Source organism: Eulemur rufifrons, chromosome 1, assembly GCF_041146395.1.
Source record: "Eulemur rufifrons isolate Redbay chromosome 1, OSU_ERuf_1, whole genome shotgun sequence".
NCBI lineage: Eukaryota > Metazoa > Chordata > Mammalia > Primates > Lemuridae > Eulemur > Eulemur rufifrons.
Genome location: NC_090983.1, coordinates 19,058,036 through 19,322,033, shown reverse-complemented (window position 1 = coordinate 19,322,033; position 263,998 = coordinate 19,058,036). Strand labels below are relative to the sequence as shown.

At 48.4% G+C, this 263,998-nt stretch overlaps 3 protein-coding genes and 1 long non-coding RNA gene across 7 annotated transcripts; 3 read left to right on the top strand and 1 right to left on the bottom strand.

Moving 5' to 3' along the window:
• Positions 1 to 2,872: 2,872 nt before the first annotated feature.
• On the top strand, positions 2,873 to 5,619 carry RPL37A (ribosomal protein L37a). Its single transcript, XM_069467339.1, has 4 exons — positions 2,873 to 2,922; positions 3,277 to 3,405; positions 4,024 to 4,106; positions 5,502 to 5,619. The coding sequence occupies exons 1-4, from the start codon at positions 2,920 to 2,922 to the stop codon at positions 5,563 to 5,565; spliced, it is 279 nt and encodes a 92-aa protein (XP_069323440.1). The 5' UTR covers positions 2,873 to 2,919; the 3' UTR covers positions 5,566 to 5,619.
• A 112,539-nt stretch (positions 5,620 to 118,158) lies between these two features.
• Positions 118,159 to 142,855, top strand: IGFBP2 (insulin like growth factor binding protein 2). Of its 3 annotated transcripts, none has more exons than XM_069467315.1 (4): positions 118,159 to 118,339; positions 139,840 to 140,066; positions 140,772 to 140,912; positions 142,356 to 142,855. In XM_069467315.1, exons 1-4 carry the CDS (start codon positions 118,273 to 118,275, stop codon positions 142,518 to 142,520), a joined length of 600 nt encoding a protein of 199 aa, XP_069323416.1. In that variant the 5' UTR covers positions 118,159 to 118,272; the 3' UTR covers positions 142,521 to 142,855. The 3 variants fall into 3 exon arrangements, with proteins under 3 accessions (XP_069323416.1, XP_069323427.1, XP_069323408.1); XM_069467326.1 differs by having other exon boundaries at positions 118,159 to 118,599; XM_069467307.1 differs by lacking the exon at positions 118,159 to 118,339 and adding an exon at positions 118,742 to 119,260.
• Positions 142,856 to 150,997: 8,142 nt separating this feature from the next.
• IGFBP5 (insulin like growth factor binding protein 5) lies at positions 150,998 to 169,491 on the bottom strand. Of its 2 annotated transcripts, XM_069480949.1 has the most exons (5): positions 168,428 to 169,491; positions 155,297 to 155,526; positions 154,584 to 154,703; positions 153,217 to 153,339; positions 150,998 to 152,218 (listed from the first exon to the last, which is right to left on the bottom strand). In XM_069480949.1, the coding sequence occupies exons 1-5, from the start codon at positions 168,759 to 168,761 to the stop codon at positions 152,177 to 152,179; spliced, it is 849 nt and encodes a 282-aa protein (XP_069337050.1). In that variant the 5' UTR covers positions 168,762 to 169,491; the 3' UTR covers positions 150,998 to 152,176. The 2 variants fall into 2 exon arrangements, with proteins under 2 accessions (XP_069337050.1, XP_069337108.1); XM_069481007.1 differs by lacking the exon at positions 150,998 to 152,218 and having other exon boundaries at positions 153,188 to 153,339.
• LOC138391408 (uncharacterized) lies at positions 168,437 to 257,541 on the top strand. Its single transcript, XR_011234844.1, has 7 exons — positions 168,437 to 168,750; positions 178,350 to 178,353; positions 187,267 to 187,349; positions 227,123 to 227,126; positions 227,984 to 228,109; positions 253,967 to 254,100; positions 257,473 to 257,541. It is a non-coding gene; the product is annotated as an uncharacterized lncRNA (long non-coding RNA).
• Positions 257,542 to 263,998: the final 6,457 nt, after the last annotated feature.

The following is a 263,998-nucleotide window of genomic DNA, read 5'->3' as shown; positions in this document are numbered from 1 at the left end:
TTTTGATAACCTTGATAGTATAGTTTTGAGGAGCACCAGTCAGGCATTTTGTAGGATGCCCCTCTGTTGGAACGTCTCTGATATTTTGTTTCATGATTAGATTGGGGTCATAGGTTTTTGTGAGGAGGACCACGAAGGTAAAGTGCCATTTCCTAGTATCATATCAAGGGTTTATACCACCAACATGATTTATCACTGTCGATGTTGACCTTGATGACCTGGCTAAGGTAGGGTTTGTCAGGTTTCTCCACTATAAAGTTATGCTTTTTCCCCCTTTCCATACTGTACTCTTGCAAGGAAGTGACACTGCCCAGTCCATACTTAAGAAGTGGGGAATTATACTCCCCACCTTGAGGTCAGAATATCCACATAAATTGTTTGAAATTCTTCTGCAAGGGAGAGTTAGAGTTGCCTCTTCTCCTTCATTTATTTATTTAGTCTATCATTTATTTCTATCAGCATGGACTCATGGATATTTATTTTATGCATTGGGTTATAAATCAATACTACCTTATCCGTTGCTCAAATTTTTCCAGTTTTGACCACTGGGAGTTCTTTCAGTTGGCTCTTGTATCTCTTTGACATACCCCATCAATGTAGGGTTTGCTGAACATTTCCTTACTTTCTGGCACTCTGAGATGCTCCAGGCTTATCTTGAATATTTTCTGCCACAGTCCTAGAATCAGTCACTTCTCCAAGGAGCCCTGCTCCTTTTATTGGAGAATGATACTAGAAACAAAGATCTGGCTGCTAGGGATACCTGGGGCCACTGAAGTTGTTAGGGGTTTTCTTTAGTGGTAGTTTTTTCAGATTATAAAATAAATGCATGTTTATTATAAAAGATAACTAGAAAACATGGAAATGTATGAAGACAAAAATGAATTTAACTATTCCCACTACCCACTACCACAAAAGACTTTTTGCTTTTTCTCCTTCTTGAGTTTATACAGCCAGAGCTGGGGTAACAAATTGGGGAGGATAAAGAGAAAGCTACTTTCATTTTACAAAAAAGCACAAGATGGTGTTAACACCAAGTGCATGGTCAGGCACTGCCCCAACAGTGCTCCAAGTCTGGAAGCTCTTCCTGGAATCACAGAAGGTGAGAACTGAATGGGACCTTGGGGATCATATGGTCCAGCCTCTTGTTGTAAGTATAGACGGTGGCTGCTAGGTGGGGAGGTGGTTCTCCATGCAGGACTGTGGCTCACCCAAAGTCATATCACAAGGTAGTTACAGAACCTGGCTCAGACAAAGTGCCAGGGACCTGATTCCAAGTCAAGTACATTTCCTACTTTGCTTTTTCTGTGCACTAAGTATGTATTCATTGACTTTTCACAGCAACTTCATGAAGTAGGTACTACAATTATTCAGATTTTATAGCTGAGGAAACCAAAACAGAAAAATAAGATAAGGCTGGGCACAGTGGCTCACACGATAATCCTAGCATTCTGGGAGGTGAGGCGGAGGATTCCTTGTGCTCAGGAGTTCGAGAGTGAGACCCTGTCTCTATTAAAATTAGCTGGGTGTCATGGCATGTGCCGGTAGTCCCAGCTACTCAGGAGGCTGAGGCAGGACGATCGCTTGAGCCCAGGAGTGTGAGGCTGCAGTGAGCTACGATGACACCACTGCACTCTACCCAGGGTGACAGAGTGAGACCCAGTCTCAAAAAAAAAAAAAGAAAAAGGAACTTGAACCCCCCAACTGTCCCCCTTAAAAAGAAAATAATAATAATAAAGAAAAGTAAAATAACTTGTCAGTGGTCCCACAGCAGGTAAGTAGCAGAACTCTGCTTTGAACCCACACAGTCCGATTCCTGAGCCTTTGTTCCTTTTTTTTTTTTTTTGGGTGAGGTGGCCTGCCCACGTTCCTAACCATTATATGAGACTTCCTCTCTTTATCTTAATAATAATTGTTCCTATCATAAAGAATCATGATGAAAATTAAATGAGAACATCCATGTAAAACACGCAGCACCTACAACGTGTTGCCCTTCGACAATGCCAGCTGGTACTATCATTACCGCTTCTGCTGCCCCTGAGGAGCCGTGATTCTTCCAGTACTGAATTCAAATCATGAAGGATTCAAAGATTGCAACCATATGAAGTGTGCTGTTGTCTGCAAGGTGCTTTTAATAACTGTGAAAAACACATGCAAAGTTATTTTGAGACACTTAGTATTAAGCTTTGTGAACTAAACCTACTTGTTACCGGAGTCCTGATTGGAAACACACAGCCAGGTGAGCCCCAAGGTGCCTTTCAGGCTTCATGGTCTTTCTTGGTCTTTAAATCAGGGATTCTTCTTACGCTTCTATTCCAGCAGTTCTCTGAGCTTCCTCTCTTCTGGCCTAACCACCCTCTGAGACGAGGCAGCAAACTTTCTAGCGTGTTCTACATGAAGAAATAACACCATGTGCCTAGTCACGGAACACACCTTCCACTTCCCGGTCTCAATTGGAAACCTGGCTTTTTCCTGCTGACCCCCTGGAGAGAGCTGGAAGGATAGAGAACGGAAAGAAATGAGATTTGCAGTCAAAAGACTTAAGACTCGAGTTCTTCTCTAAGCCAAGTCCCCGTATGCAAATCACCTAAAATCTGGATCGGCTTCCCTGTGCATAAAATGGAGGAATTCGTACCTGCTTTGCAGGCTTTTGTGATATATATATATAAGATAATGTGCATGTGCGTAGCTAGAGTTTGCGAAAGCGGCTGAAGCTGGGGAAGAGACTTCTCGCCACCCCAAACATTCTCCAGGAGGCCGCCGGGAGCTCCGACTCCAGGAGGAGCGAACTCCGGGAAGCCTCCCGACCATAGAGCTCAGTTGCTAGCTAGGCCTCCGCGCGCCACTTCCGCTCCTCCGCCTGATATCGCGCCTGCGCACTGCGTCCCTTCCTCTCCGGGCTCGGACCTGGTTCGCGGCGAAATGGTGAGTCTCCCTGTGCGGCCTAGATTTTTTTCATCCGACCGCATCTGCCCTTTTTCATGGTTTCTTCGTCTGTCCCCGCCTCTGCTCGCCTGCCCTGGCTCGTGTCCTCCCTGGTCTCCGTGCCCTCGCACGAGACACCACTCTCGGACGCAGCCCGAGGCCGAGGGGGATGCGGCTTGGCTGGGCCTGGCCCACTGGGGTTTGGTTAACACGGGGCCTTCGGAGAAAGGGGAAATTTGGGGAAAACTAGGTCACAACGGGGGTGAGGTGGAGGAACGGTGTGTGGAGGCGCCAGACCTGGATCCCAGCTCATTTTAAATATCGCTGGTTTCGCTCTTGGCTCACTCTGAACAGGCTAAACGCACCAAGAAGGTCGGAATCGTCGGTAAATACGGGACCCGCTATGGTGCCTCCCTCCGGAAAATGGTGAAGAAAATTGAAATCAGCCAGCACGCCAAGTACACTTGCTCCTTCTGTGGCAAAGTAAGGTGGTCTGTGGTGGGGGGAGAGAGGGGGACGGCAGGTTTCCTTCCGAAGTGAGGCCTCTCTTTAAGTTAGTTTATAAGCCGTGTGCTGGTGAGCAGTTAGCATTGCACGTACTGTTGATTATCAGGGACGAGGTAAGAGTGTTGACGGGGTAACTTTAGGTTTTGTGAGACGTTTTTGACTTAAAGAAAACCATTTAGCAACTAAAGGCCAAAAATATCTGGCAGAGAGTTCCATTCTAAGCCAGACCTACCGTGTGGGAAATTATTCCATCAGTTTTGTCTACTGATGTTTCTGTCCCAACCCCCAAGATGTCTAGTCTGTGCATCTAAATAACATGCTAGAGGCTTTTGTTTAATAAAAGTTTGGGGGTTTACTATGTGCAAAGTACTGCATTATGACACTTGTTTTTTGTTAGGGAAGGGGGACTTAAACATCCCTAGTAATATCATAGTGAATCCAGATTTTTCTCGTAGTGGACTTCAGGGGATTAGAAACATACCGTAACTATATAAAACACACTAGCTTTGGTTTTATTGTGTAATAGACTACTGGATGCTTGTAAGACGAAAGATTGTTCCTTGGTTCATGGTGAAAATCGGTTCTCTTTTACAGACCAAGATGAAGAGACGAGCTGTGGGGATCTGGCACTGTGGTTCCTGCATGAAAACAGTAGCTGGTGGTGCCTGGACCTACAAGTAAGTGCATTTCTTTGTGGTATTTGGAAGTGTGTGGACCACATAGCACCAGAGTCCAGGCTTGACGCCGGATGGGCTAGTTTTAACTCTTGCACAAGACTGAGAAAGGAAGGATGCTTTTGTTATTTTCAGGACTCTTGAGTTATGGTTTATTTTCAGTTATTCGTAGAATAAGCACAAAACTACTGAAATGAAAGTTGGAGATCCGATTCGTGTATTAACTTTAGAATGCTACAGTCATTGGGATCATCATCATTGCAGGTCCATTAGTGGGACCGAGTCTGTATTGAACGTTGGTTTACACTGCAGGTTTTTATAAAAATAGTTAAAAGAAGTCAGCTTAAAACTGTATTTGGAAACTTGAGGCCACACGTTTGTCATTCTAAACAGTGTGGGTTGGACTTCTTAAAGTTTGTGATCCTGACAGGGCCAGGGTGATGCTGTTGAAATAGACCTATCCATGCTGGTTATTGCTTGCTTTGACTCTTAAACTTATCCATTTCTGGAAATAAAAGCCACTGTGAAAGACCTCTAATCTTGGAGTTCCTTGCTGACCCAGAGGTCTGAAGTGTTCTTCCTATAGCCAGCGTCCAGACCTGTGTTGTCCAGTACGCTAACTGGCCACACGTAAAATAATACATGGCTACTGTGATGAAAGAATTGAATTTTTAAGTTTTAGTTAATTTCAACTTAAAACTGCAGGAGGGTAAAATGTTGGGAAATTTGAAATGGTAATATGGATATGTATTGAAGCATCTTGTGGGGCTTTTTGAGGGCAAAAGGGAAAATGGGGAGAGGGTGTGCTCTTGGTTCTGATAGTAAGGCAAATTAGCATTCCTATACCCACCATATGGGATGGTGATAATGTTTTCAGGTATGGTTCCTGAATTTCGTGGTAAAAATTTTTGTAGTAATTTTTATAGCTTTCTTTCCAAAAGGTACTTTAGAGTGCTCTATTGCCTTAAACGTTGTTTTCTTGATAATCTTTCACTGGACCATCTTGTAATTTATTAATTTTTTCTGATACTCTATCCATTCCCTTTTAATAAATTTAGGTTGGCCTCTTAGTTTTTTTATACTCCTGCCTGAGAAAACAGATGGATGAGATTGCATATATAGTTCTGCCAGAGCCTGAAGACATGGCTCTTAAAGGATGCCGTCCCGTAGTTTGAAAGCCACTAATTTCTGAGCAATAGTCTAATGTTAGTTGAATCTTCGGATTAACTGCAGAAAAGCATTGACAGAGCAGTCTATCTCAGTATAATTCTTTCCAGGAGAATTTGGAAAGAGACCATAACATTTTTACTGTAACATGAAAACAAGGCAGATTTACTTACTTGCTGTTTCATATGGTAACATGCTTAATGATATTGGAAACTGAATTTTTCTTTCCAGCACCACTTCTGCTGTCACAGTAAAGTCCGCCATCAGAAGACTGAAGGAATTGAAAGACCAGTAGAAGCTCAGCTTTTCAGATGTGACTAGCCTATAATAAATGGGTTAATTTATGTAACAGAATTGCCTTGGTTTGTTGTTAATTTTATTAGATGTTCTGATTTGCATTGTGTTAATGGTGCTTTCTCAAGAGTCTTGGAAATTGAAGTTCTAATTTGTTTTGGAAAAACATGCTGAGATGAGTTTTTGTAATCCAGTCTCTTTTTTTTTTTTTTTTTTTTTTGTAGTCAAACGATAGGGTAGGGAATAAGAGTGGAAGCTTTTCAGGTTAGGTATTAGCTTTTTATAAATGTTTATGTGTCTTATCTTTTTACAAGGCTGCTCTTTTCAGCTTGACTTTTGGAATACATTGGAACAACTTTTGCAAACTTTAGTTTTAAATTGCAGTATTTTAAAAAATGTTTCTAAAGGTGTAGGATACACTAAAGGATAAAGGGTATATGTACGTATACTGCCTGTTCTACTTTAGATATTTCTTTTGATCATACACTATCAGCATCTTGAGTAAACAGTTGGAATTTCACAACAAATTTTGTAAAAGTCTGCCATTTTCCTTTTTTCAGTTTGCACACAAGAGTTGATAGGATTGAATTCAAGTTGATACAGATGATCATTCTAACAAAAGAAATTAAGTGCCTTGGAGGAATTCAAGAGTAATGATTAGCTATGATTATGATTGTTATTAGCCTTTCTTCTATACCTTTATTCACTTTGTCACTTAATTCATTGCCAATTTTGCTGTTTTACTTCTCACATATGTGTAAGCTTCTGTCTGTGATGTGGACTCCACAGGCCTCCTTACTGGCATGTCTATCTTTTGTCCACTCTGGAGCCAGAGTCCTTTAAGAATATAAATCTAATTTGACAAAAAATGTGGAATTTCTTAAGTAGTACTTAAGAAAGGCCTTTCTGTAGACTTTTCCCTTCACTTGTACTCCATTGTTGGCTCTGGCACAAACCACCACCTCAAGGTAACACAACTGGATCAATCTCTTATTAGACCCTTAGCAATAACTGGTCAGGTTTTTTGTATGGGTTATTGTGCTCAACAGTGTTTGCCTTTCTATATTATAGTTTGGCTAGGTGTCCCCAGTATCTAGCTTAATTCCCTGCACATGGTAGGCTTGAGTATTTGATGAGTAAACATGTGGATCTTGTTTTTGTAACAAAATGGTGTCCCTACTGATTTTGTACTGTGAAACAAAAGTACTGTGGGTCAGTAGGTGTGGCACCAGGAGTGACAGGTTAGGGTTATCAGACTTCTAGAAATGATGCTTGAGGCAGGTCTTCATAGGAGTCTCCAGGAGAATGACTAGGAATTCACATCAGCTGGGAGAGTCGAAGGAACATTAGTTGGCCTACTGCTGTGGTTAAGAGCACCAACTTAGCCAAACTGCCTGGGTAGTTGTGTGGCCCAGCTTACATGACTGAACCTCTCTGCTTCGGTTTCCTGTACGATGCCTGGTAGTAGAATGGAGTATATGGTAGGAGTTATGATTACTAATTAGAAATTTTAATTTGAAGGCTTCTATCTTACCTTGCTTAGGAATTTGAATGTGACTATGTAAGTGTGGGGAGAACCATAGACTTTTTTCATTGACGTTTTTGTGAAGACAGGCCTCCCAAATGCTGAGATTATAGGTGTGAGCCACCACACCCAGCCCATTTTTGTAATCAGTGCAGTTTAGCTTGTAACAAATTTGGGTTATGACAGTCGAAGAGGAGTGGGTGGGGGCTGTATTGATAGAGACTGGTTAAAAACATGTTAAATATTTTTATAACTGGAAATAATGACTTTCCCAAGATCACAGGGAGGCAATTTGTGTAGGTATTCCAGGAAATGAGGTTTCCTAGTCCATGTTATTCCTGCTGTACTAGGCTGCCTTATATTTTCTGGGCTCAGTGTGTTCATTACTAATCTGCCTCTTCCCATACTAAAGATTCCTACCTTATTTTACTCTTCAAGCAACTCCATCTCCTGGCTTGTTCTCACAGTGGTTTCCTGGGCCTTTGGTTCTAAGTCATTAAATTGAACGTTGTATCAGGATATAAAAAATGAGTAAGGCATGCGTTCTTCCCTAGACTGTAAGTTTCCAGGCATTTCATTGTATCCTAAGTATTTGTGTGGGTGCTGTGACAAACATACAGGTAGTCAGAGAGCTAAGACAGAAACATGTCTAACTGCAGGTTTTGTTTCGGGTGCGGAGTTGAGGGATGGAGGATGGAGATACTTGAGTTTTGTTTTAAAGGACTAACAGGCCAGGTGTGGTGGCTTATACCTGTAATCCCAGCACTTTGGGAGGCCAAGGTGGGAGGATTGCTTGGGGCCAGGAGGAGTTCAAGACCAGCCTGTGCAACACAGCGAGACCCTGTCTCTACAAAAAATAGAAAAATTAGCCGGGCACGATGGCAAACACTTGTAGTCCCAGCTACTTGGAATGTTGAGGCAGGAGGATTGCTTGAGCCTAGGAGTTTGAGATTTCAGTGAGCTATGATGCCATTGCACTCTAGCCTGGGCAACAGCAAGACTCTGTCTCAAAAAAATAAAGGATTATCAGTGAGAGGTGAGGCAAGGTAAGCCAAGAACTGAAACTGAAAAGGAATTTTGGGAGGATCTAAGACTGGAATAATACCTCAGCAATTTTGAAATGTAGCAACCCAGTACCAAACAATCTGCAGTTTTTACTGTTAGTGTCTTCCTCTGGGAAACCGAAATCCATGTTGCATAGCACTTCAGGCCAAAATTCATCAGCAGGGAAGGGAGACATTGATTGTATGCTTGCGGGTATATTAATCAAAATGAGTAAAGGGTCAAGTTAATGTCGTCACAGTCAACCCGGTAAGCCAGGGCCTTTGAGAGTACTGTGGAGAGTGGGTGGTATGGCTGATGCCTAAGTCCCACAGGTGTCTTTGTGGGTTCAGTTAATGAGGAAGAGGGTTAGTTGAGGGTAAAGGCCATTCATTAAACCAGGTTGCAGTGACCACTCCCTGCAATATGGAGAAGACGTGATCACTTATCAAAGCTTACAATTTAGCAGGGGTGAAACGGGCATGCCTCATTAAACTTAATTACCAACTCTGGGTTTAGACAACTTTATACAGTAAAAGTGTTAGTTCCTTGCAAGGTAATTTTGTATATGTATATACCTGGCAATTCCAATCAAAATGCCAATCTTTTTTGTCTTAGGACTGTAAAAAGTTTCTGAAATTATTTGGAAACAGTGGGCAAGGAGAAGAACCAGAAAGTGTTGCATAGTGGTTAAGAGCATGGATTCTGGAGTTAAGAAGTAGGATTTTAAATTTCCATACTGCTATATTAGCTGTGTGACCTTGGACAGGTTATTTAAGCCTTTTGAACTTACAGTTTCCTCATTTGTAAAAGATACAATAATTTTTCTCTCACACAGAACAATTAGATAAATTTGGGTCCAGAACACTCACTAATGGTGGGGTTCAGGAACCCTGGATTTTAGAAATGAAGAGGACATACTAGTGTATTTCTCAGGAAGTGTTAGAGGTGCTAGCAGGCCTAAGGAGAAGTAATCAGGAGGGAAACTGCCTATAGCACAAAAGAGGAGGAGACGGGGTTCAGGCCAAGAAAGCCATTCTGGTTTTGGCCCAAAAGGAAAGAGGAGCTAAAGCAGTATTTTTGATAAGGTAATACTTCAATAAAATACTGAACCTGCAAAAATGTTTGTAGGTCTTTTGATAACAGCCATACTAGCTAATCTGCAGTACCCTCAAGGGTCCTGGCCTTCAGGTTGACTGTGGCATGACATTGTGAGTGTGTGTGTGTGTGTGTGTGTGTACGTGTGTGTACGCTCGCGCGCATGGTTTATGCCCAGGATATGAAGCTCTCCTGAGGTTCAGATTTCTTTGGGCTCTTGTGATTTTCTTTGTAAGGGGAAGGTTTATTTTGCTCTTGCATTGGATCTGCCTGTGCTGTTTTTGTTGTCTATGTGATGTTGTCAGGCGGTTAAATTCCTGTATGTCATGGGTTAAATTCTAGCACATTTGTGTTAAGGATCAGGCAATACCCTATTTCCCCAGGTGTTTCACAGTCTAATTGTAGATTACTTTGTCTTCAGCTGATTCCAGACTGTAGAGAAAATAAGTTATGGGTTGGCTGCATTTGCACAGAAACCATAAAGGGATTGTTCCAAGCACTATAGGGAAAGGATGAAGCCATTTTCTTAGAGGGCACTGACTGGAGATGGAATAGTCAATTTTAAAATATGGAACCACAAGAACTGAAGATGGTTCAATTCCTGGTGGCTGAGAGCTGGTTGCTAGAGATTCTCTGTTTTGCTCTCCCATTGAGTTGTCGGCTCCCAACCTTTCCAGGTGTGGTAAGAGCTGGGAGAATGCTGTAAGCAGCAGGATGCCGACATCACTTCCATCTTAGGCCCGTTTACAGGAGCACTAGAAGAGTAAGTTTCTTCTGTGCCCGTGGTTCCTTCTGGGCAGTGATCAATGAAAAGAGCAAGAGAGACTACATGCAGCTACACCTATATTATTTATTGTCTACACCCACTGGACCACAGTAAGCAGTTCCGAGCATGCAGGCAGAAGGTTTTAAAACACTTTTATACACAACTAAACTTCCTTATTTTCATGATCATGTTTGTGGCATACATGATCTCCCAAATTTCTCCCCAAACATTTCCTGAGGTGGGAAATTTATCAGTCAGTGCCTCAGCAGAGAACAGATAGCACATTCAGATTACAAAAATGTGAGAAGGATTTTATCAAGATGTTACTTACAAAAGTGTGCGCCAAACATGGGGAAACTATAGGAGACAGTAGAGTGGTCTAGAGGAGGAAGGAGATTGAGTAGTTCCTGGAAATTGTTAAGGTGAGCCCATTGGAAAGGGTCACCTGAGAGGGATTCAGTCTATGAAAGGTGGCCTTGCAGAGAATGACCCAAGGGCATAAATATCCTAACCTCATTCTCTCTTATCTGCTCATTCTCTCCATTGGTCAAGCCCAGCCAGAAGACACAAGAGCCCATTCACATAGTAATACAGACGGGGTCAAACTCCTGGAGCAGAGAGCCAGATGGAGAAGATGGGAGAACTGGAGACGTGTGTAGAAACGATCAAGCACACTCTTTGTTAGAGCTCTGCATTCTGTTAAGATCAGCAGTGTACTTTTTCAACTTCAATAGGTAGTTCATTGTGTACTCCTTGAGGATAAGGCTAGGTTTGGTCTATCTTTGTGTCCTCTTATATCAACTACTAACTCCAAACCACCTCAGAACTCAGGGACTGAAACAATAAGCATTAGTATTGCTCACAGGTCATTCTGATGATCTGGGTCATTCTGGGCTGGGCTTCCTCATGTGTCTGTAGTCAGCTGTTAAGCCAGCGGGGAACTGGTTGGTCTAGGATGGCCTCGTGTGTCTGTTGGCTGGCTGGCAGCTGGAGTAGGGAGAGTGACTGGGTCACGTGTCTGTCATTCAGCAGCTAGCCTGGATTGGCCCACAGGGCAGCAGCAGGGCTCTTGAGGCCAATGCACCATCACTTGTTCTGGATTTAGTGCCAAAACTAGTCCCAAGGCTGACCCAGATATAAGGAAATATATTATACTTCTGGGTGGGACGAGCCGCACAGTCACATTACAAAGGGTGTAGATACAGGTAGTGGTATAGAATTATGGCGATTTTTGCAATTTGCCATTTCCTATAATACCAAATAGTGTCTGGGATAAGATGGATCCTCTATTTTATGAGTTAATAAATGGATGGCACTAGACAAGTGAATTATGTACTAGGTGCATCGTTTCACTAAATGCCTTCAAAAGGCTGACCTTTTTGTGGTCCACATCTCTCAGAATTTGCTTATTTTTATGTATTTTAAAAATTATATCCTTCTGACCTTTTGGGTTTTATGCAAAAAATTGTAAATTATATTTTATTATAATGCCTTAGGCATTCAGAAGAAGCTTGATTGCTGGGACTACTGAAAGAGGGTATGTTGAACCATCTGTGTCATAGTCCAGCTTTTATCTTGACTCATTTCATTTTTATGGTCACAAGAATGTAAGCATTCTGTCTCCTCATTTTGCCTGTTAACCTGATAAGTGTTCAGTGACTTATTCATGTTCTGCCTTCACTGACATCGTGCTTTCTACTTTCTGTTAACTGGCCCTGATACTTTCTCTGATGATCAGTACGACTGTCTTTGATACTTGAGGTTATACCCATCCTTGGGCCAGTCAACTGTCCACATTTTGCAGAATCATGAGTAATCACCACTGCATTCTGAGAAGCAGCTTATAAAGGTTATAATAGCACATCTTGGTATGGTAGCTAATTGGGAATTTGGGTTGATTAATGAAGGGATGAATGTGTTTGTGGTTCCACATGTGATACTTGGGAGGTGATTAGGAAAAAACTGTTTTTTTCCTCTGTTCACACTCCAATGCAACAAAAATCAACACAGAAGATGTCTGACAAAATGTGGGGATTTCTCCCCATCACCAGGCAAGCAATCAATTCTGCAGTGGACGCCAGCTTGGTGTCCTCTAATTCAATTCTGACACTATCTATCTGGAGATAGCGTCAGATCCCACGGGTTGTGGACTCAGTCCCCAAGACTTTCCCTCATCCCCCAGACATCCGTCACGGGTCTAGGCCTCTGGAACATCTGACCAACCAGCTTCAAGTTGGGCTTCTACCATGCCCCTCTTTGAATTCAATTAATTTGCTGAAGCAGCTCACAAAACTCAGGGAAATGCTTTCTTACATTTACTGGCTTATGTATAAAGGATATTACAAAGGATACAGATGAAGAGATGCATAGGGCAAGGTATAGGGGAAGGGATGTGGAGCTTCCCTGCCCTTCTCGGGCAGGCCACCCTCCAGGAACCTTTTGTTCAGCTGTCTGGAAGCTCTCCAAACCCTGTGCTCTTAGGTTTTTAAAGCTTCATTATGCAGGCATGATTGATTAAACCATTGGCCATTGATGATCAACTTGACCTTCATCTCTTCTCTTCCCCAGAGGTTGGGAGGTGGGGTTGAAAGTCCCAACCCTCTAATCATGCCTTTGTCTTCTTCTGAAGCTATCAGTCAACATTAGCATATAAAAAGAGCATATAAAATCCTTTGGAAATTGCAAGAATTTTAGAAAGACCAAATATGTACTTCACAATATCACAGGGGTCATCTTTGGAATTGGATATAAGGAAAGAAGGGCACATGCAGTACATTGGAGAGTCTATCGTAGTCTTGCCCATCCAACAGATATTGTCACTGACAGCCTTTGGTACTCTGTTTCTAATAACTGAACACCTTCAGCCCACGTAGTTAATTGGACCAAGGGTAGACAACTGGTAGAGTAAATGGGACCAATCAGTTCTCTTTCGATGATTTGGACCACATGACCCAGGAGTTGAGTTACACTAAGGCAAAGCACTAAGATTTGGGAAAAGTCTATGGACTTCTGCTGCCAGGATCACAGAGCTACCCCAATTCCTACCTGTTTTAGCTAGAGTTTTTTGTTTTGTTTTGTTTTTTGTTTTAATATAATAAAATCTAATTCTGGCTAACTAAAGCAGAAAAAATATTTACTGGAGGGTAATAGAGTGCTTCATAGCATTGAAGAAAAACTAATGGAACAGATTTGTAAGGGGAAGAAGCAGGGCATTCTCAAAAATGTCAGTAGGAGGAGTGGAAGATAATCTCCTTAAAAGAATCTAATGGGGAGCATCAGGTCTGCGCTTTATGTCTGCCACTTGGTTCAGGTGTCAGAAACCCAAAGGAGAGAGTCCAGTGGCATAACGGGGGTCACATTTCTGTCCTTTGATGCCTTAGTTGACAATCCCACCAAGATTACATGTGATAGAAGAGAAATAAATCTCTAAAAGGAAGTTAGAGATGGCCATAATTTTAGGAGATCAAGTGTCCCTCACCTTAAACTTGAATTATTTAGATTGTATTCTTACTGCTTACTCTTTTATAAACCATTTAATATGAAAGTAACACTTCTTGCATTTTGTCCCTCAAGCCACCTTGCATATTGCAACTCATGAAAGCCACAAGTATACACTGTAAATTGTCCCGCAATTCTTCCCCATGAGAACCCGAGGCCATTAACTATTGTCAGAGTAGGAGCTTATGAGGTCAGATGGTGTCTTGGATTGAGTCTGTCTCACACTGGGTAATATGAAATGATAAATGATAGCTCCTTTGGTTCTTACTACATTCCCTGAATGATAAAATCCCTTCATTTGTCCATTGGCCAAATGGAGGGAGGACTATTAGGGTTGGAAAAGTCAAGTGCAAACTTCTAGGGTTGCCTCTCCCCACCACACACCAAAATAGTAAAACAAAAGGAATCCCTGGGGGAATCATGAATTAATGGTTTGTCTAAACACCTAAAATTTTCATGAGTAGTGATCTTATGATCATAACTAATCTCAGCTGTGATTCTGGATATAGTTCTGTATTGGGGGAAATCAACATATCTCCTGGCCCTGACATGCTGCTATTAACCTAACACCTGTTTTTCCTCCTCATTTCTATCTGCAAAGTTATCAAAATAAGTTTGACTTCACATTACAGGGATAGCATTATACTTTCGTTGTTTTACTTCAGGGCTATCAACTCTCATAAAAAGTCCAGAAGGATCTTGATCATGTTGATACCTCACAAAAGACACTGATCACATAAGTGGACCTAATGAGATCATGAAGTGTTGAGAACCTTATATGCCTTAGTAGGACAGGCATATGGTGTTTAGGTCATCTTAGGGATTTCCCACCTAAAGTAATAGACAAGTTGCTGTACTTTAGACCACCCCCAAGTAAGAGGCATAATGTTTATTGGGTCTGTTTGGATTTTGGGGGGCAAAATAAATCAGTCACATTTGAATGTGCTTCTCTGTTCCATTTACTAAGTAACCTCTGTGACTTAACCAGTTTTGAGTGGAGCCTGGAGAAAGAACAGACATGGCAGCTGATCCAAGTCATAGTCCAAGTTTCTCTGGGACTTAGACTCTATGACCTGGCAAACCCAAGTAGATCTGAAGTGTTAGTGGCAGATAGAGATGCTCTATGAAGCCCCAAAAGAAGAATCACAGTGCATTAGGGATTTACAATTAGTGACCTCTTCTGCTAACATCTATTACCCATTTAAAAAGTATAATAGCTCGCTTGCTACTAGACCCTGGTACAATATCTAAACAAGGAACATCAAGTTTCTATGCAACTGAAACTGCCTATTATAACTTGATGTTAGCCAGTCTATAAAATTATAAAATTAGATGTGTACAACAGCATTCCATTCTAAAATGGAAATGGTATACACAAAATTGGACCAGAAAAGATCCAAAAAGTACAAGTAAACTACTCTAACACATAGCTTAGATTCTCACGTAGTATATACAGGTAATACTCAGCATGTTAATGTTTTTCCCATGATTCAGATGTGGCGTCATTGGGGAATTTTCTGTGTCAACTAATGGAAGAGGAAAAAGTGTGTTATGGGTGGATCTACACAGTGTGCTGGTATTGGCTGAAAGTGGACAGAGGTAGTCCTGAAAGACAGTGGTAAAGGGAAGTCCTCCCAGGGGGCAGAACTTAAGACAGTGTCCACTTTGCATGCAGGAAGAGATGGCTTGAAGTAGAGATTTATACTGATTCGTGGACAATGGCTAATGGGTTGGCCAGCTGGTCAGAGATTGGGAAAGAACAAACATGGAAGATCGGATACTTCTTCAAGGTAAGAAGGATATTTCAGGGATATATATGTGGTTAGAATTCTTAGAATGAGTACAAAGTTGATAATATTTATAGCCCATGTAAACACCCACCAGAAAGCATCCACTATGGGCATTGCTCTGTCATTAATCTGATATATAAGATAATCCATTCTGGGAATGTCAGTCAGCATTTTTCTCCAGCCACCACCTTGGTGTTTGCTCATTGAGCCCATGAATAAAACAATCATGATAGCAGAAATGGAGCCTGCACATAAGCTGAAAAACATGGGTCTTCCCTCACCAAGGCTGATCTGGGTATTGCCTCTGCTGATTGACAAACTGCAACAAGAGAGGCCAAAGCTGAGCTGCTAATATGACACCATTCCCTAGGGGTTACCATGTAGCCAAATGATTACATTAGATGTTTCTATCATGCGAAGGGCAGCAGTTTGTCATCTTAGTAATAGACATGTAGTATGGGTGTGAAGTTACCTTTCTCACCTGCAGTATGTCTGCCAGCATCGCCATTCATAGACTCGCAGAATGCCTTATCCATCACTGATATCTCATACAATGTAGTCTTTGACAGTGAAGAAAGTGAAGGAATTGTAGCAATAGAAATTGCAGCAATAGGCCCAATGATGGGACACATGGAAATCATTTGTTTTACCATGTGTCCCATCATCCAGAGACAGCTTGCTTAATAGACTTAATGGTTGTTTGCTGAAGGCTCAGTTATGGTATCAGCTGGGAGTTAACTCACTAACAGGTTAGTGATATTAATATTCTATTAATATAAGATTCAATGTATACCTTAATTCTTCCAGTATGGGTGTTATCTCCCCCATAGCCAGGGTGTATGAGTCAAGAAATCACGTGATGGAAGTGGGACTTGCCCCACTGAGAATTCTGCCAATTGACCTACTGAAGGCATTTTTATTTCCTCTGCTTGTGACCTTGAGTTTGGCGAGTTTGGGGGTCCTGGGGCCTTGGGACGTAATGTTTCTTCCAGGGAATTCAGCCTTGGTGCCATTTATATTGAAATCTTGAGACAATCCTCTTATCACTTTGGGCTCATCATGCTACTGAACCAACAGGCAGGAAAAGTATCTCTCCAGATACTCACATCACCTTTACCATCCAGCTCCAGCTCTGTGCTCCAGGAAATTCCCTGTCTTGTCAAAAGAATATATTCAGAAAGAAGTATCAAAAAAAAAAAAAAAAGGAAGAAAAGAACAAATAAGTATAAAAGACATAGGAGCTACAGTGAAGAGTTCTAATGTGTATATAGCTGGAGTCCCAAAGGAGAAAGAAGAGAGAGATGATAATGGCTAAGAATTTTTCAAAACTAATGAAAGATATCAAGCCACAGATTCAAGAATCCCTGTAAACCTTACACAAAGTAAATACAAAAAAAACCCTCACACCTAAGAATGTAATGGTATTACTCAATACCAAAGACAAAGGAATATCATAAAGCAGCTAGTAGCAAAAAGAAGCAACACTGAGCAACACTTAGCAACACTAAGACCATTAACTGCTTAACAGAGGAATCTAGAAGACAATAGTTTATATCTTTAAAGTGCTTCAAATTCTATACTCAGCGATTATTTTTTTTTTTTTTTGAGACAGAGTCTCGCTCTGTTGCCCGGGCTAGAGTGCCGTGGCATCAGCCTAGCTCACAGCAACCTCAAACTCCTGGGCTTAAACAATCCTCCTGCCTCAGCCTCCTGAGAAGCTGGGACTACAGGCACTCGCCACCACTCCTGGCTAATTTTTTGTTTCTATTTTTAGTTGCCCAGCTAATTTTTTCTATTTTTAGTAGAGACAAGGGTCTTGCTCTTGCTCAGGCTGATCTCAAACTCCTGAGCTCAAGTGATCCTCCTGCCTCGGCCTCCCAGAGTGCTAGGATTACAGGCGTGAGCCACTGCGTCCAACCTATACTCAGCGATTATGTCCTTAGAATATGAAGGTGAAATAAAGACAATTTCCTCCAACAACAACAACAAAATACTGAATTTATCACTAACATACTCTGCACATCACACAGAAGTAAATAATCCATGGAGCAGAGTTGGTATAAGAAGGAATGGCAGTCAACAGAAAGGGGAAACATGTAAGTAAAAACAAGTGAATATAGACTACATAAATAGTAGCAACAATAACTGTGGGGGTAAGTTAAAATGTATTACAGAAACAGCATATAAAATTGGGAAAGGGTAAAAAATGTTAAAATGTTCTAAGGTTCTTGCACTGTTCAGGAAGAGGTCAAACTACAAAGCAAATATATATTGTAATCTCTGATAATCATTATAAAGGTAGAAAATGCTATATAACTAACAAATGAATACAGTGGAAATAAAAAGCACTCAATTAGAACAGACAAGAACTGGTGAGGCAAGTAGTACCTAGTAAGGTGGCGGATATAAATGTACCTACATACACATATTTATGTGTATGTATATAAATGTGTCAGTAATAACATCACATACAAATAGACTAAATGCATCAATTAAAAGATAAAGATAGTTAAATTGGATTACATACCCAAAGTATAAAGATTAAAGGCAGACCTAAAGTATAAGGAATTGGATATAAATAATAAAATATAAGAACACAGACACACCAAAGTCAAAGATACAAAAAGATTGAAAGTGAAAGGATGGAAAAAGATACACCATGCAAACCCTGATCCACTAATGAAAGCTATATTAACATCTGACAAAGTGGACTTTAGGACAAAGAAGCATTACTAGAGAAAAAGAAGGGCATTTATATTGATAAGCATAGAAAAAAATGTGCATGATTTTTCAGCATTTCTGGATCACTGACAAAAATATGAAACACTAGGTAAGAAGATGGCAATGGCTCTGAAAATGTTCTTGGGGAGTATATTGAAGAATTAATTGAAGAACTTAGAGAAAATCAAGGAGAACTGATAAAATCTACAAAGTCAATGCCAATGAGCAAGACAACCCAGCAGGTTGGGATCATAAGCTAGAAAACATGTGAGTTAGTTAACGTCTAAAAATAATAGATATCTCTATGGAGCAAAAACTTAAAATATCAAGAAATGTTTCAGCACTCAAGAGGTAGAAATAATAGATGCTAATCATTTTAAAAAATTAACTTACTACACTGTGCTGGAACCAACCCCTTTGTAATTTGTTTGTTGTTCCTGAAAACTGCTGTAACATTTTGTTTCCTGAATTGGCACTGAGCATTGATGTGTCCCTAAATATGTCAATAGGGGAAAACAGCAATTATTGTTACATGTATATCACTATATTTACTATTTGTTTTGTGTACTGACTTTGGAAAATTACCTTCATAAGATGTAACAGTATAGTCAGTAGTTCCTCTAGTTGTCGAAGATTTATATAGTGTACTTTGGCCTTGGAACTTAATGGATTTATATAAATTTTTTGAGAACCTAATGTGTAAATCAGGAAAGTTCTTATCTACAGATATTATTCATTCCTTCGACAAAGCAGAGAAATGTGTGAATGTGTACTGGCTGCAAGCATCATATATAACGCCAGGGGGCGATACAACATAACCAGAATAAAGGGAGAGAGCCTGACAAGAACTAAACGTAAGGCTCAGAAGATTCATCTTGAGGGCATATATAAAATGGGTAAAAACTTGTGTAAAATTACAGTTTAGTAAGTACAAAGTGGTTTTTGTTTGTTTGTTTGTTTGTTTGTTTTTGTTTTTTTTCAGAGATGGGGTCTCTGTTGCTCGAGCTGGAGTGCAGTGGCATGATCATAACTCACTGCAGCCTGGAACTCCTGGGCTCAGGGGAACCTCCCGCCTCAGCCTCCCAAAGTGCTGGGATTACAGGTGTGTGAGCTACTGCGCCCAGCCTACAAAGTTATTTTTAACTTTCCATAATGCCATAATGTGACCAAGAGAACTAAGTTTCAAAAAATAAAAACGGAGGCAAAAGGAGTTAATAATTATAAGTCTTCTGGGACAAACAACCCACTAATACATAATTAAGATGAACTTGGGTGTATTTTCTGGGATCTGCTAGTTAGAAGAAAATATTTAATTTAGTGGTTTCATCGTGTTGATTATATTAAAAATTATCTTTACCGGATATAAAAACAAAACTCTTCTGCAGTGATAATGCATCATTAAAATATATTTCACTGAATAAGATTTTATTTATCAGATGTTTCTCAAATTAGAGTGTGCAGGTCTCTGCTCACATTTTCAGGGTTTTCAAGAATTTTTTTCGCTGTAAAAAAAATCAGTACAGGAGGAAAGTAACAAATACACCATCATAAACACTGGACTTTGTAATTGAGTAACTAGAGCAGTGAAGGCATGAACCAATGGGGCAAGCTGAGTGAGAGCCTGGCCTCCCAAAAGTGGGCCAAAAGGTTACACTGATGCAGGGAGACACTGACAGCCAATGGGATGCTCAGCGGAAGTGTGGCCTGGGAGGGAGCCAGCAGGAGAGGGGTTTCTTTCTGTCAAGCGGAAGCTCTGTGTACATGCGTGTGTGTACGTGTGCTCATGCTCACCCATGAAATGGTATAATTTATGGTCAAAGACCAGGATTATAGGGGTAACGTGGGTCTTCTCTTTCCTGATGTTCTTTCTTCTAAGTCCTTTACACCCCTCGTCCTCAAGCAACTACTCTTTTTGCAGCAACTCATCAACTCAAGGCTGTTCTGCTCAGATACTTCCCTGCTTTAGTCTCTAAGTCACGATTAGCATTGGGAGGCCTAACCCATGTGCCTTGCTGTGAGCCACGCTGTGTTCTCAGCACTTGAACTCTATATAAACTCATTTGATCCTCACAACAGCTCTGTGCTGAGTGACTGCGGGACCGTATTTTACAACGCCCTCATGACTTGACACCTGCTTGCCAGCCCCATCTGCTGTCCTGTCCTGTTTCCACCCGAAGGACCAGCCATACTGACCTTCTTTCAGTGACTTGAACCCACCGCGCCGTAGGATTATAGCTAGTATTTACTGTGCTGTTTCATCAACAAGTCTCCTTCCTCCTGCATCGTCTCCCCTTCTCTTTACACCGCACTTATGGGATCAATATGATTGTTTTCCGCATTTTACAGATGAGGAAAAAGAAGCTTAGAGAAATCAAATGTCATGTCTAAGATTATGTACTTCAGAGAGGGATAACAGTGTGGTAAAAGCATGAGTTTTGAACCCAGAAGTTAAGTTATCCACCTTCAACTCTGCCATTTACTATCTTAGACCTCAGAGAATGTTTATTCTCTTTTTACAAATAAAGAAGGTGAGCTACAGAGTGGCATTTTGCGAAGGATTTTGGCGATGGGAGGGCCAACCCAGGCATCAGACAAAGGCATAAGATTAAGGAGAACAACAGAATGAAAAGGAAAGAATATTTTCAAGAGATAATGCTGACAAAGTACAAACAGGACCCCGGTGATTAAATTAGAGCCTGTGCATATTTTGTGCCCCAGACTAGGGAATGTGGGCACATCGTATTTTACACAGGGACATGGATGTAGAGAATGGGTGGCAGAGGGAGCCCTGGATGAGTTTTGCCCATCAAGATAAGAACGAGAAAGTGACATTTTCCCTGGTGCTCCCTGGCTTGTTTCTCCCCACTCTTATTTCCTTAACAGGAGTGGCCGTGACATGTTAGCAGTCGTGCCTGTCCTCACAATGCCCTGTGAGGTTGCTGCTTCATTCCTCTTCACGAGATGAGGAAAGCAAGGCTCAGAGGAATTGAATAACTGCCCCAAGTTCAGTTACACAGCTGGTAAGTAGTTAGTTGAGTCAGGATTCCAATTCTCAGGGCTCTGGGATTCTAAAGCGCAGCCTCCTCGTGCCAATGTCACTGTTCTGTGCCCTTACCTACGACCTCTATGGTCCTTTATCCTCCTATGCAGATGCAAAGAGGGTTAAAAAGACACTCTCTCAGAGTAAAATGTAGGTTCATTTTAGCAGGGACTTTTATTAATAGAAACACAGTGTTTTAACTCAAAGGAGCTGCCCCACACCCAGCAGGCCTGTGGGAGAGAAATGTGGGGTTGGTGGCAATGGCAGTACCTAGGGAATGGATTTGGGGGCTTTCGTGTCCCCCCTAATTTACATTCACACATACCTCGCATCACTCCATCTTCTACAAGCAACTGACATTATCCTAATCATATGTCAAAAGCTTTGCAAATACAGCTTCAAAACCCTTCCCTGGCTGCCACCTCCCAACCTTGCTGGGCACCACCGTGGCTGGACTTTATTGGTAGCACTAAGCCTCCTCCTATGAGCAATGGTGGGCTAGGCCATGCTGTGCTTGGGGACCCTCAAAACGAAGGAGCTCCAACTATGCATCCTTAGTTTCCACAAAATAAAGGTTCCTGTCTTCTCTCCTTTCTACTCTGGGACCCTCACTGTGCAGCTCGGCATGGGACCAAATCTTCAGGGGGCTCAGCAAAGACTCGGTGACAAGCTGATTAATGGATTCCCTGCCACTGCTGCCCTCTCACCCACTCCTGCAGGTTCTGGCCCCAGTCCACTGTCCGGCTGCCCAAGGGGTCTGCTTTTCTCTGTTGAGTCAGCACCAATAAGTCAGGGCCAAGATCAGCTGGAGGCAGGGGGAGGACTGCAGGCAATTGGGGATGGAGTAAGAAGTCAGTGGCCCAAAGGAAGGCATGGCCAGGAGCATCTGAACGGAGGGCTTGGGGAAGGAGGTGGTCAAAGGAGGACCCTCCCTGACCTGCTGATGTCATTGACTATTGGCTATTGGTGGAACTCCTTCTTGTAGAAAAACACAAAGGATTACTCAAATCATTGCTTAGGGCCCTAAAAAATCCTAGACATATCCCTACTGTGCTTCACCTCCACTCTTCTAGAGATGCCAAAATGGAACCAAATCCCCAAGAACTCTGCTGGTGGAAGAGGAGGAGAAGGTAGATGAGTGAAAGTCTCAGATGCGCCCCAATAGCAATCCAGCCATGTTCGTTTGCCAGAGCTGCTGAGGATCAAAGCACAGTGGCTGATGGCACTGGGTGGTGTCCTGCTGTACTTCCCCATGCACAGGCTATACGCACTAGTGTGGGCAGGAGGAGAGTTGGATATTGCTGGAAGGTAGGTAAAGGGACAGAAGTTAAGAGATATCGGCCTTTCTTTTTTTTAAAAAAATTTCCCCCTCAGATTCAGACTATAGAAATTGGCCTTTCCAATAATACTGAGGGAGAGAGTAGAAGGGAAGAGGTACGCCAGTGATGCTATCTTGCTAACAGTCAGGCAAGATAGTTATGCCAGCATTGTCCCCAGAACCACAGATCGCATGGCATCCTGGAATCACATTGCTGAGGGCATACTTAGACACTTTCTAATCCAACTCCATCATTTTAAAGAGAAGGGGATGTAGGTCCAGAGAAGCAAAGGCATCCAACTGGGCCATCCAACTAGACGATGACAAAGCCCCAATCCAAGGGTCTTTCCTTGAGCAGGACCCAGGACCAAATCTGCAACAGACTGTGAGAGGAGTTCAGCGTTGCTTTGGGCACGTGTGGGCATGAGGGATTCATTATTTCCCTGGAGCCCTTGGTTTGACATTTCTGTTCCTCTGAAGGAACCAGTCTCTTTTCAGGTCTGTTGGACTCTTGGGCCTTTTTCATTCTCAAGAGATAGATCATCAAGAGAGAGGGACATGGAGAGTGAAAATGTCCCCTCAAAACTATCTTGGGCTTCTGCCTACTAGAAGAATGAAGATGGTCTGGAAGGATGCAGGAGGATTTGCTGGTTGCATGGTCTAACTGGGCACAGGATATGGGAAGTCTGCGTGTGTTCCACCAGTGCTGTTCTAGGAAAGGAGTAGGACTTCCACTCTTGGGAGGGTTGTTGTCCCTTGCTCCTTTCTTAGGGGGACAGAGGAGCACGTCTTGTGAAGATTAGTAGTATAAAATGAACGACGTTCCAAAGTCGGAAGCCACCGGATGAGGCCACACCCCTACACTCAGCCTCCACCACTTCTTGGGTAAGTGATTTTCGTCCACATATAATAATCTCCTAATGAGGGCAGAAAGGCATTCTGCTTTGGTGACACATTTTTCACACAGCAAGGTGGCGACTTTGGAGAGGAACGTAGCTGGAGTGGACCTCTGACCTTGGAGGAAGGCACGAAGCGTTCACCCCATTTCTCCTGGGCTTTCTTCCGAGGAGTTTAGAGCATAGCACAAAAGGTTTTCTTCACTCTACAAGGGCAGGGCAGTGGTGAAAATGGGCCTTGGTTTCAAAATTGAAGACCTTAGGGCATTTATTACCACATGGCAATGTCACAGAGTCTGGGGTATCCCAGATGGACAAGGCCTTAGAGGTGACCCAGTGCAGCACGGAGGTCAAAGGCTGCGTGCTGATGTCAGGTCATTTGTTTTCCGTCAGTAATTATTCTTTGTATCTTAGATTATTCTTAGTATCTAAATATTCTTAGTGCCCTTGAGCAAGTTTCCTAGCCTATCCAGGGCTCTGTTTCCTGGTCTATAAAATGAGGATAATAATATCCACCTTACAGGGGTGTTGTATGGATAAAAGGACATAAATTTTCTAAAGTGCTTAGCTTGACACATGATAAACATTGAATTAATGTTTGATTTTTTTTTATTATATTATTCTCTCCCTCACTTTACAGACACCAAAATTGAAGCCCAAAGAGGCTATATGTTTCTTAAAGTCACAAAGCCAACTTAGTTTTGTGTGAACATTTTCATTTATTAAAAATAAAGGGGACATGTAGGCACTGTGACATGAGCCAGGAGAGGCCAAGTTATGTTGCAGTAACAACTCCCAAATGCCCACTTCTTGCCCACATTCCGTGTCCACGGTGGGTCAGCTGCGGGCTGTACTAGATCCTATTGCTGTTGGCTTTGCGTCAGGACCTGGGCAGACAGAGCACACAGCTGGCCCTTAGGAAGTGACTCAGATCACTTCTGCCCACATCTTGTGACCAAAGCAAGCCACATGGCCATATGGGAATTCTGCAGTGTGGGCAAGCATGACCTTCTTGCAGGGAGGTAACCAGATACTGGTGAAGAGTAATATAACTTATGACCATCTGCTACATAAGCAAAGATGATCTTAGTGTGGGCTATCCTCTAACGTGAACCAATTGAAACATCTGCCCCAAGATGTCAAAATTAGTATGCAAAACTCAGAGACCCTTCAGTAGCATTAAAAGGGACATCTATTGATGTCCACTCAAAATACCCAAACCCTGGATGAAAATCAGAATTTCCACTCATTGAAAACCAGCCACACAGAGTCATGTGGCTCACCCCGGGATGCGCGAGTCCTTGTACCAGAACAACACAGAAGGTTCACTTTCCTTCTTCCCTCCCAAAGTATTTCCCACTTATCCCATCCCATTCCATAACTTGTTGTGGTTCATTCCATTAACCTCTGCTGCTTTTGTGCTAATCACTGGTCTAGATGGTGGAAACACAGAAAGGGACACAGAGCTTGTCCTCAAGGAAGGGGGAGAACTTCCCTCTTTGGGGGAAAAACTAGCAGTAAAGTCAACAAATAGAATATAAGGTAAGTGCTGGTGTGGTCCGGGAGCTGTAGAACCACAAAGGAGAGTCACTTAGTCTAGCTTGGGGATGTCGAAAAAGTTCAATATGGGAAAGCTGATATTGCTGGAATTCTATTCTTAAGAAGGGGTGAGAATTACGCAATTGGTTGAAAGTAATCAGATAAGATAATGAGATGAGATAATGTTGGGGACAAAAATTTACATCCTTTAAGAAGAAAGTGTTCAGGTTTCCTGGTATTTCTTATTTATTAGAAAGCTTTTTTATGAATGTTGGGCATTGGTGATGTGCCAGGCAGTTAAACGACACAGTCCATGCCCTTTGGCACTTAACCAAGCTGAAGCAGAGATTCTCAACCTTTCTTGAAGACTGGAATGGGTTTCAAAGAACAGCTGAATCTCCCAGGGCTTGTTCATGATGCAGACTTGTGCAGATACCCTGGAATCTCTAGAGGTGGAACCCAGAAATTGACATTTTAAACAAGTACCTATGATATTTTTATCACAAGTGAAGTTTGAGGGCCACTGCTTAAAAGGCAGCCATAATATTGATGCATGCAGAGAAGACCCAGGGGAAACGGGATGAGCGTATTGAGCAAAGAAATACACTGGAGTAAAAAATATTTGTGTTACCTATGAGTCAGGGGCCAATGCCCTTTGAAGTGTGGTACAAAGGTTAGAGAACTTGGCATTTCTTTTTCAAGGCTACTGTTGACTTCAGTTCAGAACCATTTCTTCAAGCCTATTTTCTTATGCTAACATTATTTTTTTTGAAGTTGTGTTGCCTTTTATTTCTTCCAATAAAACAAATTTATGGCAGACGCTGGTACTCACTTTCTGCACAACAGCCAATTAGGGATGAAGGTGATTCCGCTAATAAAAATACCTATAGGGTGGGCATAGGTATTTTTATTAGCCTCATTTCGCACTTGAGGAAACTGAATTTGGAGAGGATGGGCAACATGCCCTGGGTCATGTAAGGTGACTCGTAAGCTAGCCATGCTGAAAAATGATGGACTTCTTTGAGAGCTCAGTCTTTGGGACGATTCCATTGTCTCTGCTGACCCTGGGTGAACCATGGGCCTCATTTATAGCAGACTACCTCTGGTAGAGAACTCACCCCTTCAAGACAGCCCCATGAGCCCTGCTCCGAACACTTGATCCCCTGCTTGGATCTCGGCATCCCTTAACACTGCTAGATCAACAAAAATGAGGTGGTCCAGGTGAGTGTGAGGGAGAGAAAGCAGAAAAGAAGATCAAAGAAAAGGTCAGAAGGTAGCAGCCTGCTCTCTCACTCGCTAAACTCAGCAGGCTACTGTCTGCAGCACACAGGACTAACGCTGGAAAGACGGCAAAGAAGTTGTATATGGCCTGCAGTCCTCTTCATCTCCCCTCACCTGCCTCCCTCACCCCTGACCCCTTGCCTAACTTTTAGCTTGCTGGTTTCCTCTCTGTCTCAAAGAGACTGTGAACTCTCTCAACATGAAAGAATTAGGGAGCCTGTGTGGTACTCTTCCCAGGGGCATGTTTTTGCTTTGAGCACAGGCTGATTTTGAGAGCTATATATCCCTAAGGAACAGAGGATTAGGGGGCAGTCTTGGCCAAGAAGCAATCTCTGTTGTCTGTCATTACAAAGTGACTTAGTCTGGGCTGCTATAACAAAATGCCATAGACTGGGTAGCTTATAAACAACAGAAATTTATTTCTTACAGTTCTGAAAGCTGGGAAGTCTGAGATCAAGGCAGATTTGGTGCCCAGTGAGGGCCCACTTTCTGGCTCTTAGAAGGCACCTTCTTGCTGTGTCCTCACATGGTAGAAAGGGTTAGCTAGCTCTCTGGGGTCTCTTTCATCATGGCTCTAATCCCATTCGTGAGGGCTCCACTATCATGACCTAATCACTTCCCAAAGGCCCCCCCTCCAAATACCATCACCTTGGGGGTTAGGATTTCAACATATGAATTTTGAGGGGCCACAAACATTCTGACCATAGCAAGGAGAATCCCAGAGAACTGTTTTCAGACCTCTGGTGGGAGGAGGAAAGGCCATGGAGCCAGAGATCCTTCCTTTTCTTTGCCATGGCCTTTCTTTGTCAGTTCTTTGTAGTACCACCAGTGACAGGAGATGGCTTTGGCTTTAGAACCTGCGCCAGCCTCCCAGCTCCACCAAACACCTGCAGTGGTCTTTGACAAGTCTCTTCAGCCCCATTAGGCTCAGTCCGCCCAATTCTTGAGTGGGGACACAAAGGCCTGCCCTGCCTACCTCATGGGTTGGCCATGAGACTCACAGGAGATGCATGAAGCTAAGCCAGTGCCAGCTACACAGTATGGAAGTTCCAGGAAGAGTTGAGTGGGGTCAGAATGGAGGTGCCGAGTCCCTGAGGACAGGTCTTTATGAGTGACAACTCTTGAGTCCAGTGGAAGATTTCCACGCAACGAGCCTGAGCAAGGCCCACGCTGAGCTGTCATCAATCAGAAGCTGATAGGGCAGTGGATGGAGCCACTTCAGAGGGTGGGCTTGAACCAGATGACCTGTGCTTTCCCGACTCTGGCTCTCCCTAGTTATGTGACTCTGGGAAGTCATGCCCCTGGGAAGAGTACCGTGTGACTCCCTAATTCTTTCATGTTGAGAGAGTTCCAAACCTCAGTTACCCTGTCTGTAAAATGGAGACAATAACGAACTCTATCAAAGAGTTTCTCTAAGAATTAAGAGTGGGGTGCTTAGCCAAATGCCTCGCACAGGAAAGAGGCCCATGAGTGTCCGCTGCTGGTATCATTACTCTATTTGACTACATGGACTACGCTAAGGTCAGTGCTTTCTTTGTGCTCACAGGCCCTGCATCGGAGAGGTCCGGGGGGGCACAAGCTAAGCATTGAGCAAGGATGGGAATTCATTAAGTGGCTAAACGGATGCAATCAATGAATTATGCATTGATACTTGTACATGCCATGGACGGTAAATGCACATCTGATCGGGTGGCTCTGTTTCCTTTGTGCTCTCTGAGGTGTAGGGGTGGGGGTGGTCACACAGAGGTCCATATGCTGCCATGTCCATCAAAACAGACAGAATTACACTCTTTGTTTTGCCTTGCAGTCCTCTCCTGGGTCCCTGGAGGGAAAGCAGAGTGACTCTGATTGCAAAGCTTTTCATCCTGGCCATCTGGTCGACTCCAGCCCTGACTCACATTCATCCGTATGTATATTCTCAGCTCCGAACCCCAGCCCACGAGTGGGGGACCTGCAGCATTAAGGCCACATGTAGTCTTCTAGGTCCCTAAGTGCGTCCTTTTGACTGAATCCAAATTTTACAGAACAAATCCTTTAATTCAAAGGGGTGAGGCAGAGAAAGATGAAGCTTTCCTTGCTCTGTTGGTGCTTAAAAAAGAACAATCTTGAAATCAGAAGGCCACAGGTTCCCCACTCCTGCCTGCCCCACCCCAATCTCAAATGCAAATGAAAATGAGGCTGCAGGAAGGCTGCTGTGCTGTGTTACTGGAAACAAAGGTCGGGTTGGCATCGGTCTGCAGTCCCTAGCTCGTGCCCTGGATCTCTACTTATGCCCAGGTCAGCCGGCACCCCTCCCCCTGCCCCATTTGCTTTACTTAACAGTGATTCTCTGGGAAACCTTGGGAGGGGGTTTGTGCAGAGCCTTGAGAATTTGTTGCTGGAAGGGATGATGGGAGGGGCTGCGAGAGGGAGGACAGCCCCCTCCATAGTGGGTTATTTCAGGACTTGCAAGGCAGGGAACTGCAGGGCAGGGAACTGCAGGGCAGGGCATGGGATAGATTCCCTGGTCTCCTATCACCTCCATGCATCCCAGCGTCTGTTGAGGTGCGAGTAGACAGGAGACCACCTCTTTGACATTCCAGTGTGTGCATGGGGTGTGGGGCATGGCTTGCTTTCCTGTTGAGGGCTGGTGTTCTCAGAGGGTACATTGGTTTGGCAGGGAGTGGGTGTGGGTTCCTATCTCTGTGGCTACTACCCCACAGTGCCTGTTACTTACAAGCTGAAAAAAAGACATACCAAAGGAAAACTGCAAGATCAAAATTAATGTTATGTTGAACTAAAACTTCTCCTTATGTCACCTTCATTAATTATTAAATTTAGCATTTACAGATTTCCTTGAAACAACTTTTAGCTGAAGCTTTCATATTTTGTAGGAATCTCATAGAACATATAATAAACACCCAGGAATCATAAACAATCATAAATTTAATAAGTTACTAATAGACCAACTTCAAAAGCAAAATTAGAACTATGCCTTAGAGACTGTAGGGATAAAATTCATTTAATGTGAGTGCAATTGGACATGTTTGGTATGATGTAGAGCCTCCACAAGAACAAGGGCCCAGGCCCCAGGAAGGTCTTAGTCAGCTCTGCCAACAGCCTTGACCAGTTGCTTTCCTTCCCTGCATACTTTCTTTTTGTTTGGTGAGGGTGATGAGCTAGAAGCTCTCTCAATTTCTTCTCTATCTAAAAATCTGTCTAGTCTTGCTATTTTTTCTTCTTTGATCACTTTTTTTTCAGCCCATAAGATTGAACATATGTCATTTTGTTTGTACACAAATGTTATGGACTAAATGTTTGTGTCCGCCGTCCCCAAATTCATACATTGAAACCCTAACTCCCAACATGACTGTATTGGAAGATAGGGCCTGCGAGGAGGTAATAAAGGCTAACTGAGCTTACGATGGTGGGGCCCTAACCAGATAGGGATAGTGCCCTTACAAGAAGAAGAGACATCAGAGCTCTCTCTCTGCCATGTGAGGACACAGTGAGAAGGTGGCTATCTGCAGGCCAGGGAGAAATCCCTCACCAGTGACCAAATCAGCCAAGACCTTGATCTGGAACTTTCCAGCCTGCAGAACTGTGAGAAATAAATCTGTTGGTTAAGCCACCCAGTCTGTGGTATTTGGTTATGGCAGCCTGAGCTCACTAACACAATAAGCGTATCTGAAGGCTAAATTTCCAGAAATAGAAACATGGAATCACGAGGTCAAAGGGTGTATGCGTTTACGAATGTGAGAGGTATTACCAAATTATCCGATAAAATGGGGTACCCACTTTTATTCTCACCAGTGATATACAATAGTGCATGTTTCCCCACAGCTTTACTATCCAATTGTGTTTTCAAACTTATGTCTTTTTTTCCCAAACTGAGAGGTAAAAGTGATTATTTTATATTCTTTTTTTTTTTTTATTTTTTTTATTTTTTTGTTTTGAGACAGAGTCTCACTCTGTTGCCCGGGCTAGAGTGAGTGCTGTGGCTTCAGCCTAGCTCACAGCAACCTCAAACTCCTGGGCTCAAGCGATCCTCCTGCCTCAGCCTCCCAAGTAGCTGGGACTACAGGCATGCACCACCATGCCCGGCTAATTTTTTGTATGTATATATTTTAGTTGTCCATATAATTTCTTTCTATTTTTAGTAGAGACAGGGTCTCACTCTTGCTCAGGCTGGTCTCGAACTCCTGATCTCGAGCGTTCCACCCGCCTTGGCCTCCCAGAGTGCTAGGATTACAGGCGTGAACCACCGCGCCCGGCCAATTATTTTATATTCTTAACCAAATTTATTTACCAAGGAAACATTCTATTACTGGTCTGAATTGAAAACTAGCATTTTTTTTTTTTTTCATAAATAGACTGGAACTGTCAAAATAAAAACAAAGAGAACAAAATATACTATTAAATTTGTGCTGGCTGCTGCTGCCTGCAGAAGGGTCTGAGCCTGAGATCTGTCCTCTGTTATTAAAAAGAGAGATCAGGAAGCTTAAAGGGATGTTAATGACAGGCCCAAACTGAGGCTTCTTGTTGACATAATCTGACAGTGGTCTATCCATCCGACCATAGTCCCAGACTCTCGCCTTCTGCCACCCCGCCAGAGCTGCTGTTGCATAGCTGAGGCTATGTTGTGTTAGGTGAGCCAGGGGCTTACCCTCAGCTGGGTGGTCCCACACATAGCTGTCTAGATGGGCACAAGGATGGCCTGATCCTGCCCACAGACTCATTAGGTCAAGCGAACAGGTCCCTGAGGCTCACACCTGCTGGCCTTGTCCCTCTAGGGAAGAGAGAGGTGCCTGCCTCCTGCCCTCTCACTGGGAGGCAAGTTCTGGGGTGGGGGTTTTACTCTCAGTTTCTGACCAAGTGCCTGCCGATGGTAGCTTTCTGAGTCAAGTCACATCTTTTTTAGCTTACTTTTTTTTATTAGTAGATTTAATTTTTTTAGAATAGTTTTAGATTTAAAGAAAAATTGAGCAGATAGCACAGAGTTCTCATTGCCCCCCATCTATTTGTATATAGAATATGCTATATCTGTTAAAACTGATGCACCAATATTGATACATTATTATGTACTAAAATCCATAGTTTATTCGATTTCCTTAGTTTTTACCTAATGTCTATTTCTGTTCGAAGTTCCCATCCAGGATACCACATTGCATTTACTTCTTGCACTTCCTCAGGCTCCTCTTGGCTGTGACAGTTTCTCAGATTTCCCTTGTTTTGATGATCTCGACAGTTTTGAGGAGCACTGGTCAGGTATTTTGTAGGATGCCCCTCTATTGCAATTTGTCTGATGTTCTGTTTCATGATTAGACTGGGGTTTGGGGGAGGAGGACCACAGTGGTTTAGGGGCATTTTTATCACATCATATCAAGGGTACACACTACCAACATGATTTATCACCTAGCTGAGGTGGGGTTTGTCAGGTTTCTCCACTGTAAGTTACACTTTCCCGCTCTCAACACTGTACTCTGTGGAAGGAAGTTGCTCTGCACTGCCCACCCCTAAGGAGTGGGGAGTTATGTTCCCTCTTCTAGAAGGCAGAGTGTCTACAGAGAGATTGTTCTTTTCTTCCCATTTATTTGTTATCCAATCATTTATATCAGTATGGATTTGTGGATATTTATTTTATACTATGGTTGGGTTAAAAGTCAATACTATTTTATTTACTGCTCAAATTTTTCCAGCTTTGTCCATTGGGAACTCTTTCAGTTGGCTCTTGTGTCCCTCTGACATACCCCATTATTGTAGATTTTTGTTTGTTTTCGTTTTTTGCTGTTTTCTTGTGATCTGCAGGAATACTGTAGGTTTTTTTTTTTTAAGTTATTTTTTGAGCACTTCTTTGTTTTATGGTGTTACAAGGTGTTCCAGGTTCATCTTGTGTATTTCTTGCTGCGGTTCTGCTGGAATCAGATGTTTCTCCAAGGAACCCTGGTGTGTTTTTTTTTGTTTTGGACAGTGGTATTAGAAACCAAGATCTTGGTGCAAGGTGTACTTGTTGCTTTTGGGATACCAAGTCACATTTTCTTTTTTTCTTTTTCTTTTTTTTTTTTTTGAGACAGAGTCTCACTCTGTTGCCCAGGCTAGAGTGAGTGCCGTGGCGTCAGCCTAGCTCACAGCAACCTCAAACTCCTGAGCTCAAGGGATCCTCCTGTCTCAGCCTCCCGAGTAGCTGAGACTACAGGCATGCACCACCATGCCTGGCTAATTTTTTCTATATATATTTTTAGCTGCCCATATAATTTCTTCCTATTTTTAGTAGAGATGGGGTCTCACTCTTGCTTAGGCTGGTCTCGAACTCCTGAGCTCAAACAATCCGCCCACCTTGGCCTCCCAGAGTGTTAGGATTACAGGCGTGAGCCACCGCGCCCGGCCACCAAGTCACATTTTGAATTGGGTGAAAGCACTCAGGATACCTGTATTTCCAGCCTCTGCTTAATGCCCTGATAATTCCCTTCACAACAAACTGGTGACCTCACTGCTTCCCCAAAAGGCCTTGAGGTTTTACTTTTTTTTTTTTTTTAATCTTTGCCCACACTTTGTCTAAATCCTTCTTGTGCTTCAGGCCTCAGTCCTCCTTCTGCCACCACCTCTCACCCCGCCGTCCTTTTCGACATCCCTAACTCTTACCTCCTGCTCTGAAAACTCAAATGCAATAGAAGCCTGAGTTACTCTTGGAAACAGAATTCCACGAAAACCAAGCAGGATGGAATTAGGAAGGGAAGATAGCATCTATATAACATCTTTTGTCTCCATTTCTTTCTCTTTTTTTAACCCCCAGAATTAGGAGAAATCCATTTCTTTTTAAAATTTACTTGGCTTATGCCTGTAATCCCAGCACTTTGGAAACTGAGGCAGGAGGATCGCTTGAAGCCAATAGTTTGAGACCAGCCTGGGCAACACAGCAAGACCTTGTCTCTACAAAAAAATACAAAAATTAGCCAGGTGTGGTGGTACACATCTGTAGTCTCAGCTACTTGGGAGGCTGAGGTGGGAGGATGGCTCAAGCCCAGGAGTTTGAGGTTATAGTGAGCTATAGTGACACCACTGCTCTCTAGCCTGGGCAACAGGGCAAGACCCTGTTTCAAAGAAAAAAAAGATTAGTTCTGTGGCTTGAACCCATATAGCCAGATTATCTGAGTTTAATTAGGGCTTCTGTGTCTTTTTAAGGCTCTGACGGAGGTATCTGGGTTGCGTTTTGTGATTCAGGGCCAGAGCTGAACTGTGAATTCTGCACCCAAGCACTGCATCTGTGAAGCAAGTACAAGAGAGGATCAGTAATGCTTTGAGATCCTTTTGTCCAGCCTCTCCACTATAGTTTTATAGATGAGATACATGGAGGGGAAAAAAAAAAAAAAAAAAAAACTCACCTAGAGACATATGGTTCATTAAAGGTAGAGCTGGATCTAGAAGACTTCTGATTAGGGATCTAGTGCTCTTTCTGCTGCTGTGTAAGGGCTTAATTAAGATTTTTTTCCCTAAGAAGTTTGTCTTAAAATCCCCGTACTGCACCCACTCAGGCACCCAATGGCACTCTGTTAGAAGAGGGCAGCCCAGTTTTTCAAAGATGCATGAGTTTTGGAACCAGCAAGACCTGTATTGAAAGCCTAGCTCCATCCCTTAACAGGCATTTGATCTCCAGGCAACCCCTCAGATTCTCAGTTTTCTTATCTGTAAAATGGGTGTAAGGATTCCTGGGCCACAAGAATTAAGTAAAAACATAGATGTGAAAGCACCTGGAGCCCAGCAAGCATGTAACTGGTGCTCAGCATTTTGCAACCGTCTGGCTTAGCTGGGACGTTTCTGTATCCTGAAACAAATAGAAAGCTCCTTGGTTACTTTTACTTCCTTTTGTATCTCTACAGAGCTGGAAACACAGCAGGTGCTCGAAAGCCCTTGCTGGATGAAGGAATACCACAGAGCAAAATCTGCTCTTTAGAACTCACCCGACAGGGAGAAGTGGAGGGGCAAAGGGTGTTGCAGAATCTCCCGGTGTGTTTGTGAGCACGAAGGAGAAGGAAAGCGGTGCGTGAGGCTCACAGGCAATAAAACAGCTGACTGGGTACTCCGGAGTTGAGGGTGGGGGATTGCCTGTGGCTTCCCAGGGAGAAATCTGCTGAGCTGGGCCTCTGCCCGATGGTCAGGGTGGAGGCCAGATAAAGGATCCAGCCTCCTGCCCCTGCGTGGGGCCCGGGCACGTTTGTAGCTGAACAAGATGTGGCAGGAAACCATGAATCAAGGGGGTGAAGGCATTAATGAAACTGAGCTGACTTCTGGGTCTAAATCCCTTTCCCTTTGCTTCCAGGCTTGCTCTGGCCTGTCGTCGGGCCTGGCAGAGCCTGGTGGCTGTGCTCAGCTCTGCCTTGCAAATCCCACTGGGAGCTGGATGAGAGCAAGAACCAGGGCTGCCTCGGTGTGCAGAAAGAAAACCTAGAATCTGGTGACCAGGGTTTAGTGCTGCAGGGATGAGTACATACTTTAATGGAAAGGGAAGTTTTCTTTGCTTTAAGTTTATCTGTTAAGAGTCAGTATAACATAGAGCAGGGGTCAGCAAACTTTCTCTGTAAAAAGCTAGATGGTAAATATTTTAGGCTTTGGGCATCCAGTCTGTCCTGCAAATACTCAAACTCTTCTGTAATAGCAGAAAAGCAGCCAGGAAATATATGAATGAACAGATGTATTCTAATAGAAATTAAAGTTCTAATGGACACTAAAATTTAAATTGCACATAATTTTCATGTGTCTCAAAATATTAATCTTTTGATTTTTTTTCCAGCTATTTAAAAATGTAAAAACACGTCCTAGCTTGATGGTCATGCAAAAGCAGACCCCAGGCCAGACTGCAGAAGACAGTTTGCAGCTGGTGCACAGCTTGCTCCTGGGAGTCAGACGGCTTGGATTTAAACCCACGCTCAGCTGTACACTTGTCTGCCCTTTGGTAGGTGACAAGCTCTCTGAACCTCAGTTTTCCTATCTGTACATACGGATAATATTAATAATATCTACCTCACAGGGTTTTATGAAGTAATAGATGCAGTAAAGAGAACAGAGAACCTGACATGGACTATTTGAAATCTTTGATACTTTTCTCAACCTCGTCCTCAAGAACACTAGGAACGAGAGCCTAGAGTGATATTCCACTCTTCCTGTCTGCCCAGAACCTCTGACGTCTATGAATGAAGGCAGCCATCATAGGAGTTTTACAAAAACCATAAGCCCCTGCTCTGTACTACAATTAACTCATCTTTTTTGTGTCCAGTTAGTTCCCTTCCATTTAACACAAAGTGCTGACTGTGTACAAGGCTCAGGGTGCAGCAGGAGTGGAAAGATGGACTTGCAGAGCTCCTGCCACCAGCTAGGTATCTCTTTCCGAGGCGAGATAAGACGCAAACCCAAACAACCATAAACCAAAACCGCGTGTGGAGTAAGACCTCCTAGGGAGGCAGCCATGACTCCCATTTACTGAGCGCCAGGCCCTGCATTTAATCTTAGGATCTGACCCCATGAGGAGGGGATTGTCATTATTCCCATGTGATAAGTGGGAAAATGGAGCAGGGAGACCATGAAGGTCCTTGCCAAAGGTGACACCTGGGTCAACAGAGGATAGAGATTAGGCCCGGCTGGTGCAGGAGCCAGAACCTTCCCCGCTGGCCTAAAGTGCCTCTGGTGCTCGGAAAGCCCATTCTGGCTCTGACGTTTGGGAAAGCTTCACAGAGAGGGCAGATTTTGAGCTGTCCCTTGAGACCTGGGGAGGGTTTCTCCAGGCATCGATGGGTGTAGGGATGGCAGGATGCAGGCACAGGACAGCGAGAGCAAAGAGCTCTTGGTGGGAGTGTGGAATGTTCTAGGCATAGCTGGGGAATAGCAAGCAGCGGGGAGCACAATGTGCATTCCGTCCGTCCTAGTGTCCTCTCCCTCTGTGGACCTCCGTATGCCTTCCGGCAGGGGCGGGGGACAGCAAGGTCCGATGACTTCACCAGACTCGCATAAACAGGAACTTCATTGCGGCAAAATATGACCTTCTCATTTTGAAACAATTAGCCACATAGTGTATTCAACTCTTCAAACTTGGTTTTCATCCATAATTCCTTCCCCTACTTCCAGGTGACACTTTCCTAGTGTGGAGGAGAGGCCAAGTGGTGTAGTAAAAACAGTGCTGGGCACAGACCTGGCACATGTCCCCGCAGGCGCTGCATGACCCTGGGCCAGTCACTTCCTCTCTCTTGCCGCAGTTGCTTTCTGATTCTAACCTTCCAAACTATGACATAGGAAGCCTGTCTCAGTAAGGGAGGCAGCCTTCATCCGTAGCTTAGATCTGCGGTCCCCAATCCCCAGGCCATGAGCCAGTACCGGTCCGTGGCCTGTTAAAGGCTGGGCTGCAGAGCTCTGCCACCATCCCCGCCACCCCCTCCATCTGTGGAAAAATTGTCTTCCATGAAACTTGGGGGGAGGGGGACACACAGCAGGAGGTGAGCAAGCGAAGCTTCATCTGCATTTACAGCCTGTCCCCATCGCTCGCATCACGGCCTGAGCTCCGCCTCCACCTGCCCCCCAACCCCCTCTGTGGAAAACTTGTCTTCCATGAAACTGGTCCCTGGTGCCGAAAAGGTTGGGGACAGCTGGCTTAGAGTAGGTGAGGCCACTTTGTAGCAACATTAAGCAATTCACTGCAGTTCCTGAACATCCTAGGGGCTGGAATTAGAATTTCCAGCCTTGGTGTTGTCAGTACACTGCTTAGATAACTTGCCCCTTACGGGAGCTCACGGGAGCCATGTTCTTTGTGCATCCGCCCACCAATACATCAACTTTTAATACATCCATTGATTTATCCACACCTAGGCACTGGAGCCTAGACTGCTGGAGTTTGAGTCCCGGCTGTGCGACTGTGGGCAAGTTACAGAACCTCTCTGTGCCTTAGTTTCCTCCTCTGTAAAATAGGAATAACAGTGGAAACTGCCATACACAGGGTTGTGGGGATTATATTAGTTTATATATATGTATAAAGTGCTTAAAACCATGCATGGCATGTAGCAGGCACAGTGTACGTGTTTACTATTATAATTACTCAAAGCATTTCTTCACTAGTGCGTGCCAGACGCCATTAGGAGCTGTTTCTGTGTAGCACGTTACTCTTCCCTACAGCCCTACAAGAAGGGCATTGCGGAGCACGCTCCTCACAGGAAGAAACTAAGGTGTGAAGAGTGGACGTGCCTCGCCTGAGATGTGCCGCTGCCTCCAGGGCTGCGGAGGATGCTCCCGCGGGCCCCGAAGGGAGAAGGGAGCAGGCAGGCTGGGACGGGCGTGCAGGTCACCGCCTGCCCCTGCCACCTCACAGTCGTCTCACGTCGCTCCCTGCTCCACCGTCTGGGTTCTCGCTTCAGCCTGGACTCCTGCTGATGTCTTGTCTGGAACGGTGTAACCTGTCAACACATGAGAATCATTTGCAGTGACTGGGGCGCGATGTGATTTAGGAGCAGGGGAGGGGAGCTTGGGGGGACCAAGAACTGCCCCTTCATGGTTCATTTTGGAGCTACCTCTTGGCCAGGCCAAATGGGAAACTTCCTGCTTAGAAAAAGTCAGGACATTAATTCTCAGAAGAGGGTGAAGACACACATGTCTCCACTCATATCCCAGGCGGATCAGTCCGATTATGCTGCACCGTAGTGCAATTTCCTCTCGGTTTTTATTTCTTTGGCCCGACCCTGCGCAGATGGTAAGCTCTGCTTACTAGAAGTATGGAAATGATAAAACAGGAATACAAGACATTTAGATATCACTGGAACTGAAACTTGACACTGGTCTGATCGAAAATCCAGCCGGCCTCTTTCACGACCCTTTTTCCCGGTCCCCTTCCTGCCAAAGTCCCCTGCTCTCCCGGAACCCGCTATCGTTAGCTCTGGCTCGTTAGCCTGAATTCTCACCAGAGATGTGTGACCAAGTGATCCTCACCATTAAAGTCCCAGGATGCATGTGCACGTGCACACACACCATAAATACCATGTGTGCACACAAGCATACACCGCATACAGCACACACACCGCACACATGCATGCACATACACACAAACACACCACATGCATCACACATGCACACCACACACATCACACACATGCACACACCACACATACATGCACACACATCAGACACATACGGCACAGGTGTGTATGCATACAGACCACACATGCATGCTTGCAGACACCGTACCTGCATAAACACCACACACATCTTTCAGGTGCTGCCCAAGACTCCCTTTCTGGCTGTAAACTCCTCATTGAGGACTTCCTGCTGTCCACAGACCTTTCCTGAGTTTTTCTCTCACACTCTCCGTGGGACAAGGCACCCTCCTCTGTCCTCGAGCTCCATCTCCTTCCTCCTTTGGAGCCCAACTCCCAGAGCCTCCTCCAGAAAGTCCTCCTTATTTTCCCTACCTGTGGCCAGCCAATTGTCCCAGTCTCCTGTCCCTGTTTGAAAGTCTGCTTTCAATACAAAAGTGCAACTTGCTTAAAGTTTCAGCATGTCTTTCCCACGTCTCTAGGCCCCACCGTCCTGTAGTCTGGAGCCCTCACTCGCCTGTGCTTCTGGTGGTTTCCATAGTGATCGGATTCCAAGGCAACTGAGGTCTCCACAGTACCTGCATCAGTGCTGGCTGGAATTCTGGAAACCCACTTCCTCACCCTACTCTCTGACTGGACCCATTTTAGTTTAACTAAACCTCAAGACTATGGTTTTGCTTGTTCCCTTTAATAATTAACTTGCTTCGAGGAATCCCGGAGCCCAGACACAGTGACTACTGACCCATCCTAATGCTGTCTCCCGTGGGGTCCCCCTCAGGGCTCTGGCCCACTTCACGTGAGAACGTGCACTCCCACTGGGGACCGGTTTTTCTTCTCTAGCCAGGTGGAAATATCGGCCTGCCCCCTTGACCCTACTTCTCATGGCAGTTTGGTGTACAGTGGTCTACAGAGTGGAAAGATTATGCAGGCTTTGTTTTAGGTTTTGTATTTTAATCTCTTTAAACCCCAGTTTTTAATCCCGTTGCTTTGAAGTCCTGATCTTGTCAAGGAGGACACCGTCAATTGCACTGCCGCTGCACAACTCCAAGCCACCGGGCCTATCCCTCTCAGAGCTGAGCTGAGCTGAAGATGCTACGGGGTCCTCAGGTCCCCAGCAGCCAAGGGCAAGGCGGAGACATGCAGGCCACCAGCTTCCCTGCATGGCCACCCGGTGATCCTGGCACACTGGTTTTCCCCAGTTTCTCCAAGGCACTCCTGGGTCATTGCTCTCTGTATTGGTTCGCCAGGGCAACCGTAATAGCGCACCACAGACTGGCCGCCTTAACAACAGAAAGTGGTTTGCTCACAGTTCTGGAGGCTGCGAGTCTGAGGCCAAGGTGTCAACAGGACTGGTTTCTTCTGAGGCCTCTCTCCTGGCCTTGTGGGTGGCTGTCTTCTCCCTCCACGCCTCTTCCCTCTGTCTTTGTGTCCAAATTTCCCCCTCTTACAAGGACACTAGTCATTGGGATTAAAACTCGTTCTACCAGCCTGAGCAAGAGCGAGACCCCACCTCTACTAAAAATAGAAAGAAATTATATGGACAGCTAAAAATATATATAGAAAAAATTAGCCGGGCATGGTGGCGCATGGCTGTAGTCCCAGCTACTCGGGAGGCTGAGACAGGAGGATCGCTTGAGTCCAGGAGTTTGAGGTTGCTGTGAGCTAGGCTGACGCCATGGTACTCACTCTAGCCTGGGCAACAGAGTGAGACTCTGTCTCAAAAAAAATAAAAAATAAAAAAAAAATAAAACTCGTTCTAATGACCTCATTTTAACCTAATTACCTCTCTAAAGACCCTATCAGTCGCACTGGGAGGAACTGGTGGTTAGAACTTCAACATATGAATTTTGAGGAGACACAATTCAGCACGTAATATTCTCCACTTTTAAAATACACACTGCCTGGTTTTCGGGCATCCTGGACCTTAATTTAGCCATCCTAGGGGACATTTCCTCCTCTGTAAATGGGATTAGTAGGAATATGGATCTCTTCGTGCTGTTGTGAGGATTCGGTGCACGTAAGGCTCACTGTAGCCTGGCTTGTGAGTGCCCAGTGAATGCTAGGGGCATTTAAATGGATAAAGCCAGTGATGATGATGGTGAGGGTGACGAGCACCACCGTTATTAGCAGATGCCTTGGGCATAATGGAATTCCTTTTTTATAGCACCTGATGATCATTTTGCTTGTGCCACTTTCATTTTGCTTATTTCTTCCCCAAAGAGTCTTCACTGTGGCTACCCAGCTGCCCAAGACTCAGGGCAAAGCCGCTCTCCACCGCCTGCTGTGTAGACTTTGAAGCACTCTGGCAGCAGAGGCACTGGGCCTGCACACCTCTCCCATCCCTCCCTGGTAACCAGGAGGCCCTGGGGCTTTCTTAATCACAACTCACTCACTCAGGCGTCTGCTTTTGACCTTGGCACTTTTCCCCGTGCTGTGCCAGGTGCCTGGGGCACTGCCAGCTCTCCCAGCCTGCCAAGCTGACTCTCTTCCATCACTCGGACGACCTGGGAAATCCCATCTCCCCTCCAGCAGGGAGTCTCCCTGGATTGATCACAGGAAAGCTGCTGCAGTTTGGGCACAAGGCTCCGTCTCCCTCCCCTACACACACCGACACTTGGCACGCGCTCCAAGCACCCTCTGATGGAGGCTTTCTGCTCAAGACTTTCCTTCCATCTACAAGCATCCAGGTGTCCATCTCTGTCAAGATTTTTCAACAATCTTAAATTGTAAGGCTGGGTCTAATGCCATTCTCTGTCCCGTGCATTACATGTGCATAAACATGCCCGGGGAGAGGCTGGGTCTTTGCAGTTTACCAAGCAGTCACGCATGAGCACTTTCTCCCTCTCCTTCGCCCGTTTCATGCTTCTGTGCCTTCGCATCTGCTGCGTTCCCTCCGGCTGGAAGCACACCTCCGCCTTGTCCCCGGATGAACGCCTGTCCTGGGTCAGGCCTGGGCCGAGGCTCGGGGAGATGTGTCGCTGACCCTGGGTAGAGACAGTGCCTGCTTCCTTGACGGCTCCCTTGTGCCTTTGCTGGCGTCGTGTTTGTCCTCACCATACTGTCCTGTGATTGTCTGTCCTTGGAGCTTCCCCAGCTGGACTGGGAGCTTCCTAAGGGCAGGGATGAAAATTCATTTAACTGTGCGGCCCCAGTGCCCAGCGCTGGACCTGGCTGCAGGTGAATGAAGCCAGTGATGAGGGCTCTGGGCCCTGGCCATGCTGGGCAGTGCCTTTCATGGCATTTTCTGTTTTTGGCCTCACCTCTTCCTTTGTCCTGTTTTTAGCCTAATTCCTTTCAAGGCTCTGGCATGGGACTCTGAGCTCATGATTGCTTTAAATATTTGGGGCTGTTGGCATGCCAACACGGGGACCCACACTAAGCAGGGAGAGGAATTCTCCAGCTCTCTGGGTCCTGCCCAAACATAAGGAATGTGCCAGAGGCAGGGGAGGTTCTGAGAAAGTGCCAGCCTGGGTCGAACTAAAGCGCCTTCCTACCTGGCCTGGGGAGCCAAGAATTTGGGTAGGAGACAAGAAAGTGAGAGGACACAGAGGCCTGAGGGCTGGGGGATGGCGCTCTGGGAAACCCAGGAGCGGCTCCACCTGGAAGTGAAAGGGCAGTGGTGGCGCCGATCTGGAGATACAGTGTCTGTGCCTGAAAATGGCGAGGAGCCCCTGGAGGAAATGCCTGGACGCGGCTCCGCCCTGGGAGCCACTTCTGAAAACCAGATAGATGGGAGGAGATGCTGAAGTCTTGTCATGGAAGAAGTAGGAAGCCACAGACATAAGCTCATGAGCATTCAGCATGAGAAGGGGACACAGAGGTCACCCCAGGCAGCCCTGCCACTTTATCGATGGGGAAACAAAAGCTCAGAGGTGACCAAGGCCACACAGCTCATGGTGGTGGTGCCAGGACTGGACCCAGGTCTCTTGTTCTTTTTCCAAGGCTCCTACCCTCTAAAGGGCTGGAGAGGAGCTAGAATTAGGCTCTTCAAGTTTTCCCAACAGCTGTTGTAGATAGAATAGAGAGCCTGACTTCTGCTTGGTGAGTTCTTGCTATATGCCAGGCACAGTGTTAAGTGGTTTATATGTTTCATCTTATCGCAGAACAGCCTTTTGTGTAGACATCCTTATCTCCATTTTCAAGATGCGGAAACTGAGCTTCAGAGGCTAAATGATTTGTCTCAGATCAATCAGCTACCAAGCGATGAGGCCCAGAGCTCAAGCTTTGAACAGCTGTTTTCCAAACTCTTTCCTTCCTGGCCTTTACAGACTTTGGGAGACTGAGTTGAAAGAAAGATGGCGTCAAACTTCTAGATGAAAATGCAGACCCAGCCCTCCCTACAGCTAGCGAGACCTGAGGCAGGCAGGTGTGTGGTTACAGCGTAGCGAGGGGCAGACGAGCTATGATGGACTGCTGATCCCAGAATGGGCTTTGAGACAAGGCCGCCCAAAAGGGCAGTCCAGAGAAGGCGACGGAGATCCCAGACTCACTTTGCTGACTGGCTGCTGGCTGTAGCGCTCAGGTGCCTGAGCAGGTGGGTTCCCAATGCAGGAGAGCAGCCCCGTAAAGTGCAAAGCTTTCCGTTTTCACAGCGACTCGTGCTGCCCCACGTCTTCTCACTGGATTCTTACAGCGGGAAGGCATGGCTATCATTCCCACTTTGAAGATGAGGACACTGACCCAGAGAGGTTAAGTGACTGGCTCGGGGTCACACAGCTAGCTCGCAGCAGTGCCGGGACCAGAGCCAAGGGCTCTCTAGTCCTACGTGGAAATCCTTTATCTTGACGTCCCTGCCAGTGGACAAAGGAGCCGGGAGACATGCCGCTGGAGGCTGCCTTGTTGTCTCTGGGGATGGGATCCAGCTCTAGGCTTGCCCTGATTGGGCTACAGGAAATCCTATTTCCTTTACCACTAGTTGGTTCAAGAAAGGCCACGTGACATAATTCTCGCTAATAAGGCGGGGATGGGGGTCTGCTGAGAAGCCTGTGGGGAAACTCTCGTTCCTAAAGAGAGTCACAGAAAGGCAGTCTCTACTTCTCTGGAGGTTTTCTTGCCTAGAACATGATGACGGGGACTGCTGCAGCCAGTTTACTACTTGGAAGAAGGCTGCACGTGCAAGAGGGGGGAGACGAGAGAGTCCGGGTCTCTGGTGATGTCACTCAACTAAGAGTGAGGACCAGCTCCCCGCAGGCTGCACAGCTCCGGCAGCCGCTCAGATTTCAGACACGGCACAGTCTGGACAATAACAGAGTCAGGTAATCTCAAGTCTCATTCTTAAGAGTTAAGATAATATCCCCAAAAGGTCCCCGGTGGACGCCCGTCATGACTTTTTGGCCGGTGCTGGATCCCTTGGCTACTCCAAACCAGGCAAGAGTGAGAGGCACAGGAATGCCGTGACTGTACCTGAGTCAGGGCAAAACCAGCAGGCGCTCCAGAAACACAGCTTCTGTAATGTGCCAGGCACTGTTCCAAGTGCTTTCCTTATATTGTCTCATTTAACAACCTTCGTAATGATCTAGAAGGAGCACTGTCAATATCCTCATTTTATACACGAGGAAACTGAAGCACAAAGTTTCAATAATTTGCACAGCTAGGAAGTGGTAGAACCAAGTTTTGAATTCAGGCTCCAGCGCCGACATCCTTAACTACTCACTGGAACTAAGAATGAAATCAGCCTCCCTGAAGCACAAGGCTGCGCAGACTTGAACAAAAAGAGAGGTAGAGACCTGAGCAAAATTGAACTTCCATTAGGAAATAGATGCTGGTTAGCAACGGTGTTTGCCTATAGATTTCCTGTGATGTGCACTAACAAGTATCCTTATGGTAGAGACCAGTTGGAGTGTTTCTCAAACTATTACCTGTAGCCCAATGCCCTAACTACAATGGGATATTATCGTGGGCTGGAGTGGTCAGAAAAGCTTTCAGCGAGGAGAATTATATGCAGGATGGATAGGATTAGAGTAGATGGCCATTCCAGGTTAAGAGCAATGCAGGTCAGGCCCGGGAGATAGGGCTGAAATACAGAATGGGGTCAGGTCTTTGAAGTCCTTGTTGCCAGCTGGAGGGGTATGGGCTCTACTCAGGCGACGAGGCCTGCAGGGGACCCTTGAGTAGGGGAAGGGCTGGGTGTTTAGAGAGACTCATCTTCAAGCTGATCAAAGGAAGCAGAGTGCTGGGAAGAGCCTGTTGCAAGAGGAACTGCCTTATGATAAAAGTTTGAATAGGGTGACAGTATTAGAAATGGAAAGGGAGAGACAGTCCAGGAGATATGGAGAAAAAATAACGGATTGGATCTGAAGACTGCTTAGATGTCAGAGGGTGAAGAGTCCAAGGTGCCTTTGAAGTTTCTCGCAGATGGAAACCGGGAGGTTGCCTGTGGGAGGTGGAGGAGAGCAAGCAGGGTTTGGTAGATTTGGTGTTAGATTTGGAGATCCGAAATGATGGGACAGCCACATAGAATTAGTAAGTAATTAGAGATATAGGGTTGTGACGTTAGTGATGAGTGAGAACTGGAGGTGTCAATGAGGAGGCTGAGGGGATGGCTGGGGTGGGTGAGACCTCTGAGAAAGAAGATGCGGAGAAAGGAGCGAAGACTGCTGAGGTCTGGACCTCAGGAAACATCTAGCATTGCGTGGTCTCAGGACAGGGGTGCAAGAAAAGGAGTAGAGAAAGATCAGGGATATAAAAGGAGACGGGGCAAGAGAACCAGAGATTTGAGAGTTTCAAGACGATGGGATTGATAGTGCTAAATCCCACCACTACAGAGAAGTCCCAGTTGATGAAAGCAAACATTTTGGGTATTTTAGAAGAAAAGGTTTCAAAGACTGTGGACAACCCAATGTCTTTGTAAATTGCTTGTGGAATGTAAATTGACATAATCCTTCAGAAGGGCAATTGGGCAATATATTTCAAAGGCCTTAAAAATGTGTGAAATAGCTGACCCAGAAATTCTTCAAGGAATATAACCTCAAAGATACAATAATTAGAGTACTTTCTCAACCGACACAGTGTTGAGGAAGGCATTGTTTTAAGCACTTGTATTTATTAACTTACTGAATGCTTAAGACACCCTATAAGGTAAGAACTATTAATACTTTTTACTAACAAAGAAAAGGAGAGACTAAGTCAGTCATCTGAGCAAGGTCTAACAGCTAATGAGTCATGACATTGGGATTGAGATTGGGGAGAACAGCTGCAAGGCCCTTGTTCTTAACCACGAGCCATCCTGCTTCTTGAAATGATTAGAAATGAACACAACACTCACCCTGAGGGTGTTCATTTTACTGTTATAATAACAGGAAACAATCTAAATGCTTAACAGCTGGAGATTGGCTAAATAAAATACGACTCCCAAACGAGGGCATGCTGTATAGATGTTAAAAATCACGTCGTAAAAGAGCACTCAGTGACATGGGAAAATGTTGATGATACCTTTTTAAGTGAGAAAAGCTGTTTTCAAAACAAGCCCAAACATGAAAAAAGAAAGATATTTGTTATTAGTCTCGTGTGTGTACACTGACAGATGGACCTGGTTTCTGTACTGATTGTCTATGCCACACCAGGTTCCCTCTTCCCTCCTGCCCTGCCTTGCCTGGGAGCTCATCCTCAGACCCCAGTCAGTTTGGGGCAGTCAGTCATCCCTAATGCTCCGATGGAAGAGCTGCATGTTTTAGCACAAGAAAGAGAATCGGGATGTGTGGTAAGTTCCATGCCCTACGTGTCATTGTTTCCCCTCAAGTCACACCAGGAACACTTTCTGCATGACTGGATGAGGCAGGATTCTTAGGGAGTGTCGACTATTGGAAATGGTTGGGTAGAGCTCATAGGAAGAATATTTAAGATATATGGTACCACTTAAGTGTGAAGGAGAGGATGGGGCCCCCAAATGTTGGGGATTCTGGAAAGTGCCTACAAGAGGATGTCCTGCTCCTTGGACCATTGAAAGGCAGGCCAGAGCCCCTGCCCCCTGGGGTCACCGGCTTACACTGTAAGCAGCTGAGTTCCAAGAGGATTCGGACGCCCCACTCAAAATCCTCCTGGTTTTCTGTCCTATGCTTCACCCCAGCTCTGTATCTCTGTTCAGGCAAAGCCCAGAACTGACTGCTTAGAAAAATATTTAATTGAGATTCCTCCTACAGTTCCTATTTCTGCCTTGATAAGGCCTTGGCATGCCATTGGTGGCTAAATATATTGGTTGTTTCCTCTCCAATGCCAACCTAGTTTTTTAAATGTTCCCAAGTGCATCTGCCCAGCTTTCTCCTTAGAGAAAGTTTACAGCATTAGCCCTCTGTGACCTAGAAGAAAAGAACTGGGGAGGATGTTAACTTACCTAGAGAAGAGAAACCAGGGAATTCTGTCTGTGCATGAGAAGTGTCTTCATATATTCATTCGTTCATTCGGGTAATCATCTCTTGAGCTCCTCTTGAGTTTTTGGCACTGTGTTTAACATGGATCACATGGATTAATGGAATTTGTCCTGGTCCCTGTCCTCAAGACATTGGCAGTCTAGATCTTCCAGCAGTACAGCGTTAAGTATGGAAGGTGCACAAAACAGAGCTGAGAGGAGGGTGTGCAGTGTCCTAGAGGGAGGATCCACAGGGAACATTCTCCTAAATAGCAGTATCTCTACCTGTCCTCAGAGTACTCAGGAATGAGGGAATGGGGAAAGCTGGAGAAAGAAGGAGCAAGAATATGGGGTAGATGGGAATTATGTGCATGTTACAATAGTTTGGGGACAATACCTTAGGCACTTTTCCCAATAGAATTCTTCTGTTGGATTTGATATCTGATGCTAAAGAAGTCTTAAGCACAATTAATTTTTCTTTGGGCTTTGGTTTCTTTATCTACAAAATTTAATAATGCAGACAAATGTTTTATAAACATCTTTAGAGCCACAGAACTCCTTTTGCAAAAAAACACATGCAGTCCCCCAATATTTGAGACCAATAACATCAGAGATGCTATGGTTGAGGTGGGGGGGTGGGCATAGCCAGCTCTGGCGTCCTGCCATCCCTGACCAAGACACCTCAGCAGGACTCCAGGGCTCCCTGGGGCTGCAGTTGGGACCTGCAGGTTGAGATGGTACTTCAGGCATCCCTGGCTCAGAGCTGGTTCCTCAGTGCTCTCTCTTCACGTCCCTTTGGGCACATGCCTGGTCCCTGTCTCCGGGAGGAGTCTGCACCTGCTGCTTGGGAGCTCTGGTGGAGGCTGGTGGGAGGTGGTCTTGAAGTACTTGGCATCACCAAACCCTGGGAGAAGTCAAGTTATGGTTCCCTTTGTGGGAAGAAAGTAGGTTTCATCTGAAAGCAGGAGGAATTTTGGCAGACAAGAGGGTAAGCACAGCTTGGTGGCATGTTACAAATGGCTCTGGTCCCATTACCCATTAGGTAGGTGCCTCTGGAAGATGTTTTAGGGTGAAGAGTCCTCATTTTCTCATCTCCTTGGCCAGATAACCTCTCATTTCATAGATCCCAACAGACATTTCCTTTCAACATGCCACGGTCTTTAGCATCTCAAATGGGCTTTACTCTCTACAATGTCAAGGCGGAGAATGGTCTTCCCATTTTATAGACGGGGAAACTATCTCCCAGTGTGGTTGTCTCTTCCACAAAAGAACACTGAGACTCACTTTGGATTATGGTCTTTATCTCACACCCTCGCAGACTCCCAAGAGGTTCTTTGTGTTCTCTAACCTTTATCCATTTCATTGGTGTGGCATTTCCTCTGTGTGTGTTTGTCTGAAAAATCTAAAGTTGGATTTCTTTCCTTTCTCAACATTGCACAGAAGGCAGCGGCAGTATTAAGGGGTCTGAATGAATGACCCACAAGAGTTGTACAGATTACCATCTCTGTTCAAAAAATGCTGCTTTGGTCATCTTGGCAGGAGACTGGACAGTGGACATGGTATTTTTAGGGTGAGGATGATTCAGACCTGGGGAGTCTGTAATTCCCCAAATCTTATTAACATAGGGGCTGAATACCAGACGTTCCTTTGGGTCTGCGTGCTGATGCGCTCAGCCTTTTCTAGCAACTTCTCCACTGGTCTGGAACCTTTTAGGGCATTCCAAGCCCCCGCACCTCTCCCCCCGCCCCAAGGCTGGCCTGCAGTCAAGCATCTTCACACTCTACTGCTTCCATCTGGAACTCCCTTCCTCGATTCCTGATGCTGGCTGCCTCCAGGCCTGCTTGCTATTCTGGTGCCCAGAAACCCACACAACGTTGCCAGCCAAAGCCATGCTGCACTGCAGCAGCGGAGAAGGGTGGGCTTCCCTGGAGGCAGAGCGCACGGGCGAGAGCACCCATCCACCTATCCACTGTACCTCTGACACGTCATCAAAGGGTACCTTAGAGAAAGTGAAAAGATAAGTTATAAACTGGGAGAAGATGTTTGGAATACACCTAATCCAGGAAGGATATTGTCAAGGGCGTAGAAAGAACATCTCCAAGTTACCTTTGGGCTCAATGATTCAATATTCGCAATGGTATTGACTCTCCCTGAGACATGAGACTTTGCCTTGTATGGAGTCAAAACGTTTCCATGGGAGAGTCTGGACACAACATGGGGGGAGCTGCTAGCTGACAGCTTCAGGAACCCAACTAACACTTAGGAAACACAGGTGTTAAGCACACCTCTCTGGATTCCTTGGGACAGCTTGCATAACTTCCTGCCTCCAGGCAGACCTAGTTATGAATTCAGTTGAGTTTTTGGGAAACTTGATACTGGAACAAAGTGAGAGCAGGAGGTAGAATTAAATAGAAGGGGAGCCAGGCCCTGCCCCCAAGGGGGTATGGACCCTGGAGGACATCTACAGGGAGGGCGCTTGTTCAGGCATCTCACATCAACTTGTCCAAAACTGACCAATGGCTTTCTTCTCCGGGCGAACCCTGCTTTCTCACTCCCCAGTCTCCAGTGCTGTCAGGCCAGGAGGCACCCGGATTGCACTTCCCTTTGCCCCCACGCTCGAGCCCTTGGGGAGCCTCACCATTCCCTCTCTTGTGGAGGATTCTCCCACTGGCTCCTTGCCTGCCTCTTGCCTTTAGCCGCCCATTTGTAAGGCCCCGATCTCATGATGTCAGAACCTACAACGGCCCCATTCCCATGAAATCATGGCTGCCGGCTTCCACCCTGCTTTCCAACACCCGCACCGTGCCCCGTCCCTTCCCTGTCACATCCTTTTGTGCTGCTGCCCTCCATGGCTTCTCTTCTCAGGTCAGGCTCATCTTGTCTGCCGACACTCTGTGCACTTGGCAGTCTGACCCCTTCCACCGCGGCGGGGCCTGAAGTGCTGGCCTCAGTTCTGCTCCAACCTCCCAACCCTGCGTGGCCCAGCTCCTCTGTGCAGCCTTCCCCATCAGGGTCACCCCTTTGTGCCTGGGCTGTTTCTGTGTTGGTTATTTCCAACCTAGCACCAGCTTGGCAGTTTATAATCTATTGCTCAGTGTTGTCTTTTCAACAAGGCTGTCATCTTCTCGATGGTAAGGGCCTGCTAATGCCTGTTCGCATCATCTCCCTACTACACCCGAGGCAAGCATGTGGGAATGGGAGAAATTAACATTGATTAAGGGCTTTAAGACATTATCTCATTGAGTCCTTTCAACCCTAAGAGTTGGGTATTTTTTAACCTCTATTTTATAGATGAGGAAACTGAAACTCAGAGAAATATTTTTACATTCACAGCTGCTAAGTGGTTGAGTCAGGATTTGAAACGAGGGCTGCTTAATAACCAAGCATCTTTCACTACTCCGTGTCTCTGTTCCAAAGTAAGGTGTAGCTGCTCATAAATGCATTGACTCAGAAACAGTTTGACACACAAAGCCGATATGTGTTTAGAGCCATTACTAGCATTGAACTCATATGTGTTTCTTTGGATCACACCCTGAGAGCTTAAATCCAAGAATGACCCATTTTAATGCTTTTTTTTTTTTTCCCCAGAGAAGCTAAGGGCAAGTTTTATGATTGATACCTCTTTAAAAATATCCTATTTATTTTTCTGGAGACATGTTTTTTCTAAAAATTTTGCTTGGTAGGAAATGGCCCGGGAATATCTGATGTTGCCTCTGAACTGGACAACCAGAGAGGAGGCAGTGATAGCCAGTAATATGCCTCTCTCAAGGCTGGCGCCACGGCAGTTTGGGGTTTAGGGCGAGGTAAAGCAGCTTGGCAGAAAATGTTCCTGCCCTTGCATAGGATTAGATTGGAATCAAAGGTCAGAGGGTCACAAAGCAGATTTTCAAAATGGAACTCGGAAATTGTAAGTACATATATCTCGGTCAAGTTCCCAGATATGAGAACTTCCCCTGTGACCCCAAAAGAAAAATATTCCATTGCATTAGATTGCATTAGATATGAGAGAGAGAAAGAGAGAGAGAGAGAGAGAGAGAGCGCGCGCGCGCGCGCTCAAGCACCGAAGAGAAAGATATATAAAGGAAAAAAGAGAGAAAATAAAGAAATGAGGATTAGAGGAAGGCTGGTAGATTTCCTCTATTAAGAGGATGGAAAATATGTCTTGAGTCTTCAGGACTGGAAGGGAAAACGACTTTTGTCTTAAGCTCTCCCCACATCCTTTTTCAGACCCCAGTGGAGTGAATACAAGGCCCGGTGGTTCTGGCTCTCCCTGGCCAGCCCCCATGTGACTCTGGCCTGTGTCTCGGTCCTTCCACTGCAGGGGGAAGAGAGAGGATGGGGTTGATTAATCTCATCTCAGTCACTCCCGGTTCCTTGGCCTTGATTCTTGAGAACCCTCAGCCGGGAAAATGAAGGTTTCTGGGGCCTTACCATGGAATCGACTCGGAGCTCTCTGCAGCTCTGAAACGGCACTGCGCTCTCTGTTCTCTGGCTGGGACCCTGCATATCTCTTCATGTGGCTTCTCAGTTGATCTTCCTTTGGTTGCAAGGAGGAGGGGACTCACAGGCCTGGGCACCTGAGGGGGCGAGCTTAGAGGCCTGTCTAGCAGTCCTATTTCCCTCTGCTCTGGCCTCTGGGTAGCTCCTGGCCACACACACCACAGCCGTCCTGGGCCCTGGGGAGAGGGGAAGGAGGGCTCAGAGCATGAGCAAGAGTGTGTCAGTGTGGTTGTCCTCTGTCAAGGCTCATGCCCCATGGGCAGGCATTTGTCATGGTTTTGTCCTGTGCTCAGGCTGTGGAGTCAGACAATGGGCCCCACACAGTAACTACTTAGGTAAAAGTGCCTTGGGTGCCTAAAAGAAGGCCTGTTTCCAGAAGCCAAAGCAGAACAGGCTGCGAAGTCATACATTCCTGGGTTCACATCCCAGTGTAGCCACTAAGTACTTTGTGATCTGGTAAATTTTCTGAGCCTATGTGTGCCCTCCTAGGTGGTTTTGAGAACTGAGTAGGAGAGGGACCTAGCACATAGCAGGCACTTAAATGAATGCCAATTCTACCTTCCTTGTGTTTTGGGTTCCACGCAGTGCAGAGAGAGCAGTAGCCCTTGGCTCATTTCCTACTTCTCTTCTCTTTGCTCATTTCATTCCAGTGTTGAATACAAAGATGCTCACTGGGGCATTGATACTTGTTGTGCCCTTGGCTGGAACTTCCTGCCACCAGATCTCTCAGGTTCCTCTACCCCACCTCCTCAGAGAATGCCCCAGACCAACCCCCTGCCCACTCGATTTTTCTTGAGAACATTTTACCGCCCCCCAGTGGGGCAGGGCGAAGGGGCACAGGTCACTGCTGCCTGCAGGGGCAGGTCTGGGCCAAGCAGAATTTCAGCCTTCACTTGGCCTTCATCTGGGTGCCCTGAGGCTTACACAGCTGCGTGGGGTGACCCTAGCGGGACATGCTGTCTGGCTGTGGGAGAACCCTAACGCTCCAGACTCTCTTGCCCAGACACCTGGATTAAGGTGTCATCTTCCCCCATACTGTGCTGGCCACAAAACTCAAGAGCTCTAGCACCCCCCCACCCCCGGGCTGTACTTTCTTACCCTGGGCTTGGGGCATACGGGGTGGTGTGGGGCACGGGAAGCCTCAAATTCCTGGATCATCCTTTTCACTGAATGGTCATTCACTTGAAGCATCACCATTTCCACCAATCAGCCTCAAATATCCCATGTCATAGAAAGCATGACTCCCATCTTTTACAGAAGGTGAACTGAGGACTTTGGAGAAGTTTCACTTTTGGGGGGTGGGTGGGGGCACTGAGCTCTGGAATAGGAACCCGTTTGCCTGGGCTTTCACAGGTCCTCCCTAATCAGCTACTGGCGGAAATGTTCAGATGCTCTATTAGCGGTTTGTGGGTGGAGGGGCAGGCCCGGGAACATTTTCCCATCAGAGGCGAGCTCCCTTGCGTAAGAGCCTTGCTCACAGAGGCAGCTCCGTGGAATGAATGCGTCCCGAGATGTGGGCTGATGGGGGAACCCGAGACCTGCGTCCGGAGAACTGCTTGCTAGTCCCATCCTTTCCACTTCATTCTTATCCGTGCTCTGAGCCTCATACTCTTCCTCAGAGGAGGAGGGGACTGGCTCTATCTGTGAGGTCAACACAGAGGTGTGTGGGAGTTAAAGTCCCAGGAGAGGACCAGTCCTGACAACTGTACACTGGCCAGACAACGCACGATTAGCTCCATCTCCCGTCACCGTCTCCCCGGGGAGCTCCATCTCCCGTCACCAGTCCCACAGAGAGAAGATGGCCTGATCCTCCTGCCAGGGACACCTCGGTGGTCCCTGACATCACTTGGCTTTTAGAGCTGGCTCCTGGTGTCCCCGCCAGAGCTGGCTCTGAGGAGTGGCAGGATGTTCTGTTTGCTCACATAGGCCCTGGGGACCTGCTGGAATTGGAGGTTGTTCAGAGTTTAGGGACAGAAGAGGGGGAGGAGGAGAGCCGGAGGCCGGAGAGGGCTGTGCTGGGGCACTGGCATGGTGGGCCGAAGAGAGAAATGGGGCTTTCTCTTCCCAGCCCAGGCAGGCAGGCTGCTTCTTTATGGATATGGCTCGATGTTGCTCACCCCACAAACTCTTCATCCCGTCTGTCCTTCCTGAGCACCACGACGTTGTAAACAGCTTGGCTTGGAGCAGCCCCCCAAGAATTGATCTTGTCTGTCCCGCTCTGTGGCAAATTTAACACCTGGCCCCCAAATTCTTTGATCCTCCTCCCCCTGAGAGGTGGGATCTGTCTCCCCTTGCCTTGGATCTGTCCTTGTACTTGACAAATGACTACAGTACAAGAGGTTCTGTGCCAGTTTCGGGGCCCAGGCCTTCAGAAACTGGCAGCTCCCACTTCCTGTTCCCTGGTACACTTGCTCCTGGACCACAGCCACTGTGCCCAGAGGAAGCCAGCGCAGCCTGTGGGGAGGAGAGGCCCACGTGGAGAGGGGCCGACGCTCCAAGCCCACAGCCCTGGCCAAGCTCCCGGCTGACACCAGCACCAGTGTGCCAGCCTGGGGACAGCCATCCCCGACACCCCAGTCAAGCTGCCCCAGCTGACACGGTCCGGGGCAGAGATGAGCTGCCCCACCAAGCTCTGCCCAGACTGCAGCTACGTAAGCACAACGAATGACCACTGCTCTTTAAGCCACCAAGTCTTGGGGTGATTTGTTATCCAAAGTAGAAAACTAACTGGCACACCTGGCTCTGGAGGGCAAGCCCTCAAGCCCTCCAGACGGTTGTATGTATTTTTCTGAGAATAGCGCCTGCCCCAAGCATCCTGTAGACTCTTTTCTCTGGCAAAAGACTCTCAGCCCATCTCTCTGAATGAAGATGGTAATGCAGGAATTTTATTCCTAGAAGTCCACTCACCCTCCTTTCTCATCTCATTTCTCCTTCACAAATTGTTTTTATCTCCCCTCCTAGTTTTACCTTTTCCTCCTTCCAGCAGGCACCTTCATCTCGACCTCAGGCTCGCACAGCCCCAGCAAAGGATTTCACTGCATGTCTTGGTGGCATCTCAGGGTGTGCGCATGTGTGCGTGTGTGTGTGTGTGTGTGTGTGTAGCTGTGTGCAGAGGGCAGTGTTGCAGACACTGCAGGAGGTAGTTGAGGAGCTGATCGCTCTGATTGCTCACAGTTGTTGTGGTTCAGTTGGAAACCAGCCATTCTTCTTTTAATATACTTTAAAACTAAGGTTAATCTTTTCTTATACCATTCTATGTTTTCCAGATTTTCTACAGTGGACATGAATTATTTTTGTAATGAGGAAAATAAAACTCATTTCCAATGCTAACGTTCAGGATTGATAAGAATTCACATTCTGGTGAATTTCCTTCCAGACTTTCATCTGCACGCAGATGTCTGTTGGGTATTTCAGATCATGCCACAAATGCAGTTCGGGGTCTTGACTTTTCATTGTACTATATATTTTGAGTCTCTCTCTCAACAAATATTTTCCCAAATCTGATTTTAATGGCTTTATCATGTCCTAGCATATATAGTGTTCTTCATCATGTTCTACATAAGCAAATTATTTATTTATATATTTAATTTGTTTAGCAGAATTCATGTGACATTTAGATTGTGAGATATATATATATATATATGCATGTATGTGTGTCACATCTCCGCACATAAATCTCTGAATCTTCAAATTCTTGAAGGTTTTTTTTCACTTTGATTCCTAGAAGTGAACATTCCAGGTTATACACTATAAATTTTTGGGAGGTTCTTGATGTATAGTACAAAATGGCAGAAGCCATCTCTTCTGAAATGTCTGCTTGGCTTCGGGAACCATCTCCTCATTGTCTGGGCATCTCTGGCCCTTTTATTCCCAGGAAAGGACCAGGGATGTAGGAGCCCAAGGGAAGATGAGACCAGGTGAAGCTATGGGAGAAAGTATAATATGTAGACAGCAGGAAAAACACCTTAACTTAGTTTATGAATCTTTGAATGGCTCAAGAGACAGTTTTTGTTTCCCAGCCTAATAAGATGAAGGGGGAGAAGGAACCAGCAGTAGTCACATGGGCAGACTCTTTCCATACATGGCCTCATTCAGTCCTCACAAAGACCCTGACTTATTATTCCTATTCCATCTACGAGGATATGGGCCCCGAGCGGTTAAATAACACATCCAAGGGCTGTCAGCTGGTAAGGGCAGAGCCCGGGTGGGGGCCCAGGACTGCCTGACCCCTGCAATGTAGGGGAAGGTGAATGGGCTTGTCATTCCCTCCTCTCTCTGCCTCCCTGCTCCAGTTTGCTCTTTCTGCGTTTGAATAGGAGGGAAGGAGATGAAGACAAGGAGCCCCTTCCCCACTGTCTCAAGATAGGGGATGCCATTTCCCAGAAGTTATTGAATCTCTTTCCCTGCAAAATGTCTAAATCTGGACGAAGCCTCCTACCCCTTCACCCTGCGTGGATGACCCTTGGTGACCCTGCTGGGCAGAGGCTTTCGTGGGTTGCTGGGGCATCTTCTGTGGCTGTTCTGACCTGCATTCTTCCAGCACATGTTGTCTAGGAGCATAAGCCCCCAGCTAGCGCAAGGCGGGGAGGGGAGCCGCAGGGAGTCCGGCAGATCAAGGAGTATTAATAATGTGGCCACTGGCTGCTAGGCTGTGCTCAGGGGCTGTGGCAGGGGAGGGGCACGGAGGGCAGCTCGGGGCAGAGGAATGTGCATGCCACTCTGAACCCTGTGTTTAAACCCTAGCATGCCGCAGGAGGATTGCTCCTTAATCAGAGCTTTGTCCAAACCCTCACTCTCTCAGCCACTAAATTGCCTCTCTTACCCCTTCAGATTTCCTTTGTAAGATTTGTCCTCTGGGGAGCCACCCCAGATGGACCCCACGTGGCTCTGTTTAGATGCCTCATTCCATTTGGGTAGCTTCATCTGGAGGTGACATTCAAGCTATTTAAGAACAGTAAGAATGAGTCTAGTCCTAGTCATCTTAAGGGACAGCCAGCCCTGGAGGCCCCCTGCTGGGGCAAGGGTTAACCCTTTAGTTGCTGGACTTGGAGGAGGTCTGAAGGTGCCAGCAGAGAGAGTGGGTGGACAAGGGCACCAATGGGGCTCAGGGTAATGGCTATTTCCCGAGGGATTCAGAAGTTTTTCAATATTTTAGGAACTTGTATGGCTATACCAGTGCATACAGGTATAACTCAGGCTCTGCCTAGCTGGGAAAAAACGGAGACTTGTCAATGGTTTCTTAGTATCGTTGCAAGTGTATCTTTCCTGACCCCTCCATAGACATGGCCACAGGTCCCTCTTCCTCTGCATCTCCACACAGAGCCTCACATCAGTTTCTGGAGTCACATTCCAGCAGCTGCCACATTCTAGCTCATCACGGAGGAGCCCAACATGACCCAAAGCCTGTTCCCAGTTCCGCGGATGTGAGGGCCTCCATCTCCAGTTTCCCCGTGGCATCTGCGCTTCCTGTTTCCCTCAGGGCAGACAGCCAGTCAGAGGTGGCTGGAAAAAAAAAAAAGATTGGCTTTCGAGGTGGGTTAAATTTGGGTTAAATTCTATGTGGGAATTTTAAGTTAAGACCTGCAGTCCTCAAGGATGGCGTGGCTGACAACACATTCTCTTTTTCCAGTGGATCCAGCCATTTCTCTCTTTCAGGGAGGCAAGACACTGACCCAAGATTCCAGAGCTGGCTCCACCAGCACCAACTGCATGGCCTTAGATGAGAACTTCCCCTCTCTGGGCTTTGCTTTCCTCCTCTGCAAAACGAGGATTTGGAGAAGCTCATCTCTCAAACCCGTTCAATTTCTAACATACTTTAGTCCCATGGTTCCCTTCCACGGTGTCAGCCACTCTCTAGCCTTGGACAAAATAGTAAGGATAATAGTAGGATACTTGTGAAGGTTAAATAAGTTTGTATTGGTAAAGTGTTTAGAATGTTATCTATTTTTGCTGCCTCTGGTTCTCTGTAGGCTTCATGAAGGCCGAGATTTTACTTTTATTAAGTGATACCCAAAGCTGTGCATCCTAATATTTAGTTGAGTAACTCTGTGAGCAGGCTGCCATCGGGGTCTCTATCCTATATTAGGAGGAACAGAACTGCCATCCATTGTGGTTTCACTTTGGGCCAGCCCTGTACCAGCCACTGAACATATATCATCTCATTGAATCCTTGCAACAATGGCAAGCGATAAGTATTATTCTCCCCTTGCTTTACTCCTAAGGAAATGGAAGGAGGCTTAGAAAAGATGAAAGCCACATAGCTAATAAATAATGGGTTATGGAGTCACATCCAGGTCTATGGGACTCCCCCAGGCCAGAGTGAACAAAATGAATTCCTCTGGAAACACAGCTCAGTATCAGCCCAGGCTCTTCCCAGGGTGGAGAGCTGCAGGGTAGATACCTGCATTTGGAGCAGGAAGCCATCCCGGGGTGGAAGGGTGAGCATTTCCCTTAAGGCCATCTCCTTCCTCTTTCAAGCCAGGCTCAAGGTTCCAAATCACAAAGGGAGATGAAAGAACCTTGTTGATGAAGTCCTCTACCCTTGGAAGAAGAAGATTAAAAAATAAAAAAGAAAGGAAAGAAAGAATAGAACAGAGGGAGGGGGGAGAGAACAATCCTTAACAAATATTTTCTGTTAATAAATTCCATTTTGCCTCTAAAATGTTTGCCAACTATCTAAGCAGGAAAAATTTTTCACATACCAGGTCAAGCCTTCACCAAAATGCCTCTCCGATCTGCCTGCCCACAGTCCCTGTTTCCATAGCCCCCAGGGGACAGCCTCTTGTGGACTCCTGCGGTCCTCCCCCAGGAGGACCTGCCTTTTCCATGAAGGAGATTCAGCGAGATTTAGGCATGCTTCCCTCCCAGTCCCGGGAAAAGGCGACCCCATGGCCCTGCAGGTCATTTTGGGTCTCCAGCTCCCTTTCCTCCCCTCCCCTCCCCTCTCCTCTCTTTCCCTTCCCTCCCTCCTCTTTCCATCTCGCTGAATCAGAGCGTAGGAAATTGGTTTCTCCTCTGCTCTCTGGCTTCCCTTTGGGGTCCATCCACCTCTGCCCAGTGAGGAACAACTCTCTCTTACCCTCTCCTCCCTGCTCTCCCTCCATCTCCCTTTTCCATGTGTCCTTCCTCTTTTCCTTTTTCCTCCCACACTTGGTTGGTTTTGTTGGTTGGGAGAAAAGAGGTTCTCGAACCCTTCGTGCATGTAGTCTTCCCATACCTCCAGCCCTCTGCCTTCATGCATAGATGCCACAAATTTTATAGAGGGCTTCCTGGTGGCTTCCAGTTTTGAAAAGTGCATGAGGCCTCAATACTGGATTTGGAGACAATTCCAACTGGTGCCAAGGACTTGTTCATTTTGTTTTATTGAATTTGCTTAGGAATAAGATCTCTTGAAGGTCCTGCGGGTAGGTTTATGCCAAAACATACACCATTCAGGGACTCCTGAAGCCATCTGGGGAATGTCTGGATGAAAAAGAAAAGCATTTGTCAACATCATTCTGCCAAGCTGGGGAGCAAATGTGGATCTAGTTAAAACTAAAATGAGGAAATGAGGCCAGAGGATTGATTATCTTTTCCCCTGGTGGACCATCTTTCTACCTCCAGCTCAACGCTTCCCTTCCTGGAACAGAGAGAGGCCACTTCTACCACGTGGTCTTCACCCAGCCTGACTAGGAGAGTGCGCTCTGCTTGTCGCAGAAAGAAGCATGTTTGCTGTCCTGTGTCAGACCTTGGGCTTGAGTTACTCTTATTTTTCCCTCTGGTGTACTGTGGAGACTTTTGGAGAGGCTGTGATTTCTTATTTTTTGAGGTCATAGAATCAGAGCCTTTGGGTGGGCAGGACTTCTCTGGGGTCATGAATGATACCCCTTGAATAAAGGGCCCAGCCTCTATTCAAGACAACTCTCCCTTCCCCTCCCTTCCTTTAGCCACTGTTTGTTGATGCTCACCATGCTCCCTGCATGGTGCTAGATGCCGAGGATGCCATGATAAATAAGACAGATTCCTGCCTTGATGGAACTTGCTGTCCGGTGAAGGAGACAGATGCAGGGCACCAGTGTGCATCAGTAGTGTAGGTAGCAAGCATGGCAAGAGCCATCTTTACACTTTCCGATATCTTGTGTTTTGTCCCTTGTTATTAAAAGCTTCATTTGAGACTAAACTCTTTGACCCTGCGATTCTACTTCTAGCATCTATCCTTATTTATGTGTGTAATAGCACATATATGCTATTATAGTAATATAATAATATAACATTTGTTTACAACAGCATTACAGTTGTTAATGTAATGTTTGTAATAGCAAATGATTAGAAATACACATCCCAAGGGTCCATCAACAGGGTATTGGTTAAATACATATGATATATCCACATAATGAAATTCTATTCAGCTATAAAAAGAAAACAAATACGAGGAAGTTCTTTTGTATACACAGGTATGAAATCATCTCCAAGAGACAGTGTTGAGAGAAGACAGCAAAGTAAAGAACAGGGAGTTTCGTGTGTTAGCATTTTTGTAAAGAAAAGAAAAAAGAGTATGAACGTGTGTGTTCATGTTCGGTTGTTTATGTACACAATGTCTCTGGAAGGCCACAGGAAAGGGGAGCCCTTTGGCTATGGGACTGTTCACTGAATCCTCGTTTGTACATTTTTGACTTTTAAACCTGTAGAGTACTTCTTCAAACATTTTAATTTCACTTTTAAAAAGAAGAACAGGGAGAGATGAGGTCAGGGGCAAACTGAATGCCCTTTATATGGTGGGCAGCAGTCACACCATTGTACCCAATATTAGTGTGGGCTGATGCAGGTTCCATGTTGCCAGATCTTTTAATTTTTCAAGAAAAGCTGGAAATAATAATATGTTTGAGAAATCTTCCAATTTAAAAATGTTGGCTTAAAGTAAAAAAAAAAAAAATCAGGCTAAATGAAGCATGTCTATAAGCTGTGGCTAGTCTGGGCCCATTGATGTGTGATCCTTGCGGTAGGGACTCCAGGATCCCTTAGGAAGCTGCTGTCCTTGCCTAGGACAGAGGCAGTGAAGGCCACTTAGGTCAGAGGAGCAGGATGGTAGGGCAGGAGGAGATGGAGCGGAGGCTGTGTGTGTCTGGGGGCCTGGGGCACCAGGCAGGAGGCAGAAACCACAGGATCTGGTGACAGCTGGCTATAGAGGGTAAGGGGGAAAGAGGCAGAAGAACACTCTAGATTTCAGGCTTGAGTGGTTTGTAGGACGGAGTGGTTTACAGGTGAAATAGAAAGAGAATGGCGCGGAAATCAGGGAGACCTGAATTCTTACCCCTCCTCCACCATTTGGAGTAAAAGAAAAATTTTAAAAATCATTAAATGTAGATAGTACTAAATGTAGATTGGTACTAAATAAGGTAATGGATGTAAAGTGTTTGCAGTACTGGAAACATCAGTTGTCACAGACATTTGCTGTTTTTGGTCGCCAGCATCCCTTTTCTCTATTTCCTGCTCAACACCCCCACTTTCCTTACGGTCCATGTGATCTCACTTCACCTGCAAGAGGGAGTGGCAGGAAATCAAGTCTGACCAATGAGTGACCCTCACCCTCCTGGCAACAGGGATGGGTTCAGGGGTGGTCATACGGCCCAGTCAGACCAATCAGAGCCACTGAGAGTCAGTTCTGGCCCTTCCACTGCCCGGGCGTGTGGTTGGGGTGAGCTCCTGGCTGCTGCAGCCACCGTCTTGCCACCCCCAGGAGACCAGGTGTGAGACAGAGCCAGCCAGGCCGAGCAAGCGGAGAGATGCAGAGAGAGAGCTCAGGGCCTGGGGAAGGAGTTCTTGTCCCTGCATCGTGCCTCAACTCCATTCCCGGTGTTTGCACTTGCCCTTGAGCCAGTACATCCCCTTTTATCTTGAATACATACATTTAAACAAACAAACAAATGAACAAACATGAGTGTCCATGGACAAGGCACAGGTAATTGCTAAGCAGGCCGCCTGGTATCTGGTGTCCTGGTGTCCTGAGCCTCACCAGCTTCCTTAATCCCCTTGCAGACCCCGTGGGGTGGGAGGCAGCGCAATCATTAGCCGAGGAGCGTTCCTGGTGCCCTCCTGCAACATGATGTGTCAGCATCGTGAGACGCTTCCGATTAGTGAAAACGTAGACACGCAGTGAAGTGGGAGCCCAGGTGAAAGCAAAGCGGACAAAGAGGCTGTTGAGAGACAGGCAGGAGCGAGGCCGTGGGAGGGAGGTGGGAAACGGATGTTGTTTCTAGATTCCTGTGCGGGAAAGCTCTGCGGGGAGGCCTGTGATCTCAGGGCACTGAAGCACACAGGTCACTGCTGGAACTCTGAGGCCCCGTGAGCACTAGAACAACCGCCTCCAGCACATGGCACCTGCAGAGGAACATCGAAGGGGCTGACTTTGCTCAGGCAGGAGAAGTGAGTCTGCGCTGGTCCCTGAGTGACGCCCTGGCAAAAGCTGTGTGAAGTGTGTGTGAATGTCCGTCTTCCCAGCTAAATGGTCAGGGTGGGGCCCAAGTCCTACTCATCTCAGTGACTTTCATAAGAGCACAGCCTGACACATAGAAAGAGCTAGAATAAAATGTGTTTCACAAGAAACAAACTGGAAGAATTGAGTGGACTGTTTCTCCTCTTCCTGCAAGAGTGACCCGGAGCAAGTGGGCTAGATTTGGGACCAGGGAGCTTGTGCAAACCCTAACGTGAAGAAGGAAAGTGGACCTAGGTCCCTCAGAGAGCTGTCAGTCTTCTGGACTGCTTCTCTCACTGGGAAATGTTGACGGGGCGTTGGGGTTAGTTTCCCCGACACAGGGTCTGCTTGTCATGCTTCACTGCAGCTGCAGGCACGGGGGCCAGCCTGCAAATTAAAGGGCCATGTTTGGAGGGGAGAGACAGTTGGGCGCCTCGTGGCATCTCAGCCCAGCCACCCTGCCTCCAAGGACAAACAATGATGAACTCTTTGTCTTGCAGCTGCTGGGACCTTTTACTTGCTCTCCAGGCTACAACACTTCTAGACGGTTGCTGCGTTACAGTTTCCAAATGGTCTGCCCCCTCTCCTCCCAGGTAGGTCCTGGATGGTAGTTGGTAGGATGACAGGAACCCAGGTGCCATGGGACCCCAGCAGAGGGCCCCTTCTGTGGGCTCTCTTCCTCGTCTGTGCACTGAGTATGTGGTGCCACATTATAGAAGGAAGGTAAGGGGGCTTTGACGTGCCTGTTGTGGTCCTACCTTGAGGAGGAACTTGGACCCAGGTTGGGCTTCAAAGCAAATGCTGAGCAGTGGTTCTCAAACTCCAGGGAACGTTAGAATTAGAACCTGGGGGAGAGCTTATTGTGAAAGGTAGATTACTGGGCCCAACCCTAGGAATTCTGATTAGGTTTGGGGCAGGGCCTCATAATCTACATTTTTAAGAAGTACCTTGAGTACTTCTTAGACCATGCTTTGAAAAAGACTGTCTCTGACATTCCTGACAACTCTGACATACTGATATTTCCCCAACTGTTGGTCATTTTCTTTGAGTTAGCAAAAAAGTGTTCATGATCGAGCCTGGATTTTGACTTCTCCCCAAAGTGCAGGCTTCAACTTTTTCTCTATGGGACCAGCTAGTAATAATTGCTGGACTGTCCGTTTAACAGAAAGCACACTTGTTCATGCGGTGATTCTCGATTCAGATGTTTGGAGAGAGGTAGAGTGAAACTGCAATATGGAGTCTAAATAGTTTCCTATGAGCAAAACACCTGAATGTTCTAAATAAAACAGCAGTAAAAAGCGTGGGTTAACAGCACGTGTTCTGAGGCCAGTTTGCCTAAGTTTCAAATCTAAACTTTTCCACTTTCCAGCCTTGAAACCTGGGGCAAGGTACTTTACTTCTCCTTGTCCCAGTTTCCTTCTGTGAAAATGGGACTGATAATAATGGCACCTGCCTGCGGGGTGTCGCAGGAGGTAAATGAGTTAACAAGTACAATAAGCACTTAGCACGGTGCCTGGTGCTTATAAATAGGAAATATTACCTGTTATTAACAAAGCCGAGGGCACAAACGTTCCTAAGAGGTAGAAACCAAGAGGGAGCTGAAAACTAGAAGAGTGAACACGTGGGCTGTCCCTTGTAGTCCCTACAGATCGGTAGTGTTGGTGTTAGAGCTGACCCTATCTACACAGAGGCTTGGGCCTTAACACTGTTCAGAGACAGGAACCAAAGTCTGAGCCTGCGGGAGGTGCTGTGTTAGCACTGAGACTTCAACATAAAGCCAGGACCCTGGAAGGACAATGTCCTTTAAAAAATTGTAGAGCATAAAGAGTCAATCTCTAACATAGAGAATGGAGAAGAAAGCATGTTTATCTTGAACTGAGCTCTAGCTCAGGAGGGGAAAATGTCACCCTTAAGAATTCAAAACCACTGGCATGACGCTTTCATGGGGTTGGGGTTTGAATAGATAGTTTCTGCACAACCTAGAAATCCCTAGGCTAAGAAATAACATAAAATTTGGTCTGGGCCAATTATGCCCTGTTAGAAGCAAACGGTTTAATTATACTGGTTTCTCCAGATTAAAGCCCTGCTGAACATGAGCTCACAATCTGAAATCATGCAACACACAAGAAAAAAACATGAGCAAAAGTCTGCAGGCCCAACAAACAACTGGATTAGACCTTCTAGAACCTTAGATTATATAACTATCAGAGGAAACCATAAACTAAATGTGTTAAAATGATTAATAATATAAAAGAAGCCTTCAAAAACATAAATATCTGGAAAATGAATAACATCAGGCATATTTTAAAAATAAAACAAATAACACCCTTTCTTAGAAAGAAAAAAAGTACTGATTAAAATTTAAAACTCAATGAACAGGCTAAATAGTAAGTTACACGTAGTTGAGAAAGAATTAGAAAACCTGGAGATAAATCTAGGAGATTATCCAGATGGAGACCAGAGATGAAAACTCTGAAAGAGATATTAGGAGACACGGAGAATGAAATGAGAAAGTCTAACAAATACACAAGAGGGGTTCCAGAAGAGAAAATAGAGAAAATTGGGTGAGGATTGACAAAAGATAAAAATGTTTAGATTCGGGTATCACAATGAACCCCAAACTAGATAAATAAAACCAAAGACTCTTCCAGATACACCATATCTAAGGAGCAGAACACCAAAGACAAAGAGAAGCTTTATCAAAGAAACCAGAGAGAAAAGACTGAGACCCATTACAACTGAGAATATCGTGGGAGAAGCCACGAAGACCACGTGAGTGTCAGTGTTCCCAGGACCTGTGACCTAGGAGTGGAGCCCGCACAAAGAGGGATCTATGGTGGGTCAGAGGTGAGGTAGATTGGGGGCAGAGGCAGAGGCTGAGATCAAGGATGACTTCAAACGCAGGCCGAGGGTTTGGATTTGGTACAGAAGGCTGCCGGGGGCTCTTGCATTGTTGCAAGGATCCAATGAGACAAGATAAATAGGCTTGTTAACTAAAAAGCAATTTCCAAAGAATTGTTGTTCAGTGACTGAGTGTGGAAATGAACCTATTCTGGGACTCTTTGTTCTCAACTTCAAACTGCTGTTTTTAGTTTTGTTTTTTTTTCCCTTTTCTTTCTTCTTTTCTCTCTCTTTTTTTTTAATAGCGCAGTGAGGTTTTGCAATAATCTAAGAGACTTGAGAAAAGTGTTAAATTAGTTTTGAGCAAATGCTTGCTATTTTACTCTGGATGAAGCATCCTGTGTGCAGTGTTGACATTTTTTGGAAATGGCATAACTTATCCCACTTCTTTTGCCCTCTCTATTGCTTGGTCATATTAGACTGACCCTTCTTGCAATTGAGTCAAACAAAGGTATTCTTTGGGGTCGGGGAATATCCCTGAAGACTCTTTATATACAGCTTGGTATTTTTATATGTTCGCTGTTCTTCTGAGCTGTGTTGACAAATGGAAAGTTGGAAAGGACTTGCTCAAGAAACCCCAATAAAGAATCAGGCACAGCCTGCCAAGGAATGTGAGTGAATTAGCAGAGGCTTGCCCTGGGGAAGTGAGGAGATGGGCTGGGTACCACTCAGCTCACCCCGTCATCCACCCAAAAGCTTTTATCTTGTTGGTCTGGGCATGAGGACACATCTGGTTTAGGGACAGTCAGGGAGACCTTGTTCTTTCAATATGTTTTTATTGAGTAATGACTGTGGACAGTCACTGTAGTCAGTGTTCTAGGGACACTAGAGTAACCCAGAAAAAGTCCTTCCCCTCTGAGCTTGAACTCTAGCATGAGATGTAGATAAGCAACTATAACGTAGCTCTAAGAGAGCTAGATAACGGAGGTGGTATAAACACGCAGTGGGGAGACGTAATGTCTGAGGCTCCAGAGGAATAAACAAGAGTCACTGGGGGAAGGAAGTTCAAAGAACTGTGCATTGTTCAATTTTTGTAGGGCACCAAAATGAGAGGTGAACAGTGAGAAATATTGCTGAAAAATCAGGCAGGAGCCAGACCAGAAGGAATCCCGTAAGCCATAGTTACAATAAGCCTTGATCTTGAAGATTTTGGGGGCCTTGAAGGGTTTTATGCAGAAAAGTAACCTGATCAGATTTTCTTTTTAGAAAGCTCTCCCTGGCTGCTGTCTGGGGATTCCATTAGAGGGGAGAAACGGGACGCAGGGAAACCCATCAGGCAGCTGTTTCAGCAATTGCAGGCAGAAACAGATGGCAGCAGTGGAGATGGGACAGGGGAAGATTAAAGAGGTGCTTCCACAGGAGAATTGGTAGGGCTTGGTGATTGAACGTGGGCTTTGAGGGAGAGAGAGGATCCAGGGCAAGTTCAGGGTCCTGGTTTGAGCATTAGGCAGGTGATAGGAGGAAGTTCTCTCCTACGTGGAGACAGAGTTATAATCTATGATGGAGAAGAACAGACACAACTTAAGGAACACTGGGCCAGCGTCACAGGGTTCACCTGCGTGATCTCACAGGGCCCACACTCAGCAGGGCTGGGGTGAATGCTCTGCTGGCCATCTTGAAATCTGTAATAATCTTATCTTTGAACTTGTGTTTTGTAAGTGAGGACTGGTAGGATGACAGAGCTTGCTCAGGAGCAGAGCAGAGGAGGTATGTGCAATGTGTGTGTCCTCCATTCCTGCTGCTCCATTCACCTAGAGTGTTTGGGGTGCCCATGAGCACTGAATCCCAGTGGACACACATGCATGGCAGTTCAGCAAGACTCCAACGGGTACAAGGTATGTGTGTTCTGGAAGCTGGTATCTTTGAGTCTCACTGAACAACGAGAGTTCCTGTTCTTGTTCTCTATCAACGTGACTCAGACTGAGTAAGTGGGGTGCTGACTGCCCTGAAGAGCCATGCTCTCCATTCAGATCAGAACTTGTTTCGCATGCAGGAAGAAGGCAATGGTGTTCTGAGAAACACAACGACCAAGGCAGCTCCTTAGTCCTGTGGCTTCCCTGCGTTGGCCAACCCCCTGTGCTGCAAATGATGACACAGAAAGGAAGGGAAGCACAGGGCAACGCACGGCTCCTTCTCCTTTGAGTCCTTCCTTACTCAGTATTGAATTGAAGGCAGATTTTGAAATGAAATACAAAATTTAAAAAGAGAGAAAAAAGAAACTGAAGGTAGAGGGTGTTGGTAGAATGTGCACTTATCAAAGACACTTGAGTTAAATTTGTGCCATGTTTCTGCTCTTTTGGTAAGAATGAGATACATATGCATGGATGAGCTGCAATATGCAGATGGGTAATTTCTCTGGTTCTGCATGTGAATTAAGGTTCTTATATTTGCATTTAAAACTGACATTGCACAATGTAAAAATAAACAGTAAAATTCATGCTAGTTTTTTAAAGTTTTAATTTTTCTTTACTTAGAATGACACTAAATGACATTTTTTAGCAAATAAAAACACCACGACAGTGGAAATGCAAAGTGGTACAGCCACTCTGGAAGACAGTTTAGCAGTTTCTTACAAAGCTAAACATAGTCTTAGCATATGATCCAGCAATCGCACTCCTAGGCATTTATCTAAATGAGCAGAAAACTTACGTCCACATGAAAGCCTGCACATGAATCTTTATAGCAGCTTTATTCATAATTGCCAAAATTTAGAAGTGACCAAGACATCCCTCAGCATCCATTTGTGAATGAATAAAATTGTGGTACATCCACATGATGGAATATTATTCAGTGATAAAAAGAAATGAGCTATCTGGGCCGGGCGAGGTGGCTCACGCCTGTAATCCTAGCACTCTGGGAGGCTGAGGCAGGAGGATCGCTTGAGCTCAGGAGTTCGAGACCAGCCTGAGCAAGAGAGAGACCCCATCTCTACTAAAAATAGAAAAAATTAGCTGGGCGTGGTGGCAAGCGCCTGTAGCCCCGCTACTCTGGAGGCTGAGGCAGTAGGATTGCTTGAGCCCAGGAGTTTGAAGTTGCTGTAAGCTAGGCTGACGCCATGGCACTCTAGCCCGGGCAACAGAGCGAGATTCAGTCTTAAAAATAAAAAGGCAAAACAAAACAAAACAACAACAAAAAACAAACAAACAAAAAATTAATGAGCTATCTGGCTACAAAAAGACACGGGGGAACCTTCAATGCATACTGCTTAGTGACGGAAGCTCATCCTTCACTGCAAAGGGCACATTCTGTATGGTTCCAACTATATGATATTCTGGAAAAGACAAAACTATAGAGTAAGTTAAAAGATCAGTGGTTTCTAGGAGGGTGAGGAAGAGGAGAGAAATGAATAGGCGGAGCACAGGAGATTTTTGGGGTGGTGAAACCCTCTTCTACATGGTACTGTAATAACAGATACATGACATCATGTTACTATGTGCAGTCAAATCCTATAGGGTGTACGGCACAAAGAGTGAGTGTTAATGTAAAATTATGAACTTAGTTAATCATAATGAGTCACTATTGGCTATCAATTGTAACGAATGTACCGCACCAGTACAAAAGTGGAGAGGGGGTTTAGGGGAGCTCTCTGTATTTTCTGCTCCTTTTCTTCTATTAAAATATAATCTATTAATTAATAAAAAAGAAAGAAGAAATCTTAGTCCCGTGCTGTATTGAATTCTGGGAGAGTGGCTAAGACACTGGTGTTGGAGAAAGTGACAACCACTCTAGAAAGTCCTCAGAGTGACCAAAGTCCTCTTTTTCTTGGCTTGAGGACCCTGCTTTGTCAACAGAGAGTGGAGTCAGCCAGGACCCAACCACATGTCAGCTTTTCCTTTGGGCACCGCCTGGATTTCAGGTGGCTGCTGGCAGAGCTGGTGCTCAGGTGTACTTTGTCGTGCTCAGCCCCTGCCCTCTGCCCTACCTTCCTCTTGCCCCTTTTCAGAATTTAGGAACCATGATTTCTACAAGAAATGAGGAGTGACGTTTCTCCTTGGACAACCAAATGATTGTTAGCATTATCAGAAAAGAGACTTTAGTACCATCTCTGCCACTCACTGGGTGACTTTGAACAAGTTGCTTCCCCTCTCTGGGACTCATTTGACCCACGTGTAAAGGGAACATGGTGTGGAGGGAGGCAAGTTGGGTGATTTTCCAAGAGAGCTACCAAAGAACCCCCATGTGTAGAAAGATGGAAGCAGAGCTGCTCTGCGTGCAGCCAGGGAAGGGTGGAGGGGGGTAACCCAGAGTCCCAGCCCACCACTCACCTGTTCTCTTGACCCACTCGTGTCCTGCAGCTCTAGAATTTCTAGAAATCCCAGGGTACCATGGAGCACGGTTTGAGAACCCCTGATTTGACCCACCTCCATCATTTTATGAATAGAAGGGCAAAGGAGTTGCTCAAGGTCATCAAGGAGTTTGTGGTCATGACGGAATTAAGACCCAGGTCTCTTGACATCTGGTTCAGTGCTCTTTCCCCTGGCTGTTTTGCCCCAGTCCTGTTGTGGCCACTCTTTGTTTATTGAGTGGGAAACACCCTACAAGCCCAAACATGAGCTCTGCCCTCTGGGAATGGAAACAGCAGCCCACACACAAATCATTGCCACCGCCCATGCACCCACCAGCGATGCGATCCTGACAGGTTATTTGTGTTTATAACCAAGTATGAGATTCCTTAGGTCCCTAGGCATCTGGTAAGCTCTGTCAGGGTCTTGCATGGACCTCTGGCTCAGAGTTTCAGCAACTTGAGCCGTTGTCCTCGGTGCCAGTGCAGCACTTAGTTATGCACAGGCGTGCATCCGTATAGCCCAGCCCTTTCCTGAGTACTGGTCCTTTCTCTTCAACTATATGCTCTGCTCCATAAGCATGCAGTCCCCCCATGCCTAGTTTGGTGTTCTGTACACAGTTGGTGCTTAGTTTAAAGTGCTTAGTTACTCATGCTGCTTTTCAAGGCCATTCAACCTGCTTCTGCTCATGCAGTGGGAAGGGGAGCAGCGTCAGAAGAGAGTTCCAGAGGCAGGCAAGCTTTTGAACCTGTCAGGAAGGTCAGTGCACCACTCCACCCGGCATGGCAAAAGTGAGAAGGAACTAGGCTGGCAGCCAACTCGAGTGTACTACAAATAGCAGCTACAAGTTTGGAACGTTTACTGTGCTGAACCCTGCAGGTGCGTGATCTCCGGGAATGCTAAAAACAACCTAGGATGGACTTATTCTTCTCATTGTGCAGATGAGGCAGCTCAGAGACTCAGACAAGGCAGGGAACTTGGAAAAAGCTTCAGAACTATAATTAGAACCCAGGTCTCACTGATTCCAAAACCCAAGTTCATAATCTCCATATCAGGATGACCAAGGACAATATATAATAATTGAGTTTTGAAAGATCTTATGGGTAGTTTAAAAAGCTTGCATATCATATGTTTTGACAGTCCTCTGCCCTTCTTTAACCTTCAGCCCACCCTGCTGTCTCCCCCTCTTGTAGGCTCCTAAAGAATTTAGGACACCAAATGAAAGGACTAAAGAATGTAGAGCTGGCAAATTTATAAACCAGACATGTTAACGTGGCCCAGAGATCTCCAGGGAAGGGGGAAGAGGGGTGCTGGCTGAGACATTAACACAGCCAGAGATGGGGTCATGACTACAGAAAATCTGCACAGTTTATCCCAAAGGTCTATAAATCGAGAACATTTTGATCCTACTGATCAGTCCCACAGATCCAGACATGATGAGTGAAATCCTTCACAGTCCACTTGGGTCTCTGAGTGTATAGCAGGGTGGTTGCTCAGGGACCCCAGAGTGTGACAGACCTGAGTTTCATTCCCAGATTCAGACCCGTCACTTATTGGCTGAGGGACATAGGGAAAATTATTAATACTTAAGCCTTTGAACTTTAGTTTGCCATCTGGATCTTGGAAATAATAATGTCTGCCTCAGAGAGTTGCAAAAATTAAGTGAGACTCTGGTTCAGTGCTTAGTATAGTATCTGACATATTATAAGCTTTCAATATAGTTGCTGTTATTGTGACTATTACTAATATTATCCATGTTCAGCTTCTCATCAAGTGAGAGATAATTTTTTTGACAGCCTAGGGTTTGATAGTTCCCTTTAGGGGCCCAGTCCATCCTTGGGCTCAGACTCCAGTGCAGCAGTTAGCTCTTGCTCTGCCTCAGTCTTTGCACCCATGGGGCCTCCCTGAAGGGCCCTGGTGGAAAGGCAATTGTGTAGGCTCTTTCCAAAGATAGATTGGCTGGAAGCTCAGAAGAATAATTACCCAGACCCCAGAACTTCTAACCTCCTTGAATATTCTTGAAGCTACCAGAACATTCAAAACCATCAAACCAGTTCTAAAGTTCTTGCTAGCCTGCAGGCAGCAATAGACTCAAAATATTTGAGCTACAGTATTTTATGGAAACTTAGAAATCATCTGATCCAACCTCTTTCCTTTGGATAGAACCACAGATTATTAGAATTGCAAGGCAATAAATAGCACCGTGAAGGACTGAGAATGAGACCCAGTCGAGACTTTCTCTGGATCTGGTGGTCTCTAGTCCAAAGCGTCCCAGGCTCCCACAATTTCCTGACTACTCCAGTGTGTGGCAGTTGTTCCTGCAGTGAGGCCGGCTGGAGCACAGCCTCCCCCTCTGTTGTCCCTGTGGCCCTACAACTGATGGACTTGTGGCCCTGTTCATCCAAGGGGACAGGAAGCTCCTCAAGGGCAGAGGACACTTTAGCAACTAGAATCTTAAGATCACACACATGTTTTAGCTAAAAGGAACCTTAGAAATGACCTCATTTCACCCCTTTATTCTATAAATGGGAAGGCAGAGGCTCAGTAAGAAAAAGGGTTATGTTTGTGGTCACCAGTTCCATAGTGGCAGAGCCAGCTCCAGAGCCTAGAGTTTTCTGACTGCTTCACTTTTCTGTGGCGTTGCACTGCACACCTAGCAGGCTCTCAGTATGCAGTAAATCCTACTTCTGACTCAGCATCTCTACTTGCATAAGGAGCAAACATCCCCATGTGTCCAAAATGGAGCTTGGAGAAGATTGAGTGTATGTGAGCGTGCTTGTGTGGTGTCAGGGGAGGGGAGTAAGTGCTCAGCACACGTTAGCTTGCTATGGGCTAGAAACACTGTCTAGCTAGTCCTGGTGGTGCTAATAGATGACACTGGGCGAAACAAGCAGACGCCAAGGAGCAAAACTGTCATGTTGGGGAAGTTTCAGAACCGGCCCTTCCTCCTGCACAGATATAAAGCCAGCATGCACTGGCACAAGGAAGAACATCAGAATGTCAACAGAGAGAGGGGAGAAATATATATATATATATATATATATATATATATATATGTATATATATATTTAGTGTTGGAAACTGCTTTAACTCTCCTATTGTTGATAGGTTGAGACTGCCATGTTCAATTCCACATAGTATAAAACGAACTACTCTGAAAATTTATTAGGCTAGCTGTTATCTGTTATCAGTTGTTTTATTGTGGCCTCTATAGTGCTCTTTCTTAAAATTCTGCTTTTCTTTTTCAAGGACTTTATTCTGTTGCAATGGCCTACATGAAAAAACTGCAAAATGCGGCCCTAAGGGAGAGGATGAAGCAACTCATTATACAAGATTGACCGGCAATTGCATGAGCACCTGCCAAATACCAATGTCCTCACTGATGCTAAGCTCCCCCTCCTGCAAAGGCAATCAACAAATTCAATAGCTCCCTAAGTCAGCGGCAGCGGAACAGGGCGAGCCCCCCAATTTGCTACAGCGGAACAGGGCGAGCCCCCCAATTTGCTACGGCAGGAAATCACACGTCCAGTGTCCTCAACAGCTGTCCCAATTTGTTCAGACGACAACGCAGCAGGAAGGGTCCCATGAGGCGCAGTCCTTTCAGGCATCTTTAAGACGGGAGATCGTGTTTCTCATAAGGTAATCCCTCCTCCTCTGATTTCTGCAGTTGAGTTTTTTATGTGTATGGGAAAATAATCCAATCAGCAACCGTGTCAAGGTCATCCATGCGGGCCCTCTAACCATCAGTGGTCTGAGGAAGGGCCGTCGGTGGATGAACTCAGAAAGTCCTCGTGGCCTTTATTTGGTTTCCTTTTGTGGGTTCTTATGAAATGGAGTGTGTTGGAACAATTATATTCTGAGTGTTGTGGAATAGAAATTAAGAATAAAACAGAGAAGGTGAAACGGGAAGCAGAAAAGGCTACAAGGTACAATCAGTATCTTCGCAATAGGGAGGTCACACGCGTCACCATTCACTACTACGGTTTTCTTTTGCCGATCATGCTGTCAGGAAGGGCATCCTCTTTCCTGAAGGCACTTTCCTTAGCAGCCTGCAGAGGTGAAATTGCTGTTTTTCCCATGAGACATACCCCTCCCGGCTAGACGCTAAAGGTGACTGTCTCACGCCTTAACTGTATTCCCGCAGGACCCAGCCCCAACCATGGAAGAGAATGAACGTGGACATTTCCCCTTAAGTAGGGAAAAAAAGAGAGAGGAAAGCCTGAAAGTCTGTTCTAGTTTGAGAGGAAAACAGTTAACAATGGGGGAGGGAGGAGAGTCTTGCTGAGATAAGATGGACGTGCAGGAGGTTGTTTACAAGGTATTTCTTAAAAACGATCTTCCAGCAAGCTGCTCATGTATCTGTTGCTGTGTAATAAGCCGCCCCAGAGTTCAGTGTCTTCAAGCCAGCACCAGTTGTTAGTCTTCACAGTTCTGTGGGTTTGCTGTGCGGGTTTTCCGTTGGTCTCGCAGGGCTCTCCCCGCTACAGCTGCATGCAGCAGGCAGGTCTGTGGAGCCAGCTGGGCTTCTCTCCCTACGTATCTTCTGTCCTCAAGGAAGCTAGACCACGCCTCTGCACATGGCAGTGGCAGTGCCCCAGGAGAGTGAAAGCAAAACCTGTAATGCACGGTCCCCTAAGGACTAGCCCAGAGGGTCACACAATGTTGTTTCTGCCGCACTCTGTGGGTCAAAGCCAGTCACAAGGGCAGCCCAGGTTCAAGGGATAGGAAAATAGACTCCGCTTCTCCACTGATGCACCTGGCAGCGACACGGCAAAGGGCAGTGGGCACAGGCACAGGGGAGGCATGGTTCACCAGTGGCCATCACCATAACCACCCACCCCATAAGACAATTGTCAGATATTAGAGTGTTGGAGCCACCAGGGACCAGGACAGGACCCAGGACTCTTGTAATCCAAGCCTCTTTCCACTAAGCCAGTTATTCCAGGCAATTATTAGTTCTCTTTCAACTGCCGGGAGATTCGAGCACATCATGGTGCTAGATGTGGCTTCCGGCACCAGCCTAGTCAAATGTGGATGACTGCCTCATGCCCTGAGCAAACCCGGCTCCTTCCCACCTTTCCCCCGAGCTTCCCACACCATTTTTATACACGTCATAGACTCAAAACATTCTCCCAAATTTTAACAAGTTGGTGAGGAATTTCTACAGTCTTTTCTTTTCCTGCAGAAAAATTGAATAACTGCAAACACCTCACGGAGGAGGACTTGTCTGGGAGAGCAGCCATTTTTAAAGAAGAGTACATGAAGTCACAAACAGTCACAGCTGATCCAATTTGCAGTGTCACCATACGTGCCTAACTAGATATTGAAATCCCAGGAAAAATTCACTGTGCATCGTGTTCCAGAAACCAGCTTTGCAAATGGTCTTTTCAGATGTGTACATTTTGTATATTTCAGCTATATAATATATATTTTCCTCCCTCCTCATCCAGCCCCTGCCCCTAGATTTAATTCATCAGCATTGCCAAAAAAGCATCTCTATAAAGTACTTAATGTCAGGGGGTGCAGGGCCAAAACAATCCCCCAGGCCCAGTCTCTCCCCTAGGACAGTAGTTTTCAACTGAGGGTGATTTTGTCACCCCCAGGGAAATTCGTCAATGTCTGCAGCACTTTTTATTGTCATGACTTGGAGGAGACGTACTGTAAGCCTCTACTGGGTAGGGGCCAGGGGTGCTACCCAACATCCCACAGGACAACCCCGAAACAAAGAATGATCTGGTCCAAAATGCCACTAGTGCCACCGTTGAGAAACCTGCTTCAGGAGCTTGTAATTATGACACCGTGGATGGCCTGTTTTATGCTCTGTGGAAACGCGATTAGCAGATCTCTATTTAAAGCATCGTTTCCCTCCATTCAAATGTGCTCTAAACTATTTAGAAGAAAAGGAACACGAGAGCACGTTTCTGGTAGGGGTTCAGTTATGAAACACAGTTTAGAAAAGAGATTATTTTCCATAGTGATTACACATTCATCACAAAGGAGGGACAACTGAGTACGTTAGGATATAATTGCCAGGTAAATATTTTCCTGACTCCAAAGAGATGTCATGGGGTTTTACTCAGGGATGGGAGAGTTCAGATTAGCTGCCACTTTTCTTCATTTTTCTGGTTCTGATCAAGGGGCAGACACAGCCATCACTGACACAGGATCAAGGTTTTTGAGACCTTTCCTCATTGCTAATAGGAAACTAGCTTCTTGCCCCCGAAAGGCCTGGATTGACAGATAAAATGAGACCAGACAAGGTCTGAACTTATCACTTTCTGAAATACGTAGTTCTGGAATCAAGTCCTTTCTCCCAGGATCCTCTCGGTGATCGTGACCAACGACCAGGGTTGGCCAGGCGGTGGGCACTTTTATCTCATGGGCCCAGGGACTCAAGCTCAGGGAATTTACGTAATTTGCCTAATGACACGCAACTGGCAAGAACTGACACCAAGGCTCTGAAGCCCCATCTTCTCTCTTCTAGATTGGGTTGCTTTTTTACTGACTTGGTATGCTGTAAAGAGCACTGGATTGGAAGTCAAAAATAACACCAAGTTTTCTGTGACTTTGGGCAGATATTTTAACATCTCTAGACCTAAGTTTCCTCTGCTGTGAATTGGGATGGCAATAATGTCTGGTGTGTTCATGGGCCTCAAAATGTCCTTAATCATGTTGGATCCAGAGCCCTTGTACTAGGTTTCTAAGAATTCCAGCCTCTTCCATCCACATGGGTGAGTGGTGGCTGCTGGAAGGAGGAGACAAGGCTGCTTCTGAGTGGGTGGGGGTGAGGGAGAGAAGGTCAGGCTCTCCTTGCCCCAGGCCAAAGAGGCAGAGAACACAGAGGGTATGGTGTGGGCATGTCAGGGCCACACAAGACAGGGGACAGGTCGGGGTGATTGCAGCAGCAATAGCAGCAGAATCAAGCTACAGAGAAGCTGGACAAAGCAGAGTCCTGAAGAGCACCTTCTTGACTCTTCTTTGGTCTGTGCAAAGTGCCATCCATCCATCCATCCATCCATCCTTCACTGAGTCCAAACTCTGCTCCGAGCACATGGTGGAGAGTTAAAGTTAACTAAGATAAGGTGGATCCCTCCCTTTCTGAGGTTTACTGCTGGGTAGAGGTGTGGGCATCGACAACGTGTCTTCCAGCTCTGCCACTTCCTTGGCAAACTCTTTCACCTCTCTGTGCCTTGATTTCCCTATCTGTAAAGTTGGAAGAATAATAGTGTCCACATTAAAGGGCTGCTCGGAGGATTCAATAAAATAATTTAGGTAAAGCACTTAGCACAAGACCTAGCACAGAATGAGTGTTCCATAAATGTCAGCTATTGCCATTACTGTGAATTGATGAGGCTGATATGTGAATAGCTAATTGTTAGCTGCCCTGGAGCCCTGCCTGGCAGATGGAGCTCATTGAAGGAAGCTGGAGCATTCAGGCACCAAAGAAGAAAGAAAAGAAGATGACCCAAAAAGCCACTATGGCTGGTATGTCTTTTTTCTTTCTCCTTTTTTTTTTTTTTAATTTGCTTCTACTTGGACAGCAGAATGAACATATAGAAAAGTCCCCAGGAGAAGAGAATTCAGATGCCACTAAGGTGTAGGGAGTACTTACCCAAACCAAGCAGGTCCACCCTGTGATCTGCTTTGATCGTTAGAGCGAGCCTGCGAGATAGGTATTATCACCTGTGAGCTTCCCAGGGCTGCTGTAACAAAGTACTGCAAACTGGGTGGTTTCAGAAAACAGAGATTATATTTTCTCACAGTTCTGCAGCCCAAAGGTCTGAAATCAGTATCACTTGACCGAAATCAAGGTGTTGGTAGGTGTATTTGTTTGTTAAGGTTGCCATAACAAAGAACCACAGACTGGGTGACTTAAACGACAGAAATGTATTTTCTCACTGTTCCGGAGGCTAGAAGTCCAAGGTCAAGGTGTTGGAGGGGGTGGTTTTTCCTGAGGGCTTTCTCTTTGGCTTGCAGATGGCTGCCTTCTCTCTACATTGTCCTCATGTGGTCTTTCTCTTGTCTGTGTGCATCCCTGGTGTCTCTTCCTTTTTTTTTTTTTTTGAGACAGAATTTTGCTCTATCACCCTGGGTAGAGTGCAGTGGTGTCATCACAGCTGACTGCAATCTCAAACTCCTAGGGCTCAAGCGATCCTCCTGCGTCAGGCTCCCGAGTAGCTGGGACTACAGGTGTGCACCACGATACCTGGCTAATTTTTCTATTTTTAGTAGAGATGGGGTCTTGCTCTTGCTCTTGCTTGGGCTGATCTCGAACTCTTGAGCTCACGTGATCCTCCCGCCTCAGCCTCCCAGAGTGCTAGGATTACAGGCATGAGCCATTGCGCCCCTCCCTCTTCCTCTCCTTATAAGGACATCAGTCCTCCCATTGGATCAGGGCACATCCTAACAGCCTCATCTTAATTCAATCCTATCTTTAAAGACCTTATCTTGGCTGGGCACAGCCATATGAATTTGGGGGGTGGGTACAATTCAGCCCTTAACAGTAGGAACATGCTCCTTTGAGAGGCCCTAGGAAGAACGGATCCACCTCTTGCAGATTCAGGTGGCTACAAGCATTCCTTGACTTGTGGCCGCATGTTGGCCTCTGTGGTCACTTTGCCCCCTCCTCTTCTGTCTGTGTAATTTCCCTCTACCTCCCTCTTACAAGGACATTTGTGATGGCATTTAGGGCCCACCAGGATAATCTCAAGATCCTTAACATAATTGCATCTTCAGAGACCCTTTTTCCAAATAAGGTAACATTTGCAGGTTTCGGGGATTAGGACATGGGTATCTTTTGAGGGGTCGTTTTTTAGCCCACCACACCACCCCATTATACAGATGGGAAAACCAAGGTTCTGTAGGATGAGGCAACCTGCTCACTATTATAGAGAGAAAACAGGGCTCTGAACTCAATCCACTCCTTCCAGTCCACATCGCTGTGCCCCAGATGGAAGCAGGATGAGAGAAAACCCTGCTAAAAAGGGGAGCAGGGGAGGAGAGCTGCTGCAGGGGACTGTGGGACCAGGGACATACCTGTGGTCAAGCACATCGCTATAAGCAAGGAATGTGACATGCGCCACGCATCTGGAGAAGCCGGATTTATTTTGGAAAATGTCTCAGGTGGAAGGGCCAGGCTGCTGGAAGAGCTCTGCGGTGATGACCCTGGGCAGGCCGCCGCTGGGGACGTGTTTATTCCGTTCAGGAATGAAGCAGTGGGCACGCGAGAACTTGCCGTGTCCTGTTCACACAGATGCCGGCAGGCAACCAGACACGGGAGGGTGGCGGCCTGCACAGTGGTTCGGCCCTGGGCGTGTGGGGAGGAGACTGGACCGGGACTCTGACAGGTGCTTTTCTGTATGATGAAGTAGACGCTATTGATACACGCGCAGCAGCAGGTCGGGTGGCCAGCTCACTCCAGCTTGCTGGGGACTCTCCCTGTTTAAGCACTGGACGTTCCATGTCTCAGCAAACCCCTTTTTCCTGGGCAAACAGAGAATGCTGGTTGCCCTCGCTCCAGCACTCATTTGAGTAAAATGAGTGCCCCAAGTCTATTTCAGATGGCCAGGCCACAGCCACAGCTCTGCCTCCCAGGCAAAGGCAAGGGGCCTGTCTCTGCAAACTGTCCCCAGACAGGCAGGATAGAAAGAGATGCATTCATTGGGTATGTGCTTGGCTGACCTGGCAGAGACTACAAGAAACAATGCCTTAGATGTCATGGAAGATCATTTCTCTTCCACTTAACAGCCTGGGCTTACGCAAGTCACAGCTAGTGTGGCAGTGCCACAGAGCTAGAGGACCCGAGTTCCTTCCATCTGGTTGCTGTGCAATCTCCGGGGTGCCACCCTTATGCACATGGCCCACCATGTTCTTGTTCCTCACCGTCCCCTGCCTGCCTTCTCGGCTCCCCCATCTGCCGTGTGAACAATTCCCTGTATTACGGTTTTTCTACTTAAGTATCTAAGGTGGTTTCTGCTTTCCTAATTAGATGCCAACTGATACAGTCTGTGACCTGAAAATGACAAGAGCTATAGAGAGAAAATGGGCAAAGGAATGCCACTGACGTACCCATGACAGACACATCCCACGAAGGGAGGCCAGACAGAGGAGCACGGGTGTTTGGTGGCTAAATCTGAGACAGGAGAAACATCTTCACGTGTTGTCCGTGAAGAGGTAGCTCAAGCTGCGTGGAGCTGCAGAGTTTAAACCTGGGTCAAGGCTGCAAAGGTGGGAGTGGACTCAGGTGGTGGCGGGGCTGAGCGGGCTGAGCAGGGAGGTGGTCCTCAGCAGACTGGCGGAGGAAGCAGGCGAGGAAGCTAGCAAGGGCCAGCAAGGGGGCGGGCAGTGCAGCAGCCAGGAGACCCTCCCCAGATGTTGGGAAGAGTCTGTAAGGAGAGGTGGCAAGAAGCCATGGATGGGGAGTAGTTAAGGTCCCTGTTATGAGCTGAGCTGTGTCCCCCCCACATTTATAGGCTGAAGTCCTAATGCCAGTATCTCAGAATATGTACTTGGTGACAGGGTCATTAAGGAGGTGATTAAGTTAAAATGAGGTCATCATGGTGGGCCCTAATCCAATATGATTGATGTCTTCATAAGAAGAGATCAGGACACAGAAATGTACAGAGGGACTATGATGTGAAGACCATGTGAAGGCACAGGCAGATGACGGCCATCTACCGGCCAAGGAGGGAGGCGTCAGAAGAGACCAACACTGCCAAGTCCTTGATCTCGGACTTGCAGCCTCCAGAACTGTAAGAAAATCAATTTCTGTTGTTTATGTCCCCTAGTCTGTGCTATTTGTTGCAGCAGCCCGAGCTGACAGATACAGTCCCTTACTTACCACCACACGTTGAATCCTGCCCAGCAAACTTTTCTGGAAGCATTTTGCCTGATCAAACTTTTTTCTTCTTTCTTTGTTTTCTTTCAAATTTTAAGAAAATTTAAAAATGCATAAAAATATAAAGACTATTAAGTCCTTATATCCTTGTTATGCAGAATTAACAACTGTGAAAAAACTTTTCTTATTTGTTTTCAGAGTTTTTGATAAAATAGTTAAAATATTTCAACCATAGTTAAAGTCTCTTTGTCCACAACCTTAAGCCTTTTCCTCTTCTCTCCTTTCTCAGGGGCAATCACTCTCAAGGAACTGATATGAATTCTTTCAATCCATGTGTCTATGAATAATGCTTGGTGTTGGTTTATGTGGGTTTTTAATGTTTTGCATTCATGATACATGTATTGTATACCTCAGCTCTACACTTCTGAACATTGTGTTTGATATTTCTGAAAGTATAGCAGGTGAACAATAGGACCAGAGATGATGCCACCTGGTCCAGGGACTAGCAGGGCATTAAATAACATCGAATGGAATAGTGACAAAATTATTCCCTGCAGATTAAGTTAAAGAGAAGTCTCAGGGGGGACTAAATATTAAACACTTGCTAATCTCTGTCTTTAACAAACAGAAAGTATAGGCTCTTAGCTTTCAGGAAGCAAAGTTACCTGGCTATATTTTCATAACATTGTCATCTTCCATGTATTTATTTTTATAATTACTTTCTATTTAATGTGAGTGATATTAGGCTTTCATTTATGACACTAGAATAAAACTACCCTATAAAATCAATTTACATGTGAAAAATAAGGTAGATTTAAATTTAAAATATTAAGCTAATACGGATGGCATGTGGATGTTGAAAACTAGTGAAGGGTATTCACAGATAGGATTTTGGGAAAAGCTGGATATGTCCACGGGCAAGTTGATATTTACATTTATTGAGCACTCTGTCTGCCTCTGGTGCTATAGGATACATTCTGTACATTATTCATTGTAATCTCATAACAACCCTGAAGAAGGAATGATTAGTCCCCTTTGGCAAATTAGGACAATGCAGCCCAGAGGGGTGAGGTAAGTGCCTGAGCCCATGTTTGAACTATCTGATCCAAGACTCCTGTATTCAAGCTGTGTTTAATGTCTTGAAGTCTCGGCTGTAACGTGAGGCCTAAAGAACACCCGATCTTGTGAACACAAACTGCCATCGAAATAAGGCAAGGATGGGAACGGGCTTTGAAACCTGTGACCTGCTGTCAGGGTGCACAAGGATCCATGCTTGAGTTTGATGCCCCTCTATTGCCATCTTGAGACTCTTAATATTTTTTCTTTAATTGTGTTTGAAGTAAAGTCTAGTGGGTCTATGGTACATGCACAGGAGGCTTGGAGTTGGCTCACCTGTGGTCCACCTCCCACTGTCTCCCTGGGATGGGTTCTCCGCAGCCCACTGTGGCCTCCCCCCCAAAGGTGGCAGTCACCCTCTGCCCAGCGTGTTGGTGGGCCACGTTTACTATTAATCCATCCTGGCCTGGGTGCAGGCACAGACAGCTAGAGTCCAGCATGTTCCCTGTAGTCTCTCATGTGAGGTGACATTGACTGTCCCCCCCCCCCGACTTGCAGTGCTGTGACTTGTTCAGTGGGCAGCTGAGTGGGGGCCTCTCACTCACTCTCCCCCTGGCACCCTGGCAGCCCAGCACCAAGGTTGCCATTCCTGGGGGATTGCCCGTCCTCCATGATTGAGGCTACAGCTTGCCTGTGGGAAGGACGGGTTGACTTCCCTGCCTGGGCTCCTCTTCCCATTTCGCTCTGGGCCCCACACATTATGTAGCTGGCCCTGACTGCAGTACAAGTGGAAGGTGGTGCCCAGTGTGTGTGTGCTGTGTGCATCCCCATGGAAAAGCAGGAATACAAAGGGAAAAGCCAGCAGAGATATGGCAGAGCACACGTGGCAGACCCAGCTCTCCTCTCAAACCCATCCGCGTGCTATGGGCCTCCGTGTGTGCATCTGCAAACTGAGGGGTCTGGGCATGGAGTGGAAATGGGAATCTACGTGCCCACCCACCCGACATTTTCCGTGGGACTCCAGACATCCCAGCTTCCCCAGAAACCCACTGACGGACCGCAGGGACGCCAGGTTAGGCATCCCTGGACTGGGAGGTCTGGGCAGTAAGAAGCAAACAGCCAGGGAAGGCTGAAAGGGTGGGGACAGGCTTAAATTAAGGTCCCAGCCGAGACGGAAAAGGACAGCTTGGCGCGATCTGCGAAAGGGCAAAGTGAAGAAGATGGCGGAGTGCGTGAAGGCTGTAAGAGCTTCCTGGGAAACCAGCAGTCAATTAAAAAGGAAAAAAAGAGGAGAGACAAACAAGGACAGCCCATCCCCACAGAGCAGAGACTGATGGGTTAGTGGATAAACCAATGCTGAGAGGCTCCGGGAGACTGCGGGAAATGGGAGAACTCCCCAGGCGGAGCTGGCTGGTGAGATGTGTGTGCCAGCGGCCCCTGGGGATGTACCCACTTCCACCGTGGGCGTGACAGCTGCTAGCCTGGTCTCTGATGGGCCACTGAGAGGTTTCTGGTGCCAGCTGGCCAAAGCTCTGGAAAGAAAGAGTGGGTAGACACTGGCTCCAAAGAAAGCAGCCCCAGGGCCCTGGGGAGAAGTGAGGAGGGAGGGGGAGAACAGAGACTTGAAGCGAGTGAGGCAACAGACAGCCCGGGCAGGCCGAAGGCTTGGGCTCAGAAAAGGCAGCCGGTGCCTGGGGAAGCGAGCAGCCCAGGGATGCCCATGGTGGGGGAGAGGGCAGTCACGAGAAGGGCCAGCGGAGAACGGGAATTTCTAATGTTCATAAGGGATGTGACAAATGGATGTTTTTGTTTGTGGGAGAAGACATGTGAAGACTTGTGTTACACATTTCATAATTTAATTGCATAATTTGTACAAAGTTAAAAACCCACACAAAGCAAGACCAAATGTTATTCGTAGACACTGCGACTGAAAAAGAAGACTCTCCAAGGAGTGGACCAGGCCGGACACATGGGTGGAATTATTTTTTCCAGAGCACAGGCCCCCTCGAGAGCCAGAACCCCGGGTCAGGAAGAGTGTTTGGAATCAGCCCTGGGTTTAAATCTGTCCTCTGCCACTCTGAGCGCTGTGATTGCCGTGATTTGAGTTATTTAGATTGCAGTTTCATTGTTCATCAAAAGGAGAAAGTAATAGTTGTCGTGCCTGTGCCACAGGGTGGTTTACAGGCTCCTATGGAAAAAATGTGTGTGTAATAGCTTTGTAAGCTGTAAATCACTTCGAATGCAAGACATTAGTTCTTTGCTCATTTATTTGTTTATTACCAATCCAAGTACTCCCATTATCCCAGCTAAACATAGTGTTTTCACAAAGTTAAACAAAGTCAAAGGACTATAATAATTCAGTGCACTCTGTCCTTCATTTTATTACTGTTATCAGGGAAACATGGGCTGGGCTGGGGCTTTGTCCAGTCATTCTTTTACTTCTTTATTCTTTTATTGGATCCATCGTTCATTCAACTCACAGCGACTGAGACCCCGCCGAGGGCCAGACATCCCACCAGTTACCAGAGGAATGAATGCAACTTTGTCTTTCTTGCGGGAGCTCGTGGGCTAGTGAGGGTTTTATGTCCCACCAACACAAAGGAAGGGACTCTCCCCACTTCCATTCACGCTGGAGCTCATCTAAGTTCTGTTTTAATTTTTGCCAAGCCAAAGCTTATTGCCCCCCCTGTCCCCTATTTCTAAAAACTGATTTGACTTCTGCCTGGTCCACCGCTGGCTTTCTCCCTTCCAGTTTCCCTGAGACCCACCAGTTTTTTGCTTAATGTGTAAATTAACCCCATCCTTGGAAAGACTACCTTTTTTTTTTTTTTTTCAATTTGTCATAGCCATAGAATATGACACCCTCTCCTTGAGGTGCAAACTCCTTTTTTTTTTTTTTTTTTTTTTGAGACAGAGTCTCACTCTGTTCCCTGGGCTAGAGTGCCATAGCATCAGCCTAGCTCACAGCAACCTCAAACTCCTGGGCTTAAGTGATCTTCCTGCCTCAGCCTCCCGAGTAGCTGGGACTACAGGCATGCACCACCATGCCCAGCTAATTTTTTGTATATATTTTAGTTGTCCAGCTAATTGCTTTCTATTTTTAGTAGAGATGGGGTCTCGCTCTTACTCAGGCTGGTCTTGAACACCTGAACTCAAAGGATCCACCCGCCTCAGCCTCCCAGAGTGATAGGATTACAGGTGTTAAGTGCAAACTCCTTAAGGACAAAAGCCTTATTTCTCCCAAATTACCCTGGATGCTAAATCCCACAGTTCAAAATATGCTGAAGTGCTGGCCATGGGAGTCTGTCATCGCTCTGGGGGAACCCGATACTCAGGAAGGATGCATCAACATTTCCCCTTCATCCGGCTGCTTCCTTGGGGTGACTTCCCGGGCCAGAGGTGGGGATATGAAAAGCTGAGTCTCAGCTATGCTCGTGCCCTTTGGTGGTTGACCACAGCCAGCTGGAGGAGTTCACCGGGGGTTGTAAGAAGTGCTGCCAGGAAGTGGGGGCATCTGTCCTTGTGGGACATGGGTACTGTGCGAGGCGAGGGTGCCACGGGCTTCTTGTGGCCACACACTGTGGAGCACCATGGAGACTATACCTAGAAGGAGAGGCAAGTCTTGATGCCCCCTCTAAGGTATTTGCTTAAAAAAATAATCTCCTGGTCACATCCCCATGCCACCTCCTCCCCAGTGCACATCTCACCCCACTCAGCACCTGTCCCCACTCCCTACTGTGGTTGCCCTCTCTCTAATCCCTGCCATTGCACCGCATGTTTCTTGAGCTTTTGCTTTTTCTTTTTTCTAAGCAAATCCCTCCTGTGTCTGGTACCTTTCCCACGTGTGCTCAGGCCATCTACCCTTCAGCTTGCCCCAAAGGAACAGGAGCTGTTCTGCCCCTGACGACTTCACCTCCCTCTCCTGAGACAGGAGGACGGCTGGCTCCTGGCTCCTCCGTGGTCCCTATTCTGTATTAGCATCTTACCACCATCATCGAAGACCTTTTCTTTGTTGTTGTTCTTTATTGTAGTGAAATTCACATAACATAAAGTTTACCATATTGCCTATATTTAATGGAGTTTGGTTTTATATTGTTGAGTTGTAGGAGTTCTGCACATAATGTGGACATGGATCCCTTATCAGATGTATGATTTGCAATTATTTTCTCCCAATCTGTGGGTTGCCTTTGCACTTCCTTGATAATGTCCTTTGATGCACAACAAATCTTATTCTTGATGAAATCTAATTTATCTGGTTGTTGTTTTTTTCTGCCTGTTCTTTTGGTGTCATATCGAAGAAATTATCTTCAAATCCATGGTCACAAACACAATTTTTTCTTCTAATAGTTTTACAGGTTTAGCTCCTATGTTTAGGTATTTGATGCATTTTGAGTTAATTTTTGTATAGGATGTAAGGCAACCGTCCAACTTTATTCTTTTGCACATGTGAATGTCCAGTTTCCCCAGCACCAGTGACTGTCTTAGAACTTTGTTGAAATCAACTGTCCGTGTTAAATACCTCTTGCCTAGAAGTCTCGTCTCACCCACCTTCCCACTTCTCCGCACCCTTATCACACTACTGGTGTCAATCCAGCACCTGGGGTCATACTTTTGCTAGGATACTCTTCCTGAGTGCAGGACCCTGTTTTGTTGCTGTTCTGATGCCATGATCATGCGGATGATCAACCACCTCAGAGACTGCCTTCTAATATGACTAAAATATGGCACCCAAAGATACCAGAAAAATAAGTTGCAATAGCCCTTCCACTTGTGTTGATGGCTTGCTGCCTCCATAAATGTCACAGAGGCAATAGATAGGAGACCAACAGAGTGGGACAGGACTGGGGCTCCAGCCTCAGCATCAAGACCAAGCTGATATACCATCTCTGAGCGTGCCTGTCATGTGACCCTACGTGAGCAATTGCTTACTCTGCCCTGTCCCTAAATCATACCCCAAACCAAAGCAAGTGACAAACCTATCAGAGTAACCCTTCTGTCTCTTGTGATGTCTTAACAGCATGGGAAGTGGTAGAAAAAGGTGCATGGGCTTCTTGTGGTTGGCTTTCAAGACTCAAGAGTTTTAGCCTTGTTCTCAAAATGATGGCCTTCATCTTCAGTGTGTCTAACCGAACAAATTCCTCATTCCTTAGGGCTAAATGACTGAAGCCAAACAGTTCCTCCATACACCATCCTCTGCAACATCCATGTCAATGATCCATCTATTGTTTTGATATATGAAAGCCATACAAAAAGTGATCTATTGAGAGCTGGGAGTGGGCTGTAGCTCATTCCCTATAATCTCAATCAATACCCTTCTGAAAGCAGTGCCCCCCAAATCTAAGAGAAAACAATTGCCCTCTTTGCAAACACAGCTTTAAGATACGTCTGCAAGATGCCCTTTTCACCAGATTGCACCCCTCCTCTCTAAGGGCACTGGGTTCACTGTTACCCTGACAGCACAGCTGTCCCATCGGCTTCTACAAAAGGCTGAAATTTTGCTCCAGGGCCTACCAGCAGCGTGTCAGCTCCAACCACACTCTGATTACACCCTCTTTACCCTCCTTCCTCCCTGCCTTGAGTCAACCTTTCATGATCCCTGGGATCTGCTCCAAGACACAGCAGCCAAGGCAATGGTGGTACACGTGGGTTATAGTTCTGGAACTGAAATTCACTAACCATGCCACATTGTCCAAGTCACTTCCTCTCTCTTTTCTTCTCAGCTCCTTCATAGTTGAAGGAGGCCATTGGATCCAATAATCTTCCATTTCCAGCTCTACAGGTTTATGGTAGTGTTTGCTTTGATACACTCATGACTTGTCCAGATGCCGCAACCATCAGCCCATTGCAGGGTCTCCAGCACTTGGGATGTTTTCATCCCCTGACTTCCTGCTGTGCCCTTTTCTGCCCAGGCGTGGTCCTAGCTCATCTGATCATCCACATATGGAATCTGCCATTCCCTGGACTCATCTCTCAGATGACGGAATGTTTCCAGAATCTGATTGGGCCCCAAGTTTTGCTCTGTTTGAGCATCACAAATTCACTCCCTTTAGTCTGAGCTGACTGTCATGGTTGTAAGAACTCGTTTCATGTGTCTTGGAAGAACCATTATCACATACCTCACCTTGTCTATTGCAAACATTATTTTTAACCCAAGTTCCCATCATTAGCAGATGCTTTCAGAGTTGGATCCGTATCTTCTCAGCTTGTACCCTTTCTAGGTGTGCTTCCAGCTGCCTGCACCTGGCTGCCAGGGCAGCTGTGTCCCCTCTGCCGTGTGCATGGCACTCTCCAGTAATGTGGTCTGCAGGATGTGCCCCTTGGCAGCAGCCCTGAGCCAATGACTGGTGGGAGCTGGTGGATAAATGCCCTGGCTCTCTCACCGTTCTAGAAGGATAATCATGAGGGGTGTGTTCTTTGCTGCTTCCCAGTGTTCACTGGAGGAGGCTGTGGCTGTCCACAGTGGGCACAGACCTGAGAGGGCATCCTTTACTGACCGCCTTCCCTGCCTCACTCCCCCACGCCTGTCTTGTTGCTGCTGGAATCAACTCCCAAATGAACTGCTTGTCTTAAATCCTTGTCTCAGAGTTTGCTTTCAGGTACCCAAACCAAAACACCATCTCTCCTCCATCTAGCTCTCCATAGCCAATTACTCAAGTTTATATGCAGAGCTGTGTAGCCTCACCCACTTGCCTCTGGATTCAAGACTCAAAACTTCCAAATATATCTATTTATCTTAGTTTCAGAAGGGAAGGGTGAGGGAAAGGCCAGGCAACCCCTGTCTACCTTTCCTGGGAGTTGTCCTTTCTGCCTTGCAGGGTCTTGCTCAACCACTGTCTTCTTCCTACTGACATCTTTCTTCTGTCGTTAACCTATTGGGTAAAGAATACAACTTTCCTTAAACCTGACCCATGACTTCTTGACCTTCCCTTCACTCCAAGTTTTTCCTCAAATTGTAAATACTCTTCATTTTCATTTTGGCACCACCTACCCCTTCCTCCCTCCCTTGTGACCTGGTTCCCACCCGGGCCACTCTGGGGTGCCCTGGCCAGGTCATCACTGGTGCCTCATGTTCCAAACCCATTAGCCTCTGCTTGTCCTCATCATATTTTTCCTGACTCTTTGTCTTTTCCCCACTTCAACCTGCTTGTCAGTTAATATCATAAAGCCCTCTTGTGATCACAGTACTCTTCTGCTTAAAATTCTTCGAGAACTCCTACTGTTAAAAGGATAAAAACCATTTTCCTAATTCTTGCATCTTAAGTCATCTGTGGATAGTCTCTAATGTTCTAGCTTATCTTGCAAGCCTTCCACTGCAGACAACTGGTCTACTGATTAGCCTTAAGCTATCTAATATCCATTCTTGCCTCTCAGAGTTCCTTTAGTCCAAGATGCCCTCACTTCTTACTTATTCCTCGTGGCCCCATCCAGGGTCATTTCTTACTCATTTGCAAAGTCCTTCCCGTTTTTATCCAGCCCTGCTTCCTTATCTAAACTCTCGTGGGTGTTCGTTTGTTGCCTTGGCCTATGCTTCCTTCCTTTCCTTTTCTTTCCTTTTTCCTTTCCCTCCCCTCCCCTCCCCTCCCTTCCCCTCCCCTTCCCTTCCCTTTTCTTTTCTTTTCTTCTCTATTTTCTTCTTGCTCTGTTGCCTGGGCTAGAATGCAGTGGTGTCATCATAGCTCACTGTAACCTCCAACTCCTGGACTCAAGCTATCCTCCTGCCTCAGCCTCCCAAGTAGCTGGGACCAGACTTGTGCACCACCACCCCCCACTAGTTTTTTATGTTTAAGTAGAGACAGGGTCTTTCTGTGTTGCTCAGACTGTTCTCAAACTCCTGGCCTCAAGAGATCCTCCCGCCTCAGCCTCCCAAAATTCTGGGATTACAGGCGTGAGCCACCCTTCCCAGCCTTACTTTCCTGTTTCTTTCTTCAAGTGTGTGTGCCCTTTCTCTCCACTGAGACAAGGTCTATGTATAACCATAGAGCCCAATGCATGGCATTCGTGTATGTTTGCTGATGTTGACAAAGATGAAATAGAATGTCTACGTCAGCCCCGAAGAAGTCACTATCTTCGGAGCCTCCTCCTGCTTCCCTCCTGGAGCGTCACTCCGGGTCCCACCCCAGGGTTACTCCGGCACAGCCTGGTCTCAGCCTATTGTTTATGAGATCCCTCTGGGGGCTTGTGGGAAGGGTGAGCCCCAAATTATCTTTTGATAGACATAGCCCAAGGCCCCAAGGGAGAAAGCAGTTTGTCCAAGGCCACTGTGCTAATAAGTGGCAGAGTCAAGACTAGAACTCATGTCTCCTGCACCCTTGCTTGAAGGCCTAGGTGAAAATTCAACCTTACCCTACACAAATGGGAGACTGCACAGTACCTACAGGGAGACTACAGCTTTGGAGGCACCTGAGCCTGTCACTAACTCCTTGACCTTGGGCAAATCATTTAATTTTTTGAATGCCAGTTTCCTCGTATACAAAAGTGGGCACAATAGCTGCTTCTTCTTCTTCTTCCTCTTCTTCTCTTCTCTCTCTCTCTCTCTTTCTTTCTTTCTTTTTTTTTTTTTTTTTAGAAACAAGGTCTTACTCTGTTACCCAAGTTGGAGTGATGACAGCTCACTGCAGCCTCCAACTCCTGGGCTCAAGTGATCCTCCTTCCCAAGTAGGTGGGACTACAGGTGCGCACCACAACGTCCATCTATTTTTTCCTTATTTTTTGTAGAGATGGAGATCTCACTATGTTGTCCAGGCTGGTCTCAAACTCCTGGGCTCAAGTGATCCTCCTGACTCGGCCTCGCTAAGTGCCGGGATCACAGGTGTGAGCCACCATGCCCAGCTGAGTTTACTGGTCTTCTGCACTAAGGACCTCAGTTTCCTTATGTGTAAAAATGAGGGTAATAATGATTGTACTTTCTTCAAAGGATGAAAGGACATAATAGATATATGGTGTTCAGCACAGTGCCCGGCACATGGCGAACCTTCTGCTGTTATGGGTGATCCCACTGTGTCTGGCACATAAAACACTTCCAGAGAACATTAGTTTCCTTCTTTCCTTTGCAAGCAAATACTGTAAACATGATAATTGGAACCACATTTTAACTATTAGAGAGAAAGAGAGAGAAATGTTTCCTGGGACTTTAGAACAATTTAGGCAACCACTGTTCCTAAATTCCCAGCCCTGTTCTGTTATTTGTATTTGAATTTCTCTCTGCGCCAACCTGTGAGCAGCCCCGAGGTGGGGCCATGTCTATTCATCTTTGCTTTTCCAACAAGTGAAATGGTATTGGGCACATAGTAGGTGACCAGAAATGTTTGCTGAATCATTGTCATACATCGGCTCTTTAGGAAAAAAAATTAAAGCATTGCATGTAAAAGGCAATGCAACGTAGCATGAATATTCACTTGGTGGGGTATAAATACAAGATAATAAAATCCTAGAGTGCTTTCTGTTTGTCAAGTACTATGCTGAGTACATGATGGTGCATTTAGTTCTGGCCACAAATCCTATGAGGCATGTGCAATCATTGCCCCCATTTTATGGATGAAGACACCGAGGCACAGAGAGGTTAAGAAACTTGCTGCAGGTTCTATAACTAGTGAGCAGGAGAACAAGATTGGAATTCAGGTGGCTTGGCTGCAAAGCCTGGTCTTTCAACCAGTGTTCTGTATGCCCCTTCCCCTCATAATGAAGCACTAAATTGGCCTTGGGCGGTCGTGAGGATTAAATGCATGTAAAACACAATGCCTAGCACACAGTCGATGCCCGATACTATCAGCTCCTTACCCAAAACGTCCCACCTACTCACAACGCTCAGGCCATAAGAGACCAGGACTTGGCAAGCTTGTAAGGCCAGAGGGATTAGTTCTGTCAGAAGTGTTTGCAATAATAGAAGGGTTTCCTTTAAAAAGCATTTTTGCTGACTAATTAACTGAATTCCCCTTGCACCTTGTACGTCCATGTCTGCACATATAATCCACACCATCTGGCGGTCCAGTCCTGTGTGTCGCTATCTGTGTCCCCAACTGGACACAAGGGACCTGATCGTGCCTCATTAATCTTTCCATTTCCTGCCGTGCCTAGGACCGTGCTTGGCACAAAATGAGCATTCCATAAATAGTTGTGGAATTGTTGAACTCAATTAAATCGTCACAGTGGAAAAACAGGAATAAAATAGCCCATGAAAAAGCAGAAAGCAATCTGTAACATCATAGCACCAATGATTTAGAAGATTTTATGCCTCCTTTGCATTAGGCAGACAGTACGCGTGCAGGGGCAAAAAATGAGAAAATACAGGTCTGCAAAGAGAAAAATGGAGACATCACCTGTGATTCTATTGTCAACATTCTAGTTTGTTTCCTCCCACTTAGGTTTTTTGCTCGTCTCACCCACTGCTGACCCTATACACAGGCGATGTGTGGGGCAGTGGTGCGTGCACCTGACCTGCTTTCCGGCCATCATTCCCTTAACTTTATTTGGTTCACGTTTTAGTTTGTGCCCACGTGTGTGGGGGGATCTTTCCTGTTAACATGAAGTGTAGAGAATTTGGAAAATCAAAAAGCTGGGGATAGAAAAGCAAAATAGAACTTAATTCCAGTACCCAGAGTTAATGTCTGAGTCTCTCCGTGTTTGGTCTCTCTCCCTCTCTCTGTCTCTCTCTCTCCAAACACACATACACGAACATGAAAATACATATAACAAAACTGACATTATATATAAATATATATATATATCCTTTTTTAGGGAAAAAAACTTACATTTATTCTGTGAATATTTATTTCCCTGTTTTCAAATGTTCTTCAAAAGTGTGAGTTTCCATGGTTACTTGTTATTCTATTAGTTGTAGGCCATCGTATATATTTTTAAACTGCTGTAGGCAATTTAGTGATAGGCAAACTCTTAGGGGCTCAATGTTCAAAGGATGATTCCTTTATAGGTTAATGTTTTTCTTGCATTTAGTTTTTTTGGAGAAAGGGTCTCGCTCACCTAGGCTGGAGTGCAGTGGCAGGATCATAGATCATAACCTTGAACTCCTGGGCTCAAGCAATCCTCCTGCCTCAGCTTCTGGAGTAGCTGTGACTATAGGTGCACCACCCCCATATCCAGCTAATATTTAAATTTTTTTTTTTTAGAAATGGGGTTTTGCTATGTTGCCCAGGCTAGTCTCAAACTCCTGGCCTAAAGCAGTCTTCCCTCCTTGGCCTTCCAAAGTGCTGGAATTACAGGCATGGGCCACTGCACCTGGCCTTGTTTTTTCTTTTTAAAACAACTTTATGAAGGTAGGATTTACATACCATTATTTTCACCCCTGGGAAGTGTGCAGTTTGATAACTTTGAGCAAACTGATAACATTTGTGCAAGCACCACCACAGTCTAGTTTGTAAATATTTCCATGTCCTCCAATGGGAAATCGTAAGCATTTTAGATAGGCTTAATAGGTGAGCGGTCTGGGAGTGGAAACCATCTTTCTGCAGGTTCATACCTCACGCGGGAAGTCACCTCAACTCCACAGCAAGGTAGAGCAGCACATGCCAAGACTGGGAGCCAGGAAGCCTGGTGGCTGGGTGTTCGGAATTGCTGAGTGTCTTTAGAACGTGGCTGTACTCCTCTTCCTACATCTTCCTGGGTCCCCATCAGGGAGGCGGAACTTCCCATGCCCTGATTTATCAGGTAGTTTTAATTTTCAGTTGGTTTCAGTTTAATTTTAGTTTGGCATTCACTTTGTTTCCCTTTACTCTTTCTTGTCCTGTCACCGTTTTCCTATGGATCACCCACAGCTGAGACAGGTTGCAGCAACTCATTTATCCGGCATCCTTGGGCATCTTGTCATTGGGAACCAGCTCCATTTTCTTCCTGTCTTGTCTCCCGGAAGGCTGGTCTCCACCCTGCAACTGAGGAAGCCTGGTTTAAATCTAATCAGATCCTGTCATTTCCCTGCTCAAAGCCTTCCATGGCTTCCCAACACACTTGGAATAAAATGCAGACTCCTTGGCTGGGCCATTAAGATACCTGCCCAGTTCTCCAACTCCGTCTCCTCGAACTCTCTTCTCTGTTCACTCTCCTCGGTCACATTGGTTGCTGGTCCTAGAACATGCCACACTTGTTTTCACCCCAGGGCCTTTGCACTTGCTGTATCCTCTTTCTCATCTCCTTACTTCCTCATTTCATTTGGTCTCTGCTCAAATGTCACCTTCTTGGAGAGGACTTCCCTGACTATGGGTGGAGTGCAGGACATGCCAAGCCAAAGTATGGCACCTTGGAGGTCACTCTCTGACCTTCTCCCGCTTTTCTGTGTGAGAGCTGGCCATTAATGAATTCTCTTACCTACCTCCCCTGAAAGTAAGTCATAAGACCCTCCTGTGACAGGCGTCTTGCCCTATACCTGGAGAAAAGGAACAAAGACAAGAAGAATCTGAACAAACAGGCCTTGCTAAGTTCCCCCCAGTTAATTAGCATGAGATCATACCCTCTTCGTCCAATCACACTTCTACACGTCTGCTCATTCCTCATCGCAACCAAGCATCAAAATACACAATTTTCTCTGGGCCTTTGGGTCCTCATTTCTGAAGGTTCCTGTGTCACATAAGATTTATTTAAATTCATATGGTTTTTCTCTTGTTAATCTGTCTTTTGTTGTAGGGGAGTCTGCTATGAACCTTGCGGCAGGTGATGAAAAGGTGTCACTTTTTCTCCCCTACACCAACCACTCTACCTTGACAGAGCCCAACCTTCCTCCCCATCCCCCCCCACCCCCGCTGTGTGCCTTGCCTGCTACCTTCCTCTTTGTAGCGGGACCTGCGGCTGTGTCATAATGAATAATTGACTAACATGAGTGAATGATTGACTAATAATTAGACTTGCGGCGACAAACTCATAAAAAACATGATCTGAAGGATCTGTACATAGGATGGAGCTATGGTTCGAATGTTTTGTGTCACCTCCAAAATTCTTGTTGAAACTTAACCCCCAGTGCAACAGTATTAAGAGGTGGGGCCTTTGGGAGGTGATGAGGCCCTGAGGGCTCAGCCACTAGTGCCTTAGCAAAGGGCTTGGGGGGCAAATTCGCCCCTTCCTTTCCTTCCCCCACGTGAGGACGCAGCAGCAAGGTGCCACCTTGGAAGCAGAAACTGGGCCCTCTCAGGACACTGAATCTGCCAGGGCTTGGACTTCCCAGCTCTCAGAACTGTGAGAAAAAAGCTCTATTCTTTAGAAGTTACTCACCCTCAGGTATTTTGTTACAGCAGCACAATGAACTAAGACAGATGGAATGTGTAAGAAGAAGGCTGTGAATCCTTGTAGGGGGCAGGTAGTTTTGGCATCTGTTTGCCTGGCTTCAGATCCACCACCTAATAGCTATTTTCATCTAAAATAAGGGGCTATTCATAGTGCCTCCTTCATTCATCATCATCATCACCCGGTCAAAGTAGGGCCCTGGAATCTCAATAACGCCGCATGAGCAGCTGCTTTGGCACCATGCAGGGAATGGCGTGGGTAGAGGTGGTATTCCTACAGCACAGAGCAGTGGTCCTCAAAGTATGTTTCCCAGGTCAGCTGCATCAGCATTACCTGGGAGCTTAGTAGAAATGCGATTTCTCAGGTCCCACCCCAGACCCGTGGAATCAGAAACTGGGGGGCAGGCCCAGCAATCTGTATTTTAACAAGCCTTTTGGGTGACTCTGATGCACACTCAAGGCTGAGAACCACTTCTCAGAATGAGGCAGAAAACTGATACCTACAGGCTGGGTCAGGCTCCCAGACATTTTTGCTTGGCCTGCACGATGGTTGAACATTTTGAAATTAGGTGTCTACATTTAAAGTTTTGGAGATTTCACGTAAAACCTCAGACTTCCAGCTTCTCCACTGGCTGGAGTGGAGTAGTAGCTGCCGCTTAAGACAGAGCCAGGATTCTCCAGTTTGCCTCATTCCTGCCACTCCCTGTTATCACACCTGGCAAGCTTTGCTCATTCCCTGTACCTGTTGGGATGCTGCAACACCTGTTAGGGACCTGTTTATTTAGAGAGGGTGCTAGATGTCATGCAATAGGAGCCCTTCCTTGCACAGAGAAGGATGCAGAATGCCAGAGGGGAGGTGCATTGGTGCACACCGATTGGTCATGGAATTAGAGCCTCTCAGAGCCCCTGGTCATGTCGGCCCAGCCCAGGACTCCAATGTCAAGCCACTAGGATATTTTCAAGGATAAGACTCTGGATCATATAGACCATGTCCCTTTCGCCTTGGAGTTTGGGTGTGAGGAGAGAGCTGGTGAGCTGGTGGAGATGTCTGTCAGTGTCCTCTACTCTTAACCTGAGCGATGGACAGAGGAGGGGCTGTGTACAGACAGGCAGCAGGCTCTCACGCAAAGCAGGCGTCCTTTGGACACAGCCCCAGCTAAAGCTGCAAGGAATAAAGCCACCCGGGCCCACTGGCTACAGTGATGATGGCAGCTGATGAGTTCGCTTAACCCTGACTTCACTGGGCTTTCAGGAGTGCGCTCAGCACCGGAGGAGGAGAGCCCAGAGAGGTGAGAGCCGGCCAGGGAAATCCTCTTCCTGCAGACTCTGCCCGGGCGGCCTTGCCGGGCTGAGCGCCTGCCAGCCCCAGACATCATTCCTCCACCTCCCCCCAGACCGCTTCTCTCCGTGACCTTGCCCTTGAAGAACACTGCTCTGACGCCTGACTGTTTCAAGGACTCCCCTCCAGGTATTCTTTCCAGTTCTTTCTTCCTCAGGCTCCCTCCGGCGGCGGCGTAATCCCTCTCCCCCCTCAGGAATGTCTTTCACTAAGCATTGACCCCAGACTCCTAACTCTACTCCACTTTGTGCTGATTATAAAATGCCAACCCCCGACTCGACCCGACCCTCACTGCCTCCTTTCCCTCAGCCCCAGCGACTGCCAGGATCTGTAGCAGCTCCCAGCCTTGCGTTCCTCTGGCACCGGGGCACCTTTCTGGCATCCTCCTGCAGGAGGGCTGGGGAGGAAGAGCTGGGCACTGGGATGTGGGAAGAAAGGCCGAGTGTCTCCGTGATTCAGAGGGGGAGGGAAGAGAAAGGAAGGGGTGAACATGGGTGGGGGAGGGGTAAGGGGGGAGGGGAGGGGGGAGGAAGCAGTGTTCACTCAAAGGTCAGAGGGAGCCAGAGTGTTGAAAAGCTTGAAGGGTAGAATTATGGGAAATGGCGATTTAACCTAAAGCAGTGGTTTTGAATTTCCTGGACCTTGACCTGCAGTAAGAAACACATTTTACATCACAACACAGCATGCTGCTTGGGGTTGGCATAGCACACATATCCTGAAACTCAAGTTTCACATAAAGATACTACATATTAAAATACTAAAATACTAATATTTCCCATTATAGTCTTCCTTTTTTCTATAGGCTTATCTTTTTTATATAATTATAATAAAGTTATTAAACATACATAATATTATAACTATTAAAGTGATTTCACAATCCATTAGTGGTTCATAAAAATCACAGATTGAAAACCAATAAACATAGGCAGCTGAGAGTCAATTTATTATTGGCTTCTAAATCTGTGAAATGTGATTAACAAAGAAAGATATTTATAAATAAAGATAGCGAACAGATATAGTTCTGAGCACTTTTACATACACTGTTTTATTCAGTCTTACAAATCTATGAGTTACTACTATTATTTCCATTTTACAAATGAAGAAACAGACACATTGAGAGTTCTTATATCTTTGCTCACGCTGGTAAGTGGCACAACCAGGATTCGACCCTGGCAGCCTGACACTGGAGCTGTATTCCAATATTGGGCTACTCCTGCTGTCAGAGAAAAAAATTGTCCACTGATACTTGTTAAAGCACAGTAAGGCAGACGTTATTGAGGACAATCGCCACAGGGACCACTGCAGTGAGACCTTGCGGAGGGGGAGAGATTGGGCTGAACTCTGAGTACAGCACAGGTAAGTGGGAATTTCCAGCCAAGGAGCAGGGTGGGAGTCGGTGCATGGAAAATTACTAAGAAGAAACTTCGGAAGTGAGGGGGATTCTGGTGAAACCGACCTAACGGGATTCTTGCTGAAGACAGGCCAGCTGACCAGACACCATCAGGGGGATGGTGGAGGATGAGGAGCCTGATCAGATAATAGGGGGTGGTCAGATACTGGGATGGGGGTTTCTTGCTAAACTGAGGTAGCAGGCTCTTTGCTAAAATTGGATTTTACAAGGATCTGCACAGATGGGCCTAGCAGGAGATTTAGAAGTCTAACTGAAGTTTGGCCAAGCGAAGAATCTCTGTCACTGCACAAGGTGACCTGTGAATGTTTATTGAATCGTTGGTTCAGAGCTTTGAGCTCAGCGCTCCAGGGTCACAAATGACTGGATGTAGCTCCTGCCACTTCAGGGGTGGCTGTCAATGGTGACAGGGAGCAGATCAGGAACACAGAAGTGCTGGCATGACGGGACCTGAGGAATCACAGAGTGGGGCAGGAGTGATCACTGAAGCCACCTCACTTCAGATGGGAAACTGAGCCTCTGAGACCCCTAGAGCTCCAGGCTGAACCTGGCAGGAACTCAAGGGCTATAGGCAACTAAATCTGTTCTCTTTCCTCCAGTGGCCTCCTTGCAGGGTTGTAGAAAGCTGAGATGGATCTCCATCATAAGCTCCTGGAAAGAGAAGGGGGCACGTGCCCAGTTCTGCCCCACTGGCCCCAGCATCTGGCCCCATGCCGGGCACACGCTGCCTACTGCTGTAGGCATCGCTTAGACCATCCATTTTTTCTTTATTGTGCGGTGCCTTGTCATTTCTCTGCTAGGTTTTTCTTGTGTGTGCCACTTAAATCTTGTATTTTAGTTAATTCTCATTGCATTTGATATCTTCCCAAGTGGCTAGAACCGTAAGCACCTTGAGAATGGGGAGTGTCTGCTTTCTTTACTGATATACACTCAACTGCCGTGCACAGTGGCTGTCTCACAGGTAGTTGTTCAGTGAATGAATGAACATTGGGGAATCATATCCTCCACTTCCCAGCTGAAGCACTCCTCCTCCAGTCCTAGCTGGGGCTTCATGCTCAACACGTGTGTTCTTGTCTCCTTCCTTGGCAGCAAGCTCATGGATTGGGAGAGGGAGAGCAAGGACCTCAGAGGAATTACGCGATTGAGCCTGTGGCTTCATTTCAGCCTGTGCAGTAAATAAAACTGCCAGGCAGCTCTAGCCTTCCTGGGTCACTTAAAATGACTGCATGCTTGCTGTTCCATTCTTTCTCTGCCCTGCATTTCTCTTGCACCTTTGCCCTCTGGCTTCTAGGTAGCAAATTGGCTGATTGAAGGAACGGGTGGGTCATTGGAGGGCCTCCTGGGGGAGAAGCTAGATCATTCCCCCCCTTCCTCCTCCCTCTCTCCCTCCTCCTCCTCCTCCTCCTCCTCCTCCTCCTCCTCCTCCTCCTCCTCTCTTGCTCCTTTTGCTTCCTGCCATATATGTGTCATGTTCGGCCTGGCAGCAGGCTGTGTCTCTTCTGTGGCCCCAGCTCTCTGGGGGCAGCCCTTGCCTCGGTTCTAGCTCCTGCTGGATGTAGAACGGCCGGATTTCATAAATAAATCTGTGAAATAAATAAACCAGTGAAATCTGAATTGCAGATAAACCAAAGATGTTTTAAATTAAATTTTTGATTATGATAAAATACACATAACATAAATTTTACCATTTTAATCTTTTTAAAGTGTACAATTCTGTGTGGCACTTAATACATTCTATATTGATTTTTTTTTTTGAGACAGAGTCTCACTCTGTTGCCCTGGCTAGAGTGCCGTGGCGTCAGCCCAGCTCACAGCAACCTCAAACTCCTGGGCTTAAACAATCCTTCTGCCTCAGCCTCCTGCGTAGCTGGGACTACAGGCATGGCCACCATGCCCGGCTAATTTTTTTCTATATATATTTTTAGTTGTCCAAATAATTTCTTTCTATTTTTAGTAGAGACAGGGCCTCACTCTTGTTCAGGCTGGTCTCAAACTCCTGAGCTTGAGCAATCCTCCCACCTCGGCCTCCCAGAGTGCTATATATTGATTTCTTAAAAATACTAGCAATGATTCGTTATCTATCTGAAATTCAGATTTAACTGGTGTCCTGTGTTTTGTGCAGCAACTCGGACAGCTGTTGCTCCAGGGCTCTGGAAAAACACCTCTTCTAGTGGTCCCTCCAGCCCAGGGAGGCTTTGCTAGTAGCCCCTCTGTAACAATTTTGCTTCATTTGCTTCATTAACATCTCTGACTTAAAGAGCCCCCAGCCCTCCTGTTTCCCTGGCTGGACCCTGACTGATACAGATGAGGAGAAATATCCACTCCCCAATCACCAACAGCCCAGATGTCAAAATAAGGTCCCCGAGTGAGCTGAGCCATGCTCCTGTGGCCTCCCTCCTCCCCCAGCCCCAGCCCCACCAGCAGCCCCTCTCTCCCCAGCAGCTCCTAATCCTCCTCTGCTCCCGCAGGCAGGCCAGGTGTCTTTGTAGCTCTCAGGTGCGCCCTCACCCCCTGCCTGGGGTGACTGGTTCCCCCTGGCGGTCTGCCTGGGTCGCCTGGCCGGCCCCTCCTCCTCCCCCAGCTGCCTGCCATCCGCCCACCTGCCTGCCTTTCCTCAGGGCTCCTGCCTGGCTGAGCCCTTCCTGTCGCACGTCCGCACGTCCGGCACGTCCCCTGCGTCTGCAGGCTCTCCTGCTCCCTCCCTGCCCCCTTTCAGACAAGACAAAGGAAAGAAAAGGGTGGCTCTTGTTGCATTCAGTACTTTTATTAATGAACACAAGAACAGAAACAGCTGGCCCTGCAAACATTCCTGCTGAGCTGGGGTGCTGTAAAAGGAGACGACGGAATCCTAGCATTTTGGTTTTGGAAGGGACTTTAGGAGCAGATTAATCTCATTCCTGTTCAATACAGGGGGCCTCTCCCTAAATCACCAAAACCAGAAACACGGCAGGAGGCAGGAGACTCGGGGAGGTTAACAGTTCAGCCGCTGGAATCCAGACAAGAGGTTCCTTTCAGCACCCGGCTCAGTCCTTTCCATCCTGAGAGCCCCAGCGAGGGTGTAGTGAGGTGGATCAGCGCAGCCAGTGCTGCTCCGTGTGTGTGTGTGTGTGTGTGTGTGTGTGTGTGTCTCTCGTGCTGCTCTGGGGACTGTGCTACTGCACCACAATGAGATCAGTACAGAGACGAAGTAAGCATTCAGAAAGTTCTAGAACAATCTGATATTGCTGCACCTTCCAAATGCCTGATTGTTTTTTTTTTTTTTTCCTAGCAACTCATGGTATGCTTGTATTTTACAAAGGTGTCAATCTGTGATGAACTGAGGGGCAGAAATGGGTCCTTCGCTGGAGGGGACAGGAAAAGCACTGTTTTGGAGCACACACTCCGGCACTGAGGCTGGGTTTCACAAGAGGACAAATGTCCTGAGGCAAGTGAGGTCACCTCTGAATCTCAGTTTCTCCTCTGTCAAATGGGGACAATGGTGGCGCCTACCTCCTGGGACTGTTGTGAGAGTTCTACAAGTTCAGCATGTGCTCCGAGTTAATTTTCCTAGTGCTTCTTGATCTGAATTGGCTACACCACCAAGACCACTGTCCACCGACACCCTGTCTGAGAACTGTGATGAGAACTGTGAGGACGGAGCTGCTATTCCCACTCTTTGTTTGCCATTGTAGTAATTACTGGTGTTAAAGCTCTCTTCTTTCCATAGCCACAGTTCTACCCCACCCTCTCTATTGAATCACAGGACTTACTATACAAGAGGAAACCTGAGGTTTCTAGGTCAAACTTGGGAAGGGGTCCACCCTGGGGATAGCCCGGGGGCCAGGATGGAGCTAAAAAGGGAAGCCAAGGGCAGCTACTGGGGTCTGAAGAGAAGGTATCAAGCCAGGAGAGGGAAGGGGCACAAAGCCAGAGTCACAAAATAGGCACTTAAATGGTTACTCCAGAAGGGCAGCAGAGATGGACCGTGAGGAATACATGAGGGACAACGGGGCATGGTTCTGACGTGGGGGGGTGGGAGGGGTAGGCACACGCGCAGCTTTCTCTGAAGTGTAGGCCAGGCACCTCCTGCTGTGCTTCCAGAAGGCTGAAGGTGTTCTCTGACCTCTGACAGCCCCTGTGTGCACCTTAACACATCTCCCTCCCCCCAGGACGGGATGTCCCTGCAGCCCCTGTCACGTGGTGGAAGGGAGGCATTACCACACCGTGTCAGCAAGCAGGCAAGTCTCCCAGGACTTGAACCACACGACACCTTTGATCCTGGTGGCCCTGTTACACCCTGCCCTGCTTCTCTCTTTCCTTTGTAGAATTCTACTACAATCTTAAATTCACATCGCGCTTACAGGCATGCTGGATGTGCTTTATACCGTGTTTTTCTTTTCTTTTTTGAACTTTGAATTACTTGCCAACATTTTCAAATTGGGAGAATTCATGTAAAAGTCTGGAGAACTGATTTTGCTTTGAAAGCCAGCCACTTTGGCTACATTGGACCTTTGTTCCTGCAAGGCCACAATCAGCTGGAGCTGAGCAATGGCTGCTGCTTCTAGATGGCGCGTGGGCTGTCCTCTTGCCACAGTCCCCACTGCTCCTGAACGTCTGGCTCTTGGCTTCTCTAACTTGCTGCTATTCCATTTCTGGTATATATATAGACATTTGAGTTTTCAAACCTTTGTCTAAACTTTGGACTCTTGCTGGGTGCGGTGGCTCACACATGTAGTTCCAGCACTTTGAGAAGCTGAGGTGGGAAGATTGTTTGAGCCCAGGAGATCAAGACCAGCCTGGGCAACATAGTGAGACCCTGTCTCTACAAAAAATAAAAAAACCCACCTGGGCATGGTGGCACATGCCTGTAGTCCCAGCCACTCAGGAGACTGAGGACGGAGGATGACTTGAGCCCAGGAGTTTAAGGTTGCAGTGAGCTATAACCATGCCACTACACTCCAGCCTAGGTGACAGACTGAGGCCGTGTCTCAAAAACAAACAAACAAACAAACAAACAAACAAACAAAACTTTGGATTCTTAAAACGCCCCTAATATGATTCTTTTTGTAACTAACTGCTGGGACATGCTCTTTTCCATCTCCACCCTCTGACCCATCCCCTACTCCTTTCCTCTCCCCCAGTCTCAGCACAGCTGGCACTAACATGTGTACAGCATTTCTAAGATATTCACACCCTACAGAGAGGGTCCCAGGGCTTCCAGACCTTTTCTCGGCCTGGATCCCCTACCTACTTGCATGAATATTAAAATTTACAATAACGTATAAAACGTTCTCCGAGTGTCTGGCCTGTGGAAGGAGTTAAATAAATGGAAAGCATTGCTACTGTTTGTACCACACCCTAGTGCTTCCAAGTGCAGACTCCCGGACTTTTCTTGAACCTCTTCCCTTTGATGTCTCTCTAGAACTCACACTCACGCTCTCGTCATTTCTCTATGGACATGGCCACAGCTTTCTAACTGGCTTCCCTCACTCTCCTTGGTCCCCTTCAAGGAGAAATCCTTTCTCCCAACATGCATCCTTTCTCCCTGAAATGCAGTTTCGTCCACGTCACTCTTCTGCTTAAAACCTCCAATGCTGCTCCATCGTGTCGACACGAGAGAGCTCAAGATTGTCAGTGGAACTTAGAGGTTGCTCTGTGACCCAGCCGCTCCCTACTGCTCCCGCTCCATTTCCCAGCATTCCCGTCTTACCCTGGACCTCTCAGGAACACCAAACCACTAGCAGTTGCTGCAGCATCCCAAGCTCTGTCTGCTTCCATGCCTTTGGCTGTGCCATTCCAATGCCTGCAAAGCCCTTCCCAGCCCAGCCAGCATCTATCTGTCCTCTCAACTCCATGCCTGAGTCTCCACCACCTCCAGGAAGTCCTTCCATGCGGAGGCAGGTACCCGGCCACCTCACCCTGAGGTATCCTCAGCAATGTCCATGTCCTCTGACCCCACATGGCCACCTGCTTTGTTAGGGAGTCAGGTCTTTCAGAACAAGAACTGCATTAGTCTGGCTCATTTTTGTATCCCCAAGGCTCAGCCCACAGTAAGGGCTTAATCAATGGATGCTGAATAAATGACTCTCACATCTCCGATTAGAAAGTAACTGTACCTTTCTAATGAAGAGGTGAGTAGGTGATATTGGACAGAACTCTCAGGTGTGCACCTCCCAACTTTGTGAGGCTAGAGAGCTTCTGCTCGGCATTTTCCTAGAGACAGCCTTGGCTAGAAACTCATTTCACCCTATTCCTTCTCCAGGGGTTCACAATGAAGTGTCTTCTATTTCTCACCACAGGTGTGGTAACCAAATGACCTGCACTGTCTGAGATCAGCCATTCTGTCTCTGTCCCTGTCATGCACACCTTTACTGTGGGACCACAGGTCCTGACTGAAGGTGTAGGAGCCATGGGCACCCTGCCCACAGTCCGTGATCCCCCATGCTTTTGGCTTCTTGGAAAGGGAGATCGGCACAGATCAGACGAGAAGACCATGGGAAGTATGGGGTGGAGAGAGCAGCAGTGTGTAAGAGTCATTTATTCAGCACTTCACGTGGTAGCAGGTCCTGGCGAGGTTCCAGACACAGGGTGGTGAGTGCACTAGACACAGTTCTTGTGTGCAAGGAGCTTATGGTCCAGCGTGGGAGACAGACGTGCATCAGAGCCTTGCACAAATAAATGTGAAGCTGTAGCTATGAGAAGTGGGGTAGGGAAGCCCGCGGAGTTGGTAAGGAGGGTTTGATGCAGCGAGGACAGGCCATCTGACAGTTGAAGGAGGGCTCGGATACAGGACTGGAAGAGTTGATGAGGGTGTGGAATGAGGCTGGCCAGGGGCACAGACCCCATGCAGGACCTTGCAGGCAGGTCTAGGGCTTAGAGTTTTTATCCTAGGAGCCATGGGAAGCCACTGAGGGGTTTTGAGCAGGGTATGAGTGGATCAGATTTGTGTTTGGGAAGAATCTTCTCTGGCTACAATGTGGCGAGCAGATCAGAGCAAGGTCTTTCTTGCTCTCTCAATAAGAAGGCAGTGAGGAGAAACCTCTCCCGGTGTCTGCCAGTCATTTCCGCTGCCGCCTCCCCATGTAAGGTCCACTGGGGCAGAGGAGAGTTGTATGTTTGGGTCACTGATCTATCCCCCAAAACTAAAATTGTGTCTGGCATGTAGCAGGTGTACCCCAGGTGTGCGTATGCCTCAAAAATTCCCAAGAGCTTCAGGGCAGGTTCATGTCGATCCCAGATCCTTAGTTGGCTAAGCGAGGCATCAGTCATCTTGACTCATTTGACTAACTTGTCCTGGGGCCTAGCGTGCGCTCACGTGGAAGATCCAAAGGACCCTGCTGTCATCTCCAAGGGAAGAAAGACAACAATCAAGGAAGTGGCAAATGCAGGACAAGAAGGGCTCCACTGTCTGTGGTGTAGAATGATGAGTTTATCAAAAAGGGATCTGTTGGAAGTTCCTTGATCAAGATCAGTAAAGTCTCACTTGATACCTGCTTTTGGTAAGCTGCATGACCTTGGGCAGGTCGCTTTAACTTCTCAGAGCCTCCACTTTCCCCATCTGAAAAGAGGGAACGATTAGAGCTGCTTTGTGGGACTTTTGTGAGAATTAAATAAAATCACGAAATGAGATCGTTTTTGTAAATCACTGTGCTAAGAGGCTGGCACACAGTGGGCCACCCAGCTGTGCCTCGGCTCTGTTTATTCTTCGTATTTCTCCTTCTCCTTCCTATTCTTCCTCCACCTCCTCTCTTGTTGTTGTTGCTGTTGTTATTAATATCATTATTAGCAAGCCAGCCTCCTTGTGTTTCTCCAGAACACGATTATGCATCGTTGAATAAATCTACCCTGCTTCTACCCCCTTAGAAGTATTCAGAGTCGCTCACATGGGAAGCAGCTCCATTGCAGCTTTGGACGGCATGTCCTCAGGACTTTCGGTTTGGGCCTCACATTTGAAATCACGTTCTTTATCTCCATCCTCCATGGCTGAATATGTGCAGTGTGTCTGCCTAATCCGAAGTCACTCTGGCCTCTCAGTGTATCCTACAAATAGCTGCTTGTGAGAATGGCTGCCCCCCCCCAGCCCTTGGGGTGCCCTCCTGCAGGCCCTTTCCTAAGGGAATTTGCATACTCGTAGCCTATATTTTAAGTCAAATCATTTGACGTAAGCCCTCCAATGGTGGAAAATCTCTGTAGGCATTTTTATGTGAAGTGGAAACAGACAATATTATTTTTATAGAAAGACCCCTCCGGGACCTCACTATCAAATAGAGAAGACCGGGGCAGGTCTGGCATTTGTGTTTCAGAAAAGGCTTAGCAGGGACGGGAGGCCAGGCTGCCAGCTTCCTGGGAAGGTCACATTAATTCTTGCCTTGCATTCAGAGTGGGCTGAGGACACGCCTTCAGGAGACAGGGGCAAACGGAATACAGCTTCTCTTCCATATCCGTCCGGGGCAATTTGAATGAGTTATGAGACGGCTGGCCTGTCATAACCTCACGCTATGGTCCAGAAGGGACCAGACCCCAATGGGATGGAGGCAGAGTCATAAACAACTCCACTGGCTACACCACACTGTGCTTATCTCTGCAAATATTGACTCTGAAGGATCAAACAAGTGGCCAAAGAAAACAATAATATTTTCCCCCAGAGAGAAAGTCCTATTCCAGACAGCTAGGACCAAGTAGGGTGGGCAGGCGGAAGGCACACCTGCAAGGTGAAGGTCTCCATGCAAGGGGGCTGCTCTGGCTCGATGAGTCCCCTCGGAATTGTTATACCCAGGGAAGGAGAGATGGGACTCAGGGTGCCATCAGGTGGGCTTGAAGAATATCGGGCACTCCGTGTTCTGGATCTCAGTTTGCAAAGTCAGAGGATTGCTTCAAGAGGCAAATGTCCCCCAGCAAAGACCCAACTTCAGATTTGGCAAACATTGAGTTCAGCCCCCTCTTTGGACCCCGCATACTGCCAAAGACCTTCACCAGTGATTCCATTGAATCCTTAAAAAGCCCCGCGAGCTAGGTGTTCTTACCCCATTTTGCAGGAGAGGAAATGGAGACTCCAAACAGTTTGGTGACTTGCAAAAGAAGTCACATTGTAGGTTACCTGGCAGAGCTGGGATTGGAACCCCCAAATAACTACCTCTAAAGTGTGCTATGCTTGTTCTGGTTGTTTTAGGCTCTGAGATCTCTTTGTGTTACAACTCAAATGCCCCTTACACACTGAAAGTCCAGAGAGCAGGATTCTGGACAAAGAGCAGGAACTGAGGTCATTGATTGGCTGAGCCTCCGGATTGTTTACTATTTTGTAAAGATGTGGATGGAAATAATTATTGATTCCCCGTTCTGGCTCCTGGGCAGAAGGCACAATTCGGAAAGTGTTGGCAAGATGCCCAATGCTGTAACCCAGCCATACAGCATGCCTGTGCGTGTGTGTGTGTGTGTGTGTGTGTGTGCCTGTGGCTAGTGGAACAGTGGTAGAGGATTCTTTGTGACTCTCTAAACCTTCTCTTCTGCTGAACCCCTGGACAATGACACCTTAGAGTCCCTTGGCCACTGATTATCCTTATAATCTAGGAGAGTCACTACCGACTCTTCTCTAGTGCAGGAAAGGGCTCAATTGTAGAAGGAGGCATTGGGGGAGTGTGGGCGGGGGGTGGGAGGATGAAGATAATAATGATGGAGAAAAAGAGGCAGAGAGAGAGAGAGAAAGCGAGACCAACCCCAAGATAAGCTACAGCGTGACAGGGAGAAACAACGAAATAAGAGATAGAAATAGTTGCACTGTGACAAGTTGCCTAGAGGAGAGAGAAACACTTTACAGAAAGTGAGCAAGAGAAGTTTCACTGGAGGCGGCAGTGGGAACGATTTCAAGTGGGAAGACAGCGCACACCGGGAGCTGCGGCTGCGAGGGGGTGAGGGGAGGGCGTGGAGAGCACTGGGAGCCACAGGGGGTGCTGGGTGCTGCTTCCCATGGCCCCGAGGCCCTGCCAACCACTGCAGCCTCCAGAAAAGCAGTTTCCAACAGTCACCTGTAGTCCATGGCTGAAACCTAAGGGGGATGTGGGAGAGAGACAGGATTCCAAAAAAACCCTCACAACCAAGGAGACAGAGGTCTGATTTCTAACTCCTCCTCCAGGAAGCCCTCCCAGCCCACTGTTTCGGCTGCAGAGGTCCCCACGATTCATCTAGAGGCTCACTGTCCCCTGGCTTTGCACTCATAGTTCCATAGAGTTATAATCAGGGTTATAATTCTCTATAGGCTCTTTTATTTGTGTTTTTCCTGTGGGTGTGTATTGTTTCTTTTAATAGCCCGTACATTTCTCTCCTATTTCTGTTATATATCCTTTGCAGTATCTGGTGCAGGGCTCCTGTTCTTTTGGGTACGTACAGCACTCTGTTTCTTCCCTGTTATGCTTTAAAAAAATTCCCATGCTTATGAAATTTTATGCCCTTGTCCTGGCCATGTCTTTTATTAAAAATTCCCTTCTTACTAGCTTTTTATACTTCCATTGCTCCTCATGAGATATTTATTATCTCAGGAAGGCAAAGCAGGCATAATTATTCCCATTTTATAGATGAGGGAACTAAGCCTCAGAGACATGCCTATCACTTACCCTGGCCAAAATATTAAAATGTTGTCTACGTTTTGTACCCACATATGGCACACAAGTTGATTTCAGGTGGTATTCCAAGGAACATCTTTTATTTGACACGTTATGTGGTTTGTTTTTATGTGTAATAGGAAAAATAGCATATTAAGCCTGTAATTTCAGGGATATTTTCGTTTGCAGTGTTTTTATTTAAATAAAATAAGTGAATTGATTTAAACATAAATATTGCTAAGGTTGGAGGATCACTTGAGGCCAGGACTTTGAGGCCAGCCTGGGCAACATGGCAAGACCCCATCTCTAAAAAAATATAAAGATAAAGAATATTAGCCCGGCATGGTGGCGCATGCCTGTAGTCCCAGCTACCTGTGAGGTGAGGCAGGAGGATGGCTTCAGCCTAGGAGTTTGAGGTTGCTGTGAGCTATGATCACGCCACTGCACTCTAGCCCGGGGAACAGAGAGAGACTTTGTTTCAAAAAAAAAAAAAATTAAAGAACTAATAATTGACCAAGATATGGCAAACATTTGGAGGAGGTTCTTAAATGACTGATGTTCAGGAAATACTGCTCAGTGTTAGCTCTGCAGCCAGGGGGAAGAGGTGAGGGTGCCAGCTGCAGGGACCACTGCTTTGGGAGTGGAGCCAAGGATCATCCGATGACTTGAGTGAGGAGCTTCTTTTCACTGGGCAGCAGTTTCTTCCATTTATGCAAAAGGAAATCTCTGAGGCTGCTGACGTGTAGACATATTGGGAGAATGGAGTGATCTCTCTGCTATGGGCAAAGCCAGGCAGGAAGGTTGTGGGGAGAGGGGTGAGGGGACAGAGGATCGGGAATCAGAGAAGGCCAGTCCCTGCCCTCACCGAGCTTTCCATGTCATCAGGGAGATGGAAGAGATGGGGGTAGGGCACAAAAAGAAACTCAAAGCAACATAAACTCGGATCTTAGGTCAGCTCTGAGGTTGGGAGCGACAGACAGACTGGGCTAGACCAGGCTTGCCTCGCTCTGTGGAAGGTGCTCTGCAAGGACTGAACCATGAATCATTTTAGAAGCGAGCCTTCCTCCCACAAAGAACATCCCTAATCCTCAAACTGGCCCATAAAGAATCTCCAAATTGAGGGTCCTACTTTTCCCCTAGGGGGTGATTCTTCGCTACCCCCATCTCCCAGTGGCTCAGTTTCCATACTGGAGTACTTCACCATTTTCTCCCACTACTCAGATGGCCCTCCCTTCCCCCTCAGTCCGGGTGGAGCAGTTGCAGGCCCACCGGCTGGCTTCTGATTGGAGGAGAGAGGCTGTGGTTTAATTACTGAGCAACCGAGAACAAGGCCTGCCTGTAACATTGGAGCCTGTCGTCTATACATCCTTCTCCCAGGCGAGAAGAGTTGGGAGGTGGAAGCATGTTGTACAAACTCATTGCTCACCACCACCCAGCAGCAATTTTGTCAGAGACCAAATATGCCCACGGCAACTTCTTGCTTTCCACGACTTTGTGCTGGAGCGAGAGATTTTCTGGAAAGGGGAGTTAGGACAATGAGCGCCTCTGCCTTGAGGGAAGGGAGTGAGGGGACCGGGGAAGGGGAGAGGTCTGTGTGCACAGCTGGGCACACAGGGTCTGGAACCCGCATTGCAGCACGCCTCTGCATGGGCTTGGGTTTCAGCTGTAGGAGGAGCTTGTGTGCGTGTGTGTGTGTGTGTGTGTGTGTGTGTGAGAGAGAGAGAGAGAGAGAGAGAGACAGAGAGACACACAGAGAGAGGGGCTGTGGGGAGCAGAAGGCAAGCTGAGCAGTGAGCTTGAGATCCCCTATTGCCAGGGACTTGGAAACGCCTGCTGGGTGGCTTCCCATCCTTTATTTGTTTAACTTTACGTTCTTCTCAGTGGCCTCAGGAGGGTGAGGGTGGGGGCAACGGGGAGATGAGATAATTGTGGGGGCCTGAACAAGCTTGTTCAGACAGTATTGTGTGGCTGAGACCCCTTGAGGGAGGGAGGGAGAGAGAGAGAAGAGAGAGAGAGAGAGACCCCCTGGGAAGAAAGGGGGGATTGAGAAACCAAGTACAACAATACTAAAAGTAAACATGCAGACTCAGAAACAAGACTCTGTCAGAGTTGAGAGGGGCCGGAGGGGCCAGCCGTGTGCAATCTTTCTCCAAGTTGACAGCGGCCGGCCGGGGCGTGGGGGCAGCAGGGATTTGGTGGGAGGGGGTGGAAGCCGGCAGACAGATTTAGGATTAAGAAGTCTGCTGTGTTTCAGGGGCTCCTCGATCGGAATAAGATGGGCTGTTGTTTGCCAGGACCTGAGAGGGTTATTTAACGATTCCAGATAGAATATCGCCAAACAGATGTAGTCTTGTTCCTCGAAAGAAAAGCTGCGGCAGGGAGGGGGGCGGGCCTGCCTGATGGAGGCAGCAGCCCTGCTCACATTGTCCACAGATGCTGCACCCTGCCTGAGACCTCTCAGGGAAGCCCTGCCGCCTCCTGTCGCCTGTGCCCTCTCCTGCTCGGCCTCTCATCCTGGATGCACAGAGAGGGTCTGCCAGGGCCTGCGTTGCTGAGTTGAGATCTCTTCTGGGGTTGCTGGGGACCAGGAGCACCTCACTGCGGGATTCTGAGAGGGAGCTGGGACGGAGAGGGAAGCTGTGGGACTTGGGGACACTCCCAAGGCAGCTGACATTTATGGAGCTAGCCTTTCCCACAGGCAACCTATTGATCCCTTAAGGGGACGTGGAGGGGTGCCGGGATGGGGGATGGGCTGGAGGCAGGCTGGGAAGCCGACCTCAGGCTCTGCCGTACCTCCTGGGCACAGACACCTTTGAAAGTCTGCTCTCTAAAACTGGGGGGGCCCTAGCACAGGGGTCTGCAAACTCCAGCCTGTGGGACCATTCTGGCCTCCAGCTGTTCTCGTAAATAAAATTTTATTGGAACACAGCCATGCTCATTTGTTTGAATATTGTCCTTGGCTGCTTTTGTGGACTAATGGCAGAGTGGAGTAGTTGCGACAGAGACCATATGAAGCCTGCAAAGCCTAAAATATTTACCGTAGGGCCCTTTACAGAAAAAGCCTGCCAACTCCTAATCTAGAGAATTCTGGCCAAGGGATGCTTTGCTCAATAGCCGTCTCCAGATGCAAAGGGTCTCAGTGTCCCGGACCCAACAAGGACAACAACGTCCCCAAAGGGGAGGGAAAACTTCTCTTTGTAATTTGGTTCATGGGTGGCACCTCTGCCCAGGACTTGGAGCTCTCTCTATAGAGCTCTTTGTAAAACTGTGAGCCTCAGAGGCTGGGAAGAGTGATGGCCCCGTGGCGGGTGGACGCATTATTCAGAACGGCCTGCCCCTGGAGAGCAGCAGCGGTCCCCTGCTCCCCAGGGAAGCACCAGCGTTGGAGGAGCAGAGGGCTCATGGGCTGCCCCTTGCCTCCTCGGAACAAGGCCTGGCTTAGTGATGAGGTGCAGACGTTGTGCCCACTGTGCTTGCCAAAGGTAGCCCCAACAGTATCTTCTGTTCCACGTGCAATTTCCCCACCCCCCTGAGCAGGGACTGGCCTTGTGACTGTGCCTCTGGTAGAATGCAGGGGGAGTCATGCTGTGGATGTCAAGAAGCCTTGCAACTTCCATCTGGTGTCTTGGAGCACTCACTCATGGGACACTCCCTCTCGGAACTCGGCCGCCATGCTCTAAGAAGCCGGGCCGCTTGGAGAAGCCACATGTAGGTGCTCTCGTTGGCTGGCCGGCTCCTCACCCAGCCAGCAGCCAGCAGCCCCTGCAGCACAGTGAGTGGGCAGGCCTCTTGGATGCAGCTCAGCCGGGCCTAAAGACACTGCCTACTAGAGCCACACGGAAGAGTCCCCATGAAAACTACCCAGCTGGGTCCAGTCAACCCACAGAAGCCCAGCGGAAACGTAAACGACTCTGGTTAGCTGCAGGTGGGGTTCCATTGCTTTGGTCTGGAAAGCTTCCTCTAGTCGTAGGCGGTTTGGGCTTTTCCCTTCTGTGCTTTGGTATCCCCTTTTTAGAGGAGAAACGCCACCAACTCCCTAACTGCAAAATATAAACAAAGAAGGGATTTTCTTTTTTGAGCCTACAACATGCCAGGTGCTGAGCTCAAAGAATCCTCACAACTACCCTTTGAGGTGGATACTCCCATCCAAGTACTAACCAGGCCCCATCCCACTTAGCTTCCAAGGCAACATTGGGCACACTCAGGGTGGTAGGGCCCTAGACAAGGCAGATACTATTGTCCACATTAAAGAAAAGAAAATGGGGTCCCAGGAATGTTGAATGACTAGGTCAAACCCATTCAACAAGCAAGTGGCAAAGTCAGGATGCAAACTCACATCTGTAGTACATGCTTAGATTTTAATTGAAACTGGCAATTCCTAATGCCACTGGGAAAATAATCCCATGAAATAAAAGTACTGAATAATACTTACATAGTACTTACAATGGTTTAGGCATTGTTTTTAAGTCTTAAGTGCCGAAAATATTAAGTTATCTATATACTCACAACAACCTTATGAAGTAGGTATTATCAGTGTCTCCATTTTATGGAGGAGAAAACCGAGGCATGCAGAGGTTAAGTAACTTGCCCAAGTTTACACAGGTAGTAAATGGCTGCTTTAGTCAGGACAGACCGGCCTGTATTCCGATAACAATTAACCCTCCCAAATCTCAGCGACTCAACACGACAAAGGTTTACTTTGTACTGATTTCCTATTCAAGACAGCCGGCAGGAGGCTCTGTTCTCTACTGCACACAGTCGTCCAGGATCCAGGCTCAGGGACGCCCTGCCATGCGGTAGCCTCCCCATGTAGAACATTAGGAAGACAGGCCCTGAGGAGTCATGCGGGGTTTGTTTCATTGCCTCAGCCTGGAAGTGACACGTCACTCCACCGCAGCTCACCAGCCACAACTAGTCCCTTACAGCTCTGGCTGGGTTGGGCTCCTGTGTGCTCAGGAAGGAAAGAACAGGATACCGGTCAATATTAGCAAGCTCTACCACCGTAGTCGGAGCCAGGGCTTGAGCCTAGGCAGTGTGGCTCCAGAATCCGTGCTTGTAAGCACACTGGACTGCCTCTCCAAGCTACCCTTTCTTTTATCCAGTGTCCAAGAACATGGAGTCCAACCCCTCATTCTTCAGAACTTGTGTAAACTTAGAGAACTTGAGTGAAGCACCACAGTGTGCCCAAGGCCACAAACCCCGAAGTTAGCAGCGGTCTTAAGTTAGAGTTGCAGTTCCTTGGCTCCCCTGGGGTAGTGGAAAGGTGAGGCTTTACCATACTAGTTGGGTATGGACAGCTCACTTAACTTGTCTGAGTCTCATCTGATGCTTATGAGAATTAAATGAAATAACATCCATAAAATTATCTGCACAGACTTAATGGCTGTTAGTTTTGTTCTGCTCTTCCTCTTGTCCCCCCATCTCGCTGCTTGTCACTATGGCCACGCAGACCAGCCGGACCTCTGACTTACAGTAGGAAAAAGTCTCTGGGTCCCTATGGCCAGTTTCCACACCTTCCTCCAGGCCTCTGAGGACCACCGTGCTCTGATTTCTTCTACTTCATTCTTGCTATACACTCCCGCTCCTGCCTTGTTACACTCCAGGTAACAATTCCTATCCCTTCCCACTCAGCAGTGCCCTTGAATTCCTCCGTCCTCTGGAAACACCTTCCCAGCTTGCTAGAGAGAGGGATGTGGTACTTGCCTCACCTCTCCCAGAGGAACTCTCAGTGACCATCCTGTGCTCCTGCACCTGCCACAGGACACGGGCTCCTCCCCACGTGATATAAAAGTAGTAACAACAGCATGGCCATCTTCCACTGAGGGCTGTGTACCAGGCAGCGTGCTAAGGATTTCATCTTGATTGTTTCATTTACTCTTTGCAATAACTCTTTGAAGCAGGTACTATTATCATCCTCCCCTTTTATAGATGAGGGAACTGAGGCTCAGAGAGGTTCAATAACTTGCCCTAAATTACACAGCCAGTGAGTGGAGAGGTTGGACTGGAATCAAGGCAGCCTGGACCCCAGGCCCTTCCTCTTGACTCCTCCGCCAGCCTGCAGGCTCACATTCTGATTCTACTTATCTTCTTCTGTGTCCTTTCCATTGGATCACTCTAGGGTCTTCCGACCTGATTCAGCAACTTCTAGAAGACAGAGCCATACAGAAGCCTTATCTAGCATCTGGGAAGAGGCACTTGGTTGAGATTTTCTGAAGGCAAAGATGATGATGGTGATCAGATCAAGTTGTTGGCCTGGCACTTGAGGCTTGTTCAGAAAATCACCACAAAGCACGCAGCCGCGGCCTTAGTTACACCAGAGCACATTTTTCATTCTTAACCTTTTCCACAGTGATGCTCCTCGGATTTCCATTATGAAGTTTCTAACCACGAAATTGGGTTGAAAAAAGCCAGAGGTCTTTCCCCCTGTTCATTTTGTCTCAGGGCTCTGTGAAGAGGAGGCTGAGCTGGTCTCTACAAATCCCAGGGGAATGTGTAAAGACTAGAGGACTTCAGGTATAAGGAATGATGAAGATACGACATCTCTATGGTTCTCCTGGAGAGAGTTGGAACCCATTATATTAAGTGAAGTATCCCAAGAATGGAAAAACAAGCATCACATGTACTCACCAGAAAATTGGTTTCCCTGATCATCACCTAAATACAAATCTGGGAACGACACCAATTGGACATCAGACTGAGGTGGGGGGTGGGGGAGGGGATGGGGGTATGCCTACACAATGAGTGCATTGCGCACCGTTTGGGGAGTGGTAACACTTGAAGGTGCTGACTCGGGAAGGGGGGGTGGGGAAGGGAGGGATATATACCTCATGATGGGTGCAATGCGCACGACCTGGGGAACAGACACGCCTGGAGCTCTGACTTGGGGGGAAAGGAGCAACGTATGTAACCTGCAATTCTGTATCCCCCATAACAAGATGAAATAAAAAAAAATAAATAAAAAAAAAGAAAAAAAAAAGAAAAAAAGAGAGATTTGTGAAATTTGAAGAAAAGCAGATTATTTAATGCTATGAGATATGCTTAAATCTAAATTACTGTCATAGCTGTCATTACTTATTTTATCATCTTGTTTACTTCATAATGATGCCAAATGTTTTTAAAAAAAATTTTACAATTTTGAACTCTACCACTCATAAAACAATAAAATTTTAACTTCTAGTTGAAAAAAAAAAAAAAAGACTAGAGGACACATCCTCTGCTCAAGCAGTGCTTTTTATCCTTTTGTGCCTCTTCCCTTCCATTGAAAACAACAACTAAATTAAAACAAAACTCCCCATAATAAAAAAGTATATGAGCCAGGCACTGTGGTGCCTGTAGTCTCAGCTACTCAGGGGGCTGAGGTAGGAGGATCTCTTGAGGCCAGGAGTTCGAGGCCACAGTGTGTGATGATTGTGCCCGCGAATAGCCATTTCACTCCAGGCTGGGCAATGTGGTGAGACCCCATCTTTAAAATAGAAGTGTATGATGATTTTAGGTGCTACTGAAGATATTCACTTATGATACATGGGCATGACATTACATGACACTGTGTGATGTGATTCCCCTGCAAAATTCCTCCTGTTCTATCATATGGAAAAAAAGGTGTGCAACCAGGATGGGTAAATTGAGGAAAGACGGAGATGCCAGTTGTTGGCAGAGACAGGGAGCAAGTGGAAGCCTCATGTGCTGCTCATAGGAGTATAAATTCATACTCTTACTCGGCAAAACTGTTTGGCAGTATCTATTTAATATTAAAGCTGAACATATGCATACCCTATGATCCAGAAATTTCATGCCCATTCAACAACAGAATGGACCAATGAATTGTGGCGCATTCATACTGCAGAACGCTGCCCAGCAATGGGAAGGAATGATCTACAACGACAGGCAAAGATATGGGTGAATCTTCCATGCAAAATCTTGGGCAAAAGAAGGCAGGGATATTGACCATAAAATTGCTCCAGAAAAAAAAGAAGACAGAGACAAAAAGACTGCATATTGTATGTGCATATTATATGTCTTCATTTATGTAAAATGCAAAAACAGGAAAAACTCATCCATGCCAGAAGCCAGGGTAATGTTTACCCTTGTGGGGGTGTGGGTGGTAACTGGCAGTGGCATGGCAGGCCCTTCTGAGTGCTGTTAATGTTCTCTTTCTTGACCTGGGTGCTGGTTATATGGTATGGTCAATTTGTGAATATTTATCAACTTTATGATATGTGTACTTTTTTGCATGTATATTATGTTTCAATAAAATATTTTTAGAAACAGTCCTATCCTTCTGATGCCTTAGCGGAGAAAAATCTCAGCTTGGGTCTGGCTTGCCTTTAACGCTTCTCTTAGAGTGGCTCATCTTTTTTAACCAGGGGAGAGTGTGCCAACTTCAGAGGCTTCAGCAAGCAACAGTATCCAGCTCGAATCAAATAACATTGTTTTGTTTTCATTGTGTTTATTTTTATGGTTACCGTCTATATATGGGCATCGATACTGGGTTTCCATTTATGGTAGTGACATAAAGTTTATTTTAAAAATGGCCTTAAGTAAAACAAAACAAAAGAACAAATTGACTTACTTAAAAAAAATTACGTAAATAACAGTACAGGTGGTACCTAGTTACGGTAAACCATGTGAGGGTGGGGTTTATGAAACACTGTTCAAACGAGAAACAGCAGGGATTAGGGGGAAGGGTAGGAAAACCAGTCTTAGCCTGTCCCCATCTCTCAATCAGTCCTCACTGCTGGGCACGGACAGGATCTCAAGCCTAAGGACAGATCCTTTACAGAGGACTCATGAGGAATTCAAAGTAAGGAGTGCTCCAGGAACAATGGTCGGGCAAAGCAAGAGACTAGGAGTGGAGAACCTAGGTTCACTCAGCAAATATCTACTGAGTGCCTGTGTGCCAGGCACTGTTCTAGGCCCTGGGCCTACAGTAATGGTCAAGTCCCAGGCCAACCAGTGACCAGGCCTGGAACCCTGGCCAAGACCTTCCACTTCTCTAGGCTTCAGTGGATCGAGGGTGTTCTGTGACTCAAGCCTCTGTGGCAGCTGGCCTTTGGGGAGTGGGACTCTGATGCTCCTGGGGTTACGAAAGGCCTTAAAAAGATGGAGTTGTTACTGGTGCATGCGCAAGCGCGTGTGTGTGTGTGTGTGTGTGTGTGTGTATTTAGGGTGGAGGAGGGTAAAACTGGCTATTAACCTGGGAACTAGGAGAAAAGAATTGGGGTGTGATCTTCAGACTCATCAGAAAGAGAAATCTAATTGAGTACTTGGCGTTTGTCAAGTCAGCATCACTTTGCCTGCTCATCTCCGCAGTTCTTGGCTAAAAGATCAAGAACTTTAAAAGGAGGTAGAAAGAGAATGACTCTCAAAAGAGAAGCGAGTAGCTGAATGAATGAAGCCACTCTTAGCCTCTCAACAGACTCTTCACCACCTTTCATTTGCAGCTGCTGGGCGTTGCAGCAAAGCCAGAAAGAAAATGAGGGGCCCTTCCGGGAGTGTTTTTAGAGGTCGTACCTTTTATTCACTCAACAAATGTTTACTGAGTGCCTACTAGGTGCCAGGTGCTATATTCTAGACCTGTGTGCTGTCCAATTGTAACTACTAGTCACATGGGGCGATTGAGCATTTGAATTTTGGCCAGCTCAAATTGAAATGTGCTATATGAGATACACATCAGAGCTTAAGGATTTAGTATGAAAAAAGGGAAGGTTAAATGTTTCATTGATAATTTTTAGTATTGATTACACATTGAAAGGATAATATTTTGGATCTATTGAGTTAAAGTATGTTAACAATGGATGCCACCTATTTCTTTTTACTATATTTTAATGTGCTTATTGGAAAATTTAAAATTGCACGTGTGGCTCACACTTGTGGTTTGCATTAGATTTCTACTGGACAGCATCCCTCTAGACCTTGTCCCTACTGTGTGGGAGCTCAGTGGGTGGGACCACGAGAAACAAGTGACAGAGCAGGTTCAAAACACGGGGACATACAAAAGTGGAATGATCAGGAGCCTCCTCGGGGCTGTGTGTTTTTACTTCTGTCAGATCTGCACTCTACACAGCTATAGTGACTTCCAGAACTCTAGCTCTGTCTATTTCACTTCTCTTCTCAAACATGGATGCTGTATCCCCTGCTGCCTGCCAAATTGAGCCAAACCTCTATGTGAGTCAACTGGATTTCCTACCTCCCCTGCTGCTCCCTCCAAGTGATCAGCTCTCTGACAGAAGTGGACTGACTTTCTGATCTCCTACCTCACTCTCCCATTCCCGTGTTTTTGCTGCGGCTGGTCCCTCTGCCTGGAGTGCGCTTGCAGTGCCTGCATTTTCCCTGGGAGAATTCCAAGCTTCCACTACAATTCTGACTCACCCAGGAAACTCCTCTGCTCCCCCCTGCCCATTACCTCTCCAGCGGAATATTTCTCAAAGCCTCTGACTTACTTACCAAACTCTTCCCCATAACTCTTAGTTTCTTAAGACAAGGAACTTGCCTTCCTGGAGGCATCTAGCTCACCTTCAGAGCCAGGTGGCCACTTGGTTAAATAGCTGTTGAATAGAACCAAACAGGCTCTGAGCCTTAAAGTTAGAAAGAGTGGAGTGGAGGGGTCTGGTGAGGTGGGACAGGGGTGGGGGGTAGGGGGGTGGCACTGAGATATTGGAAAATTAAACCTGGGCTGGAGGCAGCTTAATGGTTCATCCCTCACCAAAAGAATCTCTCTAACAAGGGTCTTTGTTAGGGCCACAATACAAGATGGGTGATGATTAAGGCTGAGTCCAGCCTGGAAAGATGGGGGTTGGGGCAGCTTGGAAAGAGACTCAGTAAATCAAACGGAACAATGAAGGGAGGCCATAATTGTCCATCCGTATTATTGGAGAAAGCCATAAATGACCTTCCCCAGAGCGATCTCCCACACCTGGAGGGCTGATCTGACCTCTCCAAGACCCCTGCAGCAGTGTGTTCAGGGACGTCTCCTGCAGCAAATGCCTCGGGATTTGTAGGCGGGGGCCCAAGTTGCTAAGGGATTATTTTGGCGGGGCGGGGGAGGGAGGGGTTTGGGGGAGAGGAAGGGAACAGTGCCCGGAAATTGCACTTCGGATCCTCATATATTGTAGTCACGAGCTCCCAGATTTGGGAAACTGCAATGCTCACTAAAAGGGGCTGTTTGGGGATAGCCTGGTCTAGACCGGTCTGAACCTCCGTAAGACCCACCTGATACCAAGTCACTGTCCGAAGCAAAATGTCAGCGGAGGGTGATACCCCAAGGATGGAGGGAGTTGGGGTGATGGGACTGAATCGACTTGAAGGTCAAGACTGTGCCTTATGTCCTTTGTGTTCCCCGGGCAGTTAGCCCGGTGCGGCCACGAGGGGAGCGCGCAACTAAGTCCTTCCGAACTGAACTGAAAGGAGACAAAAGCACCCGCTCTTCTCCACTCCCAATTCGATCCTACCCCAACCTGCAAGTTATTCTTATTCACCGGGAGTCAGGGAGCCAGGGCTAGAGGAGCGTGGAGGGACGCGGCCGGGGTGGAGTAGGGGACCCACAGCGCCGGGAACCAACTGCGAGGTGGGCGAGTGGGCGTGCGCGCATGCACGTGCCGGCGCGCGGGAGTGCCGCGGGAAGGGGGTGGTCTCCAAAAGGGGGAGGGGAGAAGGCAGGGGGCGGGGAGAAGCAGGCCCTTTAGGACCCGGCTGCGGCGGCGGGGGAGGAGAAAGAAGCGGAGGAGGCGGCTCTCGCGCTCGCAGGGCCGTGCCACCTGCCCGCTCGCTCGCCGCCGTCGCGCTCCCTATCGCCAACATGCTACCTAGACTGAGCGGCTTCGCGCTGCCGCTTCTGCTGTCGCCGCTGCTGCTGCTACTGGGCGCGGGCGGCGGTGGCTGCGGGGCGCGCGCCGAGGTGCTGTTCCGCTGCCCGCCCTGCACGCCCGAGCGCCTGGCCGCCTGTGGGCCCCCGCCCGCCGCGCCGCCCGCCGCGGTGGCCGGGACTGCCGCCGGCGCTCGTGCGCCCTGCGCGGAGCTCGTCCGGGAGCCGGGCTGCGGCTGCTGCTCGGTGTGCGCCCGGCTGGAGGGCGAGGCGTGCGGCGTCTACACCCCGCGCTGCGCCCAGGGGCTGCGCTGCTACCCCCACCCGGGCTCCGAGCTGCCCCTGCAGGCGCTGGTCATGGGCGAGGGCACTTGCGAAAAGCGCCGGGACGCCGAGTACGGCGCCAGCCCGGAGCAGGTTGCAGGTAAACGCAGTCTGGGATAGCGAGTTGGAAGAAACTTGGAGGGCAGCTGGGGAGCCTGGCTGGCGGCCGCTGGGCGGGGAAGGAGAGAGCGGCGGGACCCCAGGGGCTGTTTTAGGGGTGGAAGTGCGGAGTCCCTGACCCGAGCTGGGGGGACTGCTGAGAGCGGGAACCCGAAAGTCAGGCCCGGGGAGGAGAACTGGAGTTAGACAAACGGAAGAGCCCTGGCTCCTAATTTGGTGGGGATGAATGCGGTCAGGAAAGGCACCCCTGTCGCCGTAGTCTTCCCCGGGTGGAACGTACCCCGACTTCTAATCTGGAGGAGGGATTGACTGTGGAGGAGGGTGTTGGCTAGATCTGCGGGAGTGGGAACTCGAAGCTTATGTGGGGCACTGCTTGAGTCGGCGACTGCCGGCCAAGGGTCCTGGTGGGATCGCTGCTGGGAGGCGGAGGCTGCCGGGTGCCGGTGACACCGGGAGCCTCGGATGAGGAGAGGGCGGTAGGGGGAGGCGCCGGCGCACTGAGGGACCCTTCCTTCTACTGGGGTTGTGAGGTGGGAGGAAAGGACTTGTCGGTACTTTGTAGGGTGGGTTGCCTGGGAGAAACGGTACTATTTTGCGTAGAGGGTTCTTGCTACCAGGTTGAAAAGAAAAATAAGAGGAGGCATTTGGGAGACGAAGTGGAGACCCCAGCAGTTGACTTAGTGTAATTTAAGCCCGCTCGCCGGCTCCGATCCCGGGACGGCGACAGCCAGGCTGTGCAGTTTAGCATCTGGGCTCCAGGTCAGAAGGCAGGAGGATGCCGGGGCGGTGGAAGCAGCTGCTCTTACTCCAGCCTGTGTTACGCTCCCATCCCCCATCCTGAACTGAGGGACCTTGCCTGTCCGATAGAATGGGGACCCTGGGGTTCTTTGTTAAGGGGCCCTCATCCCTCCCCAAAAGTTATCTGAGGGGCACAACCAGGCTCTAGGGAGTTCCTTTTTTTTTTTTTTTTTTTATGAAAGCCTCCTGCCCCAGTGGTCTGGAGGAAGCTGTAATTATTTTCTTTTCTCTTGGAGACAGTGGTGAAATGTGTCCACTGCCTGCTGCTGTTGTTTAAAAAGCAAGTGAGTCTGATCAAGTTTCTCAAACTTAAAAAAAAGAAAAGTGAAAACATTCTTGCCTGCTTCTCGGCTTCTGCGGTCTTTGTAACCCCCCCCCCCCCATACAGTCCTCCCCCCTTCCTCTGGGCTGCTATTGTTTTTTTCCTGTTCTCCTTGAGAATGGAACTAGGGGTCAGAGTTGAAATCTTTCTTCTATTTCTCTGGCACATTTCACCCTGGAACACAGAGCAAGTTGGGGCTTCCTCTAAGTGGAACCCCAGTCCCCTTCTTCTCCCTTGCTCGCTTCCTTTTGGAAATTAACCCTTCCCTCCTGCTTCTCTTAGAAAGTAATAAGAAAAGGAAAGAGACCCCCAAAAGTCCCTTCACTGCTGGGACGGTGCCCACCCCCCTTTCCTCTTCATCACCCTCCCACCCGTGGTCCACCAGGGCGGTCCTGATCGGTTTCTGATCTGAACTCTGGCAAACTAAACATCTTCCTCAGCAGAGTGAACTTTTCAAAGGGCCTCTAAGTTCATAGAATCATTTGGATGGTTTGGATGTTGACTGTTTTAATAAAGCGTGTGATGCATTTCCTTCCTAATGTTTTAGTATTTTTTTTTCACTCTTCATTCGTTTCAGTCTAGGCCAGAAAACCAATTCTCCTGCTTCCAAATCCCTGAAGCAGGTTAGGGTCTTTAGCCCGGAACAGATGCGGGAACAGATGCGGGGGATTTCCCCCCCTTCACTTTTCCCTGGAGCCCGGGGTAGGGAGGGGTTGTCAGGGGAGCCCGGGGACAATGCGGTGAGTTCATGGGAAGAATGTCACTCTGGATTTTCTGCCTGGTTATGGGACTTCCCTTCCGCCAGCTCGCCCCAGCTGCCTCCTCAGCCTTCTCCTCCCAGTGCCCAGACGCCTTCCGCATTTTTCTCTTGTGCTCCAGCCTGGGGAGAAGGGGACATTAAGCAGGAGTTGGGGTGGGGGGATGGAAGCTCAATGGGTACACTTCAAAGAAGTGACCAACATCAGGGGTGCCTGAGACAAGAGTAGGGCTGGGGGGAGAAGAGTTCTTTGGGGAGAAGCCTGGGCTTGCAGGGGTGCAGGGAAGAGAGGGGACAAGGTTGGAGGCTCCTGTGGAGAGGGTCTTGGGCTGGGGCAGGGCCTGGCATTGCTCTGTGGAGTGCTGGGGTCCCAGTTGAGGGGTGGGGACTGGCCCAGATGAGACCTTAGCACTGAATCCTGCTTTCTTCTACTCTCCTTCTCTCATCTCCTCTCCCCTCCGAAGAATGAGCATCCCCCCCACCCCCAGCCTGCATTCCTCTTTGAGCAGGTTGCTTTTGAGAATTTTAAACATACCCTCTTATTTCGAGGCAGCAAACCCCAGCAGTTCCGGCTTTGCTGTTAGCTCTTTTGTCTTTGTTCCCAGGACTCAGGGGCTGTGCTGCTGGCTTCCTGGGGATGGCAGGGATGCAGGGGGTGGGGGTGGGGGTAGGGGTGGGGGTGGGCACATCGCAGGCAGGCGGTGGAAGAAGTGGGTGATGGTGAGCCTGCATCCATGGGGGTGATGGCTTGGGACTTGTTGGTTCAAAGACACTGTGAAGTCAGACTAGAGGGCAGGGGTGGGCAGGCCTGAAAGAAAAATGGAAGGAGGACCCCATGATCTGCCTGAAGCCGGGACTTTAAAATCATGTGGGTGTGTTTGGTGCTGGAGTGGGCAGAAGTGCCTAGAAAGGTCAGGGGAAGAGAAGGGAGTAGGCTTGGGCCAGGCCGGGCCCTTTCAGAATCGAGGCCGGGCTGGACTGGTTCCCTCGGTGTCTCCCCAGCCTCCTTCCCTGCCGCGTACAATGCCGGGGATTATGCCGGGGGGCGGGGCCCCAGAGTGGCCGTCTGGCCCGCTGCACATATAAAGGTGCTATAGAAATGTGCAGTCATTCAAAGTCCCAGGGCAGACAGGCGGGCGGACCGGGGAGGCTGTGCATCTGCAGTTGCTGGGGGAGAAGGAAGGGGAGAAGAGGCCAGCACTGATTTACAGTGGTTCAGTGCAGCTTCAAAAAAGAGGGGGAAAAAGCAACGGGACTTCTGGCTCCGAGCACTGCTTTGCATAAATTTGCATACCGAGTTCAAAGTCGTAAAATAGACTGGGGAAATGAGTGGGACCCACTGTCACTGATTGTTAACACCACTACCTTCCGCCGCCCCTCCCCCCATCTGGACGGCACTCCCAGCACTAGCCGTGCTAAGCTGCTCTGCCTGAGTCACAGGCACCACTGTGCTGGAAGCAGGGGACAGGGGGTGGAGGGCTGCTCCCGGGGGCCCTCTGAGAGACCCAGCAGGAAGTGGCTCTGTGCACCCTGGCCTTGGAGGCGGGGCCCGTTAAAGGGGCGTGGCCCGACAGGTTCTGGACGGGGAGGCTCACAGTGTTCTGTCTCCCACTGCTGCCTGGGGCTGCCATTTGCCCATGATGGGCTGGGATTGGAGGAAGTCGCAGAATTGGGTCTTTTTTGCTGGAAGTTTCCCTACCCACCTTTCGCATATACCCAAAACGATTACTGTGATAGGTCCCTTTGTGTAGTTATAATGACCCAATTCCTTAAACAAGATATTTGAGGAAGCTTTCAGAAAAAAAAAAAAAAATCCTATATAGCAATGTTAAAGTATCTTACAAATCAGGGCTAAGGAATGCCTGGGTTAGAATAGGTAATAGAGTCTAGAAGGGAAGAAGAACCCGTTCATTGTGGTCATGAGGATCTGTCTGCACCACAGCTCTTGGCCAATTGGGCTATCGAGTTTCCTGGTAGGCACAGGGAAGAGGGAGGCTTAGATGGTTCTCACTGCTATCCTACCTTAGCATTGGGCTTTAAGATAAGATTTTCAGGCAAATCATTACTTTGGGTTAGGAGATCACATGGAAATTAGTCCTATAAAAATGCCCTGGGTTACCTGAGAGCAGGAGCATGTCCCATCTCACATTATCAGACATTTGAGGGTTTTGAGAGAATCACTGTTCTCTGGCCCGGGGATCAGGTTAGCTTCCAGTTGGTTCTCCACTTGGCAGTTCTCTGCCATAGAAGATAGGACGTACAATAGCTAAGTTTTGATAAGAGGAAGTTCTGAAAATTCTTGGCCCTCATGGATTGGAGAACAGCGTAAGTATGTACAGGGCCTGGAAGGGCAGGGCAGGGGCTGCGGAAGGGAACGAAGGAGGAGCAGAACGTATGTGGATCGCAGAGCTACACTCACAATTGGTTTTGTTGGTCTTCCTCACGTGCTGCAGCACTGTACCACAAAAAAGAAAAATATTGAAGTTTTTTTTTTAAACATCTGTGTATCTGGGGACTGTTTTATTTATTTATTTTTTAAGGGAGTCCATATCCAGGGAGTACCTTTGGCCTCGGCCTCCCTCTCTGTGTTCCCCATGCCCCCTGCCCTTCCCAGCATTCTCCATCCTGTCCCTCGGTCCCTGCAGACCGTGCTCTTCTCTCCCAGCCTTCTCCCTTCTCGCTGGCCCAGCGAGAACACCTGGCTGCTCGCTAGGTAAGACGGGCAGGGCTCAAAAATAGGGAGTGGGAAATATGGTGGCCCCAGCCTTCCTCTGAGTTCCAGTCAGAGGGTTACTATATAGGTGATTGGAGACTAGAATGTTTGAAAAAATTCGAATCCTTAAATGAGGAGAGTGGTTGACCAGGCTTTGAGGGAGGACTTCAGTAGGCTGAGGAATGGGAGAGTCCCTCCCACGGTGGTTAGTACTTGCATTGTGGCCGCTGAGACCAAAGCATGGAAGAGGGGATGATACATTAATCTACAAGGGGAGCCGGTGACCCAGTTGGCAGATGTTGTAGGCCCCTCTGCTTCTCCTTGCTACCTTTGGCCGGCATTTTACTGAGAGGAGAGCCAGCTGCCAGGAGATTGGCCGTCCTCCCATCTGTCCTCACCCCGTTATGAGCTGACTTTTTGCGTGTTTGGTCTCCTGTCTTTCACCATCCCTGCAAGGAAGGCTCTTCCACCTCCGTGTCATGGGTGTGGACAGTGGGCATCAGGCAGGGGCCACTCTGCAGGTAAGTAAGGAGCGGAGAGACTAACCTGGCTGTCTCCCCTCTGCACCCTCTGCCTCCACGGCTGAGCAGGGGGTTGGGCTGTTGGCAGAAAATAGCTTTTGACCTTGACAGCCAGAAGTTTTGCTCCTGGCCACCTGCTGTGTGCAGGTGATGTATGGGACACAGCCAACCACTGCCAGATTCGGGTTATGTGGATTCCCTCCCCTCCAATGAGAGGCCCATGTCCTGGAGCTTGGGGACTTCAAAAATGCAAGTAGCCAGCATGCAGTGGCCAGTCAAGAGAGACAAGAGGGTGACAGGGCAGCCTCTGTAAGGAGTGGACAGGTAGCAGATGCTGGTGGGAGCAGCCTGGCCTTTGCTGTCACATTGGCCTGGGTTCCAGTGCAGACCCATCTCCTAAGACCCGAGTGGTAAGTAAGGGCCTTCTGCAAATGCCAGGTTCCCCGTCAGTAAACTAAGGATGATGTCATCTCGTTCTTGGAGGGCATGTTAGGGTGATTGTCATATGGAAAGTATTAGTAGGTTCTCATTCATGTCGGCTGCCTTCGTTTTGGCAAGTGGCATCTCCTTTGTCACAGTTAGCTGGCCCTTAAAGTGAAGGCCAAACCGCACATGTCAGGCAGGCCACTCACCTCTGGAGGTCCAAATCCTGGGTGCCTACCACATACTAGTTACCTGGGGTAAGAGATGTAGTCCCGCTGAGCCTCAGTTTCCTTCTCTGTAAATCAGAAATCGATGGTACTGACTTCATCGGATGGTGCCTGTGCGGGTGTGTGTTTAAAGATACACAGTACGTATAAAACCTAAGTGCTTGTATTTTGGGGATGAGTCACTTGATTTTCATCTTTTCACCCTATAAAATGGAAATGTCTGTACCTCTCTGATCTGCTTTCACGGGGCTGTAGTGAGGCCCTTTGTGGAAAGGGTCATGGAACTGTACTTCAAGTGCAGTATAAACCCAGTGGACAATGAGCATGGGGTTGTGGACGGCAGTCTTGCGTCTTTCATGGGTGATTTAGGCATGCTCTTTGGGACCCATGTCCAAATGTCTGGGACTGACCGTACTTGATACGAGAGCGTCTCTCTGCACTGCCTAGAATGGGGGTGGGAGGGACTCCAGTGGACACCTGGGTTCTCATGCCAGCCTTGCTGCTCATTAACAGGTGACACAGGGCTGAGTCTCACCTTCACTTGGCCAGCAATGCTAGAGGACCTGACCTCCCTGCTTTCGTTGTCCAGAGCACTGGAGAATCCCCAAGGCCACATCTCAGGGTAGGGGAAGGTACTCTCTGTATAGAGGGCTTTCCAGGGGAAACCTGCTAGGACCCAGGCTTCAGAAAATAGGGTCAGTGCTAGCCAGAGTGGTCCTAACACAGTGGTCTCCAATCTTTTTGGCACCAGGGACCAGTTTCATGGAAGACAATTTTTCCACGGACTGGGGAGGAGGAGGCGGAGCTCAGGTGGTGATGTGAGTGATGGGGGCAGGGGCTGTAAAGACAGATGAAGCTTGCCCACCACTCACCTCCTGCTGTGTGCCCCTCACTTCCCAAGTTTAATGGAAGACAATTTTTCCACAGATGGGTGACCCAGTCCCTAACAGTCTGCACGCCGTGGGTTGGGGATTGCATTCCTAACACAGCACGTAGAGTGAGTGTGCAGTTGTGCAGTCATCAAAGTCAAAGACCTCATGGCACTCATTTCCTGCACCAGGAAAATGGGGCTTTCAAACCTCTGAACCTAGGATGCCAGAATACGATGAACGTGATCCTGGCAAAGAAATTGAATGTTCTTTACAGAAAAGTGACATTTGCTTGCGACATTGTCTCCAGAGTTTACTAGCTCTGGAGTAGGGATGCAGCATCTCATTTTGCAGGGGCTCAAGGATCCTGAGCTGGGTTGGGGGGCCGTATTCGGAGTGCTGGGGTCTTACCTAATGTCTGGTTCCATCTGTGATACTGGAAGGCCCTCTGAGTGGCCGCCTGTCTGTGCGCAATGATGCCGTCTCTGTTCTCTGGCATCTAATGAGGCAAAGCTCTGGGAAGGTGGAGAAGGCAGACACTTGAGTCTTTGGGGCCAGTGTATACTATGGAGAAACCCAGGACAGTGGGAGCAAAGCACGGTGTTGCCACTGGGAAGCCCGAATGGATTAGTCTTCCTAGATTCTCTGAGCTCTTTCATGGTGGTGGGGGGAAGGAAAGGCATCTTTTACAGATGGGGGAGTCCAGGGAAATGTATTGGTTTTCAGGTTCCAGTGTGTCTCCACTCACTCCCCCCTCCACCCCTTCCAATAGCAGGCTGTGTGGGGTGCAAGAGATTTAGTTTTCTCTCCTAGAGAAAGGATCATCTCCCTGTACCTCTCCTCCTCCTCCTCCTCCTCCTCCTCCTCCTCCTCCTCCTCCGACTGCTGACCCCTGGCCCTTCCCTCCCCCTCCTGTGGCCACTCCTGTTCCTTGACAAAGCCAGGGAGGATCTTGGCTGGCTCAGCCCCTGGGTGTCAGTCACAACTCAGAGGGAGACCTTGCTCAGAAACCGGCTCCCCCGGAAAGAAATACAGAGTCGACTGTACTCAGGAATTTTTTCCCTTCCCTCTTTTTTGGGGGAGGAGGGACACTTGGCAGTCCTTGGGGCCCTTCTGGCCGCCAGCCCCACATCTCTTCCTGGCTGTTGGGAGGCAAGGAAGGAGTGAAGTTTGGGGAGAAGGGGGCAGGGGCTGGCCAGCTGCCAGCTGCCGGGCAGAGGAATTGGCCCACAGGCGCTGGGGAAGTTGGCCCGGAGTGAAGCCTGGGGAGGTTTCTAATTAGTGGGTGGGTGAAGGTGTGTCAGCCTGTGTTCATTCAAGGAACTGAGCTCTCCCAGCCAGAAGTGGCAGGGGGAGGGGGCTGAGCCCCGGAAGGCCTGGGTAAGGTGGGGGGAGGCAGCAGGAGGAGCCTGCTCGGTATGTGCCATCCTGACCATATTCTGGCTACAGAAATCCAGGTTGGGTTTGGGGTGCAGAGAGTCCTAAGCAAAGAGAGTCACCTCAAACGGTAAATGATTAAATAATAGTTAAATTTGCTTTGTTCTAGATGTTGTCCACGTCTACCAGAAAGCCCAGTGGCTTTTTTTGTTTTGCATTTTTCCCCCCTCAGCTCTGTTTTAGCCTTGGGATTCCTCCCACTTGACAGAGGAAGAAATCAAGGCTGCATTCAGGTTCAAATGCCAAGGTAAATGCAGACCAGAATGCAGTCTGGGTCTCCGGATTCTCACGCCAGTGCTCCTCGGTTCTCTGTCAGACTCACGCATGCAGGAAAGCAGTGAATTATATACTGCTTCTTGGAAAAGCTCCTTTTCCCTGGGAGGTAGTAATTAAGGCATAACTTCTCAAAAATGTTCCTTTACGCAACTCTCCAGGAAGTTTCTTTCAGGGCCATTGTCTTTACTTCTGGACGGAGGTGCCAAGTTGCCTCTGGATGGTGAACTTGCTTTCTAAAGTGCCTGAGGCCAAGGAAAAATGAAAATGGCAATTCCCCTGTGCCTGTGCCCTGCCCCTGGGACTGCGTGATAACGCCGTGGGTTTTTATGGCAGCAGGGCTGGGAGGGGTGTCAGGCAGGATATGGGGGGCTGGGATGGGTTCACTGGAGCCTCAGGCTTTTGAGGTTGGGTGGGGCAGCTGGCATATGACCGATAGCTCCCCTGAAGCCCTGGGCCCCTGAAGCCCTGGGGTTAAAAGGTCATGGTCAAGGGTCTTTCCTCAAGTGACGGGATGTGGCCAGATGCCATTCTGGTTGGTTAAGAGCTATGGAGCTAAACAACTGGGCTTTGGTTTTGGCTCGGCCACTGGCTACGTGACTTTGTGCAGCTACCCTCAAACTGTGGCTCTTTTATCAAATGTGAGAGAGGATAAGAAATTATCAACCTCATGTGCTTGCTTGATAATAAAACAAAGTTATGTATACGAACCACGTAGCACAGAAACTCAGATAATGAAATAAGGTAGTGCTGGTTCTGACCCCATCTTTTCATCTCCCTCTGACCTCCGCACACAACAGGAGAATGGCAAGGGCCTGTTTTTAGGTATTTTCTGATTGGTCATTTTGAGAATACTGTTGGGTGTGGCTTACTCCATGGGGTGGGGCCCACCTGGACAGCTGCGGCTTTGGAAAGCCTTTACTGGGTCCAGAGGGGAGTCAGTGGTTGAGGGTTTTCCAGTGGGCAGCACAGCCCTGATGTCATTGTCCCTTACTGTGCTGATGGCCGCCTGGGCCCATTTGTGCCCCGGAAGGTAGGACTCTCACTCGAGGCTCTGCTGGTTGGCTCTGGTTTGGTTTGCTGCCTCTTAAACCAACAGAACGTGGCCAAGGAAGGCAACGGATGTGACGCAGTATTGTATCAGACACGATTAGTGAACTTTTAGTTGAAGACAGAGAAAAGCATGGTGACCTATTTAAAAACACTTATTTATATTCAGGACACTTCTTGTGCTGGTTTGAGAGTGTGGCCGGCAATCCTGGACATCTTTGCAGGTTTTAAATTTCTTTTTACATCCTCTGGGTTCAATTTGTCAGGCCTGGAGTGTCTGGGAGCAGTGTTGTTGGGGCGGAGAAGAGGCGGGAAGAAGGGGAGGGTGGAGGGAGAGAGGTTGGGAGGATTCCGTTTTAATTGCTGTCTGGGAGCTGGGCTGTGGGATGGCACCACTGGCCCTGAGTGTGGGGACAGCTGTTTCAATGTGGGTCCTGGGAGAGGCAGTGTCTTCCCATCCCACTTAAGGCTTCCATTTGCTCACTGCCTTTCTTTACCCATAACCACTCTCGCTGATACGAGCCCTGGATGGGGCGGAGAGGCCAGAGGAGCCAGAAGAAGGATTAATGCAACAAAGTTCTCCAGGGCAACTGGTTGGTGCTCTTGGGAGAGTCAGCTTTTCTAATGTGTGAACATTGAATACACACTGCGGGCAAGCTCAGAGACTGTGTTCAAAAGCAGTGGTCATACCACCTGTAGCACATGCTTTTTGATGTTGGAGGGGGACAAGAAAAGCATTTTAACAACTTGAACATTATCCAAGAAGAAACCGAGTCAGTAAAGATGTGTATACATGCTGTGCAAATGGTGCCTGTTTTAGCCTTTTGACCAAGGCTCGTGGGAAGATCTTAACGTTAAATAATGAAGTCCCTTTATGGTGGTAAGGGGTAAGAGAATCAAGTCCGGCAGGTATCTGCTTCTTCACTCTTGGAAAAAGAAAGCACAGTATCTTCCTTCCAAAAAAGTAAATCGAGCACACAGAATGTCTTCTTTTCTCTCCTTCTTTTATTATGTATAATTTTTTTTAAAGCTCTACGAAAGGTAAAACCAGGTTTATGCCTTCAAGAAGCTTCCATCCTTCAGAGGAGGAAGGAGAAACATGGACCCCGGCTTTTGGCCAGCGGACCAGGGCTAGAGTGCTGGGAGGGAAGTTGAGTCAAATTACTGGGGGACTTTGCCCCGCGATGCCTTTCATCGACTCAGTCGCGTGGCCTTGGGACACTTGGAGGCCACGTTGTTCATCCTTCTTTCTCCTCAAAAGGTTCCTCCTCAACTATACCAGAGGAGAGTTGTACAGTTTCTTCCCATGTGCAATTTATAACTTGTTTTTGTTCTTTCTTATGAAATTCTTGGATGGCTTCTAACCTGGATCTCTCCTGTTTTAGTTTAGGGCTGCTTTCTCTCTGGTCCGTTGCATCGGGTATCATTGGCCTGCAGGTGTCTCCACTGCACTGTCCCCTTTGAGCTGCACCAGGGTGAGCTTGTCCCTTCGCTTTCTGTCTCAGGCCTGAATCATCTTGGTTCTGCCCTCTCCCTCTTCTAGATTCTGTGACCCTCTTCTGTTATCTTTGGGTCCTTCCTCTGACTCATTTCTCGGTGTTTCATGGGACAGAGAACTGGCTGGGAGCCCACGGCCAGGTTCTGACTAGTGGGCAGGTGACCCTGGTAACATTGCATTGGCTACTGAGAGTGGAGGTGAAGTCTGCCATGTCACTATTGTTTGGTCCTCTTCCAGCCAGCAGCAGGTTCCAGGGGCACCCAAGTTGATTGACACCCCTGCTTGACAAGGGAGGTGAAGGGTGGATGGTGTAAGAGGCAACTTTTTAAAAGAAAATTGTAAAAATGCAGAAAAATACTAAGGACAACGCAGGAACACTAGTTTACTACCCAGAACTGTGAGAGGTTTATACTTTGTCCACTAGCATGCAGTACTTAGTGTTTATCTTTCTTTTCTTTTTTTAGACACCACAGAAGCTGTGAAGTGTTTATCTTTCTTAGCTAAACAGATTTGTATGCATATATATGGATGACCAATATGCATGTGTTTGCATACGTTGCATCTACATGTCTATGTATGCATGCATAAAAATATGTATATGATGGATGACCAATAATGTCCATGTTCTGTTAAAGTAAATTGAAAATGTATGTAAAGATTTCATTCTCTCTCAACATTAGGTTGGTCTATAGAGGTCAGAGCTATTCTTTTTAACTGCTGTGTATTATTCCTTTGCATTACCCTACTGATTTGATTTATCCATTCACCTAGTGAAAGACTTCCCAGTCAGGCTGCTGATAGTTTTTTTGCAACTACAAATAATGCTATAATGAACATTTTTGTGCATGTGCCCTTGTGCACATGTAGAGAGAAGCAAAATTGCTGTGTCAGGCACATTCTTCCCATTCCCAAGGCCCCTGGTCCAAGTTTGCACCAAAGCATGCTCTACTCACTTGGGCCTTGGCAACTAGGCCACCTTGCCAGTTTCCCAGATGACTTTAGTTGAGCCAGGGGAGAAGTCTTTGGGTCCCATGGAAAGCAGTGAAAGCTGATAGTGCTGTTTGCCATCTTGATATCAATTTCTCTGGCTCTTCAAGGACAGCTTGGCTCACAGAGCCCCAGAGGACCTTGGCTGAATTTGAGCATGTTTTTGTTTTCTCAAGCTGTCTGCCTCAGCCCTGACCCTCCCCAGGTCTTTGCAATTCCAGGAATGACCCTGGTGTTTATAAAGCAGCCCTTTAGAGAGCACACAGGCAGGGAGGCTGTAAAGAGGTTGTGCTGTTTCTGCTCACTCAGAGGGAGCCCAAGATGAGACGGCAGTGAGGGCATGCTCTAGAAATCTCCATGATGCCTGTCCAAGAAGGGCCCCCTGCGTGCATCCAAGCCTGCATATGTGTCTGTTTATGTACCCCTGAGTCGATGGGTAGAAAGCTGATGAGGCTGTGTCTTTGCAAAGTGTACACGTGAGGCCGTACTTTTGAACAGAAGAGGCATCTTTCTCCCCTCACCAAGTTGTGCTTCAGGAAACTCAGGCAGAAATTGAGAATCACAGAGGAATGGGGGCCCTGGCAGTGCCAGAGCTTGAGGGGTGTTGTCCAAAATACAGGTTTCTTGGCCTTGCCCAAGCTTGCTGTCTCTGAGTCTCTGGGGCTGGGGTCCAGGACACTATTTTTAGCAAGTACTTCATAAGATTTTTGACGAACAGCTATGTTTGGGAACCATTGACCTACTCTAACTCCCTGAATTTACAGATGAGCACACTGAAATCCGCAGAAGGTCAATACCCTGCCTGGTGTCACTCGGAATCTCAGGGACGGTGGTGAAGTCAGGATCGAACCTCGGTCCTCTGGCTTTCTGACCAGCATTGCGCTTCCTACCACACTAGAATTGCTTGGCCAAGGCTTGGAACTCAAGAGCCAGTGCTCAAAAGGAAATCCAAAAAGAGTTCAGGGTGGCTTGGCATGGAGGGGAGTCATTGGCCGCATGGGGGGCTCCCTGCCCTCCTTTCATGCTCCATCATCCCCTGTAGGCGTTCCTTCCCCGTGTAAGGGTGGTGGCATGTGCCCATTGGGCTCTCCATGTGACACAGTTCACTGAGCTCTCCAACACCCGGCTGGTGATAGGCCTGTTGTAGCTGCGGGTGTAGGGAGGTGGTTCCTGGATGGGAAAGGCCAGTTCTTCCACTTGTGCCATCTTACACCTGGGGCACTGGTGGATCTGGAACATCTATGGAGGCTGTTTGCAGTCACTTCTTACCACAAAGGGGATGCAGAGAGGAGGGACCACCTAATTTTTGAAAACCGTGCTGAGGAAGGACTGGGATTTCTCCCAGCACGCGGTGGCGTCTGAGAGGCGTCAGGCTTTAGGTGGCTGGCTCCCTTGCAGGAAGCAGGGGCTCAGAGGGTGGAAAGAATGGGAAGGGACTTTGCAGTGAAGCTGGGTGTCCATGGGCGATAGATGACCCAACAGGGAGAATCTGGAATGTGCCCTGGGTGCCAGCCTACACCACAGCAGACATCCACGCACTGTGCGCTGTTCCGAATTCCAGCATGAGAGGCCACAGCCACCTCTGACCTTTTGAAAAAAAAAGGCGGGGGAAGACACATAAACAGTGTCACTCACCCAGAGAGACTAAGGACTTCAGGTTAAACTTTAGCTACAAAATAACAAATAGGACCCCCTTTCTGACTTCTGCCTACCTCCTCACCCCCAGCATGGCCTGAATTATTAATCCTGGCCTTTTGGTGGGCTGTGGTATGGAACATAGTGGCTGCATGCCAGATGGAGTTTGGTGACTGCCATCAGCCATCCGAAGGGCCTGGCTTTGAATTCTCTCCAACCAAAGTTGTTTCATGTGTATGTTGGCGTGTTTACATATGAGCTCTGCCTCACCTGCACATGCGTGGCAATTACTAGCCACCCACCTGTCCTCCTTCCTTCCTTCCCTTTCTCCTTTCCTTCTGTCCACTAAATTCTGTAAACAAAGTTAATTAGGCAAATCCAGTCTTGCCCAAGGACTTCCATCAAATGGCAGAGAGCTTTAATATTTAGCAATATAGAGAATTTATGCAATGAAATCAAGCTTTAGAAGCAATAGGCAAATAGACAGTATTGCAGAACGCCCTCATAACTCATTTTTCCATGCATTTGGCCATTCTACAGATCAGACATCACCCACCCTTCCTCTCACATAGCAGATATAGCTTTCATTTACCCATTCAAGAAATAGACTGTCCACACATTTCTTCTAAAACTTGATTTTGCACACATTGAGAGTGATAATAATACTGTATCCTAAACAGCAGCCTTTATTTTAGCAAGATTATTAGTCTTATTTTTCAGACTTGAGAAATTAGAGCCAGGAGAGGTTAAAGGGTTATGATTCACAAGGGAATCAGAAGGGGACGCTGGGATTTGGGGCTCTTGACTGGTACTATTCTCTGCCCATTGGAGTTTGTTAATGAATCTTCCACTGCCAAGGATGTTAGTGGAGAGGTTGTCTAGGGAGGAGCAGGAGGAGCAGGAGGGAGGGTGGTGGTCAGTATTTATCCTTTTGTCAAGGCTAAGTGTGTTTTGGGAGAAATTAGCAAAGAAGGAGCCGTGCGAGTTCTGCCCAGCCATGGTGGAAGCAGGAAGGCCCAGCCAGCCTTCCTTCTGCTGGCCCGTCACTCAGAGTCTCCTCTTGAAGGCCTGGAATGCTGCCACCTGTTGAAGGAGGTTGAGTCCACTGGAGGAATGGTAGGTGCAGGGTTGGGTTAGATCATCTCTGTGGTGCCCCCAGCTCTTAGATTTTAAGGTAAGCATGAGATAGGAGGAGAAGGCTGGAAAGTGGTGAGGGTTTCTTCAGAATCGAGAAAAGAAGAAAGAAGGAAGACCTGTTGAGCTATTAGGAAGATGCATGATGGCTTTCGGGAAAGGTCTCATTTTCTCACCAGGCCTGGGTAAGAACCGATGCTGCACACTGCAAGCCAGAAGGACTAGGGGATTGCTTTTAGATTCTTAGGGCTTATTTTTCTAAGACAGCTTTAAGGTCTCTCACAGATCAGGAATCACCAATTTCCAAGTCGAGCGTTGAGGTCAGAACATGCCACTAGGAGACAGTGAGGTTCTAGGAGTGTAAGGATCCGTGGAACACAGGGGTTTTGATTTGTTGAGTAGGGTCATCGATGTTACAATCAAACAAAATTACACGGGGAAAAACGGGCTATATTGAAATTAAGTTTGAAAACCAGGGTATTAATGCACAGAAGTGGATATAAAGCTCTTTCTCCCGGGGCGTCAGGTTCCAGCTAGATTAGGAAAGGGGGGGCAAAGGGCAATGTAGGGACCCCGTGCCGATTGGGAAGCACCCCTGATGATGCAGAGATGTGTTTGCCGCCGTAGATCCGGATGGCAGTCCTTTGTCGTCTGTAACACGGGACAGGTAATCCATTTCCTCTCATTCCACCTGCCTTTCTCATCTCCAGCTCTCCAGGTGTCTAAGGCAGAAAGGTGTGGGAGTACACCTAAGGCAAGGACAGGGGTTCTGCCCTGCTCTGCAGGCCCTCCGCTGATGGCACTGGGATTGTTCACTCCATCATCTCCCCTACTTCTCTTCGGGACAGCTTAACCTTCTGTATATATCATGAAATTCCCTGCCTTAGTGCTGACCCATTTCCTCTGGTGCTCCGTAGGGCAGAAGAGCTAATGCTCACTAATCCATAGGGAAAAGTCTCTTTGGGGGGCCTTGGAGGTCCCTATCAACCCTCTGTAAGCCTGGAGCCGTTTCCAGTGATGTCATTTGGGTTGCTAAGAATCATTTCTTATGGTGACCTTTGCACCGTAGCCCACAGAGTTGCATACATAAGTGGTTGCCTAATAAATGTTATTCTGAACGTAACTCTCTTAGGCAGGAAAAAAATGCAACTTGGTATTTTTGTTCTGAGGGCAAATTCCATCTCTGGCTGGAGTTCTACATCTGGAATGTTTTCCCGTGGATCGCTCCTGTAGCCTATAAGGGAATATCTGGGAAGAACTTGGTACTGTGTGACGATGCCCTTGTGTGAGGGTGGGGGGCCGTGTGGGCGCTTTCCTGCTGGGGAGGAAAGGAACGCAGCTAAGAGCTCACCCCGTGTGCTCCTACTGTGTGCCAGGCATGCCCCGTATGTGCATACAGTGTCTCTCGGGATCCTCCCTGCAGCCCACTGGAGGTGGACACTGTTTGTCCTCTTGCTACAGATGAGCAGTGGAGGCACAGAGAGCTTAGGAGTTTGTCTAAGGCTGCACAGCTAAGTGGTAGGGCTGGGATTCAGACTCAGGCAGTTAGACTTTGGGGGCTGAGTTCTGGAACCTCTTGGGCTGGAAATAGTAACAAGGAATCAGGGCTTTTTTCAGCCTATAATCCTTTCTGATCACCCAGTCAACTAGTTCACTTCCCTCCCCTGGGCTTCTACTTCGAGATGTGAAGTTCAGAGCTGGCTGTTGGACTTGGGTCCTGAAGCCCCTTCCAGAGAAAGAAACAGATGCTGCACCCCCTGTAAGAAGAGCTTGCGTCAGCAAACCAGGCCCATGAATTTCCTGATCTTCTTGGCATGTTCATGGCAGTGGTGAGGTCAGTAAAGGAATGGAACAGGTGGCCCCATGAGGGTGGACAAGCTGACCTTCACTGCAGGGAGGTCGGGACACCTCAGCACAGGAAGCCAGGTCTGTCCTGGGGAACACTGCCCAGCGACTCCTGTCTTCTGGGGCCGGGAGCCAGGATTGCATTGTGACATTTGTGGACCCTGGACACTTTTGCCTCAGTGGGCCCCTTGTGTCACAAGAGCATGTTTTAAAACCATGTTTTATAGCTGGTTTTATAAATACAAATGTATTAATATTGCATATTAAGACTTTTTGATCTAAAAGTTAATTTTTTTCTTCCAGGCTTAAAAGACTTAAAAGGTCTTCTAGACCCCTAGGCGCTATGCCTGTGGTGTCCGGTGGCCAAGCTGGCCTTGCCCCGAGCCCTCAGGCCCCAGTGCACGTTATCTGTGTGGCCCCTCTCTCCCCTCACCCCTGTTTCCAGAGTTTGTAGAGCGCCTGTGAGGGTTAAACGTTGGATTGACCTCTAGGACTCGACCAAGGGATGCTTCTCTGGCCACTGTCTGAGGGCTTGGGGAGGAGGGAGCCGCAGGCTGCAGGTCCCCAGGGAAGACCCCCCGTGCCCCGCCCTGAGAAGCTGTAGACTGATGTGGCAAAGGTCTGAGCTGTAGGTAGGGAATATAGTTGAGCTAGACCTGCTTTATGTGGGGGCTGGAGTCATTTCGGCAGTGGGCTGGGAACTTCCAGGTCTTGAGAAAGAGCCTGACTCCAGAACGATGATTCCCAACCTGGAGCGATTTTGCCTCCCAGGCGCCATTTGGCCATGTATGGAGGTGTCTTTGGTTGTCCCAGCTTGGGGAGGGTGCTAGTGGGCAGAGGCCAGGGATGCGGCTCAACATCTTGCAGTGCACAGGATGGCCCCCTATAATGAAGAATTGTCTCGTCCAGACGTTTAGCAGTGTTGCTGAGGCTGACAGACCCTGATGCCACGGGGTGTTCCAGGCATTGGGTTTGGATGAGCAGAGCCTTCCCAGAAGCTCCAAGTTAGGACTAAAAATGAGCTACCTTTCCTTTCTTCAACCAGAGAACATATAATTATAGCCACAACGGAGACCAGCTGTCTTAACGCAAGCCTTGGGCGGGCAGACAAGCCTCTTCCCAAAAGGGCAGAGCCAGGTGAGCTTCTGAGAGTCACAGGCTTCATGCCCACACAGTGGAAGGTTCCAGAAGTGGTGGCAGTGTGCTGTGCCAGCAGATTCCCAGAGCTGGTGTCTTCTTCAACTACCACGTGAGCAGAACACGGTCTCAAGCCCTGGAAGGGGTGACGAGGTTTCCAGAAATGCTTCTGTGTCTGTGGGCAGGAAGCCAGCCAGGCTGGTGCGGCGGTGAGAGTGATGCCAAGGGTGAGCTCAGGTGCACAGGGCTCGCGTGAGGGCACCTGGAGGCTCCCGTTTCGTTTTGTCTTTCTCATGTTGGTCCTGGGTGGCTGGGATGGAGACAAAAGGCTCTTCTCCGGGGCTGGTGGCTGAGGCTGATTAAATACAGTGGAGAAGGACTCACGCCCAGCCTAGGCAGTCGCTGAATCCGCCTTTCCCTGCGGGTGGTGCTGGGCTGCTGGAACAGAATTTCATCAGTTCTTGCTTCCTTTAGGACAAAACCCAGAGCCCCTAGGGAATAACCACTCTAGATAAAAGAATTTTCCAGGTCTCAGAGGTTTACATTGAAATATTTCAAGTGTTATTTTTCTAAAATTCAACAATTGTGGATAGAAGTCTTTTAATGCTGAATACATGAAATTTTAACCCCCTCCCCCTTGCCGATGTCCCATCGTCGTGGTCACCGTCAGCACAAGTCTTGTTATGGGCTGTCAGATGTAGAAGTCCCCAGGGGTCATCGATGGTGTGGCCTTGTTTCCCATGCAGGGAATGTCCCCAGAGTTCTTGTGTTTGGTTTTTTAGTGTCCTCTTTCCTCCATGCCATTTGATACTTTTTGCCACTGTCCACATGCATTCTTTCTTTCTCCTTTTAATTTTGTTGATTTTCTTCTGTGGTGGCTTCGGAAACCAGGCTCACTGGAGCAATGTTATTGGAACCATCAAGGTTCTCATGTGGTGCTTGTTCCCCCATCTTGGGTGGAAAATGCCAGGACTTTAAAATGCACAGACACGGTGACAGCTGTTAGGATGCCCAGAGGCCCGTTTTCCTTTGCTTCTTGGTTTTTGGTGGGGTCCACACTGCGGGGTAGCAGGTAACTGACGCTACCCTACTCATCCTCATCATCCAAGGTGTAACCACCAGCAGCATGGATGTAGAATTTCCATGTCCCAGGTTGTATTTTAACTGCTTTGCATCCAAAATACTCCTAGCAGTTCTCTGAAGTCAGAAATATTATTATTCAACAATTTACAGTTCAGAAAGCAGAGGCACAGAGAGGTTGGAAGTGTGTGGGGGAAACACAGGTGGTATAGAAAGTGGCAGAGCTGGGATTTCACCTGAGTATGGCCCCTTGACCAGGCTGCTACCCTGGAGACTACATGCCGGGCTCTAAAGGGTGTGCTGTGTGGCTAGTGGGGACCAGCCAGTATCAGGCCCAGGGGGAGGGAGGGGTGGAGGCAAACCTGTGTTGAAGGATTCTGCATGCTGGGGACCGTGCTGGCCACCCCTTGACAGCAGGCACTGCTGTAGTGCCACACCAGGCGACTACCTGGCCTGGAAGAGGGGAGTGAGTGAGCATCACACAGCTCACAACAACCCGGAGGGGGTCTTACAGCCCCCTTCTAAGGTAAGTGCCCAGCAGGGTGGCCACTTGAGCCCACCACATGGTGCCTGGATTCTGAAGGGACCGCCAAATACCAGGTGCCTTGTCTGAAACCCTTGTGTAGGAATACTATATTTTAAGAATCATTCATTTGTGCTATCAGAGCTATATGGTTTTTGAAGGCCCATTAAAGAGGGGGAGAAAATATGCAAGATTTGTTGAAAAACACCCCCTCTGCACCCACCCAGATCTTGTTGGGACCTGCAGGCGAGCGGCTCTGGGTGGCATGGTCTGGGGTTGTTTGCTCTGCTGTGTCTCCAAGGGGCTAGGGCTGGGGCTGGGTGGTTTGCGTCCCCGCCCTTCTAGAGCTTGCTGGGCTTGTCTCCCTGGTCACAACTCTGCCGTATGATTGGGGTTCTCTCACCCTCCCCTGGCTGGCTGTGCTGCAGCCTGGGATCTGCTTTCAAGTCCCCTTCACCTGGGCTGTGCACACAGTAGGTTTAAGAACAAATACCTTGATGAGGCTTCATGCCCTGCAATGAGCTGAAACTACAGTTGAGGAAGTCATAGTTCCTGTTCTTGGGGCTCTCGGTGTAATGGGGTTGGGGGGATGGACAGACAGAAATAAAAGCATCCATGGGGTAGTGCTGTAGCAGCCTAGGAGCAGAGCATGGTGGGGACTTTGTGGGGGCCAGTTTGGCAATTTGGGGTGACAACAGGGGAGTACCCAGCAGGGGGTGTTGGCAACTGGATTCTGGGTGGCCGTGAGGCTCTCTGCCTTCTCACCCCCTCGCCAGACATACCCCGTGATCTCTGTGGTGTGAGTATTTTAAAGCTCACCTAATCGGCACCCTTTGACTATAAATGATGAGCTTCTTAACCTGGGGCTCGTGGGGGGTGAATCTGGGAGGTCCCACCCAGGAAGGGCTCAGTCCGTTCCACGGTGAGGGCTGTGCAGGTGCATTCCTCTGCGCTCCTCTGCTCTGACCTCAGTGGGTAGGGGCAGAACAGAGTGGGTGTCCTTGTCATTTTTCTGGAGTCAGACAGTCTGAATGCAAATCCTGGGTCTGCCACTGTCAGGTTTGTGATCTTGATCCTGTAACTGGCCTCTGTGAGCCTTGCCGTCTCCGTCTGTGAGAGGCGGGGAGGGTGCTCATGGCCCCAGCTCAGTTACTGCGGAGCTGAAATTGATCATTCACGTCTCTGCCTAGCACGGGCCCTGGCGTGTGGTCCGTGCTCTTAGGTGCTGGTCATCTCCATCCTTGTCCTTGTTCGGGGTCCAGGTGGTCCCTGGAGGGCTCGTCTCTCGGGGAAGATGGACCTGGAGCTCTTCCTCCCTGTCTCCTGGCAGACAATGGCGATGACTCCGAGGGAGGCCTGGTGGAGAACCACGTGGACGGGACCATGAACATGCTGGGGGGCGGAAGCAGTGCCGGCCGGAAGCCCCTCAAGTCGGGCATGAAGGAGCTGGCCGTGTTCCGGGAGAAGGTCACGGAGCAGCACCGGCAGATGGGCAAGGGCGGCAAGCACCACCTCGGCCTGGAGGAGCCCAAGAAGCTGCGGCCGCCGCCTGCCAGGGTCAGTGGGGGCCGCGTCCGGGTGGAGGGGCGGGAGTGCGTGGACAGGGGGTCTCAGCCGGGGCGGGTGTCCTGTGTTACCTGTCGGCAAAGCATTTTTCTTTCCACTTCTGCCACCAACACATTCAGTGACCTTTGGGTCAGTCAGCATCTCTGGCTGTGAGAGGGACTGGACACACTGTTTCTTGAAGTCCCTCTTCTAAAACCTGCACATTTGTCTGGTCCTGGGACGCAGGCAAAGGGAAGGCACGCCAGAGGTGACGGTGGATTCCCTGACGCTGGCTGGCTGTTGCTGGGATGTGCTTCCCTCACTGGCTGCCCCTGGCCCCTTCCCCGCCCAGCTCTGCTCTCCTGCGTGGCCCTGGGTGGGTTATGGGGAGGACTGGAGCTCGGCCACTGGGATGGGGTGTGGCTTCTCTGGAGACGACCACTTGGAGCAGCATTTGCAAGTAGAGCCCATTTTGGCCCACGAAAGCCACTGTCACAGGGCGAGGAGAGGAGTGAAAATTCACATCCGTGTGATTTTCTTTGGGGGGGCGTTGGGCATGACAGTATGGTAGTGAGATCCCTGGGCTGGGTGTCAGAAGTCCTCGTCCCACCTACTGGTGTGTGGCCTTGGGAAGGTCCCTTCCCTGTGCATCCAGCACTGGTGTTTGTGGCCCGTTATTTCACTGCAAGCGTCCTCTGTGCCTGTCTGTCCTCCCAGACCCCCTGCCAGCAGGAGTTGGACCAGGTCCTGGAGCGGATCTCCACCATGCGCCTTCCAGACGAGCGGGGCCCTCTGGAGCACCTCTACTCCCTGCACATCCCCAACTGTGACAAGCACGGCCTGTACAACCTCAAACAGGTGAGCGTGGGTGCCTACCAGGGTGGGGGGCTCCTCCTCGGCCCCAGGCCCTGGGCATACCCGGAGTCCTCTGAGGTCTGAGCTGAGCGGGAGACTCAGACTTCTGTGACCACGGGGATCGGGGTGCCAGCTGCCCGGCCAGGGGTGTGGCTTCCCTCTCTGGCCTCAGGTGGGTCAGATGCTGACCCCACTCACCCAGCCACCCGCCACCCGCACGTGGTGTCCAGGTCGGGGGTGGGGGCTCTTGGAGAGGGGAGGTGGGCTTACGCCAACGCACCTCGGCTTTCCTGGCGCACTAGCATCGCCTGGAGCTGGTACCCAGCCCGGTAGGTGGGTGGGGACCGAGAGTTTGCAGTTCTCACCAGCTCCCAGGTGATGCTGGTGGTCTGTGGACCCCACTCTCAGAATCACTGATTTCAGTCACTGACCAGGTAGCCACTCTGGTTTCCAGGTATCTCAGGGAATGTCGAGTCAGGGATGGAGAAATGCCATTGGAAATGTTTCTAAAAACTGTAATACAGCAGTATTATAAGTACAATGGAGAAAATTAAGAAAGTTTCTATAAAGCACCCAGGAGCCTGTGCCTTCCTCCCCTCACTTTCTGTTCACGTGCCCTTTAATGACCAGTGTGCGTATGCGGTATTTTCCCGGTAGCGTTATACTTACGTGGCCACAGACTTGGCAGTGATCAAACCTGGATCACTTGTCCTGTGCAGCCCACCCTGGCTTCCTCCAGGAAGTGCACGTGTGCCTTTCCCGTAAGGCAGACAGAGGCGTGATCGGGCGAAGCGGGGAGACGCTGGGGTCTCCAGCCGTCATCACGGAAGTGCCTGGCTTCGCATCTCAGCTTTGCCTCTCACCAGCTGTGAGACCTTGGGCGAGTTGCCTAACCAGTCTGTGCTTCAGCCTCATCTGCGAAGTGGGGTTGATAACGTATCGAACTCGCAAGGTGGTTGCGAGGCTTAAGCGAATCTCTGTGTTAGATATGAACCGAGTGAGCAGCGTGTCAGTTGCTCACGTAGTGCCTGGCACGTATCGACTTACTGTGACATGAGCTTGTTTCCCCCTCCCACGACAGCGAAGATCCAGTATACCAGGTCCTCCACTGGGTGGGGGCCTCCTTGAGGCTGGGGGCTCCGTCTTTTTGTCTTCGGGCATCCCAGCGCCTTGCTAATCCGAGTGGTCCCTGGGCCAGCAGTGTCAGCATCACGTTGGAGCTCGTTAGCCATCAGGATTCCTGGCCCTCCGCAGACCTCCTGCATGGGAGTCTGCATTTTAGCAAGTGTCCCCCTGTGCATTTGAGATTAGGAAGCCCCCCTGCGGCGCCAGCTGAGCACAGGGCAGCTGCCCAGCAAGCATGCGGTTGAGGGGAGGAAGGAACCGCTGGCTGTGGGGTGGGGGGGGTCCTTCACACTCTCCCCTTCTCTCCCCTTTTCTCCCTAGTGCAAGATGTCTCTGAATGGGCAGCGTGGGGAGTGCTGGTGTGTGAACCCCAACACCGGGAAGCTGATCCAGGGAGCCCCCACCATCCGGGGGGACCCCGAGTGTCATCTCTTCTACAACGAGCAGCAGGAGGCTCGCGGGGTGCACACCCAGCGGGTGCAGTAAACCACAGCCAGCCGGTGCCTGGCCCTCGCCCCACCCCCTCTCCAGACACCGGCAGAAAATGGAGAGTGCTCGGGTGGTGGGTGGTGGGGGACCTTCCAGGAGTCTTGACCTGTGTATTTATATTGGCAAGAGACCAGCACCGAGCTCGGCACCCTCCCCTGCCCTGTCCCCCCCCAGCTGGAGATGCCTGCACCCCGCTTCTTACTTCCCCCTGGGGAGGAAGGGGGTCTCGGTAGGGGAGCTGGGGTAAAGCTTTGGGAGGGGGGGAAAAAGAAATTTTTATTTTTGAACCCCTGTGTTTCTTTTGCTTAAAATTAAAGGAAGGAAAAATAAAGTGTGTGTCTCTTGCGTGAGTCTTTGGGGCCTCTCTGGGGACAGGATCCAGAGGCCCGCGAAGCCTCCCTCTAGCCAGCTTTTCCTGACTCAGTTTCTCATTTGTAAAATGGGAAGGGCATCTCCTGAATCTAGACCGGACCCCCCCTCGCAGCCCCTGGAGTTTCCCTGCCTGGACCCTGGACAAGGCTTTGCAGGGACCGGGTGGTCCTCGGGGGGAGGCAGAGGTGGGCACAGGTCTGTCTTCCTCTCTCCCACCTCCGGACAACACTGCAAAGGGAGACAGGAATGGGAAGCATTGGAATTGGGGTTCTCTGGCTGCTGAAAGAAAGGAGAGCTCCGTCCTTGCTAGGGTGAGACATTTCAACTCGGCCGAAAGGAAGGGCGTGGCGCTGTTGACTGGCATATTCACAAAGGCGTCACCACTGAGAGTCCAGGTGCTGCTCTGTGAGGGGCGCACATAACTGGCCCCCAGACCAGCAGATGTCAAGTGGAAATGAAGGGCTGTCTGTGAAGGAACACAGGCTGAGGAACTGTGGAAACTGAGGCATGGCACATGGGCCCTGTGTCCTAGGCGAAGGTCTGTATCAGAGCTCTGCCACCTGTTCTACAGGCCCCTGAACCCCGGTGAATCCCAGGGGGCTTCCCCTGCTTAGCATGGGCCTTGGGGGAGGAATGCTCAGCTCTTGGGGCCCACTGTCCACCCTGTCCCCTCCTCAGCACACAGCACAGAGCCAGCCCCCTATGTCTGGAGTCGGAACCTCCTGACACAGAAACCGTCCATCTAGTAAGTCCGAGAGGCAGCGGCACACCTGGGCCCTTTACCAGGTCTGAGATGAGCTTGGCTGGAAAGGAAGAAATCCTCAGAAAAGGCACGAGATGAGCTTTCTTGGAGTGCAAGGAAATCCGATCCCTGAGAATAGACAGAGCCCTGCCAAGAGGGAGTGCTCTAGGCTGCACGGGCCAAGGCCAGCGTGTGGCCGGCTGCCCTGAAAGGACATTGATTCAGTTAATCCTCATGAACCCATGAAAGAAGTACTACTATAATATTAGTTCCACTTTACAGATGAGGAAAAGGTCCCCGGAAGTGTCCAAACCATCCTGCCCTGGGGCTGGGGTCCCCTGGCTCCAGAGTGTGGCAGCCGCCCACCCTGAGTTCTGCTGCCCCTGAGGGTGGAAGCAGGATGGAGGCTGGGAGACAGCCTGGGTGCTCTGGGCACGGGCTGGATCTGGGCCCTGAAGGTGGGCAGCCCCTCCCTGGTCCCCTCGGTTCCTGTAAAGAACAGTCAGCACCTGGGGCCGCTGTCCGGGGCGGGGCAGCCCGGCTGGCTCTCCCGGGAAGCACGGTGGTCCCCAACCTTGGCCAACATTTGAATCCACAGGGGCACTTAAAAAAACCCTGATGCCAGTGTGTCACCCTCCAAGAATCCCATCTAACTGGCCCAGGCAGGGTCTTTTTTCTTGGGTTCCAAGGTGATTGTGGGCCAGGGAGGAGGCTAGAAGAATGCCGGAGTCAGGACGCCTGGGTTTGGATCCAATCCTACCACGTACCACTCCATTGCCCTGGGCCGTGTCACATGCCTTGTCCAAGCCTCAGTTTTCCTCATCTGTCTCATGGGGGTGATTTCAGCCTCAAGTGAGAGGGTGGTGTCCAGCTGACTATGCGTGGGGAGGTGCTTGGGAAGCTCCAGGGCTGTGTAAAATGGGAGGATTACCACGGCGTGGCTGGGTCAGCCCTCTGCCAGGCCTCATGCCCCAGGGTCGCTTGCGCAGACCTTTTCTGTAGCGATTTGCTGAGGGCTTCTCCCTGCCATTTCCTGTCCGTTGCCCACAGCGCTTTTGTGGTCTAAACAGTGGAAGAGGTGGCTTTTATGGGCGTGTGAGCAGCACCTCTGCTGTGGCTTTAGCTACAGGAGCCACACTACCTGAAGGATTGTGTGACCTGGACACCCTTGCTGAGAGGAGGCATCATTGCATCCATGTGGGCAGATGGCTGGCTGGGCAGGGATCTGGAAGCTGTCAAGCAGATCTCTCACCTGGAACTGACCGCGCCTTTTGAAAGTTTAAGCCCGGCAGGTGACAGACGACGGGGCTCTACTGCCACCCTGAGGCAACACAGGGAACTGCAGCTGAGCGTCCGCCGGGCCTTGGCCAAAGCATCCTTCCTAAGAGCGGTCCAGGATGCGGCAGCGGAGACGCTCGTCATCACCGGCCCTGCCCCAGACGGCCTGAGTTAGAATCGCGGGAAGGGGCCTGGGAATCTCCATGGAAACATGCCTCCTGTGTTCCTACATTCACCAGTGTAGGACCGGTGACTCAATTTGTAGGAGCCAGGTCAAAATGAAAACATGGAGCCCGCTGTTCAGAAATTATTGAGAATTTCAAGACAGTGGCAGCAGAGCATCCAGCCAAGCACGGGCCCCGTGGGGCTGCGCAGGTTGCATGTCCGAGAGGCTGCGCCTCTTCTCATGCCCTCTGGAGCTGGACAACCACTGCTGCCGTCGCTGAATCCAGTCAGTGTGTCTCGAATACTAGCTACCCATGGTGCGATGGCGCAGTGTGAGCACGGAAGTGAGGCAGCCTTTGAACACAATCTGGACTCTACTTCTTCTGGGTTATGTGACTTTGGACACGTTTCTAACCTCTACGAACCTCCTTTACTTCACATTTAAATATTGGGGTAACTTCTCAAAGACTCACTGTATCCCAGGCTCAGTGTTAAGGTGTCGGGATATGAAGATGAAACAGATTATGGCCTTTGTCCTGAAGGGCTGACATTCTCATGGAAGGAAACAGCCTCAAAAACTCAGGGACGGCCCTCGGTGCCACGGGGGTGTGCCCCCCAGCAGGTGCTGCGGGAGCAAGTGGTAGGAATATCTATGCCTGCTGTCCAGGAAGGCGTCTCAGAGGGGGGTATGAGGGCAGAGGTGTAAGGAGGAAGTAGGAATTGGGGGAAAGGAGTGGGGAAGATGTGCATGCATACATGAGCATGCGTGCACATGTGAATGCATGTATGTGCATGTATGTGATGTGTGTGCATGTGAAGATATGTGAGAGTATGTGTGGGGGTGGATTCAGACAGAGGAGCAGGTGCGCAAAGCCTTCAGTCATGAGCTGCACAATGAACTTGGACACGTGCAAGTGGCTGGGGATACGTGGGGTGAAGGGAGGATGCAGGTAGAGGAGCAGCTGAAAAGGAAGCCAGAGCCCAGCAGGAGGGACCTCTGGTGTCTTGCTGAGGGACTGAAACTTTGGACCAAAAGCTGGGAAGGTACCAAGGAAGGAAGTCAGGCAGAGGATGGGCATGATTGGATCCGTGTTTGGAAGTGACCCGTGACAGAGATGTCCAGCGCAGAGGACAAGGCACGGGAGGGGAGTGGGCAGGACGTCCTGTGGGAGGAATTGCGTGACCCGGGTGAGAAGGGGCAGGGCCTGAATGAGGGAGGTCCGGGGAGGTGGAGAGAAGGTCAGGTTTGAGGGTTGTCATTGAGGTTGCTGATTCCTAGGACTTGGTGGCGTATTGGATGTAGGGGGTGACTGTGGAGCGGGACAGATGCTGGGGCTCAGGCTTGGGCACCTGGGTGGGTGTGGTGTCCTCCTCTGGGAGAGGAGGAGGAGAGGGTGAAGAGAGATGAGACGGGGGAGGAGGGATGGCTTAGTGGGGAAGATGATGCCTTCAATTTTGTTGTTGTTATTGAACTTGTACTTTGTGAAGCCTCAGACAAAATGATAAGAGGCAAAGTGCCTGAGCTGTCAGGGTGAGTTCAGCTTGGGGCACATTGAATTTGAGTTGCCTGAGGGACGCTGGGTGGAGAAGACATCCTTGGGTCCCCTCATACTCGTCCTGACGTCCAATTCATGGGCAAGTCCCATCAGCGCTGTCTGAAAGCCATCTCTGTTCCCTTCTGTCCCTGTCCTCTGTCACCAGCACAGAGGGAGAGGGGGTGGTCGATGGGGGAAGGGCTGTCCCTTGGGAGCAGAGGAGGGAAAGGGACGGGACGCAAGGGTGGTTTGGGGGATGATCTGTTGGGGTTGGGAGGGGCGATGAGGGCGGTCTCTCTCTCAGAGGGAGAAGGCAAGGGCTCCCCAGGAGTGAGGGAGGGTGGTGCACCATGTGGGGACAGGAAGGGAATGTAGGAGGGAGATGATTGACGAGAGGGCCCTAATGGGCTGCCCAGGCAGGAATTGGGGCCCGTGGAGCCTCAGGGTCTGTGGGCTTGTCTCTGTGCCATGAGAGGGTGGCACTTTCCACTGTGCAGGAGGGACGTGCCAGGCCTGGAGACTGACGGGCAGGGGAGACCCAGTCAGGAAGCCACAGGGAGAGCCATGGGCTCTGTTCTCCCTGGGGAAGGGAGCAGGGCCAGAGAGGGCTGACGGACTGGAAGACAAGGTGGGCGAGACCAGAGGCTCTCACTTCTCTCACTCCAGGAGTGGACGGGGATTGGAATGGGAGAGTGGGGTTTTCAGATTTAAGCTTAAGTGGACGGAGCTGCAGAGTGGGATGGAGCGCCCGGGCCGCTGGGCTGAGCTGGGAGAGGGCAGCTGCCAGGCCCGCCAGTCTACTGAATCTCCAGGAGCCAGAGGGGGTCACTTGATCGCTGGGCGCTGTGGGCGTTGTCCCGGTGACCACAGACTGTGCGGGGCAGTTGTGGGGATCCTCGGTGGCCATGGGTTGTGAGCAGGGAGCTAAGAGCTGAGGGCTGCACAGGAGGGAGGAGGCGCAGGGGAGGAGAGGAAAGGCCATCCTGGGGCCTGCCTGCAGGTCCTCCTCCTGCGCCCCCACTCGAGCACCCCTGGACAGGGCAGTGAGGAGGTGGCCGCCCCTATCTGCATCGCCTCCCACATCTCCACAGCCTCCCTCTTTACCTTCACTGCCAGGGAAGTGGCTTCACAGGTGACGTGGGGCCGGGCTCAAGTGACCAGGCGTCTAAATGCTATGCCTGGGCTTCTTCAGCTGGACTGACTCCTCTACCAACCGGAGGCAACCTGGGTCCGACAGGTCTCAGGGAAGGGTTCCAGCCACCCCAGAAGGACATGTGACTGATGACGGGCTAGCCCCCTGGGCAAGGCAGGGACGCCCCTGTGATGTGGCAGAGCAGGATGCCTGGGGTCCGCTGGGCTGTGCAGGGAGGAGATGCCGCCACCTCTGTCTCCCGGCTGTGCCAGTGGGGTGCTTACAGGGTGGCGTGCTGCGAGGCTCTGTGAACCAAGAGGGTGTGGGGAGCTCAGGGAAGGGCCTAGGGGAGAAGGGGCCGAGGAGGGAGGGACATAACAGGGCGACTGAGGCAGCAGTAGGAGGATGCGTGGACTGTGCTCTTCAAGCCACCAAAGGGTTGAAATCAGAGTTGCCATTTCAGTTTCCCTCTTCACTGGGCACAAACAGCAGTGGGGGTGAGTAGGGGCCGGAGGGAGGATTCACCTCGGCCAGAGGATCCCAGGAGTTCAGAGCTTACAAGGCACTGGAATAAGTGACAGAGGAGCATTCTAGAAATGTCTTCTTTAAAATGCTTTCCAAGGAGAAGAGACTAATCATTTGCTGAAGGGAAGATTAAGGCCACTTCATTTAATAGCAGGGGCTGAGATTAAACGAGAGTGGTAACAGCAGCATCAGAACAGCGGACGTTGGCAGCCCTAAGCCTCTGTGTGCATGAACTCCTAGGATCTCGCAGCAGCCCTGTAAGGCTTTACCCTCAGGGAAAGGGAGGCGTGAGGAGGTTGAGCAGGGTGCCCTGGGCCAGGCATCCATGGTGGTTGGAGAAGGGGCCACCGGAGTTCTGGGGGCACAGCCTGTCTGGGAGGATCAGGGTCCTCTCTGGAAGGAGCAGGCCCCTCGGCCCTGACCCAGCCTGGGTCCTCTCCCCTTCCCTGCTGGGCTGTGGCCCCAGGCGGGTCCTGGGTGGTCACCTCACCCCCTGCCTGCCTTCCCTGAGCCCTCGGAGGACGCGACGCAGGCTAACTGAATGCATAGCTTTATTAAATAAATGCTTTGTCATGACAAAAGACAAAGATCGAGGAGTAACATAAATTATAAGTTGAATAAATAGTATACAGCAATCTTCACTTTTTAATAAAACGTGAGATCCTCTGTTTGTTTGTTTTTTATTTATTTCCTTAAGTACAAAATGCTAAACAGGAGCCGAGCTCTTCTGCATTCAGGTGATTTGCTTTCTTCTGCTTTTTTTTTTTTCTGTTTGTTTGTCGATTTATTTTTTAATCCTTTCACCAGTAAAGATTATGAGCATTTACTTTATTTTTTTTTTAAGTTGAAAACAACAAAAAAAGAGGAGAGAATAGAGCTATGGTATGTACGTAAAACTATAAAGAACTACAGTAATATGTGCTGTGGTTATTGCTGTTTTCAAAAAAAGAAAAAAGAAAAAAACCAAAACCAAACAACCAGTAGGTAACTCGGAATCTGAAGGAATCTTGTCTGACAACTGTGCTAACCGTGTGCGCTACTGTGTGGGCGGTGGTGGTGCTGCAGATGGGGACCAGGCTGGTGACGGACCGGAGAAGCAGGATGTGTGGGCGGGGTGGCCGGGGACCCCCACCCTCCCTCCCCCATCCAAAAGGAGTCACGGAGAGGAGGCCAGAGTCTGTGAAACGGCTAAACTAGATACTCCATTAGAAAACCAAGAAAGTACATTTAAAAAAGAGAAAACAAAAGCCTAAAAGAAAAAAAAAAGTGGAGAAACAGCGCAAAATAATTCTTGCACTTTAGTGGTTTTAAAAATACAGACAGTACAAGGCCCAGGGTGCCGGCTGGTAAAACCCCCATCCCTTCCCTTGTCCCGCCATGTTGCAAAACGGAGCCTCCTTTCTCCTGGAAGCCAAACGTTTCCTTTCCGAGACTAGAGGGTCTCTTCTCCTCGACCCTCTCCTCTCCGGAGGTGCCATCAGGGGCTGAGTGGCTGTCGGGGGTGAGGCCCCACCTTGTGTGGGGCGTGGCAGTGGCCGGGGCAGCCCTGTCGCCAACAGTGGGGAGGTGGGGGCGAGGTGTGGGGCCCAGACCTCCAGCGGAGGCTGGCCCTGTGGGGAGACCCCAGAGGTGGGGGCCCCCCAGGCCTGTGGTGCCCGCCTTCCTCCCGTCCGGGGCTGGATGTCACCAGGCCTGGCTGTCTAGGCCTGGCCGTCAGAGAAACTGTCCAGTCTCTTCCTTCCCAGTGCCCTGCTCTGCCTGGCGGGTCGGGGCAGGCTGGGGAAGGAGGGTCGGTCCTGGCTAGGCCTTCCTCAGTCACCCGGCAGTCGCAGTCGCGGGGAAGACAAGGGTACTTTCTCCACTGCTGGAGGGAGGCAGGAGTCAAAAGCGGGTGGGAAGAGACCTTCCGCAGGCGTGGGGTGGGCAGCCCTCAGGCCCGGAGCCAGTTAGCCCGGGGTCCAAGGTCTCCAGGGCAGCAGATAGTTGGCCACAGGCCGGCCTGGGGTCAAGGAGGTCCCTGCTCAGGCCCTGCATGCTCTCGCCATTGCAAAGGGCCTCCCCGCACGGGCCAAGGGAGGAGCTTCCGTCTCCCTTCCCGACTCCCGTCCCTGGGCTCAGCCAGACCTTCCATTTGGGAGGCTCAGTCCCATCCGTGCACGAAGGTGCAGCTTCTCTAGGGAGTGACCAGCTGCCCAGAAGCACCCCCGGAAGCAGTGGAGACGCGCAGGTCTGGGTCAGTAGGCACGGACGTCCGGCGGAGCTCGCCCCTGCTGCCATCCCCCAGCTCACGGCTGACAGCAAAGAGCCCAGGTGGGGGCAGAGGCCTGCTCAAAGTCCAGCACACACTGGGGGGAGCCCCTCCCAGGAGTCAGGGCCAGCCCTGGGAGGGGTTCGGGGGAGGTTGCAGTTCCTGGCTCAGTCTTTTCTTAGGGGGAGTGGTACCCCAGTATCCACTTGGCAGATCCCAGTAAGATAACTGCTCAAGATCCAGAGACAGAATGGGCAGAAAGAAGAGTTATGGGAAACAGGTTTAGGGTACTGGCCTAAGACATACAGAAATGTGAGTCAGGGTTTGGGGACAGCTGTGCAGAGAGATGGGGTGCTCTGACTCAGCAGGTCAAGAAAGTCCTCACGGCTGCCGGCCCATCGGGCCCTTTGTCTCCCGGAGACTGAGCACCTCTCCCGTCTCCAGCCAGCTGTCTTGTCCGGGGAGTAGGACCCGTAGTGACGGGTTTGCCATTAGCTGGGATATATTTGCTTCTTTGCTGTCGCTCTTCTTGCTGTACTTGCTTCTTGGTTGCCCCAGGTTCGGGGCTGGAGGCGGCCTCCACTGTGTCATGCCGTCAGGACAGAGTGGAGAGAGCTGTGTCCACAGCAAGAAAGGGTCTCCTTTGCCAGTGTCCAGGCCCCCTTCCCTGGCAGGGTTTCTTCAGCATTAGTCCAAGGCCACCCATTGGTTGAGGACGTCAGCGGAGAATGGAACTTTTCTTGGTTCAGAATCTGGTTGCCCGATGACGGCACCCCTGAAGCATGCATTCCCGGGGTGTCCTGGGCCCCTCCTCTGTCCACCACCCTGGCGAGGGAGCAGGGGCTGCCAGCACAGGGGACAAGCCTGAAAGACTCTTTGGCCTCCGTCCCTCATTGTGGCTGAAGGTGGGCATGGAGCACAGGTCTCGGCCCTTCAAAAGCACAGCCAGTCTCTACTGATCCTGGTTCCTGTCCAGCTTCTAGCGTCTGGGACCCACCTGCAGCTGTCCAGCTCTGTGTCCTGGCATAAGCTCCTCTCTGTCTTACAACCCATCCCCTGCTTTCCGTCTCTCCTTCTTCTATTACCCCAGAAGGCATGTAGGGTGGGGAAACCAAGAAAGCTTCTACCGGTGTTTCTGCAGCTTTGCTTCAAAGCTAGAACGGGGCACTTAGCCCCTGTCCCTCTGCCTACTCTGGCCTGAGCAGTCAAGTTTACGGCTTCCCTGCACGTGAAACGCTTCTCCGCCCTCTCCCTCTCTGCCCTCTCTCGTTTCAGTCTCTCTCCTGCTCTGCCAGCGTGGAGACCGAGGGAGGCTTCCAAAACACAAGTCCTGTCCCAACGACATGAAAGGGCTGGGGCAGGACCAGGGGGTCACACTTGGACCTGCTGGGCTCGTCTGGCGCGGTGTCCAGAGACAGCTACTTCCTGAGGGTTTGAAGACTGCAGTGGGATGTGTGTGGGAGCGCGCCAGCCTCACCTGGCTGAGTGGGTACCTGTGAACACTTGCGTGGAGTCATCATCACATCCCACACTGGCCCCTGCAGAACTGAGTTTGCTGCTCATGGGGAACCCTGACTAGGGGCGGGCAAAACTGGCATTATGGGTTGTGTTGGGAGAACGTGGGTTTCCTTGGTTTCCCCAGAATGAGGAAGCTCTTCAATGACCCACAGAGCTATTCTGAAAAGTTAACGCAAACCTCTGGAAGAAAGGTAGAAAGAAAGAAAAAACAAAGAAATAAAATAGATTTATATGCCTATATATGACGATATGCAGCCTTGTAGATAAATACAAGCCCACGTTTTTCTCAGCCTATCCTCCCCCACAGAGGCTGCTGTGCTAGTTGTAAATTGAAGGAAATGAGGGCTGAAACCACAGCTTCAGCAGTTTTCTTTTTAAAAGTCACTCTGGAAGGACAAGTCTCTCCGATACTGGGGTGTGTACGGATTTCTAGACGTCTGCATGGGGGGTGAGAATGCACACATCCTTAACATTCACGTCTCTGATGGGGAACCTAGCTAGCTAATGTCACTCATTCTCGAATTTGTTTTGTTTTTAGAGGAATGGAATGTGTTTTAGTTTTTATAAATTTGGGGGCGAGACAACATTCTGTCGGGGTCGAGCTGTCCACACTGCTGGCTGGAGGAGGAGACAGATCTGGGAGAGGCCCTGGCACACCTGTCTTTTCCTTTCTCTCCCTGACCAATCCAAACTGGGAAAACTCCAAGGGTGTAACCAAATGCCACATCTTGGGCGACACCTTCTGGTGCCCAGACTTCTCCCCACTCCAGGCCAGGGCTGGACGCGGGTGCCTTTCCTTCCTGTCCACTTGCTTGCCTTCCTTTTCGTAACTCTACTCATCTGCCCCTCTGTTCCACACACACGCTTTCTTCCCTGCTCTCCCTCTTGTTCTTCCTCTCTTCCTTCTCTGTTCATTCAACTTGCCTCAAAAAGAAAACCATTTTAAAGGGGGGGGGTCTCCTTAGCTTTTTGCGTCATCTCTGTTGTTGCCATTTTCAAAGTCGAGCCCTTGCTAGAGATTCCGAGGTCCTCAGTTTCCTCAAATAGATATAGATATATATGTTTTTTCCCTTAAATGAGATGAAATGAGTGGCGTCCTGGGGTGGAGGGAGTCGCTGGCTGGAGTCGGGGCTGGGGAGGGTGGGGGTGGGGGGCGGGGAGGGGACGCATCACTCAACATTGCTGCTGTCGAAGGTGTGGCACTGAAAGTCCCCGTCCACGTACTCCATGCCCGGCAGCTTCATCCCGTACTTGTCCACGCACCAGCAGATGCCACGCTTGCGGCCACGGGAAGGCTTGCACTGGGGTGGGCAGAGCAACAGGCGGTGAGGGCGACGCTCGCTGAGCCTCTGCTCCCGCCCACCCCGCCTCTTCCCCACCCCAGGACGGCGGACTCTCATCCCCAGCGAGCTGAGGGGCTAGACCCAGCCCTGGGGGTTTTGGTGTCCCCATTTCATGGAGGGCCAGGGGAAAATGTGAATTTAGGCAGCCTGCCCTTGGCTAGCTCCTACAATCTCTTTTTTTATTTTTTGAGACAGGGTCTCACTCTGTCACCCAGGCTGGAGTGCAGTGGCGCAATCATGGCTCACTGCAGCCTTGAACTCCTGGGCTCAGCGATCCTCCCACCTCAGCCTCCCAAGTAGTTGGGACTACAGGCGTGAGCCACGGCGCCTGGCCATGATCTCTTTTATGTTATCCACTCGAGTTCCTCCAACTCGGTTCTCTCCAGGGATTCTCGACATTGGAAACTGATCGGATAATGATCATAGAAATGGTAATAATATTAGGAGGCGTCACTTGTGCAGACACTTTATCGGATGCCACTCAGCACTTAGTATGGAGGAGGGAATGTTCTAAGTGCTCCACACAGATTCCTCATCCCCCGTGAAGCAGGTACTGTTATTCTCTGGAGGCACAGAGACATTAGATGACTGGGGAAAGGGGACAGGCCAGTAAGTGGCAGGGCCAGATTGACCCCCAAAGCAGTCTGGCTCTTAAATTTAGATTAGTGGTGCCCTTAAGGTGGCAACAGGGTCACCCGGTAACTTACTAGAGTTGCAAAGTCCTCCGAGTCCACCCTAGACCTACAAAAGGAAAGTCGGGGAGTGGTGGGGCCCAGCCACCAGCTGCTGTAACAAGGCCTCCGGGCGACGTTTGAGAGCCATTGCCCACAGGAGAGCCTGGCTGTGAAGGGGCATGATGGTTTCAGGTGGTACACAAAGAAAATGGGTTTTAATGTCGTGCGTGTGCACAGGCACTGTGTGTGTGTACCAGAAAAGCACTGAAGGAGCATCAACAACCTGTGATGTGACACAGTGTTACAAATGAATTCATGGAGATAAGGCGAGTCCCTGAAAGGTTCGGCAGATTATAGCACAGGAGGGAATGGGGAACATCATGACTGTGGTTTGCGAACGGGGATCTGAGGTTTCGGAAACACTAAATCGTTAATGTAAATACTAAATCGTTAATGTCCCCAGTGGAGTTTCTGGACAGGTGCCATTTTGGAGCCATCTGAACCTGGGAGCACGGGGCAGGGATGTACCTGCTTTCTCTTGTAGAATCCCTTGCGGTCACAGTTGGGCAGGTACACGGCACGGGGCACCATGCGTGGGCTGGCTTTGAGCTCCTGCAGGGAAGCCTCCATGTGTCTGCGGCAGGGGCCCTGTGTGGACAGGAGGGTGAGGGGAGCGGCAGGACCAAGTGGGACCACCCAGGTGTGCAGACGGTGGCCCGGGGGTGGGGGCCGAGGGGTCTCCGGAGGAAAGCCACCACCTTTGGTTCTAATCAGCTGCTACCAAGGATCTTCCGGCCCTCTCACCTATCACGTGCCCTGGGAGTGTACAAAGCCTACATTTGGCCAGGTATAGAGCTGCATTTTCCCTTGCGTCTTCCAAGCCACCCACCCCCAGCTTTTCTATTCTGCTGAGTAATGAAGTCCAGAGGCGTCGTCTCCAGATGCTCCACGCTCAGCCTCTGCGCTGGACACAGCTCCGGGGCTCGAGTGCCTGGTGTGAGTCCTTTCCTGGAGTGAGCACTACCTCTGTTTCCACTCATGCGGACAAGCCCTCTGTCCTGACAAATGTAAGCTCGGAGAATTCTCCTAACCTGAGGCACCATGGCTGGTGGTAGGTCCTTTGCCAGGTCTAGCCTAAGTACCTCCTGCTGCCCTGAATGCCCATTTAGATGCAGGGGAAAAGCCCAAAAGCCGGGCAGTGGCAGAGGGAGTGAGACGTGGAGTGAATTCTCAAGACACACCTGCTCAGATTCCTGTCTCATCTCAGGCGCAGAGATGACCCGGGGGTGGGCGGTGTTCTCGGCTCCCCCCACAAACTTGGACTGGGTCAGCTTCTTTCTGCGGTCCTTCTTCACTGCCTCGGCCTTCAGCTCCGAGATGCGTGTGTGCTTGGGCCGGAAGATCTTGGGGGAGTAGGTCTCTTCAGCCATCTCGGAAGTGGTGGGCTCCTCGTGCTCGCGAGAGTCTCTCTCTGTGGGGAGAGGGGCTGGGGGTCAGCTGCCTGCGCCCAGGGCCAGGACTGGGAGGTCAGGGTGGGGGAAGTAACACGGGGTGAAGCAGATGGGGTCTCTGCCCTCCTGGAGCTCTCCAGGCTGGGGAAAGCAGGGACATGAGAACCAGGAATAGCTGACACTCATATAAGTGGAGGGAAGTTTCTGGAATGCCTGGAGTCGAGCAGAGTTAGTGTAGAGAGGAAGAGTAGGAGAATCTTGGAAGATTGGCAGATGAGGGAGCTGCGGCTGGGGGGGCAGGAGGCAGGAGGGGCAAGGGCAGTGGCCCAAGGAAAGGAGAAGGAGGTGGTGAGCGCTTTGCTTGCTGGGGGCGGCTGGAGGTGGGGCCTGGAGGCCTGGGCTGCTGGATGAAGACAGGCCACAGCCAGGGCACAGGTCCTCGCACCTTCAGAATTGCTGGGCCTTGAGTTATATTTGGACCTGGAGAACTGGTAGTGGGGGGTCCTGGAGTCTGGGGTCCTGGTGGGGCCATCGTAAAGCACAGGAGGAGGGGACCTGGGAGATGGGAGAGCCAGAAGTGTGGGCCCAGTGGGGAACAGCACAGGGGACGTTCTGGCTCAGACCTGGCACCGAGCTCGGGCCCTGGGATGCTGGCACGTTACTCAGCTTCAGCCTGAGAGAGGCCAACAGCTGGCTGGGCCGGGCAGTTATATATAGGAGTGACTTGGTGACAGTCTATACTTAGATGACTATTGACCTTTAGCGAAGCAGGACTTTGTTCCTGCATTTGTTGACCCTCAATTCCACCTGCCTGACCTCTTCTTGGTCCACAGATTTCCAGTAAAATCCTGTCCCACAGACACCCTCCTCTGGGGCCCTTTCTTTTCTCAGCTCCTCAACTACCCCCGTCTCAGCAGATCCACAGTGGGGGAGACCTTTGCTGCTCCCAGGTGGGCAGGGTGTGGCCGGGTGCCCCGAGGTGGGACCAGGTGCAGGGAGGGGTGTGCAGGAGCAGGGGCCCTGTCTTCACTGCCTCCCTTCCCAAATCCTCGAAAAAGAAAGTGGGGCTTTGGGTGATTCTGAGCACCCAAAATAGGGTCAAGGAAAACCCTATTCTCTACCCCTCCACTATTCCTGGGAAGGGTGACAGCCAGGCACTGGGGATGGGAAGTTGAGGAAGGGGAAGAATTCAAGGAATTGGCAGAGGGTGCAGGGAAGGAGAAGCTTTTTGAGAAGCCTCCATTTCATGCCCCCAGGGAATGCAGGGAGCACCCCGGCACCGGCTTTTCTCCTGGCTCAGGATTCGTCAAGTTGAATGAACTAGTTATCTAGTCTGTAAGGCCTTGGCAGAGAAGTTCTGTGCCCCGAAGAAGCCTCCAAGGGTTTTCGGAGTTCCTGGAGGTCCGTGGCTGTGGGTATCTATTCACAGGATGGGAAAGGAGGTATTGCCGGAGGGGAAGATGATGAGGAGGAAGCTGACAGCAAAGTGGTGGACAGACTTTGCCTGAAGTTCAGCATCAGGATCTTGGTGCCCCTTTTGGGCTTTCGAGCCCTCTTCCCAGCCAGTCGTGATGTCCCCGTGCCCTGACCCTGCTCTGTCAAACCCTGATGTGCCCGGCAGGTGGATTAGTTAGCAGAGTGACGTTTTGGGGTAAACCAACTTTTCTTGGTTGTGGGACAGGTTAGGCTGGAAGGGGGGGGAATGCAGGGAGGAGCAGGGCTGGTTTGGGGACTTGGTGGGTTGCAAGGCCGGGACTCTGTCATCTGTAACACAGGCCCCAACCTGAGGCTCAGGTCCTGGCCGGGGGAGTGAGGAGGAGACTTGAGACAGTCCACCCAACCTCTCCAGGCCTCACTGGGCATTCTGATCCACAGAAGGCAGCTGACTGGGCCAGGGGAGAGGGCAGGATTCAGTTGCCACTGACAGCCTGGAGGTGCTCTGGGGTGTGTGGCCCAACTCCTTCCTCAAACAGGATTGTAACCAGAGTGAGGGCAGGCCGGGGAGCAGGCTGGCTGCTGACCAAGGCGTGGAGGAAAGACGAATGTCTCCTCCTGTGGGCTGCTCCAGCCCAGCCTCAGCCTCGGGAGCCACAGATTGTCACCTCTTTAAGGGAAGTGAGCCCAGGAAGCTGCCTCACCCCCAGTGCTGTCCTAGCTCCTGGAATCCTTACCAAACACCATTAGTCCATCCTCCTGTGTCCAAGCAGAAACAAGCACATACCCCTATCTCATTGGTGCTCTTTCTAGTTCTTAAAGACATCTGGGATGGGGGTGACACCCATCCTCTTCTGGCCATCTGTGTTTTTTTTTTTTGTGTGGGGGGGGTGTGCTCTGTCCCTTTGGTCAGAGGATGCCATTCTCCAGCTGTCATTTCAGCTTGTTCTCACTCTTTGGTCTCGGTACCATGGAAGCAGGGTGCCCACAGCCTGCCCTGCAGCAGGAGCTCTTCTCAGGACATTCAGAGTTTGGGAAGAAGTGCTGGGGTCATCCTTAACCTTGAATCACCCTTCCTGGAGGAGGATGGGGCTGTTGACAAGTAGCCCAATCAACCTAGGAGCAAATTTATTTTGACTTCTCTTACTCTTCTCTTTGAAAGTGTTGAGGTATTATTCTGGGGCCAAACAACGATACTGGAAAAACATTTTGGTATATTCTGCTATCTTTCTTAATTTAAGGAACTCAAAACACTTTTGTAAACCCTCTCTCCTTTGCCAGCCTCATGAAGGCGGCCTCCTGAGGGCAGACCGCCCAGGCTTCAGGCTCCTTGGCTGCTTCTGAAGGGCAGGTTTAAAGTCCCCATGTGCCTCCTGGTTGTTGGTGCCACTTAACCCTGTGAGACCTATTACTTAGGCATTGGGAGAGTCCAGTATCCAAGATACTAATCAGGGTCTTGTGGTCACCTGCAGGCTCCAGAGAGACAGTGGAAACTTGGATGGGAACCACCGCAGAGCCACGAAGATTCAAGTGCTGGAAAGTAAGCCCGGGGGCGGGATGCCAGGGCCAGCTAGGCCCACTCAGCTGCCCTATGGCCGAGTCCTAAATGGGCTTTCCATTTTGGCAGGGTTTAAATTTTATATGAAACAAGAAGGCACAAGCAGACTGGCTACTCCTGAGCTATTTCTTCAGGAGAAGATGAACTCAGGTTGCAGGAGGGATTCAGGTGGGGTACCAGGGAGGACGTTCTGGTGAAGACTCCTCTGTGAGTGCACAGAGGCGAAGGAACCTGACCGGGGCCCCTGGAACCTGTTTGACAGACAGGTCAGTACCTCCAGCTGGCCAGCAGATGGCGCGGGAGACTGATGTTCGCACACATCATTTTAAAGTCTGGAATTTGTGTGTGTTCCTCTCCAACTTCTCTGATAATCACCCAAATCCTTTCGCTCTCTTTGTGTGTCTGCCACATGCATTTAGAGTCAGGAGATGGACAAGCGAGACCTAGAAAGACCCCCGGGGCGGGAGTGGAGGGCAGGCAAAGGAGCTGGAGGGGCGGGCAATGAGGCTTATTCGCGCAGGACGTGGGGCTATTTCTGTCATCTGCAACTAGGGAAGCGTCCAGGAAGGAAGCAAAACGCATCCCAGACCTCCCTGCCTATCTCTAGAGGCCATTCTCGTTGGAGTCTGCACAGGATGGGAAATGTGGAATGCTTAGTATCTTTTGCTGCCTCTGCAAGCTACGGAGGCAGGACCTGTAATTTAATGATATTATCCAACAACAAAAAGGGCACTATCATATTATTCTGATACAGTATTTACCTTTGGGGGGGAACTGAGCCTGCTCTGGCTCTTACACCCCTCCCCACCCCCACCCCCCAGTCCTTCCAAACAGCTCTCTAATGCCTCTAGCCCCTCCTTCATTCATCCGCCGTTCCCCATTCACGCATGAGGAGCAGCGTCCACAGAGGCACGCACGGGTACACTGGCCTTTCTCCACGGCAACATGAACCCATGCCTGAGGACTGCGCCATCCTCCATGTCCCAGCAAACACAGAGGGTGTCTGGGTGCAGGCCCAGCGGCACCCTAGGTGGGCTGTAGTACCCACAGCACGACTGCACAATGCATGTACCCTGCCCAAGCTCAGCCACTGTCTCCAAACCCGCCCTCTTGTGGCTGCTGTGCTCTTGCAAGAGGAAAATTCTTGGGCCGCGGAGGCGGCACGTGCTCTTAAGAAGCGCTCGGACTCCGCCTTGCTTCGTAGTCAGAGCAATGGATAGGTCCAGGTGGGGACCCGCCGCTGCCTGAAATCCAACCTCCCACCCTGGGGCTCTTAGTCACGCCCTGGCACCATTAACAGCCTGCTCCCGGGCTGGTGTTAGTTTCTCACTCTATCTTCTTGGACCTCATAATCAACCATAAGAGAAAACTGGGTGCCCCAGCTATTGTGACTTGGCTTACAGAAATTGGAGAAACTGTGGCACACTTGAAATTCACAACCTAGGAAGAGCACAGGGCTTTGACAGGCCACGTAGACCTGGGGAGATTCTCTAGTCTCTTTTTCTAGCCAGCAGCTGAAATGGGGATGTCCAGAATCTCTCTACAAGGAATGCAAAAATAAGTTCGGTTTCCTATGGCTCTTATTCTGGCTCCCTCTGGGAATTTAACACTAAACTTCCTAGAGGCAGAGCTTTGCCATTTATCTTCATTCCTCCAGCAAATGGTATTCAATAAACAATCTTTAAATGGAGAGATGTGTAAATCTGCCCCAGAGGCAAAGAGAAGTGGGTCTAGAAGTATTTCTGTAGTATAAGCTGGGGCACGTTAGAGCCCAGTGGATGCCTCAGGAGGTTGTCCCATCCATGCCCCTGCCTCAAAGCATGATGACACTGCCACAGACGGGCATGAGAGGCAGGCAGATGGACATCACTGCATTGGGAAGCCCTGGATATATTGGGCATCTGTTTGACCTAAGGCTGTGCTGTCTACTACGGTAGCAGCTAGCCAATGTGGTTATTGAAATTAATAAATATTAAATAAATTAAAAAATTCAGTTCCTCGGTTGCTCTAGCCAGATTTAAAGTGCTCCGTAGCCACATGTGATTAGTGTATACTGTGTGTCACAGTGCAGATCTAGAATGTCATCATCACAGAAAGGTCTACTGGTCCAAGCCTTGGTATAGATGAAAACAGCAAGGCCCAGGCTAGACGCTCCTCAGACCCCTCACCGCCTTGCCTTGTTCACAGCCAGCCTGCAGCTGCCTGCTCTTTGCTACACACAAGGCTTGCAGGAGAATGAAGGATCAGCTGATCACTGTTTACAAAAATGTAAGCCATGTCTCAGTCTCCTGAAGTCCTACTGCTTCCCGGAGGTATATGCCAAATGACTTAGTTGCATGGTGTGTGTGTGAGCATTTGCACAGGAAGAAGAGAGATATCTATTTGTAGACCACAAGATTGAAGGCTCCTCGGGCTGCAGAAAGGTCTCCAGAAAGTGAAGGCCCTGGGGAGTCTGCCAAAACCAGGTCACAAGGGCTTTGCACGAGTGGGAACCAGTCTCCACTTAAAGAGCTCACCTGGGTGTTCTTCCCTCTGCCTAATCCCATTCCTTCATGCTGCATTAAGAGTACTAGGTCTCCTTCCCTAAGGATGGAGAGAGACAAGGGGACCCACCACCCTCCACGGTGTAGCTATGGCAGGTGGCAAGTTGACACTCCATAGATTGAAAGGCTGAGGTCCCACTTATACGTGCCCCCCTGGCCAGGGACCAGAGGTAAAGAAAGGCTCCTCATTCTTTCTGAGGACAAACTAGGATTCAGGGCTGTGATTCCAGGGCACATTTCTTGGTTGCTGGGTTGGTGATACTTGTACACGTTGGAAATACATATTTATGCACAACGCCCAAGACGAGCATCTCCAGGTAGGTTTCTCCCAGAGTTGGCAGGGGGAGCTTGCTCAGGAGAAATGTCTATATCTGTTCCCCATCACGCCCCAAATGAGAAGGTGTTGGTGAGGGGTGGCCCCTGGAGGAAGCGCTGATCTGGCCCGTTTCCAGCGTGACCCATCACAGCCCATTCAGAACATTACAACAGGTGGCCACATTCCTCCAAAGTCTTGGATGAGCAGAAGCGGGGGCAGGGACCGGCAGCTTACGCCTCTCTCTGGGGTCCCCTCAGAATAGGGGCTCTGCCAAGGGTCAAACAAGGGAGTCACAGCTGTCGATGAAAGCTCAGCCTCTTCTTCTTTGACTCTTTGGGGGAAAGAGGGAAGAGTGGGGACAGTGATCCCCTTCTCAGGGGAGGGAGGGGCTTGCTGGTGGCCTCTGTGCTGTCCAATTAGGTAGCATTAACCACACGTGACTATTGAACACTTGAAATGTGGCCAGTGCGATGGAGGAACCAAATTTTAAAATTTATATAATTTTATTAGTTTAAATTTAAAAACTGATGTTCTATTCGGTTATTAGAAAAATTTTAAGTATGTTTGGAATGACTCGAGTAGGTGAATCTATTCTACCTTATTACAGGTAGAGTATTTTAACTGTAAGTTTTATGAAACCTAAATACAGATCAAATATTTCCAGTGAAAATTTAGTGTCTGAATTGAGATGTGCTGTAAGTGTAAAATGCCAAATTTCAAAGGATTAATATAAAAGAAAGAATGTAAAATATCTCATTGTAATTGTTGGTTTTGAGCACATGGTAAAATGATAAAGTTTTGGATATACGGAGTTAAACATATTATTACAATTAACTTAACCTATTCCTTTTTCTTTCTTTCTTTCTTTCTTTTTTTTTTTTGAGACAGAGTCTCACTTTGTTGCCCAGGCTAGAGTGAGGGCCGTGGCATCAGCCTAGCTCACAGCAACCTCAAACTCCTGGGCTTTTAAGCGATCCTACTGCCTCAGCCTCCTGGGTAGCTGGGACTACAGGCATGCACCACCATGCCCGGCTAATTTTTTCTATATATATTTTAGTTGGCCAGATAATTTCTTTCTATTTTAGTAGAGACGGGGTCTCGCTTTTGCTCAGGCTGGTCTCGAACTCCTGACCTCAAGTGATCCTCCCGCCTCGGCCTCCCAGAGTGCTAGGATTACAGGCATGAGCCACCGCGCCTGGCCAACCTATTCCTTTTTCTATTTTTAAAAAAGCTACTAAAAAAATAAAAAATTACATATGTGACTTTTATTATATTTCCATTGGAAGTGCCATTTTAAAGGATCTAGAAGGAGAGTCTTCTTTGCTGAGGTTACAGAGAGGTGTCACAGCCACGACAGAACAATCTAAATGTCTTAGGACCACTGGAACCCACATAAAACAACTCCCCAAGTTGGCAGAGGCCGTCAGAGGCTGGGATCGAGGGTACGTTCAGGGAGGCCTAACTTCAGGATTTGGCAAGGGAAAGTGCCCTGTCTGATGCTTTCGGCTGAGGGGTGCAACATAAGATAACCTATCAGGAAAAGGGGCTTATCTGCCTCCTTCGTAGGCATCCTTAAAGGAAGGAGCTGCCGCAGCCTCCAGGATGTACTAGGACGGCTCTCAGAATGCCCTTCAGACCAGCTGAAGGCCCTCAGCTGTATTTTGGAAGCCTCTTTCTCCTCTCCTACTGAAAGGGCTTCGATATTACCTGCATACGTTCAATAACCTGGTGGCTCTCTTCCTTATCAGCTTTTGCAGGATATGGTTTTCCTTCTTTCCTCTGATGCAGAAATCCTCCAGCCACCTCCCTCGCCCCACCCCGCCACACCCTCCCTCTGATCTCCACATTCTGCTCACTGGCAGCCTGCGGAGCCTGGGCTGTGGGAGGCAGGTCGCCATGGGACACAGGTCACTTCTGTGCTGCTTCTCCTCCAAGACACAGGCGCAGCCCAGACACAGCGAGGGCCTGCCTGCCTCCCTACATCAGGAGAGCTGCCTGTCATGCAGGAAATGAGGTCTGGCACGTGGATCTGAAGGTGGGGCCGAACACCACTCCTCATGCCCTCCTTGCCTCCTTGCCCAAGCCACCGGCCTAAGCAAGCCTTGTTTGCAAGACTGTGTAGAAAAAGGGACTGAAGTGAGTGTGCAAATAGGAGAGTGTTGCATTCTCCACTCTTGGGCAGCTTCACTCCTTGTGCTGCTGCCCCTCAAACAGAGCACCCCTAAGGTGTGGGCTCTTATTTCATGGGATGAGAGCATCTGGTGATGTTTGCCAAAGGCCTCTTAGCTCAGGCCCAGGCAAGAGTCCTAGTAACTAGTGAGAAAGCCAGGAATGGTGGGACACAGAGCTGGAACCCCTAGGAAGAGCTGAGTTCCAGCCCTGTCTCTGCCTCTAACCCTGCAGCCTCATCTTGGGCAAGTGACATCCCACTCAGGGCCTCAGCACCTTCATCCTAAAACGAAGGTCTTGACTGTGATAATCGCTGTGGGTTCCTTCCAGCTTTAACATTCTTTGGCCAATACCCAGAAAATTCCTGGAGAGATCCTAGGACCGAGCTAAACTGAGTGGCCAGGCAGGAAAAACAGCCACTTTCCCTCTCACTTCTCTGAATTTATATATATATATAAATGATATCATAACAGAAATCATGGAAAGAAATGGAACTGGAAATAAAAGAGGGAATTCTCTAGATACTGGGGGAGGGGAGTAGAATCCTACAGGGGCTTCCTTGTTTATTTGATAATTTATTTTTGCAAATATGTAATCAATCTTAATTGTCTTTAATAGCATATTCAGATGACAATTTAAGGATAGTCTCTGGGAACTGCAACTTTTGGACCAACTGTAGTAAAAAGGCAAAACTAAAACTAAACAAAAATCCTGCAAGTTGCCTAGTTGTCTCTTACTGCAACCATTCTCTGGCCCTCTTCCCTTCTGCTCCGGGGCCCCTGTTGGTACCTTGTTGTTTATGGTGTTCTTCCAGTTTCTGGATGCTGTAGGCCTGAAATGTGGTGATCCTTTCTCCAAAGTTTTATTTTCCACACATTAAATATCTTAAAGTCCCATAGGCATTGCTCAGGTACAAAGTAAAACTTTAGACAAATATTACCTCCCCTTCCTGATAGCTCCTCCCCCATCCCTTAAGGAGACCATGGCTTCTGCAGGGATTCCTGCTCCCATGCCCTCTTCTGTAACCCTCACGGTGACCTCTGGCTCCTGGGGTCAGCCTGGTCCTCCTGCAGCAGCTGTGGTCCCACCTGCCTGCTCAAATCCAGCCCAAGCCCCAGGACCAACTCACAGCTGCTCTGACTTAAAACTCAAGCCCTCAGGGGTGCCTTAGAGTTGGGGGATGGAGATGGGTGGGGGAGGGGAAGAGTAGGAGGGAGGGCTAAGAAGGGGAAAAAAGAGAAATGGAAAGAAAATGAACTCTCACTACAGCCAACTGTGCTTGTTCTTCCAGTCTGAGCTGACACAGCAGAAAGAAAGGGGGAGGTGGCAAGAAGAGTCGAGTTAAAGCCCATCTCTCTTCTTCCCAACTCGGGTTTTGGTTGGCTCAGGGCACAGCCATCCTCTCAGACTTGTTTCAGAGGGAGGGGGAGTGGGTGAGAAAGGAATCTGGCTCCTTCAGTTTTCCATGATCTTGCTCAACCCAGACATAAATTTGGCCAATAAACCTAACTCTGGAACTTGACTTCAACATGGCATTTGGACCGGGCTTGGAGTTGAAGCCAGGGTGATGGAGGCCAAACCCCTCAAAGAAGCAAAGGCTGAATTCATTTTTATTTAGGCATTTTTTTTCCTTTCTTTTCCAGAGCATATTTTCTGCCCCTCTTTGTCTCTTACTTCTCAATGACGGAACAGAAACCCAGACCCACTGCTCCCTACATCTCAGACTTAATATCTCACCAGCACAGGAGAGACCCCCCAGAACTAGCAAAATTGCTGGGCACCAGCCCCTCAGGCCACAAGGCCCCTTCCCCTAAACGTTGCCCAAAGCAAAGTTCTGTCCTTCCTTGGTCCTTCCCTGGCTCGCTCCAGTTCACGGATAGTTACCGAGAGCTTGGCCCAATAAATAACTCCGTCTCTCGCCTCCCTCCAGCCTCACCCCAGCTTTCTATATCTATCTCTGACCCTGAACTGGCCAAAATAAGATGCAGGGCCAGGCGCACTCCCAACGCGGAGCCGACTCCCTCTCCAGTTGCTCAGCAACCGCCTAGCAAAACACGGGTCTCCACCCGCCCTCTCCTCTCCCTCCCAGAAGCTTTGGCTGCCTGCCACCTCACTCTCCTCTGCTCCCCATTTCTGATTCGAGAAATGCACCTTTCGAGGGGTTATGTATAAATATATATAACATAGCCTGTATTATAGATAGCCTATGTTATATATAATGTAGCCTATATTGTAGAGACAATATATAAATATACAGTATAGTATTTGGATATAATATGTATTATATGATATGGTATGATATATATGTGTGTGTGTACGTATATGTATGTTGCAACCGCGGGAGGGAGGGCAAATCCATGTCCGCACTGCTCAGATTTTGGTGGTGCGGGAAGTGGGAGGTGGGAGGTGGGAAGTTAGTTGAGGAGCAGGAATTTTGGCTAAAGGACCAAAGGGACACTCTCTTCCCTGTGTCCATTTCCCTCTCTTTAAGAAATGTCTGTGCACAACCTCCACTTTTTGGGGACCCACCCAACGGTTCTCTAGGTGAAAGGCCCTCTCCAAGGAGCACCCACTTCCACTCCATCTGTCTCGGAGGAAGGCGTGGGCCCCGGTGAAGGTGGAGCGCAGCCAACCCGCAACTGCAGTCGCCAGGCACCTGCTTGAGCCTGGGTGGAGTCGACGGAAAGTGCCCGGCTGGGGCGGGAGGCGGGGCAGGGAGGAGTGTCTGCTTAGGGTCGTTCCAAAGGCACCCTGAAGGTGGGGGCTGAGGAAGAGGCCGCAGAGGGTTCTAAAGGGGGCCTTGCTTGGGACAAAAGTGGTTTGTGTGCGCGCGTGTGTGTGTGTGTGTGCGCGCGCGCGCTCGGTAGGTTGAACTGGGAAGTTGGCTATTCCCTCTGTGCTCGCCTAGCAATTGAGCGCGCGCGTGCGCCCTGCGCGCACACCCTGCAGGCCAGCCACATCACACCAACCACACGGTGGGGCAAATAAAAGTCCGGCCAGAATGCGGCTGAATGATACCTTGCATTCCTTCGATGTGACCGGATGGTTAGCCAGGGCGCCCGCTTCCAAGCCAGGAAATCAATTCATTTTCCTCGGCCTCCCCCCGCCCCGCCCCCGCCGCCGCTCCGGTAAGTTTTTCCAAATCCACATTCCCCCAAGATCAAGGCGGGCAGGACCGCCTTTGAAAAGTGGATCTTAATAAAAATAACCCCGCAAACCGGCCTCTGGGGCTTCCGGGGCCTGCACGTCCTTCCCTCTCGCTTTTTGTAGGCTGCAACTCGGAAAACGACTGCCTCTTGCAAAGCGGAAGGGGCTGGCGCCAGCGGCAGTGAAAACCTGCAGGGTTTGCGGGGATCAGGCTGAACGAACTCAGGAAAGCTCTCCTGCCTCTTGGCAAGCGCAGACACACTCCTCTACTGCACCATAGTGTCGGTAGTTTTCACTTAAGAAAACTTATGTTGGGGTGCTCGTGAGTAATGGAAGGGGACAGGAAGGGAGAGGGGCACTGTTCCAGTAAGAAACTACTCCAAATATTGTTTAGCCCAGTCTTAACTCATTTTGGAGAGAATCAATAACCAGGTTGACGTCTTAGAACCCAGACTTTTGTGTAGTTTATTAAACTTTTTTTTAAACATTTAAGATCACGTAACTTTCCAAAAAGAAACCTAATGTAAGGGGACAGAACTGTTCTGATTGAACAAGTAGCTCTGTTAATCAGTTAAACCCTAGACCCGGTGCTGAGAATGTGGGGGCGGGGCAAAACGGGGGCGGGGCAACCCGGGGGCCGGGCAAGCGGAGGCGAGGCTCCCGGGGCGTGGCTTTCCTGTCTCCGCCCCCTACATTTTGCATTCTGCGTTTCCCGGCCCCGCGTGCACTTACTCCACACCCACTTGTGATCTGGTTTAAGAGATGGGGTTGGAGGGAGATTGCGGAGGGGAGGATTGCGGGGGAGGGGATGTGGGTGGGAATCAGCATAGGCGGGGAAATTGCGATGTCTGAATCTCACACCCCCTTTTGCCTCCCAGCCCTAGGGCCACCTTTCCTGCTAGGTAAAATCTGAATTGGGGAAGGAAAAAAGGAATTAGATTCAGGGACGAACACCCGGCACAGAACTCGAAACCCTTCCTTCCCCCCACCCCCGCGCTCCTAAAGTAGTCTTTTTCTTTCTGGGAGGAAATAAAAGACATTTTGCAGTTAAATATGTTTTGCCATCTACCACAAGCAATCATTAAATCAAAAGCAATGGGTGTGCACGTGGGAGGGGCATCTAGGCCCCCACCCAAGAGGCATTAGGATGTGTGTGTGTGTGTGTGAGAGAGAGAGAGAGAGTGTGTGTGTGTGTGTGTGTGTGTGTCTAGGGGTGGAGGGATAGAAACGTCTGGAGGCACGGGGGTGGGGGTGCGGGGCTGGGGGCTGGGAGGGACAAAGTCGGAATTAGCTCAGAAGATGGCTAAAGCCTCTCTCTCCAGGCCCCAATTAAAACAATATTTTAACAAAAGAGATTTTTTTTTTATGTCTGCAAAACAGTTCTGGGGAATGGGGGAGGGAGTTGATAATGTAACACACACGCTTTCAGACTGAAGATTGGGTACCAGGGGATTTGGACCTTGAGACCGAATAGGAGCTCAGAGTCAGTATTTGGATGGGGTGCGGGGAGGGGCGGGTAAGGTGGGGGTAGAGGGAAGGAGAAGGAGCGAAAACTGGGAGAGGCTCGGCTAGACAGCAGCCCAGGGGAACAGGATCGGCTAGGGCTCCAATTCTGAGGTGCAAGGACCCTCCCCACTACTCCTGGGCTACACCCCAGCTCTAAGCCACTTGCTGCGCAAAGCGCGCGGGCCCAGCCCGTCCCATGTCCCCCGCCCGTGCGCCGCGTTACTGACTGGCACACTGAGCGCGCTCACCGATCTTAGCTTGCTCGCGGTAGCTCTTTTCGTTGAGGCAAACCCCGCGGCCGTGCAGCAGGGCGTGCAGCGGCTTCTCCTCGTCCTGCCGGGGAAGGCAGCGCAGCCCCTGGGCGCAGCGCTCAGTGTAGACGCCGCACGACTGCCCCTCGGCCAGGGCGCAAGTCATGCAGCAGCCGCAGCCCGGCTCCTTGACCAGCTCGCAGCCCAGGGGGCTGGGGGGGCACATGGAGAGGGCTTTCTCGTCGCAGGGCTCGCAGTGCACGAAGGAGCCCAGGCCCTGGGCCGGCCCCGCGCAGGCGGCCAGCAGCAGGAGGACCGCGGTGAGCACCATCTTCTCCGAGTCTCCCCTTTACCTCCGGGCGGGGCAGGAGAGCGAGAGTGCAGGGATAAAGGGGCCAAGAGGGCGCCCGGAGAATTTTTTTTTTTTTTTTAAATCTCTGGCAGGTATAGCAGGTGTCCTCCCTAGACACTTGCAAAATGTGGGGAGAGATGGAAGACTGGGATGCCTGCAAGCAAGTCCCAACCGCAAGGATTAAAACCTTGCAACAGGTTGGGGGAAAAAAGGGCAGCGCTAGGTGCACGCAGAGTGAGCGGAGGCCAGAGAAACCCCCAAGCCAGATCTGGTCAGAATTGTAGGGAAAACAGCCACAAAATTGTTCACCCCAAAGCAACCACCGAAATAATGAGCTCAGAGGCCGTGGAGATGGGGGTGGTGGGGTGAAAAAAATGGATTTGTCTTAAAAAATTTTGCTTAAAATCTAAAACACACCCCGCTCCTTTCTAACCTCCGGCTGCCAGCGGCGCGCGGCTGCCGCGGAACAGGTAAGAGGCTTTGGCTGCAGCCGAGATGGTGGGAGCATATGTTGAAATCAAGAAATTTAAAAAAAAAAAAAAAAAACCCACCCAAATCCTAACACCTCTTTTCTCCCACTCTGCCACCACCTCTTTGCAATTCGCAGGTTCTGTGTGAAGTCCGGAGAAGGGTGCAAACGGAGGAGGGGGTAGTTAAAAGGAGTAGAAAAAAAGAAAAAGCCCACACCGCTTTGCAGCTCTTTCGCAGAGCTCTTTTCCCCGGCAGAAGTTTCCAAAGAGACTACGGGCTCCGGGCGAGCAGGCGCTTTTAAATAGACGGCCGCTGGCTGCCAGCCAGTTTGTAGCTGCAATTTGAGCTCCCCAACACCCAACCCAGGCAAGGATGCCAAGGAGCTTTGCTGAACAAACTCACACGGGGTGGGGGTGGGGAGAGGCCTTCTAGACACAAGGGGGCTCCCCTTCGCTCCCAGCGCTGCGCCCTCCTCCCCCCGGAATGCAGGGAAGGGGCAAGGGGGACAGGCTGGGACTACCGAGCAGGGGGGGAGGAGGTAGAGGGGCGAGTGGAAGAGAGAGTTCTTCGGAGCAGGGTGGACACAATGAGGAGAGGAACTCGGTCTCCCCCTCCCTCCTGTCCCTTAACTGATCAAGGCACCGGGTGGAGGGAGAAGCGTTTTCTTATTAGCCAACTGGATATATACCGTGCCCAAGAATCTTCCCAAGCTTTGGAAAACGACTGTCTGCTAGTGTCTAAGTTACCATGTAAGGTTTGTGTGTGTGTGCAAGTGTGTGTGTTGGGAGGACCCGTAGTGAAGAATGGCCAGTGATGGCTGGTGAGCTGAATTTTAAAACAAGAAAGGAAAAGAAGAAAACTCGAACCCCCTCCCCCAAAGTCTGGAGAAGAGGATTTAATCAAAGGTGTTTCTGTTGCTCAGGAGGTTTTTGGTCATGTGGTCAAGAGGTGGTCACTTTCCTTCAGCTACATTGTTGGCCAGGGAAGGGGTATGTGTGTGTGTGTGTGTGTGTGTGTTGTGTGTACTTGCCAGAAGGGACATTCATACAACAGCCTTGTTGGGAGCAGTGAGTTGCAGAAACTGACACTTTGGAGGAAATGCTGTTAACTCTGAAAACCTTGCCTGGTGACCTGAAGTGTCCTTGTGTCTGGGGTTTTTAGAGGGAAGAGCAGTGGCTTGGAGTGATACATGCCCTGCATGTTGTTTTACAGGGCCATTTCTGTTGGGCAGGGCCAACTCCCTGGAGGGAGTGGGAAACAGACTGGAGGGAGACCTTGTTTTAAGGTTAATGGGTGCTCATGGGCACATCCCGGGAATATGAGCTGACAGAGCCACAGGACCTGCTCAGAAGAGATCCTGACCAGGAACATTCTCATGCCACCTGAAACCTCAGACAGTCTATGGGGACACTATGGACCCCTTCTTTCTTTAATAAAATGAAAGAAAACAAAAGCCTTGAGAGAAGGAAGGTGGTGATTTTAACTTTTTCTGAAATTGACCTGGGTGGGCCATGGCCCTCGCAGGCAGGTCAGAGAGAAATGACTAATGTCACTGCCCTGTTGGGAGGACTGGGGTGAGGCTGTCATGCCTTTTACATTGCTTCCCCTCCCTGGAGCAGTGCTCTAATTTTCCTTTGGAGAAGGGGCTGCATTTCATGAAGTTTGCCACTAGACTGCACCCTTATCTATGATAAGAATTCTTTCTGGAGGATTGCTTTTAAGAAAATATTTTCTCTTGCTAGTTCAGTTCGGGAGCATCTCACTTTATGCTGTTAACACTCTCAGATCCTGATCTCTCTTTCACGTATCTGTTTGCCGAAAGGCACATTTTAAAACAAGGCTAAAGTCTAAAGTTGTGCCTTTGCTTGTATTGCTGGAGGGGTTTTAGGCGTTGGCTGGGAGAGGGAGGAGAACTGTGTGCAATGATTTAAAAAAAAAAAAATAGTAGCAAGGTTCTTTCCAATTGATTCTCCCCTCTGTCTGGGGGCTTGGTAAGGTAGGAACAAATTAATAGTCAAAGCTTTTAAAAATATTTTAGAAGCAAGGAGGATCGTGTGTTATTTTCTTATTTGTGACAAGTTCAGATTACAAGAGTGGCAGCAGAGTGTGTAGTGTGTGTTCTGGTCCCTGCTCTGATTTCTTTCCACACGCCTTTAGCAGCGCAGTCCACTCCAGGTACACTGGTAGGATTTGCGATGAATGGGGAAATTGTGTGCTCCTTCCAAAGAAACATGAGTTGCCTAGTGCCAGCCACCCTGTATTCCGAGAGAGAGGTGGCCTCCAGTGACACCTCTTTTTGTCTAGCTGACTTCCAGTGGCTTGGCAATACAATGTGTGAGGACAGGTAAAAGGAGGAGGGGATGATTCATAGAGAAGAAGAAAAGGGCAGAGAGGAGGGAGGAGGAGAATGTGGTGGGAGTTGCTTTTGGGGCAGGGTGGTAGAGGGGGGCCTTGGAGAGAGGTTACTTTGTAAGACTGAAAATGTTAAGCAACCTTTCTTAATCTCCACTTAGAAATGGCTATGTCATGAGGGATTCAGGGACTGGATTCAGGCATTCAGGACTGTCCAAGGGACCTGGGATAGACTTACCGGGAGAGCATGCAAGAAAGAAGAATTCGCAGTGGCCTGGGATTGCCTAGAGGGATTTCATCCAAAGAGGGGGGACTGGCCGATGGGTTTTGCTTCTGTGAGTCCATAATTACTAGACGACAGTAAGTGGGAAGGTGTTGGTTCTGTTACTACAGAACGTGGGATGATGGGGCATGCCTATGAGTCTTTCTTGACTCCATTTTCCCCTCCCTTCCACCCTGAAGGCCTAGATCTGTTTGAAATCACTTTTAGAAGACTGCTTCTGAAAAAAAAAAAAAGTAGTTTGCCTCAACCAGGGTAGTTGGGATGGGGTGATTTATTCCTGTCACATACAAATATCAGAGGCCGGGACCTTCCTTGCTGCCCACTTGCTTTCACTGCTATGAGCTTCCCAACTCTGGCCTAGACGAGCTTTGATACCTTTCAGCCACGTCTTTCTTGGAGAAGTAGGAAGTTAAATGTATCCAACTGTATCCCATTTTTCCTGAGATCAACCCTTTCCTTTCCTTTAAGAGATTCACAGCCTATCAGAACTAAGTTTCAAGAAGTGCAACGGAGTGACCGATTTGCTCTCTTTTATTTGGACAACGTTTCAAAATGTGGATAGCAGTTTTATTTTATAAAGCTTCAGAGTCCTTACCTGTGGTCACTTTCTGTGAGTCTCTAGGTGATTTTCAGGGTAAGGATGATGCCCAATAACATGGTTTGAGAAAGCTAGACTTTTTCACAGGACACAAAATATTACGGATTCTTCTGGTTGGGAAGGAAAAATGTCATCTGAGGGCCTTGTCTTCATTCTCTTCTGTGCATTGCTCTCACCACTCTCTCAGGCAGGCTTATCATTCACTCCATTTTAAAGACCTCATGTCACTGACTTCAATCCCTTTCCCAGAGGCAAGCACATGTCAGGCACACTAATGCTGCAGCCTTATCGGGATTCCAAACTAAGGCACAGCGACCTTCAAGGAGGAAGGACCAGTTGCTCAGGTCCTTCCCTGATCTGGGAAGTTCAGCAGGACCTAGGTCTGTGCAGAGGACAGGCTTCAGGCAGCTTTGCTGTAGTGACGCCGCTGAAGGCTAGGTGGCAGAATAGATACATCATTGAAAACACGCCTCCTTCCATGGCGGGACAGAAGCAGAGGCTGGTAGAAGTCTTTAACAATGGGGATGGGGATGTGGGGAAAGCACAAGTGTGGATGGAGGGACGTTTATCAACGCGCTGTGGGTCCACTTACATGCTGCCCCCGCCTCAGCACTGCCACTATCCCTGTGACAACACCAATCCAGCCAGAGGTGCAAAATCCTCCAAGTCCCACCAACAGCTATGTTCACGATTACTTTATCTGGGAGACAAGGTACAAACAGGTCAGAACTTGACGACTTTGGATTCATCAAAGGATGTCCTTAACCTTCTCAGACCAATAATCGGAGTGTGATCTTTAGCCAAAGTGCCTAAAAATTTTAAACTGTGAATTATGGTATATTTCAAAACATTCAAAGAACAGAAGATAATATAACAGTATCCTCTACTCCCCACACTCACTCAACACATGTCACCATTTTGCCATCGTTGTTGAAGATTTTGTTAGAAGAGAAACGCAGTGTGACAGGTAGCAGCTCACCGCGTGCCCTGCCCTTGCTGGAGGTAGCCACTCTCCCAAAATACTTCTGTTTCCTTTCTGCACAATGTTTCTCTAAGTTTCACATGAAATTTCTTATAGAACAGACTTAGAATGATTTTGAGGGTGAAATCGAGTGCCACTTTAGAGTTAATTTTGTTGTGGTGCTTGCAGCGGTGGTAATTTAACTAGAGTCTATTGACCCTGAGGCTGGCTGTTAAAGGAGCTGGAGCCAGCCATGACTCAGAGTGATTTATATCCCTGTGTGAGCAGTATATAAGTTAATAGTTTTACGAATTGATGTTTAGGAGGATTCCAGACAGATAGGGCAGAACGGGGCTGGCATAAATACTGTTTCTGGTCGGAGCCCTCCTGTCTTCTTGGATCATGGGCTCTGGCATGCTCCTCCGGTGGACAGCATGGAAGCTGTGTTTCAATTTTGGAAAATGAGATTAACCAGGAAAAGTGACCTGTTGTGACTTAGAAGACAGCGTTGGTAGGTCCAGGTCTAGGAGGGAGAGAGATGGGGTAGGCATTATAGGAAAGATGGAATCACATGGAATAAGAGGAGAGAGACAGGATGTTAACTGCTTGAAGCAGATTTAATATGATGCATTTAAACAGTGACAAGGCCAAATAAAATCACAGTGCATGGTTGGAATCTAGGTTTCACACAGTTCAGGAGGGAGAAGTGGTAAGAGCTAGCTTACCACTGTGGCTAGCGCATAGGGCAAATTTGTGTGAATCAGGAAAAGATGCCCTTCCTCAAGATATTTTACTTCTGTTTATCAGAAAATTGTTATAAAATATAGATTCTATTAGGAGAAGAAGCTAATGCTTCCTCCAGGAAATTGTCATAATGACTGTACATATTTGTGATGTCTGCTCTGTGAGTAGCGCCACTTAGATGGGACTCTGGCTGTGCAGTCCACAGTTTGCACAGCTGTATGAGGTAGCCCTGGTTGGAAGAGTTGAGCCTGTTTCTGAACCATCAGGAAACACTGCTTTTCTACTAATGTGGAAAGGATCGGTCCGGTGACGGGATTTGATCTGTTATTGGGGATGAGGGCTGAACCCTTTCAGAGGGCAGCTGCCCCTGGCCATGTTCTTGGCAGGACTGACCTAGAGAAGCCAAGCTTTTTCGTGCCCCCATGTCTTTGCACAAGTGTTCATTCTGACAGGAGTGCTTTTCCCCCCGTGCTGACTGGTGGACTTCCAGTCATCACGAAAGACCCAGATGAAATCGTACTTACTTTGGAAGGTTTTGCATGTGATTTCCTAAGGGCAACTCATTGGTGCCCACAGGGTCCTCTGTGTCCTCATCAGTAAAACAGGGGAAAAATACTGTCTATCCCATGGGGCTGTTCTGAGCCTTGAATGAGATGGTCCATGTAAACCGTGATAATCAATATTACCTAGTGTAGCCCTGCCTTCCGTATTAGACTGAATGCCTTGAAGGGCCCAAGGTCTTGTTCATCTTGGTTTTCCTTACTTCCCTACTTCTTATCCATGACCCCCTGGTACAGTTCCTAGCACAGAAAGCACTTTAAAAATTAGTTTCGATTGAAAAACAGATTATTATTTGTCTAGTTATTATTCCAACATCTTTCTAAATACCCAGGTTTATCTCTGCATCATTTTGCCTGACTGTTGGTAATGTCTATGTTGATGTGCTTCTTTTTTGTTCTTTTATATACTAGTCTGGTCAATCCTATGTGTTTCAAATGTAATTTATGGACTATTTTAAAACGTTCCAATAGAGCCCTATTGTTGGACTTAAAATATCTTAACTGTAATGTAACATATGTATAAACATATTAAGGTATGAGTGCTGTATACTTATCTCCCTGTAAAATCCAACAAATTTGTAAATAAACTCAACCAAAGCTACAAACCCAACAGAATGCAAAATGACAGCATTAATTTGGTATATTGGTTGATGTTTTGTTGAAAATAAATCACTACTCATGTTGTGATTATGGTTTAACTGTTATGTTGCAAGTTTTCTGAGCTTGGCATGCACATGTTTGATGTCCTGTTGGATGATTTAATTCTCCCACTATTTTTTTTTTAAAACAACAGTGGAGTCATGTCTTACATAGTGGTTAGTTTTAAAGTCAGCTTGAAAGACAAAAATTGAGTGTAATCAGAATTCCCCATGAAAATTCCTTAAATCACTTACAAAACAAAACAGTACTGCAAAACCTTCACTTTTGTAACATGGCACCATGCCACTCAGCCTTCACTCAGCTCCCACACACTATTTCAGGATCAAGTCTGCTTCTGCTCTTTGGCCTGTTAGCAAATGACAATGGAAGTGGTGTTGCTTGGTTCCTATGCCTTTGAAGATGGAAAATGTCTTCTAGAGGTGGTCATCTGGCTGACCTAGAATACATTTAATTTTCAAGATTACTAGCAAAATGACACACACACACACACACACACACGTACCCTTCTCACAGTGCAATTTGCAGAGAATACATTTAGAGACCATTCTAGTTTGAGAAACATTAGTCTAATCCTTCACTGTCTTTTTCTGTCTTATCCAATATGGCTCTGGACTCAAGGAGATCATGAATGGTATTCTGTTACTGCTACCCTGGTCCAAGGTCACAAATGTCCACTCTTTCTCAATGCAAGGAATATAGACACTTGACCATAAACACAAAGTTGGGTTTATAGTTTCACAGACCCTTGAGCTGCTAGACCTCCAGGAAGCTTATCTGTGAGATTCTGTTCTAATTCCTGGCCAGCTTGTAAGACTGTGAACTCCCTCAGTTTAACTTGGCAATTAGTGGGTCTTAAACAGACTCAGGACCTGTCCTCTGAGAGCTCCTTTCTAGGCTGGACACATAGTGATGAGCTGGGATAAGGAATCTGCACACAACTGAATGGCAAGTCTTGGACAAAAAACACAAATTAAACAAACATAAATAACATGAACAGTGTGTACTGTTATGGCTGGTATGTGTGTGTATGTGTGGTGGGAGGGTATATGGGAATTTACATATAGAGATTTCATGGGGCCAGGAGAGCTGGCTATCAATTTGTTGGTGAATGAGGAGAGAGGAGGTACCATATTCAGCATAAACATCATGACTATACAGTCCTTCTGTCTGTAGAGACTTAAAATGGGTAAATGTACCAATTTGATTACCAAACAGGGGATGGAAACATCTTAACCACAAGCCAACCAAAGGGACAGTATTTGGAACCAGGGAAAAGACTGAGTGGAGAGAGATGTGGGATTTACCCAACTGGAGTAGATTGAGTGTGGAGGGTGGATTTCCCTGAGCCCCAAGCTTTGAATGTCACTGTCCTTTTTGATTAAAGCAGCAAGTCCCTTAACTTTCCTCTGGTTCGATTCATTCTTCTGTAAAATGGGATATGGTACCTATCAATATGTTGTCATGAGGGTTAAATAAGATAATCTGTGCAAATCACTTAGTACAGCACCTCTTATAGGGTGTATTCATTTGCTAGGGCTGCTCTAACAAAGTACCACAAACTGAGTGGCTTAAGCAACAGAAACTGATGGGCTCCCAGTTCTGGAGGTTAGAAGTTCAAGACATCAACAGGGCCAAGCTCCCCTGAAGGTGCTAGGGAAGAATCTGTTCCAACCTCTCTCCCAGCTTCTGGGAGATCCTTGGCTTATGGCAGCATAACTTTGGTCTTCATGTGGCATTCTCCCCGCATGTGTGTCTGTGTCCAAATTTCCCCTTTTTATAAGGACACCAGCCATGTTGGATTAAGGGTCCACTCTACTCCGGTATGACCTCATCTTAACTAATTACAGCTGCAGCTACCCTATTTCCAAATAAGAGCATGTTCGGAGGTGTTGGGGGTCAGAACGTCAGCATATGAATTTTTGGGGAGCATAATTCAATCCATAACACCTAGCAACCACTCAAGTGATAGTTACTGTTATTTGCAGTATCATCTTTAATCACCTCTACATGGGCATTTTTATAGCCAGAATTTTCAACTCTCTGTTCTCGTGGTCGTTCCAAGCCTTGATTGTGCCCGGAGAGAAAGTGACGTGAGAGCAGGCAGTTCAGCTGCTGTGCAAGCCACGGTGTTGCCCAGTGCCCAGAACAGCCGTGGGCACATAGTGGGCCATCAGTGAAGGCATGTGGGTGAATGAAGTCTGTTTCTTTCCTTTTTTTCTTTATTTTATTATTATTTTAAAAATTTTAATAGATTTAGGGGGTACAAGTGTACAAATGGAATTTTGTTACATAGACATATTGTTTAGTGGTACAGTCTGGGCTTTTAGTGTACCCATAACTCAAATAGTGTACATTGTATCCAATAGGTATACACATTTTCTTTTTCTTTTTTCATTTTTTCTTTTGATTACTCAGTAGCCAGCCTCTCTTCCTTGTTATCTTTTCTAGATTGCCAAAGTATTAAAGGCAAAAGAAACGAAACCAAACATGTTTTAATTTCCTTTGGTTGTCTTTTTTTTTTTTTTTTTGAGACAGAGTCTCACTTTGTTGCCCAGGCTAGAGTGAGTACCGTGGCGTCAGCTTAGCTCACAGCAACCTCAGACTCCTCGACTTAAGTGATCCTACTGCCTCAGCCTCCCGAGTAGCTGGGACTACAGGCATGTGCCACTATGCCCGGCTAATTTTTCTATATATATTTTTAGTTGTCCATATAATTTCTTTCTATTTTTAGTAGAGACGGGGTCTCGCTCTTGCTCAGGCTGGTCTCGAACTCCTGACCTTGAGCGATCCACCCGCCTCGGCCTCCCAGAGTGCTAGGATTACAGGCGTGAGCCACCGCGCCCGGCCTTCCTTTGTTGATAATGATTAAATCCTCCCTACTCACTTGCTCTCTCCAGCCAGTTAGAAACCCAACCAGATAGGAAAGAGCTGGGTAGAGGGAGGTGGTTGTGGTGGGGGGAGTGGCCTGTGTTGGAGAGAGCTGGAGTCCATTCTGGGCATCCCCTGGGGGCTGATATAGACCAGGGATGGGCATTTGGAATGAATGGGACTCTATTGTGAGAGTCTGGGAAGAAGCCAGTGAGGTCAATATTGGCTCTAGAGGTTGAAAGTCAAAGTCTAAATGAGGAGTTACCAGTGCAGGCCCCAAAGATTTGACCATCTGGATCAGATGGTTCCTGGTCTGGAAACGTGTCAGGAGTTGTCTAAATTTTGGACTCAAGTGGGAACCAGAATGAGAAATGCTCTGTATTCTAGAGATCCAGGGATGAACTGTCACATGCTAAGCTGCTCTGTGGTGGTTGCTGGACCCAGTCCCCACTCCTCCAAAAAAAGAAATGACGGAAAATTGAAAGCACACTAAGAACTGCTGATTGCCTGGCATCCTCTGTGTGTGTATATGCATCTCTCTATCCACCTACTTATTTTCTTACAGCTGTGAAACAGAGGTTACAGCCCTGGCGAGACACAGGAAGGATGCTGGCCGGCTGGGGATGGGAGACACACGCACGGGGTTCAAGGGTGCCAGCCACAGTTCACCTGTTGCCTGTTGCTACCGTTTGGGACTATGAAGACAGCATTGGCTCATCCTCCGCTGGCCTTTTTTTCTCTTTTAAGATTTGACTGATTATTTAATCATATTAAAAACCCCTTTTCATTGTGGAGAATTTCAAACAGACACAAACACAGACAGAATAGTATAAGGAACCCACCCCTCAGACTGAACAGCCATCACCCCACGGCCAACTTGCCCCACGCACACAGCTCTCTGCCTTCTCCATCCCGGTTGGCTGAATTCTAACACGTGATGGAAACATGACTCTTCAGCTTCAGGCACAGTATCGTGTTTATGGAACATCTTTCTCCTCACACCCCGAAAATCCACCCAACGTTCCTGAGTAATAAGTAGGAAGGGGGATAACTTCCCTCCCTGTCACAGAGGAAGAATTTGGTGATGAATAATGGGTATTTAGGGAAATGTTCATTATTTCAATGTCAATAGTGAACATTTGTCAGTGGAAGATGAATGATCTGGAGGTTCCAGAATCTGGGTATCTGAGAGGATGGGGTCGGAGGGGGGTGGTCTGGGCAGAGGCTCCAAAGAAAGAGGTAGAGGAAGGAGGTGGGGAGGGCACATTGGGCCAGGCACCTGAGCAAGAGGGCCGGCAGGGCCGGGATGAGCCTGGTAGATGGTACAAATCGGGGGATCATCCACAGCACCCTGGCGACAGTGCTCAGAGAATTACCGTGCAGCAGAGAGCACCTGCTGGGCTCAAGAGGACAGCCTGGGCTATTTCCTGAAGGGAAAGGGAGCAGCCACCAAGAGGAGCAGAGAAAGAACAGTCTGAGCAATGAAGGAGCAATCGGGGCCCAAGTCCCTGACTTCTTGAACGAGGGACTCTTTTAAGAGAAAGAAGAAAATTATGATAACATCGCTTGCCAACTTGCATTAAAGGTTTGTTGCATGCTGGCCACCTGATGTGCATTGTGTCATGTCATCTTCACTACAGCCTTATAAAGGAAAACATATTTATTAGCTTCACTGTATCACTGAGGAAACTGAGACACTGACTGGTTTAAAAATCTAGCCCAAGGCCACGCGGCTAGTAGGCAGGAGGGATGGGCTATGAGCTGAGGCGGTTGAGTTGGCAGTCTGCACACTTAACCACCAGGCTAATCCACCAGCCTGGAGAGGGCCCTGGTTGGGTTAGCACAGTGAAGAACAGTCACTGAGGCCTTGATGAAGGGAAAGTGCAGTGTTTTGCCAACAGGAGAAGTCAACAAAAGCTGCCACCTGGAGTCGTCAGACCAACCAGTCTAAGAGTTTGTTCTTGAAAGAGAAAAGAGAGATGGACAGTGGCTAGATCAATGGCTGTCATGGTCAATTTTATGGCAAGTTGACTGGGTTAAGGGATTCTCAGATAGCTGGTGAAACATTATTTCTGGGTGTGTCTGTGAGGCTGTTTCTGGAATAGATTAACATTTGAGTCCGTGAACTGAGTAAGGATTTGCTGGCGTCATCCAACCCATTGAAGACCTGGCTAGAACAAGAAGGTGAGGAAGACTGGGTGAACTGGCTCTTCCCTTTTCCTGAGCTGGAACACTCACCTCTTCCTGTCCTTGGACATCAGAGCTCCTGGTTCAAAGGGTCCCTCCTCCTGCCCCCAGGCTTAGCCTTTGGCCTTGGACTGGGAGTTACAGTTCTGGCTTTCCTGGCCTCTGTAATTTCATGAGCCAATTCCCATCCTAAATCTCCTCTTATCGATCTATGTATCTATATATTTACCTATCTATGTATTTATCTATGTATTAATGTATTTACCCATCCTATTGGTTTTGTTTCTCTGGAGAACCCTGACTAATACAATGACCCTAGGAAACCTCAGTTTTCTGCAAAGTGGAGAAGCTGGTGACAAGGCAGAGAAGAGGTGAAGGCAGGGGGTGGACGTGGGAAGAGAACTGAAATAGACTCTTTTTGGTGAGGGTGAGGGGCGTGGTTTCTATGCAGGCAGGCAGCTACCTGCTCCTCTGGGTTGCCCAGGAGGAAGGAGGGATGAAGGGCACCTATTTGGCTTGATCACGAAGAGCTGGTCACCATGTCAAGGTGGGAAGAGATCGGGACCTGTGCAGAAAAATCGGCCTTGCAACAGCTGGGATAAACTGGGCGTGAAGGCAGGCAGACTCCTGGCATTGCCTAGAAGTGACTTAGCATCAGAAAAGTAGGCAGTTATATTCTTTGAGTTTTCTCAACAGTGGCTGATCTTGGCCACAGAGTGCCAGCACTGGGGAGATGAGTTAAGGCAGGTGGAGGCCTGTCCTCGGTGCCCTGTCCCTCCCTCTGCCGGCTCTGTGCCTGGGATGCAGGGCGGGAAGGAGGGGGCTGGACTGGAAGCTGGAGGCAGGGAGCCCACATCCCTGCCTTACCCTACCCCACCTTCTGCCACCACCTGGCAGCTCCAGGTGAGTGAGGAGGGGACAAGGCAGACTCAGTGATGTGCAATCTCTTCACAGAGCGAGGTGCGTCCCATGCCCAGGGCTGCCTGAGCCAGCTCTCCAACCTGTGTTTCAGAGAGGGGCGGCTGGCAGGAGCACGGTGACCCCGCATGTCTGAGAACACCCCTCTGTCTCTCCAGCTCCTGGGATGTGGGGGGGATGTTCGGGAGCTCCACTCTTTCAGCCTCACCACCTAACAGGGCAGCCACCTATGCCCAAGGCTTGTAATGGCACAAAAGGGTGGGCTAGATAGAAGGTATTTTATCCACTCAGTTCAGATCACAATTAGAGGACAGTTGTTTTGGTTGTGGGCTAGAGACTATATATATGAATGCATATGTATGTATGTATAAATATGTATGTGTGTATAAGCCTTCGGAGCAGGACCCTAAGATATCCATGTTTACATTCCACGTGGTCTGTGAAGACCTTGGAGTTGATTCTGAAGTGTCCCATGTGTCCATTTGTGTGCGTGTGTGTGTGTGTGTGTGTGTGTAAGAGAAAGAGGGCAAAACAGAGAGAGGAGAGAAGGAGAGAGAGACAGAGAGAGACAGAGAGAATGGGACACAGAAGACACTGGGAGAGACAGAGAGAAAGAGAAGGGGAGAGACAGACTACTCGCATACATGGGTGGATGGGATAGATAGTGACCATGGATTTTATCAGATTCTCAGAGCGGTTCTTGTCCCGGGAGTAAGAACTGCTGTTTCTGAGGCTCTATTCTGAGCAGGTATTTCCCCTGGACTCTTAGGGTAGTGGCCACTGCCCCCAAATCCTAACTGAAGTCCAATTACTCAACATGCCTAAACATGAATAAATTTGCCATCTCTTGTCTAGACTTCTCTCAGTGGGGGTCTGCCGCATGAATTGGCTACAGGTAGGTGGGCTTCTCTTAGCTACATGATGAGGACAGCAACAAGAAGAGAAAGATGTGGCCTGGTTAGAGCCCATTGGGAAATGTGGGCAGGACCAATGCTAGTTGAGAAGTTTGGGATACTTTTTAGTAACAGCTTTATTGAAATACAATTATTCACATGCCATACAATTCAACCATTTAAAGTGTACAATTCTATGATTTTTAGTGTATTCATAGAATTGTGCAACCAGCGCCACAATCAATTTAAAAATGTTTTACAAGCTCAAAAAACCCCTGAGCTTTTGAGCTATCATCTTGCAACCTCTTCATCAGCCCCCCTGCCCCAGCCCCAAGCAACCACTAATCTAATTTTTGTCTCTATAGATTTGCCTATTCTGGACACTTCATATAAATGGAATCATAAATATACAGTCTTTTGTGTCTGGCTTCTTTCACTTGTCATAATGTTTACAAGACTCATCCATGTTGTAGCATGTATCAGTACTTCATTTTTTATGGCTGTGTAATATTCCATTGTATGGATACACCATATTTTTTTATTCATTTATCAGTTAATTGACATTTGGATTGTCTCTAGTTTTTGGCTATTTAAGAATAATGCTATTATAAACACTTGTATATAAGCTTTTGTGTGGACATATGTTTTCATTTCTCTTGGGTGGTATACTAGGAATTAGATTGTTGGTTCATATGGTAACTCTACGTTTAACTTTTTGAGGCACTGCCAGACTATTTTCCAAGGTACCTGCACTTTTTTTCCCATTCTCTGAAGCAGTGCATGAGGTTTCCATTGTCCACTTTCTCACCAACACTGTTGTGAACTGACTCTGATTATAATGGTCCCACGGGGTGTAAAGTGGTGTCTGTTGTGATTTTGATTTGCATCTGCCTGATGACTAATGATGCTGAGCATCTTTTCATGTACTAATTGGCCATTTGTACATTTTCTTTGGAGAGATGTCTATTCAGATCCATTGCCCTTTTAAAAACTGGGGCATCTGTCTGTTCATTGTTGAGTTGTATTGAGGTACTCGTTGATACATTATTCCATACCTCCATCTACCTTTGTTTGATTAGGTCTCAAAACTTCCCAGGTACCTGTGTGCATACCAGCACCATGCTAGATCAAGAGCTCTTACAATGAAGTGGAGGAAAACATAAAAGTTAGCAGAGATTGTCCTTCATCACCATGTTTCCCAACTAATTTCCTTTGCTGGGAATGGCTTTACTCTCTTATCTGATAGGGCAACATCTTTTTTTTTTTTTTTTTTAAATCAGTGAAGAGCCACCCCAAGCATGATTTCCTTTAGGAAACCTCATCCCCCAGCCAGTTAGCAACATTTATTGAGCATTTGCTATGTTACAGGCTTTGAGTCAGGAGCTGCAACCCAAGACAGGTGTGGTCCTTGCCCACTCAGAGATTGCAATGTGGTAGGGAAAATAGGCACTGAACAAATAAGCACAGATGTGAGGCCAGCCAAGGCAGCCACATGGGGCAAAGGGGACTAGAGCAGGAAGTCATTACGTAGCTGGAGGTGGTCAGGGAAGGTTCGCTGGTGTAAGTGACCTACCGCATTTCATAGAGATGTTTTTGCCCAGGATCACAGGCCAATTGCTGGAAGTGCTGCTGCCATTATTGTTTGGCGACATTATTGTTAAAGCGACATTAATTAAGGTGACACGGATTGAAAAACCTATGTAGCATTTTGGTGATAATAACTAGTTCAATCAGACCTAAGTTTTTCAACAAACTAGGGGTAGGCTAAAGTAAGAATGAGTTAGGGATGAGACAGAGTTTGAAACACACACACATACCACCTACACTTAAAAAATGCACTGTTACCATTTTTAAGTATACGCTTGAATTAGTTTTCCATGCTGTGTAATAGATTACCACAAATGTAGAGACTCAAAACAACACGGATTTATTCTGTTTCTGTAGGCTGGGAGTTGGGGATGGCTTAGCTGGGGCTTCTGCTTAGCACAAAACTGAAATCTGAAATTAGTCTCTGCTCATTTGAGTTTCGGAATTCCTAGGCCCTCTTTTAAAAAGCTTACCTTGTTAGGTCGGGCCCACCCAGGATTATCTACCTTCTGAGTAACTCAAAGTCAACTGCTTAAGGACCTTAATTATATCGCAAAATCTCTGTACTTTTGCTATGCAAGGTAACACAATCTCAGGAGAGATACCCTATCATCCTTGCCATAATCTAGGAGTCAGAAACAAGTTACAGGTCCCACCAACACTCAGGGGGAGGGGATTACTACAAGAGCATGGATCACTGGGGTTCATCTTAGGTTTCTGCCTACCACGATGCTAGAAGGTCAATTCCATTTTTGTCCTCAGCTTCCCCACCAGTAAAATAATAGTGCTGAACTGAAGACCCCTACATTCTTGTTTGACTTTAAGCTGGATGATAATGATGGTGATACTAACATTAATACTGATAATATTAATGAAAACAACATACTAACTGACAGTTATACAATGTTGCTTAATATATGTCAAACAGTGCACTAGCATTTTACAGGAATTGTCTCATTTAATCCTCACAGCAATCCAAGAGGTAAAATCTGTTCTTATCCTATTTTCCTTTGGAAAATGAGATTTTCTAGGTCTGTACTGTCCAATATTATAGTAGCTACTAGGTACATATGACTACTTAAATTTAAATTGATCAAAATTAAATAAAATTAAAACTTTAGTTCCTCCGTCAAATTAGCTACATTTCAAGGATTCAATAACCTCGTGTGACCAGTGACTACTGTATTGGACAGCACAGATATAGACCCTTTCCATAAACACAGAAAGTTCTATTGGACAACACTGGTATAGAGGCTGAGTAACACGTCCAAGATTACACATGGATCATACATGATCCTTCGGCCCATGCTAAATCTCAAGCATGGACCCAATCATCAAGATAGGAAAGACTTAAGAGAAGAAGAAACATTGTTTCCATGATTCTCAAGTTCTGTAGTGTTTCAAAAAAGTCAGCAGAGGCCACCAGCAAATGGACCCAAGTCAGCTGACATTTAATGAGAGTCCTTCAGCACCAGGCACTGTGCTTCACTTTGTGCTATCGTGTACACAAAGGTGAGTGTGTTCCCTGATTGCAGAGATCTTTACAGTTTTCTATGGGAGATTGGACACAGATATAATAGTTAGCATGAAGCAGCATACAGGTAATGTCTTCAGAGAGATGCAGACAACAAGCCTGGGGGCCTTAAGACCCATCGCAGGGCATCCCTGTAACATACACACCTTGATAGGTGTCCTGTGTATCCTGGCCATTTAAGCACTCCCTTGTCTTTCTGACCATCCTATGACCAACTCTAGGGACAAACATACAGACTATATTATTGCAAAGCTGTGCTTTGACATTGGCTGACACCCAGTCAACCCCACAATAGCCAAGCTGCGCAGACCCGCAGTGAAGAAGAGGCTGACAGCCTCAGTGAAAAATTGGGTTTTTCACTTCGAACATCCAGGGGTTATTGGAAGTGTCAAGGAAGTGGGGGTGGTGGGGGGAGCAGGGGGGTAGGAAGACACTCAATAAAATTGATGAGGAGTGTTTGGGCTGGGGCCTTTTGGAATCTGCTCCCATCCTGAGGCTGGCCCAGCCCGCCCCATCTCACCCTGGTGCCTTTGAAGTGTGTTACCTGGCCGGTGAGCTAAGCCACGCTTGGCAGGAGGGGGAGGAAGGCTGTGTGGTCTGGCAGCGAGCAGAGCAGAGGGGCAGAGGGACTCAGCTAGAATCTGCCGCTGACTCATAGCACCTCTCCCGCCAGGCATTTCACCATCCCGTCCAGCTGGAAAAGGAGGGAAGGACCCAAGTCGGGATCTCACTGAGAAATCCAGATGTCTTTCATGAGAATAAACAAGGCAGCCCTCCCCTCTCTCTCTGGGCTCCGTTTCTCTGAGTGTGTGTGTGTGTTCTAGCTTTGAGTGTTACTTTCTGTCCCCCTCCCTCTTGCCGTCCTTGTGGGTCAGCTTCAGGGCTTGATTTCAGCCTCTGCCTCTGTCACTGTCTTCAGGTCTCACTGGATGCCAAAATGTCCCCCCTGCCCCCCACCATGCCTGTCGTCCTTTCTAGTTCAAGTAAGGTCTGGGTTTCTGCTGTGTCTTCTGAGTGGTGTATATCGGTGGCCTCTGCCCCTCACCCTTGACTACAGAAATGTTGGGGGGTGGGGAGAATAGAAAAAGCTCTTGACCTGGCAAAGGCCTTGCAGGGCTCTGGTTCTGTCTGCTGTTGGAGCAACAGCAGGGATTTTTTTTTTTTTTTCATAGGCACTTCTGATACCAGAACAAAGAACAACAACAAAAAAACCACTCTTTTCAAGTGTGCACTTTTCCATGACCTTGGATTTCATTTTTCTCTGCACCCCATGCCTCAGCCCCAGGGTCCCCAGTCAGGCCAAATGGCTTCTGCTTTTCTACAAGGCATCCTTCCTATTTACTCAGGAAAAAGAAAATCCATTTACCTCCCTCTGGCCTTCCTTTTCCATCCCATTCTTCCTCGTTCAGGGTGGTTTGGGGAGTGGATTGACTTTTTTCGTCTGCATTTCCCTGGACTCGGTGTGCAGAGGGAGAGCTTTGTTCCACGTCTGACTCTGTCTGAACACACACCGAATAGGAGCCGCACAGGCCTGCGCTGGGCCATGGCGCCTCCGCCAATTAGCCGAGTGACCTTGGTGAGCTGCAGTTTTGAGCTTCAGTGTTCCTGACTTGCAAAACGGAAATAATTTAGCCCACTGTGCAGGGCCGGTAGGAATGCTAAACAGAATAATAGATGTAAAATTCTTAGCCTACTGCTCCGTAAATGGATGGGCTTCCAACCTGAAGTTCCAATTCTTCATATTCATGGTGGATAGTGGAGAGTGTTTTTCTTTTAAAGATAACCTTGGCTTTTCCTCTCAATATGTTCCTCTTTCCCTTCTGGGCCTGATGGTTACTGTCTGCTTCCCCCTCCCTGTTCATGCGTAGTGAGCCTCAGTGCTTTGATTCCTCCATCCCATCACAGTGACTGCTCATGGTGGGACACCCGATCCCAGTGGGGCCCACCCATGGTTGAGGCTGGGACAGTTAGATTCTCTCCTTTGTAACCGTGAATGGAAGGCACAGAAGGAAGGAGCAGTTGGTGGTGGTCGTGGGAGCTGAGAAGTCTTAGGAAGCTGGGATATTGGAACAAGGACAAGATGAACAAATGTTCAGGAGCAAGTGAAGAGGATGGAACCAAGTGAGGAATGACCCTGGGTCACAAAGGCTTTTGGTTGTCCTGTTCCAGGGTCCAACGACATCTTCTCATGACTCCATGCCATTCCTGGTGCCCTCTTAACAACTCTTCCCTTCCCTAGAACTCGCTGGAGAGGGTTTTTGTTCTTTGCAACCCAACGAGCCTTTTCTTAGAATATCTTCATGGATTTTCTCATTTTGAGTGGCACTTGGCTGTCACAAAAGTCCTCTTCTTTCATCTTGAAGAGTTTTGGGATCACGTGTCTTCGTGGAATGTCAATTCTGCAAGACGCTGCATGGTAAGAGTTTGTTCTACCGTCGGGTTTTATGCCGGACATCCTTCTGTCTTAGGAAATGCTTGCAGTGTCAAACACTGCTCCTCGTGCTGCAGTTTGAACCCTTCTTCCCATTATTACTTTTATGTCCTCTGGGAGCCCCATAGCTCGATCTTTTTTCTCTAAATTGGTTGGGTTTTAGGAGACTAGAAATCTTTTTTTCCCCCTGGATCCTAAAGACTCTGAGTTTCTCCAGGGAGAGATCCTGGAGACAGAAAATCTGTTTTGAAAGCTTAAAACCATATCTTACCCTTGCAAGATGCCTGATGTTTTGGGTCTCTAGCCTATCCTTTTGAGATTTTGCTGTACATTCATAGATATCTTCAGTTCTCCTGACAATCCCTGGCTAGTTAAGTGAATCCATTCTACCAACCTGGAGATGGAAGCCCAGAGGAAGACTGGCTGGCGGTGTGGGTCTCTGAGGCAAGTCAGCTTTGGGAACCTGGGGAGAATGCCTCCTTCCCCCACTATCCCAGGCTGGCTGCCAAGCTGTCAGCTAGGGACCCGAGCTCTGGGCAGAGCTCATTTTGGAGTGAGGCAGAGAAACATGAGGGAGTCTTGTTCACACATGCCCAGCAAAGGAAAAGCCCTAAGGGGGATGTTTCAAGGAGTCCTACCAGGGACTGGGGAGACTTTGTCTCCTCTGTGCTCAGAGAGAGCCCACTAACTTGGAAAATGCCCAGCTCTCCAGGGCGTGTGCAGTGAAGGGACTTAGGGATGTCTTGAGACCCTGGCTCCATGGTTATGGTCCATCTCTACGGGCACAGTGTTGGGGAAATTCACAATATGCACAAAACACTCTTTTAGTCCTTTAGCAACAGATTGCTAAGATAGTACCACCACTGACCTGGACATCTCTGTGATGTTACCTTAGAAACTAGAAACAGCAATCTAAGCCACTTGTTTGATTTTTCTCTAGCATGTGGGAATTAACCTTTTTACATAAGCCCATTCTTTTAGCCTTTTCTTAACCCAAACTTCCTCTCCCAGGATTGCTGTGGAGGGAGAATTTAGAAGGGGTGAGGTAAGAACCTTTAGGGATGCTAAAGATCTTTGACATTTGGAAAGTGTGAGCACCCGACTCCTATCCTTTGAGTCGCTGACCACATTCCTGCGTGGGATCAAGAGTAAGGCAGGTGGTGGGAGCCTGAAAAAAGCCCGCTGCTCCCTAGGTCCTGAGCCCTGGATAATTTTCAGCTGACTATACGAGAATAGGGCAAATTCATGATGGATCGAGGTTCACGTTCATGGGCAGAGTATCTACGTGGGCTTAGGTGAGAGTACCTCTGTAGGGGATCTACAGGTAGATGCTTTAGGGTTAGAGAAGCTAGATAAAACTGGGATGTCCAGTTAAATTTGGATTTCAGATAAACAAATAAATTTTAGTAGAAGTATGTCCCACTCAGTATTTGTGACATATTAAAAATTATGTGTCAAAAATTCAGATTTAACTGAGTGTTCTGTATTTTTCCTTGTTAGCTCTGGCAACTCTGCCTGAGTGAGCACAAACCCCCAGCGTGTTCAGGACGCTGTGCAGGCGGTGCGCACGCGTGTCTGAATGCAGGAAGTGGGCTACCAAAGCCAATGGGAAGGGTGTGTATGGAAAAATGCATCTGTATCTTAAGTGGAAACAATATCTGGGTCAGAGGTCATTTCAGTGTTTTTATTTTTTGTGTTTTTGAATGATTCCACAATTATTAATTTTTCTGTTTCCAAACATTTCTCAAGTCCTTGGAGATCCTTGGAGAATTCCAAAGGCCCTCCCGAAACTTGACCGATTGATCTTCTTAATTAAATCTCCCCACTGGGCCATTTGGAAGAATGAGCTCACTGGGATTTTCAGCGTCATATGTGATCTTTCCCCTTTCTTTTTGTCATTATTTAGGGCCTCTCTCCCGCGCTCCTCTTTCTTCTCTCTGACGAGCCACCGAGGAGATAAAATATGAAGACAGAAGCCGTAGGAGCTTAGGCGTGGTTGGGAAAAATAAATCAAGTCTTAGAGGTTCCAGGGCAAGAGAGAGGGAGCATCCAGCAAGGGCTTTGTGGGCGCGGCGGGAAAGGCTCCGGGCTGGGACTCAGGGAAATCTGGCCGCGGTTGAGTCAGTCCTCAGCAGGTCTCCAGCGGAAGGCTCCGCACAGCTGGCTCCGGACTGTGCAGGGGAGTGGCGAGGGAGAGCTGCTAGCCCCAGGCTCAATCCTGGAGGTGGCGGGCAGCACCACAGGTTGCAACAGACTCCAAAATGTTGCCCAGAGCTCTTTGGTTGCCCTGGAATGGGGGCGTATTCTCAATGGCCAGTCTGGGTGTCTGGGTCTTTTTGTTGGAGGCAGATCTGCCCCTGCTTGATGCTGGCTGTCAGAAGACTTGACCCGGATCGAGTAGTGTTAAGTGCAGGACAGAGGGGCGGCAGCAGGCTGGATGTGGGTTTCCAGCTCTGGCACGGACTCCCCGTTTGCCTGGTAGGACGCGTACTCGGGAACCAAGTGTTCCCGTGACATCCCGAGCCAGCGTCGCTCCCGTCCTCCTTGGCTACCTTCTCTGCAGAGACACGGATCCCAGCTCTCAGGCCTGGGAGCCTGCATTGCAGAGAGGGGCCGCCACGCCAGCGGAGGCTGCTCAGCCCCACCAGTGTCTCATTGCCAAGACCAAGACAATATACCTGGCTCTAGATTCTGGAAAACTTGGGTTTGGTCAAGCTGGAGACTCAACCTGTTAGTGCAAGCAGGAGGGCAGGATTTCTGCTGGCTTCCGGGTGCCTTCAACTTACCGGCCAACTCAGGCACCAGCCAGTTCTCTGCTGACCCTGCCAAGGCATTTCCCTTCTCTTTGCCACACTTTGAACTCCCACTTAGCTAAGGGTCACAAACAAACTGATACATCCCTTTGGCCTCCGTTTCCTCGTTTGTAAGGTGGGTGGCACCTCCTCCATCCCTCAGCCTCAAACTAGAACATCTTCCTTAAGCCCATGCTGAGTTAGATTAGATATATCGCCAAGAACCTCTTGGGGTTGTCCTTGATATTCCTATGTTCTTAAATCTGGGGACTCATGAGATTTAATCCTTGGGAATGTCAAGAGTTTACTGAACGTCCAAGTGTTGACAGTGTGTTATCTCGGGTTGCTGGGACAATGGATGATCTTAAGTGTCGTCTTTGTACCTTTATGCGTGAGTGTGCCTTCTGTGTACAGTGAGAAATAAACATCGCTCTTAACGACTGTGGCGAGAGGAGCCATCTGGGCCATTCGGTCGCCTGTTTCTCAAGGGTGCTGACGGGTGAGCGATGGTTTTGCGTAAAGTAAGGAGACAAAGGTTTGAGTCTGTGGCCTCTGGGAGGTCCCTGCGGCAGGTCACTGTCAGTCTGCTCGCTCAGTGCATGCAGCCAGCCCACACCTGTCTGAGGGGCCTGTCGCAAGGAGCCGAAGGAGGAGGAAGAAGAGGAGAGGACACGGAGAAGGGAGAATGGAGGAGGAGAGAGAGAGGAGGGTGAAGGAGAAAAGCGCACCGTCACGAAAAGTTCGAAACCTTCTTTTCAACTCTTTCCTTATAATTAGTTGGTGCAGCTGGAGGGGAAAAGTTCTGGGTGAGTCACAACTTGTTGGGCTCCAGTCCCCAGGATGCATGAGGCTGGCTGGGTGTCGGGGGAGAAGGCTCAGTTCTCAGTGGCTCCTCCTTCCTCTTTGTCTTTTTGTTTTAATTCCCTGCCTGGGAGGGGCGTGTGAAGGGTTTGAAACTGTTTAGTGTCCTCAGCCAGGAAGCCTATCCCCCAGGGCCAGCGGGAGATGCTGGGAAGCGCTTGGTTGAAGCAGGCTTCTTTCCGCCAGTGATCCCGGCCCAGCTCCTCAAAGGTCTTGAGGGGAGCAGGGGAGAAAGTCCTGAAGGAGGAAGGAGGGGCTGGGCTCCCGCAGGGGCAAGTGCAGTCTGGTCGGATCCCCTTGGGCAGGGAGCCTCTTAGAATCCCAGATTTTTCACGTGGGCATCTGCTGCCTTTCAGCATTGCAGCGCCCCTGCATCAGGGGGAATCTTCTTGAACCGTGGGCCCCTGAGGCAGAGTGCCTGCATGGCCTGGGGGAAAAAGCAGGCCCTCCAAAGTCAGAGGACTAGCTTTGAATCCTGAGTCGCTGCTTACCACCTGCAGAACCTGCAGCGAGTTACTTAATTTCTCTGTCTCGATTTACTCATCTGGCAAATGGGTATAATGGTACTACACCTCCCTAAGAAGGCTGCCTAGCGTAGCTCCAGGAACATGACAAGCATAGATATCACCTTAAGTTATGGTGACAACTTCTGTTACTATTTCTATTGAGGGAGACCTCATGGGTTTTGTTTAAGGACAGGGCACATCTGCCTCCTTGTCCCACTCAGAGCCCTGCTGCAGCACAAAGGACGAGATTCTGTGCCAGTGAGCATGTGCAGCTGTAAGCAGTTGGTGTGGCCCCTGGAGGCAGAGGCGCTGCCTTTGCACTGAACCAGAGCAGCCACGGGCCTGGAAGTGGCTGCACGTGGCACAGGGGGCCCTGTGGGTGCTCCCACCGGCAGTGCTCCTGGCCCAGCAATTGTTCTTCCCTCCCCAGCCAATCAGCCGCGTCTGGCACCGAGCTCTCACTTTTGCCGTTGCTCCTGAGTACTATCACCCAGATGAGCAGCAAAAGTCACAGGACAACAGAGAGATTTTTCAGTGTCATCCATCTGTTATGAGGGACTCTTCCCTGTAGGTGTGCCTGGCCCAAACCACACCAATAGCTCTCTCATACTGAGAGTCTACGATGTGCCGGGCACACTCCACGGCACAGCTCTCATCTTCACAGCCGCTCTGCAGGTGACATTCCCATTTCATGGGTGATCGACTGACACTTAGTGAATTTAAGGTACTGCCATCCCCTCTCTCGAACACTCGCTCTGGGGACCAGATGCCGTGGCGTGCACACTCTCAAGCGGCCCTGCAGAGAGGCTCACGTGGCGAGTAACTGAGGCCCCCGCTGGCAACCAGCACCATGTGCCAGCCGTGTGGGTGAGCCGCCTTGGAAGCAGGTCCCCAGGATGGCAGGTCCCCAGGCCGGCAGGCCCAGATGACATCTGGACAGCAGCTTCATGACAGACCCGGAGCCCAAACCACGCAACTGGGGCGCTTCCAAATTTCTGATCCATAGAAGCTGTGAGATAATAAATGTTTATTTTTTGTTTGCAGTCACAAATTCTTGGATCAATTTGTTATGCACCCAGAGAAGAGGAATACAAGGCTCAAGTTCTGGAAATCTGGACAGGTTTCGCTCTGGGCTTTGCTAGTCAGGCCTGGACCCTCTGAGGCCTACCTACATTCCAGCAGGTTAGCCTCCCAGCCCTGGAGTGGAGAACCCAACAATTCAGAGCGTTCCCCACCCCTGAGCCACTTCCCACAAAGAACCTTTCATCTAGTGTTCCCCTGTTCTAAAACCATCAATGGCTCCTTAGTGCCCCAGAGTGACTCTCTGGAGCCCGAATTCCTTAGTCCCATCACATTTCTCGTGGCTCCTCGGGCAGACCCTTCCCGCCTGGTCAGACCAAGTGCTCGCTGCTGCTGCATCACTTCTCGGCCCTCTCGCAGGCATGGTTCTCCCCTGGTCGGCTGCAAATGAATGAACGACTACAGAACCGGGATCTGCTAGGCACCAGGTGCCAGCGACGGACGCTTTCACACGCGGCATCTCAACTTTCACCACAAGCCGTTTTTATAGATAAGGAAACTGAGGTTAAATGGCTTGCCCAAAGTCCCAGGGGAAGTACATGACGGAGCCAGTCCTTGGGCCCTGTTCAACCCTGTGGCTTTAAGTTCAGTAGTTTTCCACTGCACCATATTACACCGACTAACATTTCTATGGAATTTTACAGTTTATAAAGCCCCTGGTTATTCATCATTTTTATTGTGCCTCGCAGCCCAGTGAGATAGATGGAGCAAGAGTTGCTCATCCCATTTTGCAGAGGAGATAAGAAAAAGGATTGCCCTCCTGGGGACAAGTGTCCGAGCTGGGATTTCCAGCCTGGACCTCTGCCTCCAGACCCGCTGCTCTTCCTTCTGCCTTCTCTTTGCACCTCTCCCTAAAGCTACCATAGATTATTGCATCTTACTGATACTTGATGCGTATGTGTTGGCAGATTGGTTAATTTTTGATGTATTCTTCAGTAAACTGTGCAAAAGGGGCCAAGTGTCTAGAGAAATGTTTATGATGACTAACTGAGACTAACTTTAGAAAAGAACTTTAAAAGGCATAGCAGGAAGGCACAAGGGAAGACTCCAGAGGGAACTTTATGATACACAGGGCTGCCGGTCACTGACATTGCACAAGGAGACTGTGGCATTACCTACGCTGGGCAATCTCCAAAGGTGGCCCACACTTGTCCGGAACAAAGGAAGTCTTGCTGATTGTTAGGGGCAGGGTGACAGGCAGAGTGAGCCATGGAGGGCCCATGACTTGATGAAGGGGATGTCACTGTTACCCAAGTCTCGGAAGCAGAGCAGAGAGGAGAAGGAAGGTTGTGTTGTTTTCATCTTTCAGGCATTTCCTGTCCCTGATGTCCGGCACTTCAGTTGATGAAGAAGCTCCTCTAGAAAGAGGCTCTTTGGGAACCAAGTCATATAGGTCCAGGCTTTTTGGGCTTGTAGGAGGCCTCACAGGTCTTCTTGCCCATGCACCTGACTTTAGATTCTGACCAGAGCACTCTGGTAGTCACTTAATACATATTTGCTGAAGGATTAAATGGATGCTACACAAAAGGATAGTTGTGGCTTTCTCCGGTCTCTGCAGGACTCTAATCATACTGCACCTTATCTTGGACACTCATTCCAGTCCAGACTGTCCTATGCTGTCAGGGACTCCTTCTGCCCTCTAACCCCACCCAAACTAAGTCCAGTGGACTCTTGTCCTATCCTCTGTGGACCTAGCCCATGACTGGCCACCCCCAGCCTGCAATCATCTTGACCTGGTGTCTTAAGCCTCTTTTTATTCAAACTCAGCGTAAGAGATGAGAAGACACTCAGGACGTCACAGAGAGCAACCTGGCTGCAGGGAGGCCTTGTGCACTGGGCTTTCTGTGGTTAAAACAGCCCTGCAGAGCCCACCCTGGGCTGCGTGTGGACGAGTGGTGATGGCGAGGGGGCCTTGTCTAGGTCACAGACCACGTGGACCAGCACCAGGCCTTCCATCTGGGAGCCAGGGGATGTGGGTGAATGGAGGACCTGCCACACACGAGAGGACAAGCACGACCTTGAACAAGTTCTTCCCGCTCTGGGCCCCAGGATCCTCACAAGAATGAGGGGCTTGGAGTCCTTCATTTCCTCTTCCACTTAACAGTTGTTTCCTGAGCACCTACTATGTGCCAGGCACTTTGGTGATACAGCAGTGAACAAAATGCAGTGCCTACAACCATGGGCACATCTGGAGCAGAAACAGACAAAAACCAAAGAAAGCAACAAGCAGGTAGAGAACAGATGTAATGTCAGATGAGATGAGTGTGGTGAAGGTAAATCCAGGAAGGTGAGTGGGACAAGGGTGACAGGCCCTCCTTAGAGAAGGTGGCCACAGAAGATGTCTCCCAAGAGGTGACATTTGAGCAGAGACCTGGATGAAGGAAGGGCAGGCCACACGTGGATCTGGAGGAGTGGATCCTCAGCAAAGGAATAGCAAGTGCTAGGCCGTTAGAGGGGAACCTGTTTGGTGTATTTGAGAAACAGCAAGGAGGCCAGGTAGGGACGGAGAACAGAGAAGTAGCCAGAACACTGGATGGTTTCCTGAGTGAATGCAAAAGCCTCAGGAGCACGGAGAACAAGGAAGTGGCATGGTCTAACTTGTGTGTTAAAAGGATAAGTTGATCCCCAAGTTCTACAGCTATAGGCGTCTTTCAGCCTGAGGCCAAGCAGGCTGGCTTAGCAGAGGAGGGGGTGGGAGAGTCCCAAGGCCAGGTCCTGCCTGGGAGGCAGACTGCGCACTGCACCAGGACAGACCCACGGAACTTGCCTGCACGTGTCTCATCCTGACACTGCAGCTGAACCTCGGCCCAAGACCTCACTGGGGTGCAGGAACACAGCGTTAGCCGACAAAGTAGCCCCCATCCCCCAAGGAGGCCCTTAGTAGCTGCGAGGTTGGAGTGTGGGATACCAGCTTAGGGGTTAGATGTTTGATGTCTCCGCCACTCCCACATGATATATTCTTCTCTCTTTAAAATTTCCTTCCTCTTTCTCCTCCCTCTTCCTTTTAATCCCATCTTTATTGATTCTTTGGTTTAGCTCCCTTTTCTTCCGTATCTACCCATCCCCCCAAGGGTTGCATAGTGTCTCCTAAGAATCAGAAGCTTATTAAGCAAATACTACCAAGATGGGATCTCTGGCCCGCAGAGAAGCCAACACGTGCCTTGGGTCTCCAAACTAGACAGCTGCAGAGTCTGTCCTTGAAGCCAGGTAGTGTGATGCCAGAGTCCTGCTTGGACACCTCCTGTCTTTTTGTCCTTCCGACGACGTAGGCACACGCACAGCACTCTGGGAACTCGACAGGGAGCGGCTGGCCCAGCCCTCGGGGGTCCCAGGCTCTCGGGGAGTCTTCGCAGAGCAGGGGGCATTTGAAATAGGTTTTGAGAGGAGAGATGTGGTGGGCAGGAAGGGACCAAAGAGAATTGGGAAAAATCTGTGGTGTGTTTGGGGAGAATCTAGTCAGTTATCTAAATCAAATACCAAAAGGGATTACCTCAGTGGAAAAATCAGACAAACTGGTTGTTTGACCCAATACTGTAGTTTTTGTTTTGTTTTCAAGGAACTGCCACTAAATAAACAGAATAAATACAGATAATTTTCAGGTAATAAATGAGATTAAATATTTATGTTATGTTCAGGTCAAAGGGTAAATAAAATGCAGGGGGAGGGAAGGAAGGGAAGGTTGGGGTCAGGGAGAGGGAATTTCCTGTTTAGGCAAAATGGTGTCTGGCCTCTCAGTGACATTTGATCCCGGAGAGGAAAAAATAAAAGCTTAGGAAGCCCGGATGAAAGGATCCAAAAGGCTCCACTCCATTGGGAAGCCACCTCTCCAAGTCTCCTGTTCTCTTTCCTAGAAATGGTTCGTTGTGAAGAATGTTAAGGTATAGAAGGATGCAAAGAGAAGTTGTTCTGAGTCATAATAATATCTGGTACTTACACCACACCTTTCTCCCAAGGAGCTCCAAATGCTGTGGGGAAATGATGTCATTAATTCCTCATAACCTCCTCCCTGCCTCCCTTCCCCCCAAACCTTTCCCTCCATCACCACCTAGAGACGTCACAGCTTCTGTCATGGGGACAGACACTCCAGGGGGATCTGCTGGGATGCTGGGCTTCTGGGACTCGGGTCTCAGGGCTCTGCTGTCTTTGCTCCACTTTACTCTCAGGGCTGAAAAGAACACTAGACGTCCACTTGCCTGCTCTGAGGACCTCGTGCTGACCCTACTGGAAATAAGGCAGTTTCCGCCTTTTCTAAAAATCTCCAGAAAACAAAACACATGACCTTCCTGGAAAGTTTAGCAGAGCCCTAATGTAGTAAGAAAGTGCTTGATACCTAACTCAAATTTCTTCAGCTATAGGGGAGCCCTATTCTTTTTGGTCCTGTCCATGATTGGCACAAAGAACAGATATCTTGTCTCCACCACTTCAGGGAGCCCATGGAACCTTCTCTTTCCAATCTAGTGAGGACGATACACAGGAAAAAGTGCTGCTGTTTTAAAACTCGGGGACACCATGTCTGTGGGCTTTAATATTTCAGTGCTTATTCGCCAGTCTCCTTTGGATTTTCAATGGGAAGCAAAGGAAGGGGAAACGAAAGGAAAGATAAATTAGGCAGGAGAATTTGGGAGGGCCATGAAAAGACTCCTGAGCTTTGAAAATTAGGAGAAAGGTGATTGGTATTCAGCTGGAAAATAGAATTTCTTGTCTAAAACAGTAGTTTCAAAGGAAAATTATCCTAGTTTTTCTCTGATATACAAACTCGCTTCTTGGTCTCCCCGACTGGGTCTCTGTCCTATTGTCTCCCTCTCCCATTATCACCCCTCTCTACTCCTCTCCTCCGAATAGTTCCTGAGCTGTTATCACCGCCTCTGCAATCACTTCTCTGTTTTTTTGGCTCAGATGTCCTCCAGGCACACTGGGAAGAATCACCATTCACTGGTCCCCGATAGTCAAGGATGAAGAGAATGGAACTGAGTTCCAGCAGGTTCCCAGAGCTCAGGCCTCTCGTTTCTGCCTTCCTCCTACCTGAGATTTCGGCATCCATGGTTCTTGACAGTTGCTTGCATGGCGAGGCCTTTTCCAGATTTGTCCATCCCAGGTGCTCCAACAGGAGGGTGACTTGCCTGCAGCATACCGACAAATCTGGACGTCTCTCTTGACCTGTGCACCTGCAGCACTGAACACACCTCTGCACATAAATTAGACATCGCCCATTAAACTGCAGTTGGTTACTCCAACAGCTCACCCCATCACGCCCCAGCCCTCCCCATCGCCACCATGGAAGGAACGCAACAGCGTGATTTCGTGCTCTCTCCCACAGAGAGACAGTCGTATTAACCGATGACAGCAACCCTCCCAGGCCCCTCAGTTCTCCCGAAATGTCAATTCTTGTAGATCTAAAAAGAACAACCAAAGATGTTACGTAGTTTATTCTATTTCCAGCCAATGTTTCCTTCAGCTATTCTCAGAAAGGGCTTTGTAAGTGATTTTTCTTAGAAATGACCACAGGAGACTCTGTAATCCTTGGGTTACCTATCCCAGTCCTTTGCACTCTGACCGTTTGGTAAAGCTTCGTAATTATCAGGGGCATGTGTGTACTGGCTGCTTAGTGTTCATTTTCTCGTAACACCACCCAAATTTTATATGGTAGAATTACACACAGGTGCAGTCTTGGTCTCAGTAAAGGTGACCTGTCCACGCCCGAAGCTCTGCCAGCTGGATTTTCTTCTTTCTTGAGACCTAGTGAAAGTGAAGAAGCAGCTGAGCCACACTGGTGTGTCCGAGTGGGGTCCTGAGCTCACTGGGCTTCCCTGCTCCACAGATACCTGCCCTGCTCTGCCTGGTCTTCCCAAACCTAAAGACCACTTTTCCTCTGGTCCTGTGAACCACCTATGTCAGCCCCCAATAATTTTCATTGCTCAAGTGGGCTTTGTTTTTGTTTGTGTGGTTTGGCTTTTTTTTTTCTTTCCTTCTTCAAGACTTCCGGCGTTAATTTCATTTGCTCCTAACTAAAGAATCTTATTTAACTGTATGCTTATACTATCCCTGGACAAGAATATTCACACCTATGGCTTCAACATACCATCCATATACTGATATTAAAAAAAACTTATTTTAAGCACCGATTCTTCCCCACCAGGATGTACACAGACATGTCTCATAGACAAAGCGTAGATAATTTTTTAGCATATACTAGGTATTAATTGCCATGCGGAGCACTAGAGATTTAATAGCAGGCCCTTCTGCCCCTTGGGGAGCTACAGTCTAGTGTGGCACAGAGAAGTCAACTCTCCCTCCCAACAAGGGTGCCATGTGTTGTGCTGGTGGGAGCCCAGGAGGTACTGGGAAAACCAAGGAAGATACCCAATCCCAGCTAAGGGGTTCAGGAAAGGCTTGCTCCAGGAGACAATATCCAGGAAGAACCTACAGCTGAATTAGAGTTAACCGGGTGAGCAGGGGAGAGGTGGTTAGTTCTGGCCGTGTCTGGCTCTCATGGCCTTGTTTACTTGCTTGTTGTCTGAAGTGCCCTCACTGCCTGCTAGGATAAGTGGTGCCATGAGAGGAATGAGCTTGTCTGTTCACCCCTGTACCCTCAGGAAGAGAGCCTGACACCTCATCGATGCTGAAAAGGTTCTGCACAAGCATGTTCTGAATAAGGGTCACCGTGTCCAGACACCTCCTGGGGGGCCCTGGTAGGTGTCTCACCTCTGCTTTCTCTGCCTCATGCCTTGGCCCCAGCCATGCGGGAGGCTAGCGGTTCCCAAGCCCGCCTTGCTATTTCAGACTCCATGTCTTTGTACTGAGGCCTGCAGAGCTCTCTCTTCCCTCCTTGGCCTGGCCGGCCTCTGCCATCTTTCACAGCTCCCTTTTCACATCACTGCAAACATCCCCCTGCCCCCACCCCGTGGGGCACGTGACCCACTTGCTCCCCCCTGCCCCTGAGGCTCCCTGTCTACCACCCGTGAGGTTGGCCTCTTGGCCACTCCGGCAGCCCCAGGCTGGAGGCCACGTGAGCTGTGGGCTCCCTGGCTGCCTCCCTGCAGGCCCCGTGCCAGGAGCCATGAGAGGCACAGCTGGGTGTGGGGTGCAGAGAAGAAAAAGACTCTTTCTTCTGGTCTGTCACTGGGGATGGATTTCCTTCCTGCCTCCTCCCTGCCGTCGTCTCCTGGAGCTCTGGGACTTTGGGAATGAGCAGTAGCTCCATTGTTGGCAAGGGCTGGGCGAGGGCAGGTCTAACAAGATGACAAGGATGACTGCTGTTACTGCCACTGCTGCTGACATTACTGGGTGTGTCTTAGGTTCTGCGCACTTTACTGAGTGCTTTGTAAAGTCATCTCACTTAATCCCCACGGTAACCTTCTAAGATAGGTACTGTTACTGTGCCCATGGTACAGATGAGGAAACTGAGCTTAGGAAGGTTCATTACTGGGAATCAGGGCTGGGGTGGGAGCTGGAGTCTGACACTCTCAGCTGCCACCTGTGCTCCTCACGCCACCAGCCCGCCTGCCCTGGCACTGAGCTGGGATGGGGCCGGGGAACGCGGCGGTTGCACCTTGGTGCCATCCCTTCCCATCTGTACCATGGGTTGGCGTTTTCTGGGCTGTGACGTTGGATACATACATTCTTCTTTTCGTCTGCCTTCCCCTGGTGTCTCGCCACGTGTACTCATTCTTCTTCCTCCCTCGGTTATGATCTGCCCAGTGGTTTCCCAAGCCCCGTGAAGGAGTTTGGGAAACCTCACGTAGAAAAGACCTTGCCAAGTTTTCCCCAGATAGTCCCCTGCCTCGGCAAGCCCCTTGCAGGCCCTGAGCTGTGTGGGCGTGTGGGTTTCTGAAGGTCTGGCTGGAGTGGGATCTCCGAGCACCCTCGTCCTCAGCCCTGACTGCTGTGAGCAGGTGGGGTTCTCCTCTCAGGTGGGCGTGCTCCCAAGCGGCTTGAGACCCGGGGCCTCTCTGTGCACCTGGAGCCTCCGGCAGCCATCAGCTCTCGAGTGTGAACACACCCCTTTCCACGTTTCCAGCCTCTGCTGATTGCCAAGGCCGGGTCTACCTGGAGCTCAGGTGTGACTCCCGCATTGGTCCTGTGTGCCCGCTCTCCCCGCACCTGCTACTTTATCAGCCCGAGTAATCACAGGATCATAGTGTTAACCATAGATTAGATTTCAGTGAGAGTTTGTCTAACCTAATTTTCTCATTTTACAGATGAGGAAATGGAGGCCTAAGAAAGGTGAGAGATGTAATCAAGTTCACAGCGTTAGCAGAAGTTTGTATTATTTGGAAATACTGCTTGGAGGAATGGATCGAGTATTCTAAAAGAGCTTCTACTGGGCTGTGTTATTCTGATGAGAGACTGAGCCCCAGTGGGCATGAGAGAGGGCAGAGTGAGTATCACGGACATCATGGCTTGGATACCCACCCCGTTCTACATCCTAGCGCAGTTCAGGGCATCTGTCCTGCATGTGGATGACATGTGCAGAGAGGTTTGCCTAATATCCTTCCAAGCATCTGTGGGCTCCTTGGGGAACCAGCAAGACCCCCGTCCTGGATGTGGTCAGATGGAGGTCAAAGGTTAGGTTGCCAGAAGGTGAGGCTGTGGAAGGGATTTACATGTGGGCTAAAGTTCCATCAAACCCTCAAATTCTACATGCCTCTATGGGCTGGGACTCGAACCCAGGCCTGGTGATGTTTTTTATGTTTGTTTTTTAGCTAGAGCACGCTACCTCTGCTCAGGCCATTAGGGTCACTGAGAATCACTGTGGTCATTCCTCCGCCTCTGCACCCATCTGCAGCTGACCAAAGTCCATCACGTTGGGAAATATCTCCAGCGAAGCAGATTTGGTCTGTCTGGAACCCTATGCTTTGGTTCACACGCTTTAGACTTTGGAAGTCCTCCCAAACTTCCTCCTTGGGGGCAGTTTTCATTATTTCCTTCTTTGTAGGTCATATTAATTGATTCACTACTTAAACATTTATTGAGCACTTACCACGTAAGTGTGCTAAACTTAGGGGATACTGAGATGAACAAAGCAGGGACTCAAATTCTTTAAGCTCCGACTGTTTGCAGACTGCCACAGGCTGTTGTACCAGACCATGACACTAGGTTTCTTATTCTGCAGGTCATATGAGCCCACTCTCACCAAAACACACGATTCAGTTACAGCTGTGGTCCTCAAACAGGGTTTGATGACATTTGGGGGTCACCATTCCTGAAATTCCCTTCTTATAGTATAGATACCATGATTATCCCCGTTTTACAGATAAAGCAACCAAGGCAAAGATAAATTCATCACTTGCATAAGGTCACAGAGCCGTACTGGCTCAGAGATTTCATGCTATTTTGCCTCTCAGTAAACAAAGAAACATGTCTGTTAGAAACCAGAACAAAACCTCAATTGTAGATAGTCTCTGGGTTATAAGAATATAGGTGATTTTTGTTTCCTTCCTTATGCATTTTCTATATATTCCAAACTTTAGAATGTCGGAGCTCTCTGAGCTCCTAACCTCTATATTCAGATATCTGGCCTGGCTGGCGCCCAGGTTCAAGTCCAGCTCGACAGGTCCAAAGTGGCAGTCACCATTTCTGTCCCAAACCTGCCCCCTCCCTGTTTCTCTGTTTCAGCAAATGCCATCCTCTGCCTCCCACTTCTCAAGCCAGAGACCCTCCGTGTGCTTTCTTCTCCTTCTCTTTCCGTGTCCCATCAGTGTGGTAAGTTTTTCATAAAATTATAGGGACTCAGTCAAAAACATTACCCTTTCTCATGAAATTTGCTCATCGTATGTCTTTGACATCTAAATGTTCTTTTTAAGTGACACGTAGGAGATGGTAGACGGCAGCTGTCCGTGTCTGCACGTATGTTTTTGATACAGTGAAGGCCACATTGTTGGTTGCTGCCGTCGTCACCGCCCTTCCCGCTGCCACCGCCAGCCAGCTCTGTCCTGATGTCCGCCCACCCCCCGCGGCAGAGGCAGTCCTGAGCAGGCTAAGCCGCAGTCCTCAGGGTGTGGCCACGAGACCCTTTCGGGGGTTCTGGGAGGTCAAAACTATTTCCATACTAAGCCATTATTTGCCCTTTTCCCTTTCATTCTTTTATGAGAATGCACTGGAGTTTTCCAGAGGCTAGCTGTCATGTGATATTGCAACAGATTGAATGCAGAGGCAGATATGAGAGCCCAGCTGTCTTCTATTAAACTGGAAATAAAAGAGATTTGCAAAGCTGTGGAACAATGCCACACTTCTCACTGAATTCTAAAAAACATAGTTATTTTTATAACAAATATGTTATTTATGTTAACATGTAATGGGGTTATTATTGTTATTTTTAAATGGATTGGTAAGTACAGATTAAAAATTCCCGGTATTAATTTGTAATGCAATACATATCAATAGATGTAACCTACCTTAAAAGAAAAAGCTCTCTGGGGTCCTAAATAATTTTTAGAATTTTAAAAGGGTCCCAAGTCCGATTCAAATTGTTTAAGCTCCGACTGTGCACAGCCTGCCGCAGGCTGTCACACCAGACGGTGACAGTAGGTTTCTGACTCTGCAGGTCACGTGGCCCCACCCTCTCTCACCCAAACACAGGATTCAGTTACAGCTGTTGAGAACCACTGGTCTAAGCTGGTGACAGCTATCATTCACCTAAGTGACCCAAATTAGTCCAATCAGATTAGATTGTGGAAGGATTTATATTCCACGTCTGGGGCAGGAATTTCTCTGCTTTCTCTTGTTGGGTGTGAAAGCATTTAGTCTCCATGGCTAGTGGTAGCCTCTTGCAGCCACGAGGGACAGTACAAACGCTGTGGATAGCAGTGCAGAGACGGGGAAGACCCTGGGACTTGAGGATGTCATTAAGCTGTTAATGTGACATTGTCTAAAGCCACCCTACACCTCTACTCTTCCAGGGACATGAGAAGATAAATATTATTTGATCCAGGTTGAGCTGGATTCTCCGATCCTTGCCTCAGAAACGCCCTAACTGATGTAGCACTTGGGCAATGAGTTGGCATTCCTCTGTTGGCCCCAACTTTGGAGGACATTTTATGTTCTGTGTTTCTATAAATCACCACGTTAGATGATCCTTGGAGGTTTCTCCAACAACAAGGAACCACCAAGAAGGAAGAAAGGGGCTGAGAAGGAGGGAGGTAGCGGGTAGTTGAGGCTGTGCAGTCAGAGTGAGGCAGATGAGCCAGTCACGATGCCGTGGAATCGCAGGCCTGGGGTGTCCTCTGAGCTGGGCTCTGTGGGCCACAGCTCTTTCCCTTCCATGGTCCCCAGACCCATCCCTCCACCTTTCTAGCTTTGTAAGCCAAACTGTCAACATCTGTTTGGACGAAGGAACCCGTGGGGACAGCTGGGAAAGTTGGACCCACTGCTTGACAAGTGGTGGATTAAACGAGGACAGGCTCCTACACTTGAGATTCACATCACCGCACTGGGAAGAAGGGGGGACGGGCGGGCAGGAGGCCCGCAGCACCTGCAGGACTGGTCCCAGGACCTTTCCTTCTGACGGCGATCGTGCTGGTCTCTGTTTTGCCACTTTGTTCAGGACTTTTCAAGGATCTGGCAGATAAATTTGGGTGCCATGAGGGGATGCCAAGATGGTAGAGAAATCACTTTGCATCTTTTTGAAAATAGCATCAGTGCCTGTTTAAATAGTGTTCTTGCCTCTTTAAGATAAGTTTGGTGTCCAGGGGCCATACGTGGTGCCTTAAAGGCACATTCTGTATCCATGGGAGGCATTTCCTTAGAGTGCTGGAATGACTGTGCGAAAATTTACACACACCTCCTGGGCTGGACATCTCAAGAGGCTAGAAAAATTTTGTCTGATTTTTACTTTCTTTTTGGTGGGCAGCAAGGTAGGGAGGAAGCTGAAGAGGACTAGGGACTTGCAGGGGCAACTTGGACTAGAATAAATTGCAAGTAGGACACTAAAGGTCTCTCCTGTTAGAGACAAAGTTGGATAGAAGCTCTTTGCACTTCTTTTTTTTCTTTTTTCTTTTTCTAAACAAAAACTGCTACGAAGACACAAAGCACACTAGACTTGGGATAAGCCCTGAGGAGACTTTATGTCCAAGTTAGGATAATCAGAAAGTGTTTAATTTACTCAGTTCTGGAATAAAACCAAGGCTGTGTTCAGCAATATTTAAAAGCAGTTAAAGGTCAGCAAGTGAGATGCTCAGTTGCATTTAGATGTTTGCATCCATTTATGTTTTACATTGTACTCTCAATTTATGTACATCTTTGAATTTCCAAAAAAGATAATTGTCATGCCTAATTATTTTTTTATCATAGTTTAAAATTTTGAAAAAGCATAAGGAATGGAAAAAGCATTTTCTAATCTTCATAATTTACTTCTTTGCTTTCAAGTGTCCTTAAAGCCAAAGAGTGTCTGTTAGTGAATTAGAATAAAACCACAGGGTAATTACTCTCTGGGCTACCAACGCAACATGAGCTGCTTTTCATTGTGAGAATGCTGAGAGGTTGCCACAAAATTAAACCAATTAGGGTAATAAGGGGAGAAGGAGAAGATTAAATTTATTTCCATCTGATTTAACTTACTAATTTCTCAGGGGAGAAAAATTTCCCTGCCGTTGACCTTTATGTTTTAACCCGTGAGCCCCTTCTGTTCTCAAGATGTGCGAGGGATTAACTCATACCCCGTCTGCCTGCTGGGCCTTTTTGGTTGACTCAAAAAGTCTCTGACTTTAGGAAGGAGGTTTGAGGAGTTAGAGTCAGTGAGTGAGTTAGTCGGTCAACACATTTGTTTTGAGCCTCTACTGTTTACCAGACCTGTTGTACAGTCTAAGCATTCAGGGTTAACAAATCAGGGCTCTTCACCTCCAGAAGCTTATGTTCGAATAGGGGAAAAACAGATATAAACACAGAAGCAAGTAAATCAATAAAATAATTGATAAGTGCTGCAAAGAAGATGGACTAGGGAAATGTAACAGAGAGTCACCTCCTAGTGAACAGGACAGTGAGGGCAAAGGCCCTGGGGCAGGGACCCACTTGGTGTGCTGAGAGAGAGACAAAGGTCCTGCATGCCGAGGGCTGGGGTGGGGAGGAATACAGTGCTGTACCCATCTCTCCTTCTCTTGCTACTTCATCATGCCTGTGCAGCCAAAGCCTCCCAAGCCTGTTCTCTGCCTGGTGACCAGGGCAAGCTTACTATTAGGAAAAATGTTAAGGAAGTATTTGTTGACTCCATGCCTGCTTCTGGCCAAATGATAAGGAAACTGGTGTCTTAGGGGATATAGTTTTCTCATTAGCTTTAGGCCTTGATTCAAGTGTAATTACCTTGCTGGGTGTGGGCAGCTCTTCTGGTTCTCCCACTCCTTCTGGCTGCAGACAGTAGAATCCAGTCCAGCTAGAGTAGGATGAAAAATTTATCAAGAGGTATACCTATATCGTGGACAAACTGGGAGGGCTGAAGAAGAAGATTTGGGGATGAGTTTCCAGGAATGATTCCCAAAACCTCCCCTGTGGGAGCTGCTGCCTCTGCCATGACCAGGAAGAAATCAAGAAGCCACAGCACAGCTGGCTGCACCAGGCCCACCTGCCTTTGCCGGTCAAATGCGCATCCCCTGCGGGTCCTCACTTCCCTCCAAACCTGAGTCCAAGCCAGAGTCTAGAATGAGTGGATCTGGTTAATAGGTCTCAGATCACATCCAAAACCTTAGCTGCTTGGGTGTTCTAGCAATGTAGCAGTTGGGTTTCCGGCCTCTGCAGTAGAGGAACGCCTGCTAGAACCGGAATGGGGGCTGAGCGAGGCCATTTGTGGGACCTGTGCCCCACCTAAGCTGGGTTTATGCTGTTTCCATTCTGACACCGAGGCTCATTCCAGTGGCTCCAGCAGTTTTCTCTCCTGCACACCAAGACTAGGGCAGCTGTGAAACCACAAGCAACTTTCTTTTTCAGATCCTGCATTGAGGGGCGTCCGCCCCTAGGCAAGATTTGATCAGGGTTGGGCTGGTTTCACCTGACAGAGGTTGGAGGTCCTTGGAGAAAAAGCTGATCAGAAGAGATGCCATTTAGACTCTAAGCCCAAAGAGTGGGTAGACCATGGTTGTTTTTGCTCATTTTTGTGGCTGCATTACTAATACTGAGCTTGAGGTATAGTAGGTGCTCAATAAATATTTATTGAGTAAATAAATGAAAGAATAAAAGAAGACTAGCTTGTAGGGCCCTTTGGCATTAAACCCTGGGCAAATTCATTTGAGCTTATGTTTGTTGATCAAATGCTAATAACGCTTGGCATGTGCTAGGCACTGTTCTAAGTGCCTCACAAAAATTAACTCATTTAATTTTCATAGTTTCTCCATGAGAAATGCACTATCATCCATCCCATTTTAAAACAGAGGGACAGAGAAGTCACGTTACTTGCCCAAGGTCACACAGATAAGAAGTGGTGGGGATAGAAGTCCACTGGTCTGGCTTGTCCCAAATACCTTCTGCTGTTACAGAACTTACCTGTTATCGGTTTGGCCTATACAAAGTGTCCTGAATGCTTGCATGTGATATTGTGACAGTAAATGTGTGTAGTGATGTCTGTAGGGTTGTTGATCCACTGAAATCCTCTCGTCCATATTCCCTCTTTATCCTGCCTCCCAATCTCTTCCAGCCTCCTCCAGGCCATGCCTGCCCATGGGTTTTTCCCCTTGCCCCCTCCCATCCCTGTGCTGGACTGGGTTTCAGTGCTGTTTTCGTAGCCAGGTGGGCCAGGTGGGCCTCTTCGCTGCCCTGCTGAGCTGCCTGGATGAATTCCAAGGCCAGGGGTGGAGCAGCACTCACGGTCCTCTTGGCTCCATTCAGAGTTGGAGACCTCTGACTGCTCTGACCACTGTGGCTTCCCAGAGCCCTGCGGTCTCTTCTGGAAAGGCTGGGGAGCCCCCCACAGCAGCAGAGAGCATCCTGTCCCCACTACCTACTGTCAGGTTTATCTTGGGTCCTGGGTGCTCTGCAAAGGCAGAGACAGGGGATCAAAGCCCTTCTGGCCGGGGACAGCATGGCCTTTGCAAGTGCTCTGCAGTGGCTCTTTTTACAGGGGCAGTGTGGAGTATTCGCAAAAACAGCAGAGACTCCTCTGGCATTCTCACAGATAACACAGGGCTGCAGGCGGAGGGGAGGGCAGCGTCCTCTTTGCCAGCACAGACCACAGGGAGGGGGAGGTAGGGGCAGGGAGGAAGGCTGCCCTGTTCCTTCAGAGTTCATTCCATCCATCTCCCTGCCTCTAGGCAGTTCAGCTGTTCCCAAGCTTAGCTGAACCTCTTGAGGTGCCTTCCTTCCACAAAGGCACCTGGCAGTGGGGCAGTCCTTCTGATATCTAACTGCCAGCCCTCCTGCTTCAGGGCTACCCTTTCTGTTTGCCGTGGAAGTTCAGCCCAATGTGCTTCATATACAGGGGAAAAGCCAACTGTTCACGAATCTGCTGCCCCTGGCAGAGAATTTCCCACACTGGGAGGGATTGAGGCTCCCTGAGTGCAGGTTTGGGGGAGCCCCTGAGACGTGATAGCAGGCCCAGTGGATTTGGAGCCTTCTGGCTTGTGACTGTCCTCTCTTCGAGTCACAAAACGACATACCCTGCTCCGTCCCTTTGGAGCATATTTTTTCCCTTGCATTTTTTCTCCCTTCAGTGTTTACATGAACTGGTTGAACCCATCACGTGGTGAGTCCCTGTTTATATTTGCAGAAGCGCGGCCTGGGGAAGTTCTGTTTGTATAGAGGTCACCCCATCTCCTGGGCTTGGCTGTAGCCGAGCACACACCAGAGGGCTTCTCATTTCTCCGTCTGCCCCAGGTTCCAGGCTCCTGGTCCCAAAGGGGGGTGCTTCCTAGAGCAGGAGAAAGAGGTAGACTCAGGGGAGAGCAGGACCATCTCTCCCCACCCCAGGCTCAGCCCAACCTAGAGTTTTCCCAGGACTTGTCTATCACCTTTCTTAGAACATGACTGTTCTCCGTGGTCTCAGAGCTAGAGCTGGGTTGGTGAGGTAGATGGTAGAAGGTAGAGATGGGCTCTTTGGTTGCCAGCCTCCCTTTTACTAGTTTACTAGTTGGAAGATGCAGTCAGTATTCTAAGAAGATTGACACCGTGGAGTTTGGAGTCAGAATTGGGTTGAAGTCATGCCTTTGCCAGTTACTAGCTGTGTCACCTTGGGCAATATCTCTAAAGCTCAGTTTCATCATCTTACATGAGAATAATAGGACCTACCACTTCAGATTGGTAGAAGGATTAACTTAGGCCATGGGCATAAAATGTTTTTAATGATGATGATGGTGATTAATATTAATAACAATAAAAATAAAAACAATGTTTCCCCATCCCTGTTTCCCTCCTCTATTAGAGCAGTGTTTTTCAACATTTTTTTAATTATCACTTCCTTAAGGAGCCTTTTTAGACATTGATTTCCTTATCATTTCCCCTCCTTTCCCATATCCTCTGTATCTGCTCATGTACTGTGACCCTTTAGAGACCACAATCAATGTAATATGATTTTTTTAATTCCCCCAAGATCCAATTTCCCAACGATATTGCCCTCTTGAGATGTGCATATCAGAGAGTGGCTGATACACACATCTTTTCAACCACTTGTTGCTGCGAATCTACATTGTCCTACCTAACCCAAATCAAGACGTCCTTAAGGTCATAAAAGGCTGATACGCTTCTAGAGGATCAACTGAAACTGCGGACCTCCATGTTGCAACCAGATATTCAAATGCTTTCCAACACAAAGCAGACACAACAAAGTTGTGACAACCTGCTGCTGTCCAGGGCACCATGCAGGTTATCCTTAAAGCCTTTTGGTTAGATGGAAACCCCAGTGTAGCCCTTTGGTGGGGACAGCTGTGCACAGGAGAGAGCCCCCCAAAACCAAATGCTTATCATACAATAATGGGTACCCGATAACTGGAAGGGTGGGGCCAGAGCCTTTTCCCATTGTGGTTCACACTGTACCCTTTCCCTCCCATCTGCACTTTGGGACAGCCTTCACTGGCAGGAAGGTCAGAGCATCTATGTCCACTCTTGCCCAGGGGACTGGAGCCCACTCATGAACTGGTGTCTTTGAGACGGGTGGTGGCTCACCTGCTGACGCTGGCCATAAGGCTGCAGGAGTAGCTCTATGCAAGACGGTGAAACACAGATGATCCGGGCAACTGAGACCTCTGTATGGAAAGGAGAGGAGGGGTCCTGAAGGAGGGTGGCGTTCAGGACACAGAGACTCGGGGAAGCAGGGCTGGAGGGTGTGCGAATGACCTGAGTGCAGGCGGGTGCACTTAGGGGTACTGCAGGGCTGCCTGGACAGCGGTGGGCCGTGCCCTGCACAGGCCAGGGGAGCCGTACGCAGGCTGGTGCGTGAATGGTGCTCCCTGGAGTTGTGCAGTAAGGCGGCCCCGCTCAGATGACCCCTTCCTTGTGAAAGCCTAAGCCAGGGGTGGGGAGCATGTTCATGTTGGGAGGCCACATTAATTTAGCTATAATCAAATAAGGCCACATTCAAGAAACTTCAGTTAGATATACTTAAAAAGGTACATTATTTTGTAAAAAGCTAAATACTATGTAACTAATAATTTCCAAAAAAATAAAGCCTATTTGTTAATTTTAAAGTTAACCAACCTTTTAATGACTTTGTTGTGTCTGCTTTTTGTTGGAAAGCATTTGAATATTTGGTTGCAGCATGGAGGTCCCTGTTTCAGTTGAGCCTCTAGGTGGGTATCAGTCATTTGTGACCCTAAGGGCATCTTGATTTGGGCCAGGTAGGAGAATGTAGATTTGCAGCAATAAGTGGTTGAAAAGCAAGAAAGCATTTTTGGGGCATGTTGCCAAAGGCATGAGTATTCTACCGAATTTTTCCATATTTTAATTGGATTTTTCTTAGCATCAATGACTTTAAAATGTCATCTACTGAGAGCTCAATCAATTCCATCTGTAGTTCTTTAGGTGCCTTGGTGATATCAACTAGGCGAGGCTGAAATGCTAATTTGAGTGTGATGTCATCGTTCTCAAAGTCAGTGAACCTTTACCTTTCATTGTATTCTACAATTAATAGGTCTATAGCAGCTGCATTTTCTTCAAATGGCTCACATATATCATCCTGCTCATCAATGACCTTTGCTAACTGGAGAAATTCATTCGAAATTTCCTTTTGAAGAAGAAGTTTTGATAAAAAGATGCTTTTTTTGAAATGCTTGTATTTTTTGCCACATATCATCTATAGACTTAGTTTTACTTTGCAAAGAAATATTCAAGTCGTTTTGATTTGACATGATATTACACAGAAATGCTGCATTACTATAGAAATCTTCTTTCAGTAACACACATTACTGATTCTGTTCTTCATAAAATTTAACATCTGTTCTCACAGAGATAAACTTTTGGCTAACACCTGTCCCTGCAATAGCCAACACACTTTAGAATGATATGGCAAATCCATCCTGAATACCTCATCCTTCAACTTGAGCATGTTATGGAACTGACAATGCCATGTTGCATGGAAACAGTTAACAATACTTATAATTTCTTGCAAAGTGCCACTTAAAATAGTAGCTTTAGCACAGAGATTTTGCCAATGCAAGATACAATGAAAAGAAATGAGAGCATCTGATCTGTTAATACATTTTTTATCTGTGCAATAAAACTTTCATGTTTTTCTGTCAGGCAAGGTGCACTGTCTCTACATACAGTCACTAAATTTACTAAATTCAGTCCAACCTCATGACATTTATCCTGTAAGTTATTGAGGATATCTATCTATTCCCCGTGTTCTGTTTGCAAGAATGTCCAAGGTGAGGAACTCTTCGTAGCAAAGAAAATCTTCTATTATGACCCGAATGAAGTATAAAACTTGTGCTGAGTCAGTAGTATCAGTTGATTCATCCAAAGCGACTGAATAATATATATTTTCATTTTGAAGTATTGCATGAAGTTGTTCTGTTATGTTGAAGGCAATTCATGCTGCTGATTGTTATGGTTCTCCTTGAAAGAGGCAGTTGTTTGTACTCTGAAAGGTTATCGAGGTCTAAGCATCCTACGACTTCAACAATGTATTCTTTCACAATTTCTACATCACTGAATGGTTTCCCTTTTTTCCCAAGTATATAAGCTACTTTAGAAGTTGCTTCAGTGGCATTATTTCCGGGCCTTATTTCTGCTTGAAAGAATTGTCTTTGCTTTTGTTTTTCATTTTTTAATTTCTGCAATGCGATCTTTCATGCCTCTCCCTCTAATTTAAAATATTTCTGGTCCTTATGAGTTATAATGCTGATGAACATTGAATTTCTTTAATGTTGATACTACAGTATCACAAAGCAAGCAAACAATCTTATTGTTAGCAGAAAGAAGGTAATATTGCAATTGTCAATCCTCATTAAAAAAATCTGTTTTCTTCCTTCAGCATTTTCTCGGACATCTGTAACACGATGAGCTATGAAGCGGACAGAATTAAAAAATATTGTCGAGCCGTGCAATTATTCACAAATTCCACTTCAAACAGAAACACAGTACACCGTTGTCAAAAGCTGGTAACAGACTGGTGTACTTGACCCCCATAAACTCTCGCCAACCAGCCTCATGTGGTAGCAGTACCAGTCGGGGCGGGGGGCGGAGTTAGAGCTAAATCCTGAGTGTAGCAGCTGTAAATTTAGCCCTTGTGGCTCACTAATGTTCTAACTGTGCCAGTGAATCTGGAAGGATTATTTCATTGAAACATTATATTCTTTGGTATTGTAAATACATTCATTTTAAAAATAAAATAAAACTATAAGAGATGAGCAAAAATATATTAATAAAATAATAATAATAAAAATAAAAGGATTTGTTTGGTAAAATGTGGATTCAGTCTAAAGGACCTAGAAGCCACATGTGGCCCGAAGGCCACAGGTTTCCCACCCCGGGCCTTATCCTTAGATGCCTTCCCTAGGGAGCTGAAGGGAAGAGATTTAAGTTCACAGTTCACTAGAAGTTTGTCCAGCCAAATGATGATCATTCCCTTTTTAGTTTTCTCTAATCCTTCAACAAACAAATTTGCATATAGCAGCTTGGGGTGTTTGTCTTGCGGTGCCCAAGGGAAAGGGAGGGGGGTGCTGTCTCCTCTCCACTTCCCCTGAGTCCCGGGAGGGAAGGGGGTGTGGCCTCTTGGAAGGGATATGGCCCCAAATACTTGGGGTGACCAGAGGGTGGCCCCAGGAGAAGCCTGTGGTAGAGCGTCTTGAAAGGACGTATGCAAGAAATAATATGTGATCAAGCCCTGCGAATGCCTACCGAGAAGAGACGTGGCACCTGGGGGTAGCTCCTGAGTGGCAGCCCTGTGTGCTGCAGGCTTGCAGTGTGCTGGGCTATTCAGTGTTCGGATTTGCATTCTTGGCCCACAGTGTAGATGGTGATGCAGCCTATTATTTTGCTTATAGATTTTTAAAACATTTTTCAGGCTAGTTGGCAATGTTATAGTATGTCCTGGTCTCTTCTAGCTCTGACATGCTGTGGAATATGCCCAAGAGAATTTTCAGTCGGTCCTGCCTCAGTGTGGACGCACTCATTAGAGTCTTCCCTGAAGAAAGCGTTGCTCATGAGGAAGAGGAAAAGGTGGAGAAACGGAGGATCAGGAGCACAGAACACAAGTGTTTGCATTGTACGGCTCGACCTAAAGCAGAACCTCTCTGAGCTTTTCCATCAATATAACTATACTCTTTTAACTTTTTCCATTCTGAATGTTCCGAGGGCTTTGCACCTTCTTTATTTCCCAGCTGTTTGCCCTTCTCCGGAGACTTCCCCGGGAGCACTCTGAGGCTGATGTCCTGGCCCCGTGCCTGCTTCTCCACCTATTGTGTGGCATCAGGCTATACGACAGCAGCCAGGGCAGCCTGCGTGGGAAACAACCCTCCCTCAAAGTCGGGTGTGTAAGGAAGGGGCATGTCGTGGGGAAGCGTGTGGGGTCCACATGCAGTGCACACAGGAACAGGGAACAATGCCAAGGACCCTGGATCTGGATTCAGAGGACTGGGGCTGCAGCCCGGCCCTGGCCCCGACTGGCCACGTTGCTCTGGGTGGACTGAACCTGGATGCCTTCATCTGCAAAAGGAGGAATTTTCAAGATGGTCCTTGAGGTCCTTTTGCTCAAATATTGATACCTTATGACTTTAAAACAGACCTAGTTGGAAGAATCATCAACTCTTTCTCCCCACAGCAACCATGTCTCACTTACAACCACTTAGGACTGGGAACGACACATCTTTCTAAACTGGGGCTCTAGTTGTTATGCGAGCTAGAGACGATGCTCGCTTTTCTCTTTAATTTTGGCCGAGACTTCATTGTAATGATTCTCTCCTCCACCTCCTCCTCATCGCCTGTTCACCCTTAGTCAGGAGGATACTTCCCATGGGCAGTGGGGTGAGGGGCCTGGGAACTCAGACACTGAAAGCTGACGCAGAATTAGGACGGATTCTCCAAAGCAGGCGGAGGAAGGGCACCAGTTGTTAATGGTATCAGTCAATTCCCAAAGCCTCCAGTTATAATAGCATAAGCACGAAAAATCCTTCTCCATTCTGTTCTCGGCACTTTGGGCAACTGACCTCAGAGAGAAGAACCTCTTTTCCTTCCGTGCTGGGACCACTCATCTCATCTTTGCTTTTATGGTCTACTTACATCTTTATTCTTTCCTGAGTTCTACGGGCTGTGGCAAAACCGTGCCAAAGCACCTGTTGGGCAGCTCCATGAAGAACCCACAGAGCTGGGTTTTTTGTCATTTTAGGACCAGCAGGTGGCAGCTGGTGCCCCCAGGGAGGCTGGAGAGTGAGGAATGGTGGACTCATTCTCTCCCCCTTGGTCTTAGTAACTCCCTCTCTGCCCCCTGGACCAGAGAAGGGGAGGTGAGTAGCAAGATGTGTTTGTGTTAACCCTCCAAGCTAAGGCCAGAAGCTTCTCTGTTCCGCATAGGCTTCTGTTCCCCACGACCTTCACCTCTCCAAAGATTACCCCCTCAGTAAACCAATCCCCATCCCCTGTGAGAACCACGTCTTCCTTGTTTAGCCAACGCACTTCTGCTTCAGACATGGTATTAAGGCCCACCCTGGCATCTCTCTGTAGAGAATAGGGGGAGAAACTAAGAACTGGCAGAAACAGGGTCTGCTAGCACTTCCTAAAAGTCACATTTTACAACAAACCCCCAATTCCAGAGTAAAAGGAATATTTTTTAGGTCCCCCTCAATGTTTCCCATCTGTAGTAAGTGAGGAAGAGGACTGTGTGTGTTTAAGTGGGAGACTGTGGTTCTAGAAAATGGGAATGCGTGAGAATTTGTTTTACAGAGGAAAGCAGGAACTGAAGAAAAGTTCCATGAAGAATGACCAAATACTAAACCCCTTTGGTAAGAGGAACCACATTTTGTGCATCTCTTGGCATCTAGGAGGATATGACCACAAATCACCCTGGACAGAAAGACCCAGGGAACTTTAATCCACGTTAGAGTATAATTATCTTTATAGTCAGCAAAATTTTCCTTGCAGCTTCAGTTTTCATTGCTTTCCTCCTATTTTATTTGGAGCATAAAGCAACTGAAAAGATTGTGTCTCTCGTAGTTTATTTGGAAGCAGCCTTGCATGAGTATAAACGTGGCGACTTCAGTCTTCCCTTTCCGTGGTGAATCACGTGGGACCCCCCTCAACCATTAGGTCTCGAATTTGGCTTCACCTTAGGAGAAGGCGGGATGGGGAGAATGTGTTGAACGTGGAAAAATGCTTATGGAATAATGTTAAGAAAAAGAAAGCATCACAGGACCCAAGAAAGTGTGAATTGCATGGTAATAACTATATATATTTAAAAAGAAACAAAAGGGAAAGAAACCGGAAGAGAAATATCTCAAAACTCTACCCATGATGACATTGTGGGCAAGTTTTTTCTCCCTCAGTTTCCCAAAAGTTTCCAAATCTCTCTCTTTTGCAGAGTGTGTTTCTGTTGGAAGAGAGATTGGGTTGAAACAGTCATACAGCTGTCATCTTCCCTGGTCATTGTTTGTCTTCTGGATTTAAGAAAGCTGGGTGGGAACCAGTTTTCAAGTATTTTCCTGAATAGAAGATCTGTGGGAGATTTTCTGATTCAGCACCTGCCTCCCTTACCTCTGATTTTTCCCTAAGCAACCTGCGCGCGCGCGCGCACACACACACACACACACACACACATACACACACTCACTTTCTCCTACCCCCGAGCTGCACGCACAGCAAGGCAGGGTGGTGGCTCCGGGAGAGGCATCTGTACACAGACGCTGTTTATGGCCAGCAGCTGGTCTCAACCCTCTCTGGCCACTTGAGATGGTGGGAACTCAGTGGTGGCTGAGTCGGACGTGAGAGAACTGCAGAAGCTACTGGTGAATTGTTCCTTTGTTCTCCTCTTAATCTTCTAATCCAGGGGAATGGAGAAAGGAGTTTTCCTGGAACTTGGGGCTCAGCCCGCTAAATCCTTCTGTCTTTGACCCCACCCTGAGGGCTGGGATGGGGCAGGGTAGGTGGGAAGACACCAAGGGGAGGGTGTTGTCAAGGCTGGGAGAACATTTAGCTACAGTCACCCATCACCTTTCTTGAGCTGGAGTTACACTGACATCTTGTTAGGACCCCTGCCTTTCCAGGTCCTGGGCCATAACAGCCTCTCGGAAGTCTCTCTGTGATGGCCTGCCCACTTCCTCTTCCCACAGCAGCGCACTGGTTGAGAGCCAGAGAACAGGAGCCGGCCTTTCATACATATGTTTAAATCTGACTCCAAACTCACTAGCCAATCTCCATTCCAATAACCAATTTATCCCTTGCCTAATACATGTTGTAAATGCTGGATTTCCTGCACCTATCTGGTTAGAGTCCTATGCAAGAAAGCCACATTCGGCCGGGCGCGGTGGCTCACGCCTGTAATCCCAGCACTCTGGGAGGCCGAGGTGGGCGGATCGTTTGAGCTCAGGAGTTCAAGACCAGCCTGAGCAAGAGCGAGACCCCATCTCTACTAAAAATAGAAAGAAATTATATGGACAGCTAAAAATATATATAGAAAAAATTAGCCGGGCATGGTGGTGCATGCCTGTAGTCCCAACTACTCGGGAGGCTGAGACAGGAGGATTGCTTGAGCCCAGGAGTTTGAGGTTGCTGTGAGCTAGGCTGACACCATGGCACTCTAGCCTGGGCAACAGAGTGAGACTCTGTCTCAAAAAAAAAAAAAAAAAAAAAAAAAGAAAGCCACATTCGTGGTCTAGTTTCCTGCGAAAACCATTCAGTTTTGCCCAGGTCTGTAGCCACTGTCTGCTGCTTCCTTACACTTCGCAGTGACCTACATTACCATGTGTGGCCAGCTGCAATGACGGCAAGAGCTGGTGTTTAGGGAGTGCTTGGTTGGACACTGTCTCAAGAGTGGTCCATGTGTTAACTCATTCAGTCTCCATCTCAGCTCCATGAGGGGAGCTCTGTTGTTGGCCCCATTTTGCAGATGAAGAAACTGAGGCATGCAGGTAAGGAATTTTCCCAAGATCCCCAAGCTGGGAAGGAGCAGAGCCTCTGTGTAAACACAATCAGTGCAGCGCCAGAGTCCAGTTTTACCCCTGTTTTATGGGGGTTACTGCTGCCCTGACCAGGGAGCATGGGTCACCCAGGGGGACACAGCCCTGCCACGTGGAAAGCAGTCATCCAAATATGGCAGGGAGGAACAGGGCTAGACGGACACGTGTCCGTACAAAGCCACCATCTTGCAGAAGTCACATCTTTCATCTTTGTGTCCCCAGTTGCCACCACTGTGCCAGACACACAGGTTTAACTGAATGAATGCATCGTGTTCTCGGATGTTTTCCTGGTGCTTATATCCACCCAGTGCTTGACCCTCCCTTCCTCCCTGACAGAGAAGTTGGCACTTCCCAAGCTGTTCTCTGGAATGGTGAGCTGACACCCCTCAAGTGGCTGCTTGGTAGAGCTCTGAGACACTGAGACCAAGGCCGGGGTCTCATCATGTCTGTGTGGTTTTTGGCAAATTGCTTGCCCTCTCTGAACCCAAACAGGAACCTGTTGCACACTGAAATATGAAGAGGGCTGAAAAACTGCCCAATCTGGGTTTCCAGAAAGTTCTCTTGCAGCCCACTCTTGGGTTGAGGGCTGGGCGGTGCTGGAACCTGGAGGGCTGTGCTGGTGGACGGACTTGGTGAGCAGGGTGGGAACCTTGAAGGCTGGTCAGATGGCTACAAAAATGGATTCTCAGTGCATCTTCATTTCCTTTTGCCTCGTGCCAGCTCGAGCCAGGCTAGCAGAGCTCTGTCAAGGGGACCGAGGCTGCAGGTGAAGCAGCTCCCTCCCAATCTCGGTTAGCATGAAAGCAAACGCATGACCCCTGGAGGCACACCTAGCCCTGCCAGGCCCCAGCTCCAGAAGCTGACCACGCTGTCTAATGGCTCTGGCGCGGGCAGGCAGGGCACGCTGGGTGTTGACATACAAATACGTACAGCGCAGTGGTGGGTGGGCAGAGGGATGGTCTGCTTGTAGGGTTAGGGGGTTCTCTGCCCCAGGGGACTCTCAATCTCTCCCTAAGGCAGTCACTTAAGGGTGGGAGGGAGGTGGCAGGGAGAGGAGAGTGCAGAGAAAGGAAAAGGAGAAGGAGAGAGAGTGGGCAATGGGCAGCTGCCGCGGGACACAGTGCCAGCTCGTGTGACAGAGGGCCTCCTGGGAAAGAGCTGGCCAGGTCTCCGCTGGTGGCCCAGGCTGTCTGTCCACGTGCAGTCTCCTTGCGCACCTGGCTGCGCCCCAGTTGGGAAGGACCTTGTCGCCTTCCCTCTTCCGAGTTGCCCTCAGTGGCACCGGTTTGTCCTTGTAAACAGAAATCCGCCTGTCCCCCCTGGGAACTCCAAGGCCCACTCTGAGCCATGCTCCCTCCTCTCCCTGCTCCCAGGGGCTGGGCTCGGCCCCCTCCGCCTCCCCTCATCCTCTGTGCCGGTCATTCCTTAGGACTCCAGTCCACAGCCCGCCCTGGAGGTGCGTGGCCTCAGGCTAGTGGATGTCATGTCTTCTAACATGCCTGGGGACCCTCTCCAGGCCCCTGCTGACATAGCACAGCTCCTTCAGTCTTGTCTGCAGTCTTGCCCCAAATATTGCTTTAAAATCAACACTCTAGGAAGTGCTGTTTTAGTCAGGGTAGGGTAACTGTTTTAACAATCAGCACCCACCTCAATGGCTCAACACAACACAAGTTTATTCTCTGCTCCATCTCCAGGTAGAAGGGGTGTTGTTGTTGGGGAAGGGTCTCAGGGGTGGGGGACTCTGCCTCCTGAAGTCACCAGCCGCCTAGTGGCTCTTTTGGTCTATAGCTCCGTGTCTCCCCCTGGGACCTGGTGGCTGCATGGTGGCAGGGTGGGGGAGATGGGCTGGGGAGGGCTGTGTGGGAGGGTTCCATGGCCTGGGTCTATGGGTGGCATTCTTCACTCTCACCCCATGTCCCATGGGCTGCACTCAGCCACGCCTCACATGGGTGAGGCTGGACGGCAGCGTCCAGGGGGCAAAAGCCACTGGTCTGGTGTGGAGCTAGTGCCTTTTCCACAAACATCTCGTGTTTAAGAGCATAATCTTTGGCGTCAGGAAGACTCCAGCTGAAAGGCCAGCCCTACCCTAAGTCGTGTATGCTCAGAACCTTGGAGAAGCCACTGGCCATTGGTGCTAGGGGCACGTACATGGTTAAGGACCGAGGCAGGTTTTCCCTCTGAGGCCGCCTGACTCCAGAGCTGTGGGACTTGGGGCTGGTTGCTTACTTTCTGGTTCCCCCAAACTAATCATTCTCACCAGGGTGGTGGTACAGATAAAAATGACCATGGACTTAAACCCTTCGAACAGGGCCCAACACACCAGGGCTCAGTAAATGTCATCTGTCACTCTCGTTACTGTTTAGTATCATTATGGTTGTGCTTCCTGCTAAATCCTGTCTCGGGAGCTGGGGACAAAAACTTAAGCTAAGTAGAAATTATCCCCTGCCCTCAAGGGTCTCATCGTCTTTTAGGGGAGACGGTATGTCTACGGGCAATTTCAGTATGGTGGTATTCCTCCAGGAAGGGGTGGCTGTGGCACCCAGAGGGACAGGCACCTCGTCTTAGTGATTCAAGGGAGTTGGTGGCCTCTGAGATGTGGCATCTCGAGAGGTGAGGAGGTGGAAGACCCATGCGTAAGACAAGAAGAACCGAGGCCTGAGGGCGGGGAGAGCCGAGCGGCAGCCCGGGGGGCAGGGGACAGCTCACACACCTGCGTGGGTGCCGGGACACAGTGGAGGATCAAGGATGGATCATTTGGAGCCAGATCAGGAAAACAAAACAAAGTGAAGCTTGACGTTGGCCTGTAGACAGTAATTGGGCCTCCTTGGCAGCCTCTGGCCTCGCCCTGAGACCAGCCTCAGCATGTTGCCACTTTCAAAACCCACAAATCATGCTCCCGAAGCTGGGCGAGCTCCCAGAAGGGGGGATAGCATATCCCACGTAACAAAACTCTCCAAAAGTCCTCTTTAACCATCTCTGCTCCACCTCTGGCCGCTGCCATGTTCTTTTTCTCCCTCCCTCTATGGCCTTGCCCCTGGCGTTTCTGTTTCCCTTCCCCTAGACAGAGGCCACACCTCCACCCACCCTCTCAGGACTCCCGGACCTCTCTCCTGGGCCCATCTTTCTCTTCCGTAGAGCAATTCAGTGCTCATTTGCCTTCTCATTATACATGCTCGTGCTTCATTTCCTTTCTAGAAAATGACAGTCTTCTCTGTGCCCTTCCCCTAGGGGGTAGGAAAATGGTTTATTTCTCCCTGTCAAACAGATTAATTGAGTGCCAGCCCCATGGAAGACAGTGTGTGTTGGTCATTAAGGCTGTTCACGGGCGTGGGATAGAGTTCCCTTTTCCCACCCACTTGAATTCAGTTGTGCCAGTGACTTGCTTTGGCCAATGGAATGTGGGTGGAAGTGATGGCTGTCGCCTCCTGCTTGAAGCTTTAAGAGCTGGAGTGAGGTTCACCATGCTCTGTCACTGACACTGACAGTGTTTGTGCTGTGGCAGCCACACCAGCCTGGGTCCGAAGGGTGGGAGACATGCATTGCAGCTGATCTGCAAGGCACATGGAGCATGGAACACACCTGTGTGGGGTTAAGCCTCTGAGATTCGGGGATTGTATGTTACACAGCATAACTGGCCTGCCCATCCTGATCGACACACCTGGTAATCAGCATGCAGTGGGATCCAGCACAGACAGAGGTCGCTCGCCCTCAGAGGGTGAAAGCCTAGATTGCTGTGTACCACGGGATGCTTTCTGATGAGAAAGATGACCGTGGGGGTGACAGCGAGAAGCTGCCCTGGCACCCCAACAGAGAAGACTCCCTAATGTGTGCTCTGGATAACTCTGGGAACTGCATCCAAGGAAATGAGAGGCAGAGGCAGCTGAGAATGAGCTGCTCTCCAAAGACCTCAGCCTGGTGGGGCCTTGCCTTTTCTCTTTGTTTATTTCCTGCATTCCTGCACTGTCTGTATAATCTCTCTTCAGCTGTTTAACTTTGCCAAGTGGTTTTACTAGGGTGTGTTGCCATCTCAGGAACAAACTTTATATAGGTGGATCTTCTGTGGGCTGGGGAGAGGGTGGACGTGGGGCACAGTGAGAAAAGGGAGCACCAAAGGCAACTGAAGGCCAAAGAGAAGCATCTAGGCAACTGGTGCTCACACGGGGATGGGGTACAGTGGAGAGAGCAGTAAGGGAGCGTGATGAACTCCACCTTCAGGGCCTCAGATCCCACCACAAATTAGATCCAGTTTGAATCCGCCTCCTTTGTGCATTCATTCTTCAAACTAATGCCTGTTGAGAGTTGCAGGCGCTGTGCTCAATGCTGCGAATTCGAAGAGAATTAAGACATGGTTCCAAGTCTCCAGGAACTTCCAGACTGATACATATGGAAATTCTTTTTTTTTTTTTTTTTTTGAGACAGAGTCTCACTCTGTTGCCCGGGCTAGAGTGAGTGCCGTGGCGTCAGTCTAGCTCACAGCAACCTCAAACTCCTGGGCTTACGCGATCCTACTGCCTCAGCCTCCCGAGTAGCTGGGACTACAGGCATGCGCCACCATGCCCGGCTAATTTTTTGTATATATATATTTTAGTTGTCCATATAATTTCTTTCTATTTTTAGTAGAGACGGGGTCTCACTCTTGCTCAGGCTGGTCTCGAACTCCTGACCTCGAGCGATCCACCCGCCTCGGCCTCCCAGAGTGCTAGGATTACAGGCGTGAGCCACCGCGCCCGGCCAACATATGGAAATTCTTAATCAAAGCACAGTGTGATCAGGACTCCTGATACCTACAAGCCAGTGGGCATGAAGTGGTTAAACAGCACAGCTCCTGAGTGGCCATGGGTCCTGAGGAATGAACAATTTTGGCTTTCTGGCCAACACTCCACGTAGGAACTTCCCTTTCCCGCCAAAAGGAATTTGAAATGATCTCCCAGCCAGGCAGCAGAGCACACTGGGAGTCTGAGACCTTAATGCCCAGATTAGCCAGAAAGCCGCTGGGCCATACCAACAGGCCCAGGCTTTTCGGCACGGTTTGTTAGAAAGGCAGGCAGCGTGTTTTTTCTTTAAGCTCAGGTTTTAAAAACAAACTCTGAGCATTCGGAGATTTGGTAACTGAGAACTAGAGATGCGGAATAAAATGCGGGGTGCACGGGTGAGGTTTGGAGGAGCTGGCAGCACAGCTTGGACGAGACCAGGCCACACCTGAACAGCCTACGCACTAAAGCTGAGGCTTTTGTCCTGGTTCAGAGGGAAGGGAATCTGGCAGCTGATGTGAGGACGCCCCCAGCCTCATGGTTCCATTGGATGGGATAAAGTGAACTTTTTAGTAAAATGTATGTAGAACTCATTCGGGCTCTGCCTTTCTCATCAAATCCTTTTACCATCCTCAGAAAGTTCAGAGTTAAAAAGAGCCGCAGGTTAAGGTTATTGCTACCAGACCGTGACAACCTTGATGAAAAATCAGGCGGGATTCCGGCTCCTAGAATCAGCAACACCAAGGGAAGAGCCCTCTGTCTGGGCTCTGTCTTTGCCCGGCTGTTTTGGACCAAGGGGGCCCAGCTGACACAGAGGCGAGTGCACGGAGTGAGTGGTGGGTCTGAGGAGGGAGTGGTTACTGTTTTGGGGCTGGCAGCTCTAGTGCCCCTTTGGTGAGGTCAGGAAAGGGCCCCCCAGCAAGGTGAGGCTTGCATTGTATTTTCTAGACGAGCAAGGGTGTTTTAGGCAGAGAGAACTGTTTTTGAAAGTGCGTGGAAGAACCAAACAGCCTGGCGAAGTCGGGGAGCTGAGAGTCGATGAGAATGACTGAAGTGCTGTGCGCCAAGTCCGAAGGCTTATTTTACCATTTCAAGATAACACGCAGTCTAATAAAATGATCACGATTTGGCAATCCCAGTCTGGTTTTTCCCGGGGCGGCCAGCTTGATTTTCGTCATAGTCATAGGATGTCTATTCGCAATGTGCTAAATATAGGCCTTGGTTTTAGGGTGAAACTGCCTTAGACTCAACCACTCGCTGATTCCCTTCCAACCCAGATTCTATTTCTGCCCAGCATCTCTTTAGCAAGACTGTCTTCCTTGGGCCTTCTGTCTTTGGAATAACTTAGATGCTGTTCACAAGTGACAGCATCGTGTGATTATTAGCACCTTTTTTTTTCTTTCTTAATGGGACCTAAACTAAATGGTGCATTTTGCCATTTCAGATTGGATAAATGAATGAATGAATACATTTTAGATTCAGTTTAATTGGTTGATGCCCTTGCTTTTCCAAGCCCACTGAAGCAACAGCATCTCAGGCTTTCACGTGAATTGCTCTAAGTCGTCTCCATTTGTTTGTATCTTTGCTCCCGTCAGAGTTCATCAGCCCAAGTGAGTGTCAATTAGCTGCTTGTCACACGGTTACACAATTAGCAATCTTAAGACTCACCTTCGATAACCTTTTTCTCTGTGGCGAACTACAGATTAGGATTCAATATGCAATACTGTTTGAAAGGATGGTTTGAAGTAGTGAAAAATTAAAAATGGAATAACTAGCCAGCAGTAATGGGCAGGCTTAATAAATCCTGATACACCCACACGATAGAACGCCTTCTGCCATGAAAAATTATGTCTGAACAAGATCTACATAAGTGAATGACAGAAGAAAATTGTTAAAACGAAAGCTGGACAGCAGTTACCATGGCAAAGACAGATTCGATTCAGAAACTATTGCAATAGGGGAAAGAGACTTCGATGTAGAACTGGGCCCAATTCTGAAGATGGCATGGATGAGTGAAGGATTTGCAGCCCAGGGGCAGGGTTGGGGGCCACGGGATGGAAAATTACAGGGTCAGGGGGGTTCTTGCTGAAGGCAGGCCAGGGTGATCAGATGCCAAGCGGGGGAGGTTCTTCCTAAATTGACTTAGCAAGATTCTTGCTACAACTGGGAGACACAGGCCTGGCAAGGACAGACACCAAGGCTGAGGTCTCGAGGGCTTAGAGTATCCTGGCTAAAGTTCGGTCAAGCATCTTTGTCAAAATGTTCTCGTCTAATATTAATACACCAAAAAAGCAGGTTAGCAACAGTATGGTCCTGATTATGTTAAAGTATTTATATGTAGATACATACAGAGAATATGAGTGAGGTTTTTTTGTGTGTGTGCTATTTTCCAAATTTCTACAGTGAACTCGTATTGCTTTTATAATAAAAAAACAATGTTAAGTTTACTACACATATTTGAGAGGTAGGAAATTCTTCACCCTGACTTTTTAGGATCAGGCAACACTTCTTTAACTTTTATTGGAATTTTGCAGCCCTAAGAAACAGAAACTAAGGGTCTTTGCTAACTGTATCCCGAAGACAGAGCCCTGAGCCGAGGCAGAAAGCAGGCCAGCGCGAAGTCCAGCGTTGTCGGGAAGGATAATGAACCAGAAGTGGTTGCTCTGCTCCTCATACAAGCCGTGGTGCCAACACGTTCTCATTGCTGGATCTCAAATAAAAATAACAGAGAGAGTTTGATCTAAAAATTATAGCTCCAGCTCATGCAAGACCTTCCATCTGCTTTTACAGAGGATTCTTCATCCTGAAAACGCAGAGGCTGAGGAGTTCACGGCACATATTTATGAGGCTATTCAGGGTTGAAACAGGGCAAACCTGGCTGTGATTTCCAACTCCTTCCCTATGAGAAGAAAGGAGCATCCCTAGAAGTGTTAAACAGGTAATTTAAAAAAAAATTTCAAAGGACACACCCAACACCAAGAAATGATAGATGTTTGGAGGTGATGGATAGGATAATTATCCTGACTGTGATCATTCCACTTTGTATGCATGTATCAAAATACTACATGTACCCCATAAATATGTACAATTATGTATTGATAAAAAATTTAAAAAAGGAAAAATAAAAAGACACACACTTTATAGAGCCATTAATACATTTTGTGGAGATTACTACCTTCCAAAGGTGGTATAGGTAGGTAGGTCACAGAAAATCTTAAGTGATGTTAGTGGGATGAGGGTGTGTCCCTAACCTAGCAGCTTCCAACCTTTTTGTGTTTGTGGCATAATATTGAAAACTCGCTTGATACGATTAAAGAACTCAAGATAGCACTAATGAGTCAGCGACTATTATAATGCAATCAACAATGTCTTTTAGCATCTATGAAAGCATAATTCACCCGGGTTCCTTTCAGTGCTGTGGTCCTCATGAGTAGAGCTGTATCAGCCTGAGCACCCTGCCCATACTCTCATACGTTGTCTCCAGTGGGCAGTCACATGTCCCCTTGAACATGGGCTCCTCCTTTGGACTCACCTCTGTCCCCTCACTCACAGCAAGCCACACCTGCCCTAAACTGAGTTATGCGATACAGTCGGCTCAAAGAGCACAGGCCCATCACTGCCCTACCGGTGTGTGTATGCAGGTGCAGTAAAATCAAGAGCACACTTAACTCAGATCTGGTGGCTGCCCCAGGAAGTCAGGGGGATATCGGCAGAGGACCACTGCCCCAGTCAATGGCCTTCTCCAGCACGTGGTCAGAAAGCTTGCAGTACTGGGCTCCATGCATCTTTGGCCTGATCCAGGGTGACACCTCTTACATTTTTGCAGAATAAATATTTGTTAAATGAGTGAGGGAGGTATTCTTGCTGTTTCAGAGGTCTCATTGGCAGTGGGATATTTTCTTTGGATGTATCTCTGGGAATCTTTGGGCGGGGGGACAATCCCTCCATTCTCCCTTTCTAGCTCCCTCTGCGAGGTGAGCTGCCACATGCAGGTGCGAGGGAGGGCTTGATGGGGAGCAGGCCGATAATTAGAGGGGTCTTGCAGCTTAGACCAGCTTCTTAGTCTTGGCTTCATGCCAAAGCCTAACTAGACGTAAAACAATGATCAAATGAAAATTGTGTGTGTGTTGGGAGGGGGTGGTTTGTAAGTATGATTTGCACATCAGTTACATTGTGGTTGATGCTCTCACAGATAAGCTCTCAGTGCAGTGGTCCTCATGGATTTATGATAATTCTGGTGGAGTAGAATGTGTGCGTTGGTGTGTTGTGTGGAAGACATTCCCAGGGTGACTCCGATTCACACCTCCCTTGAGAATTACTCATTTAGGGAACTGTTACCTCACATAGACTTCCTCACAGAGGGTCATTTTGGCATCATTTTTCTGGATCTTCCTCATGTGCCCCCAAAGCTCACTACTCTCTAGGTCATTATCAGCGGGCATGGGGGGTGGGGTGCGGGAAGCCCAACTCATTAATATGCTAATGAATCACCAGTTGCCTGAGTCTGCTGAGCCATCTCTGGCCAGAAGAGGCAAGCCACATGGGTTTCTATTAATTAAGCACTGAATCCCCATGGACAGATAAGTGTCACATCCCAAAACTTACTGTAAGTCTTTCAAATGGGTGAGGCTGGGCTGAGGCACGGGTCTGCTGGGCTGGGACTCTGAGTCCTTGATGCTGAAGCTGCCACCCTGGGGAGGATGGGACAAGGTGGAGAAAGGGTGGAGGCATGTGGGAAGGGGGCAGCAGGCAGCAGGTGCAGGCGGGCGGTCTGTGAACATGTAGGGAAGTGAGTAGATACACCAAGAAAGCCTGGGGCGTCCTCTCCTGAGTATGCTGAGAACTGCCACGGTCCCTATTCTCCCTTTACAGTGGCAATTGCTGCAATCTGTTCAGCCAGAGGACCGAAGACCCACAGAGAGGCCACTTGGTGCATTAGTTTTCTGTTTGCTGCTGTAACAAATTACCATGAACTTGTTAAAAATGACATAAATTTATTTTCTGGCATTTCTGAAGGCCAGAGAGAGGTCTGACACAGGTATCACTGGACGGCCACCGAGACTGTTTTCCTTTCTGGAGGCGCGAGGGGAGAACTTGTTTCCTTGTTTTTTCTTTTCAGCTTCTACAAGCTGCCGTATTCCTTGGCTCATGGTCCACTTCCTTCATTTTCAAAACCAACACCATTGCGCGTTTTGGGGCATCCTTCCATAGTCGCATTGCTCTCTTCTGCCTCCTCCTTCTACTTTTAAGGCCCCTGTGATTGCGTTGGGTCTCCCTGGATAGGCAGGGTAATTCCCTATCTCAAGGTCATCTGATTGAATTCCTTAATTCCATCTGCAGCTTTCATTCCTCTTTGCCATGCAGTTCTGGAAATGAGGGCGTAGCTCTCTCTGGGGGCTTCACTATTCTGCCCACCATCCTGGCTTTGCTCCTGGCTCACCGTCACGTGCGGTGCAGGGCACAGGATGTGTTTGCGTCGGTAGCAGCCTATGTCCATGAATCGAGGTCTCCAAAACCCTCTCCTTCTACTTCCACCTTCCTCCTCTGCTCACTTCCCTGCCTGGGACACCCCTACAAGTATGCAAGGAGCAGTTTTAGAGAAAAATTTAAAAAGATGTGCAACTAAACCTGGAATTATCACAGGAGCCATCAGTTTACTCTTGAACATTTTCCCAAGAGAAATGAAGACTTATCTTGAAACAAAAATGAATGTTTATAGCAGCTTTATTTGTAATAGCCAAACCTGGAAACACCCCAAATGTCCTTCGACAGGTGAGTGGTTAAGCAAACTGTGGCCTGACTTTCATATGATAGAATACTACTTAGCCACAGAAAGGAATGAACTATTGATAGAATACTACTTAGCCACAGAAAGGAATGAACTATTGATACACGTGACTACTTGGATCAATCTCTAGAGAATTATGCTGAATGACAAAAAGGCAATCTCAAAAAGTTACATACTGTATGATTTCATTTACAGAACAGTCTTAAAATAGCAACATTATGGAACTAGAGAATAGATTAGTGGTTGCCAGGGTTAGTTAAGGAGGGGCGGGTGGGGAGAGGGAAGCCGGAGTGGCTATGTGGGAGTGGCTATGTAAGGGCGACAGGTGGGGTCCTTGTGTTGGAAATGTTCTGTATCTCAACTATAACATCAGTATCCTAGTTTGATATTGTGCTATAGTTTTGCAAGGTGTTACTATTGGGGGAAACTGGGTAAAGAGTACAGGAGGTCTGTATTACTTCTTGCAACAGCATGTGAATCTGCAATTTTCTCAAAATAGAAACTGTCACTTTAAAAATAGGCTTTTGACTGCACAGAGCCAGCTATGGGCTTGGAGAGATTGTTACGGAGCAGTACAGGGGAGTTCTAAAATATTTCTCATACGCAGTGAGGAACAGTTATTGGTTGGGGGGAAAGTCTCTAACTTAATCTGTGCCACGTTGGAAACATTTCTCTTTCTCAATTTTGAATATGGGCAACACATTCATTTCTTCCAATGCCAAGAAATTATTTTTATACATAGCATCAAGTTTATGGGGCGACCAAGTGTCCCAGCCAATAAGAGAGCGTGTCCCTCTGTCTAGCACCACCTCCTCTGTTTCCCTTTGTCCCTTCTCATGCCCTCTCCACCTCTCCAGTCTTCTCTCCTTTGAGCCTGCTGTGAGGGGGTGGGTAGGGGACAAGGGGGGTGTCTCTTCTTGGAAACTGAGGCCCTCCTCACTTCTGTCCCACTCCCCTGTGGACCAGACACAGCCGCTTGCAGGCTAGGGGTGGGAGGCCTGGGGCCAGGCGGGCAGGGGGGTGGAGAGAGCGGATCTCAGCCTGAGGCTGCTGCTGGCTGGCACGGGGTTGGCTTTGCACAAGGCGAGAGCTGTCAACTCTGCCCTTTTGAAAATGAGCAACAAAGGGGAAGAGGAAAGGAAAGAGAAAGGGACGTGGGGGAGCACAGGGTGGGCAGTGGGGGAGGCAGAGGCTCGGGGAACAGGTGGGGACTGTTTAAACAGAAGGCCTGACTCAGCGTTTCCTTTCACTGCTTTTCCAAAGGGCTGTTTGTTTTAGCTCCCCTAGGCGGGTGGCAGGAGTGAGGCTGGGCTCTGGGGTTGGGCTCAGGGTGGGAGGAGCATCCTCTGTGCTCATTCAGCTCTTCCTAACCCATGGCCTGCTTGAGGGCTCACTTTCTGGTTCCTGAGCTCCAGAGCTTTCACCTAGGGGAACTTTGGGGACTGCAGAGGGTGGAGAACTGGGGATGAGAAGCTTCGGGAAGAGCTATGACACCTCCCAGCCCCCAAATGAGGTATTGATCCGGAAAACATGCAGATGAAAGGAATGATAAAGGGATGAGGAGAAGGGAGAATTCTCAGGCTCTCCCCAGTCTAATATTGTAAGACACTAGAAAGTCACTTTTCCTGGAAGGATTCCTACATTGCCTAAGTCTACAATCATATTCACAAATAAGGCAGAGCCTGGGACTTGCTATGTTGGCTCTTGAGAAACCACACCTCCTACAGGAAGGCCTCCAGGCCACCTTAAAGAAAGTTACATTTGTATTTGGTCTCACCAACCTGCTTTCAATTAATTCACCCTGGACCTGCCTGTATAACCCGGGGTTGGGGGTGGGGGGAATCAGTGATATGGTCTATATCAGAGAAGGACAATTTTCAAATCCGAGGTGGGAGGTGTGGTGGTCTTATTTTGCAAGCCATCATTTAGAAAGTTAATGCTTTCGAAAGGTTCCACCCCACTGGGTCACCATTAGTGCCTATAAATAAATGAAGCAGTTTTAGGATTTGATAGATTTCTCTCCAGGGAGTTGGGCTCAGCAAGAACTCAAGTTTGCAGCACAGTTGGTCTAGATGCAAAGCTGCACTTAAATCAACAAATAATTAGTGTTAAAGGAGAAGTGTAAACAGGATTCTAATTCTTTAATTTGCTGACTTGCTCCCACCTCTGTGCAGCCTACTAGGCCGTAGCCCAGCCTGAGCCTTATCTGGTACCCTCCCCAACTCTGTCTAGCTCTGTGTCTCCCTCCTCCCTCCTCCCCTCCCCGCTCCCCTGCTCCCCTGTTCCTCCTGGCTGCCTGGAAGTAGCTCCGCCAGACTGCGCCTGAACTTGTCAGTTCCAGAGGTCAGGGAGCCTGGCATTCCCTCTGCACGGAACCCAGCGCAATGTCAGGTCTACGTGCCTATTAACAAATGCCTCTGACTTTGACGGCGGTGTGTCGGGGTAGACCAGCAATATTTTACTTGGTTGTTTTGCTTATCATCAAATCAGATTCAAAAGATAGAAATTCTTGGGAATTTCCACATTTGACTAGATTTGTAACCCATCCAGAGAAATATTCTCATGCCCCGAAGATGTGTCAGATCTTATGCCTGTTCTATTCGCTCTACCTTAGCAGGGAATGGGATAAGAGATGTGGGATCCTTACCTTACGAGTCTTCTGGTGGCATTGAATAAAATTAGGAGGCTGGATTAAAATGAAGAGGTTGCTCTGAAGAATTAAGAGTTTAGGTTAAATGAGAGCTTCTCTATTTTGTTTCACCACTAAGGACCCTATTTCTTTTATCATCACATGATCTTCATAGTGTGGAATACTTGCAATTAGCATCTGTAAGGATGGTGTTCTACATTCCAAATCTTTAACTGTTCTACATTCCAAAACTTAACTGCTCATTGATGGTAAAACAGGTGTTTACCATAAAGAGTTCATTTAATTCCTAAAAAACCATTTGCAATTATTATAGCTATTGCTAAGTGCTTGCTCTGAGCACACATGCTAAGCCCTCACATGTGTGATCTCCCCTCTCCTCACCAAATTCTTTAATGTTGGTATTATGTTGCCATTTCACCCACTTTACCCATTTTATTATTTATCTATTTTAATACCAAGGCTTAGAGAAGTGAAGTAACTTACCCAAAGCCATACAATTGGTAGAAACTAGTGGAGTCGAGATTTGAGCCATGCAATACCTTCTCAAACACAGAATATTACTACCATTTCATTTAGCTTGTGTCCTTTCTTTTGGTTCATTTTTCTATTCTACCTTTTAACATCTAGAACATAGCTCATGAACCCTTATCGTTAGCCTGGTTGGGACAATAAGATAAAGTACCCCAAATACATAGACAAGAGTTAAGTGCTAAAATAAACTGGATTTCATCAAAATTAAAAACTTTTGTGCATCAAAGGACACTATAAAGAAACTGATAAGACATCCTACAGAATGGGAGAAAATATTTTGCAAATCATATTCCTATTATAATAAGGGACTTATATTTACAGCATATAAAGACTTCTCATAACTCAATGATAACCCAATTAAAAAATGGGCAAAGGATTCGAATGCACATTTTCCTTAAGAAGATATATAAATGGCCAACAGGCACATGAAAAGATGCTCAACATCATTAGTCATCAGGGAAGTGCAAATCAAAGCTACAATGAGATGCCACTTCACCCTTACAAAGATTGCTATAATCAAAAAGTCAGATAATAATAATGACAATTATTGCTGAGGATGTGGAGAAATTGGAACCCCTCATCCATTGCTGGTGGGAATGTGAAATGGTGTAGCCTCTGTGGAAAACCATCTGGCAATTTCTCAAAATTGTAAGAGCCAGCAATTCCACTCTTAGATATATATTATATATACCCAAGAGAACTGAAAACCTATGTCCACACAAAGACTTGTACACTAAAGTTTAGAGCAGCATTATTCACAATAGCCAAAAAAAATGGTCTATCAACTGTTGAACAGACAAACAAAATGTGGCACGGCTATAGGATGGAATATTCTCTGGCCATAAAAAAGAATGAAGTACTGATCCGGGTTACTCCATGTCTGGACCTCGAAAGCGTCATGCTACGTGAAGGCAGCGGACAGAAAAGACCCCACACCGTGTGACTCCGTTTGTGTGCAAGGTCCAGAAGAGGCAAATCTGTAGAATCAGACAGTGGATTAGTGTTTGGCTGAGGCTGGAGGGTTGGGAAGGAATGGAGGAGGGAGCTGGTCTGAGCTTTCTTTTTGAGGGCTGAAATGTTTTAAAATTGATTGTGGTGACGGTGGCGCAGCTCTGAATATACTAAAAACCGTTGAAATGTGCGTCTCAAATGGACAAATCATATGGTATGTGAATTCAATGTCAATAAAGCTGTTATCAAAAGAAAAAGAGTTACTAAGCACTAAACCCTCTGCAGTGGTGGGTGAGAAGAGCGTTGGAATAGCCAGGCGCGGCTTCCCGAGGAGGAAGAACTCCTGCCGGGCCATGAGGAAGGGGAAGAATTGGTTGTGGAGAAGCCTCTTCAGGTCTTCCCGGCTTTTGGGGGGCAATGTCAGCAAAGGCCTGGGGGTGGGGGTGGCCTTGGCATGGGTGAGGGGCAACGAGACTGTCTCCCCTGCTGGAGGAGAGCGTTCCCTGCAGAATTTCTGCAGAATGATGAGCAGGAAAGATGGAACCAATCCCGAGGCCCTGAAATCCAAAACAGGGCCCTGGACTTGACTCCACAAGCAGGGAGGCACTGAAGTTCCTTGAGCAAGTTGATGAAAACAGTGTTTTAGGGAACTTCAAAGCTTCTCTTGGCGGAGATGTGTAGGCAGAGTTAGAATGGGGGAGATTAGAAGCAGGAAAATGGATAGCTTATTCGAATAAATCTAATGAACAGGACTGTCATATTTTCCCTTTAAAGACAACCCTTATCTCTCTCGTCACATTTCCTTGCAATCTCTGCCCTCCACTCTGTGTGCCAACCACACTAGTTCCCTTTTCCCCCAAATGCCCGCCCTCTGTGCCCCTCCTCCCCCTTACCTGGAAAGCTTGCATGTGTTTATGCTCCATCCTGGCAGGGAATGAGAATCAGATGGAAGCCCCTGGCATAGGGGACAACCTGCAGGGCATTAGGGGAGGTGCTCTTGCCAGGATGGACGGCAGAACCGAGGTCCAGTACCGCCTAAGCCATAGGTACACAAAGACAGAGGACAGGCAAATGTGAGATCCAAGACTAAGTGGGGCACCTGTGTCCAGGACAGCTGAGAGGGGACAAGTTCAGGATCCAGTGTCCTTATCCCAGTCTAGCAATGGCTTTGCAGTGAGTGGTCCCAAGTGGTGTCCTGGAAGTAGGTGCTCTAAGCAGCCAAGCTGGGCTGAACAAAATGTCACTTCCCTGGGCTCTCCTTTCCTTTTTGTTTTTCTTTTTCCACCCGCCCCCTGCCCCCAACAACTCCCTCTGGTCTCTCCTTTCAAGAGACGTAGTTACTCCCTCATCTTTGCACTTCTGTTCCTTGCACTGCACGTTCAAGCGTGGTGTTAGCACTTACCCACCACTCTGCCGCTTCAGGTAGAAAGTAGACTCCTTGAAGTTGGTGACCTTGCCCTTTGTTCCTCAGAGATCCTGCCTGACATATTGTAGGTGCTGAGTGAATGCTCCTTTTGTCCTCCCAAGCTATGTTTCTCCTCCAGTTCTCCTCAAGGCTGCCGGAGGAAAATAGATGGCATTGGGATGACTCTGGTCACTTTCCTCAATTCTTACTATTCCAATGGTCAGTATCTTCTTATCTCATTTAGTCTAATTAGTGATATGAAGACAATGTCTCATCAGTTGGCTCTGCCCTGGTGAAGCTTACTGTGACTTTCTAGTCCCAGCTGTCCTCTAATGGTAGGATCTCAGGTACATCACAAGTGGTAATGCCTCCTTTTGCTCCTCTACTTTTCTGTTTTTTGTTGGGTGGTGGTTCTGGATGGTCTATCTCTTTGTCTGTTAGATGATTTATTTCAGTTGTTATACACTGCCCATCCATGGAAATGGAGTCACATTAAGACATGTCAATCCAAATATATGTAATTAAAAGAGACCAAGGAAGACAGAGTGAGCAAGTGAAAACGACATGCTTGGTGACGTGAGGCTGAGAGGGGGGCTGTCAATCTGCCACCACTTCCCAGCCTCACTGTCCCCAAGTACCTCCCGCAGTGTGAGCAGCTCATCAGGTGGAGGGTGACTACGGTGTTGATACCATGGCCGCCAAACACAGTTCTACCACTTCTACCACTGACTACACAATCAAAAAACTCTGATCTCTTCCTACACTGGAATTCAAATAGACTCTGCTGGACCTGTTGAGAGGTGGTGTGCACTCTCTGATGGAAGGAATTGAGAACTTCAGGCCACATGAGATTTCCCCCTTAGACACTGACTGTGGAGCCATGTTCCCATAGAGGATGCTTCCCTGGGGCCATGTCTCCAAACCTCCCATGCCTGTCACAACGATGGGATGAACTAAGGTTGGGCCCCAAGGGAGTTCACAGTTGAGAAACCATTTCTAAGTGGACTCTTTCTGCACCTGGCCTGCTCACCACTGCCTCATTCCTCTTTGACCCCCGCTGCTGCTTCCTATGTCTTCAGAGGTGACCAGATCACCCTGCCTCATGCTTTTCCTCTTCCTAAGTGACCAGACATGTGAGGGTGAGGAGAGAGTTGGCCTGATTGAGTGAACAGTTTCTAACAGGTCCAAATGTAACCTTTCGGTGGTTCCTATTCTTTTTATTTACTAAGAATAAAGAGGTATCTACTCATTCCTGGCTTTGAAAAGAAGGTTGACTGGTGACTCATACCCTGCCAACCACAATAGTTGATTTATGCAATTGTCTTGGATTGTTCCTCATTTACCATCCATTTATTCATCCACTTATCCATGCCCACCTACCCATCCATGCATCCATCCATCCACCATCCACCCACCCACCTACCCATCTATGTATGCATTCATCCAACCATATACTTCCTTATATATTTTAAATAAAAATCATCACATATCCATGATAAAATTTTACATAATATAAAAGAGCTTATGGTGACAAGCACCTTTCTCTTTTCCTGCTCATCTTTATTTCTCCAGTTCCTCTCTCCAGTTTGTAGGGTATACTTCTACAAATACTCCTTGTGCAAAACGTATTATATTTAAATCCTTGTATTTTATTTATTTTTCTTAAGTGGTATCATAAAATACATAGTGTTCTACCTTGCTCTTTTTCACTTAATAATATATCTTGAAGATTTCCCCACATCTCTTAAACTACTTTTCTTTTTCACTCCTCCATGGCACTTCTTTCTTAGGTGTCTTCACACTGACATCCAAGTTGTACTTGTGGCTTCTTTGGTTCTGTCAATTTATCTGAACAATAGCACCAATAACGTAGCAAACACGTGGCATTCTACACTATGAATTCATTAATCCATGCAAGAAAATTGTAAGATAGATATTATTATCCCCACTTTATGGATGAGGAAACTGAGGCACATTGAGGTCCCAGCAGGGGAGGTGAGCAGTAGAGCTGGGGTCTGAAGCAGGCAGTTTGATGCTGGAGCCCACCAGCTAGCCCCTGTGGTATACCTGCCTTGGCCATCTGTGTTTGGCTTCATTTGCCTCTTTGATTTTGGTATTTCAAACATTCTCAGCTGAGAGGCTCCTGCTTTTGGGCTGTTCTCTTCCATCCTTCCATCCTCCTGCTTTTGGGCTGTTGCCTTCCATCCCTGTTGGGGGTGATGGAACTCAGACAGGATCTGAGGGTGATCGAGCTGGGAGTTGTGAAGCCGTGCATGTTGCTAAAGGGAGCCTCCAACACATTCGAGTGATCCTGCCTTCGTGGGCTTTGCATGACTTGGGGAAAACTGGGTCCCAGAAAGTCCCGGAGCACTATTTCTCTGCTCCGGCTGATGTATCTTTGGAAACTCTATCCAGTCTTCAGTCCAGTTTGTCCCCAACAGGTTCTGGAACCCCTGGAGAATGCCTCATGCGTGCTTCACCAGTCTGCCTTCCTGACCATTTCCCGGGGAGCCATCATCTTCCAGCGCCCTGCTTGGCTTCCTGCCAGGGAGCCTCTGACTTTGCAAATGTCACAAGAGGCAGCTGTGTCCCTGATGGCTGCCAAAAGGGGCTGCCATTGCGGGTGCCTGACTGCTCTGCAGTGGCGGGAGATAAGGGTCCTCCCAGAGCTCTGAGCAAAGTGCTTGGAGAGGGCACTCAGGGTGGGAGGGAGCCCTTTGGCTTCGGGGATCGGGGACTGCTCATGAAGGGAGGTCTTTGATCTGGGGACTGTCAGTGGTGTGGGCAGGGGGCAGGGGTGGGGCAAGCAGAGGCTATTCTGGGCAAGGAGAACATTGTGGGCAAGACACACAAATCTGTCATCCGAGACTATCGAGTTGTGCTCTGTACCAAGCCCTGAACTCAGCTGGAGCTGCCCAGGTTTGCCACTGATTCCAATCCTACCTGACCACTCAGGGCCCAGGCAGAGCTCTGCCTCCTCCAGTCTAGCTGTTCTAGATGTCAGTAGCATCTACCATCCCCCCCAAAGCAACAAGTATTTCTTGTGCACCACCTGTTGGCCTAGCACTGTTCTCTGATGCAGATCGAGACGGTTTTTCTCTCTGCTCCCTTTCCTGGCTTCACTGGAGTTGGGTGAGGTGGGGGATAAGACAGGACCCTTCCGAGCTCTGGATCCTTCTGTCCCTCTCTCTTTGTCCCAGGCTGTGGAAGTCTCTCTCTCTCTCTCTCTCTCTCTCTCTTCTTTTAAGCATCCAGTGAGTGACTGGCAGCTGTGGCCAGAGCATGGCCTGGTTTTCCAGAGCCCAATTTAGATTAGGCGCCTGGAGACGAAGGACAGAGTGGGATAGGGAGGAGGAGATGGGCTGTGCCTGGGAGCTAGTCCATCTCAGTGCTCTGAGAGGTGTTTGGACGCTCGTGGATGTATTTGTGAATTTTTGGCCAAGTTCTTTGGGGGCCAAGAAGAAAAAAATAGTCTAAGACTGCACAGAGAAGTCAGAGCAGCTACAGTTAAATAACTTCTGCAAAAAGACAGGCAAAGTGAAGGTGAGGCTAAACAGAGACCCTGACACCCTGGGACCAAGACTCAAGTTCTCCTCACTGCATGCTGCTGCTCCCTGGAGACTGAGATCCCTGGGTGCCACCTACTCACGATTCTTGGACAGGATCTGGGTCTGTCCCCACACTCGGGGAAAGCCAGCCCACTGGATTTTAGGCTATGTAACTTGTAACCAGATTAGCAAAAAAGGAAATCGCATCATGGCCACATGAAGGAGCAGACACAGCGACGGAGGTAGAGCTGTCTGCCTTGGGGGAGATGGTAGGAAGGAGTTCCTTGATATTTGGGAACAAGAGCCAATCCTTATTTTCTGAAAAGAAGCAGGGTAGAAATGAAGAAGAATCATCCAAAGGACGACGAGTTGAGCATCTGGAAGAGCAGTTATAGTTTCCACCCCTTGAGCTTTTGGAAAACAATGAGTTGCAGCACCCCTAGAGATTCCGGAGAGTTCTGGATCACACTAGAAGTGCATGGAGGCTGAGTGGGAGGGGGAAAGAAACGGTGCCTAAAAATACTCGGTGGAGGGAGGGCTCCTGAGGTCATCTCCCTGGGAGGGATCCTCTGTCCACCCTGGCCAGACTCTGAGTACAGCCATCTGAACAGAGCGGGCACTCGGGACCGGGTGTTGACTGACAGGCAGCTTGAGAGGGACAAGGGGAACCTGGAGAGCGTTCAGAGAAGAGACCCAGAGGTGATGAAATGGCTGGAAACTGAGCTCGGAGGCAAGGTCAAGGGACTGGAACCGGCTCCACCTGGAGCGGAGAGGGTGGTGAGTGAGGGGTGAGGGGAGGGCCTTGCCTGGCCCCGAAGGCTCCAGCTGTGGCTCCTCTCTGGCCCTGCCAAGGTGGAATAAGGGTCACAGTGTGGCTTTGCTCTTGAGGATGCACTGTGAATGCCTGGATTGTTAGAAACCCCACTGTGAGGGAGAGCTGCACTTCCAGACCATCAGCTCAATCGCCCCCTTGTGCCAAGGACAGCAAGCAAGACAGACCTACAGCCTTCGCAGCTAACATCCCTAATGCCCTGGTGGCCTGGATGGATGCCTTGTCTTGAGCGGTGTTTCTGACAGCTGGCACGGGGGTGGTGGAGACAGGTTTGAACAGGTGGGGGGCCTGTCTGGTACCCATCAGTCACCCTTTGCCTGGAGTCACCCACTTTTATGTTCTCCCAAAAGGAGGACAGGCATGAGCCTGGAGGGGGTGGGTGAAGACTTGCTCAAGGGAAGGGGACAAATTCACATGTGCGGAGCACTTCTGTGTGCCAAGAACTTTCCATGCGTGGTCTCATTTAATTTTCACAATAAGCCTATGGGGGAGGGAGGAGAGGGATTATTTTGCCCATTTTACAGACTAGGAGATGAAGGTGAAAGGACATTAAGCTTTTACCCAAACTCACCTGGTTAGTTAGCGGGACAATTGAGACCTGACCAGGGCAGGTCAGAGCCCATCTGCAGCTGGTGAGTGGAATCTAGGGATTTTTCATCTAGCCCCTGGGCTCTTCAGACAAAGCTACCCAGGAGAGCATCCTTAGGTTGAGCTCACCTTCTGACTCTCAGAGTCCATGTCTAAATTGAGAGAAGGCCAGCTGAGAAATTCTCCAGCACCCCTCCCATCTCTTAGCTTTGGAGGGTCTACCTTGGAGCACCCCTGGGGTCCCTCCTAGATGGAGAGGAGAGCTGCGCAGGGAAGAGGATGCAGTTTATGTGTCTGAAAGTGGCGAAAGAGATACAATCCCCAGGCTTGGATCTGCAGTCGGTGTCTGGTTGCCTCGGCTTGGAATCTGAACCGAAACATTTTCCATGGGTGAATTAACTAAACAATCCAGCCCACAAAGGGAGCAGCTCTGATATGTCAGGGAACAAGCTCAGAGGGGTGGGGGATGACGGGGGGGTGCCCAGAGCTGGGAGGGGAGGAAGGAGGCTGCTGGCCAGAAGCCGACCTTCTCTTGTCTTGCTGCCCTGGGTCCCAGCCTCTCTGCTTGGGAACCTGGCGGGGAGGCTGGTCTGATTTCCCTGTGGTCTGAACGGTGGGAATATTTTGGTGGCAGATTATATTTTCCTGAGGCGGTTTGAATTACACCTACCCCATTTCATTTAATTAGGCTGGAGCTGCTGTCTATTGTGTCTCGTGGGCCTTCCTGCCTGAATAAATAGTAACATGTTTGTTTTCTTTTGGGTGGGGTACTTTCTTTCTTTCTTTTTTTTTTTAAAATGGTGGGTTTGGCAAAAGAGGGGCGATCCTAAGGACCGATGATGAAGTCTTCAGGGAAGGGGAGGTTAGAGGCAAATCTTCACTCCGCTGAGCTTTACAACCCCTTTCCTCGCTTCTGTTTCTGGGCCCCACTTTTATGCACTATATTCAGAGCTGCCTCTGTTTTCCCTTCGCTCTCCCAGCCAGGCCTGCCTTGTCTTTGCAGCCTACCTGGGAAGCAGGCGTTTCCTCCTCAGGCCTGTGTACCCCCCTCGTCCTGGCTCATTTTACTGTAGTTTTCCATCCATCCCCCTCCTTTTCTCTCTCTCTCTGTCTCTCTCCACCTTCTGGCTGCTGCAAGATCATTAACAGGGAACCATGGAATATCATGCGGCCGAGGAAAAGAATACAGCAAACTGTGTATGTCAACATGGAATGTTTGCTAAAAGATTTTATAAGGAAACAATTTTTGTAAATCGTACGCCCTCTTTGTACAATAAAGGGATGCCTGTGTGTGCACATGATATTTCTGGAAACATATAGAAGAACTGTGAACACTGGATGTTTTGGGAGAACAGAAATAGAGTCAGAATTTGCAGAGAGACCTACTTTTATATTGCATTTTTGGGTGCTATTATTTTTTATTATCAAGTGCATGTATGATTTTTTTTATAATAAAGAACTAATTTATAAAAGGAAAACATGAAATATGAAAACACAATAAGATAGTATATGTTTAATTACTGGATGAAGCAGTGATTAAGATCTGTCTTAGAAGATCCAGGCTTGAATCCCAGTTCCATCAAATATTAATATTAAGTGTATGATGGTAGGCAACTTACTTAATCTTTCCAAATCTCAGTTCCTTCACCTGTAAAATGGGAATAACAATAGTACCTACTTTATGAGGCTTTTAATCTTATACTTTGCAGTAAAGGCTGTTAGTTAAGTATATAACTAAAATGGATTTAAGTTTTAATTTCTTTATAAAATTCTCCATGAAAGTCAATGCAGAAATCATAAAAATAATTATAAGACCATGGATCCTGATTTTTCAATTTAGCAAATGATAGAGCAAGGTAATGAAAGCTCTAAATTCCAAGGAGAGTGCACACCTTTTTTACCTGATGTTCCTAGAGGCTTTGGGGAAGAGGTGGAGGCAGCTGAGCCTTGAGCAATGAAGAGAGTTTGGTGAGGCCGCTGCAGTTAGGGGCAACAGTGAGGACAGGGTGACAAGGGAAAGGACAGAGGATGGTGGTGAAATAATGGTTAGGCCAGTTGGGCTGGAGTAGAAGTTTCCTCTAGGGGGCAATAAATGGAGAGAAAGTGGATGGAACCAGAGGCCAAGCAAGGATCTGACTGAGTCCTCCAGCAGTGGGAGGAGCAGTTGCGAATGAGGGAGAGGCTGGGTTATCTACTTCATGGTAACAAATTACCCCAAGGTGCAGTAGCATAAAAGAACCATTTGTCATGCTCGCAAATTCTGTGTGTCAGGGATTTGGACTGGGCACAGCAGGAACAGTTTGGCTCTGCTCCCAGGGCCTGGAGCCTCAGCTGGGAGACTCTCGAAGGTTGGCAGTGATGGCTGCAGCTGGAGTCATTGGATGGCTGTTTAGCCCTGTCTTTGCAGTCCTCAGCTGTGTCTGTCCTCCAGAACTATGCTCATTGCCTCTCCATGTCAGCTGGGCTTCCTCATAACATGGAGGCTGGTTACAGGGGTGAGCATTTTGAGAAATCCAGGAAACTGTAATGCCTTTTCCAACGGAGCTCCAGAAGTCACTCAGCATCCCATCCACTGATTCTGTTCATCAAGGCAGTTGCAAAATCGTGTCTAAATTCAAGGGACCAGAAATATTGTTATAGCCACCTTTGCAAAACACAATGTTCTGCAGAGAATGATGTGGATCAAGCCATCAATTCAAAACAAATATTTATGGAGTGTCTGCTATGTGTTGGGTACCATGCTAGAGGCTGGGGAGATAGCGATGAGGAAAAAACAGACATGATTTTGGCTCCTGGAGGTGATGCCAGTGACAGCCTGGTCAGGGAGGCAGACAAGAAACAAATAATCACATAACAAATGTTGAATTTCATCTACGGTAAGGCCTGGAGAGGAACACGGGGCTGTGAGCGCCTATAACAGGGTGTGGATTTTACAGAGTTAGACAGAGAAGGAAAGGTTTCCTTGAGGAAGTGATGTTCTGGCAGAGAACTAAGGAGGGTAGAAGTGGAGTGAGCAGATTGGGGAGGAAGAGGGTTCTCCATGCAAAGGACCTGTGGCAGAAGGCAGAAGCTTATGTGATGATGACAATTCGTATAGTCCTGGTGAGAGAGGACAGTGGCGATGAGAATAAATAGCCATGAAGACATGTGAGAGAAATTTTGAAGAGAGGATGAATACGGAGGACTTAGGAGAGGGGAAAGATCAACTGTTTCCGTGAAGTTTCAGATCAGGATGACAAGGAGGATGGTGGCACCATGAATAGGGGTCAAGAAGTCAGAACAAGGGATGATTCAGAGAGTAAGAAATTGTGTTCAGGCTGAGGGATGTCGAATTTGAGGCAGTCCTGATATAAAATAACAGAAATGTGGGTGGATAGTTGGCTTATCTGACCAGGTAAGGGGCAGAACCATAGCTTTTGGGAGTGCCAGGAGGGCTGTTAACTTTAGGTCTCTCCATATCACTCCTCCACTAATCTATTCCTGGGACAGTCCCGATTCTCAGCCGAAGCTCACCGACTGGAGAGGCATAGGACAGCATGGAATGGAACTGAAACGTGGGTAGAGGGTGGAGCGCCCGCAAAGCACCCCATGTGTGCACTAATGGAACTATCTGGCTCTTCTCCACGTCCCCAAGGCCTGTGCTTGGGAAAAGTGTTCCCAGGGAGATGAAGGTAGAAGAAAAGGCATCCCAGGCAGGCAGAGCAGCATGGACAAGAAGACACAAAGGTAAAGATTCTAGAGAAGACGGAACTGACACTCTTGGGAGTCTATCTGTGCGGCAGGCGTGTGTTAGATACCACAGACGTACCACCATTGAATCCTCCCCACACTGCCCTTACGACCCTGTTTTATAGATGAAAACTGGTATGTGGAGATAGGAATGTGGAGACTGGCCAAAGGTCAGACCACAGTGTGGCACCATAGTGGAAACAAGAAGCTACACCCTGCTTCCTGCGTCCAGTGACTTGCCTAAAACAATGGCATAAAAGTGAAGTGACTCACAGGTGGGAAAATGCTTGGGGGTCCCTGATGTCATTCCAGGTAGAGGGGAAACCAATCCCCCATGGAGATGCTCCTGGTCGGGCAACAGGGAAAGGCCTTGGGCTGACCTCCTGCAGGTATGAGCATCCAAGCAACAGCCATGGTGACCGGGGCTGAGCGACCACATCCGCTGTGGAACTTGGCTTACCCCGTGCCCTTGGGGAGGGCAAGCCCTGCTCCTGAGGGCAACACTAGCAATCAACTTACTGTGCGTCCATGGCCTTAGGAAAAACAGGAAGCCACCAGAAGGTCCTGACTGTCCTGCTCCTGTGCCTTCGCCTGGGTATTCATCCCCACCTGTTGCTCCCAAAGCCCTAATAACACTCGGTAAAGTGAATTGAGCAGTCTAAGCTCCCCCAAGATGTAGTGGGAAACTCTTTGCCCTGGTTGAACCTGGGTTCTCCCAGTTACTGCACGATCTTGGCCCTGTCAGGTTTGAGCCCCGGTTTTCTCATCTAGACATTGCATAATAATACCTAACTCTCAGGGCTGTGGTGAACACTGAGTAAGAGCAGAGATGCCTTTTGTTGACACTAAAGCGCTGTGTATATGCAAGTTCTTAAGCATAGATAATGCATTTAGGATTCTTCTTAGAGCTAAATCAGATAAACTCTCCCTGTAATTCTTTCCCTTCCAAATAGGACCTGCTAAAAGAGGGATTGATAAACTATGGCCCGTGGGCCAAATCTGTCCTATTGCTCTTAACCCATGGCTAAGAATGATTTTTATATTTTTAGGTGGTTGAAAAAAAAAATCAAAAGAATATTTCATCCCACATAAAGATTATATAAAATTCAAATTTTCATGTCCATAAATAAAGATTTATCAGAATACAAGCACGCTCATTTATTTATGCCTATGGCTGCTTTCACACTACAGCAGCAGAGTTGAGTAGCTGCAACAGAGACTGCATAGCCTACGAAGCCCAAAATATTTACCATCTGGTCCTTTACATAAAAAGTTTCCTGACCCCTGCTCTAGAATAACAAAAACAGGCAAATAAAAACTCTAAGCTAAACCTCAATCTTTAAGCATTCCAAACCTCAAATCTTTGGGTCTTTGAGGAGTTCTTGCACAACTGATTTCCAAGAGTCTGAGAATATCGGCCTGAATCGCTCATGGCTTAGGCAGGGTTGACACCCTACCCCTCACCCCCTGGGAGCCCTTCTGCTGGGCAGCCTGTAACCTCTCTCTCCAGATCTGAGGGACCGAGGAAGGCCTGTCCCCTTAGGAGAGCTGCAGCTGTCTTTGTCCAGAGCCACACAAATCCCACCCTGCCTGCCGCAATTGAGCCATTGAAGTTGCCTGCACATCAGCTGGCAGAGTGCTTTGCCTAGTGACAGGTCTCCCACTTAAATATAATCACCTTTTTATATCCCTGGAGCTCTCTGAATGCCTCTCCCCACCCAAAGCTCTCCCTGATGATTGAAAAGAGCTAAACCAACAAATGGCATTATCTCTCTTGAATGGCCTCGGTCTATCACCTGGACAGGCCCAGAAACTTCAACCTTGAGCTTCTCTTTGTTGTAGTAACAGGTGCTCAGGAAGGGGGTGGGGGTGGGCACGGGGGAGGATAGGTCTAAACACCAGATGGGACAAGAAGGGGAAGGCTGTGAATGCTCTTTGGGGGAGATCTTTAGAAACTGGATCAGCTTCACTACTCCAGAATGGGCTGGGACAGAATTTTTGCAGGACTCAGGGGTGACAGGTGACACAATGATCTTTCAAGGTTCTAAAAAATGTTCTATGACCCACCTGAGTGTGCAATAAAAAAAGAGGGTAATAAAGAATTTTCCTAAAATGCTCTAAGTGAAAATCACGGGAAGAGCTATTTTTCTTCCTATTTTTTAGTTTTTTTTTATAAAAATATTCCTATGGCTCAAGCCAGGTTAGTGACCACATTGTCTACTTAGTCCTATCTGACAAGGACTAGGAGGGTTTCATATTTCCCAAATGCCAATTTTTTAGATGCATTCAAATAGTTTAGACATATCATAAAATTTGATATTGGGGAGTTTGGAACTAAAGTCCAGAGGAAGCAGTATGGTATAGAGCAGGGGCCAATACACGTTATCTGAAAAGATCTAGATAGTAAATTACAGGCTTTTTGGGCCAGTGGTCTTTGCTGCAACTGTCTAACTCTGCTGTTAAGCACAGAGGCAGTTGTAGATAACATGTAAATGAAGGATCATGGTTGTGATCCAAGAAAAGTTTATTTACAAAAACAGGTGGTGGTCTAGATTTGGCCCGAGGGCTGCGTTTTACAGACCCCTGGTGTAGGGCTCTAGCCTGCCTAGCATGTTCTGCTTTTCCCTGTCAGAAGGGAAAGCACAGGAACATGTCAATTTGTGGCAGGAGATGCCCCAGTGGGCCAGAGCAGAAGTTGTGGGTAAGCAGAATCCTAGAGGATAGGGACAGGGTCTTCAGAGTCAGGATGAGATGGTGGCTGGCAACAGAAAGAAGAGTTGGGGCCAGGCACTTGGCCCCCTAATGGCAGAGCATCTGAATACAGACACAGGTGGAGGTGGATGATGGGGGCAGGGCTTCTGGCTTCCTGTGCTGCCTGGACCCTAAATAGCCTCACTCTTCCAGGTTCCCTGAGGCCAATGCTATGATGGTTCCTGCTCTTTTTGGCCATCCCTGGAATCATCTGGGATTTATGCCTCCTTTATGCCATCTACATTCTTGTAAACTCCCAACTTCTGCTCTTATCAAACCCATGAAAGCTCACCTTTAATAACCCTGCCTTGGTGACACCTTCCCTTGACATTCAGAATGAGTTAACCCTCCCCTATGCAACCCTGGTGCTGGTTTACACCCCTACCAGGTATAAATTGCGTAATATTGAAAGTGATATTTATGGTTGTGGGCTGCTAGATTGTGGGCTTTTCACCTGCATGTTTTCCTTATCTTTGCATTTTCAGTGGCTAGTTGGGGAAAAATGCCATGAGAAAGAGAGAAAGAGAGAGAAAGAAAGAAAGGAAGGAAGGAAAAGAAGAGAAAGTAGGAGAAAAAAAAGAAATAAAGGAAAGGAAAGAAAGAAAGAAAAAGAGAGAAAGAAGGAAAGAAAGAAAGAAATAGGTGCAAGGATGGGTTAATTCAAAATTATGTAATCTAGTGCTATCTTGCATGGCTTTCTAATTGCTTTGTTTCTAGTGCCTTCTCTCCCAGTGGATTTTACTGTTTTTGAGGGAGAAGGACAGAGTTGTAGTAGTCAGGATTATGCTAGTCACAAATGGCAGAATTTCCACAGCCAGCCCACACCAGAAGACGGATTTTTTGGTTCCTGTAACCAAACCAAGGGAGGGCAGAGTGCAGCTGGCCTCGGGGACAGCTGGGAGCAGGGAAAAGACAAAGGGCCAGACTCGCCCCTCGTTTGGTTTCTGCCTGTGTGCTGGTCTTGACTGCTAAGGCTGCCCCTCTTTTGGAACCAAGGGTGCCCCCAACCCCCAAGCTTCACAGCCTGCCGTCTTTCCCCAAAGAGAACCTGCCTTTCCCCCCTGAAGTCTGCTCCAGGAAGTCTCAGGGAAGCGTTGTCTTGCCTTGGATCATGTACCCAACCTGCCATCATGGGTGGCAGATTTTCACAGCCGGGAGCTTCTAGTAGAATCCAACAGGCTTGGGGTTGGGAAAAGACATCCCAAAGGAAGGGGGATGCATTTCTCGGAAGGAGGGAGGAGGTGTGCCAGGCAGATAGAATAAGAGACACCCACTTCGTTGTCTTCCCTTTCTGGAATAGCCCTTCCTGAGTGCTTGGCCCTGAGTGGGGCAGACACGTGTAGACAATGAGAACCATTTTCCTTCCTTTCTCTCATCCCTGGTTCACAATTTATCTTTAGGCTGGGACTGCCAACAACCTTGTCCTGAGGAGATACATGCCCCCACCCCGATGACCGACAATCCACCCTTCTCACAGACTCTGTAGGCTAGAAATGCCACCTTCAGCTTTGCTCTGCCTTCCTAGAGCCTGCAAGCACTGAATAAACGAAGCCCGGTCACCTAGCATTCGTTCAACATGCGTTCGTCTAGCACTTTTAAAAACAATTCATAATTTTTATTTTTTAGAGCAGTTTTAGGTTCATAGCAAAATTGAGTGGAAAGTACAAAGTTCCCATCCAGCACTTATTTTTCATAAATTATTGTGTGACCAGCTTTTATTGACATTATCTTATTTATTCTGCTCAACCACTCTGTGAGGTAGGGCTGCATTTTTATCTGCACATTGCAGAGAGGGAAAGTGAGGCTTTTAGTCCTGTATTTAGTTTCCAAACATAGATGGGGGCTTGCCTAAGACCTCACAGATTTTGAGGGGTCAATCTGGGGTGTTACTGTGCATTTTTCTTGGGTACTTTCAAAGAGAAGTGTCCAAGGCAGGAAGGGCTGACTCTGTAGTGGTAGAATTCTCCACACCCAGATTAGATGTTAGGAGAAATAGTGTCACTAGGATTTCAAAATCCTAGTGAAGGATTTTGAAAACCTCAGCAAACAGACCAGATTCTGTCTGCCCATATTCGTTCAAGTCACCAACTTCAATTCCCCACGGTGTCCCTTTAAGGGAGTCTGACAACTTCAAATAAGCCATAGGGACCTTCTGTGCCACCCCTTCCCCAATCTTGATGCTGGCACTCTGACCCTTAATACCCATTCCATTGGTACCAAATGGAAAAGCCCCTCTAGTGGAGGGGGCTGGGGATGGGGGTGGCTGGTGGGGCTCTCCAGATTTCCCCAGCTTGTCTCTCCCACGGATAGGTCTCATGCCCGGAGGAGTCTCGTGGCTCAGCCCATCGGGCCACGGGCTACAGTTCCAGTTGCTTCTTTGGCTTCAGCACTTCCCAGCTCTGGTCTCTTGGGGTTAGGGTGCTTGTGTTGCAGAGAGGAGACTGGGGCAAGGGATGGGGGAGCTGAATGGAATGCGTGGCTGGTAATATTTTCCAGTTCTTTCTAAAGTGTTTGCCTTCGATTAATGGACACAGAAGTGAGCTAGCCGGCTCACTGCTCCGACTGCAAGATTGGTTACTGCTGACATCATCTGGGCAGCCAGACTGGGGAGGGGTGGGGAGACGTGGGGGAGAAACTGAGCGGGGGATTAATCCAGCCCTGAATGAACTGATAGACAAAGGCAGTGGAGATCAGGTAACCCTTTTCCCAAGCACAAGCCTTGGGGACGTGGAGGAACGCCAGATAGTTCCATTAGCGCACGCATGGGGTGCTTTGCGTGCGCACGGCCCTCTACCCACATTTCAGTTCCATTCCATGCTGCCCTATGCCTCTCCAGTCGGTGACCTTCGGCTGAGAATCAGGACTGTCCCAGGAATAGATTAGTCTCTCAATAGAGAGACCTAACATTAACAGCCTCTTGGCACTGCCTTCAGGGGGACAGCAACACGGTATCAGTTAGCTTTTGCATGATAAACCACCCCCACAGTCAGCGATGTGTGACAGGTTCGCTGCTCCGGAGCTGGAGCTGAAGGGACAGCCTGGCAGTCCTGCTGGATGGGACCCGGCTCTGCGGCTCCCAGATGTACTTGCTCAGGGGCTAGTGGGCTGGCTGGTGGGCCAGGCTGGTCGATGACAGCCCAGATGACTGGAGCCTTTCTCTACATGCTCTCTCATCATGCCCCAGGGGGGGCTTGGGCTTGTTCAGGTGGCACGGCCAGGCTTGGATACCTGTGGCATAGTCTCTTGGCCAAAGCAAGTTCCAAGGCCAAAGCAAGTTCCAGGGATTTAAGGGCTGGAGTAAGAGGCTCTGGCCCCTGATGGAGGAGGGGAAAGAATTGTAGACATCTTTGCACTCTGCTTTAGACGCATGCACCCTTTTCATGCGCAGAAGTCCTCCGTTATCACTCTTGTTCCTAACGGCTATGGCAGGATAAAGGAAGAGCAGTTAATTCTGACAGGGGGTGGGGTGGGGTGGGATGGGACAGAGTTTGGAGAAAACTTCACAGAGAAGGGAGCCTTGAAGGACAAACAGTATTTCTACAGGAGCTGAAACACACACCTGTTTCTCTTCCTTTTCTATTATGTTTCTCTCTCCAAAATCCCACCTTGGGCCCCCCAGCTACCACCTGGTCTGTTGGCTGGGGAGTCCATCAGTGACTCTGTGTGTGTGGGGGATCTGCTCCCTGGTTCTGGAGCCAAGAAAGCCTCCAGCCAGGCCTTCTAGGGGTTAGAAAAAGGGAGGTTCCTTAACTCGGGTTTTTACCAAATGATAGCATTTCTCTCCTCTCTCTTCTTTAGCTCCTTCCCTGCTTCCTTTTCCTACTGGGATTTCTAATGGGTGTGGATCTATGGATGGCAGCAAGGAAAAAGATAAGTAAAAATTGTTATCATTCCATTGCCAATGAAAGAAAAAGATAAATTTGTTTCTCTTATACTGTGGCGGGGTCATGCAGACTATCCCACACATTAGCATGTGAATTCTTTGTGACGGCTCAGCCCAGTGTTGGGGGCAGAGTAGGTGTCCATAAATAGAGTGGGGGCAACAGTTGTAATTATTGTGACTAATGAATCATTAGAAATGGAAACATTTGAGCAGAACTCTGCTGCCTTGGTAGAATTTGCTGATTTTGCATACTCTACCAGGAAGATTATTAAGAACAAACAAACATACAAATTTTAGCCTCATCTTTTCTATGATCCAGCAATACCACTACTGGATTTTTATCCAAAGGAAAGGAAATCAGTGTGTCCAAGAGATACCTGTACCCCATATTTATTGCAGCACTATTCACAATAGCCAACATATGGAATCAACCTAAGTGTCCATCAATGAATGAATGGGTAAAGAAAACATGGAATGGAATACTATGGAAGGAAATATTATTTGGCAGTAAAAAAAGAATAAAATCCTGTTATTTGCAGCATGGATGGAACTGGAGGTCATTATGTCAAGTGAAATAAGCCAGACACAGAAAGACAAATATTGCATATTCTCACTGATATGTGGGTGATAACAAAAATGGATCTCATGGAGGTAGAGAGTAGAATGGCAGCTACCAGAGGCTGGGAAGGGTAAAAGGTGGGGGAATGAGGAGAGCTTGGTTGATGGGTACTAACATGTAGTTAGACAGAAGGAGCGAGGTGTGGTGTTTGACAGCACCATGGGGTGACAATTGTTAACAACAATATATTGTATAATTAAAAATAGCCAGAAGGGAAGATTTGAAATGTTCCCAACACAAATAAATAATAAATGTTTGTGGTGATGGGTACCCTAATTTTATCATTACACATTGTTTGCATGTATCAAAATATCACACGTACCCTATAAGTATGTATACTAATTAGGTATCAATAAAAAATTTAATATAAACAAACAACTTTCTGTTTTAGCACAGGCCTGGGGAATTCTCTTTCCTTGGGGAAAAAAAATCCCAGAAGGAAACTTAGTTGGGTCTGGGGTTGGTCCTCCTCCCCATGAAATCCACCCATGGAGAAGTCCTTGGTCTACACCTGTACCTGCGGGAGGATGCCTTGACCTTGCCCTCAGCCTCGTGGCAGCTGGAGGAGGTGAGAGCAACACTGAGGGTTCAGGCTGTTTTCTTATGCCCCCTCATCTTTGTGGCCAGGACTGCTCCTTCTGCAAAGAGAGAAGTGGTGTCCCCTAAGCCTGCTTTGTCTTGTCTCTCTCTGCCCTGTCTTTGAAGTTCCTAGGGACCTTGTGCTTTGCTTGGGTGCCAGTCATGAAGTGGGTTGAGGGCTGCAGTCTTCAGTGGGGGTTCTGTTCAGTGTGTTTCCAGTCTGGATGATGTGACCAGAAGTAGAGGTTCAAGATGGGAGCCACGGCAGTACAGCTACCGCCATCCTTATGTGGTTCTCATACCTCCTTCCTCTCTGCTTTTCATGATAGAAGTTGTTTCTAAGTCTGAAATCGTTGGGTTGCATGCAACAAAGATGGAACTCCCAATTAGTGCAGACAAATGAGACATTTCTGCCAGAGTTGGGCAGGACACTGAGATGCCTCCCAGAAATAAGGGAAGAGGCTGCAGGAGCCAAGGTTTTTTCTCATCATTGTTTGCCCATACCTGTTTATCTGTGCTTATCTCTGACTTTTAATTAATTTCTACCACTTCCTAGAGGCTTTCTTCTCTTGGGAGGCACATGACCACCAGCAAGCCCCTCTTAGCAATCCCTGCAGAAAGAGAATGCCTTTTACCCTACAGTATTCTTAGCTCAATTCCAGGGAAGAAGTCTGAGTTTCCTTACTTGGGCCACATGTCACTGCTGGCAGAATATGGACCATTAGGCTTTGTTAGTCCTTGGTCAAATGCCCACCCGTCCAAGGAGAAGTTCAGGTTCCACCACCAGAAGAAAGAGGATGGGAAGTTTTGCTGAGTGGACAATAACCAAAAAGTACTCTAGCAGGCAAAGACCTAAGCAGGCCACATGGTCCTTTTCTCATTGTCAGCAGAGCCCATCAATGTATGTGCTGTCAACGCTTCCTTCCTGTGACTGACTGGTGGAAGCCAATCATAGCAGTCCCATCCCTCCCTGACAGTGATTGGTTTAGGCATAAGCATGTGATGTAATTCTGGCCAATGTGGTATAAGGAGACACCACCTGAAGACTTCTCAGTCCTTAAAAAGGGGAATCTCATGCTGGCCACTATCTGGTCTGTGAGGGATGCCTGAAGCTGTTGGACCCAGCCTGCTGCAGGGAAGACCTAGTCAAGGTCAAGGCTGGCAGAGCAGAGCCGAACCTGTTCCTTGAGGATCTAGTTGAGCCACTGAATTAACCAACCCTGGGGCCACCTTCTCATGGGCATTTTTTTTATGAGAGAGTACATTTTCCGTATTGCTTAAACCAGTAGTTTTCAGTGTCTTGTCCCTGGACTAGATCATCAGCATTCCCTGAGAACTTGTTAGAAAAGAGAGTTCTTGAGCCTTACCCAGACCTGCTGAGTCAGAAACGCTGGGGTTGGGGCCCAGTCATTTGCTTTTTAACAAGCCCTCCAGGTACACACTAAAGTTTGAGAGGCACCACTTAATACATTTGAGTCAGGATTGGAGGGGCATTTGGTTCCATTTCCTTGCAGCTGAAAGTAATTGGGACCCCCATGACAGAAAGAGTCTGGAAAGAACCTAGAATCATTCTCATTGACCCTGTCACCTTATATCTGTGATCTAGTTTAGGAAGGAAAAATATGCAAAGCGTGGAGCCTTCTCGCTATGATGCTGCCCTTGAAGTCTGGGCCCTTGGAGCCTTAGAGCTCTTATTCTCATTTGCACTGTCATCCAGAAACCTTTACTTTCCCTTACTTTGCTTTGGGGGCCTGCACAGAGAAAGTCACATAGACTCTTTACCTGATGCCTTTAACTTCGAGTTGCCTGTACCAGCCAGGGTCCTGGCAGGAAGCAGATGGCACATTACAACAGGGCAATTCGAACAGCATTTAATAAAGGTGTTGCTTGCAAAGGTGTGGGCAGGACAAAGGGGATCCTACCAGGGATGGTGCAGAGTCCCCTGGCTAGTACCAGCATTGCTACCCCCAAGCCTGAAACGGGAGGAGAAAGGACAATTACTGGAACCTAGAGACCCCCCCCCCCACCCCAATCCTTATATGCCCACATCCTAATCCCTGGAACCTGTGGATGTGACCTTATATGGAAAGAGGGTCTTTACAGACCTATTTAAGTTAAGGATCTTGAGATGAGGAGATCATCCTGGTTTATCTGGGTAGACCCCAAATCCAATGACAAGTGTCCTTATAAAAGAAAGGCAGAGGGAGATTTGGGACAGACAGAGAGGAGAAGATGCAGGGAAGAGGAGGAGGCGTCGTGAACACAGAGACAGATTGGAGTGATGAAGACACAGATCAAAGAATGCTGACAGCCCCCGGCAGCTGGAAGAGGCAGAGAACAGATTCTCCCTGAGCCCCCAGAGGGAGCATGGCTCTGCCAACACCTCGATTCCAGACTGCTGGCCTCCTGGGACTGTGGGAGAGCAAATTTCTGTTGTTTGTAAGCCACTTAGAGTAGTAACTCATGACAGCAGCCACAGGAGGCTAATGCAGTAGCTCTGTGGAAAGGACCATGTACCAGGAGCTATAAGGAGCCCAGACAACCTGGGACAACGCTACCCGGAAGGAACAGGGAATCAGTTCTCAACTTTCGCTGTCTTCATTCTCTTTGGCCTCCTGGGGGCCTCCCATTGGCCAAACCCAGATACAAACCATAGAGCCAGGGTGCCCCTTGGCATGGTCCCTAGGGTTGGCCTCCTGACACTCGGCAGGATGAAGAAGGTTGGACCTGGAGGGATGAGTGGAAACTGCCCAGTGTACACAGCAAGGCAGGAAAAGCACAACTGAATGGTAAACATTGAACAGCCACGGGAAGATGAGGCACAAACACTGACATGAGATGTCTGTGGCAAGAATTAGTGCTTTGTAAAGTTGAGAGGAAAAAAAACCCAATTTGTCTGGGAAAGCTGGTGGAAGAAGAAGTTTAAGTCATGTCTGAGTAGTGGGAGAAAGATGGTTTGATGATGCAGGGTGAGGAAGTGCCTGGAAGATAGCTAGAGATGGTGGTGGGACAAGAGTATGGAATGTGTGTGACCAGCACGTGGTTAAGGCGAGTGGGAAAACCTGGTGGGAAGAGGGGAGAATTGGGGAACTACTATATAACCTAATGTAGAACCTTTACATTTTTGCAGATTTATGGCATTGTGGTTCAATCAGCAATAGGGTCACCATGGAGGGCCCTAACTATCCCTTCTTCTGACAGATGAGGACAACCCTGTCAGACCTAGCCTCAAAGCCTGTGGAGTGCTGCCTCCCAGAAAGGTGGCTGGGTGAGTGCTGGGGTCAGTTCTGTGTCCTCTGGATGAGAAGGCACAGTGCTCAGAGGACAGATGCTGGGCTGGATGGATTAGAGGGACCTGGGGTCATCACCCCAGAAGTAAGTTGCTAGGCAGGGTTGGGGGAGGGTTTGAACTCAGACTCATCAGGGCCACTGCCCCATGTGACCCTAAGTGACATATTTTGTTTTCCCTGTGTCTCTTTCAGAAAAGCAGGAAGAATGAATTTCTCTTTCTGTCTCATAGAGACTTGGAAAATAATGAATAATGGTAAATAAACCAAGGGAAATAAATAAATGACAAACACTCATTCACCAAGCTACACAAAATTATCTAGATACAAAGTAGGGAAGGAAAAACAAAGGGCTGGGGGCAGGTGGAGAACACGGAAACCATTTAGCTGTGGGCTAAAGAGGGATGCAGGAATGAACATTTCTTAGCAGGGGAGACAACTTGCCCCCTCTTTTCCCTCCACCCAAAAAATTTTACTTCCCTTGGCAGATGATCCAAGATGGCGGACCATCATCTACATGGCTCTTCACTCTGACGTGTGAGGATCTGGCCAGAAAAATTGTTCTGAACAGTGTGAACTACCTGGCAGCTTGTATTCTATCCCTCTCCATCCACTTTGTAAGGTACAGCAACAACAGCGACAAACCAAGTTACCAAGGCACAGAAAACATTTGTTTGGTCACTTGCCAAGTGGTCCTGAGCCAGAGATCTGGGCACCAGATCCTGGAGGGGCCCTTCATCCTGGGGAGTGTGGTGCACGTTTCACAGTGAGCAGAGGGCGTCTTTAACATGTACAGGGAACCGGGGGGTTTGTAGCAGTTTGCATATAGAGGGGTGTGTGTGTCTCTGTGTGTGTGTGTGTGTGTGTGTGTGTGTGTGTGTGTCTGAAAGTTAAATGCTATCTGTGTAGCAATGATACAATGAAGTTGGACACACTTCCATGCACAAGATGGGGTCTTGGCCTTGGCAGTGAGGAGCTGTACGTGTGGCTGTGAGTGATGGTAGAATCCAGGGCCTCTAGGGTCCTGTCACCTGCAGGACTCATTTATAGAGGAGACCAGGTGCTTGGAGTGTCCCCAAAGCAAGACAGCGCACTGTCATGAGTTTGAAAAATACTCCTGGGAGAGATATAAATAAAGACTCTAAGCCCAAAGCCAGGGTTTTAGAAAGCCATCCTTAAACACAGGATAATTTATAGCCACTGCTGTCTCTTCCCATGGATGACTCAGCTCTACTAGCCCAGTGGGCCCAGCCTGCTCCAGTAACCTTTACTGAATGGGAAGAGCTGAAGCAGACTCCAAGGGACCCAGTGATCAAACCACCCAGCACACGATGGGCTTTGGCTCAGACACCCTTCCCTCCAGCCCCAGCCCACCTTCTGGTCCTCGGGAGGCAGCAATCTCAGGACAAAGACCTGCTTGAAGCTCGAGGCTTATCAGTCTCAGAGACTCTTGAGCCCAATAGGAAGAGTAGAAATGAAAGAACTTTTCCCTTTTATTTAAAAACTAATACATATCCAAGTCAAGTGCCAAAAACTGGCTGGAAAGAGGGGACAGGTAGTGATCTGCTCAAACATTGTGGTAAATTGGTGGTGGGAAGCAGTAAGGAACAGGATTCGTTTTCCAACTCTCCCTCTCTCTCTGTCCCTCCCCACCTGTCTTCTTTCATTATATTTTTAGCAGACTCTTTGGCCAACTAAAGAGACAGATGCAAGTACAGAGGGTGCATACCAGAACCAAAGGATGTTTCTTTTTCTTCGTTTTGCCTTAAAGACCTTCCAGTAATATGGAAAAGACTGGAAGTGCTTGAAGGTCTTTTTTAGCCACATGCCTTACCCTGACTTGGATCTCGGGAACATTTTTATGCCAAGGCCCATATGCCTGACTGTCCAAGTGTAGAGAAAAAAAATCATCATTCAGGGCTATTTTAAAAATAGTTTAGCTCTTTGATCAAATTGCTAAACAGCACTGAATCAAGTTTTCTCTGCTTTAGGAGATGAATTTTTGCATCTGGCCTAATTTTAACACAGCGTCCAGTGCATACTAGGTTTGCAATAATTTTCCAACAGATGAATAATTCCTTGACTCTTAAATGAAGTGTCCTCATTAAATATGCATTTATGAAGCCACCTGTGTGTGTGTCTGTGGGCATGTGTGGGTGTGTGCTTCTTCTATGAGAGGGTGTCTTCAAAGGCCTCTTCTGGCAACACCATTCCATGATTCTGTGACCTATATTCTGGGTACACACAGTCATATGCTGATACTTTGATTAATCCCTGAGAAGGAAGTTTCAAGTTAGCTGAGTTAAAATCCCCCCACCTCCCACCACACTGGAAATCTACACAAACCTACTTCATAAATGACAGAAGGCAGAGGCCCCTGGAAGCTGTGTGCCTAGACCCACAGCATTTCTGCCTGGTCTGGCCTGGCCTCGCGGGAAATGCATAGCGCCCGCTCCGGATCCCCAGCCCAGTCTGAAGTTTGTCACCTGTCCCCTGCCTCCTCTTTCTCATCTTTTCATCTGAGGAGGGTCTTCAACATTCTTGGTTTCTAGAGGCCTCCATCCTCTCCATCACCTCTGTCTTTCCTTGTCTTCAAACTAAAAAAGGCTGCATTTCACCCATATATGCGGATTGATCAGCACACATCGATGGGTGAGGATTGGAGATCCCTGCTCTTTATAGCAGAGGTGAAGAGACTCCCAAAGTCACACAGCTGGGGAACAGCAGCAACGCAGCCTTTTATTCGGATCTAGAATTGATCTATTATAATTGTTAAGTAAGAGCCACAGGTACAATTCCACAAGCCTGCCACTCGGGGACCTTGAAGTGGCATTGAGGCTGAGTTGAGTGACTCTGCCCTTTTGATAGCTGATTGCTCTCTTTGGATCAATACTATTTGGTACGACTTCCAGTGGTTTCCTCTGCCCTATTTGGGATATACACACTGCATTAGGGATTCATAGACTGGCTGGGCCTCCCAGATGGCATCTGCTTTCTGAGGTTCTCAGCCATCAGGCGGAAGAATTCCAGCCCCAGCAACCCTTGGTTCTGAAGGCTGTAGGGAGGCCCTTTGGTAAGAAAATAGCCTTGCATTTCTGCTTTTTCTTCCAGAATGAGAGAGGCCCCTTCTGTGCAAAGTTGACCCTGGATGCCTCCACTGTGCACTCTCACCCTGATCATCTGCAGGTCTTGGCTGAACACTTTATAGACAGAGGATAGCATTTGAGTATAAGAAGGTCTCATAGAGCCAAAAACAGTCCCACTGGTTAGAGCTGGAAGAGAGACAGACCCACATGAGGATTCTGTTACTCAGACGAGAGGACCTGTGTGCCTGCACACAGATGACAGGGGTGGTCTTTGGCCCCAGATGGCATGATTCTGACCCGATTGGCTTGTAAAATGGGCTACTCACATGCGTCACAGCCCCTGCCGAGGTCACGGGGGGCCCATACGCATGATCACCCTGGGAAAGGAAGATCTGCGGTCTCTGGAGACAATTGAGATGAGTGGAGAAGGAGAGGAGAGTTGGGGAGCACAGAGAGAGGGTGTCCTGCCTTGCAAACCCCTCCTCCACCCCCTCACCCTTCCCCACCCCCAAGTCAGAAGAGCCAACGGCATGGGCCAGACCAGGGCCAGCTGACACTGTGGCCTGTTTATCCCCTGTAACCAGAGCCTGTTCTCGCAGAGGCTGCCTGACAGCTGCGGAGATGAAGGGACAGGCTGCCGCTTCCAGAGATTGGGTGACCTGTGCTGGCGTCCACCTCGCGGGCAGCTGATCCTGAACATTTTCTCAGGTCAGAGGGTGGGAGAGGCGGAGCCGGCCCCAGTCACTGCTCGTGGCGGGTCCTGGAGCCCTCTACTGAACTTGCTCGCCTGCCTCCTCCAAACCCCTGTCTCCCAATGGGGTTGCTTTCTCCAGGGTCAGGGGAGGTGAGAGAGGGGTCTGTATGTTTCATTGGTCTATTTTCCTCTCTCTTTATCTTTGTCATCACAGAAACCAAAAAGAACACGTGGTGCAGATCTGGGCCAGGCAGAATTCTAGATTCTGCCGCCAAATGCATCTCTCAGGCCAGAGTGCTTCTCTCCTCACCCCCACCCCAGGCCTTCCCTCAAAGGCCAGCTTCATCTCCCTTCCCATCTGGGTCCCTCGGCTCTGGGAGGCAGAGGCAGAGACCATCCTCCACTCAGCCCAGGCTGCAGCCCCCGGCCAAGAGGCTGGGGCAGTGAGCTCTCCCTGCCAGGGTCTGGCGAGGCTGAAAATTCTTCACGCCAGTTCATCCCACTGGCTCTTCCACGGGCTGTGTCCTGTCCCTCACCCAATTCCATATCCTGATGCTTTCAGTTAGGCTCCCACCTCCTCATCTTGCCTGCTTCTATCCCACTAACCGCCCCTGCAGCAGCTGGCTCTGCCTGTGCCCCGCCCCAGTCCCAGGTGCCATGAAAGTGGGTACACATTGTGTCCTGGTTCTCAATGTTCACACCTCTCATGATATTTGCAGATGGTTAATGTGTTCCTTCCTTTGATCTCCTGCTCCCCACCACTCTGCCTTGCTGGGCGGGGGCGGGGGGGGGGGCGGGGGGGGCAGGGAGGGAGGGGCAGATTTAGTTCATGCTGGAGCCCGGCCCTGGCATGGCCACTGACTGGTGCTCTCAGGGCTGTGTGCCAGAGTGGCTTCCACTGTCCTGGCCCGTCCCTCTTCTGGTGGCAGCCTGGGCAGGGGTGCTGGTGGAGCTCACGGGACTGGCTGAGTTTGTTCAACAGCTGCCTCAGAAAGGAAGAGGTGAAGGTGAGACTAGAGGGTATCAGAAAAACAGCAAAAACCAAGGCATTTAGACTTAGAGAGGTCTGAGCTCAAGTCCATGCATGGTTGCTGACCAGCCATGGGAGTGTAGACAGTTTCTTCATCTTTTAAAATGGGAATGATGATAGTTCACACTTCTCATGATGGATGTCAGGGTCATGGACATACTGGAGGACAAGATGCTTGGGAAATTGTTTTCTTAGGTTTGGCTCATAGTGGGTGCCAGGAAAAAAGAAAGGAGGGAAGGAAGGAGGGGAGGAAGGAGGGAGGGAGGGAGGGAGGAAAGAGGAGTACAGAACTTTCTGAGACCCGTGCTTTTTCAAGTACTGAAATCTGAAGCAAACTGGACTTAGAAGCTGCTGAGTTTGCAGGTTCTGGCTCCAAGATTTGCTGTGTCTCCACTTTGCAACTGTTCACTCACTGATGAGATTTTTCTTCCTTTTTCTTTCCCTTGACCAGAGTCTCAGGGAGCAAAGAGAGCACCTTGCATAATGCCCAGCACAGAGCAGCAGTCAATCAATGTTGGTTTGTGCTCCTGAGGACTTCTCAGCGAGGAGGGAGGCCTCACCACCTCTCCCGCCCCCTGGCCACTTGCTCTGTGCCCCATTCTGAGTTCCCCTCTGGGTTCTGGCTCTCAGACCTTCCCTGCTCCCTCCCGCTCCCTCCCACTTCAGGCCTCTGCCACAGCTCTTTTGTGCCTGGAGCCGCTTTCTGCTACAGGTCACCTCCAGGACTCTGCCACTTTCCAGCTAAGTGACCCAGGTGGGTCACTGAACCCGTCTAGGTTTCAGTTTCCTTATTTGTAAAGAGAAAAGCTAGACACAGTCTTTGGCTTGCTGGGAGAGCTGCGTGGGATCTAGGAAGAGCAGCACTTAGTCCAAGGCCTGCCTCTGGGTCTGTGCACAGGGACGGCAGCTCCTGTGATTTCTGCTCATTACAGGGTCCCTCCTTCTCTCTGTTCCCGGGAGCTGTCACCTTCCATTCTGTTCTTTGTCCTGCTTCTCCCCCAACAAAGGCAGAGTGAGACACTCTCTCCCCAGCTCCCATTTTCTTTTTTTTTTTTTTTTTTGTTGAGACAGAGTCTCACTTTGTTGCCCAGGCTAGAGTGAGTGCCGTGGCGTCAGCTTAGCTCACAGCAACCTCAGACTCCTCGGCTTAAGCGATCCTACTGCCTCAGCCTCCCGAGTAGCTGGGACTACAGGCATGCGCCACTATGCCCGGCTAATTTTTTCTATATAGATTTTTAGGTGTCCATATAATGTCTTTCTATTTTTAGTAGAGACGGGGTCTCGCTCAGGCTGGTCTCGAACTCCTGACCTTGAGCAATCCACCCGCCTCGGCCTCCCAGAGTGCTAGGATTACAGGCGTGAGCCACCGCGCCCGGCCCCCAGCTCCCATTTTCTCACTGTAAGACAAGCCCATCACCTCCCCACCCTACCTGCCCACATCTTTGTTTTACTACACGGGGAGAAGTTAATAAGATTTTAGAACTTTACAAAGTTCTATAAGCATACATCTGAATAATAACTTTCCTGTTGGAATAATAGCTAGAAGCTCTGTTGGGTGTGTTGGCCTCTTGCTTGAATTCTTTATTTTTTTTAAGCAAAAAATACACATTTATTTACTAACCAAAGACTCCTAATTAAACCAACACTTTGAAATAGCTGGATGTAAAATGTTTGTGGTAAAGATAATTAAACATGGTAATGAAAAACAGAAACAAAAATGAACAAGCCAGGTGGAAAAATTTGCTACCTGAACTGAGATTGTTCCTTCTCGCAGCTTGTTGCTGTACAAAGCCATGATGACATTTTTCTTCTGCTTTTTTCATAGATCTGAGTACAGGTAACATTGTCCATAATGCAATCCACTGCTACTTTTTTTGTCTTCCACGTTTCTTTTTACCGTGTTTTTCTCTCTCATTCCATTCCTGGTGCTGAACCAATGCACCGTTTATGAAGTTGCAGGTAGTCTGAACTTTTCTCCTATCAGTTTTACTTCCTTCAAACTTCTCTCCAAGTTTAGAAGAAGACTGTGCTGTCTTCAAAGTGCTCTCAGTTTTTATGGTCAGCCTTTTGCCATCAGAAGGGACGGCACCATCTGGTTTAGCCGTTGCACCATTTTTTTTGCAGGGCCATTCTCACCCCTACTTCCTTCAGGTACTTGCTGTCTGCCAGGTACCACCTTCCTAGCAGCCGCTGCTGGAGGACCATGGTGGGCGACAGGCCAGCAGGATCCCGTGGGGAGTGGGTGCCCTCCTGCTTGAATCCTTAATAGTGGAGTTCACAAAACCCCAGCCCCGCCCCACCCCTGCATTTCCAAGTTATTTCAACTTCAGCCTCCTGGATGGCTCTGCCCTTCTCAGAAGGAGATGGGGAGATGCAATCAAGGAGGAAGGACAAATGGGTTAATGCTCGTTCTATGGGGGTCCGCTGCACCAGTGATGAGCTTTGGCTCTGGGGGTGGGGAAGTGAGAAGAGATTTCCTTAGCACAGGTTCTCAAACTTCAGTGTGCAGAAAATCACTGGGGTGCTTTCTAAAAAAAATAAAAAAATCTGCCCCCGCCCCCCCGGAATTGATTCTGATTCATTAGTTCCAGGGAGGGGCCCAGAAATTTGGGCCTTAGCTCTTCAGATGAATCTGAGGCAGGTGGTCTAGGCAACCCCAACCCCAACTGTGAACACTTGGAAATATCTTTTGCTTGTCCCATAGTAAGTGTGTCACTCCCGGGTTGTCCTTGTCACAAGCCAACCTGAGTCAATCTACTCAAGCACAACTCTTGGTAGAGCCACAGAAACTTGAGTTGGGAGAGTCTAGCTGTTCCTTCTCATCCCTGCCACCACGTTCTAAGGCAAGTAAGTCTCAGACCAGACTCATACCTATGGTTGTTAAATCAGCATTTACAGTTAAACAGGCATCTGCTCTGTTAGCTTAAATAAGTCCCCGTTCTCTGTCCTTGTAGATCCTCTGACCTCCCACCAAAGGTTCATTCAAGGCAGAAGCAACACAATTCCAAAGGCAGGATCCTGTCACTCTGATAATTGGCATCAGGCCATTAGAAACCCTCTTGACCAGTGGCTGGACACAGGACTACTTGGGGGTAAAGTCCCAGCAGCCATGCTAGGTGCAGGCCTAGGTCTCCATGGGTTCACATCCTTGAGTATTTCTAAACTCTTTGAGCCAATCCACATATTGTGAATATTTTTAATTTAATAAGAACTCATTTCCACCATTCTTCATACTAATAAAAAAGTCACCAGTAAAAGCCCAGTTTGGACCAGCAAACTGACAAAGTCTTAGATGTGATGAAGATCTGGATACTCGCAGGACGAGGGGAGGCTGACCCTGGCACATGGCCACCCTTTGCAGGACTTGCCCTGAGCTCACACCTTTGCTTGGCTTCCTCCTTCCCTGGTTCCCTTATAGGCTCCTCTGGAAGGCACTTCCACAGTAAATTATTCCATAAGAATATTTATGGAAGTAGTCCAAAGAATTCAGGGTCTGCTGCCGGGGAACCTGGTGGGCTATGCATTTCTGCAGGGTGGTAATTCCCTGATTTGAGAGCAAATCAGAATCACCAGAGGTGCTGGTTAAAGATGCAGATTTCAAGGTCAGATCCCAGAGACTGTGATTCAGCAGGGTGGGGGCAAGGAATCTGCCATTTAGCAAGTTCTCTAGGGGATCCTGCTGTCGGTGGTCCTGGGGCCTCCTTCTGAGTAGCTCCACTGTGGCCCTCTGGAAGCCCGAGTCACCAGCGACGGGCTGACACAAGCTTGGACGCCTGCAGCCACATCCCTGCCTGGACATCTGCTGACCCGACAACTCCAAGTGGCTTGGCGTCAGCCAGGGACAAAGGGCTGCTGCCTACAAGCCAACTGGCACTCTCCTGGTATCAGGCCAATCCTCCAGGCCTGGGATCCGCTTGGCCCCAACCCAAGAGGGGTGCTTTGCCGAGATCTGCTTGTTTGAACGTCTGAGAACCATGAGACCCCTGCCTGGCACCCATCCTTCTGCTCTTGATGCTGGCACCTGCCCAAGTCGCCCAGTTTTCATTTCCTAGTTATTGAGTCACTCACACTCTCTCTTTCTCTCCTTCACACACACATACACACACACACACACACACACACACCCCTTCATGTCGGGTCTCAGGGACATGGGGGTGTGACAGAAGCCCCAAACTGCCGTTTCTGGCAGGACATCTAGTAGTTGCACACACAAGCGTTATTGTCACACTTCCTGGGTTGAATCTGGGCTCCTTCCAATCTCACTAGCTTTGAGACTTTGGGCAAGTTATTTAATCTTTTTGTGCCTCATTATTATCTTTTTTTCTGAAAAATGGAAATAATGAGTAACAACCTCTGAGAGTTTATTTGTTGCTGATAAAATGCCTGGCACCTAGCGAGTGCTTAATAAACATTAGCTAATCTTACTGTGCAGGCGGAACAAACTCCCCTACCCCCTGCCCCCTGCCAGACAGGTCAGCTGGAGATGGTCAAATGTTATTTGCACCCTCATAGAAGCAATGGGGTGTGTCACTCAGGGGCCCTCGTGACCGCTTTCTGCAAGGTAACAAACGTTTTTAGTTTTGCATAAATTAATGTCTGTGGGCAGACATAGGGACATTTTGACTATATGGATAGCCACGGGGATGGGAGAACTGGGATTTGTGCTGGAAGCCAGCCTTGCTCAACACACACTCACACACGTCTTCTCATACATTCACATGCAACTCATACACACATACATGCGTAGGCACACACACACACATTCACACACCTTCTCATATGCACTCATGCACACCCACAAACTCTCTCATGCATATTTACATACATGTGTATCCACACTCACACACTTTCTACACACACATACACATTCTCATACATGTATATGCACACACACATACTGCACATATATTCTTACAACACACATTCTTACACACACATTCGAAGACAGACATGCACACGTAGACTCCCTTTCACACATACACCCCCACACCCACCCACCCACTCACGCACACGCAGACACACTCACACTCACACCGCCTTCTGTGCAGGCAGTTAGAGAGGCCTTCCCCGAGTGTGGGTGGGCGGCAGCGGCTGAGGACAGAGGAGCAGGACTGGGGGAAGTCAAGGAACACTCCTGGGGAGGAGCCAGGTAAAACCAGACTCGATCCTGTGTCTTCTAGATGAGGCTGCACTGGGCAAAACCAAGTCTCTTACGGAGCCAAAGAACCAAGCCCCACACTAGGGACTCCAGCAAAATGTGGTCGCAGGGAGGAGGCAGGTTTGCTGAAATCTGCCCGGGAGACAGCAGCAGCAACCCCAACGGTAGAAATGAGCAGCGAGGTGCCAGGCGCCGTGCCGCCCGATTTTACTGCCTTTTATTGAACAACGACTGGTTACACTATGGGCCTGTGCTGCAGAGGAAGAAACTGAGGCACAGTGGGCTTCTCAGCTAATATGTGTGGGCATCGAGCACAGACCCAGCTGACTCGGGGTGGACAGCAGCTGGCTCCTGCACCCCTGCCACACAGAGTGGGTGTGTGAGCCAAACTCTGGGGCCAGTGAGTGGGTGGGGCCGGGGGGCCCAGAACGTGGGCAGAGGCAGCCAAGGGGGAAGTGTGTGGCTTGCTCCAGGGAAGGGAGGGTGCCAGGTGAGGAGGGCTTGGTTCTGGGAGGGACTTCAATGCTTGATGATCCTTGTTTTAGAAGTTTG

What these genes read in the sequence shown, in the direction of transcription:
- IGFBP5 (XM_069480949.1), bottom strand. Translation starts at nt 168,761, where the DNA reads ATGGTGCTCACCGCGGTCCTCCTGCTGCTGGCCGCCTGCGCGGGGCCG. An exon ending in CCGCGAGCAAGCTAAGATCG is followed by an intron (nt 155,527 to 168,427) that starts GTGAGCGCGCTC and finishes CTCTCCCCACAG; the next exon opens with AGAGAGACTCTCGCGAGCAC. An exon ending in ACACCTTCGACAGCAGCAAT is followed by an intron (nt 152,219 to 153,216) that starts GTTGAGTGATGC and finishes CCTTTCTTCCAG; the next exon opens with AGGTTTGCGTTAACTTTTCA.
- IGFBP2 (XM_069467307.1), top strand. Translation starts at nt 118,831, where the DNA reads ATGCTACCTAGACTGAGCGGCTTCGCGCTGCCGCTTCTGCTGTCGCCG. An exon ending in CAGCCCGGAGCAGGTTGCAG is followed by an intron (nt 119,261 to 139,839) that starts GTAAACGCAGTC and finishes GTCTCCTGGCAG; the next exon opens with ACAATGGCGATGACTCCGAG. An exon ending in GCCTGTACAACCTCAAACAG is followed by an intron (nt 140,913 to 142,355) that starts GTGAGCGTGGGT and finishes TTTTCTCCCTAG; the next exon opens with TGCAAGATGTCTCTGAATGG.
- RPL37A (XM_069467339.1), top strand. An exon ending in CTTGCTCCTTCTGTGGCAAA is followed by an intron (nt 3,406 to 4,023) that starts GTAAGGTGGTCT and finishes TCTCTTTTACAG; the next exon opens with ACCAAGATGAAGAGACGAGC. An exon ending in GGTGGTGCCTGGACCTACAA is followed by an intron (nt 4,107 to 5,501) that starts GTAAGTGCATTT and finishes TTTTCTTTCCAG; the next exon opens with CACCACTTCTGCTGTCACAG.